Source organism: Neovison vison, chromosome 12 (genome assembly GCF_020171115.1).
Source record: "Neovison vison isolate M4711 chromosome 12, ASM_NN_V1, whole genome shotgun sequence".
In the NCBI taxonomy this organism is placed as follows: domain Eukaryota; kingdom Metazoa; phylum Chordata; class Mammalia; order Carnivora; family Mustelidae; genus Neogale; species Neogale vison.
Genome location: NC_058102.1, coordinates 58,874,533 through 59,148,849, shown reverse-complemented (window position 1 = coordinate 59,148,849; position 274,317 = coordinate 58,874,533). Strand labels below are relative to the sequence as shown.

General features: G+C 37.7%; 1 protein-coding gene and 1 non-coding gene across 5 annotated transcripts; both read left to right on the top strand.

The window, feature by feature from the left end:
• Nucleotides 1–23,137: 23,137 nt before the first annotated feature.
• On the top strand, nucleotides 23,138–23,244 carry LOC122892771. The gene has a single exon (XR_006381460.1). It is a non-coding gene; the product is annotated as a U6 spliceosomal RNA (small nuclear RNA).
• Nucleotides 23,245–78,225: 54,981 nt separating this feature from the next.
• EPS8 (epidermal growth factor receptor pathway substrate 8) lies at nucleotides 78,226–261,425 on the top strand. 4 transcript variants are annotated; one of them, XM_044228689.1, is made up of 22 exons: nucleotides 159,945–160,065; nucleotides 169,444–169,574; nucleotides 194,780–194,859; nucleotides 197,088–197,164; nucleotides 206,996–207,063; nucleotides 208,044–208,205; nucleotides 210,417–210,566; nucleotides 213,318–213,400; nucleotides 213,969–214,105; nucleotides 217,270–217,343; nucleotides 219,662–219,788; nucleotides 221,733–221,821; nucleotides 222,410–222,484; nucleotides 227,572–227,720; nucleotides 230,153–230,336; nucleotides 235,358–235,485; nucleotides 239,110–239,218; nucleotides 240,048–240,191; nucleotides 249,536–249,758; nucleotides 256,586–256,766; nucleotides 258,263–258,392; nucleotides 260,152–261,425. In XM_044228689.1, exons 3-22 carry the CDS (start codon nucleotides 194,801–194,803, stop codon nucleotides 260,263–260,265), a joined length of 2,463 nt encoding a protein of 820 aa, XP_044084624.1. In that variant the 5' UTR covers nucleotides 159,945–160,065; nucleotides 169,444–169,574; nucleotides 194,780–194,800; the 3' UTR covers nucleotides 260,266–261,425. The 4 variants fall into 4 exon arrangements, with proteins under 4 accessions (XP_044084625.1, XP_044084624.1, XP_044084622.1 ...); XM_044228687.1 differs by having other exon boundaries at nucleotides 235,355–235,485; XM_044228690.1 differs by lacking the exons at nucleotides 159,945–160,065; nucleotides 169,444–169,574 and adding an exon at nucleotides 78,226–78,416 and having other exon boundaries at nucleotides 235,355–235,485.
• Nucleotides 261,426–274,317: the final 12,892 nt, after the last annotated feature.

The window sequence follows — 274,317 nt, the reverse complement described above, 5'->3', positions numbered from 1 at the left end:
GACAAGTTAAAACAGCTAATCAGTAAAATACTCATATATATCCATTTGCTGTTCATTGTGTGTAGGTAAGCATTTAACTGATAAACTACCTTATCTCTAAAGAATGTATACGACTTTATATAGTGACAGATGGTAACTATCCTTATGGTGGTGAGCATTGCATAATTTACAGAATTGTCATATCACTATGTTGTACACCTGAAGCTAATATAACATCGTATGTCAATGATACTTCAATTTAAAAAAAAAAAGAAAATAGAGGGAAAAACTGGTTTTGAAAAAGTGTACCTCCTCGTTTGGATTCTGATTTTTGAGAGTATTATGTATCCTGATCAATGGTGTGGACTTCAAGAGGAGTTTAATATTAGAAGACAGATTAATGCAATTAGTGTAATATCATTCCAACACAGTATTCTTTTTATTAGATGTTTAGAAAACCCAAGAAGGCATAAGTGTTACAAAGGAAGTTATGAAACTATAATGATTTAAAGATTATTTATAGAAATTATATATAAAGAAAAATGTTTTAAAGACCTAACATATTATTGGAAGTAATGAAAATTTAGCAAGGTTGCTGGATTTTAAAAAAAAGTATTGCAAAACTGATTGCATTTCTATAACTAGCAACAAACACAATGTAATTTTAAAATGTGCCATATAAAATAGCATCAGGACATAAAAAGTACTTGAAATTAAATCTGACCAAGTATGTTTCCCAGCAAAAAAAAAAATTCTGGCACACTGAAATGTAGAAATTGAGAGGTTAATGAATGGATCAGTTTACTAAGATATAGTCAGGATCAAAAGTAACCAATAAGGAAACACCTAGTGGCTGAGTCACTTAAGCCTCTGACTCTTGATTTCGGCTCATGTCATGACTTCAGTGTCTTGAGAACAAGCCCAGTGTGGAGCTCCACACTGATTTTGGAGCTTACTTAGGTTCCCTCTCTCCCTCCCCTACTTTATCCCTTATGTGTTCATTCTCTCTCACTCTCAAAAAAAGAAGGGAAAAAAAGTTACCAACAAGGAATGGTGAAACCCAGGGAGAAGATGGGGTTCTAACCATAAATTTGAGTGGGCAATTAATTGATAGGGAGCTGTTATCTGAACCTGAATTCCCAGAGCTATGGCTGCAAGAGAAGGCTAGACCTGCAAGACTCAGGAGAGGAACACAGGTGCTTCCAACCATGGTGAGTTCAGTAGTAGACAAGCAGTAAGGGCATAAATACTCAGATCTCCTGTCCATGCTTCTCACTAGCTAAACCTATTCAGAAGTCAGGAGACAAGGAAACCTTTTGATGGAGTCAATAAATGTCAACACTCTAAGGCACGAAACATAGTGCAAAATGAAGGAGTGAGGATCTGTTGAAGTAAATTGAGAATATTCAACAAAATTTTTAAGACCTCTATGGGGAAAGATAAATTTTACTGAAAAGCATTAAAGAATATAAAAATAAATAGATGGATACATTGTGTTTATGAATTGGAAGATTCAATATTGGGAAAGTGTCAGTGCTCCCCTATTACAAGCTAAATTATGCCTCTCTCTCAAATCCATACCTTCAAGTCTTAACAACAGAACGTGACTATATTTGGAGATTTGGAGGTAGGGCCTTGAAAGGGGTAATGAAGATAAAATGAGATATGAGTGAGCTCTATTCCAATGTAACAGGTGACTTTATTAGATGAGTACACAGACAACACAGACCAATGGATGACCACATAGGAGCAGGCAGTCATCTGCAAGCCAAGGAGAGAGGCCCAGAAGAAACCAAACCTGTAACACCTTGATCTTGGACTTCTATCCTCCAGAACAATGAAAAAGATAAATTTCTGTTGTTTTAGCCACCCAGTCTGTGGTATTTTGTTATGGCAACCCTTGAAAACTAATACATTTCCAAACTGATAGATTCAATAGAATCCCAAATAATAGTCCCAATTGTTTAAAATGAACCTCTACATACTAATGCTAATAGAATAGCAAAAGACCAAAGCTAGCTGACACACTCTAAAAGAAGAAAAACTGGCACCTGGGTGGCTTAGTCCGTTAATCATCCAACCCTTGGTTTCAGCTCAGGTCATGATCTCAGGGTCATGAGATCAAGCCCTGGGACATGCTTTGTCCTCAGCATGGCAGAGTCGGCTTGAGATTCTCTCCTCCTTCCTCTGCCCCTCCCTCCTCCCTTGCACACTTTCTTTCTCTCTCTCTCTCTAAAAATAAATACAATCTTTTTTTTTTGAAGATGTTTATCAAAGGTTGATTTTTCCTTTTTTATTAAAGTATAGCTGTTATACATTGTTACAGTAGTTTAGGTGAACACCATAGTGATTGTAAAACTCTATATTTTATGCTATGCTCACCACAGACCATACAATGCTATTATAATACTATTGACTATATACTTTTTTTTTAATTTTTTATTTTTTATAAACATATATTTTTATCCCCAGGGGTACAGGTCTGTGAATCCAGGTTTACACACTTCACAGCACTCACCATAGCACATACCCTCCCCAACGTCCATAACCCCACCCCCCTTCTCCCAACCCCCCTCCCCCCAGCAACCCTCAGTTTGTTTTGTGAGATTAAGAGTCTCTAATGGTTTGTCTCCCTCCCAATCCCATCTTGTTTCATTTATTCTTCTCCTACCCCTTTAACCCCCCCATGTTGCATCTCCACTTCCTCATATCAGGGAGATCATATGATAGTTGTCTTTCTCTGCTTGACTTATTTCGCTAAGCATGATACTCTCTAGTTCCATCCACGTCGTCGCAAATGGCAAGATTTCATTTCTTTTGATGGCTGCATAGTATTCCATTATGTATATATACCACATCTTCTTTATCCATTCATCTGTTGATGGAATAAATACAGTCTTTTAAAAAATGAAGAAAAACAAGGGAGAAGACTTCTCTAGATATCATGAATTTTTTTTTTCAATTTGAAGTGTAGTAAACATTGTGGCAGGACACCTGGTGGTTAAGTGTCTGCCTTCAGCTCAGGTCAAGATCCCAGGGTCCTGGGATCGAGTACTGCACTGGGCTCCTTGCTCAGTGAAGAGCCTGCTTCTCCCTCTGCCTGCTGCTCTCCCTGCATGTGCTCTCTCTCTCTCTCTCTCTGACAAAGAAATAAATAAAATCTTAAAAAAAAAAAAAAACAACCCACAATGGCACCGGATAAAAATAGAAAAAAAGGAACAAAATAATAGTCCATATATAGAAAAATCTAATTAATGACAGAGTGACACTGTGGATCGGGGGAAAAAATAATAAAGTTCTTGAGGGAGACTTAATGCAGTCTCTAGTTCAGCTTCCAGATGAGTAAACAGTGGGCCCACAACCTGATTTCAGCCTTTAAAATAGTGACCAGAAGTTCCAGTTAAAACATGCTGGACTCCTAACACATAGAAACTGTGGGATAACAAATTTGTGATATTTCAAGCTGGTAATTTTTAAAAAGATTTTATTTATTTGATACAAAGAGTGAGAGTGAGAGCCAGAACACTAGCAGACAGAGGAAGAGGAAGAAGCAGACTCCTTGCTGAGCAGGGAGCCCCATGTGGGGCTCGATCCCAGCACCCCAGGATCATGACCTGAGCCAAAGGCAGATGCTTAATAACTAAGCCACCCAGGCACCCCTCAAGCTATTAATTTTTAAAAATTGAGGTATAACTGACATATAATAGTTTCAGATATACAACGTAATGCTTCGATACTTGTGTGTATTGCAAAATGATCACTTTTGAATATGTAGTACAGTAGTACAGTATTATTAACTATAGTTGCCATACTGTACATCACATCCCCATGCCTTATTTATTTTAGAAGTGGAATTTTGTACCTTTTGACCCCATTTTGCTCTCTCCCCCTTTTCTCACTCTCCCCCCTCACCATCTTTGGATACCACCAATCTGTTCTCAGTATCTATCAGCTTGTTTTGCTTTGTTAAATTTAGATTCCACATATAAGTGAAATCATGGAGTATCTTTCTCTGCCTGACTTCGTTAGCATAATGCCCTCAAATTCCATCCATGTTGTTACAAAATGCAAGATTTCATTTTTTATGGCTGAGTAATATTCCATTATAAATATCTACCGCATTACATATATATCACATTTTGTTTATCCATTGATCCATGGATGGACACTTTGGTTGGTTCCATATCTTGGCCATTGAAATGATGCTACAATGAATATGGGAGTACAGATATCTCTTCAAAATACTTATTTCATTTTCCTTGAATATATACTCACACATGGGCTTACTGGATCATAGACAAGCTCAATTTTTTTTTTCTTTTGGAAAATTCCATACTGTTTTCCATAGTGGCTATACCAATTTACATTTCCATCAACAAGGCGCAAATGTTCCATTTCTTCCACATCAACACAAACACTTTTTTTTTCTCTTTTTGATGATAGCCATTCTAACATCTTTTTTTTTTCAAGATTTTATTTATTTGACAGAGAGAGAGAGCAAGTGTATGCACAAGCAGGGAGAGTAGCAGAAGGAAAGGGAGAAGCAGGATTTCTACTGAGCAGGGAGCCCATTGTGGGGCTTAACCCCAGGACCCTTGGATCATGACCTGACCTGAAAGCAGGCACTTAACAGACTGAGCCACTCAGACATCCCAAATTCTAACAGACTTGGGAAATAATATCTTATGGTCTTGATTTGCATTTTCTTGCTGATTAGTGATGTCGAGTACCTCTTCATGTACCTGTTGGCCATTGTATTCCTTCTTTGAAAAAATGTTTGTTCAGTTCCTCTGCTGATTTTTATTTTTATTTTTTTTCCAATTTATTTATTTTCAGAAAAACAGTATTCATTTTTTTTTCACCACACCCAGTGCTCCATGCAAGCCGTGCCCTCCATAATACCCACCACCTGGTACCCCCAACCTCCCACCCCCCCGACACTTCAAACCCCTCAGATTGTTTTTCAGAGTCCATAGTCTCTCATGGTTCATCTCCCCTTCCAATTTACCCAAAAGCACATATCCTCCCCAATGTCCATAACCCTACCCCCCTTCTCCCAACCCCCCTCCCCCCAGCAACCCACAGTTTGTTTCGTGAGATTAAGAGTCACTTATGGTTTGTCTCCCTCCCTATCCCATCTTGTTTCATGGATTCTTCTCCTACCCACTTAAGCCCCCATGTTGCATCACCACTGCTGATTTTTAAATTGGGTTGATTTTTTGCTACTGAATTTATGAGTTCTTTATATATTTGGTGTATTAACTCCTTATCTGATATATGGTTTGCAAATATGTCTCCCATTCCATAGCTTGCTTTTTCTTTTTGTTATTTCTTTTGCTATGCTGATGTGTTTTAGTTTGATGTAGTCTCACATATTGATTTTTGCTTTTGTTGCTTGTGCCCTTGGTGTCATATCCCAAAAATCATTGCCAAGACTAAAGTCCAGGAGCTTTGTCCTTCTTTTTTCTGGTATTATTTTTTCAAGATTGTATTTATTTATTTGAGAGAGAGAAAGTGAGTGGAGGGGGAGTGAAAGGGAGAAGCAGACTCCCCACTGAGCAGGAACTGAGCGTGGGGCTATATCCCAGGACTTTGGGATCATGGCCTAAGCCGAAGGCAGATGCTTAACTGAATGAGCCACCCAGGCACCCCTGTTTGTTTGTTTGTTTGTTTAAGTTTTATCACTTTAGTTCTTATGTTTAAGTCTTTAAACCATCTCAAATTAATTTCATTATTCTGCATATGATTACTCAGTTTTCCCAACATCATTTATTGAATTATCTGTCTTTCCCCCATTGTCTATCCTCAGCTCCCTCATCAAGTATTAGTTGACACTATATACAAAGGTTTATTTCTGGGCTTTTGATTTTGTTCCATTGATTTATATGCCTGTTTTCATGCTAGTACCATACTGTTTTGATTACCATAGCTTTGTAGTATAGTTTGAAATCAGGAAGTTCAATGCCTCCAGCTTTGTTCTTATTTCTCAAGACAGTTACCTGTATTGGGGGTCTTTTGTGATTACATACAAATTTTGGATTTTTTTTTCTATTTCTTTAAAAAATGCCATTGGAAATTTGATAGCAATTACATTGAATCTATAGATGGTTTTGGGTAGTATGGACATTTTAACCATATTAATTTTTCCAATCTGTGATTATGAAATATATTTTCATATTTTTTGCACCACCCCCAGTGCTCCATGCAATCCGTGCCCTCTATAATACCCGCCACCTGGTACCCCGACCTCCCACCCTCCCGCCCCTTCAAAACCCTCAGATTGTTTTTCAGAGTCCATAGTCTCTCATGGCTCACCTCCCCTTCCAACTCCCTTCTCCTCTCTATCTCCCCATGTCCTCCATGCTATTTGTTATGCTCCACAAATGAGTGAAACCAAATGATAATTGACTCTCTCTGCTTGACTTATTTCACTCAGCATAATCTCTTTCAGTCCCGTCCATGTTGCTATAAAAGTTGGGTATTTGTCCTTTCTGATGGAGACATAATACTCCATAGTGTATATGGACCACATCTTCCTTATCCATTCGTCCGTTGAAGAGCATCTTGGTTCTTTCCACAGTTTGACCGTGGCCATTGCTGCTATAAACATTGAGGTACAGATGGCCCTTCTTTTCACTAAATCTGTATCTTTGGGGTAAATACCCAGTAGTGCAATTGCAGGGTCATAGGGAAGTTCTATTTTTAATTTCTTGAGGAATCTCCACACTGTTCTCCAAAGAGGCTACACCAACTTGCATTCCCACCAACAGTGGAGGAGGGTTCCCCTTTCTCCACATGCCCTCCAACACATGTTGTTTCCTGTCTTGCTAATTTTGGCCATTTTAACTGGTGTAAGGTGATATCTCAATGTGGTTTTAATTTGAATCTCCCTGATGGCTAGTGATGATGAACATGTTTTCATGTGTCTGATAGCCATTTGTATGTCTTCATTGGAGAAGTGTCTGTTCATATCTTCTGCCTATTTTTTTTATATGATTGTCTGTTTTGTGTGTGTTGAGTTTGAGGAGTTCTTTATAGATCCTGGATATCAACAGTACAGACAAAAGATTATATTTCTTTATTTGAGTGAGACACAGTGAGAGAGAGCATGAGAGAGGAGAAGGTCAAAAGGAGAAGCAGACTCCCCATGGAGCTGGGATCCCGATGTGGGACTTGATCCTGGTACTCCCGGATTATGATCTGAGCTCGAGGCAATTGCTTGACCAACTGAGCCACCCAGGCACCCAATGTATGATCCTTTTAATGTGCTATTGAATTTTATTGCTAATATTTTGTTAAGAATTTTGTATATATATTTATCAGGGATATTTATCTATAGTTTTCTTGTAGTGTCCTTATTTGACTTTCATATCAGAGTAATGCTGGCCTCAAAAAATGGCTTTATGAGTGTCTCATCCTCTCAAATTTTTGAATGATTTTTTAAAAAAGAGTTTATTTATTTATTTGACAAACAGAGATCACAAGTAGGCAGAGAGGCAGGCAGAGAGAGAAGGGGGGAAGCAAGCTCCCCGATGAGCAGAGAGCCTGATTCGGGGCTCAATCCCAGAACCCTGGGATCATGACATGAGCTGAAGACAGAGGCTTTAATCCACTGAGCCACCCAAGCACCCCTTGAATGATTTTGAAAGGAATTCATGTTAATTCTTACTTAAATATTTGGGAGGTGACTGGGTGGTTCAGTGGGTTAAGCCTCTGCCTTCAGCTCAGGTCATGATCTCAGGGTCCTGGGATCGAGCCCCACATCAGGCTCTCTGCTCAGTGGGAGGCCTGTTCCCCCCTCTCTGTCTGCCAGTCTGCCTGCTTATGATCTCTCTCTCTCTCTCTCTGTCAAATAAATAAAATCTTTTAAAAAAAAGTATTCATTCAAAAAACAATATTTGGTATAACTCACAAGTGAAGCCATCTGGCAGTAGGCATTTTGTTGGGAGGTTTTTGAATACTGATTCAATCTTCTTGCTCCTAATGTGTCTATTGCAATTTTATTATTTCTTCATGATTCAGTCTTGGTAGGTATGTTTTAGGAATTTATCTGTTTCTTCTGGGTCATCCAGTTTGTTGACATATAAATGGATAAATGTTCAAAATCTCTTATGATCTTTTTTATTTCTGTACTATATTTCAATGTCTCCTCTTTTATTTCTGGATTTTATTTATTTGAGTCTTCTCTCATTTTTCTTAGTCTACTTAAGATTTGTCAGTTTTGTGTATCTTTCAAAAAAACCAGTTCTTTGCTTGGTCTTTCAGCTTGCTTGCTTGCTTGCTTGCTTTTTTCCTTTCTTTCTTTCTTTCCTTCTTTTCCCCACTGGGATCTTTGTTATTTCCTTTCTTCTGCTAACTTTGGACTTACTTTGTCTTTTTCTTTTATTTCCTTGATGTACAAAGTTAGAGGTTTGTTGTTGTTGTTGTTGTTGTTGTTACTTGATGTCTTTCTTTTTCCTTTTTCTTTCAAAGGCTTTGTTTAGTTATTTATTTAGAGAGAGCATGCAAGCAGGGGGAGGCACAGAGGAGAGAGAGGGAGAGAATCTCATGCAGACCCTGTACAAAGTATGGAGCCCAATGAGGGGCTTGATCTGACAACCCTGAGATCATGACCTGAGCTGAAATCAAGAGTCAGAAGCCTAATCAACTGAGCCACCCAGGTGTCCCAAGATTTTTTTTAAGTAATCTCTATACACATTGTGGGGCTCGAACTCACAATCCAGAGATCAGGAGTCATGCTCTACTGACTTTGCCAGCCAGGTGCCCTTTTATCTTTCTTTTGTTTTCATGTTTTTATAAACTTCCCTCTTAGAACTGCTTTTGCTGCGTCTCATAAAATTTGTTCCAGCTTTTCTCCTATTATTTATTTCCAGTTTCATACAATTGTGGTTAGAAAGACACTTGGCACAATTTTAATCTTCTTTAATTCACTCTGATTTGTTTTGTGACTTATGTGCTCTCTCCTGGAGAACGTTTCATGTGCTCTCTGAGAAGACTGTTTATTTTGTTGCTCTTGGATAAAATGTTCTATATATGTCTGTTAGGTCCATTTGGTTTAAAATATGGGTAAAGTCCAATGATTCTTTGTTGATTTTCTGTCTAGATGATCTATCATTTGTTGAAAGTAGGGCACTGAAGTCCTCTACTAGTTCTGCATTGTTTCCCATTTCTATCCACAGATTGGTTGGTATTTGCTTAATGTATTTAAGTGCTCTGAGTTGAGTGTATATATATTTATAACTTTATTTCCCCTTGATGAATTTACCCCTTTATCATTATATAATGACCTCCTTTGTCTCTCATTATTATTTTTGGCTTAAAGTCTGTTTTGTCTGATGTAAGTTTAGCTACCCGGGCCTCTTCTGGTTTATCCTTGCATGGGACATATTTTTTATATTCACTTTGAGCCTATATGTATGTAAGGACTTACTGATGCCATCTTATTGTTTTGGAACTGTTCTGTAAGTCTGTGTTCTTTTCTTCCTCTCTTGCTGCTTTCTTTTGAAATTGATGATTTTCCATGTGATATTCTTTGGTTTCCTAGTTTTTTCCTTTGCCATTACCATAAGGCTTACAGAAAACATAAATATAACAGTCTATTTTAAGCTGATAACAATTTAAATTCGATTGCGTACAAAACTCTCCCATTTTATGTTTTTTTTAAAAGATTTTATTTATTTATTCGACAGACAGAGATCACAAGTAGGCAGAGAGAGAGGAGGAAGCAGACTCCCCACCGAGCAGAGAGCCCGATGTGGGGCTGGATCCCAGGACCCTGAGATCATGACCTGAGCTGAAGGCAGAGGCTTCAACCCAGCGAGCCACCCAGGCGCCCCTCCCATTTTATGTTTTTAATGTCAGAATTTATCTCACCTTTGTGATATGTATCCATTAACAAATTATTGTAGCTGTACTTATTTTTTTAATGCCCTGATACGTTAACCTTTATCCTAGGGTTAAGTGGTAAACAGTCCCCCATATTCCTGACTGAGGCACTAACACACCTCTACCAGGGTTGTATGTTTTTATGTCTGTTGACTAATTAGCATCTTTTTGTTTCACCTTGAATAACTCTTTTAAGCATCTTTTGTAAGCATCTTACATCTTTTGTAAACATCTCTTACACCTAGTGGAAGCAGGTGTAGGCCTAAAGGAAAAAGAGAAAAACTTAGAGAAGGAGCCCTGGGGGTTGAAACCTAGACTTCTGGGGAGCAGACACCAGCCAGTTAGTGCTGTGTCTGTGGAGGCTGGTGATGAGGCTCGTTCTGTGAGTGTAAAAATCGCGAACTGGATTCGGTGGCGGCTACAGAATAGCATGACTGCTACAGGGGTGAACAAGTACAGCCAGAGAGATTTTTAGTAGAACCCTTAGCAGACAGGAAGCCCCCCAAGAATCAAACAGGAAAGAGAAATCCTTTCTTCCTCTTGTAGATTTCCTTTCTTGCCCCTGCTGGAAGAGCCTAACATGCGATTTGTGGAGTCCAGGTCTCCCCCACTGCATAGGAGTGAATTAAAGGGTGGGCGGACTTAAGAGAAATAAGCCGGCCCAAGGATTTATACTAGGGAAAACAGGAAATATATCCAAGTGTGTTTGTGTCACGGGTGATGAATCTAAAGGAAGATGCTAGCCTCTTAATATGCTCCCCACTTCCCACATATGTGCCCAGTTGGCTGTATTTCCTGCTGACACCATCATTTACCAAGGCAGCATCAGAGAATGATCTTTGATTCCTCGTGTGCAGTTATCAATTTATGCCAATTAAATAACTGCCGTGTATGCTGTCACTCACCCCATTTAGGAACACACCATTTTTCACATGATCTTATGTGACACCCTTCTAAATGGTACTTCTATATCTAGTTTCATCTCTCTTTAGTCTAGAGAGTCGCACCCCATGCTATATAATAATACCATCTGGGAAAATTTATAAAAAAATCTCATTCCCAAGGATCCTGATTTAACTGGTTTGGATTGGAGTCTGAGGATCAGCATTTTTAAAGCTTCCTAGGTTCCTAGATTCTCAAAGCTTCCTAGCCAGCTTTGAGAACCATTGTTTCAGTCTGCCCTCCGTATTTAGTATCAAATTATTTTATTATTATCGTGTGACAGGCAAATCCAATAATGTCGGTCCATGACCCAAATTTCCTCAGCAGTTATCCTTATCAACCATGTATCCAACTGGCATGCTCCTGGTGCTTGGTCCATACCTCTCCAACTCCTGTTAATTCTTCCTAACATTCTCACTGAACTGTAAACTTCTCACTTTATTTTCCAACAGCATTGAGCCAATTGCAATTTCTAACGAGATATTCTTTCACTTATCCATGCATGTGCATAATTTATTCCCTACAGGAAAGGAACCTCATTCAAACCACAGCAAGTTTTGATCACTTGGTTAAAAACACATAATGTAACTTTAATATTTTAAAGTATCCCTCAAAATAGATTACTTTCTGTGATGTCAATTATATGAAAAATTGTGAATGCATAGAAAAGAACTTGAACAAAAGTAATTAAAATGTTGACTATAATTGTCTCTAGATGGTGGGGTTATAGACTTTTCTTTCTTCTCTATAATTTTCCGTAGTTCAGAAATTTTCTTTATTGGCACATATTACACTGTTAAACAGAAAAAAATTATCAGCAAAATCATTTATATATTTTAAAATACAAGATATATGTATTTATCTGAACATCTTTAACTCCTAAAGATGAAAGTGTTTGATTAATAAAATGTGATAATGGGGAAATACTAATGTTTGCCTTAACAAGTTTTTACCCCCATCCCACACAAAAATAAAATTTTTTTTTAGCCACCAGATGGCAGTCCCTTCACATGTGTTGGCCCATTTATAACCTTGACGCACCTCTGCAGGGATTGTGCAGGGTTTACACAAAGATTTTTATTTTTCAACTAACAAATTATAATATATTAATATTTAGAAGATATTGCAATACATGCTAAGAAAATTGTGGGTTTTATCATCTAAAATTTAAGTCTATTTCTTTTTAAACACGCATTTATTGGTATCCTCACAATCAATTGTAGTCTAATAGCCCCATCTCACTACTTAAAAGAAGGCAGAAATTCCTTTCATGCTTGAATTTCCTTTTGCTTTTACTCTTGACTTAGACCTTTGGACTTAAGGATGATACCCACAGGAATTATTTAGTCTGGCTAATGCTATTCAGGGCTAGGAGACTATCAACTCCATGTGCGCAGAGACCTAAGAATCCAGTCAAGCTTCCCAAAGTCAGAGAGCTGTAGGAGAAGGGAAATTTGGTGAAGAATGTCCTAATGACACATAACTATGGCAGAATGATTTAAAATCTCTCCTGAGATAATATAATCAGGGGTATTGATAATGTTTATTTCTAAGATGTTAGAGGATACCAGAACTTTAGGCATGATTTTTAAAATTAATTATTGCCCATTTCTCACTGCTGTTTGCATATAGGAGACTGCAGCCATCAAAGAAGTCCCAAGTCCTCTCCAGCTGTTTTCTCTTACTCTATCCCTTTCCTTCCATGTCCAGTTGCTTGTTAAAAATGATTCCTGTCTATGCTTCACTTTAGTTAGATGATGACTTATCTGCCTGGCATTCTATTTTCAATTTACAATAAACAGTACTCAGGGAATAAGTCAAATTTGGAAGACTTGGAACTGTTTTTCAGATCGACTGGGCCTTTTGCTTTCCAACACATGAGGTAAATGTTTAATGTCTAAATTTAAGGCCTGAACATTATGTTCAAGGGGAATTACTATATATTAGAGAAGAATATATAAGCACTTTATAACTTTCATATTTTTTCTGATACAAAAATATATGTTCTTTATAAAATTTTTGACTACAAAAGCTCAAAGAAGAAAAATTAAAATCACTCTTAATTTCCCCATCCAGGGAAAGTATCCCAAAATATATACCCAATTATAAGGGTTTGTATTTTGAGAAGTAAATCTGTATCTCTGCATTCTCATCATTTTGCCCAGTGACATTTTCTTACTTGGAGTTTCATTGCTGTTGTGAATGATTTTAAAGATGGTAGCAAAAAATGCAGTGCCTTTTGGTCTCAAAGTAGAGGTCAACCTATATTCAAGAACAAACCAGTTTTGTAAATTATTAACAGCTTATTTTCTTTGCATTATGTGTGAGGTTCAATTTTTTCCTCAGTTTATATTAACACTTGAGGCTACAAAGGAACTCTGTGACATGAACCGGAGCTATTGGACAGAATCTTTCCTAGGCTAACAGGAACTCTGAATGCTGTTCTTGCTATTCCATGATTTTCTGTGGGGCCTCAGCAAGTTAATTATCTTCTTTGTGTGTTTAATCCTCTTAGAGAGCAGCCCTCATCTCTTTTGCTTGCTGTAATACTCGATGAGGATGAATGTTTTTCTTTATCCTCTGCATATAGCAATGGGAAAAAGGAGAATTAAAATAAGAGAAACGGGGAGCCCAAGTTTTGCATCAGCCTAAGAAATACGGCTTCAGTATCTAGAGAATTAAAAATGTCTGCTTCAGTCCTTCTGTGTGTGGCGGAGCATACTTTGAATTTTAAAATAAGAAGATGAGAAGTCAATATTCAAAATGAATATGCGTTGCTCTTCAGTTATTTTTCTCATCTTTTCAAACAAACAAACTTAAAAATAACACCATCTGTGCCTATTAATTGTGATTTGGTGTGAATGTAGAGAGATTTTTCTAAATCAGTGCAGTTCTTTTAAAAACCTTTCATATTAATTCATCCAAAGAACAGGGATAGATGAATAAGACATAGCTTTACATAGAATCTAGTGAAGGAGTCAAGAAAAATGTAGAATTATAGTGTATGAAAAATACTGATTTACAGTGCTGCTGTGTTCCAGGCAGTGTCTTTAAGACCAGGCTAGAGCAGTGAACAAAACACACAAATATTTCTGGGTTGTTTTGTTTGTTTGTTTGTTTGTTTAAGTCATCTCTGTGCCCAACGTGGGACTTGAGCTTATGACCCTGAGATCAAGAGTTGCATGCTATACTGACCAATATATATGGGCATCCCCATTCTGCTTTCACAGCACTTACATTTTAGTGGGGACAGAGAGAGTAGATACATAATCATGTAACATACACAGTGTGGCCCATGGTGATGAGAGCTGAGGTAAAAAATAATGGGCTACAGGGAGTATCATTGATAAAGTCACATTTTATCAAAGTCATTTCAAATCAAAGTCACATTTTATCAAAGGAAATAAAGGAGTAAGCCATATGGATACCTGAGTGAGAAAATTTCAGGGAAGAGAGGAGCAAGGAGGCCGCCAAGGTTTGAGTGTAGTCGTCGAGTTGGAGGTTGGTAGGAGATGAAGTGAGAGAGATGGAGGCGGCCAAAGGGAAGGTCATGCAGGTCTCTCAGAATGTTGCAAAGACTTTGGCTATTATTTAGAGTGAGGTAGGAAGCCAACTAGAAACTTTTGAACAGAAGAGTGAGATGTGGGGCGCCTGGGTGGCTCAGTGGGTTAAAGCCTCTGCTTTCGGCTCAGGTCATGATCCCAGGGTCCTGGGATCGAGCCCCGCATCGGGCTCTCTGCTCCGCAGGGAGCCTGCCTGCTTCCTCCCCTCTCTTCTGCCTGCCTCTCTGCCTACTTGTGACTTCTCTCTCTCTGTCAAATAAATAAAATCTAAAAAAAAAAAAAGAAGAGTGAGATGATCTGAGGTTAACAAAGGTACACTAATTAGGAGCATATTGCAATAATCCCCTGAAGAGATGATGGAGACTTGTATCACTGTGGTACAGTGGAGGTGGTAATAGAGTGGTCAGGTTCTAGGGTGTTTTGAAGGAAAAGCAGACAAAATATGTTGATGGATTGGATGAAGGCTATGAGAGAAAGAGTCAAGGTTTGTTTTAGTGAAAACATTTACATTTATTAAATGCCTATATTATGCTTTATAAAATACAGCTTCTCTTCTGCTTTGACTACTGTTTATTCCAGAAACTTCCTGAGATTGGTTTTTATCTTTATTTTATTTTTATTTTATGGCTTTAAGTAGGTATTTTTTTGTCATCTATTTTATCACTTATTTGTCTAGCTAAGTCCTTATCCTACATGAAAATTTGCAATTCCAATAGAATGCAATTGAGAATACGGAGATGTAGCTTTTGTCAGAAAAGGCAATATACTTTAAAATCCTGACTTGCTAGATTATCTCTGGAAAGCAATTAAACCAATTATATTCTCATCTTACATCGGGTATTACATAAGAAACTTTGAAGGGCCTTCTTTTCATGTTTCTCTCTCTCTTTTTGACTGAACAAAGTTAAAGCAGTTTTATTACGCGTTATAACAAAGCCTGTGATATTCTGATTCACACATAACAAAAGACCAGTACAATGTGTGCATTTTCCACCACATACGTTCGCTTGTGGACTTCCCTTTTTTCCCCACAACCTTCCTGTAGAACTAATGTTTGCAAAACATACTTAGAAAAATTTTAATTTCTAGGAAGCCACCTTGGTTCCCCAATTTCTGGTGTCCGTTTCAAAGTACTAATTCTGAAATTGTAGTTTACATCGTAGCTACAGTGTTGGTTAAAAGCACAAATGAAAGCTGAGACAAAATTGCAGTAAAGATATTTTTTCTTTTGTTATTAAAAATTCGAAGTAAAGTATAGTTAAATAGCACACTTTTTAAAAAGTTTTTCTTTAAATTCGAGTTAGTTAACATATAGTGTAATATTGATTTTGGGAGTAGAATTTAGTGATCCGTTATTTACATATAACCGCCAGCACTCATCATAACAAGTGCCTTCCTTAATGCCTGTCACCCATCTAGCCCATCCCCCACCTACCTCCCTCTATCGACCTCAGTTTGTTCTCTGTAGTTAAGAGTCTCATACGGTTGACCTCCCTCTCTTTCTTTTTTTCCCTTTTCGCTATATTCAACTGTTTTGTTTCTTAAATTCCACATATGAGTGAAATCATATGGTATTCGTCTTTCCCTGACTTATTTCACTTAGCATAATACACTCTAGCTCCATCCACATCATTGCAAATGGCAAGATTCCATGGTTATTTCTATAATGTTCACAGAAAAGAACATGCCCCAGTGCGTCTTTCTTTAATCTTATCTCAGTAACCCATCACACCTGCAAATGCACTGAATCCTTCAATAAGGGATAATCCAGCCGCTACAATAAATTCTCCAAGAGCCAAACCATCTTTGTGCCTCTTTTACCATGAAGTGAATGCTGTGCTCAGAGGAAAATTTTATGATGTGTTTGATTTATACGTGGGGGTGGCAGCACGTAAAGGAACCAGTGTTTGTTTCTTTGGGCCGCCATAGCGAAGTACCATACACTAAGTGGATGAAAGCAACAGAAATCTATTCCCACATAGTTCTGGATGCTAGAAATACAAAGATCATGGTGTTGGCAGGGCTGTGCTCTCTCTGAAGTTTCTAGAGAAGAATCTGTTTCATGCCTTTGTCTTCAGTTCTGGTGTTGCCAGCAATCCTTGGCATTCCTTGGCTGCAAATGCATCACTTCAGTCTGCCTCTGTCTTTGTGTGGTGTCCTCTCTGTGTTTAAAATCACTGGTTTATTAAAAAGCAGGAACAGCCAGATAGAAGAGATGCTTAGGGCAAGGTATGTGAGAAAGGATGGTGGAGTTTCCACACCCTCTCTGGGGGTCCTACTCGCCCAGCACCTCTACATCTTCACCACCCTGGGAACTCCAGAGTCAAGATTTGTGGTCCAAGTGATAACATTCTTAGTTGATGAGACTCAGCATTGATAATTTTATACTATGACATAGTCCGTGTAATTTTTTTAACACTACGGTCATAGATTTCTGCCAAAAAGATTTATTTCTTTTCCATGGCCTAATAGACACCATGCTCCATATAATTGGTTAGGCGTCCTGTAATCTGCAGTCAGAAAAAGAGTAAGAAAAGCCTTGTTCTGTAATGACTCTCAGGCTTCAACCCTATTTCTACCAAAGATCCTGCCAGATCTTTTGGATCAGTTTTTACCAGCATATTGACCAGACCCCGGGAATGAGCCAAGTGGAAGACCCATCTCCATTCACTGTCTTTAATAATAGTGACTCAAAACTTTGTTTGCATGATTCAAATGCTGTCATGTTCTTGCTCTTTTCTGGTGAACCAGGCTCTTTCATTATCTATGGTAAGAGGCAGTACTTGCCTGGGGAGTTATCTGGCTAATCCTTCCATGTTAAGTTTGTGTAACCCATTCAGGTATAACCAAGGCCTTAGGAACTCTGTTCCAGTCATGGCTGCAACAGCTGCTTACAGCTCTCCTTCTTCATGCTAAGATTGGTTTGAGAATTCATTTGAGTTTAAACTTGCAGGGGGGCTCTCTGTGAGCAGAAGCAGCTGGCAATGACAAAGGCAAAGGAGGTCAGACAGGGACTGACACCTCATTCACAGTTGTTCCTGAGTATCACTTTTTTCATATTCAAAAGTCATCACCAACTTTACTAGGTATTTAAATAAGGGTCCCTGGGACTCATCACTTCTGCCATTGTCATTGTCATACCTGGCCCTTTGGAGGTGTAGAGATTTTTTTTTTTTTTAAGATTTTAGTTATCAATTTGATAGAGAGTGAGAAAGAGCACGAGATGGGAGAAGGTCAGAGGGAGAAGCAGACTCCCCGTGGAGCTGGGAGCCCCATACAGGACTCAGATCCTGGGACTCCGGGATCATGACCTGAGCTGAAAGCAGTCACTTAACCAACGGAGCCACCCAGCCGCCCTGTAACGATTCATTTAAGAAATGCTTCCTGAATACTTAAATTGACACTTAAGTCCTGGTGCTAAGAATTCAGTGGTGAGTAAGGGTTCTGCTGTCATAGTGCTTGCATTTTATCAGGACAGGTAAGTAAGTACATACGTCAATTAAATAATTTCCCAAAATGATAAAAAACAACAACAACAAGGTAATATAATAGAGTTACTTTGGTAGGGGGTGAGTGGGATCGTGGAGGCTTCTTTAGAATGAGTTAACAGAAAGTTGACATTTGACACAAAACTGAAGGATGAAAAGGAACCTATCATCTTAACTTAATAATCATTCACTTAAAGTCTAAGATATAGGGGCTCCTCGATGGCTCAGTCGGTTAAGCCTCCAAGTCTTGATGATTTTGGTTCAGGCGAGCTCTGCATCAGGCTCTGTACTCAGCAGGGAGTCTGATTGAGATTCCCACTCCCTCCCTCCCTCTGCACTACCCCCCCTCCATGCATTCTCACCGCATTCTTCTCTCAAATAAATAAATATATTTTTTAAAAGTCTAATATATATGCCTGGTATCAGGTATTGGAAAAGGTGTACTGAGAGAAAAATGTAAAGGTGAAAACAACATAGCCCTTGCCCTTTGGAACCTGATATCTAATGAGGAAGACAAACATCTATGTTAATATATGCAATAAAGAGGAGTATAAGAGAGATGTAAGCAAAATGCCAAAGGACTACAGAAGGAGAGGGATAGTTCTCATTAAAGTATTTGGGAAGGTTCGAGAGATGAGCTTCACAGATGAGGTGACAGCTGAGCTTGGCAATGATCACAATGGCTTCAGAGTCATCAAGTCCCATCTCTGTGTCAGCCACTATGCTAATGAGATTTACAGGGACTTTCTCATTTAATCCTGCTAATCCTAAAAGGCAGAGACTATTAATCATTCTCATTTCACAATAAATATATGAACCTGGCCTTGAACCCAGTTAATCTAAATATAAACTCATTCTGGTACAGATACTACACGACTAAATAAGAATCAGTTGGTTCACCATGTTTTTCTCTTTTTAGCTTATTCTTTTGGTGTTGTGTATCCTCTAAACAACTCTTACCACATAATTCTGATTCAGAGTATCATTCTCAAAATCTGTGTACATAAAAAAACATTTAAGACTATGAGGAAAATGTTATAGCTCCCATACTTAAAAACACGTAAGTTATTAAGGTAAAGTGCATCCCATGTATCTTGGTTTGTTGTTTCTTTTTTTTTAATATTTTTTATTTATTTGTTTGACAGAGGTCACAAGTAGGCAGAGAGGAAGGCAGAGAGGGGGATGCAGGCTCCCTGCTGAGCAGAAAGCCCAATGTGGAGCTTGATCCCAGGACCCTGAGTTCATGACCTGAGCCAAAGGCAAGGCTTAACCTACTGAGCCACCCAGGCACCCCTGTGTTTGCTGTTTCTAAACAGAATTTTATTCATTTCACATGAAACCGGTAAAGTGATTTTTCCCCAGACCATCAAGCTAAGAACAGCAAGTCTGTAAACCCATAAAACCAATAAAAGATCCAACTCTGCATAGGGTTAATGAACAGAATCAAGACTTTTACTGAAAACCTAATAATATATGAGCTTTAGATTCAAGCAAGTGTTTTCTTTGGAAAACAAGATGTTAGCTTGCATAATCTGTATTTGGAAAGAAATAACAAAATAAAACATTATCTCTTCCTCGCTGTCTTTTGTCTTTTATGAAAGAGTAATATTTTGGTGACCCTGGAGATGTAGGAATGTCGCATGTTGGTTTATTTGTTATTTTCTGCCTGTGATAGATGATAGATGATCCTAAAAGTTACATTCTGCTATGTGTTAGGTAGTGAAGCTGAGTTAAATATAAGACTACCTCAAATTTTTTAAATGAGACATTAAGTATTAATTTTGAAGTTCTCTAGTGTATGTTTACAAAGGTGCCGACTACAATTTTTTCAGTCTTTTAAAAATTATGTTCCAGGAGAAATAAAAAGACAGTTCATATTCTAGGAAATTAATGCTTCTTCTAAAAACTGGCCATCTGGCAGAAAGGACATAAATTGAATTTGATTGTCTATTTGACTATCTCACTTTCGTAGGACTTACTCTTTGATGACATGTTCAAAGGGCTGTTTTTATTTGCTTGTTTTACTTTCTAACCTCCAAAAGCTGAGAAAAAGAAAGATGACACATGACGAGTATAGACTTATCAATCAGCATTTAACTTAGATGCTACTGTGGGATCTAATTTGATATTGTAATGCATGAAATTATTTACATGATATGCATTACTACATTATGCAATCATTATATAATGCATATGTATTATATATAATACATATATGTAATACATATATAGTGTATGCTATATATTATATACGTAGAATAGGTTAATAGATGATACTATAATGTGTAACAATTTGGCAACATAATGTATGAATGCAATTTCCTACTATCTTTAAACACTTGGGGAGAGCTAAACAAAAAGTTGTACTGGTTAGAATTAGAGAGGCATTTGGGTTAGCATTTGAATTATGTTTATAATCCAGAAGTAACCTAAAGAGACTGACTTGGCACTTTAGTCACTGTAGCAGACTGTAATTTTATTTTATCTTTTATTTATTTCTAATTTTTTAAAAGGATTTTATTTATCTATTTGACAGACAGATCACAACTAGGCAGAGAGGCAGGCAGAGAGTGGGGGAAGCAGGGTCCCCGCTGAGCAGAGAGCCCAATGCGGGGTTTGATCCCAGGACCCTGAGATCACAACCCATGCTGAAGGCAGAGCCTTAAACCACTGAGCCACCTAGGCACCTTTATTTTATTTTTAAAATTTTTTAAATGTATTTACTTTTAAATTTTATTTTATTAAACTCAATTAATTAAAATATAGTGCATTTTGGTTTCAGAGGTAGCGTTCAGTGATTCATCAGTTGCATATAACACCCAGTGCTCATGTTAACACATATATCATGTGCCCTTCTTAATGCCCATTGCCCCAGACTGTGATTTAAAAAAAAAAAAAAACAAAACAGTTGCAGTGGTGTCTCCTACCCATGTGCTCTTCAAGACCCATGCCCCCACCCAAAAACTGGAGTCTAGGTCCTTCACTTTGAGTTTGGGAAGGCCATTGTGACTGCTTCAAATAAAGCAAAGTCATGAAAATGTCACCCACATCCCCTTGTTTTCTTGGGATACTCACTATCAGAACAACAACCATGCTGTAAAGAAACACAAGAAATCCAGGGAAGGACCCACCTAAAGGGAAACTGAGGCCCCTGGCGACAGCCACAGCTGACTCCCAGCTGACAGCTTTCTCCAACTTGCAAAGCATATAACTGAGCCATATTGAAACTGGATCCTCCAGATCCCTGGTCAAGCCATTCCAACTGACTGGCACTACAGAGAGCAGAAATGAGCAGCCCAGCTGAGCCCCGTGAATTTGTAAGCCAAATAATTACCTTGTTTTAAGCCACCATGCTTTGGTGTGGTTTGCCATGAGGCAATAAACAACTGATACAGTAACCTGAAAGTCGCATGAGAAGATGAATCTGGAAAGGAGCTCTCTTTTTAGTCCCTGAAAATGGTAGCCAGTGAATAGCAAGGAATTAACTGTCTCCCATGTAGATAATATTGTTTGGATCTTAATATTTTGGAAATGATAAATTGTTCAAGAATTTGCAGCCATATTTTAAAATCTTCACATCCATGGAGAAGACAATGGAAGCTACTGAAGAAGAGAAATCACCTGAAGTGACAGGAATTTGTAAGAAAGGAAGACCTAGAAAAAGTTACAAGCAGCTTGGGTTTTTGAGGGCTAGGTAGAGGAAAAGGAATCAGCAAAGTTGGCCGAAAAGAAACTGCCTGGGGAGTAGCAGGATGAGCAGACTCTGGGGTAATGAAGAAGCCAATGGGAGAGTGTTTTACAGTGAAACATCTGTCCATGTTGATCATGTTTTATTTTTGTTAGAAGTGAAAATTAAAAATAAAGAGGTTGTGAAGATGTTATATGTTACCAGGATCGAGGTAAAGTCAATGTTACCTATGAGAGATATTAAAAAAAGGTAGCGTATAAGCATACGTAACTTTTGAAAGTTTGCAAACATAGTTGAGAGATGAAATATACAGATAATGGCAAACAAGTAAGAGGAAAATATAATTAGATTTGGGGATATATGATAGTTCAAAGACAATTAAAAATTATCTTAGTAAGTTTGGTTAGAGGTGGGGCTTGAGATGGAGTAGTTAGAATGGCAGAGAGCAAGATAGGGATAGGAGGGTGGATGTGGGTAGGAAATGCATGTAGACAAATAGCAACTGGGGGCACGGGAGTTAATATTATCACCAAGGACGAGTACAAGGAATAAAGATTTGCAGGGAATTGAAGAGTCTGTAGGATAACACCTAAGGGAAGACTTGAAGACAAGGTAGTCTACTGCATGGTAGTCTATTGAGTAATTAGAGAATGTAAAAAAAAAAAAAACAAACCCTAAAAAGAGTTGAAACCTGAAATTTTACAGAGAGGTCATCCACAATATCCAAAGGTAGTGTACACTAGTGAGAGATGCCTTATTTCCAGAAACAATTATTTTAAGCATTTCAGTATCAAATACAATAATTCTATTGTTAATGAACCATCAAGTTTGAGCAGTACAAGACCAAATATTTGGGTTTTTTCATGGCAGTTTTATAGGATCCAAATTTTCCATGCAATCATTCAACCCTTTAATTGTGCATATATAAAATTTTACAGCCTTTAGCCTAGCAGGCGCTAATCTTAACTTTCCATTCATTTTAACTGTGAAAAAAATCAAAGGATATTAAATTTTCTAAGTGTAGCCTTTTCCCATGTGTTCTATTCCTTTTCGAGATGTCAGAACTAATCTTATTGTCCTTAAGTTTAGTTCAGGACTGGGCTGTGATCCCACGATTTGTCTGGCCCAGGAAACTCGAAATTCATTGGCTACTTTTCAAAAGATCAACAGATGTTCCTGCTAAGATTGTTTGTTAGTCTCCTGAGTCAAAAGGCATCCAATAGAGACAGAATTAAGAACATGATAGATTTCTAAACCACAATCTAATGCAAAAGAGAAAGTAAGCAGTTCCTAAGAAAGTAAAGAAACTCAAGTCCTTTGAGTAAAGGCTTACCCATACACTGTTTTCCTTAAAGTTAAATTCTAACATCTGAAGAGATACACTACCCATATCTGTAGCAACCAAAGCAACAATTTTCAGTTTACATTGGCCTTTGGAATTTTCCCATAAATAATTCTAAAAATTATAATAGCTTAAATGATTCAGATGCCAGCCATTTGATTTTGACTGATTCTAAATCATATCTTTTTAGAGAACATGGATTTTGTTTTGAAACATTGGTATAAGAGAACCCTTAAAATTATTTGCTGCCGTGCTCGCTTCGGCAGCACATATACTAAAATTGGAACGATACAGAGAAGATTAGCATGGCCCCTGCGCAAGGATGACATGCAAATTTGTGAAGAAAAAAAAATTATTTGCTGCCTTCAGTCAAAAAGACCTTCAGTGTCTGCTAAATTTACTGCTATATGCTATAGTGGTGATCAGTTAGATAATTTTTTAATGTATTTATTCATCTCATCTATCAAATACATATATTATCAGAATGTATTTTTTAGTATGAGAAGCAGTAATGTTGCTCAAAAGCTTTAAAAAGTAGCAGTAGATTACTGAAGAACAACATAAATGGAGGTACATCTTTCTGAATACCGGGAAAACAATAAATATTAATTGTCTAAAGTTTTGCTTGCTGAAAGGTCACTCTTGGGGTGCCTGGGTGGCTCAGTGGGTTAAGCCTCTGCCTTCGGCTCAGGTCATGATCTCAGGGTCCTGGGATCCAGCCCCGCATCAGGCTCTCTGCTCAGCAGGGAGCCTGCTTCCCCCTCTGGCTCTGCCTGCCTTCCTGCCTATTTGCGGTCTCTCTCTCTGTCAAATAAATAAATAAGTCTTTTACATAAATAAATAAATAAATAAATAGTCACTCTTATTTATGATTCCAATTCAATGATTCATAACTTAGGGATATTTGTTGAAGGTTAATACATCCAACAACTAGAATTTTTTTTTTAAAGATTTTATTTATTTATTTGACAGAGAGAGATCACAAGTAGACAGAGAGGCAGGCAGAGAGAGAGAGAAGCAGGCTCCCTGCTGAGCAGAGCCCGACGCGGGACTCGATCCCACGACCCTGAGATCATGACCTGAGCCGAAGGCAGCGGCTTAACCCACTGAGCCACCCAGGCGCCCTAGAATTTTTTATAATGATTCCACCTTTCCATTTAAAGTAACCTCTTAAAATATAAAGAACATCCTCACCTAAAGCTATAACCTACTAAAGATAATTTTATGGCTTATGAGTTAAATTTAATAATTTAATATTGCTTTAATGATTCAAGAGTTTAAAAAAATTTTAGCATCGGTATTTTGAACATTAATTCTAATTATGCAAAGTAACATATGGAATATTTATCATTTCTTCTCAAATAACTGTTGTGTTAATCTAGGTGCTTTAGGAAGCAGATGCCGAGACAGCATTAAATGGGGAAAGAGTTTATGTGGGTGTGAAACGGAAGAGTCCATAGAGGTTGAGAGACAGGTCTGATCCCAAGTGAAGGAGAGAGAAAGAAGATTGGGAAGAGGGAAGTTTGGGTAGGAGCCCTGTAGAGCGGAAAGAAGGCTCAGCAAAGCCCTTGATGAGTCCTTGAGCTCAAGTTGGTCAACAAAGAAATCCTTTGTCTTTTTTTTTTTAAGATTTTATTTATTCATTTATTTGAGAGAGAGAGAGCACAAGCAAGCAGAGAGAGAAAGGAGGAAGCAGGCTCCCTGCTGAGCAGAGAGCCCAATGCGGGGCTCGATCCCAGGACCCTGAGATCATGACCGAAGGCAGAGGCTTTAACACACTGAGCCACCCAGGCGCCCCAGTCCTTTGTCTTCTTAGGCTGATCTGTCTTGGTATTCTGCCGCACCTGCTCCTTGGCTGGAACCGCCAGTGACATGCATGTCCTCAGCTCAAACCGTGAGGGGAGTTTAAAGTCTAATAGCTGGAGCCTTCAGTTAACTACTTTCCCTGTCGTGGGAAGTTTGTCAGATATATTCACACGGCTGGTTGCCACAACCATGAAAGCAGCATCTCCAGACCTGGAGATTTTTGCTTCTAAATTGTGAACTGCCTACTGGAAAGCTTCTTGGAAATGATCTGGTGACATGTCGGATTCAGTGATTCAGTGCTTTCTAAAATGAGTGCATTCGTTCTGTCCTAACCCATACCACCATTCCCTCAAGTACCAAAGGCAAACTTTGTCTCTTCTCTCCTTTGCCTTCCAGATCCAAATAACGAATGAAATTTGTTGACTCACTCTATACCCCATTTTTTCTTTCTGCTCCTTCTATGGGCTCCCTGTGTTACTGCTTTAGTTTAGATTCTCATTACTTTTATGCATTGTGATCCCCTCTGCAGGAGTCCCCCATCTCCCCGCTCTCCTTTCTAATACTCTTAAAGTGCTGCTCCAGGTTAATTCGGAAGGGCACCCTTCACTGTATTATCAACGTACATAAAATACAAGCAAACAGGACAGCTGGGTGGCACAGTTTAGTGTCTGCCTTCAGCTCAGGTCATGATCTCAGGGTCCTGGGATCAAGTCTGACATCAGACTCCTTGCTCAGCAGGGAGCCTGCTTCTCCCTCTGCCCGCCATTCCCCCTGCTTGTGCTCTCTCTCTTTCTGACAAATAAATAAAATAAAATCTTTGAACAAACAGACACCTCCAATGGCTCCCAGTTTCTCACAACATGAACATCTATATCTGTAACCTTTCTTTCAGGGGCTTCTATGATCTGGCTCCAATCAGGCTTTTCAGTTTTACCTCCTAAAATTCCTTTTACACACACTGATTTAGTCCTCTTGAGTTACAGCAATACCACAATTATGCTCTCAACTTTCCTACCTTCATGAAATTTCCTCACAGAGTGGTTTCATTTTCTGTCAGTCTTGCGTATCACAACGAACCATCTATCACAACCCTGTTTAAATGTTATTTCATCTATAGATCTTTCCCCAAATCCCTTGACTGGAAGTACTCCATTTGCTGACATTTATTGGTAGGTAAAATATATTACCAGTTTATAATAAAATTTGCGTTATGGCAATGAGTGGATATTAGCAAACATATATTGAAATTCGTTTTGTAAGGAAACATGTATTATTTGTTTTATGTAAATACTGAATACTATAATCCAATAGGAAGTCATAAATTCTGGGTAGGCAGAACTATTAACCTTTAACCCTGAAAAACGGAAATCTCTCATTTCAAAAGAAATGTTTTGATGTCATGGAATACTGGCATGTGTCAGGCAGGTACACAGTAAATTTCCTGACAGTTGGAAATCATGCAATACAGGAAAGCAATGCTACTACAGTATTTTAGTGAGTGTTTTAACTAAGTATGAAGCCACAATGAACATAAACTGTGGCCGAATTACTGTATAGATAGCTTAAGTATATGTAGAAAAAGATATTTCATTAAGAACCAGAACAAGATATAAAGCACAATAGCAAACTTGAACAAATTTCAGTACCATGTTTATTTTTTAACATCTTAATTTCATTTTTTTCAGTGTTCCAAGATTCATTGTTTATGCATCACACCCAGTGCTCCATGCAATACATGCCCTCCTCAATACCCACCACCAGGCTCACCCATTCCCCCAATCCCCCCCTTCAAAAACCCTCAGTTTGTTTCTCAGAGTCTACAGTCTCTCATGGTTCATCTCCTCCTCCAATTTCCTCCAGTTCACTTTTCCTTTCCTTCTCCTAATGTCCTCCGTGTTTTTCCTTATGCTCCACAAATAAGCGAAACCATACAATAATTGACTCTCTCTGCTTGACTTATTTCACTCAGCATAATCTGCTCCAGTCCCTTCCATGTTGATACAAAAGTTGGGTATTCATCCTTTCTGATGGAGGCATAATGTTCCATTTTATGTATTGACCATATCTTCCTTATCCATTTGTCAGTTGAAGAGCATCTTGGCTCTTTCACAGTCTGGTGATTTTGGCCATTGCTGCTATGAACACTGGGGTACAGGTGGCCCTTCTTTTCACTGCATCTGTATCTTTGGGGTAAATACCCAGTAGTGCAATGCAGGGTCATAGGGAAGCTCTATTTTCAATTTTTTAAGAAATCTCCATACTGTTTTCCAAAGTGGCTGCACCAACTTGCATTCCCACCCACAGTGTAAGAGGGTTCCCCTTTCTCCACATTCTCTCCAACACTTGTTGTTTACTGTCTTGTTAATTTCGTTCATTCTAACTGGTGTAAGGTGATATCTCAGTGTGGTTTTGATTTGAATCTCCCTGATGGCTAGTGATGATGAACATTTTTTTATGTGTCTGTTAATCATTTGTATGTCTTATTTGGAGAAGTGCCTGTTTATAATGAAGCTAGTATCTGTTGGGGCACCTGGATGGTTCAGTCAGTTGAGCATCAGGCTCCTGATTCTGGCTCAGGTCACGATCTCAGGGGTTGTGAGATTCCCTGGAACCAGGCTCTGAGCTCAGTGGGGAGTCTGCTTGTCCCTCTCCCTCTGCCCCTCCCCTGGCTTATGCTCTCTATCTCCCTCACTCAAATAAATAAATAAATAAAATCTTTAAAAAAACAAATAAGTAAATGAAGCAAGTATTTGTTGAATATTAGCACCTAGCAAAAAGCAGTAAAGAGAATTAAGTAAATACATTAGCTTATGTATGATGTTATAGTAATGCCTTTGCTGCATTTAGTAATGGTTTTTGTTGGCAATAAATTTAAATATGAAATGTTTAGGGAATAAATGAAACTCTACATTGTATCAGTCTATGGTCTGTGGTTTTTATATTTGCTAAGGAAGATGTCAAAAGGTTGCAAAAGCAAAAACTGCCATTTTATTTACTTTTTTTAAAAAGATTTTATTTATTTATTTGATAGAGAGAGAGCACAAGTAGGCAGAGAGGCAGGCAGAGAGAGAGGGGGAAGAGAACAGACACTTCTCCAAATAAGACATACAAATAAGACAAATAAGACAGCTCTCCCCGCTGAGCAGAGAGCCCGATGCAGCCCTCCATCCCAGGACCCTGAGATCATGACCTGAGCTGAAGGCAGAGGCTTAACCCACTGAGCCATCCAGGTGCCCCAAAACTGCCATTTTATTTCCTTTTCTGAACACTCACTGTCCCAAACATCTTGTTACTTGTACCCACCTCACCCTATTATAGTTCTACTGAACTCCACTAGACTACAAGATTCTTTTTTTTTTTTTTTAGATTTTAAAAAATTTATTTGTTTGACAGAGAGACACACAGCAAGAGAGGGAACAGAAGCAGGGGAGTGGGAGAGGGAGAAGAAGGCTTCCTGCTGAGCAGGGAGCCCTATGTGGGGCTCGATCCCAGAACCCTGGAAGGATGACCTGAGCTGAAGGCAAACACTTAACAACTGAGCCACCCAGGTCCCCCTAGACTATAGGATTCTTGAGAGGCTATATGTTGATTCAGCTTTACATCTTCATAATTACTTGCACATGGACAAATAAAGGAGACGAGATCCACTGAAAAGACGATCAGGACAAATAGAAGGAAACGTCAAGGCTGATCATATGGACCAGGGGAAAAAGGGAACTGAGGGTAGGCTGAGACAAGAGCGTGTGAGAAAGGCATCAAGTGTAAGAAGCACATTCTGTCTATGGAGAAACTGTGAGGGAAAAAAAGCTGAACCATTCAAAGCCCAATCATGAAAAACCCACATATCATGCTGAAGAGTTTGGGCTTTATTCTTTAGTTAATGGGAAATCATTCAAGGAAGGGAAAAGACATTGTAGTTTAGGAAGATCATTCTGGCGCTGTAGAAATTGGCTTCGGGTGTGAAGGGGGGTAGCCATGTGATAGTGGGGACAGGGAAACCAATTAGAAGGAGGCTGTTACAGTGTTTCAGACAAGACGTGACTGGGGTTGGTCTTAAAGCCAAAGTGATGGGAATGAAGCAAAGGGGAGGGATCTGAAAAATATCTGAAAATTTTAAGCCATAGGAGCTGGTGATCGTACACAGGCTGTGAAAGAGAGAGTCTAGGACAACTCTTAGATAGATACTTGACCGCTGGTGCCATCCATGACGGCAGTGCTGTAGGAAAGATACTGAATTCTGTTTGGGGATGCAAGAGGTGGGAAAATAATGGGGCTTGTAAAGCAAATAGAAGAAATTCGATTCAAGAGATAGCTGGAGAACCGAGAGAGTTATTTATAATACTGCACTTTCACTGGGCTTTATCTTTTCATAGCTAGGGCCATGATTCTTCCTTCTCATCATTTGTCAGGCTTTCAGAACCTCTCAATATACTGTGTGTGGAACACCCCTAACAGAATCCTCTCTTTTCCCTTATATATAAGGACCCCTTGATCTAGTGTATATTCCCTGTGTTTTACTGATCCTACAGTACTACTCCAAGAGTAAAATTTAGGAAGAGAGCTACTAAGCCCCTAGGTCATTCTTACAGGAAATTACTTTTCAACATATAATAAGAACATCTTAGACATTCCAGAACCCTCAAAGAATGACACTTCCCTTATATTTTTTTGTATCAGATTGCGAGTGAGACTTTTTGGTGAGCAGCAGTATTAAATTTATAAAATTGAAGCAATAAATTCTTAAATACTAGTAGACTCCCTGAAGATAATATTTTCATAGGCAAAGACGTCATGCTCCTTTGAAAAAAAAAATGAATCTACTTTTCTACAGCAGTACATTGTCTTTCAAAACAAGCAGAGTGGGGGGCACCTGGGTGGCTCAGTGGGTTAAGTGTCTGTCTTAGGTCATGATCTTGGGGTCCTGGGATGGAGCCCAAATCAGGCTCCCTTCTTAGTGGGGACTTTGCTTTTCCCTCTTCCTTTACCCTTCCCTCCCTCACTTCCCTCTCCACTGGTGCTCTCTCTCTCTCTTTCTCTCTCTCAAATAAATAAATAAAATCTTAAAAAAAAAAAACAGTTATTCCTAAGGGCAGGACTACAAAGGTAGCAAAGTTAGTTGATCTTTAAAAATTTAAAAAGGAGGGGCGCCTAGGTGGCTCAGTGGGTTGCGCCTCTGCCTTCAGCTCAGGTCATGATCTCAGAGTCCTGGGATCGAGCCCCACATCGGGCTTCTCCTTCTTCCTCCCTCCCTCCCTGCTTCTCCCTCTCCCTCTGCCTGCCTCTCTGCCTACTTGTGATCTCTCTCTCTCTATGTGCCAAATAAATAAATAAATCTTTTTTAAAAAATTTAAAAAGGAGAGAGGAAAAAACACTCTTTTTTAACTGAGTATCGAACTATTTCTCCATTCAAAAGCAAAAGGGTCTGCTTTAAAAAATGAAATAAATATGATAAACTCACAACCAACATAGAACAGCTTACTGTCTCAAATGCTTTACTTTTTCTTATTAAGAATACATTTATATCCAAGTGGACCATAAGTAAATTTTTTTACATAAGTAAACATTTGGGGACATCTCACCCCATACTTCCCTTTATCAGCACAACCTTGAAAAGTAACTTTGTTTATTGTTCAAATGTGTTTCTAACAAAAAAGAACTCTTTTCTTTATAAGGTACCTTCTTGTAGTGCTAAGATGTGGATTGTAACCTTGCTGAAATCAGCATGTTAGATGCTGACTCTCTCTACACTGTCAAAGAGTGATTTTTAAATGCACTCATTTCAATCATCATTCTTGGAATCTTGAAACGGTCAGGATCACTTACAAATTTCAAAACCCAAGGGGCTAAAATGGCTAACAGACATATGCATGAGAATCATTTATTTTTAACAGTGATATAAAACCACCCCTGGGGCCATACAAGTCATCTCAAATTGTACCAACTTGATGCATAACATCTCTTAAAGCAGAAAGTGAAAAGCTTTAAACTATAGGAGAACTGCTCAATTTCAGACAACACATATTTACCCTGGAATTGATCCCCGAACCCTGGAACTGATATTCAAATTATCTATGACACATGGGCCAGAATTTAAGCATCTGAATTCTCAGCACAGAGATCTTCTTACATAGACAACAAACAAATTCACAGCTGCCAAGTTTTATGATTCAGTCAGAACATGATTTGTTGGAATTTTTTTCCATGATCTCAACATCTTCAGACTTTAGAGAGTGAATGGCTGGAAGTTGGAGAAATAATAAGTATAATAACTAAAATATGAATAACTAAAATAACTTCAAAGTCCACTTTCCAGAACCAGCACAGTAACTTGGATTTTCTGTACCTGAGTTCTGAGATGTGCAGGTACAGTTTACGGATTTTTATTTTCTTTGTTTTGGTTCCTGAGAAATTGTAGGTGTCCACAGGATAGTTTGGCTGTGCTGTGTTTCCGTAGACAGTTGTATAATATTTTTCACTTGTTCTTCATGGTGAATCTTTTTTCTTGCAAATGTTACTGGGGATGTCTGACAATGAAGGAAGAAATTCTGTATTTCAGAGGCTCACTAGGGAAAAACATCCCACAAATATTTACTATCTTCTGTATTTCAGGCACTGTACTGGGTGTTTTCACTTTTATTTACTCAAAATGCTTCAATTCATGTCAGTTTCAAACATGCACAGTGTATTAGTTTTCTACTCGTATGTAACAAAATGAAGGTGTTGGTCAGGCTGCATTCTTGTCTGGACCTCAGGGTCCTCTTCCAAGCAGAATTCAGTTCCTGTGACTATAGGAATGAGGCATGCATTGCCTTGCTGGCTTTCGGCAAGGAGCTACTCTCAGTTCATGGAGACCGCCTGCATTCTTGGCCATATGACCCCCTCTATCTTCAGAGCCAGGGGTGGAGAATCTACTTCGGGCTGAGCACTCTCTACACTTCAGATCTCTCAAGGAAGGTCCTAGTCCCTTTTATAGACTCACCTGATTAGGTTAGGATGCCTGATTATCTAGGATAATCTCCCTTTTTAAAGTTAACTGATTAGAGATCTTAGTCACATCTGCAACAACCCTTCACAGCAGCACTTAGGTTAATTTTTGAATAAACTGGGAAAAAAGATGTGTACACCAGTGGGGAGGGGGAGTCTTGGGGACAATCTTAAAATCCTGTTTATCACTCTTATAAGAATGTAATCAGGGGTGGGACACCTGGGTGGCTCAGTTGGTTAAGCAGCTGCCTTCGGCTCAGGTCATGATCCCAGCATCCTGGGATCAAGTCCCACATCGGGCTCCTTGCTCAGCAGGGAGCCTGCTTCTCCCTCTGCCTCTGTTGCCACTTGGCCTGCCTGTGCTCACTTGCGCTCTCTCTCTCTCTGTCAAATAAATAGATAAAATCTTTAAAAAAAAAAAAAAAGAATGTAATCAGGGGTGCCTGGGTGGCTCAGTGGGTTAAAGCCTCTGCCTTCTGCTCAGGTCATGATCCCAGGGTCCTGGGCTTGAGCCCCACATTGGGCTGTCTGCTCAGCAGGGAGCCTACTTCCCTTCCTCTCTCTCTGCTTGCCTTTCTGTCTATTTGTGGTCTCTGTCAAATTAAAAAAAAAATAAAAATAAAGAATATAATCAAAACATCCATTGGCTGTATTCTCATCTGGAAGTTTGACTGGGGAGGAATGCACTTCCAAACTGCTTCAGGTTGTTAGGACTCATTTCCTTGTAGCTGGCTGTATGATTGAGAACCTTGGATTTTTGTTGGCTGTTGGCTAGGTGACACTCACCAGTGTTAGAGGGTACCCATTGCTCCCTGCCATGTAACCTCCACAGGCAGTTCACAACATAGATGTTTGCTTCTTGAACACCAGTAGAATACCTTTCTCAAGTCTGCTAAAATAGTCTTCTATGATGTAATCTAATCATGGGAGTGACATTACCTTTCCCATATGCTTAGCTTTTATCCAACACTCAAGGAAATTATGCAAAGGTGTGACTCATGAAAGTCACCTTATGGTGAGTCTGCCGAAAAAATACACTCAGAGTGACTGTGGAAGAAGTTCAAATCAAAGTAGATTTTAGTTTTTTTGAGTTCAGTGAACAGGGCCTGGGTGGGGAGGAGGAGCAACTTTAGGTATGTTGAGTATGCAGTAGTTTCCACTAGAATGTCAATCAAATGGATAAAAGCATGTCCTATCTTCAGACCCCAGATCTTATATCAAACAGTGTGGGTTTGAATCCCAGCTCTGTCATGGGTTAACTGTGCAATGTTCCCTCTGTGCCTGTTTTCTCCTCTGAAAAATGAAGATGATAGTATCCCCACTCAAGAATCATTATGAGGATTAAGAAAACACCTTTTAAATGGAGACTGACACAATGTAAGTGCTTAGTAAATACTGGACATTATCTTATATTCTATATTCCCCTCTTGGTGATCTGTAGTACATCTGTCATTCATGAATTTATCTAAATCTAAATTCTTAATCCCATGTATTTTTGTGGAGATTTTGGTATACCCTGTCCAGTCTCCTCAACTTTAAGAGCTCCTCCTTACTCCTTTTCATGGAGTTGATGAGGTCATCCACATTGATTCACATATTATGGTGCTGATTATACTTTAACAAATATGTTTCATTTCCAAACTATCAGTAAGTCTCTGGAGAGAAGGAAATCTTAATGCAAAATTCATTTAACATAATTGGATTATATGTGTTGTGTTCTTCAGTTGAGGTTGAATGGTAGACTACAGGTAAGAGCTGATAAAATCTCGTTGAGTGTTGGTAGTTAAAAAAAGAAAAAAATATATACAGTTTGTTGTGGTGGGTAAAGAGCTGTGTGTGGAGATGCTCACACACATAGCCAAACATCCTGGGAATTTACACAGTCTGTATTTTGGGGGGAAGCTGACTCGAATTTACTGAATTAAATTGAGTAGCATCAATTCTGTGCTCAGCTCTATACCAAACTCTCTACAGGAAAAAAATGGGATAAGCCTCATATCCTATTCTGGGGCTTATAGTGTTGCTAAGGAAACAAAGCTCGTGCATATTAGACAGACATACTACAAGATTGCATGGGGTTGCATTAAAATGAGATAAATGAATATATGGGTATGAGTGATAGAGGATCTCAAAGGAGAGGAGATGGATCGAGGAGGGTTTCCTACAGAGGCTTGAGATTGGTTTGGATTACAGGTAGAATTTGGATTACTGAAATGAGAAGTTATCATTGTTCCCATTTTGTCACAGCAGACCTTAAGGTAACAGGGATTAAAATACCCATTTGAAACATGGAAAATAAAATGCCAAAATATGAAGTGACATGATCCATGTCATCCTGCAAAGTGTTAACATAGGATCCTTTTGTCCAGTTTTTTTGTTTGTTTTAAACAGAAAATTCTATTAGTTTTTTCACTATCTCACAACTTGAAAAAATGTGAGTAGCCTTACATGTAATTGCATATTCATATCAGAGACAACAAAACAGGATATTAATTCCTCATCTAACTAAAAGATGTCATAAAGTATAAAATGCTCCATCTTGTCTTATAGTTATGTAAGTTGAAAAAGTACTTCTGGGTCTGCACTTTCTTTGGATTCCCACAAATCTTTGACTAGAAAGCATGGTTTATAGCTGTGTACATTCTATGCAATAACCTATCTACAGAGTTATATTTCACTTATGTAATGGGAGAATGTATTTTAAATGGATATTTATAAATTGCATTAAATCATACCAGCAACATTATTACTTGAGAAAGCTAGTAATTGAATGTTATTATCCAATTGTTTATGACCTTATCATTTTTCAGAGTCTCTCAGAAACCAATTTTCTACAGTGAGCACTATTGGAGTAAGGAGAAAGGTAGTTAGAGATTCTTATAAGCTGAAGTCTATTTCTCCCAGCCATAAATTCTTTGTCTAGTAAATACAAGTTCATCTTGTGCTCGTAAAGCAGGGCACTACACTTCTTTTCAGCTATTTTAGTACATCTTGAATGTGTTTCCTTTTTAACTGAACAAAGAATTGTGCTCGTAAATTCTCCCTGAACTCCTGAAAGTCACAGTGAGCACTGCCTACAGAGAATCCATTCAAGTAGGTAGCCCTGGGATCAATATTGATAGTGACATTGAATAAATGGATTGGATCTTCCCTTTTAAACACTCAAGGCTACAAGTAATGCAATCTCAAGGAAACAGATGAAGGAAAAATAGGCATAGGGGTGGGAAATCCAGGCTTATGTCTTACTGCACCAGAAAGTAAATTGTCATTTGAAACCTCTATCTATTTTCAAGTCAAACAGGAGAGAGGCATAGGGCCTCCCACACTCACTTTAAAATAGCTAGAGCCTGAGGATTTCCTATTTTGTTTGTTTGTTTTACTGTAGTGCTACCCAAGGGCAAGTGGCTGAGGGGGCAAGTGGGTTAAATTCAGTTCTCACTTAGCTTGCCAATCTATGTGCCTACATGGGAATATATATGCTTTGATGACATTGGCATTTTTATAGTAAATGGCCCTACTGAAGTTCACCCTATTGGTACCCAAGCAAATGTATCAATTGTACCTGGAGAACTTGACTCTTCCTATTCAAGTTTAAAGTGTGTGCCTTCCTTTCTCTGTGTGAAGACCATGTGAAAAAGAAGAAAATTTTCAACTCATAAAGACAACTTTCAACTCTCTTCATTAGAGAAAGAGAGAAAAATATTCCAGCTTCAAAAAGGGTTATTGTTCGTTAGTTCTACTTTTCTGTCATGACAGCGCAAAGAAAATATTTAGCTCTGAGATAAAATATAATGTCACCAGTCCCTTATGTGAATTCTTATCACCTGCTAAACAGTTCTACGGTGTGACTCACAAACATACGTAATTCTGCAGGTGATATTTTACCTCAATCTCAGAAAGCTCTCTTTATCTTCTCTGCCCTTCAAAATTCCCCTTCCTCCATGTTTCATAGCTCAGGACAAGGTCTACCTTTTCCAAGAACCATTTTACTTTTCTCTTTCTATGCTAGAATATTCCTCTATTCTACCTGTTCATCTCCATAACGAACAGTTGTGTTGACACAGCCCAAACTCCAGGCTGTAGCAAAAGACCTCCTAACTCCTAAGCAGAATGGTTTGAGTTTACTGGGGGTGGGGTGGGGGAGCAGCAGCCACAATGGGAAGACAGATTTGCAGGAAAGGCAAAGTTGGTGGCCGTAAGGGTACTGGGCAATGCCATAGAATCGATGAGAAGAGGCATTCATCAGAAAGAACAGCACCACTTCCATCTGTAGACTCCCAGCAGAGACTACTGTCATTAGCATACTCATGAGCCAACATGGAGAGCTCTTAATCCCTCTGATACTGCCTGGGAAAAGAAAGGAAATCTGGGTAGCTAGGATAGATTTCACCTAGTGAGTACTCATCCAGAGACTCTGTGGAGTATCTTCTATTTTATAATTCTGATACTCAAAATTCCTTGACTATCTTCCCTTAGGCCAATGAATGGGGAATTGCCTTTGGGCAACTCTGCTACCTCCTTGAGCTATTTTCTGCTTTATTTTCCTATGTATTCTCTTCCTTTCCCATCACCATATTGCCTTTTCTAGCATATTAGTTTTTTCCCTAATATAAGGATTAGTCTTTGAGTGTGAGGATAATGAGGTCAAATAGTTCTTGTGAGCAGAGGAGTAAGTAAGTAGCTGGGAACCTAATAGATAGAAGCACACCAAATTAACCTGTCCACACTTTCTGAAATGTACCCTTACATTTCTTCTGATGTCTTAGCTCATACCAGTCTCTCAACCTTAATTAATTTTCTCACTTTCTCGATCTATTAAAAATCAAACCTATCCTTTAATATTTAAGTCAACTAGCACTTCTTTTTTTTTTTTTTAAAGATTTTATTTATTTATTTGACAGAGAGAGATCACAAGCAGGCAGAGAGGCAGGCAGAGAGAGAGGAGGAAGCAGGCTCCCTGCTGAGCAGAGAGCCCGATGTGGGACTCGATCCCAGGACCCTGAGATCATGACCTGAGCCGAAGGCAGCGGCTTAACCCACTGAGCCACCCAGGCGCCCTCAACTAGCACTTCTTAAAGTATTTCCTGAAATACAATGGATGTTACTTTCTCCTAGTATATACCTTACAGATTTAGAAACAACCTGAGGCAGGATGAGAGTCAAGATGTCAATGGTCCTGGACATCAAGTAGGGATTTAGAGTTGGAGAAGTAACATAAACCACCTCTAGCATGTTAATGATAAAAATGTGGAGCAAGGGGGAAAGCCAATCAGGATCCAAATATTGCAGCCAAAATTTTGGATGTAATTAGAGCATTGATACCAATGTGAAGAATCAGTGGATGATCCGGGGGTCAACATGGAAAAAGCATGTTGGAAAATATTTTGAAGTTCACATCAAGCTCTAGATGAATCTTCTTTTTCTTAAAGATTTTATTTATTTAATTATTATTATTATTTTTTAATGCAAGCAGGGGAGAGGCAAAGGGAGAGGGAGAGAATCTCAAGTAGACTCCGTGTTGAGTGCAGAGCCTGTCCCAGGGCTCGATCTCACAACCATGATATCATGGCCTGATCCGAGACCTGAACCAAAATAAAGAGTGGGCCACTTAAACAACTGAGCCACCCAGGCACCACTCTAGATGAATCTTTCTTCCTTCCCAAAGGTTAGTGCTTGTGAGGTAGTTTCAAAATTTTCAGTCCTTAGTTTTTACTTCTCTTATGCTATACTATGAAATGCTCACCCCCTTACTGTCTTATAAGCTTCTTGAAGGCAGACACTGTGGCTTACTATTAAGCATCTCATCTGCAATGTCTAGTGCAATGCCCTTTACACAGGCTGACAACAAATAACTTTTGAATTGTATTTTTGAAGATGAGCTGAATTAGTGGAAACTATTAAGAATTCAATACATGTTGGGGCGCCTGGGTGGCTCAGTGGTTTAAAGCCTCTGCTTTCAGCTCAGGTCATGATCTCAGGGTCCTGGGATTGAGTCCCGCATCGGGTTCTCTGCTCAGCAGGGAACCTGCTTCCTCCTCTCTCTGCCTTCCTCTCTGCCTACCTCTGATCTGTCTCTGTCAAAGAAATAAATAAAAATCTAAAAAACAAACAAAAAATAATTTAATACATGTTGAGATTACAGACTTCCAGGGCATCCAATGGGAAATATCCTGCCATGATTTGGAGTTGAAAAACTCAAAGCTCAGAGGGAATGGATGGAGGAACAGATATATTTATATGATTTCCATATAAAGGTGAAAGCCAAAGAAGTATGTATAGAGATAAAAAAAAAAAAAAAACCTCTAAGTTGAGGACTAATTAGAAGGGATACAAATTCACTTATTCAGTCAATATTTATTAATTATTTAAAATGTTACAAACACTTAGCTATGTTTAATAAAGGAATAAGAAGTAGTCTCTCCAATCAAAGATCTTCAGTCCTCCAGTAGGGGTGACAGCCTGTTAAGGAGATGGTTGTGATATACATTAAGCAGAGAAAGAGTATTTTAAAAGGTAGGTATGACTAGCAATGCCTTCAAAGAAATGAAGACTAAAAGATATGCGTGGGTGGCTCAGTCAGTTAAGCATCTCCCTTAGACTCAGGTCATGATCGCAGAGCCTGGGATCAAGCCCCACATCAGGTTCCCTGATCAGTGGGGAGCCTGCTTCTTCCTCTGCCCCTCTACCCACTCACGTGTGCACACTCACACACTCTTTCTCTCTCTCAAATAAATAAAATCTTTTAAAAAAGTGAAAACAAAAGGAAAACAATTTTATTTGCCCATAACGAGATCACTGATCATTGCAAATTCTGTTTCTAGGCAGATGTGAGGCAAATCTACTTCATGTTTGTCATACTGGTTATGTGATGACATAGAAAATACATATACATTTTATAAAATCTTGCATTATTATTTGGTACAACACCTGGTAGAAAATTTACCTATCTCCATGTTTCTTTCTCTTCCAGCAAGATGTGATGCTCTGAATAATCTAAATGTTTTCTTTGACATTCATTCATAAAGATGGGATTTTAATAGTCATGTTAGTCTAAATCTTATGGCTGCCGAATCCTATATAAGTGAATTGCTTAGAGAAAGAGTGGTGGCGAGAAAGTATAATGAGGTTATCTTCAAAGTCCGATTTTATTCTCTCTACATAATAAAGTACTTTGCATCTTCAACATAATCTTAGTCATCTAGAGAAGATTATGCAGGAAGATCATTTCAAGGCAATCACCATATTTAAAGATTTGGATTAAATATTGATGATCCATTTTGTTCACTGAAGTTTTGTTTCAGTATTATTTATGCCTCTGTTGGTGGCTTACAGTTTCACATTATTTGAAATGAAAAAGAAGTTCTTTTCAGCTAAAACAAATTCTACAACATCTCACCAGGAAAAAAAAAAAAGTTGCCTTTCCCCATAAATTACCAAGTACTTAGAGAGGTGTGGAGCCCACATGCAAAAAGGATTGCGACATATTGAGGAAAATACAATGAACCTGTTATGGAGACTTAACACTGGCCGTGTGTTGCAGAGAGATTATGCATCACTGTGGATATGAAAGTACATAATACAGAGACCAGTACACAACACATGCGCCACAAATGTTAGTTCAAGTGTAAACTGCTTTATTTTCTGGTATATCAGGGAATAAAGACTCAGTTGAAAGGTATCATTAATCAATGGTTATTCATTTTATTGACAAGTCAATTAAAGACACAAGTGAGAGGACCCCTGAGGTCTTTTTTTTTTTTTTAAAGATTTTATTTATTTATTTGACAGACAGAGATCACAAGTAGACAGAGAGAGGGTAACAGGCTCCCCGCTGAGCGGAGAGCTCAATGCGGGGCTCGATCCCAGAACCCCGGGATCATGACCCGAGCCGAAGGCAGAGACTTTAACCCACTGAGCCACCCAGGCACCCCATACCCCTGACGTCTTAATAGAAAATAGCCTCAGAGAATCTGAGAATCTGAGAACAAAGCTTTCCTTGGGAGGGGAAAATGAAGTTGTTTATTTATCTAAAGCATCCTATTCTGGATTCTGGTCTGGATACAATGAAAAATTAATGGTGAGAGGTCTTTTTTCATTCCTTTATTAATCATTACTCATGGTCTTCATAAAATGCATTTTTATATTAAACACATGAATTTAAAATATGATACATAATTAAGATTTTGATACTTTTTCTCAAATATCTACATTAACTAATTAGCACATGATTTGACAAATATTCAGAAATTATTGGCAGCATTTCTTCTCTTTCTTCCGTTCTTTTGCTCTTTTGTTCTTTCTTTCTAATTCCAGTGTAGTTAACATACAAGGTTATATTAGTTTCAAGTGTATAATACAGTGATTCAACAATTCCATACATTACTCGGTGCTTATTAAGATAAGTATATTCTTAATTCCCACCACCTTATTTTACCCATCGCCCTCACTCCTTCTGGTAACCATGTTTGTTCTCTATAGTGAAGCATCTGTTTTTTGGTTTGTTTCCCACACCCCGCCCCTTTACTCACTGTTTTGTTTCTCAAATTCCAATATGAGTGAAAACGTATGGTATTTGTCTTTCTGTGAATAGCTTATTTACTTAACATTATACTCCATAGATCCATCTATATTGTTGTAATATTCTTTTTTATGGCCGAACAGTATTCTGTTGCATATATATCCCACCTCTTCTTTACCCGTTCATCTATCAGCACTCGGTCAACTTCCAAAGTGTGGCTTTTGCAAATAGTGCTGCTTTAAACATAGGGGTGCATTTATCTCTTCAAATTAGTGTTTTTGTATTCTTTGGGGAAACACCCAGTAGTGCATTAACTGGATCTTAGGGTAGTTCTATTTTTAAATTTTTGAAGAAACCTCCATACTGCCTTCTACAGGGGCTGCACCAGTTTGCATTCCCATCAACAGTGCACGAGGCTTCCTCTTTCTCCACTTCCTTGCCAGCACTTGTTTCTTGTGTTATTGATTTTAGCCGTTCTGACAGGTGTGAGGTGATAGTTCATTGTGGGTTTGATTTGTATTTTCTTTTTTAAAGATTTTATTTATTTATTTGAGAAAAAGCTAGAGAGCACAAGCAGAGGGGAGGGGCAGAGGGAGAGGAAGAAGCAGACTTCCTACTGAAGGGAGCCCGACATGGGGCTCCATCCCAAGACCCTAAGATCAGGACCTGAGTTGAAGGCAGATGCTTAACCAACTGAGCCATACAGGTACTCCTGATTTGTATTTTCTTGATGATGAGTGATGTTGAGCATCTTTTCACATGTCTGGTGGCCATCTGAATGTCTTCCTTGGAAAAATGTCTGTTCACGTCTTCTGCCCATTTTTTAAATTGGGGTTTTTTTTTTCAGGTATTGAGTTTTATAATTTCTTAATATATTTTGAGTACTAAGTGTTCATGAGATCTGTCATTTGAAAAATGCCTTCTCTCTTTTGGTAGGTTGTCTTTTAGTTTTGTTGGTTGTTTCCTTTGCGTTTGATATAGTCCCAATAATTTATTTTTGCTTTTATTTATCTTGCCTCAGGAGATATATCTAGAAAGATGTTGCAATGACTAATGTCAGAGAAATTACTGCCTGTCCTCTCTTCTAGGATTTTTATGATTTCAGGTCTCACATTTAGATCCTTAATCCATTTTGAGTTTTTTTGTGTGTGTTTGGAATAAGAAAGTGAACCAGTTTCATTCTTTTGCATGTAGCTGTCCAGTGTTCCCAGCACCATTTGTCGAAGACATAGTGCCTATTCTTGACTCCTTTATTGAAGATTAACTGACTGTGTAATTGTGGGTTTATTTCTGGGCTCTCTCTTCTCTTCCATTGATCTATATCTTGTGTGTGTGTGTGTGTGTGTGTCTATGTGTGCCAGTACCATGCTGTTTTGATTACTACAGCTTTGTAGTATAACTTGAAGTCTAGAATTGTGATGCCTCATTTTCTTTTTCATTTATTTTCTTTTTAAAATATCTATTTATTTATTTGACACAGAAAGAGAGAGAGATCACAAGTAGGCAGAGAGGCAGGCAGAGAGAGGGGGAGAAGCAGGCTCCCTGCTTAGCAGAGAGCCCGATGCGGGGCTTGATCCCAGGACACTGAGATCATGATCTGAGCTGAAGGCAGAGGCTTTCCCCACTGAGCAACCCTGGCGCCCCTCATTTTGTTTTTCTTTTTCAAGATTGTTTTGGCTGTTTGGGGTCTTCTGTAGTTCCATTCAAATTTTAGTATTGTTTGTTCTAGTTCTGTGAAAAATGCTGCTGGTATTTTATAGGGATTGCATTAAATCTGTAGATTATCTTATGTAGTATAGACATTTTGACAATATTTGTTCTTCCAGTCCATGAGCATGGAATGTCTTTCCATTTCTTTGTGTCATCTTCAATTTTTTTTTTAATCAAAGTTTTGTAGCTTTCGGGGTACAGGTCTTCCACCTTCTTGGTTATGTTTATTTCTAGGTATTTTTTATTTTTGGTGCAGTTGTAAATGAATTGTTTTCTTAATATCTTTTTTTACTGCTTCATTATTTTTTTAAATTTTTTATTTTTTATAAACATATAATATATTTTTATCCCCAGGGGTACAGGTCTGTGAATCGCCAGGTTTACACACTTCACAGCACTCACCATAGCACATACCCTCCCCAATGTCCATAACTCCACCTCCCTTCTCCCAACCCCCCTCCCCCCAGCAACCCTCAGTTTGTTTTGTGAGATTAAGAGTCTCTAATGGCTTGTCTCCCTTCCAATCCCATCTTGTTTCATTTATTCTTCTCCTACCCCCTAAACCCCCCCACGTTGTATCTCCACTTCCTCATATCAGGGAGATCATATGATAATTGTCTTTCTCTGCTTGACTTATTTCGCTAAGCATGATACCCTCTAGTTCCATTCACGTTGTCGCAAATGGCAAGATTTCATTTCTTTTGATGGCTGCATAGTATTCCATTGTGTATATATACCACATCTTCTTTACCCATTCATCTGTTGATGGACATCTAGGTTCTTTCCATAGTTTGGCTATTGTAGACATTGCTGCTATAAACATTCGGGTGCACGTGCCCCTTCGGATCACTATGTTTGTATCTTTAGGGTAAATACCCAGTAGTGCAATCGCTGGGCCATAGGGTAGTTCTATTTTCAACATTTTGAGGAACCTCCATGTTGTTTTCCAGAGTGGTTGCACTAGCTTGCATTCCCACCAACAGTGTAGGAGGGTTCCCCTTTCTCCACATCCTCGCCATCTGCTGCTTCATTATTAATATATAGAAATTATCAGCAGCATTTCTTAATAGAAGTTCCACTAACTCCATTTGATTTGAATTTGAGCAGCAAACACCTAGCATGATCTTTTAACCAGGAATAAATTATACACCATAAGATTTCACAAGAATTTATTGACTAACTTAGTGCTCATAAATGAGGTTAACAGTGATATAAACCAAATTTAATCTTCATTAAGTAAAGGACTCATTTAACAAATAGAATGACCCCTCTTTGCTGGGTATTATTCTGGGTTCTGGGACTAGAGCTATGAGGAACTGTGTGTGAAGGGTCTAGCATTTTACTCTACTGTCAAGCTAGTAAGCTAGCCTGTCACAGTGCTCCGTCATGATGCTGGCAAAAGAGAGGAGACTCTTGAGTCAGAGAAACAGGACTTTATTGCTCATGGCACAGCAGGCAGAATAAGCTTCATGTTTTCTTGTATCTATTTCTCACTCCCCCCAAACGCTACTGAGTGACATGGGGGAAATATGTAGGTGCCCACACACCCATTGGATTACATGACATGTGAAGAAAATTGCCCTTGGAGAATCTATCAATTTCAGAGTAAATGGTAGCAAGCCTGTCCTTTGTCTGGGAGATGTTGCTTCTTCCCTTCAGATTAAGTTGCCTGATACTAATGTAATCCTGAAAAATGGCCCAGGTAAAGACCACTGAGGGTCTTTTATTCTTGTCATATATAGCCAGGCTGTGCAGGGATTCTTAGGGCCCACAAACAGATTGTTCCTGCCCACAAAAGCCCTAGATTCTTGTCCTTATAGAGCTTACATTCTGAGGTTAGGATTCTTACTGGTTTAAGGGATTTCATCCTATGCCATTTCACTCAAGAACTACTATCAACATTACCTTAAGCTTGCACTGGTCTCTTCCTCATTTTCAGTTTTCACACTCCCTGCTGCTCCACTGTCTGTGGTTATTTACGTCTTAAGTCTCACGTATTTGTCAGATTTTGCATGTGCCTATACCCCAGAAGCCACACTGCTGTCATCAAGACTGAATTCCAGGTATAATCCCAGGCGATCTCCTCAAAGCCTCACTACCCATTCAAAGTAACTTTTTGTGTAAAGCAATTGTTCCTTTTAGGCCTGAAGGCCAGATCAGTCAGAGTTTTGCCTAGGCCATTGCTTAATAGACCTGAGATGGGCCTCATGACTATGGGTCTGTGTATCAGGTATGCCCAGCTAGCTGTTACACATTTGTGGTAGGAGAGGGCTCCCTGTTCTTGGCCCCTTCTTCCTAGCCTCAGCTCTTGTTCTTCATAGCATGATTGTGCACTGAAATTTTGTTTTGAAGAAAGACCAGTATTAGAAAGAGAAGGATTTATTTATGTTATAGTTGTTGGCTCTGGAGAATCTAGAAAATCTGAAATACCTAAGTCTACTTTCTTTTTTTTTTTAATTTAAGATTTTATTTATTTATTTATTTATTTATTTAAAATATTTTATTTATTTACTTGACAGGCAGAGATCACAAGTAGGCAGAGAGGCAGGCAGAGAGAGGAGGAAGCAGGCTCCCCACTGAGCAGAGAACCCGATGCGGGGCTCGATCCCAGGACAGTGGGATCATGACCTGAGCTGAAGGCAGAGGCTTTAACCCACTGAGCCACCCAGGCGCCCCTAAGATTTTATTTAATTATTTATTTAGTGAGGGGAGGGGCAGAGGGCAAGGGAGAGAGAGAGAGAATCTCAAGCAGACTCTGTGCTGAGCGCAGAGCCTGACACAAGTCTTAGTCTCCTAACTGAAATCCCAAATGATCATGGCCTGAGCTGAAATCAAGAGTTGGGCATTTAACCTACAGAGCCATCCAGGCATCCCCTAAGTCTACTTTCATAAGTTCTTCATAAAGGACTATACAGAACCATAAATGCATAAATTTTTAGTCTCCCAAGATAGAACCAGAGTTATGGGGTGACAATAACAATGCTGAGAAATAGAAAAGAAATGTGATTTCTTAGAAGAAAGGGTAACTTGACAATGCCCACAGAAGGTTTATTGTGTATTCTCAAATGAGATGATGTGATATAAAAGTAAAGAAATATTTTGCATTACCCTGTAAAATCTAATTGTGTTTATTCCATTAAAGCACTTCATCTGAATGCTCTTCCAAATAGTTTTGGGCACAGTAATCAGGTTACCCCTCAGTACACCATGGTCCTGGTGGTGACAAATAAGGTTAAGGAGAAAATGGAAGTGTTAGAGATTATGGCTGTATGGGTAGGCCCGTGTTGTATGTCTAGATCAGCAACAGTTAATGTAGATGTATGACTATGTATGTGAATGAGTCTGTATATAATACATCGTTTAAAGGTAGCTGTGTATTGTAAGTGTATCTATATACACACACACTTATGTATGACTGAACTGACCAGCGCATAGCATGTTAGGTCCAAAATATTATCATGGTTTTAAAAGACCGAAGTACTCATCTCCTTATGAGTTTCATTATGTCTTATAGAAATACATGTTCTGGGGCGCCTGGGTGGCTCAGTGGGTTAAAGCCTCTGCCTTCAGCTCAGGTCATGATCCCAGGGTCCTGGGATGGAGCCCCGCATCGGGCTCTCTGCTTGGCAGGGAGCCTGCTTCCCCCTCTCTCTCTGCCTGCCTCTCTGCCTACTTGTGATCTCTATCAAATAAATAAATAAAATCTATAAAAAAAAAAAAGAAATACGTGTTCTGCATAAGAAAGAAATGTTGTATAGGTGAGGGAATTTGTATGAAAAAGATACAAAATGTTTGAAAAAGACTCAAAATCTGTGACTAAATGAGAGAAGGAAATGATATTTCAAATACACTGCCCTTGCCAGGATATATTAGAGAAAATTTATGTCATTGACTAGCCAAAGAAGGCATTTGGATTCTACCGACAGTTGATAAAATACGTATGCAGAAATGAATTTAAGTGTGGGGAAAAAAAGAAAGAGAAAACTGAAAGAGAACAGACTAAAGAGAGAGAACACCAATACAAAAAATAAAATGCTTAGCCATATGTAATGATTTAAAATATCATCACATCAGATACGCAGTGATGGATCTGTGCTGACATGGTGTCTAAGATTTTCAACCAAGTACTCTGTTCTCTTTGGATTAAAATCATTACCCCAGACTTGAGCCAAGAGCTTCCTCTGTCATGAAGGCTCAGCTGTTAGGCCAGTGGAGTATAGGAGTGTAAGTTGATCAGACAGAAGTCCTTCTGGTTTCAGAATAAAATCAGAAAGTCATGGCACCCCCGTGAAGATGATGCTGTGTTCGGAATTGCAAATATGGGCTTAGGATGGTTTTGACACAGAGTTTTAAGCAAAGAACCTAAGTGCTATTATGAGTTAAATAAATTAAGGAAATCTAAAAATGTTTCACAAAGTTGCAGGATGGGAATATATTTTTTTATATGACCCTCCATAAATGCCTTGTTTCTTAAGAAATTGCCCTCTTTTTGGAAACTGAGACACCTTTTGGATTCATTCAAGCCATTGCCTTGCCTGCTGGCTGCCTCTGAGTGCTCCAGGATATGGTTGTGACTATATCTTGCCATGAAGTAGGCTTTGGACCATTGGTAGGAAGAACTGCCTCCCAGAAACCAGAGAAATTCCAGAGGGATCTAAGAACTATGAGTCATGTTTGGACACACCAAAAAGTGCTGCTAAAAAGGTGGACTCTGGAAGCCAAGAAATGAAGGAGATTAAGTAAGAGTCTGTATCGTCCAACATTGGGGATTATTTGAATAAAATACACAGAGCTCAAGTGAGCTTTTGATATATACTTGATTGATGAACTCATTGATTAAATCTTCTCTAAGTATTTCCTATCCCTCATGAATTGTGGAGGCTAAAACTAGATTTGGTGTGTTGATGTCATTATCATAAATGTATTCCAACACTGAGCAAACAATTAAGTAACTTTTGTTGGTAAAACATAAAACTTTTTCTAGGTGGTGGGAATAAAAAAGAAATATCAGAAATGACCCTGTTATTAAGGGCTTATACCTTGGGAAACAAGACAGATCCATAAAAAGAGAAATAATAGTGCAAGATTGCACCACATTAGTTCTGAACTTATTTGTTTCCTCTTTCTCCAGAAACTTGAGAGGCACAGATTTACTCCTTTGAACTAGTTTCTCTTTTCCTTTATTCCTCTCCAATCATCCTTTGACCATCATCGTCAGTCCTGAGAAGCAGGAAAATTTAGATCATTTATAAGTTCTCATCATAGCTTAATTTGAGAAACCGTGTAGGCAGCAATTGAGGAAGAGGAGTAAACGTGGCAATAAGTGTGGGGCATGGTGGTTGCTGGGCCTCTTACAGAAGGAGCTTAATAACTGGAGATGTGGACTGGATATCTCGGGAGGGAGAAAGCTCAAGCAGCCCATGTTTGAGGAATAAGTGAGTAGATATGTTTTGCTGAAATAGGTGGGATAAGTACTCTGGGAAAGAAAAAGACCTTTGAGAGATATGGGACATTAGGCAAATTGTGGCAGATCCTTTAAAAAAATTAAAGATTTTATTTGCTTAAGAGAAAAAGCATGAGCAAGGGGAGAGAGCAAATGGAGAGGAGAAGCAGACTTCTCACTGAGCGGGGACCCTGACGGGAGACTTGACCCCCGTAACCTGAGATCATGACCTGAGCCAAAAGCAGACACTTAACCAACTGAGCCACCCCCGTGAAAAATCTTTAATAGGGACTTGTTTAACTTATAAGCAATGAAAAGTCAACATGAACTGGCATTAGTGTGTAATATATTCAAAGCAGATTTTAAGAATTCTGAATTGACATATAAGATAGATTAAAGACGTCAGGAGCTAAGATTTAGACAGACTACCCTAACAAGAGCTAGAAATGAATTAAATAATCATCTTATTCAACTCCCTCCTTTTCTGATAAGGTGAGTGTGTGTGGGGTGTGTGTGTGTGTGTGTGTGTGTGTGTGTGTTAGCGTGGAGGATAAGAATGTTTGGAACAAAGGTTTCCTCAGGTCACAAGCTATGGTGAGAGTCTGTCAAGAGACAGACTGGGTGTCTTCACTTAGGTGTCTTCACTCACAACTTAGGACTATTTCCCCTATATCATGGTTAGAAATCTACTGCAACATCTGACGCTCACAGATGAAGGCCTGAACTAGATACTGCCGTTTGAAATTGAGATGAAAAAGACATTTGAGAGGAAGTGTAAAGTAAGAACTAATGAAGGCGTGAGTGGTGATTGGATAGCATATTCTTTTCTTATTCTGCTCTAACAAATTATCACAAACTTGATGGTTGGCCTAGACCAACAAAAATTTATCATTTTACCATTCTGAAAGGTCAGAGGTCCAAACTGGGATCCACCAGGCTAAAATCAAGGTGTTGGCAGGGCTGCATTCCTCTCAGAGGCTCTGGGGGAAGGTCTGTTTCCTTGTCTTCTCCAGCTTCTCGATGCTGCCAGCCTCTCTTGACTTGTGGCTCAGCTTCTGTCTTCAAAGCCAGAACTGGCCTGTTGAGTGTTTCTGAAGCCAAGTCACACTAACACAGACTCCTCCATCTCCCTCATCGCCACTTCAAGGATCCTTGTGATTACATTGTGGCTCACCCGTACAAACAGGATGATTTCCTTATTTTAATGTCATATTAAAAACTTTAATTCCATTTCAACCTTAATTTCCCCTTGCAATGTAACATAACATATTCACAAGTTCCAGGGATTCAGACACGGACATTTTTTTGGAGGGTCTTTTCTGCCTACTGAGTGTAGATTATATGGAGGTAAAATAAATCAAGGGTAGCTCCAAGATTTTGAATCTGGAAAAATGTAAAGAAAATGTTACCAGTGTCAGAAATAAGGAAGCTGAGAGTGATGACTGGCTTATGGGCAAATCATCTTGAGAAATGTTGAGTTTTCGGGGCTCCTCGGTGGCTCAATGGGTTGGGCCGCTGCCTTCGGCTCAGGTCATGATCTCAGGGTCCTGGGATCGAGTCCCACATCGGGCTCTCTGCTCAGCAGGGAGCCTGCTTCCTCCTCTCTCTCTGCCTGCCTCTCTGCCTGCTTGTGATCTCTCTCTGTCAAATAAATAAATAAAATCTTTAAAAAAAAAAAAAAGAAAGAAATGTTGAGTTTTCAATAATGCTATTATTCAGATGAAATTTCCTAGCAGGCTTTATTGAGGATTTTTTTAATCAGTATTAGAAAATTTCCTGTTTGACACTGCTAATTACTACTATGGTAAGACTTTTTCCATGTTCTTAATTTTTCTACCTGTATGTTTAAGTATACTCAATAACTTTGCTGTAATACTTCAATATAAAGTATATATGGATATTTGTTATGCACCATAAAACTCATAATGATTACTATGTCTTACTATTCCAGAATTTGGTTCTTTTGCTTTTAAAATAATTTTCCCATTCACAGTTTTATATTATATATGAAAACTCGATGGGGCGCCTGGGTGGCTCAGTGGGTTAAGCCTCTGCTTTCGGCTCAGGTCATGATCCCAGAGTCCTGGGATTGAGCCCCACATCGGGCTCTCTGCTCAACAGGGAGCCTGCTTCCCCCCCCCCACCTCTCTGCCTGCCTCTCTGCCTACTTGTGATCTCTCTCTGTCAAATAAATAAATAAAATCTTAAAAAAAAAAAAAGAAAAATCGAAAACAAGGCTCTAATGTATTTCTCATAGATCCAGTGGTTTAATAGAGTTCTGTGCACCTTTAGATGAAAATCCTTTGCCACAGTAGATACAATATTCAAAGTCCAGAGGCAGATGGCCATGATTCAAAACATGTTCCGATAGTTGCACATATCACTAACAGGTACCGCCGTGAATTATTCCAAACAACATTCCAGAATCAATGCCAACATCTTATCATTTTGAGAAATTTATTTCCTCAAATATTTTGTTTTACAAGTTTATAAGTGTATTACGTAATTGGTCAAAGCAATGCTGATAGGGTACAAGAAAAAATAACAAGGGGCGCCTGGGTGGCTCAGTGGGTTAAGCCGCTGCCTTCTGCTCGGGTCATGATCTCAGGGTCCTGGGATCGAGTCCCGCGTCGGGCTCTCTGCTCGGCAGGGAGCCTGCTTCCTCCTCTCTCTCTGCCTGCTTCTCTGCCTACTTGTGATCTCTCTCTGTCAAATAAATAAATAAAATCTTTAAAAAAAGAAAAAGAAAAAGAAAAAATAATAAGACAGCAAGACTTAGGGGGTAGAATAATTAAAACGGCATTGTATTAACACAAGAAAAGACAAAAAGACCAAAGGGAAAGAATCAATAATCCAGAAATAGACAAAAATCTATACAGGGAACTTCGTGTATAACAGTTATTAATCAGAAAGTAAAGGGTTCTAGCATAAGTGGCCTTTAAAGAAAAAAGAAAGAGTATCTTTCTACTTCACACAATACAAAAAATAAATCTCAGAGGTATTAAGATTCATATATGAAAAGTGAAACCTTAAAACATTTAGAAGAACATATAGCACAGCACATTCATGTCACTAAAAGCACCTGCCATAAGGAAATGGATTGTTAAATTTAATGACATAAAAATTTAAAAATTGCATTTGACAAAGACGTTATTTAAAAACTTAAAATGCAAGCCAACATTGAGAAAAATGTTTAAACTAGATCTAATGTACGAAGAATTACAGGCCAGAATACATGAAGAGTCCCTGCGAGTCAGTAAGACTAAGACAAATAACCCAAGAAGAAAATAAGCAACGGATAGAGAAAAAATATAGAAACAACATCCAAAAAATAACAAAGACAGAGATGTTCAGTCACACTGAAATTCAAGAAGAAAATTAAAATGCAGGATGCCTGGTTGGCTCAGTCATTAAGCATCTGCCTTTGGCTCAGGTTCATGATCCCAGGGTCCTGGGATCAAGCCCTGTATTGGGCTCCCTGCTTAGTGGGAAGCCTGCTTCTCCCTCTCCCACCCCCCATGCTTGTGTTCCCTCTCTCACTGTCTCTCTCTGTCAAATAAATAAAATCTTTAAAAAAATTAAAATACAATGATACATATTTTTTTAAAGACGTATTTATTTGAGAGAGGGAGCGAGTACATGCAAATATGAGCCAGCAGTGGAGTGGGGGAAGGGCAGTAGGAGAGAAGCTCCAGCAGACTCTCCACTGAACTAGGTGCCTGGTGCAGATCTCAGTCTCACAACCCCATGATCATGACCCAAGCTGAAACCAAGAGTAGGATGCTCAACCAACTGAGCCACCCAGGCGCCCCAAAATATAATGGTATATTATTTTACCACGATCACGCTGGCAATCATTTGAAATGATGATAATACCAAGTAATGGCCAGGGTGGGAGGAATTCATATTCTCAAATTCTGTCAGTAAGGATGAAAATTGATACAGATGTTTTGGAAATTAGCCTAGACATTGTTTAAAGTGATCATAAACTTTAACCCAGAGACTTGTGACATTAAATATATACTTCTTTTTTTTTTAAGATTTTATTTATTTATTTGACAGAGATGACAAGTAGGCAGAGAGGCAGGCGGAGAGATCAAGGAGGAAGCAGGCTCCCTGCTGAGCAGAGAGCTCGATCCCAGGACTCTGGGATCAAGACCTGAGCTAAAGGCAGAGGCTTTAACTCACTGAGCCACCCAGGCACTCCTAAATATATTCTTCTTGATAAACATTTGTAAACATGTCCATTAGAATGATGTTCAAAGAATGTTTGTTCCAGTATTTTATTCAGTAGCAAAAGTTTGGAAACAGCTTAAATTTTTATCGCTGAAACAATGGATAAATTAATTGTGCTATTTTAGCACAGCGAAAGACTATCTAGAATTTAAATGGATGAACTGTTTACATATATATACATTGATACAGTTTTACATTTCAAACACCATGCTAAGTGTAAAAATGCAGGCTTTGAAAGCTATTTTTATTATACCATGCATGTAAAATGTCCCAGCATTCAAAACAGATACATATGTAATTTATGGATATACACATAAGTAGAAAAGGATCAAATATGCATGGGAATAATACATACCAACTTTATGAAACTGATTATTTTTCAGGTGACAAATGTGAATTCCAGGGATTTCAACTTCTTTTGTAGCCTTCTGTTTCTTAAAAAAAATTTGGTACAGGGGTGCCTGGGTGGCTCAGTTGGTTGTGTCTGCCTTCGGCTCAGGTCATAATCTCAAGGTCCCGGAATCGAGTCCTGCATCAGGCTCCCTACTCTGCAGGCAGCCTGCTTCTCCCTCTCCCTCTGCCTGCTGCTCCCCCTGCTTGTGTGTTCTCTCTCTCTGACAAACAAATAAATAAAATCTTTTAAGAAAATTGGTGCAAAAATGGCCAAACAACATATTTTGAAATCTTGAACACATATTTATGGGTCTACTACGTTTTATGTGTGTAATATGCAGGGGTATTTTTTCATTCTATGTATTTTCTATCAGTTTTACTAAAATGTAATTTGCATACCATATACCCATTGAAATTATACAATTCAATGATTTTTTAGTATAGTCACAGACTTGTGCAACTATCACTATAATCAAATTCTAGAATATTTTCATCACTCCAGAATGAAACTGTGTACCCATTAGCAGTCATTCTTCACTTCCTCCAAACACCCCATTGCAAGCACTAATTTCCATCCTGTCTCTGTAGATAAGTTGCCTATGCTGTATATTTCACATAAGTGGGATTATACAATATGGATCTTTTGTGGTTAATTTCTCTCACTTAGCGTCGTGTTTTCAAGGTTCACCTGTGTTGTAGCATGTATCAGTACTGCATTTCTTTTTAGGGCCAAATACTATTCTACTATTTGGGGATATCATATTTGTTTATTCATTCATCAGCGGTGGACATTTGTAATGTTTCCACTTTTTGACCAATGTGAGTAATGCTGCCATGAACGTTTGTGTACAAGTTCTTCTGTGGACATGTGTTCACATTATCTAGGAATGGAATGGCTGGGTCATCTGTTAATTCTGTGTGCCACATTTTGAGGACCTGCTAAACTGTTTCCAGAGCATCTGCACCATCATATAGTCTCACGAGTAATGTGTGAGGATTCTGATTTCTCCACAGCCTCACCAACATTTGCTATCATCTTTAGTTTTGCATATAGCCATTCTACGGAGTGTGGAGTGGAACATCGCTATGGTTCCAATTTGTGTTTCTCTAATGGCTAATGATATTGAGCATCTTTTCATGTGTTTATCATTTCTACTCCTTTTTGAATGTATGAAATATCTTGTAACTAAAAAAAATTGACAGTAATCCTTGCAAATTAAATCTTGATAGGGAGGCTGATGGCCTATGAAGCCTATTAACACTGATTTGGGTATGTGTTGAAAAAGAATAATGCTTTGAGTATTTTTTCAGATACATATTTGGGACAAAGCTGTACAGAACATAAAGCAAGAACAATATTCAACCAATGGTGGAGAGAAAAGCTATTAGTTGAGTATTAATGTAATTATATTAAAAATATAAAACCTCCATTTCACAACTAGAAGAAAAGGGTGTAAAAGGGTGTCAACATGATTGATGAGTCATTATCTGTATCCATTTTTATGCAATAAAATACTAACAAAATAATTTGGAACTCAGTAACAAAATAATTTGGAACTACTGGGTGCTCTTCCTTGATAATTTAAGTTAGAGAGATTGTAAAATCTGGGACAGAAACTTTTAGTGAAAATAGTCTGTTCCATAAAAATATATTAAGTTAAAAAGCAAATGTTGCTGTCTGTTACAGACTGTTGAAATTCAGATTCATTTAAAATTTGATGAAATTAAAAAAAATTTGATGAAATTTATTATTAGGTCAAGGATCAGAGCAATAGATTCTTCTATTCCATGCATGGATAACAGTGCCAGAAAAATGACAGGATGGTGAAAAACTTCTTTACAAAGACCTGTGAAATCATAGTTGGTATGGATTGGGAGAATTAATTGAATCTTTGTTTCCTGAAGTACTCTCATTCATTTCAAACACTGTGCCTTGTTAAGGGAAAAGTATATCTTTCTTCTTCCCCTCCTCCTCCTTCTCCTTCTTCTTCTTCATAGTGAGAAAGGAGCATTAAAAGTGTTCACTGTGAGAAACTCTACTTTGTGAGCACATAAAAAGAAACATAGACCTCTTTTAGCAGTCCTTTTGGAAGCAATAAATAATACACCCTTATTTTAAACATTTGGGAACATTCTAAGTATCATCAATGTAATTCATATAATACATGAAAAAAATCAGTAATAACCTTCAGTGAATATAAGTAAGAAAGGAAAAGAAAATATTGTCAATGTTTTCTTCTTAAGTTCTTTTCTGCTCTCCTCACTAATTTCAATCTTGGTCAAACTTATTTGCACATTAAATGAAGAACTAGCCTCCAGCTCACATGACTTTCAAAGAAGTAATGGTACATGCAAATTTCCTAGGACTAGAGCAGGGACTACATCATACCAAGAGGATTACTGACCGTTCATTCACTCAACAAATATGACTGCATCCTACCTATATTGGCCAGGCACTCCAGGAGCACCTGGTGTAAAAAGGAAGCAGATAAGTAAACATCCTAACAATGCAGGGTGATGATATATAAGTCTTTGTAGGGTTCTGAGAAGGAATAGAGGAAGCTAGGTACCTAAGCTGAATTCTAGTCAGGAAAGCCTCCTTAGAAAAGATAACTCTTGAACTGTGTCCCAAAGATTGAGTTTCAGAGACACAACCAGGTGAAGGGTTTAGGAAAGCAAATTACACACAGAGACAGTATCATGGGTCCTGAGGTAAAAGAAAAAAGAGCATATTTGGAGAAATGCTCATAATTCAATATATTTGAGTTTGAGGGCCTGTTGTGTGGAGGCAGAAGGCTGATAGGATAGGACATTAGCAGTAGGGCTGTTCATGATTTGCCTGGTTTCTGCCATGCTAAGGAACTTGAGCTTCCTTTTGAAGAGAGCAGGGAGGTACTAAAGGTCTTAAAGCAGAGCATTAATATGATTAATGTGATTTTAGAGGTCTCAGCCTTAACAGCTTATGGCTAAAAATAAGATCATACTTACTTTCAGTGATCAAATTATGTTGATCGTAATGACAAATATTTATATAATGTTGTCCATGTGGCAGCTGCTTTTCGTGGAACACATTGCTGTTTATTTATTTGTTAAACCCAGCTTTCTCTGTTTTATATCCGTAGGACGGCTTCTGCTGCCTCTGACCGTCATGAAGTATCCACCTTCCCGGGCACAGCTGCCTTCTGTCCACTGCTTCTGCAACTCTTGGGAATTAAAATACAACTTCTGTACAAATCCCTCTTCTTGGCCCCCTCTTCTGATCAGGCAGGCCCCCGGATTAAATCTATGTGTGGGGACCAGCCCATCAATGTCCACCAAAGCCATTCATATATTTCCATGATTGGGAGACAAACATTATCTGCTTTCTAGTTTAAGAAATAGGAAACTTCTCTCCCCTCTCAAGCCATCCCCTGCTGTCTGATTCTCAGATATGCACAATGGATTTATGTAATGGGCAGAAGATATGGTAAACATATATCCCCTTTAGAGAAAACACCATTCTCAACTGTTGCTCTCACAATCCCAAGACCTTGATCACAAGATGTCATCTAATACAACTACTACAATTAAAAGGAAGTTTGGTTCTGATGTGATTCTTTTTTTTTTTTTTTTTTTCATACTTATTCTTTTTTTTTTTCCCAATTTATTTATTTTCAGAAAAACAGTATTCATTATTTTTTCACCACACCCAGTGCTCCATGCAAGCTGTGCCCTCTATAATACCCACCACCTGGTACCCCAACCTCCCACCCCCCCGCCACTTCAAACCCCTCAGACTGTTTTTCAGAGTCCATAGTCTCTCATGGTTCACCTCCCCTTCCAATTTACCCAAATTCCCTACTACTCTCTAACGCCCCTTGTCCTCCATGCTATTGGTTATGCTCCACAAATGAGTGAAACCATATGATAATTGACTCTCTCTGCTTGACTGATTTCACTCAGCATAATCTCTTCCAGTCCCGTCCATGTTGCTACAAAAGTTGGATATTCGTCCTTTCTGATGGAGGCATAATACTCCATAGTGTATATGGACCACATCTTCCTTATCCATTCATCCGTTGAAGGGCATCTTGGTTCTTTCCATAGTTTGGCGACTGTGGCCATTGCTGCTATAAACATTGGGGTACAGATGGCCCTTCTTTTCACGACATCTGTATCTTTGGGGTAAATACCCAGGAGTGCAATTGCAGGGTCGTAGGGAAGCTCTATTTTTAATTTCTTGAGGAATCTCCACTCTGATGTGATTCTTAATTTATCCCCACTATGGGACTAGAGAAACATGTGCAAACATGGGAAAGGAATTCTATTTTAGTGCACTAAATAAGATCTTGGCTTTCGAGTCAGATTTTAAGGCCTGACTGTATCTCTGCACTAGGTGACTTTGCTAATTTAAGTCTCATAACCCCTGTAAGATAGCGGTTTTTCATCTGTAAAGTGGCTTAACTAGTAATATCTATATCAAAGATGGTTGTGAGGGTGCAATGAGGTAAGATACACAAAGTTCTAGAATAGTGTCTGACATGTAATAAGCAATAAATAGTAGAGATTATTATTTTGATTATAATTCTTCTTTAATTCTTCCTTTCCTACTGATTATGTTTCACATTGTTCTTCTTCTTATTTTCCTAATATCAATGTGTTCATTCTATAGTAAACAATTTTTTGTGTTTCTGCCTATACAATTGTTTGGAATGTCAATTATTTTCATTTTTTTTTTCCTAATCATGTTTTCTTCTAAATTCTGACTTTGTTATATAGGAAAGCATTGGATACTACTTATTAAAAACATGACAGACTGAATTTTTTTTGTTGTTGTGACTGGATTTCAAAGTGTTATTCTTCTGGATATTTGATTTTTATTCCTTTTCTCTCCTACAGTAGAATGTGGTTCTTACTCTCTCAACATAATTTCAGAAATTAGTAAGCATTCCACATTTAGTGCAGTTTATCTTTACATTTTTCCTTCATTCCTACTACCTAGTTTACTGAATGGATTTTGTGGAGGGTCCTGCAACGAGATGCTGCTGGTAAAAAGCCATGGTTCCTACTCTTAAAGAACTCGGGCTTTTCTACAGAAGATGGAGATGCAAAAGTTAGTGGAAATACAATATCATAACTGTAATAATAAGAGTTATGTGTGGTTTAGGCAAAATTGGTGACATAATGCATTTAATAATAAACCACCTGCAGCAGAGAAGGAGGGGTGAGGGAAAGCTTCAAAGAGAAGGCTGTGTTTACACAAGATCTTGGCAAACAGAGACCCTCTCTATGCCCATGAAGAGAGGAAAGGCATTCTCCTTAGGAGGTGTGTGTGTGTGTGTGCGTGTGTGTTTGCACCCATGTGTGCACACAAAGGCATGGGGGCATGAAACAACATGATGGCTTTTTCAGGAAACTGAATAGTTTGGAGAATCAGTGCAGGAAGAAGTTAATAAAAAAAAAGAGACAAGGGCCATATAGTGTATTTGATGACAGAGACTGACTGGACTGTGGAAGCAGTGAAAGCAGATATTTTACATCACATGTTCTTATTTGTATTTTGGGGACAGTCAGTCTGGCAGCAGTTTGTAGGATGGCTTAGAGTGAAGCTGGGGCTACTTTGACCTAGAAGGAGAACTTTGTAATGACCTAGGAAAGAAATGAGGGCCTGAAATATGTTAGTAGTCATGATAACGAAAAGGACCTGGTGAAGGAGAGTGAGTGAGTGAGTGTGTTTGTATGTGTGTGTGTGTGTGTGTGTGTGTGTGTTTAGAGATCTATTTATTTATTTGACAGAGAGAGAGAGAGACAGCAAGAGAGGGAACACAAGCTGGGGGAGTGGGAGAGGGAGAAGCAGGCTTCTCTCTGAACAGGGAGCCCAATGTGGGCTCGATCCCAGGACCCTGGGATCATGACCCGAGACGAAGGCAGACGCTTAAGGACTGAGCCACCCAGGTGCCCCAAGGTGAGTGTGTTTTTAAGAAGAAATTGACCCAAGTACCTATTGAGCTAATGGATATGGGTGAAGGGGAGAAACTCAACTATTTAGGGAGATGGATGATTCTAATTTGGGACTGATGAGTTGAGAGTCCTCTAAAATGTACAGATAGAAATGTTGGCTTATAGGTGTGGAATTCAGTAGAGAAGTTTGGGCTAGAGATATAAATATTGGGAACTGTGGTCAGGAAATACAAAATTATAATAGAAGAGGACCAGGAGCAACACTGCAGATAACAAAACTCTTCAGGTAGGAAGAGAGACTATCAGAGACTGAGAAGAAGCAATAGAGCTGGGGCGGGGGGGTGAGGTGGGAGCAACTATCGTCAAAATGTTCAAGAAGGAAGTGGTCTTCTGACAGTACTAGAAACTCTGAATAGTTTATCTGAAGAAGGAAAGACATTACCAGTTCAAATACACACTCTTTTTTTGTTTGTTTGTTTCTCATTTTATTGCTTTGACTGCTCATGCCTAACCTGGCATATTTTGTTGAGGAATAACTGATAAGCAATATTAATGATGCCTGTAAAACTATGGAACAGAGTTTTTTCCCACAAATCAAAAAAAAAAAAAGAAAAGAAAAGAAAAGCCATTCTCTTCAGCAGCAAAATAATAAATAGAAGAAAAACCTGTAAGATTTGTCATTTACTGTATCATGAAATCTTTCAATTTCTATAAATTCCAACTCCATCATCCTCATAAAAATAAAAAGTTAATTGAAAACTACCCAAGTATGCTTCTATTGAGTTAATACTATTCTCTCACTATAAAATAATAATTTTCATTTATTTATCATCAGAAGTTATCTGCTATGTTCTACATAATTCCATATAGATAAACTTCCCATTCTAGTTCTCATTCTTATAATTACATATCAAAATACAGTTTTAGAATATTTAACAGATTCCATAATTATAATGTTTCGTTTTAAAAGGAAAAAATATCCAATTAAGAATTATTTAATTAAAACAAAGACATATAAGCAAGGAATATGCTTTTAATCATGAGCACCATATTAAATATTGCTTCATGGTGAAAATTTGGCCAATTTTTTTGAGTGGAGTAGAAAAGCATTGGTTGGGTACTAAAGCTGAGTCCTGATTCTGTTGGTAATATTTTTAATAATCTTGAAAAAATTAATTCACATAAATAGGATTTTTTTGTCTAAAAAAATATGATATGCTTATGTGATAAGCAAAATTTCCCAGCATATAAGGGTAAAGGTGACATCACCAAAAAAGACTTAGAAAAAAATTGGAGTTCTATAATTAGAAATTTTTCTTAATCTCAGTTCTGAATGAGAAAATATTTCCAAACACCTAAAAAAAAAATGAAGCTATGACTCTGTAATACTCAAAACCCAAAGTAATGATCTAAAATAGTACCTATCATTAGCATAATTTATAAAATATAAAGTATACAATTTAATTTATCAGAAAATATTGCTTTTCCAGTTAAAACTTTAATAGAGAATATTTTTAATGCCCCAAATTATGGTAGTTTCTATCCTTAAACTCTGCTCTATTTTCATTGTGTTTTTTATTTACAACTCTGAGAATCTTTAAGGTTTGTTCTTACTATATTATGAAGAATAGAGAATTTCCATAGGAATGAACCTTGAAAAGAGAACTAGATTCTCCTTCTAGTCTATGGCAATTAAAAATGGCCACTTTTGGGGCGCCTGGGTGGCTCAGTGGGTTAAGCCGCTGCCTTCGGCTCAGGTCATGATCTCAGGGTCCTGGGATTGAGTCCCGCATCGGGCTCTCTGCTCAGCAGGGAGCCTGCTTCCTCCTCTCTCTCTCTGCCTGCCTCTCTGCCTACTTGTGATCTCTCTCTGTCAAATAAATAAATAAATAAAAATCTTTAAAAAATGGCCACTTTTTTCTTCTCTTTCTTTCTTTTTCTTATTTTGGGGGGGGGTGTGTGTGGAAGGGCATTCCTCTCATTAGAAGGAGAAATTCATGTTTGCTGGTTTTAAATCTGGGTTGGGTTTGTGTGACTAATAGAATACAGCAGAAGTAAAAATGTGACAGTTTCTAAACCTAAGCCATAAGATACCAACAGTTCAATTTCCTTTTGAAATATTAGCTTCTGGAAATATTACTTTCTGGAATCTGTTTGCCATGCCACGAAGAAGCACAAGCAGTCTTGTGGAGAGGCTCACACAGAGAAGCTCATCTTTAGAGGACCTACTGCACCCACCCAAAAGCCCCAGATGAGTCTGTGCTAAGCAAGAGCAACTAGCTAGCTGTGTAAGTGAACCATCACAGAAGTACATTCTACCCCAGGAAGCAACCTCAGAGGATGCTAGCGTGAACAAAACATGCTATTCTGACTAAGACCTGTCCAAATTGCAGACTCATGAGCAAAATGAATGATTATTTTGTTTTAAGTTACTAAGTTTTGGGTAGCTTGTTATGCAGTAATAGATTACTGGAATATAGTCTTGAAAATATCACAGCATAAGTGAAAAAGAATCCTTAAATAAAATTATTATATTGAAGCTTTAAAATTACATGATGTTTAAAAAAGATTTTATATATTTTTAAAGATTATTTATTTATTTGACAGAGAAAGTGAGAGCGGGAACACAAGCAGTGGGAGAGGGAGAAGGAGAGGGAGAAGCAGGCTTCGCACCAAGCAGGGACAATCCAAGGACCCTGAGCAGAAGGCAGATGTTTAACAACTGAGCCACCCAGGCGCCCCTGTATTTTTTTTTTTTTTTTAATGGCTGAAATATTCTGTCATTCTACACATAGATGACAGCAGAGTTACCACCTTCCCTGTTTGGACTGAGTGAAGTGAAAAGTTGGAACTCTGGGTAAATATAAGAAGTATAAGAAACTAGCACAATAAATTCAAACCGAGTACTATACTGACAGATACAATATTTTCACATATGTTAGCAATGCACTTTCCTCTGACATTCCTGTAATAGCTACACACGGACCAGTTTTTATTATCTAGTTGCTAGTAGGAACACCCTCAGTGAAATTTTCAGGTCCCAGTTTGGACCAAATGACAGAAGAATTAATTAAAACTTTACCTAAATCACTATTCCCATCTATACAATACTTATTGTTTCTTGCTACTAAAATAAAACTGATATACATTTGTGGGACTAGACTGTGGCCGTGAATGACAAATAGCAAACTAGTGTAATTATTCTATTAAGAGCAGTCATTATAAATTCTATTAACAATGGAAGCATACTGCTTATTTCCACTGCGGTCTTGGGAGATAATGAGGGGGAAGTTCAAGGGCGGGGGGGAGGATCGGTTTACTGCGTCATAGCAATCCTGTTGTCCTTCACCATTGATTGCTGGGGAGAGCATGTGAACCAAGTCAGGCCAAAGTGAAATGGGGGATGTTATCCGGGGCCTCTTGGAAAAGATTTCCTCCTCTGTAACAGAAAGTCCCTCAAGGATAATAACTCCTTTCTTACTGCTTTTGCAGCTTTTGGGGGACTGCACAATACTGAAGAAGATCCTCCAATCATTGTGCAATCACATAATTGGCAGAGGGGAAAGATGGCAAGAACCTGTGTCTTTTGTCCTACTGAGACTCTTGTCCTATTTTCAAATAGCCTACATCCAGACTTTGTTTTTGAGTGAAATAATGAAATGCCTTACTATTGTTTTGTCAGATTGTAATAGGATATTTTACTCCATAGAGCCAAAAGCAATCCTAATTCAATAAGGCTATAAACTGTCTACAAAATAGCATGTGTTTAAAAATTTTGGTTATTACTCCTGTAAGTAAAGCTATTTGTGTTGAATGAATTAATAATTAAGTCAATGTATTTAAATTATATAAGTATGAAGAAAAGCAGGCATCTTAATTTTCAGGGAGAACTGTACCTTTGAGGTGTGTGTATATGTAATTCAACAAAATAACACAATAATGACTAAACTTTCTGGTGGTTTATTTCTGTTTTTACTTTTAGACCTTATCATTGAATATAATTTTAATCCTGACTTCAAGATGGAAGTTATATAAGGAAATTTAAAGCCATTTGTGTGTCTCAAGTAGGATTCCTCTCAGGAAGTAAAGGATAGGTCAGTCTAGTTTCCCAAAGTTTCACAGGAGGTAGAAACCAGGTTCCTGCCAAGGTGTTGCCCTAAACGTTTATTCAGCTCAATTTAAGCTCATTTCTTTTTTCTTTAAAAATTTTTTTTTTATTTACATGAGAGAGAGAGCGCGCACATGCACTCCTGAGTACAAGCAAGGGGAGGGGCAGAGGGAGAGGGAGAAGCGGAGTCCCTGTGGGGCAGGGAGCTTTATGCAATGCTAGCTCAGTTCCAAGACCCTGAGACCAGGACCGGAGCTGAAGTCAGATATTTAACTGACTGAGCCACCCAGGTGCCCCAAGTTCATTTATTTTCCTTCTTTCTTCCTTCCTTCCTTTCTTCCTTCCTTCCTTTCTTCCTTCCTTTCTTTCTTTTTCTTTCTTTCTTTCTTTCTTTCTTTCTCTCTCTCTCTTTCTCTCTTTCTTTCTCTTTCTTTCTTTCTCTCTCTCTCTCTCCCTCCCTCTCTCTCTTTCTTTCTTTCTTTCTTTTTCTTTTTAAAAAATTTTATTTGTCTAAGAATGAGAGAGAGAGAGAGAGAGAGATCAGGAAAAGAGGGAGTGGAAGGGGCAGGCTCCCCACTGAACAGGGAGCCCAACTAGGGACTTGATCCCAGGACTCTGGAATCATGACCTGAGCCAAAGGCAGATGCCTAACCCATTGAGCCACATAGGTTTCCCATCCCACACCCACCACTACCACCACCAAGTTCACTTCTTTTGATTACAATAACTGCAGTGATGTTTTGGCCATAAAAATTATGATGAGGTAATTTTAGACACTTCTAGCTTTCAATGTTAGGGAGGAATAGTTACCTACTAGGAATAACTAGGAATAGTTACCTATTAGGCAAGAAGCAGTGAGATACCAGATTTGATGCAGGGTAATTGGACATTAGCATGAGGATAGCTGAGGAAACAGATCAAGGCACATAGGTTCACAGTGAGGGAGGGAGTGTCCACAGCAGAAGCTTTTTGAAGTTGGTTGGGATGGATAAATCAAAAAAATTGAGCACCAAATCCTAGGTCTTAAGGGGAAAGAAAAATTGAAGATTGATTTTATTTTTAAAGTTTTCCTTAGGATCAGCCACAATAGAGAGAAATGGGAAAGAAAGGAGTTTGTCTGGGTCATGTTTATTTTTTATGTTATACGAAGAGAAAGAGACTACCTTTGGACTTTAGTAATTGGCAACCTTCTACCTGTGCGAATTTGGATACAGTATTTCCTTCCCTTCCTGAGTTTCTGTTTCCTTGATTATAAAATGGGGGTAATAATACCTCCTCCACAGAGTTTTGAGAATATTACATGAGATACATATGGTGTGTGTGTGTATTTTATATATACACATATATACATATATATACACATATATACATATATATATATGTAAAATTACTAAACATAGTGCGCTGGACATAATACCACCCCATCTCCCCTCCAGAAATGTCAGATTTATTTAACCAATGGTAATTTCATGCCTATCAGCTGTTCTTCTCTAGGCACTGGTCATACAAAGGTGAACAAGATGAAGTCTACATCTAGGGGATAAATTTAAAAAGTGTTCATTAGAAATGACTGGCTAACTTTAGTGTTTAAAAGATACTGAGCCTGGGTGTCTCAGTGGGTTAAGTGTCTGCTTTGGCTCAGGTCATGATCCCAGGGTCCTTATTCAGTAGGGAGCCTGCTTCTCCCTCTGCCCCTCTCCCCAACTCGGTCTCGCTCGCTCTCTCTCCCCCTCCCCAAAAATAAATAAATAAAATATTTTAAAAAATAAAATAAAAGATACCCAAAACAGATCCTTGATTTTTGGAAACTAACGTATAACATGAAATAAAGAGACATATAAAAGGTTAGCAAATCTTCAGAAAGGGAAATACATATTGAATTTTAATACACAATAGATTTGTTCTGTTTTATTTAGAATTTCCTTTTTAAACATTTGCATTTCTGGATTATAGTGGACATGAGAGTATCATCTCCTGGAGGATTTTGTAAAGAAGGAAGGAGAAAAGTTGAGTAGAACTCATAAATGAAACTAAAACATAGAGGATTTAGATTCAAAAGGGTTAGGAAAAATAGCCCAGAGTGAAGTCAGTTAAGTAATAATGAGGTAGAAAAAAGGAGTATTGTTTGACAGTCTGGATCATAGAAGAATAGGATAAAAATAGTCTACTTAAATTATGCAAATATTAAACAAACAAATCACACTAACAAAACATAGCTGGAAGCTAACTACAAAGAATGGCCAGGGTAGAAGCTTCCTAGTGCATAAAATAGTTTTCATGCATTAGAAGCCCTTAAAGAAACGCACATCAAATATGTGCTGGACATACTCATATGTTACCAGGATATCATTTACACAAAGTCAACAAAAAAGCTGGGGAAATGACAATGGCGCATAGTCTAGCAGTAACAATTCCTTGCATTGAGAAAAATAGGAATGATTTTCTATTCACACTATAATCCTTTCAAAGAGATTACATGGATAAATGCCTGTGTATATGTCTTGGGGAAAAAAAAAATCTATTGATGCCATTGATCTGAGGCCACATCTAAAATATCTGGGTTTTATGAAGTAGTTAAGAGAAATATTTTTGTTTTCATTTATGTCACAGACCCACACGTTTTCTTAGTAAACCAATTTTTGGACCAAAGAAGATCAGAAAGTCTGCAGATGTTTCAAGCTTTTAAAACATCTGGAAAGTTATTCTGGCAACTAGAGCCAAATCCATGAGCAAAACAGATGTTTTCCACTGCGGCGGGAAAACACAACTTTGTTGTATGTACTGCATATGGTCCAAATCCACTTCAGAAATAAGATTCTGTCTCTCAAAGGGTCTTAGAACCACAGTACTCTCCTAGACTCTGATGCTAAAAGCATGGCCGAGGCCATTTAGGTGTTCAAAAGTCAGTATCTTATGATAATCTTTTAATCTCATATTTTATAAAACAAGAGGAGCAAGTTATAAATATGTAGGTTCCTTTTCCAAGACTGCAGTTAAAAAGTTGGAATTGGATTAAAACCAATTGGCAGGACCCCTGGGAGCTAAGAGTGGGGAAGAACAGTAGGTCACTAGAAAAGAACAGAGGGGAGCTGCGCTGGCCTTTTCCCCCAGAGAAAGCAAAGAGAAGCTTCTTCCCACTGACCACTAGGACAGAGTATCAGAAGCTCCAGGAGCTTGGTCTTGTCAAAAAGTCAGAAACTATTTTGTCCCAGGAATACAGGAAATGGATCCATGCAGAAACGCACTTAGGGGAAATTGTTCTTTTCACAGGTGAATCTCACGTACGGATGAATCCTCATTATTGAAAGGCATAAAACACATATTCTAGGGTTTTTTTTTTTTTTTTTTTAGCCTTTTAAAAATAGACATAACATTTTAATAGACAGAAAACATCTTCCCTGGTTATTTGCCGTTTAATTGTTTTAACATAAGTAGTTCCATATTCCTAGCTGACGTAACATTTTCCTGGTTTAACACTTGGTTTCTGTTTTTTTTGCCCCCCATCAAGAAAAATCAGAAATGAGGAAAAATAGAATGAAGGAATTATTTTTTATTGTATCAGATAATATAAAAGAACATTTTTTACCAAGAGTAAAATGAAGGCTCTTATAAGATCTTTGTAAGATCTTGTAAGAAGGAAAACTTGCCCAATCAAACTGATTAAATTGGTTTAGAATCATCAGAGTTGTCAATATTCAAAAATGTTGCTTACTGTATAAAAAAGTACTTAGGTTACCCCAGGTTATTGCTGACTATTCTAAAATTTTTATAGTTGCAAAACATGGCCTATGAAGAGTGTAAATCATTATTTGGATTCAGAGCTACGAAGATTTTTGCTATATCTAAAGTATTGCCTGCTATCACACCATGTTGTAGGTCTTTTTATAATGAGGTGCTATCATGGGACAGGCTATAGTACTGACAGAGATTCTTTTTCTGTGTTCCATTCATCTTTGCCAGGTGCAGAAGCCTGCCAAAATAACTACTATTGCGAATGATGGGATTTGGATTCACATGTGTCAAGGAAGATGTGAATAGTCAATCACTGATACTAGACAGACACTTCTTATTTCCAATTTCTTATAACATTATAACCTGATTCACTTATGATATCATTGCCATTTCTGTTTACCCCCAGTCCTGTCTGAAGCTAGCTCATCAGGAATTTTTGAGAGAATGCCTTTGAACCTGAAACACTTGAATTATCACCTTGCTCTAGGGAATTGCGAGCTAGAAAGATGCCATGTTTTAGAGAGGAAAATGAAGATCTCTCTAGGAAGATTATTTGTATTGGTCTAGGAGATAACCTTATTCACCCATTGTATGGAGGGGTGCCCAGAATAGAAATGAGGAAGGAGCAAAGATTTGCTAAGTGGACAGCTTCCTAATTCCTTTTGAGACATGCCTTCCAAGGATAGCTTTACTTTGTTTGAAGTGTTGTGATTTTTCCAAAAGTGGCTATATACCAATTTTGGTAAGTGTGAAAACACATCAGAAAGCCAGAAAAGAAATGAGTTCTATATATTTTTTTATAACCAATCTCTCCCCCATCTTACAGCCTTTCTGGTGGATAATGGAAAACTGACATTGTGTGGCTAGGACAGGGAGGAACTGGAGATAGAAAGGTTGTACAGAGATATGAAAAAAATTAAGAATATGTATAAACTGGAGGGTGTGTGCTGAGAAAGGGCTTTGTGCAAATGAGGGTAGAGAAAAGGAAGTGCCAGTATAATTTCCAGAATGAGCATATGTCTGCTGCAGTCAGGTACAGCAGGAGAAGGAAAAGAGAAGTTTAGCATAAGAGCTGGAAGAAGAGCTGAGGTGTTTCAAGGGATACCGTAGAGAGGGAATGGCAGGAAACCACACTCATGATGACATTAGGACAAATTGTGAAAGAAACAATATGGTTTTTCTATAACTTCTTGCACTTCTTTTTTTTTTTTTTTTCCCTGTAGAAGGAAGTATACATCACAACAGTGAAAAGCAATGGAGGAAAAGAATATGAGCCCAGATGACCTTGACTCCTTATTTCCTGAGCTTCTAAAAGAAAGCAAAAAAAATATGTCATCAGGCCAAATCCAAGGACAGAAAAAACTTCAAGTCTCTCTCATCAGGATAAGAAGTGTCATAGACCAGGATGGTAAAAAACGAAGGAAATTCAAATAAAGAGGCTGTTAGGTTTCTATTTCAATCTGTCTTTCGAAGTGTATGAGATTATTTTTCCAACTAATTTTATTGAGTGAAATCTTCCATCTGGCTGCACTGAGAGAGAATTTCAGAGTTGTGGAATCGTAGAATCAGAGCGGGAAGTAATCTGCCTGTCTTTTCCTCCAACCCCCTCATTTTTCTTCTAGCAGTTCTGGAGTGTGATGTAAACAGAATTGATCATGTCCACGTGATCCAGACTTGCTCATTAAGCACAAAACAGCTTCTGCCACTCCTGTGTTCCCTTCCAGCTCTTACTCCATCCCTCTTCTGAGCTAAGCCTCTTGCAAACAGCAGTCTGCCTACATCTGCTCCCCGCCCTCCCTCACCTTCCTTTCACCTCCCCAGGCCACAGAGCTGCCACTGTCTGGAAACTGGCCTCACAAAGTGTGTTCATAAAGCCCCCTCCTCCATCTGTGCAAACGTGGGCTCTGGAGCAGGAGGGCTGAACTTTAAATCTTGCCTTTGTCACTTGCTTCCCGTGTCAGCCTGGGCAGCTTCATTTTCATTTTTTTCTTTCAGCTTCATTTTCTCATCCAGAAATCAGAAATGATCATTGTAATCTCTACTGCACAAGGGTGTTGTGAGAGTAGAAGGTATCAAACCATGCAAATTGCCAAAAATGGTCCCTAGCATGTTACAGTTCCTTAAGAAAATAAATCGGAATTCTTAGCTATCGTTATCTTTCTCGATATTTTGGAGTATTATTGTTAACCAAGTCTCTCCTTCTAAGCTTCCTTCCATCCCTCCCTCTTTGCTTACTTCCCATAGGCTCATCTCCTAATCGTCCCCTTTCACTCTGTTACTTGCTTCTCTGTTTTCACTGGAGTCTCCTTTGCCTCTCTCTGCCTCTTGACCTCCTAAGTTATCCTTAAAATTTGTCTTCTTACCCTAATACATTTTCCTAAAGAGAAAGGCATCCATGTTATTCTAAACATGTCTCTGCCTTGACTTCCCTCATAGTTTTACACTTGAAAGTACTTATTAGTTGTTGCCACCTGTTACAGAGATACTTCAATCCCAAGATGTACATCCCAGAATGGATTATCTCCCTTTTCACCAGACCTGGCTTTACCTTATAGTCAATGGCACCCACCCCTCCCAATATGGTTACCCACATCAGAATCCTTTTCCTTCCTTGGCTTCTTCTACATTCAATCATATGATGATTCTACTCGCGTCCCAAGTGTGGTCTCTCTTCTCTATTCTCCTTTCTTAGTTCAGGCCTTCATTATTTTTTTCTCTATAGAGGACCAGCCTTCTAACTTGTCTCAACTTCCTGCCTTCTATTCCACCAACCCCTGCTCACATATTTCCTCAGATAAAAACCAGATCATTAAGTCAATCACGTATTTGCTCACTCATTCACTACTCACTTACGTATTTACTTAATAATAACATTTAATGAAAACTGCCTTTGCTGAGTACAGATCATTGCACCTCATAACACATGCATGGTCGTGCATGAGCCTGAACACACACACACACACACACACGCACACGCACATTGTTTCTCTCTTAACCCCCTCCACAGTTGCCTTGCATGGCTTTTTTTTCATAGCACTTAACACAATCTGAAATCATCTTGTCCAATTCTTTATTGTCTGTTTACCTTATGTAAATTCTTTGAGAGCAGGGATTTGTAAGTTGTATTTATTACTGCCTCCCCAGTGCCTGAGCAGAACTGAATGAATTAATGAGGAAAATCTGAGCTGAGTTATGAAAAACATGCAGCCGTTTGTCAAGGGAACTTGGAGTGGGAGGCTGGGAGAGTGGACACAGAACATACACAGGCACAAGGATAATAGAAAGGAGTCAAGGCACTTTGAGGAATTTAGAGGAAAATAAAATGATCTATACTTGGCACACAGTGGGTTTTCATTATGTGTTATTTAGCAAAAATAAGTGAGGGAGCCCATAAATGAGTGAGTGAATGCATGACTGAATTAATGATAAGTTTTCATCTTAGAGAATATGTGAGCATTGATTGGTGGAATAGAAGACAGGGAGTGGAGAGAAGTTAGGATTTAAATAGGGTAGCTGGTCAGAGAGATCTTTTCTGATGAGGTAACATTTGAGCTGAGCCCCGAATGAGGTGAAAGAGTGAACCATGTAGATATATGGAAGGAGAGCTTTACAGGGGATGGGAACAGCAGGTGCAAAGGCACTGTGGTGGAAGTGTGTCAGAGTGCTCAAGCAAGGAAGATGGAAGGGGGTCAGTGAAAGGCCATAGAGCAAGTCTCTATGATGCCAGCCTGATTTTCCTGTTTTTGTTGGGCATCCATTTCTTTGTGCTCAGACAGTACTTGGTATTACATTGTGCTGTTATGACAAGGCATATGGTGGTTACATTATGACTATTTAATTGCCAAAACTCCAAGCCCTCAAGGGTGGGGACCATTTTGTACTCCTTGTTGTATCCCCAGGGCCTACCCCTGTGCTTGGTAGGTGTTGGAACCTTTGCTGAAAAGATGAATCAGAGGCCTTAAGATGCTTTCTCATGTCTGAGTCACATGACTGAGTTTCTGGGTTCCTTTGTTTTCAACACTCTTCTTTTCATCACCTCGTTCTCTGAGCATCTGGTAGTAAACTACCAGCTTTGACTACTTCCTTCCTGGCACCTTGCATCATGGACATTCCTCTATTGATTTCTAGTCATGACCTTCTACTCCTCCCCAGGTTTCTGACATATTGCAGTTGTAAATGTGGCACGTGTGGCCAAAGAGCACTGATTATTGGAGCTGTGGGAAGGCTCACCAGGGCACTGATAAATGAATAGAATAACATGATAACTGAAAAGAATAACATGGTTTCATAAGATATCAGTCCCTGTAAACGGTGACATCTATAAAATGAAACTTCTTTTTTTTTAGAGCAAGAAGTTTGAGCTAATTTGTAAAGGATAAGAATTTCGATGATTGTGAATATAAGTAATAATCATCAGCAAACAAAACAGCCTCCAAATTGTCAAAATACGTGTCATCAAGAACATGAGCAAAATGTATACATCTTATCATAAAGTAACTTTTGATTTCCCTATGTAAAACCTACTTAGTCTAATTTCATACACAATTATAATAATTTGGTTGCCCATTGTTTTGAGTAACAGCGGACTAAACATAGTAAGTCACCACAGCAGAAGATGGTAGAGGAAGTCACAGCCACAAAGTGGTTGTAGGGATGTCCAACTGCCCAGAAAAGACAGAAAGATTTAAAGAGGTCGACATCAAGGACTCAAAGTTATAGCTATTGAGGACAACAATGCAGTTACCCTTTGCGGCACCCACATACAGATGCATAAGACTTAATCTGCAATGTTGAGTTAAAAGATTCCAATTTTTTAAAAAAGATATTTATTTATTTGACAGAGAGAGACACAGAGAGAGAGGGAACACAAGGAGAGGGAATGGGAGAGGGAGAAGGAGAGGCAGGCTCCCTGCTGAGCAGGCAGCCAGATGTGGGACTCAATCCCAGGACCTTGGGATCATGACCTGAGCCAAAGGCAGACACTTAATGACTGAGGCACCCAGGTGCCTCGAAAGATTCCAATTTTTTAAAATAATTACTTTTTTATTTGCTTTTAAAATCTCATCTGCTGACAGAGCCTTCCTTGACTTGTACCTGTTTGCCCCCAAATCTGATATGAACTGATAGGCGATTACTTACAAACTTTAATTCCTATGAATATGTTTTCTGCAGAAATAATGTGTTAATTACAGACCCTGCTGGGGTTGTTAAGCGTATAAGAAATAAGCCCACGCAAGATCCTATAAAGGTTACCTATATCTTCAGAGTGCCTTCCTACGATTTAAACATCTTAGTTGCAAGAGCTTTGCATAAGGAGGGGTTGTGCACCTGTGTAGTAAATTCATGAATGCAGGCAATGATACCTATGGTTAATAAGATCAGAAATGCTGTGCTTAGTGTGGTAAGAGAGTGTGGGAAATGCTTTGAAAGCTTTGTATTTGCAAGTGTTCATTAGAGGAAAGGAAAGTTGCAAGTGTATTTGGAAAGTCAACAAGTCTTAATAGTACGTTTTAGAGATTTTCCTTTGTGTGTGTGTGTGTGTGTGTGTGTGTGTGTGTGTTTGTATTTCCAAGTCTTTTAAGAAGAAATTAGACATGGAATCTAGGGGATATACTTGCACTGATGAAACATGGACTTATACACTTATCAGAGAAATTATCCTTAAGGTTGTTGGAGTTTTCTTGAGCATCAGGGATATCTGAGTGAGAAAGTTATTCAGAGATGTGAATTTGCTTCTTAAAAACTTCCAAATTTGTAATAGGAGTTTTTATTTGTTGTGTTTTATTCCCTCCACTCCCAGATTCTACTGCTAATGAAGAACAAATTTTGGGTGCCAACTTAAGGAAACAGAGTCTGTGTTTGCAATGTCAATGAGCATACCCAAAGGGAATTGTTAAATAGATTGAGGGTTATTATAGCTCAGTAACCTAAAGACATGAAAACACAATTTTGGACATTAGGGCTGAAAATTGGAAAAATCTAGCTGAGTTATAGAAGGAGTAAAGAATTCAGAAATCCCCAACGTTCACAATAGATAATAAAGTATTATTATGCTATTTTCTCTGCTCCCAAATAATATAGGTCTGTAGTTAGAAATTCAAATATTATAGAACTATGGTAGCTGAAAGAGTGGAATTAACTCCTAGCTACAGTGTCACCTGTCTCCCCATAAAAATGTTGTTAAAATGTTGACTTGTATTTCTCTTACATTTTTTAATATGAATTAATTCATACTGTATAGGGCATTGCAACTTGCCCCCACCCCCCACTAAACAACTATATATCTTTTTTTTTTAATTTTTTATTTGAGAGAGAATGAGCTAGCACACAAGCAGGGGGAAGGGAAGAAGGAGAGGGAGAGAGAATCTCAAGCAGACTATGCTGAGCACAGAGCCTAACTCAGGGCTTGACCCCTCAGATCCTGAGATCATGACCCCAGTGGAAACCAAGACTCAAATGCTCAATGCACTGAGCCACCCAGGTGCCCCAACAACTATATATCTTGATATCCACCCAAATAAGTAGTTAATTACCACCTCACTCTTTTCAATCATAAGATAGAATTCCATTTAAAGGCTATACTGTAATTTAAAATTGATGATTGGGGCAGCTGGGTGGCTCATTCGTTAAACGTCTGCCTTCGCCTCAGGTCATGAGCCTAGGATCCTGGGATCCAGCCTTGCATGGGTTTCTCCCTCTGATGCTCCCCCCCAACTTATGTTCCCTCTCTCTCGCTGTCTATCAGATAAATAAATAAAATCTTTAAAAAAAATAAAATCAATAATTATTTACTTTTCCCCCTGGTTATTTTACTTTCCCTTTGGAATCTCTTCTGTTTAGACACACATAGGAAAATAAAAAGCCTAATTTGGCTAGAAAAAGTGGCAAATAGTGAAACAAGTGCTATTTTTGAATGGCAAATTTCCAGTTCTGTGAAATAAGCATACAATAATCTCAAAAAGATAAAACAAACGATGTCTGCTTTGCATTTTAAGGAAGATTCAGAAATAAATAATAAAAATAAGAAATACTCAGGTGTTACTAGTAAATGGATCAATCTCTCTCAGATTCAAAAATTAAATTTCCCTCAATTGTAGAAGCAGAATTTCTGGGCAAAATCAATTGTACTGTAAAAATCAACTTTCACATTTAAAATTAGGAACAGAGTATCTGTGATCCTGCTCAGAAGGAGAGCTCTATCTGTAGAGCTCATCATTGAATGAGTCATTGAAAGGTCGGGGGTAATAAGGAATGAGGGATTCTGACGACCTGTGTCCAGGTAAATAAAAGAACAGTAACCGGATCACTTGCGTCGCAGATCAGAAAATTGTCTTATCCTTCTGTTGTTCTGCCTCATCTCTCTCAGACCTTCCCGAGCTATAGCTGTCTTCGTGCATTAATGTCCTCCCTGCTGTATGCAATTCAACAATCTTTTCCTCTTGCAGGAGCAAGGACAGTAAGTAAGGTGAACACCGATGACTCACTGTTGCAATTTATCTCTGTTAGCTTTGCTGTTCTATCTCCCTTCTTGTCCCTCAGAGGTAACCACTGTCTTGAATGTTACGATTAACATTTCTTTGTTTACACACTAGTTTTAAACAAATGCATATGTGTTCCTAGATAACATATCATTTAGTTTTGCTTGTTTGTAAGCTTTGTCAAAGGGCAACTTGAACAAAATCTGTGAACTCCAGTCAGTGTTATGCCACCAAGAGTTATCTAGGCTGTTGAACATACCTGCTGTTTCCTCATGTTCCCCATTATAGAGTATTTCATGATCTGGATATTTCAAAATTTATTTCTCTTTCATTCACTTAAATTTTCATTCTTGATTTCTTCTTCTTTTTTTTTTTTTAAGATTTTATTTACTTGAGAGAGAGAGTGAGAAAGAACATGAGAGGGGAGAAGGTCAAAGGGAGAAGCAGACTCCCCATGGAGCTGGGAACCCAATGTGGGACAATCCTTGGACTCGGGGGTCATGACCTGAGCTGGGCTGTCACTTAACCAAATGAGCCACCCAGGTGCCCCTTGATTTCTTCTTTGATCCATGAGTTATGTAGAAATCTATTTTAAAATCCCCTTTATTTAAGTTACTCTTTAGAAATTAAAATGTACTGTTACTTGAATTTTAAGTTAAACTTAAATCTTTAAAAAAATTAGCCTATTTCTAAATCTATTGGAAGATTTTAGTAGAGATTACAGGATCTAAATCAGTGATCAACAAACCCAGTTTCCAACCTGTTTTTCTACACCACTGAACTAAGAATGGCTGGCATATTTTAAGAGGTTGAAAAACACAGAAGAAGGATAATAGTTTGAGGCAGGTGAAAATTACATAAAATTCAAACTCAGGGAGCACCTGGATGGCTCAGTTGGTTAAGCTATTGATTTGATTTTGGCTCAGGTCATTATCTTGGGGTGGTAAGACTGAGCACCAAGTCTGGCTCTGCGCTCAGCACAGTCTATTTGTCCCTCTCCCTCTGCTCCTGTTCCCCCACCCGCTCTTCTACATGCTTTATCTCAAATAAATAAATAAATAAATAAATATTATTTAAAAAATTCAGATTTAGTGCACCTAAATGAAGTTTTATTGGAAAACTCAGTCATGGTCATTCACTTAATTAATGACTATCTTTGTTCCTGAAGGAATATAGGGGAATTGCATAAGCATATTTTCTATGGCAGCTTTCATGCTACAGTAGCAGAGTTGAATAGTTGCAACAGAGATCTGCAAAGTCAATGTACTTACTGTCTAGCCCTTTACAGGAAAAGTTTTTCAACCCCTGGTCTAGATAACACAAATTCTTTGAAATGTATTAAGTATGATGGTTAATTTATGTAAATATTTCTTTTCTTTTCTTTTCTTTTTTTCCCAAGATTTATTTATTTGAGAGTGTGTGTCTGTATGTGGGGGGAGTGGGGAAGGGACAGAGGGAGAAGAAGAAAATCCCAAGTGGACTCCCTGTGGAGCACAGAGCCCAACAAGGGGCTGGATATCATGACCCTGAGACCACCCCAGCAGAAGCCAAGATTTGGAAACTTGACTGACTGAGCCACCCAGGTGCCCCAATTTTTTGGAAATATTTCTAATGGATTTGATGAGAATGTCCATTCTTTAAATGTTATATATCTATATATCTATAACTATCTATATACATGGAATTATGAATAATCTATCAATAAGTGAGAGGCTGTTGAAATAACCCCCCATAATGATGGATTCATCAATTTCTCCTTATAGATTTATCATTCAGTGGAAACCCTGTCCGTCTCCAATAATATTTTTTTTATCTGAAGTCCACTGTGTGTGATATCAATATAGCTACACCAATCTTCTTTTCAATGTCTTATACCTGATATAGTGTATGTTTTTAGTTCCTAGAGCATCAAAACAATAACAATAGGAACATTAAAGATCACTGGTTACAGATCAGCATGCCAAATATAATAACAACAAGGAAAAAGTTGTAAGTATTGCAAGGATTACCAAAATGACACACAGAGATATGAAATGAGCAAATGCTGTTGGAAAAATGTACTGACAGACTTGCTGGATGCAAGATTGCCACAGACCTTTAATTTGTAAAAAAACAAAATAAAACAAAAAAAGCAAACACCCACCCAGTATCTTTGAAGTGTAATAAAGTGAAATGCAGTAAAGCAGGTGATGCCTGTATACCTTTTTTCATTTACCCACAGATATATTTTGCATTATTTGCTTTTAAGACTGCCCATAAAGCTGCACACAGCAGTCCCTAAATGATATTCAGGGGTTAGATTGGGGGACTGGAATGGGGAGGGTATTTGAAGGATATATTTGACTTTTCAGTACTTTAGATATAGCACCTAGTGTTCAGATTACATACATTCAGCTGCTATAATTTCTTCACATTTTCTGTGTCTAGCTTTTATACCCAGCTGTAGACTTAATCTGTTCCCCAAGTTTTGTAACTTCACTCCACATCTGAAAGACCTTATTAATTCCATACTTCTTCATTCTGTCCTGCATTATTTTCAACGCCTATTCCAACATTATCACATGAGAGTTTTAGAAAGGGGAAACTTGTATATGGTGGCACTATAAGCAGGCAAATTTGCCCATTTCTCAGCAAAAGTATAAAAGAGATTATTAACACTGGTTCTAAACCCTTAGAAAAAGTAATAGGGATCATTGATGCCAGAATGAGTTATTTTGAAAATGGATCCTGTTTAACTAGCTTTGGATTTTTTTTCTTCCTTTCTTTAATAGATACTTGACTGGTATATTTAGGGATGCTAGAGGCAGCGAATTTTCAGTTCAGTAAAGTATTTAGGAAACCATTCATGAAATTCATGCTGGTTATAGTATGATTGTATGAACTAAAGTGCTTGATCTCGAAAGGTGTTCATAAATTATTATTAACTTGGCAATTATTTTTGGTGGTGGGCTACAAGACTCTTTTCTAAGCCTGTTTTATATGACTTTATTAGACTTCAGTGGAAACAAAGAAGCCACGTTCATTAACTTTACAGATACCATAAGTTAAAAGTGATCACTAATAAGATTTTAAAATCGGAAATTCTGTCTTAAAACAAACAAGATGAAATTTAATATGTATTAAAGGCAAAAATTGGGTTTAAACGTGTAGAATTATAGAAACATAGACTATGTAAGGTGGAAGCTATGGTTTAATTATAGTCCATGTAAAATAGACTTGGATATTTTATTCAACTCTAAGTAATATGTTTGCTAAAAGAAAAACCCAACACAAATTTGGGATGCCTTATTGACAGGGTATGCTTGGATCAAGGGGCTACTGATCACTTTGTAACAAAGTTCTTGGCCCACTATATTTGCATGTTGTGTTCTCCTTGAGTGCATGATTTAAGAAGGAAAAGGAAAAGCTGAAGGAAATGCAAAGCAGGGTAAAAATTGTGGTTATGAGGGCTCACCATTCCACTTGACAAGTAAAAGGATCTAAAAATTTTGAAAAATATTACCAATTCTGATAGGTACTTAAGTAGTTCGTTTCAAATATTTCAAGGCTTGCAATGGCTATAAAGAGTGAGATTAATTAATTCCTAGGGGTCAGAATCAGCAGAGAGGTGCTAAGGGAAATTGAATTGATGTTTACAAAGCAAATGATTATGGATCTTCTAAGCAGAGCTGGGTTTTAATTCTGGCATCAGTATTGGTTGTGGCAAAAGAGATGCTACGTCTGAGAAATACCCTGTTGACTATAAATAATAAGGCCTATCTCATTTTAAGGATTAGAAATAATATATAAAAATCGCATAGGTAAAAATTGAATAATCATGATTATACATAAGAATAAATATAAAGATTTCCAACATAATAAAAGTTTAAGTGGATGATGGTATAATGGAAATACTGCAGAGATGATTTCTACTTAAGATAGGGGACTGGACCTAAGTTCTATTTGAACGTTTAGCATAATGGTTTTAATTTCCACCTTGGTGTGAAACCTTGCTTTCCCCTGACTGCGTGTCTTTTTCCTTATCTCACAAAGCAAGCATGTCCACTGTTTTAACCAAGTTTATCTTTGTTGATTTCTGAGAGTCACTTGCCTTTAAAGAAGTTGGAACAGGAAGGGGGCGTAGCTATGACAAATGAGTGTTTTAAGACTAAGACTACTACAGGGCTTCTCATTTAGTGGCTCAGTGAGCTACTCAAGGAGGAGGCAACGATTAGGAGGTTTAAGTTGGGAGAGGAATTAAGTGAAAAAAGTCTCCACTACAAACCACATCAGGCTCTCGGCAAGAACTACGTGAAGAAAGGGATCTAAGGCAGGCTTGCGAAGCGGGTCTGGGCTTGCTGGCTGGAGCTAAGGACCGCATGGAGGCCCTTAGGTGCCACCAGTTGATGGCATGGATTGAAACAAAAAAGCGCAGAGCGACAAAAGGGGGGAAATAGGCGGCAGGACCGAGAGAAGGAAGACGAAGACTAGCGGGTCGTTGGGCGCGGCGAGCTTTGTGCCCAGGAGTTGTGCTCCAGGACCCGGGGCGCTGTAACTGGGCGCTCCCATGGCCAGGGGCATCAACCTTGCCCGGGGGTGAACCTTTCCACATGCTCTGCTCCCCTTCCCGCGTCTCCCAGCTGCTAGTCGGTCCTGCTAGGGCACTTCTCGAAACCTGTCCGTAACTAGGAACCCTGGCCCGACTTTGATGGCCTTGATAACTTAGCCCGGCGACCTGACCTCTTTTCTCCCGCTCCACTCCCACCCACTCGGCCCCACCGCCGGGTTCGCCTGCAGCGCTGGGGTCGACCAGATACTCTGCGGCTCGGTTGCCGCCAAGACCCGGAGAGTGGAGCCAGCTCCGGCCGCGCCGGGGGCGCGCGCGCGCGTTCTCGCTCGTTGCTAGCAGGGGTAGTGGGCATGCGCGGCGCGCGGCTGGCTTTGGCGGCGAGCGGGTGAGCGGGCGGGGAGCTCCAGACTTCACAGGCGGCGGCGGGCGCGGCGGTCTTGCCCAGCGCGAGACCGGCGCTGTGCTCGCCCGGGAGATCGCTGCTCTCCAGCCCGGCGCCGACCGCCGCTTTGAGGCTCGCGGGGGATTGGAAGGGCGTGGTCCCGGTCGGGGGCTTTCTCCCGGCCGCCGCCTGCCTCGTCCCGCCTCGAGGCGCCTCCGGGGAAAGCCACGGCCCCGAGGGCGGATCCGAGGTAAGAGCCCCTCGGGCGAAAGGCGCCGGCCGGGGGTCCAGCTGTTGGAACTCCGACTGGATTTTAAAAATCCGCCTTTGTGTGCTCGGGTGGAGCGGTGCCAGGCGCCGCGTCCGCTTCCATTCACTTTGACTGCTTTCAACTGGTGTCGGGAGCCAGGTGTGCCGGGGCGCCGCTGCCGGAGCGCGCCGGTGCGCCCGGCAGTGGAGCGCCGCCGAGCGGGTGCCGACCTTCGGCCGCCCGCCGCCCCGCGCCGCCCGCGGAGCCCGAGGCTCGGGGAGGGGTGGGCAGAGAAGATCCTCAGTGTCCTTGTAATATTTCCTGGTAACCTGAGCTTCCGCACCTCTACACCTGCGCCTGTCTGGCCCGTGGGGCGACTACGAAAGCGGTGTTCTCACGGCGTCTTTGAGGCTCGGGGTTTCGAGAGCTACCCTCCCCACGCTCAGATGGAGGGGGTCTTTGCAGATGGAGAGTTTGGGGGCAAGGTCCCACCGTCGCATACCCTCTCACATTAAGATAGCTCGTTGTTTTTGAACAGTTGTCACTCCTGATTCCTGTTGAGTTTCCGATCTTAGTTTGTTCCACTTTAATCCCCATTTTACTTTTGGAAGATGGCCTTTCTGGTGTCTTTGTCAACTAACGCCTTTGGAGTTGACTTCTCCGCGTATGAAGAGCCGGTTCGCTTCTCCTGTGGTCACTCTTCTTTCTTTTCAAGGATTATCTATGTGCAGAAATCTTTGCGCGGATCGTTTCTTCCTTTGCATTGTTTCTCAAATCCTTCTTTTCCCGTAGACCCATAGTACTGCTGGAATCTTTTTGGGGGTAGGACGCCTGTGGTATTAGGATTTGAAAACCATAGACGTCTAGAGCCGTAGAGCATTAAGATTTGGAATTCTCCTTTACAAAACGTATTTTAACGAAATGCATTACTGCATTTCTTTTGAAGATTTCATTTGTCTCATAAGAGGAATAGTAATATTTTAAGAGTTCAGATAACACTTGGTTTCAGATGCATAGGAACAACTTGATTTTGGCTTTGTTATTCTTTTGCGAGATAGGATAATTAGGATTCCCAGAAGACTTTACACACACATGCATATGGAAATACACAGGAATAGCAAAGTAGTTGTGTTGTGTGTTGCTTCTAATTTATTTGTACCGAGAGGTTACTATTCTGAAGGGACTTGGGTTTTGCAAAGGGTGCACTTCATGTAGATCGTGTGGACATTGAAATTAAAGTCAGTGTCATCCTGTCTCATAGATTTCCAGTTTGGAATCGGAGTTCTTCAGATAGATTGTTACAGTTCTTAAGTTGCTAGTGTCAAAAAACTTTGGTCATGGGTTCACACTTTGACTTATAATTAGAAAAATAATGCGCTTTATACAATTGCCACTAAAGGGTATCACAAATGTAATAACATTTTATAGAAAGCCTTTAGTGCAGAATTCATAGATTAAAGCTTTTTAAAATTCCACAAGTCGTTCAATCCACAGCAGAAAAAAGAAAAAAAAAAAAAAGAAAACTTTTAATTCCACCATTCTGAAATAACCACTGTTCACAATATTTGGTACCTTCTTTTTGAAATCTTTTTTCTTCCCACTTTCCAATGCCATTGAATATCAGTAAGTAGTGGTTTTCAGCCTTTTATTAATGATGGGACCATACTTGAAGTTGAATTTGGGGTGATTTTTCAGCGTGGTTTATTCTGGATTGTCTTCTATCAGGAGTCTAATGTCTAATTTTGAACTCTTTGCTTGTTTCAGGTCAAATGAAAATATTGCCTTTTGTTTTCATTTCTGATTTTTTCCTCTTTTCAATTTTTTACCTACGCTGATACTTTTCAGTTATTAATCCTTTTCCATGCTATAACATAGACTTTGTATTTTTGCTTTCAGTTTTTATTTGATAGACCCCAAATCCTAGACCCTTCCTTTTCTTGAGCTATACTGCATACATGTACACTCACTGCTTTTTATTTTTCTGCTGACTCTTCTGTTTTCTTCATTTACCCATTTTAATTCTGCAGGAGCTCACTTAAACCATGGTTTGTATAGGAGAATATGGTATCCACAATAAAAGATGATAGTTTTTCTCAAGGTCACTCGTTAAATGCTTAAAGTTTTGCTGGGTGAGTATTTTAGCACTGATTTCATTTATGTAAAATTTAAGTTAGCTTTGGTGAGTTGTATTAAACAGATTTGGATCATCACAAAAACAACCTAAGTTAATGATAGGTTATAAACTTTCAGACATCTGCAATGGTATGTAAGGGGAAAAGTGGAATTTTAGTTAAAGTGCTTTAGCTATAGTACATCCCTGCTGGGAATTACTGCATGAAATTGTTTGCAGCTGTTAGTGATTGAAAATATTTTCTTAAGGAAAATTCTGTAACAACATAGTTGTCAACATTTTAACTTTAATGTATGCAGGAAAGGTGCTCGGTGTTTCAGTACAGCTTCTGCAGTGTTTTCTAAAGATTTTATTTTTATTTATTTATTGGACAGAGAGAGTGATCACAAGTAGGCAGAGAGGCCTGGACGGAGGGAGGGTGTGTGGAGCAGGCTCCCTGCTGAGCTGAGAGCTGGATGGGATGCCATGTGGGGCTTGATCCTCAGGACCCTGAGATCATGACCTGAGCCAAAAGCAGAGGCTTAACCCACTGAGCCACCCAGGCACCCCTCTGCAGTGTTTTCTAGATATATTCTTAGAAATATTTAAAAATCTATATTTTCCTTTTAGACTAGTTTTAGATTTACAGAAAAATTATAAAGATAGGACAGTGACTTCTTATATACTATGTTACCCAATTTCCTCTCTTATTACATCTTACATTAGTATTTGTGATAATTAATGAAGCAGTATTGGAAAAAAAATGAAGCAGTATTGATATGTCATTACTAACTGAGATTCACACTTTATTTAGCTTTCCTCAATGTTTATCGGATGTCCTTTTTCTGTTTCAGGACTCTACCATCTTAGATACCATATTACACTTTAGTTGTCATGCCTCCTTATGGTCCTTTTGGCTGTGACAGCTTGATAGACCTTGTTTTTGATGACCTTCACGGTTGTGAGGAGTATTGATGAGATATTGGGTAGAATGACCTTCTACTGAAATTAGTGTGACTTTGTTGCCGCGATCAGACTGGGCTTTTAGTTTTTTGAAAGGAAGATCACAGAAGTAAAATGCTGTTTTTATTACATCATATAAAAGGTACGAGCTATCAACATGACTTATCACTGTTGATAATGATCTTGATCGCCTGCCTGAGTTAGTGTTTGGTAGGTTTCTACCCTGAAAAGTTACTCTTCTTTTTATGCTGTACTTTTAGAAGAAAGTCATCTTGCACAGCACACATTTAAGGAGTGGATAGTTACTTTTCCTCCCTGAGGGTGGAGTATCTATATAAATTATTTAGAATTCTTCTGCATGGAAGATTTTTCTTTTCTCCCCATTTGTGTATTTACTCAGTCATTTACTTATATTGGTCTGTAGTCATGGATGTACATTATATACTTTTGGTTATAATCCAGTACTACTTTATTTTGTTGCTCAAGTTGTTTCAGCTTTGGCCGTTGGGAGCTCCTTCAGTTGGTTCTTGTGTCCCCTTGACATGTCTCCATCCATGTGAGGTATTTTTTTGTTGTTGTTGTTAATAATTTCCTTACTTTCTGACATTAAAAGATGTTCCAGGCTCATTTTTTATATTTCCACTACCTGTCCCAGTCCCAGAATCAACCAGAAAGAATCTGTTTCATCTTCTTGGGAAATAGTATTAGAAGCCAAGATTTGGGTGCTGAGTTCTTGTTGCTACTGGGATGTCATTGCCTCAGATCCTCTTATCTACAGAGCAGGAAACATATGTATATATGCAAAGCCTATATATACCCCTATCTATACATATTTCTCTACATAATCATATGTATCCATGTTAAGCGAAATATGAGTTCATATGGATATCTACAACCTTACCTACTCTATTACCACGTGTGTCATTCTGGCCTTCTCTTGTTTATCTGTAAACTCATCCCAACCATGAAAAGAAACCTGGCTCCCACCACCTGTCATCCATTTACTTAATTGTCATTCCTTTTATATACTTATACCAGTATTGAAATTACTAACTTGTGCTCTCTTTACAGAGTGGGAAACAACTTTATCAACTAGAGTACAGTTCTTATGTACAGTTCCTTTTGCTTTTAGTTTAGATTCCATTCCTTTTTCCCCATCCCACTTAGTGAGATAGTTGCACACCTTAATAATAGTGTCAGATCCTTTTGTCACAATTTTTGTTCCATCCTGGGATCCTTCTGACCTTCTAAATGATTTTTTAAAAGTTTGCATACACTGAAGTTCTCTCTTTGTCCTATAAAGTTCTCTGGGTTTTGAAAAATGTATCATTTCATGTATCCTTTATTATAGTATCAAAGTATCATACATTAAAAAAAAAACAACCTGTGCTTCATTTATCACTCCCTTAATCCCCCCTCTCCTCTTTCCCCCTCCCCCACAACCACTGATTATTATTTTTTTAAATGGTCCCTATAGTTTTGCCTTTTCCAGACATCATATAATGGGAATCATGCAGCCTTGTCAGACTGGCTTCTTTCACTTATGGATATGCATTTAAGGTTTGTTATGTCTTCTTGTGATTTGATAGCTCATTTCTTTTTATTACTTGGTAATTTTCCAATTTATGGGTGTTATCACAGTTTGTGTATCTATTCATTTATTGATGGACATCTTTGTTACTTCCAGTTTCGTGCAACTATAAACAAAGCTGCTACAAATATTCATGGGCAAGTTTTTGTGTAGACACAAGATTTTACATTATTTGGGTAAATACCTAGGAACATGATCACTGGATCATATGATAAGATTATTGTTAGCTTTATATGATTTTGCCAAACTGTTTTCCAGAGTGCCTGTGCCATTTTCATTCCCATCAACAATTAACGCAAGCTCCTGTTTCTTCTCCTTGTCAATTTTGGATATTGTCAGTTTTATGGATTTTATGTATTCTAGTAGGTATAATAATATCTCATTGTTGCTTTAATTTGCCGTTCCTTAATGACATTTAGTGTTAAACATCTTTTCATATGCTGTTGTATTCTGTATATTTTCCTTGGGGAGTTATCTGTTCTGAACTTTTGCCCATTTGTTAATAGGGTTGTCAGTTTTCTTATTGTTTTAAGAATTCTTTGTATCTTTTTCATATCATCATTTTATCAGATATGTATTTTGCTGATATCTTCTTCTATTCTGGCTTTTCTTTTTATTCTCTTAACAGTGTCTTTTCAGGGCAAATGTTTTTAATTTTAATGAAATCCAACTTGTCAATTTCATGGATAAATTTTTGGTGTTACATTTTAAAAAACTCATTGCCAAATTCAAGGCCATCTAGATTTTATCATTTTTTTTAGGAGTTTTATAATTTTACTTTTAGGTCTTTGACCCATTTTTGGTTAATTTTTATGAAAAGTGTAAAGTCTGTGTCTAGATTCTCTTTTTTCAGTTGTACCAGTACCAAGTAAATGAGATTTTTTTTTTAATTTTTTAAATTTATTTGACAGAGAGAAATCACAAGTAGGAAGAGAGGCAGGCAGAGAGAGAGGGGAGAAAGCAGGTTCCCTGCGGAGCAGAGAGCCCGACGTGGGGCTCGATCCCAGAACCCTGGGATCATGACCCGAGCCGAAGGCAGAGGCTTTAACCCACTGAGCCACCCAAGCGCCCCCAAGTAAATGAGATTTTTAAGTCAACTAGATTATAAATTGGGATTAGGATTGAAAAGAAAGTGTTTTTATTTGATTTTTAAAAGCCTTCTGCAAAATTGCTTAAAGAAAACAGTTGAGAAATGACTCGGAACCTAAAATGTAGTAATACGTATAGACTGTGTGTTGAGATTAGTTCCTGGCATTTGTGGAAGATGGAATTTTTTTTTTAAATAAAAGATTTTATTTGTTTTTAATTTAAAAATATTGTATTTATTTATTTGATAGCACAAGGAGGAGGGAGAGGGAGAAGCAGGCTCCCCACTAAGCAGGGAGCCTGATGCTGGGCTCTATCCCAGGACCCTGGGATCATGACGTGAGCCAAAGGCAAATAGACAGTTAACCGATGATCCACCAGGTGCCCAGAAGATGGAATTGTTAGAGTGATATCTATCAATTCTTTCAGATCTAGACATAAGAAATAATTATTAAGGTTTTCTATTTCACAAAAAGTATCCGAAATAAGGGTATTGCAAGGTGTATGCTGAGAAGAGGCAGATGATGTATTTACCATCTAGAAACTTGATATATAACTCTATGGTCTTGACTCTTATCCCATGCCACTCTTCTTGCCAGAAAGAAGTAACTTTTTCAAAAAGTACCTTTCTTTTGATATGTCAGTAACACAGTTAATGACATTGGGACCATAATTTTTAATATTGTTATGCTACAGATAGAACCATTAGCTTCCAAAAAGAATCTAGTGAGATTTGACATAGTGGAAGTAGCAGCTTTGGTGTGGCAGGTGTTACATACGTTATCTTTTTAAACTCTTACAAAAGCTCTTTAAGGCAGTTCTCCTTTTTGCATATTACAGGTAAGAAATGTGTTCAGAAAGATAAAGTGACTTGTCGGTGATCCATATGGGGAGAAAGGGATAGAGATTGGATGGGAACTTTGATCTTTTTGATTCCAAAGCTTTCCAGTTGGTTGTGTGATCTCTCATAAAAGAAAAAGGCAAGGATAGTTAGTATCATATGTCCTTGATTTTATTCCTTTCTTTAAAATTTGTATATGTCTTAAATGACTACTGGGTGAAATGAGAATGGCTCAAAAATTTTGTTTTTGAGATACATGGAGGTTCTTTTAACCTTTTTCTTTTTTTCTTGTTGTCTGATCTACATCTTAGTGGCTCAGAGGTGTGAATTATTGGGAAATGGTTATAAAGAATGAAGTTCCTTTAACGAGAGGAACTTGGGCACCTGGGTGGCTCACTTGGTTGAGCAACTGCTTTTGGCTCAGGTCATGATCCTGGAGTGCTGGAATGGAATCCTGCTTCAGGTTTCCAGCTCCACGGGGAGTCTGCTTCTCTCTCTGACTTTGTCCCTCTCATGCTCTCTCTCTCTCAAATAAATAAATAAAATCTTAAAAAAAAATAAAAAAGAGAGGAACTTGTGGGGCTTAGGAAAAATAAAACACATAATAGTAAAAGTAGCTAATTGTTTATACCTTTCCCCCACTAAATTGTAAGTTTCTTGAGGGCAGGGAACTAAACTCAGTTATCTTTAAGCACAGCTTAAATGTGTCGTATATGTTGTATATGATACACACAAAATGTTTTCTGAAAGAAATAAGCACTTACTAGCATACTCTTTATGGAAGAACATTTAAATTTTTTTTTAAAGATTTTATTTATTTATTTGACAGAGATCACAAGTAGGCAGAGAGGCAGGCAGAGAGAGAGAGAGAGAGGAGGAAGCAGGCTCCCTGCTGAGCAGAGAGCCGATGTGGGACTCGATCCCAGGACCCTGAGATCATGACCTGAGCTGAAGGCAGCGGCTTAACCCACTGAGCCACCCAGGCGCCCTGGAAGAACATTTAGAAGGGGAGGGATTTTCCTCCCAGAGTAAGTTGAACATTGTTACCTTTCATGTATTCATTCATTCATCATTTATGGAGCATTTCTGGAGTATCTGTTCTGTGCCAGACCCTGGGAATACAAAGATGGATGAGACAGGATCTCTGCTTTCTGTCTTCAGGGAACCCAGAGAATGGGACAATCATTTTAATAGAGTATAGAACTCATGAATGTATGCGTTAAATGAACAAGCAAGCAAGCAATGGACTTTGAAATCAGAAAGACTTTATCTGCCTTAGTTTTCTTATCTAGGAAGTGGAAATGATAATAGTACCTATTTGACACAGTTGTTGCGGGTAGGTTAAATGAACAAAAATTATATTTATATCTCATCACATAGACAAAAGGAGAGGCCCACTGTGGCTGAGGAATCAGAAAAATCTTTACTGAAGAATGTGACATTTGGGTTTTATAGAATGAATTTTTGAGGCCAAGAATAAGAGTATGAGGAGGGACTCTGGGGCATTCCAGGCAGAAAGATGAATATGTTTGATGTGAAGAATGGTAGACATGACAGGAGTAATGGGAAATTCTGCACATTCTCACAGAGTCTATAGGGATATTAGAAAGAACTGAATAATCAGTTATTTTTCATTTTTGTAGTAACAATGCAATACAGTATTCATTGCATCATAGTAGGAGAGGATAAAGATCCCAAACCTGGTTGTTGTTGTTTTTTTTTTTAAAGATTTTATTTATTTATTTGACAGACGGAGATCACAAGTAGGTAGAGAAGCAGGCAGAGAGAGAGGAGGAAGCAGGCTCCCAGCTGAGCAGAGAGCCCGATGTGGGCCTCGATCCCAGGACACTGGGATCATGACCTGAGCCGAAGGCGGAGACTTTAACCCACTGAGCCACCCAGGCACCCGCCAAACCTGTTTTAATTGCATGAATCTCCTCTTCTAATCCTATGACTTTCTAAATATAGTCCTTTATATAGTAGATAAATTCTTGTTTTTTGTTTTTTGTTTTCCCCAGTCCTGTGATACTCAAGTGATTTTTATTAAGAAAGAGGACTTGTGTGTTTTGGGGTAAAATCAGAGGTTCTGTCTCAAGCCATGCTTATATTTAGTAGCATAGCAATATTAGAAATGTAACATCCTATAAAGGCACCATCTAGTCCTGTTTGAGCCAATCCAGAATTCTAAGAGCCATGAATGGTTTCTGAATAGAACCTGAACATAATACTTAGCAATATACTAAAATAATTTGTTAATTGTATGAATTATGTGCTTGTTGGGGGTTAGAGTTCTACAGCTGAAAAATCATGTTTTTAATATAAGGGGAGAAGAGAAAAAGGAAAGACAAAATAGAAAATAAATGAACATTAATAGAGGGAAGAGAAATTTATATTTAAAGAGAGTGGTGAAAGTCCAGAACCAGACTATTTCACAGTTACATTTTACCAAACATTTAAAGAGGAGTTAATACCTATCCTTCTCAAACTGTTCCAAAAAGTTTTAAGAGGAAGAAGTGTTTCCAAATACGTTATCTAAGTTCAGCATTAGTCTGATATGAAAACCTGATAAAGACACTACAAAAAAAGAAAATTACAGACCAGTATCCCTGATGAACATAAATGCAGAAATCCTCAACAAAATATTAGCAATCCGAATTTGATAATACATTGAAAGGATCCTATACCAGGATAAGGTGGGATTTATTCTGGGGATTCAAAGATATTTCAATATCTGCAAATTAGTCAGTGTGACAAACCACATTAACAAAGTGAAGAGTAAGAATTAATGTGATCAACTCATTAGAAGCAGTAAAAGCATTTGACAAAATTCAATGTACATTTATGATAAACACTTTATTAGGAGGGAACATACCTCAACCTTATAAAGACCCTATATGACAAACCCATAGCTAACATGATACCAAACTGTGAAAAACTGAAACCATTTCTTTTAAGATCAGGAATAAGACAAGATTGCCTATTTTCACCACTTTTATTCAACATAGTACTGGAAGTCTGGCCACAATGTTCAGACAAGAAAATTGGAAAAGAAGAAGTAAAATTCACTATTTGTAGATAGCATGCTACTATACTATATATGGAAAAACCCAAAGACTCCATAAAAACACTTAGAACTAATAAACAAGTTCAGTAAGATTGCAGGATACAAAATCAATAGCAAAAATTAGTTCCATTTCCATATACTAACATCAAGCTGTCTGAAAAGGAAATGAGAAGAGCAATTCCATTTACAATAGCAACAAAAAGAACAAAGTACTTAGTAATGAACTAAGGAGGTGAAAGACTTGTATAATAGAAAACTACAAAGCACTGATAAAAGAAGTTAAACAAACAAATGGAAAGACATCCCATATTCATGGATTAGAAGATTAATGCCCATTAAATGTCCATACCACTCAAAGCAATTTTAAGATTCAATGCAGTTCTCATAACACCAATAGCATTTTCCACAGAACTAGAAGAAATAAATCTTAAAATGTGTATGGATCTGCAATAGATCCTTAATGACCAAAGCAACTTTGAGAAAGAACAGAGCTGAAGGTATCACATTCCCTGATTTCAAACTGTACTGCAAAGTTGTCATACTCAAGTAGTGTGGTATTAGCACAAAAAGAGACCAGTGGAACAGAAAAGACAGCCCAGAAATCAACCCACACTCATATTGTCAATCTGTAACAAGGGAAGCAAGGATATATAGTTGGGAAAAGACAGTCTCTTCAGTAAGTGGTGTTGGAAAAATTGGACAGCTACCTGCAAAAGAATGGAACTGGACTATCTTTTTATACCATATGCAAAAATAAACTCAAAATGGACTAAAGAGCTAAATGTAAGACCTGAAACTATAAAACTCTTAAAAGAGAACCTAGGCGGTAAGCTCTCGGACCTCAGTCGTAGCAACATTTTTTTTTTTTGGATTTGTCTCTTCTCAAGGAAGGGCAACAAAAGCAAAAATAAACAGGTGGTACCACATCAAACTACAAAGCTTTTGCATAGTAAAGGAAACCAATAAAATGGAAAGGCAACCTACTGAATGGGAAGGGATATTTGCAAATGCTATGTTCAATAAAGGCTTAATATCCGAAAATATAAAGAACTTAGTACAATTCAACCCTGGGTGCCTGGGTGAGTCAGTCTGTTAAAAACCTGCCTTCAGCTCAGGTCATGATCCCGGGGTCCTGGGATTGAGCTCTGAATCAGGCTCCTTGCTCAGTGGGAAGTCTCCTTCTCCCTCTGCCCTCCTCCCCCCGCCCCGACACCTGGCCCCTGGCTCATGCATGCTATCTCTCTCTGTCTCTCAAGTAAATAAAGTATTTAAAAAAAAAAATACAACTCAACAGCAGAAACCTCCCCAAAATCCAAATAAATAAAGGGCAGAGGACCTGTATAGACATTTTTCCAAAGTAGACAAGACATGTGTCCAACAGACACATGAAACAATGCTCTATATCATCACTCATACTCTCATCATCAGAGAAATGCAAATTAAAACCACAGTAAGGTATCACCTCACACCTGTCAGATGGCTGTTATCAAAAAGATAAGAAGTAATAAATGTTGGCAGGGGGGGCTCCTGAGTGGCTCAGTGGTTTAAGCCTCTGCCTTCAGCTCGGGTCATGATCTCAGGGTCCTGGGATTGAGCCCCACATCGGGCTCTCTGCTCAGCGGGGAGCCTGCTCCCCCCCCCCCCCCGCCTGCCTTCCTGCCTACTTGTGATCTCTCTCTATCCAATAAATAAATAAAAAAAAAATCTTAATAAATGTTGGCAAGGATGTGGAGAAAAGGGAATCAATCCTCAAACACTGTGGAAGGAATTTAAATTAGTTCAGCAACTATGGAAAAACAGTATGGAGCTTCCTAAAATAATTAAAAATAGAAATACATTATGATCAAGGAATTCTATTTTATTTGAAGAAAATGAAAACATGAGTATGTACTCATATGTTCTTTGCAGCTTTGCTTACAGTAGCCAAGATATGGAAGCAACCTAAGTGGCTGTCAATAGATGAATGATGAATGAATAAAGATGATATAGTGTGCGCGCACACACACACACACAGGAATATTAATCAGCCATAAAAAAGAATGAAATCTTGACACTTGTGTCATTGTGGATAGACATAAAGGGTATTCTATAAGTGATATAAAGCAGAGAAAGACAAATACTGTGTGATTTCCCTTAAATGTGGAATCTAGAGAACAAAGGAACAAACAAAACAGAAATAGTCTCAAGTATAGAAAACAAACTGGTGGTTGCCAGAGGGGCGTATGGAATGGGAGTATGGGCAAAAAGATGAAGGGGATTAAGAGGTATAAATTTTTAGTTATAAAAGAAGTAAGTCATGAGGATAAAAGGTACAGCATAGGAAATAGTCAGTAGTATTGTAATAACTAGATATGGTAATGAATGGTAACTAGGCTTACTGTGGTGATTATTTCATAATGTATGTAAATATTGATTCATTATGTTATATACCTGAAACTAATAAAATACTGTATATCAACTATTCTTGGACAATAACCAAAAAAGTTAAAAAAAAAGGGAAAACACATCTTTTAAATCCCTTTTAAAGTCTATTGATATGAATTTCATTTTATTTAGAAAGTCTTTGATTAGCACCACTAAAATGTTATATTTCTTTTAGAATATTACTATGAGCATATTACTCCTTATTCTAGAAATATACATGTATTATTGGTATATTATTTATTTAGAAATACGTATATTATTGGTATATTATTTATTTGCTTAGTGCAGCAATAGAATGTTTCCAGTGTCTGAAATATAAAGTTTGTGATCATTAAACACTGTAAATTTTTTTGCTGATTATAGTTTTTGTAATATTTTGTAATATTGTAATTGTTTCTATTTTTCACTAGAAAATAAAATATTTTAAAAGTGCAAGTAGTGAAACAAATCTGTAAAGAAAAGTATATGTGAAATTTGTCATTGAAGTCCTTGAATACAATGTTTAGTCTTCTATAATAATTTTAACATTTGAAGTTAATGCTATCTTTAGACATGAACATACAGTAAGGTGATTTTGAATATATTGACTTTTAAATTTGAAGAAAGATATACTTGTGATGTTAGAGAATATACATTTAGCTTTGATAAACGGAGGAAAATAGAACATTACTATATCTCTGTATAGTTGCCCCCCCTTCCTCCAACAGCATGCTCAGCGTGTGTTTGTACGTATGTGTGTAGGTAATTTCCAATTTCCTTTCCAGCGTATTTTCAAAACTTTAACTGTTTTATGACCAACCATATATTGGGATTTTAAAATATTACTTTTTAATATAGAAAAAATATTGATTAGAAACCCTATCTTTAGGTTCAGTTGTTTATTTTAGCATGTTTATCTTCACTGTTAAAACTTGTGATGTATAATCTTATTTTTCAGGACTGTATACCACAACTCGTGTTATTTATTTATTTATTTTTACATCTCAAGATCATTTTAGTCAAGAGAAGACATTAATTTTATTGGTAGTAATTTTATTTCATTCTTTTTTGGGGCCTTGTTAGTTCTGAATAGTTTTAAAGCAACAGAACTCTTTCTGTGATAAAAATCTAGTCATTGGGACAAGTCTTGTAGTGTTTTTCACATGATGCTCATGCATGTAAAGGTGGGGAATCAATATGTATGTCTAAAGAATTTATATGAAAGAGGTATGGTTAATTATTGAGGAAAGGAGCCCTCTAAAGATTTTAAATAGATTTACATTAATTCACAGATTTGTTTAATGTTTCATCTCTTCTTTTAGTTTTAAAGACTTTATTTATTTTGTATGAGAGAGCACAGGCAGGGGGTGGGGCAGGGAGGGCGGGGTCAGAGAGGGACAAGCAGACTCTGTGCTGAGTGAGGAGCCCTGTGTAGGGCTTGATCTAATGACCCTGAGATCCTGACCTGAATGGAAGTCAGGAGTTGGGTGCTTAACTGCTGAGCCACTCAGGCACCCCTCATCTCTTTGATTTTTAAATGACTGATCCATGATAGCCAAGCTTAAATAATAATGTGTAAAGAATAATAAAACAAAATTTTGTAAAAAATTAAAACCTCATTTAAATTTAGGGATGATCAGTTCTGTATTGTTTGTATATTGGTATATTTGCTATCTTTGTAGAATTACAGAATAAAATGTTTAAAGCTTCAACTTTTCTTTTCATATTATTTAATTTTTTTTAATGTTTCTTATCCATATAATTGAAACAAAAAGTTTTAGCACCATTTACTATAAGATCTATGCTCTTGGCCATGTTTCACATATTTCAAAGCTATCTTAAGACTCATTACCTTCTTAAAAAAAAAAAAAAAAGACTCATTACCTTCTATGGTCTCATGAAGAAAATAGTCATAAAAATTCTGAAGCAGATAAATGACCATGTGGGTTTTTCCCTTGATAGGCCTTCTCCATCTTGCTTCTCTCATCCTTGTTTTACCCCATCCTCTAGCCCCAGTGTCTGACAGCTTTTTTTTTCAATCCTCAGATGACTTAGTTGAAACATGTATCTTTCATTACTTTGCTATCTTTCCAGTTACTGTTGTAACTTTTTCTCACTGCCTGGTGAGATCTCAGTCATGGAGACTGAAGTCTGAATAAAAGGGGGCATTCATGGCGGTTATGACAGTGAAGGTTAAGTTGAGGCTGCTAGAGAGTTTGAAACAAAGGAGTGATTGAATGCCTCATCACCTTCTTCTTATTTGGGTAGTAAATAGATTATTTTGGAAGTAGTAAGTCTCATTATAAAGATAATGAAATCCTGTCCAGACTGAATACATTAACAGTGATTAACTTCAGCTGCAATACATTTTAACACCAGTTTTTATAGTAATTAGGAAAGACCCACTATGGTTTTGTTTGTATATTAGAATATATGCTACTGGCTTTCCCCTCCTTCCCTCTCTCTCTCTCTTTCTTTCTTTTTCTTTTTTTCTTCCTTTTTTACATTTTGTTTTGTAGGAGCTCCTTAACACTGTAGGGAATTTTAGAATTTGAGTTCAAATATATCTCAAGTAAAGTCATATAATATAAAAAATAATTTTACAATGGAATACTCCATGGCTTTCTAAAGAGTCTTAGAACTGGAATAAAAGTCTCTATCTTACCTCCAAGACTTCCTGCCCTTCACCTACATCTGTTACTAGTAGTTATTTCTGTTTTCTCACTCTGCCATGTAGTTAATGGAAATAATTGAAGTATGAATTTGGGAGATATTTATTATAGAATAGAAGACCTGACGATAGGGGATAACTTAACCTAATGGTTACCAGTTATATTTTGTTTTGTATTTGTGGTTTTTAAAAGTACTTATATGATCAAACTGAAAGAAAGATTCCGTACTAATGGATAAAGTAGTAAAATGATTGGGAAAACTAGTGATGGTACTATCTGATTGTAGGGAAGTTTGGTGTGACAAAAGTAGAAACACTAAAATGTCACAGGAACATATAAACCATTTTTTTTTTTAAAGATTTTATTTATTTATTTCACAGACACATCACAAGTAGGCAGAGAGGCAGGCAGAGAGAGGAGGAAGCAGGCTCCCCGCTGAGCAGAGAGCCCGATGCAGGACTCGATCCCGGGACCCCGAGATCATGACCTGAGCCGAAGGCAGCGGCTTAACCCACTGAGCCACCCAGGCGCCCCATATAAACCATTTTAACCATCACTGTGCTGTTGATCAGCTACATCTGGGGAACTCTGTTTATATATATTGTAACAATGTATTACATAATAGAAATATATATTAAATATTTACTCAAACACAAAATAAAAGACAGGCATTCTTAATATTGCAAGATTTGACAGCTAGAGCTTTCTAGCTAGCATTGATTCTGTTAGACTAATGTGGACATTAATTGGATCTTAGACATTAGGTGTAACAAATGCTTACTATGTGTGGAGGCTGATGTAGTTACATATTCTTGAGAGAACGGACATGAATGTGAGGGAAAGCTTTTTAGATTAGGTAGCTGATTCAAGCCTGCTGAATTTTTCTTTTTTTCCAATGGAGGACAAGAGCCTGTAGATTTTTGCAAGGGATTGATTTGAGAACATAGCTTAATTTTTAAGGTCAAAGAAACTAATTCAGCTCAGAGTGTTTTTGGTTTTGTTTCTGAAAGAACTTCTAAAAACTTCTAGCTGTGATCTTTCAGCTTCCTATTCCTCCCTCTCTAATTACTCTTAGCAAGGTTTTGCTGTCAACCCTGGCAATCATTGGGAAGGATAATACTGGGGTGAAATTTCTTTTTCTTTTTTTTTTTTTTTTTTTTTTTTTTACAATTTCTTTTAAAAAAATTGTGCAAGTGGAACGTGTACACAAATGAATACTTAATACAACAAAATGCATATGGAACTGTCCTTTGTATGTGATGGTGAGTTTTGTTTGTTGTACTGGTGATAGAGCTTGTTTGATCCATTTCTACTTTCTCTGGTAATTCTTCTTGTGATATGTATATATGAGTTAGTTATATGAGATTAGGGATTTGGCTAAACTGTTAGCAGAGTCATTGGTTTAATTCAACTCACTTTAATTTCTTCATCTAATAGTCTTGGACATATACAGCTTTATTTAATAGAAACTAGCTTGTTTCAGTTAGTGGAATTTATATGTCAATAAAGAAGTAAAAAAAAAAAGAAATACTAAGTAAGTGCCTATTAAGTGTTAGATGTATTACTAAATAATAAAGATGCTGCAATTGAGACAGCAGATAAGATTTATATCCTTACTGAATTTACAGATGTCAGAAGCCTAAATTAAAAGAACCATAAAAACTTAAGCAATCAGATTCTAGGTAAATGGTAAAAATATGGAAAATAATAACTTTTCTCAACTTCTCTCCCTCCTTCTTTCTAACTTCTAAGAGAGTGAAGATAGTCATATTTTGTATTATAATTTTTACATGTAATGATATTGTAGATTTATAAGTACTTTGAAATTATGAGTCATTTTACAATAATTCCACTACAGGAAGTTTTATTTATGAAGAGCTTTGGTAAAAACTATAATACAACAGTACTCCCTTTGAAAGATACTCAGCAGTTAAGGTTAATTTAAGATCAGATCAGACAAGCATGGTTTGTGTTATTTTATAGACACTATTCAATATTTTGTTCTTGGAAATTTTTAGGAATGAAGAAATTGTTATTCGTAAAATGAAGTCATGCTGAAGACTTAAGGCTGGTTGTAAAGTGTTAATCTTTGGAGAAGGGGAAAGATTTCTTATCTTGAATTTGGAATGTGGGTAACTTTAAGGCTGCTGTATGAAGCAACATCGCCTTTGTATTTTACTTACAAGAGAAAAATGTGTACTCCTTTAGTGGAGCAAAGCACTTTCTGACACACCTCTCAAATTACACACCATTGAAATGATCCCCACAATGTGTTTGGCTCATGTGGTTCTAGTTAGCTACTAAGAATGAAAGATTCATAACGATCTATTTCAAAAAACATCTTTATTTGCGTTGCAAAGAGCTTAATTGTTTGGAAACAGGATCAAGAATTGCTTTCAAGTTATAAGTTGGCATGTATAGGTTGGGCCATGATTGGCATTGAACTTTAAAAGAGAGAATTTCTGTGCAAAGAAGGTTCTCAATAAATATTTATCGAAGCACTGATTGCTATGTTGACTGTAGAAGGATAAAAGTGCCTGAGTTTTCCCACATTGTTAGTGACGTGGACCAAATCTTTTTGTAGCTATTATAGAAAGTCCTGATAACCTTTCCCTTATCTTGCCTTTTGGGCAGTGTATAAGAGAATCCCAGGGAGGAGGAAGTCATACAAACTTGCCAGACAGATGATTGGAGTCCTGGTGGCAAGCTTGTGACCTAATTGTCCAAGCTCTGTCCATGCAACTGTAGAGTTATGGCTATATGCTGTTATCTTGAATAACACTAGGCTTGTATACAAGTTTGGGGGTTGGGAAGAGAAGGAAGTAGGAATAGATACATAAATCTCTCTCTCTAGTTTTGCCAGATCCCATAACATAGAAGCCCTTTTGTTAAAAAAGAAAACTTAATTCATTATTTCCTCATTTTGGTTATTCCTTCTTCTATGGGTCTCAAACAAATAATTAATAGAGGATCTTGTTTGTTTTTTAAAGATTGATGGCATACTCAGTTATTTTTGAAGTTTATTTTGAACACTTTTTTTTTTTTAAGAAAAATGTAGTATGAGAGTGTGTTGGTTAAAGATGGAATTGTTTCTATGTTTTTCTTGTGCAGTAGATTAGGAGGTGCATTTCTGGTAGCAGTTCCCTGATGGTCCCAAGATGGTAAGACTGTTTTCCTCTCATTAAGCAAATATTTATGAGTACATGTAGTTATTATGTTTAGTAAAATTACATAAGATTTCCAACCTTTGTTATAAGTTTTACAAATTGCTACTACAAAAATGAGAATTTTAGACACCAGTATGAGGTAGTTTTATTAGGTCATACACTGCTTTCTGCTTGTCATCTTGCCTCTATAATATTAGCTAGACATGGATGAGATCTTTCTTTTTCTCCTGGTATGGATATAGTTCATGTCATATGCTATTTTGAAATACGTTGAACCAGCTGGGATGATGAAACTGACACAGACTTATGTCAACTGGACCTACATAAATCACACTATTTTTTTCTAGTAAGTACTTAGAATACTTACTTGCTTCTTTGACATCTCTCCCCACCCCCAACACTTTCTGACTTCTCTCTAACATCTCTTGAAGGGGCCAGTAAACCCAGTACTAAAATAGTCTATGCATCTCCCTTTACCAGGTAACTGGTCCCATACATATCTTTAATACCCAATTGCATCAAAATATCTCCTTCATTTTCCTTCTTTCTTTGATGGGGGGAGGTGATTGAATTTCTTTGATCTCAGGATTTTCTTCTGATTTCAATTTGACTTAAATCAAATTGTGATAAGAGAATCATTATTAATCAAAATTAATAACATTGGAATGTAATTTTAATAATTTAGACCTCTGTCTCTTGTAGAAAATATTATGGAATCAATTTAAAATGTTATTCTTCTCCATCTTACGTGTATTTGTCTATGTCAGACTCTTTATATTGTAAGCTCCTAGAGTCCATGTGTCTCTTAATTCTCTTGATGTGATGTTATGCATGTTTGAAAGTTATTTTCTTAATGCCCTCTTTCTGCTGTCTTATTTCTGTCTTATTCCCAGGTGAGATTCCTGAAGAGAACATTATTACCTGTTGTTTCCTCTTCCTCACTCTTCCTGCAGTTGTCTACCCACTGTAATCTAGTGCCTGAGCTCATCATACCTGTAGGTCATTTGTAGTCTTGTAAAAATCCATGCCAAAAGGCAAATGTTTAGTTTTTATCTTGATTTTGCTGTAGCATTTGCTGCAAGCTCTTAGAGGACATGGGCTGTGTTTTGTTCAGTATTGAATTTTTTATTGCTTAGAATTTGTACTGCTTTGTAGATTGTCCATTTACTGAATGAATGTATGCTCGTAATGATCACTTTTTTTTTTTAAAGAATGTTGTCTTCTTTTGGCTCTCCTGGTGCTTTGCAGTTCTTTGCTGCTTTACATCCTACCTCTCTTTTGTTACTTATTTGCACTTAGATGTTTCTTCAGAATATCTACTTCTAGGAGTTTAATATGTAACTAAAAGTTACTGGGAGAGTTGCAAAGTGGTAATCTCAAGAAAATTGTAACTCCATCTGTTGGTAGCAGAGAAAGCCAGTGTTTGTTTGTTTTTTTTTGTTTGTTTGTTTGTTTTTGTTTTTGGCTCTGTTTATTGTTCTGTTCATAATCTGAACACTTACAAATTGAGAAGTTTCATAGTTTTCCAGAATTCTTTTCTCAGCTCTCATCTCATTTCATGTTTCATTGTTTTCCAAGATGACTTCAGCACTTCACATTGTTTTCATTAGAACAATGACTTTCAATTTTTTTTTTTTTAAGATTTTATTTTTTATTTATTTGAGAGAGAGAGACAGTGAGAGAGAGCATGAGCGAGGAGAAGGTCAGAGGGAGAAGCAGACTCCCCATGGAGCTGGGAGCCTGATGTGGGATCCGATCCCGGGACTCCAGGATCACGCCCTGAGCCGGAGGCAGTCGTTTAACCAACTGCGCCACCCAGGCGTCCCAATGACTTTCAATTTTTTATCTCTTGCTGGTAACATTCCCTTAAACTCTAATTCTTTGTTTCTGACTATACCTGAAGCTTGCACAGGTGTCCAAGTCTTCACATTTACCAAAATATATTTGTTGCATTTTTCCCTAAACCTGCTCCCCTCTCTTTTCCCGTTCCTCTAAATGGAGCCACTATTACTGAAATGGTAACATTAATGGTATATGCATCTTTCTGGACTCTTTTTTTGCCTTATGCACCACTTTGTCCCACCTTTAAGTGATCAGTCATCAAATCCTGTTGATTCCTATTACAGAATGGCTGACAGAGCATTCTCTTCTTCTCTTGATCATATATATATATATTTTTAAAGATTTTATTTATTTATTTGACAGACAGAGACCCCAAGTAGGCAGAGAGGCAGACAGAGAGAGAGAGAGAGAGGAGGAAGCAAGGCTTCCCTGCAGCGCAGAGAGCCCGATGCGGGGCTCGATCCCAGGACTCTGGGATCATGACCTGAGCCGAAGTCAGAGGCTTTAACCCACTGAGCCACCCAGGCGCCCCTTCTCTTGATCATATTAATACCTTGCTTAAAATTCTTAAAATTCAGTGTTCCCCATATGCTCGTTAGGAAGTCCAGTTCCTCCTTATAGTGGCACAAAATGAAAGCCCTCTATGACACAGTCTCCCTAGTTTACTTTCAGGTCTCATTCTTTGACTCTTTTACTCCACAAATGCTTTAATAATTGAAGTAATTGAATACACTTAGCTTCATGCTTCCATGACTTCACACAAGCTGTTCCCTTGGCCTGGAGTTTGCTCTCTGTCAACCTCATCATTTTGTCTATATTATTTTCCACTTGGCTTAAAGGTTACTTTCCTGGAAAAAATTAGTCAGTTTCTTCTTTGTGCCCAAGTGGTATCTTATACTCACTGTAAAGTAGTAATTAAGTTGCATTTTATGGTTTATTTACTTGTTTTTCCATTTAACTAGTCTCAACACTTGGAGGTAGAAAATGTGTCTGAGTAATCTTGGTCTGTCATGTGCCATAGCACAATGCTAAGTGTACAGTGTGTACTCAGTTTTTGTTTTAATACATATTCAAGGAATAAATGTTTAAAATGCTTTTTGATCTTAGTGAGATTTCAGTATCTGTTCTACATGTAAACAAAGTATGATAGAAAAACTGAGCAGGGTTCATTTGTTCACTGACTGTTTCATGTTTTCTCTCTATCAGAGTGTTCTAGAGGTGAAGTTGAAAGGTAGATAGAGTTTATCAGCAGTATCATCCCATTTCTTTATCTCTTGTCATTCTTCCATATTTTTACCATAGATGTCACAAGGTTGTCCTCCAGCTGCCCGAGACACATCACTGTTCCCACCTCTCTACCTTTATGAAATTTAACATTCAGTTTATATCCAGCTGGAGCCTGTGATTTATGGGCAAAACGAGGGGATTGGTCCAGTATGGGAAACTTTAAAATTGAACCTTTGCTTCTTGCCACCACCTTTATAACCCTCCTTTTCAGTAAAAGTGGACCTACAGTATTTGCCACTGGATCAGGATTTAATCAAAATGCCTCTCTGGAGGTGACTTATTTTATAATCTTACTTATTTAAGGGAAAAGATTATTAGTAATCAGAATAGATGATAAGGAATCTTTAAATGTATGATACATGAGATAGGTAAAGACTGTGTCGTGTAGCTATCTTATGTTGCTAATGAAAAAAGTAAAACCAAGGCAGGCCAAATGATTTGCCCAATGTCATACAACTAATTCATTGCAGAATTAGTCTTAAAAATCTAAGTATTCTAAGCCTTTGTGTAACTGTACTGATGCTCTCTTTAATTTGGTCAGGAATTTGAAAATTCCTTTACTCAAAATGTTTATCAGCTCTATTTTTCCATTTCTCTGTATTAGGTGTAGTGCTAGGCACTAAGGATGGTAAGGTATAAGGTAGCCTATGTAGTTGGGACTAAATCATGGAGAGAGGCATAAATAATTACAGTAATATAAATGATAGTTCATCTTCTCCACAGGTACAGTTCTTAGGCTTTTATTTAAAATTTATTTATTGAAATTTTAGAACTAATTTGCTCAGCTTATTTCCAGCTCCCAGAGCAATAAAGTAATAGAAGGTTATGAAGAGGTTCTCGAGTAGTATATAAATAGCAAGGGAAGAGACAGCTGAGAGGCTGGTAAGAGAGAGAGGAAAAAATTCTGGCTCATATTATATACTATATACTTTATATAATATATATGTGTGCATATATATATATATAAAGTAAAAGAACCCAAATCATTATAGACTAAGTACATTTTAATTAAGGGGAAAAACTGTGTTTTACACCTCAGTACACTGTAAGAATGTTGTAACACATTATGGTACTTGATACTAAAAATGTCAACCATAAAGTGACCACTAAGAAATGATTCTAGGCCGCAACCATGGCAGAATGCTGGTGGGTGAACTCCCCTTGTGCTACTGAAGAATGATGTTATCATTATGGTGGAATAAGAGGTTTTTTGTTTTTTGTTTTAGTTTTTTCCATTCTTCTCTCTCCCTCCTGCAAAGAACACCAGTTTTGACACTGACAATCACTCATGGACAGTAGTACCCTTGTGAAAGCCTGGGAATCTAGCAGAGATGCCAACAAACATACCATTGGAGGAAAAAAAATTCGAGATTGAACACAGTGGAGAGGGTAACAGGGGCGATTTAATTTTACCTGTGTTGCCCCTCCCCCAAGGCATAGCTCTTGGCCTGGGATTTTTCCTGTGGGGGAAAGTGGAGAGTATGTGAATGAGTGTCCAGCTTCCCCAGTATGTGGAATGCCACCAAAGAGACCTACTTCTTTTCTGCCCCATCAATACCAAGTAGTGACTTGCTGGGAAAACAGCAAGTAGTGATGACTGGGAATACAGCAGTTAGGGCTCAGGATAGTGTGGTGAAAAAATAATGAATACTGTTTTTCTGAAAATAAATAAATTGAAAAAATTAAAAAAAAATGTATCAAAGGGCTGCAGATCCTACTGACAGCTTTGTAGACTGTATTAGGAAGCCCATCCATGAACTGTGGGGGATGCTTCCCCTGTAGATCTCTACAACTGGCCCCAGCTCCCCTCCCCCCCAACACTCCATGTACCTTACCCCTGCTCTTCCCCACAGGGACCCCATAGCGGGCCAGCTTCCGTGTATGCTCTTGAAGCCGTGAGAATGAACTTTTGCAGACAGTGAGCACTTGCTGAAAGCCAGCCTGACTCTAGAGAACTGGGAGAAACTACACAAGCTTGAACATTCAGTACTGCCCTAGGGAAAGCAAAGGAAGGTTATCAGCATTTGACCTGACTTGCTGGATCCACAGAAGGTGTACAATCTTATGAATTCCCCTAGAGAAGGGAATAAGAAGTATGCAGTAGGGATATCCATAGAAAAGATCTGGGAAAGCCTCAGAATCTTTAACAGGGCTGAAGGGAGGTTTTCTCTCCTGAAACCAGTCAGTATAGACTACAGAAGATGACTCTTTATTCAAATGCAAAGACAGCAACACAGAACTTAGAGGAACCTAATAAAAAATAAAAAACCTAATAAAAATAAAAGAAAAATGATACCTCCGAAGGAAGACAGTTTTTTTTTTTTTAAAAGATTATTTATTTATTTATTTGTCAGAGAGAGAGGGAGAGCGAGCGAGCACAGGCAGACAGAGAGGCAGGCAGAGGCAGAGGGAGAAGCAGGCTCCCTGCCGAGCAAGGAGCCCGATGTGGGACTCGATCCCAGGACGCTGGGATCATGACCTGAGCCGAAGGCAGCTGCATAACCAACTGAGCCACCCAGGCGTCCCAGTTTTCAAGTAACTGATACCCTTTCCCCTCCGGAGAGTGTTTTCAATTTTCCTGATAAGAGAATTCAAAATAGTTACTCTAAGGAAGCTCAGGGAATTACAAATAAGCAACAAAACACTGAAAGGACAATTCAGTGAAATCAGGAAAGCAATATGCAAACAAAATGAGAAGTTTAACAGAGATAGTAATTATAAAAAAAGAACTGAAAGAATTTTGAAGATGGGGGATATAATGAAGGAGACATTATGCACAATAGGAAAGACTTGGAAACCACCTTAAGGGTCCCTCCATAAATGAGTTGATAAAGAAAACGTGTTGTGTGTATGTGTGTTTGTGTATATGCACACACATATATGAATAAATATATATATTAATATAATTCTTATATATTATCAGCTAGTGGAAAGAAGAAAATCCTGCCACTTGTGACAATGTGTATAGACTGAAGGCATTATGCTAAGTAAGTCAGAGAGAGACTTATATATATTATATATGGAATCTGAAAAAGCTGAACTTATAGAAACAAGAGTGGAATAGTGGTTGCCTTGGCTGGTTGGTAGCAAATGGAGAGATAGATGTTAGTCAAGGAGTACAAACTTCCAGCTATAAGGTGAATAAGTATCTTATGTAAACACCACTTTGTGACTTTAGTCAATAGTATAGAGTTATATCCCTGAATGTTGCTAAGAGAATAGATCTTAAATGTTCTCATGACACAGACGAAAATGGAATTACTTGAGGTTTTAGAGGTATTAACTAAGGTTAATGTGGTAATCATTTTGCAGTATACAATGTATGTATCAAATTATCACATTGCACACCTTAAACTTACATAATGTTATATATTAATTATATCTCTGTAAAGCTGAAAAAAAGAAATGGTTGTAATATTCAAAATTCTCTGTGGAAAGATTGACAAGTGGAAGCATGAAGAAGATTTTTTAAATGATTAAGTAAGAAAAAAATGCTGTAAAATATATAAATTGTTATAATAAAATATATTTTAAACTTTTATACAAATAGAAATAAAAGTAAAATAATTTAAAAATTATTTTAAGAGGTACTGTATTATCTAGAAAAGTCATGTATATGGAAAAGCTGTATGTTATAATTGAAATGAATTGAGAAGTGGTCTGTTTTATCATTCGTGTTATTGAGAGGCTATATTTGTTGACTTATATTTATACCCCGTTAGAAGTGTACATATAACCTTTTGAAGAGTAGGAACTTTAAAAAGAACTTTCTTGTCCAGTGCCAGAGTTAGAGTTGGGTTTCTTGCAGAGATTATAAATGTGTTGACTGAGTACTGAAATAAAGTCTCCAGCTTGAAATTATTTTCCCAAAACATTCTGAAAAATGTTATATTCTCAGGTGAGATTGCAGAAGTTTATTTAATCCCCAGTAGAGATGATTTATAGGGACTACATTTTCTGTTTTCCTAATAGGAAGAAGAATCATAAAATCCATCTGGGAAACTGAGAAACATATTCTATCTTTATTGTTGCCAAAACCTCTTGAATAATATTCTTTCCAGTCTTTCTCATATGTGGGTTTTTTTTTTTTAAAGATTTTATTTATTTATTTGACACAGAGAGATATAGTTAGAGAGGGAACAGAAGCAGGGCAATGGGAGAGGGAGGAGCAGACTTCCTGCCTGCTATCAGGAAGCCGGATGTGGGGCTCTATCCCAGGACCGTGGAATCATGACCTGAGCCAAAGGCAGACGCTTAACATCTGAGCCATCCAGGTGCCCCTTTCTCATGTGTTTAACCAGTCTGTTTCACCTTGCACCCCCTGACCCACTGTCCTCATGAGAGAGGTTTTCATCTCTTCTTTCCCTTTGCTAAGCCAGGTAGAAGAACTTCTTTTGCCAAAAGAAGAAACTATTTTCTGAATGATAAAATGATTAAGTTGGTTTATCTCATTTCAGCTGTTTTGCTCTTAATTTATGTTTATGCTATTTAAATCCCCATTTTGTGGATACAGTTGGCTCCTGAACAGTATGAATTTGAACTGTACCCCATTTATATGTGGACTTATTTCTATAAATACAGTATAGTACCGTAAATGTATTTTCACTTCCTTGTGGTTTTCTTAATATTTTCTATAGCACTGTTTATTGTAAGAAAACTGTATGTTTTATATATATATATATATATATATATATAGCATGCAAAATATGTATTGATCAACTTTTTATTGTTATTGATAAAGCTTTGGGCCAACAGTAGGCTATTAGTAGTTAACTTTTTGGAGAGTCAGAAGTTATTTGTGGATTTTTGACTCTGTAGGGGTTGGTGCTTCTAACCTGCACATTGTTCAAGGGTCAACTGTCTTTTGTTTAGCATCCAGACACTCCCCAAAGTCTCTAACATCCTGATAAATTGATCCCCCCCCCCAGATCATCTACTAGACTGATACAGCTGAAATTAAACTTTGTTGGAGACTGGTGGTAAAATATTCAAAATTAAAGCATTGAAGGTAAAAGGCTTGAGGGACAAAAATTTATTCAGCCATATTTTATGGGTAATTTTATTCCTTCTTGTGACAGTGTGTTATTTTGGGTTGCTTGGGCTAGGACTTGTCTTTGGTTGATGTCCAAAAGTTAAGCTCCCTTGTTTTGGTAGGGAGTGGATCCGACTCCATGACTTTCTAGAAAACAAAGCTTTTCACTCTGAAGTGCTAACCCTATGCTTGTTCTAATGCTCACTTGGTATTTGGGCAAAGCTTACTCTTCCATTCAGTGGCTGATTGCCTACAGCTTGAAAAGAATGTTACGATTGGATAATACTTGTGTTTTGTGTTTCCTTGTCACTTGAATGACTTGTATATGATGGGTATGTTTTCTCTAACTCATTTCCAAAGGTATAAAAATATAAGGCAGAATGAAGCAAATGTGGACAGTGTATTTATGATATCTCATTTGAGTTCATGATGAAATTGTACAAAATAAATCCCCTCCCTTTCTTTGTATTTTGAAATTCACTCTCAATACTGGCACAAATAATCCTTACAGTGAGTTAGCTCCAGGAATAGTTCAATTTTAGGGAGAATTTCTAGCCCATTAGAAGAACATATCTTTGACCACTTCTTTCTTTGCCATATCCAGTTGGTTGCCAAGTACTGCTATTTTCACTTGAAGTTTATCCTTGTTTTTGTCTTATTTGCCCTACTTTCACTATTTTAGGGCCACATAACTATTTTCTTAAACTGTTACCTTCTAAGTGGTCTCTACATCTGCCGCCATCCTACTTCAATTTATTCTTAAGTACTACTTCTAAATCAGCTTTGCTAAAGCTGAGTTTAGGTCATGTCGGTCCATTACTTCAAATACTGCCAACAGAAGCAGGTTCAATTTCGGCCCTCCATGACCTGGTGACTTCCCTTCATTTTAAGTTTAGCCCTGCTACTCTCTTTCCTATGAATTGCTGATTAGCTAACGTGAAGAACTGAGCGCTTCTCCCCGTCCACTTCAGGCTTTCCGGTTTCTCTGTGTTTAGTATCTTTCCTCCCTCTTTTAACTGGAATATGTTTGACTTTATCTTCATATGCAAATCGAATCTGTCAGTAGGCAAATTTATTCTGAGCCATGATGGGGTAATCTTTATGTTCTCTGATTGTTTTCCTCATATGTTTTCTCAGGATCCTTTGTCATTTCTTTTTAACATGCACTGTATACATATATGTCTTACCTTCTAGCAGATACTAAGCTTCTCCAAGAGAGGTTCTATATCTAATTTCTACTTTGAGACAACCAAGGCCTAGAGTGGGGATTTCGTATGTGATAGTAACTCAATATACATGTGTTAAATGATGAAATAAATGATTTCCTGTCTTGTATATTCCATTGTGAATTTTGTATATTCCATTGTGAGTTTTATACCAGTAGCACATCAACTCTCATTCTGAAAAGGAAAAATGTAATAGTGGCCATAATTTTTAGTGAGTCTAAATTGAAATATTCTGAAAAAGTTTAATCATGGAGACAATCAGAATGTACTCTGTTATTTAGAATAAAACCTCTGGCAAACATGCCTGTTTTTCAAGTTCTTATAAGGTCTTTTAAATGTAGGCTATGATTATTCCCTTTAAACATCTTACAGATTTAATAAGTTAAACCATTTGTTGTCTTAAGGTAGTTTATAACTTACTCCCCGGGGAAACGGAACTGAAATAAAAGGCCAGCAAAGGTGAGAGTGTTTCAGTTTTACACCTTCCCTTCCTATCCATTCCTGTCATTAGAGTAGTTTTCAAGGTTTGTGTAAAGTAACAACCTATGAGCAAGACAATGAGATCTTTCTGAGTATTTTCATTTAAAAAAAAAAAAAAAAAACACTCATGAAAAAGTCCTCAAAAGCCATGCTTTAGCACATTGTTTTTATCAGCTCACGTAATTATGAATTTTTTAATAGTATGAATAATGCTATCCATTTTTTTCCTGCTCTTTTTTAATTCCTTTTGTACATTTTCTGTGGTAAAGTGAATTAGATTCACTGTTGTCTATTAGGGTATTATTAAGTGATTCTTAATCCAGGATTTCATAATGAATCAAATCCAATTAAAAATATGAAAATTTCAAATAATTATGGCAGTGGAACTATTTTGGGTATTATTCAGCTGCTCGGAGTAAAACAAATAAAACTGAAAAACCTTTGAAAAATAATGAAATATGGCTTTGGTCAGCATGCTCAGGAAATTTTTTTGTACTGTGTTCAGTTCATTTTGCTGTGTTCTCAGATTCTGGAGAATGCTAGCATTAGACAAAGGACAGAAAATATGGTTACTATTTAGAGATGTTCATTGTTTAAGGAGAAATGCAACAGAATCTTGAATATTCTCATGACATGTATGGAATAATTTTATAGAGACTATTTAAAATCCTAAATGCCTTTTATATATTAATGTCTTAAAATGTATCTTTCTTTCAAGATATGATACTTAAGATATTTCTGTGGGAATGTTTTGTTTTAATTTTTGCCAACAATATTGTCTTACACCATATTTGTTTGAACTTTTGAAAGTTGATTGATAACCATAAAGTTAATTTGCTTATTTCACCTGATTTTTTTTTTTTAAGAGAGAGAGCATGAGCCAGGTGGGTAGGGGGCAGAGAGAGAGAGAAAAAATCTTAAGCAGGCTCCACACCTAGCATGGAACTGGATGCAGGGCTCAGTCTCACAACCCTGAGATCATGACTTGAGCTGAAATCAATAGTTGGGTGCTTAACCAACTGAACCTCCCCCACTGACCCTTTTAGCTGAAATTTTGAATGAGTCCCTTAAATAGTGCCACAAAAATACATTTTTCATTTATCTCTTCCTTGTTGTATGTATTTTAATGAGAGTCTCTGGATAAAATTTACAGAAGTAGAATTGCGTTTTTATCTTAATGATGGAGGAATGACTTTTAACACGTACCTGATTATATCTCTTATTTTTTGATAAGTACACACCAATTTATTTTACCAACATTATTCTATAGAAAGATCACTCCTGTCCTTCTCTTTTTGGTTCTTGGAACATAAAGTAAATGTTTGGTTTAACTTGAGGGCATATGGTAAAGGAAATGGGCTATTTCTTCACAAAGAATTTAAGAATCTTCCAGAGAACTATTTGCTGCTGCAATTATGATCAGTTGTAGCTGTGTCTAATTTTTATTTTCTACTTTAAATGCTCAGATGATTTTAATTTCATCTAAAATGTTTGAAGTATACTCTGATTAAAATAGTATGTGTCTAAGAAATGGTTTTGGTCCATTTAGTTTCTTTTTCCTTTTTTCTTTTTTGACCTAATCAAGAGGGTCTGTGAACCTAGAAAACCTAGAGTGCCAGGCCTTCTCTCTTGTCTTTTATCATTATTGTATCACATTTCCCTGGGTATCATTGTTAAGATGACTTCATGAGACAACTGTCAATATTGTTTAATGTTAGCTATCCACCTATACAGATAGGAAAAAAGTTTTTTCCTATATAGGTGTGTGTGGATAGACAAACCACTACTATGATAGAAAGAGATTATATTTGATTGATATTAACATTAAATTTTTTTCTCCCCTTTTATAGAAAATTGGTTTCTGTTAATTTTGTGACTTAAAGTATCAAGAATCCAACTTTTAAAGTGGTATTTTTTAATTACTATTTGGTAACTACTATATACCTGACTTGGTATATTTTGCAGGGAAACTGCTGTAATCTCTTTTAAAACTCACAGATCCCAATCTTTCCCCATTCTCCCAGGATTTTATTCAGTAATTAATTGTATAACCCAGAACAGTCTTTAAAAATTTGGGTATCTCCAAGATTCCTTCCCAGCCCTAATATTCTACAAGTCCTTCATTTTAATCTATGTCACTTCTCAAATACAGTGGAAGGGTTAGCACCATTCTGATTTTTTGGATAATGTTTATCATTTCTTAACATTATTCTAAATCTAATGGAAAACTTTGTTTGTAAAATAACAACCCCAAAATATCTAGCTTTTATTCTCTAGGGAAAGGTAATTCTGTCATATATTTTTCTACTTGATATGTTTTTACTTTGGGAGATCCTATGGGGAAAATACATTTCCAAACAGCTTGAAACTGACAAATGGACATTTTCCAGCATTCCTGCAGGGAGAGCTATAGCCACCAATCTTTTCAATTTCCTTATTCCAACAACTGTGTTTAGTAGAAACTAAGACATACCACAGTTTGAAACAAGTATTTGGTGTTGGGGGGTGGGTGAATATAAAACTTTCATAATGTATTAGAAAAATAGAACATTTAGTGTACTCTTATGAAGACTAGCGAAACTCACAATGTTGGTACAAAGTACTTTTTTATGGATCGAGCCCAACTGTTACTGTGAACGTTTGTGTTTTCCATTCACTAAGATGTTCCTCGAGAAGGGTTTTGTTTGTACCACTCTTCTCTGTCATTTGATGACCTTGTCCTGTGTACAACATGTGCCTTTAGAACAGAAATCTTCAAAAGTAAATTTTATAGCAGAAACAAATTTTTTTTTCATAAAATACAACTGGTAAGCAGTATTCTCCAGATCTCAGTGAACTAGAAATAGAACTAGTCTATTTCTACAAAATTAATTTGTGACAAAAGTGGCATGAACTCCCTTGGTTCTATTTATATCTCATTCTCTTTCCATTTTGTAAGCTCATTAGTATGGATATATATTTTAAATAACAGTCTTTAAGTGCTCCTTAACTGTATAAATGCACTGTTATTTTTTGAGTGGCATACAATAAGCAATCATGTAGTCTCTTGTTCTTCACTGAACACCAGACCTTAGCTTCTGCCATTATATTTCTCCACCATCATCACCACCACTGGAATAGTCCCCTTCATCAAAAACCAGGGATTGGTGTTTGGCCTGTAGGATTTGAAAAGTATACATCTGGGAATCTTAAAATGTGACCTGGTCTTTTAAAGTTAGAGGAAATTTTATGAACAGCTACAACTTAAGACAGATTCCTTTTGGTAATAATAATTGAATGATTTTCCCTATTTCAGAGAATCAAGTCAGATGTATATATGAATGACCTTATGGAGTCTTATTTTGCATGTTTGAGCCTACATGAAAATCAATTTCACTTAGCTTTTCTTTTTTTTTTAAGATTTTATTTATTTATTTGACAGACAAAGATCACAAGCAGACAGAGAGGCAGGCAGAGAGAGAGGAAGAAGCAGGCTCCCCGCTGAGCAGAGAGCCTGCCATGGGGCTTAATCCCAGGACCCTGGGATCGTGACCCAAGCAGCTGAAGGCAGAGGCTCTAACCTACTGAGCCACCTAGGCGCCCCTCACTTAGCTTTTAACTTTGACAAGGGTCTCATGGTCAGTATCACATTCTTTTTTTCTTAAACTTCTTTTTTTTTTTTTTTTTTAAAGATTTTATTTATTTATTTGACAGACAGAGATCACAAGTAGGCAGAGAGGTAGGCAGAGACAGAGAGAGAGGAGGAGGAAGCAGGCTCCCCACAGAGCAGAGAGCCCGATGTGGGGCTCGATCCCAGGACCCTGGGATCATGACCTGAGCCGAAGGCAGAGGCTTTAACCCACTGAGCCACTCAGGCGCCCCTTAAACTTCTTTTTTAAATACCAGAACAAATCACTATAGAGTATTCATTCCTCTGTTAACCAAACTTTTCTCCAAGTGTAGGCATTCATTTAAAACAAAAATACTTTATGAGATTTATCGTATTTAAATGAGATATTTGTAATTTCTCTCACTCCCTGTAGACAGTTTGAAAAGCACTTCTTTGTAATGCTAATGATTACACTTCTTTTTTTTTTTTAAATATTTATTTTTAGAGAGAGAGCATGCATGTGAGAGAGAGAGAAAGAGAGAGAGAGAGAGGAACAGAGGGGCAGTTGGAGAGGGAGAGAGAGATTCCCAAGCAGATTCTATGCTGAGCTCGGAGCCTGATGCGGGGCTTGGTCTCGTGGTCCTGAGATCATGACCTGAGCCAAAATCAAGAGTCAGTGCTTAACCACTCAGGCGCCCAGATCATACTTCTTTTCTGAAGAAATTTGTTTCTTCAGTTTTTATATTTGTTGGCCTCCTGCTTATTTCACCCTTTCCCCTCCCCAATAATTTCAGCATCTACTTTTTCCTGCTTTGTCACATTGAAGCTTTACTAAATCCACAAAATACAACTTTTATGACTTACAGTGAGTCATAGACTTAAGAGAGAATAGGTCTTCAAAGGCCTTCATAAAGTTTTCATACAATCAGTCAGTCCTTGGTCCTGATAGCTTTTATATGATATTCATCCTCTTTCCTACTGATTTCTTAATTTGCTTTTGCCTAGAATCATGTTGATTTGAATAGATTGTCTCTTGACCTCTTGTCTAGCTACAGCTAACTTTTCTGACAAAATATCTTTTATACTTTGGCATTGTACAAATACTGTGCTGAGTATTGTTCTGCATAAAAAACCAAATAAGTCATTGTTTCACAGTAACAGGGAAGCTACTTGGAAAAGAAATAATTTTGTATACTTCAACAAAAAACTGTAGAGACATAAATAAGTAGAGGGGCCATGGGATAGGTATGTCCTGAGTGTGAAATGTGTTTGGAATTTGTGACTCTGAAGTCTAAACTAGATCAGTGGCTTTATTGGTAGAGCCGCTTGGATGTATTGGAAGGGCCTCACTAAAATCTAATGCCAGGCTAAAATGGGATAGAGGAAGGAGGGTGCCGTGTAACATGTGCCTGTGTAGCCTTGTGAATTTATCTTTTTTGTTTGTTTGTTTTAGTATCTAGTTGAGAGAAGCATCATTACCTTTACAAAGTCACTTAAGAGTTTAGAATCTTTGAGTGTTTTCCATTAAGGAACAGAGGCCCCTTGTTGTAAATCCAGCACAGTCACTGGAGTGCAAGGTGGTAGGTGGCCTTGCATGTCAAGTCTGTTCCTGCCTCTCATTCTCATGCCCTAAGGATCCATTGTTGGAAGACTAAGGCGACCGTCGGGCTATTTCTGTATTCTCTATTGGCTCAGTCTCTCATTTAGTTTGAAACTGATCCAGATGGGCCATCCTTCCGGGTTGTTAAATATTAAATTCTGCATTTCATTGCCTTCCTCGTTTTTATAACCAACTTGGAAAGTCGGGTGTTTGAACTTGGCCAGATGTCATTGTCTGATGTCATTAGCATACGTAACTCTTCTTCTTATTATCCAGCTATGATTATGACTTCTTCCTCAAAAAAAAAAAAGAAATAAAAACTATTTTAAAATATAAGTCTATATCAGAAACATCTAATTATAATTTTATAGTGAAAACATAATCCGAGATTTAAAAGAGCTTGAGAGCTTTTTTAGTATATGGAGATTTAATTTGCTGATGCTCATATCTTTTTTTAATTTATATATTTTTCATTTCAATATAATTTTTTATATTATCTTAATTGACTTGTATTAAATACTTTGGGTCTTTAGTATTTTATTTATTGTGTAAAATCATTTATGTGTTGAATCAGATCAACATTCTGAAAATATACTAATTGTGACATTAAAAACATGACATAACTAGGATGTTAACTAGACTTAGCGTGGTGATCATTTTGCAACACATAAAATATTGAATCATAATGTTGTATACCTGAGACCAATATAATGTTATATGTCAGTGATACCCCAGTAAAAAAATATCTGGAAATAGTAGAAAAAAAATTTTTAGAAAGCATGATGTATCTTTATTTGGCAGGGAGTAATTCTGCTTTTCAATTGAATTCACAAATGTTCCTTTTTCATTTTTTTTTTTTAAAGTGATCTTTACACCCAATATGGGGCTTGAATTTACAACTCTGAGATCAAGAGTTGCATACTCTACCTACTGAGCCAGCGAAGGGCCCCCCTACAAATGTTCTTTTTTAAACTTAGTCAATCAAAGTACATATATATTTTTAAAGAAAATGTACTTATTTATTTAAGAGAGAGAGAGAAAAAGAGTGTGCATGTGTGTACGAGCTGGGGAGGGGCAGAGGGAAAGGCAGAGAGAAAAATCTCAAGCGGACTCCCTGCTCAGCACAGAGCCTGACATGGGGCTCGATCCCAGGACCCTGAGACCATGGCCTGAGTAAAAACCAAGACTTGGATGCTTAACCAACTGAGCCATCCAGACACCCCTCAAAACATATTTACTAGGACATTTTTGGTGTATCATAGCACTCTGTTGGTTACTATTGAAATCCGTTGAAAATGTAGGAGTTATACAGTACCAAGTCATAAAACATGAAACCATAGCTAATTTTGATAATACAATTTATATAAGAAGTATAATAGGTATTAGAGAAGAAAGAAAACTTAATTCCCCTACGTCTTTCTGTTAAAAACTTTTTACACCATTGGAAAAGTTGAATGAATAGTACAGTAAGCACCTGCCCATATGCTTCATTTAAATTCCCCCAATTGTCAGCATTTTACCAACATTTGAATTCATTCTTTCCTTTCTCCCCCCCATGTATGATATATGTGTCTTTCTGTGTATAGATACATACACATGTATGCTCCCCCCCAGTCATTTCATTGTAAGCTGTAGATATCAAGGTGCTTGATCACTGACTACATTATATTATCTTTGAAGAACAAGGATATTCTCCTACATACCTATTATACCACTGTTATTATAAAAATTTTAACAGTGATTGGGGACTATCATCAATTGTATAGTCCATTTTCTGATTTCTTTAGTTGTACTAAAATTGCCTTTCTTGATTTTCCTTATTTGTTTGAGCTAGGATCTATCAAGGCAAATGCATTTTAGTTGGTTATCCTGTCTCTTCAGGGCCGGCCTCCTCTGATCTATACATGTGCTGTCCAGTATGGTAGCCACTAGCTGTATGTGACTAAATAGATTACAATTTAATAAAATAAAAAATTTAGTTCCTTAGTCACACTCTGCTGATTTCAGGTGCTGAGTAGCCATATGTGGCCAGTGGCCACTCCCTTGGACAGCACAAATAAAGAATTTTTCCATCATCACAGAAAGTTGTATTGGACATATCAAGGACAAGCCCACCTCATTTATCTTTCATGAAATTTATTTTTTGAAGCATTCAGGCTGGTTGTCTTGTTGAATATTCCACACTATGAATTTGCCTTATTTGCTTCTTAGTGATTACATTTGGTTGTAGCAGATTATTTCTTTTCGCATTGTTTTATTCCTTCCTTCCTTCCTTCCTTCCTTCTCCTTCTTCTTCTTCTTCTAGAGAGAGTGAGACTGTGTGTGTCCCCACAAGGTGGAATGGATGGGCAGAGGGAGAGGGAGAGAGGGAATCTTAAGCAAACTCCACGCCCAGTGTGGTGCCTAATAGGGGGCTCAGTCTCACAACCCTTAGATCATGACCTGAGCTGAAATCAAGATTCAGATGCTTAACCCGCTGAGCCACCCAGGTGTCCCCTCACATCCTTTTCTTAAAATCGTGACTGACATTCTTCACCTGAGAGGTGGAGCCTTTGTTCCTTCCCTTTGGGTGTGGGCAAGGATTTGTGACAGCTAACCACTGAAGTGAGGTGGAAGTCATGCTCTGTCCCTTAAGTCTCACTCACTCAACCTTGGGATGCTTACCCTTGGAACCCAGCCAGCTCATTGTGAGGAAGCCTAGGTCATCTGACAGTTACAGTTAAGGTCTCAGCTGACAGCCTGATGTGTGAGTGAATAGGCCTTCCGATGATTTAATTCTGCTAGCTGAGGTCCTACGTGTAGTAAAGGTACAGTCCCAGTGGGGTCTGTCTGAATAACTGGTGCATAGAAACAGAGAGCGCTCATAAATTACTATTTTTTTTTAAGTGTTGGAGAATTTTCACACAACAGTAGATAACTTCACAGGTTAGATGATTTCGTAAGATACTCCATGAGTGACGGTATGAATTTCCTATTGCTTCACATCAGGACGTATGTCGGTGTGACTAACTGGTGGTATTTCATCACTTGGTTAAGATGGTGGTCCTGTCTCTCCATCATAAATAACTTTTTTCCTCTTGTAAGTAGTAAGTAGCCTTAAAGAAGGTTTAACTTTGCAAATAATACAAGCTTCCACCAAGTTCCTTGTCAACATGTCATGCTACGCTACTGTTTGGAGTGGATCTAAAAATGGAAATGAGGGACGCCTGGGTGGCTCAGTTGGTTAAGCAGCTGCCTTCGGCTCAGGTCATGATCCCAGCGTCCTGGGATCGAGTCCCACATCGGGCTCCTTGCTCGGCAGGGAGCCTGCTTCTCCCTCTGCCTCTGCCTGCCTCTCTGCCTGCCTCTCTGTCTGCCTGTGCTCGTTCTCTCTCCCTCTCTCTCTGACAAATAAATAAATAAAATCTTAAAAAAAAATGGAAATGATCCTAGAAATCATTTTACTTTTGTCATTTTGCATCTGACGTAGTAAACATAATTAAGTTTCCATAGGAGATACTGCCTTATAACGAGGGACATAGAAATATAGGAAATTTGATTTTACTGCCTTGAAACGTGGAGGAAAGCTAACATGACTGGAAATTCAAAACGGTCTGGGTGATACTACATTTGTGTTCCAAGACGATTCAATGAAGACATTTTCTTTTCTAAAAGAGTAAAATGATGTCATTATCGTAACTGTATATTGTAGTTTAAGACTAGGGGCACCTGGGTGGTGCAGTCTGTTAAGCTTCTGATTCTTGATTTTGACTTAGGTCGTGATCCCTGGGTTGTGAGATTCAGCACGGATTCTGCTTGGGATTCACTCTCCCTCTCCCGCTGTCCCTCCCGCTCATGCTCTCTCTTTCTCTCTCTCTCTCAAATAAATAAATCTTAAAAAAGAAAAGAAAAGACTGGTTAGTGGTGCTGTCTGAATTATACTTTTATCAGACAATTGAAATTACAAACAGGCTCTTTTTTTTTGCCTTCTGTTATGATTTTTTGAGAGAGCATGTGGGGGGAGGGGCAGCAGGAGAGGGAGAGAGAATTACTTTTCTTCTAAGATATAATTTATTTGAGAGAGAGAAAAAGCATAAGTAGGGGGAGCAGCAGAGGGAGAGAGAGAAGCAGACCCTGGCTGAGCAGGGAGCCTTGTGTAGGGCTCCGTCCCAGGACCCTGGGGTCATGATCTGAGCCAAAGGCAGAGCTTAACCAACTGAGCCACCCAGGCGCCCAGAGAGAGAATCAAGCAGGCTGCATGCCAGCATGGAGACCAATAGGGGGCTCCCTCTCATGACTCTGGGATCATGACCTGAGCCAAAATCAGGAGTTGGTTGCTCAGCTGACTGAGCCACCCAAGTGCCCCACAGACTTTTTAAGTGCACTTTTTTATTAGAATATCTGAGTCCTGTATTTTGGGGATTTGAATGTGTTTTTTTCTAAATATAGAAATGTATGTGTTTTAGAACATCCATCATAGCTAAAATTTATTATTAAATACTTAGTAAATAATAATTATTAATTCAAGACTGTAAGGGTAGTGTTGTATGATATTTAAAAAAATATGGGGAACAGTGGATTAAGGAACCATGGTAGTATCTAATATAGTGCCTCAAATAGTTGTTGAGTGAATTCTATACAGAGGAACCATACTTTATAATCCCTGTTACTTGATTTTGACTAGAATACATATAAATTAGCTCTATGGGGATTTAAAAGTTTGTTCTGCCCATAAGAACTCATAATTTTCTTATAGTTGTTTGTTTATTTTGTTCTGGGACATAAGAATAACAGAAGCACTTTTTGTTTTGGTTTGATAATAGTAAATTTACAGATCTATGTGTTTTGAGTTCTATTTAAAGTTCTTGGTAGGATATATAATTTGATACAAATGAAAAGGAATAAATCCCACACTTTAGAATCCTGGGATCTTAACTGGGTTTTTGATAGGTAAGTAATATTAAAAAAGTACGAAATGTGCCACATAATGTCTTGTGTAATCAAACAGTTTTACATGTGTTTATTGAAATTGTTTTAAACTTTCCCCAAAGGATGACTTCATCCCTGTATATACTGTGAACACTAAATATATATCCTTCTGTTGTGTATAGATTGTGAAAGCTCATGGATTTGAGATGCTGGGATTTTCTGAGTCTAAAAACACTTCTTGAAGTCCTGCAATAAGTTTTTATTTCAGCTACTTATTGTTTTCATCATTTTAATGTATCATTATAGGTTTACTTAGAGCATTTCATTGTTGTCTTTTTCTGGTGAAACTCTGTTGGTTAGACTATGTTGCTAATGTTATGAGGTTCACAAAATTTAATTCCTCTGTGAACTCTACAGTTTCACTTGTTACTTACTCTAGGACTGAATATTTAGCAACATTTTCTTCCTTGTAACTTTGGTTACAGGAAAAATTCCATGAGAGAGTGAACTGATCAATCAACAATTTAGAGAAGGATATGAGAGTACAGCTCTTGCTAAGTAAAAATGGTATATCTTTAATAGAGGGGAAATGTGATTGGAGCTAGTTCAGAATCATCTAAAATATATGAGTAATGGTATTTAGCTGGGGAAAGAGCAATCAAATAGAATATTGCCTGGAAGTATAAAATTCTGAGGCATGTGGTGATAGGAAGTCCTCACTCTTGGAGAGTGAGATAAATGTGCAAGAACATGGGATTTTTTGAGAAATCTGCAGGAACACTGCAACGTAAAGAGTCAGCGGAGGGACAGGGAGAGATCATTAGGTTAAGTGTGGATGTTGGCAGACAGGAGGGGAGGAGAGGGGAGAGTAAGCCTGTTAAATTTTGAAGTAGTAGAGGTGTGGGTTTGGGTGCTTAGGAAACAGACAGTAGCCTTAGGATTTGCTGAGCAGGAAAACCATAGAACAAGACACTTCAGGTGGTGGCAAGGTGAATCCTTTAAAGTGTCTGGGTGGAAGAGCTGGTTTTCCCAAATCTCGAGACAGAAAGCATTGGTTGACAGACTTAAAAGACTCTGAAAGTGTGCCTACATGTGAGTGATGGCCTCTCCTTGAGTCTTTGGTAGATGTCATCCATAAACAGTTACTCTCCTGACAGCTTTAACCAGTAGGAACAAGCAGACCTGATCTAGGACACACCCTTTGTGGGTAGGTGCACACAGGGCCAGTGAGGTACTGTGGTGGAGAGGGTACCGAAGTGAGGAACTTCGACCTCACAGGCTTAGGCTTTAGGCAGGAAGCACTCTTTCCCTTCAGGCGGAGAGGTGGAGAGGAGAGTGGGTGGCAGGGAACACCCAGGGAGCCTCGTGATCGTCCTGGCCTCTTCACGTCGCAGGATCCCATTACACATTGCTGAGCCAGCCTGCATCCCTGTCTTCAACACACGGGGAGAAATTAAAGCTAGTTTTGTGGCTCATTGAGATTTTTTTGGCAGGGTGTGTGTGTGTGTGTGTGTGTGGTTCTTTCACATGTTTCATACACATTTTTAGCTAAATCTTGTTGACAGTTTGCTTGGAATGTAGGGAGTTGGGTGTTCAGGGACAGGAGTCATCATTTCCAGTTGTGGAAAAAAGTTTGAGAGTTATTCGGGGATGTCTCTGTCTCTGTTAGCACACATGACTGGTACTCTGCTCACCCGGAACCTACACCTGAACACCTGTTCACTCATTTCCTACCAAGCCATACCAACCACTAGATCCTCAGATGAGCTGCTAAATAAAACAGGAATCTGTTATTATGTGACTCATCCTTCTCTTTCTCCCCTGTCTTCCAGATTTACAATGATATGGTGGGGAGAGATTCAGGATTTCCATTTCTGTTTTCCCTTTCTTGCCAAGCTCATGACCCTTGCTAACTCCATCCTTTCCCTCATTTGCCTGCAATTTTGTTTCGGATTCTGGACTCTTTGGGATAGAACAGGAGCCATTTAAACGCCTTTTTTCCAAATGGGACAAGTATCTTAATTGATACTTGATAATTGATACAGGCCAGCACTGACTGTGACAGAATCTTCTCCTCATCCGCCTGGCACAGGGGAAGAATTCACAGTAGAAGAATGGCATGAAGCTGTGCCTCCTAACAGTGTCCATTGGGATAAAGCTAATGCCCGGTTGGGAGAACAACACAGTGACCTCTTTTGCCAGGCTTGATTGTTCTGCTTGGTCCCAAGCCAGATGGCAACCTGGTGGGGGAACCATGGGCTCTGGCCTTTCCCCAACCCCCTCATGTCTAAGATAAAATGCCCAGCTGTCCCTTTGCAGCCCTTACCCTGTATTTACATAATTTTGTTTAAATTTGTAACTATAGTACTACCAGTATGACTTTATTAGTAACATGAAAGCTTCAGATTGCTTGCCAGAATTCAAGAATGGAATCCATTTAACACCAGGCTGTTTAAGTATTGAAAGAGCTTCTGGAGTAAGCGTGGGAGAGGAAGTGTGAAGACTAGAATTATGGAACTAGTGTAGTTCATGAGCTATATATAGTTATTTTGATCACTAGAAATACTTGTAGCCAGGTTTGGATTAGTTTTAGTACCTTTTCTCTTTTTGTCACTCTCTGACATATGTAAGACAGAAATGAGCATCCAAGGTCCCCCTCAAGTGGATGTGTATCTGCTGAATCAGATGATACTTACGCTTTTGTGCCTGAGTTGCAGTATAATATGAAGTATGCCTCATTTGAGTAGTGGTAATAGAATGCATACCTGTTACTATTTGTTTTAAAGTTTCAAATGGAGTTGGAGGTATATGAAGAAATCAAGAGAGAGTTCTGAAGAAGGACCAAAGACCTGGTCATTTCATAGAGATTCATCTGCATGGCTCTTCCATTTTAACTCTAGCTTTGCTTCCTGAAATTACGATGCATTTCTAATAGCATTCTTAAATTACATTTTATTGAATTAAAAAAAGATCTTTTTGACAGTAACAGAGAAAACCAAGGAATTTTATTGATGTTTCTGAGACATGTAAATGTTTCTAAACAAACCTAAGTAATTTGGTAGGTTTAGGGGAAAAACACTTTTCCTTTTGGCCTACACTTGGGTCTCTTGTTCACCACTGGATTTGTAGCTCTAGGAAATGTCCTGATTTCATAAGGATCCAATTACAGCCTGAAGCACGTTTCTGTTAGACATGTTAAAAATGAATGATGCTTATCCTACAAGTGCTTTTTCTAACATAACATCACTGAAATGATGTAGCTAATATTGTTGATGTCATTAGAAAAATAATCATTGCCTTGCCTTCCTCATAGGATTTGATGAAATGAAATACAGTAGTGGATTCAAAAGTTTTAAGATTTTAGGTGATCAATAACTATAAAGAGACATTATTATTATTATTATTAATTACAATTTAACTTTTCTACTATTACTTTTATCACAACCAACATCACTGTTAGCATCTTCACCTTTGGAGTATAATTTCTCTGACCCATCTTCTCTATTTACCTACTACATTTACCAGAAAAGAGAAGGCACATCATGCCAATTGGTAATCTGGAGTTTCTAATTGGAGACTTTTTAATTGTTTTTCTTGGAGAATCTGACGCCTCACTGTGATAGTAATCTTGATTCTGGACCCCTAAATTTCTTTCCCCCCTCTGCTGAATTTAACTGAGGTATAATTGATAAATAAAAATTGTATATATTTAAAATATACAATGTGATGGTTTGATTACATTGTGAAATTATTACCATAATTGATTACATTGTGAAATTATTACCATAATCATTAACATACCCTTCACCTCACGTAGTTAACTTTTTTTTTTGTTTTTTGTTTTTGTTTTGATATGGCAAGAACAATTAAAATCTCTACTCTCTTAGCAAATTTCAAGTATAGAAAACAGTGAAATCAGAGGGGAAGATGTACCACGAGAGATTATGGACTGTTGGAAAGAAACTGAGGATTTCAGAGGGGAGGGGGTCGGGGGAAGGGTTAATCTGGTGACAGGTATTAAGGAGGACATGTATTGGCTGGAGCACTGGGTGTTATACGCAAACAATGAATCATGGAACATTACATCAAAAACTAATGATGTACTGTATGGTGACTAACATAACATAATACAAAAAAAAAAAGAAAACACTATTACTGAGTCTAGTCTCCATGCTATACATTAGATTCCCAGAACTTATTTGTCTTTCAACTGGAAGTTTTTTCTCCCCTTTCCCCCCTCAGTTCCCAAGCCCCTGGCAAACACCATTCTATTTGCTGGTTCTATGAGTTTATCTTTTTTTAGGTTTCACATATAAGTGAGATCATACAATATTTGTCTTGTTTTGCCTGGCTTATTTCACTTAGCATAATGTCCTCCAAGTTTATTTATGTTGTCATAAATGGCAAGATTTCCTTCTTTCCATTGGCTGAATAATACTCGAGTGTGTATATATGTAGCACATTTTCTTTATCCATTCATCCCTTGACTGACACTTAGGTTGTTTCCATATGTCGACTATTGGAAATAATGATACAATGAAATCTCTTTGAGATACTGTTTTTATTTCCTTTGTATATATGTCCAGAAGAGATTGCTTCTGGGAATGAGATTGTTAGATCACATGGTAGTTCCATTTTTAATTTTTTGAGGAGCCTCCGTCCTGTTTTCCATAATGGCTGTACCAATTTACATTCCCACCAACAGTGAATAAGGGCTCTCTTTTCTCTATCCACTTGCCAACACTTGTTATCTCTTGTTGATGATAGCTATCCTAACAGGTGTGAGGTGATATCACACTGTGGTTTTGATTTACATTTCCCTGATGATTAGTGATGTTAAGCATCTTTTATGTATTTGTTTGCCATTTGTGTGTCTTATTGGGCAAAATGTTTATTCAGGTCCCTTGCTCATTTAAAAACCATTATTTTTTTGCTATTAAATTGTGTTTCTTATATATTTTGGACACTGACCTCTTACCAGATATATGGTTTGCAAAGACACATAACATTTAATTTCATTCCCGAGAGTATTTGGTTTCTGTTTTAAGGCTTTGTCTAGTCATGAAGGGCCAGTTCTGTCCTTCGGAGACTTTTAAGAAGCCTGACTCATTAGCTTCTGACTTGATAGCAAATATTGTTGCTGTTGATTCTGTGTTAACTTTGTGCTACAGTTGGTAATTGGATTTCTGTCTTGCTGGCACGGTAATTACCCCATACCTAGTCACAGTTTTCCTATATTGACTCTTTGTCTCAGCCTTAAGAACCTGCCCAGAATCCCTTAATTCTCTTTAATCTCCTAAATTTAGCTGACCACTCTTCCCAACCTTCCCATACCCACACAGATTTAAGTCCTGTTTGAGTCTCCCGTTTCTTCACCAGCAGTCCAGTTCACATGTTATCTGAACTATGGTATACATGGGATTTGGTAGGACTGGTGCTAAGTAGAAGGGAAGGTGTCTACAGGTGCAAAGAAGGGGAAAGTGACATGAACATAGCAGAAAAGTACGAAAAGACAGATACATTTCTTCATTCACAAGGTTGTGAACTTTGCAGAAGGAGGAAATCTTGTCTCATTGTTTACTGCTCTATCTCTATAGAACTGTCTAAAACTGCCCAGCATTTAACCTGTGCAGTAAATACTTGCTGAGTGACTGGGAGATACACTGAATTGACTGGTTTGCCCGGAGGACACTTTAATGTGAACTTTTAGGGACTGGGATCATTTTCACCTTGTTTATCACTAGAACTCCAGCTATTTTTGTTGAATGAATAAGTAATAGGATTACTGGAGTAGAGGCTAGAATGCTGAAGTTGATAATGCAAAATCTTGAATGTCATGCCAAGGATCTGGTGGGTCTCATGACAAGAAAAAGGTCAGAATTCAGGATCTTACTGTCCACATCTACTGCCTAATGTAGTCAGAGTTTTACTCTCTAAGTATACTCTTGAGCAAAAGGGTTCAGAAAGCAAATCCTTTTGATGCTGAGGAAAGAAGGGTTATTTTTATGTAGGATATTCCTTTTTGACTTAAGTCTGGTATCTAAATAGGTAGATATGTTTCCAAAACATGCTTTTAAAAATTGCTTGTATGAATAGTTAACACTTTTATATACATCAGTTCCAGAAATAGTTTCTTTTTAATGTCATGTGAATAAAGCTGTGCTTTCAGGGACTCAACAAGGTGATGAAAGGCATCCACTGTTTTCATTCTTTCTGGTCTCCTTTGGCATTCTGTGGTGTTAAGCAAGTATTCACTGCTTCAGGTTCCTTGAATCCAGGTGCTCGAGTGAGTCTGGTGTCAAAATACACCTCTTCATCTGCCTTTATCTCTGGACACTCACATGAGCCATTTTAGGCCATAAGGATGTATACTTTCCCAATACTATTACTCTGGAAAAGTGAAACCTATTCAGCATACAAACTAAAGGCTTTTGTTGAGGAGGAGGGCTTATCTTGATGGATGCACTTAAAGCAATTTCTTCTCAATTGTCTTATCTTCATTGAATGCTTGTACTACTTAGGGGATGATAAATATTAGTCTATATATAAATAGGAGTATTTTTTCCCCTCTTTTTTTTTCTTTTTGTGCATGTGTGTCTGCCATAGGATAGTGTGTAAAGCTAGTCTTGCTAAATGAAGAGTAATTGTTTCTGCCAGGTAAACCTAAAACCGGAGTTGGAATTAGGGCAGGGCCATGGCAAACTCACACTGAGCACCAGAATGGCAGGTGTGTCCTCTACAGGGTAGGAGATCACTGTCACTCTTGGCTCCCTGCTTTTTCCTTATCATCATCCAAGCACCCGGCAGGTTCAGAAAGATAGAGTCCAACTCTCCAGGCAGTTGTCCTCAGCAGGAGGGAACCAGGGAAAGTTATCATCTGAAATCATGGCCTTAGGGGGCAAAAGGCAAGAAGCTTGAGGTTTCTGAAATGTAAATATTCTATGGCAGGTGATCAATTTTTCTTTGATGAATTATTCTAGCCCGTCTAGATTCTTGAGTACGGATTCTTTTTAGGCTTATTGTTGTAGGATATCACAAGTAAAATCTCCTAACCAGTGCTGGAAAACCTAGAAAATAGGAAAATAATGATCTATAATTTTAATATACCAGGACAATTGCTTATATTTCTGTATTTGATTTTAATGATGAACAAAATGCTTGCTCCGTGTTATTTTGATGAGGATGATTTGTTTTTCCACCACTACTATTGGCATAATTGTTCTTGTCTTTGTCCTCTCCTCATCAGATATTTATTAAGTAAGGAAAGTTCTAAGAAGAGGTGGAGAGAATAAATAAGTGGAAGATGTGACTTCTTTTTTTAAAGGAGATGATTATTTTCTATTTTGGACTGAACATATGACCTAAGGAAGTAAAATTCAGATATATGATTTACTCATTACGTAAATGATCATTAAGCTCCCTTATATGCTAGGCACTGCCCTGAGTATTTGCGAAATAATGTTGAATAAAATAGAGTTTCTGTCCTTAAATTTAATGTCCAGGGGAGGTGATGGACAAGCAAGTAAGAATTTCAATAAATTGTAACATGTGAATTGTCAGTGAAATGTCACAGAGAGTGCTTGCTATAGGAAGATATTATATTAAAAGTTGTATGAAATAGCATATTGGACAGTTTGGAAGCCAGAATAAAAACATTTTTTGGCCTGGGTGGCTCAGTTAGTTAAGCATGGGCCTCCAGCTCCCATCATGATCCCGGGATCCGGGGCTCAAGCCCCAGGGTGGGGCACTCTGCTAGGTAGGGAGTCTCCTTCTCCCTGTGCCTCTCCTCCCACTTGTTCTCTCAATCTCTCTCTCTCAATAAATAAAATCTTAAAAAAAAAAAAAAAACCCTCTTTTTTTTTTTTTTTTAAAGATTTTATTTATTTATTTGACAGACAGAAATCACAAGTAGATGGAGAGGCAGGCAGAGAGAGAGGGAAGCAGGCTCCCTGCTGAGCAGAGAGCCCGATGCGGGACTCGATCCCAGGACCCTGAGATCATGACCTGAGCCAAAGGCAGTGGCTTAACCAACTGAGCCACCCAGGCGCCCAAAAAAACCCTCTTTTAAGTCTTTGTTTCTTACATTGCCCCTTAGTAAGAGCCAAGGCATAACCTTAAATAGTCCGGTAATAAAACATTCTGCTAACAATGAAAGTACTGTAGTTACGGTACATTACATTCAGCTCTTCCAAAGGAACATGGATCTTGTTCCAGGCATGGATCTTGTGAAATTTGGTTAAATGGGCCTTAAATTCTTTCTAGCATCAATTGTCTTAGTATTTGCTTTTGTCAGGAGTTTAATGATAACATCTGAGAAAGTGTGTGAAGCACTGATGTTCTGTGGTATGGATTAAAAAGAAGACCTTGTTTTATATGCTACGTTGGCAAGTGTCAAGGTTAGTATTCCATTATGAAATTTAAGAAACCTGATCTGCATTTTTTTCCTTTTGTTTAGGCAATGTATGTTTTCACCTCTGCAAGGAGGGATTTGTTGAAAGAGAGAAAGCTTAGGCCCATCATACCTTGGATATTTTGTCTCTATCTGCCATAAAACGTATTGTAGAATAGAATTTTTCTTAGCCAATTATTGTTTTACACCACCTTGGTGTGTTTTATTTTCTTTATGTCAGATAAAAGAAATCAGAACTTTTTTATACATTGAGTTGTTCAGTTCCAGAGGGAAAAACACCAAGAGAGCTATGGAATTTCTCTCCCTAGAGATCTTTAAGAAAAGGTGCTCAGACACTTAACTGTCTGAAATTGTTTATGTGGAGTTATGTGTGTCCTACTTTAAAAAGCAAGACATATAAAAACCCAGACTTAGAAAATTGGTATCATTAAGGATGATTCTTCTCTTATCATTTTAGTTTTCCTGTTAGGTAAATTTATTTGATAATAAATACTTACAATTGGTGAATATTTGATTTATGAATATTACTTACATAATATCTTAATTTGCATTGTGAAGCCTTTTTGTTATGGGAACACTTTTATATAATTGTGTTATTTGAGTCTCAAAGGTCTTTTTTTTTTTTTTTTAAGATTTTATTTTATTTATTTATTTGACAGAGAGAGAGAGAGATCACAAGTAGGCAGAGAGGCAGGCAGAGAGAGGTGGGAAGCAAGCTCCCTGTTGAGCAGAGAGCCCGATGTGGGACTCGATCCTGGGACCCTGAGACCATGACCTGAGCTGAAGACGGAGGCTTAACCCGCTGAGTCACCCAGGCGCCCCTGAGTCTCAAAGGTCTTATGTAGTAGACAAGGCTGGTATTATGATGATCCGCATTTTGCTGCTGAGATACCTGAGGACACGAGTTTGTGAGACTTTTCCTGTGGTGATATGTTAGTAAATGGTGGGCTTGGCACAGGCCTTCTGAGAGCACATTCTTTGCTCTTTTTAGTATGTTAAGGGGCACTGATTTTTTTTTTTTTTTGTAAATGAGTATTGGTTATGTTGTATGTCAAAAATCAGGTCTGTGTGGTATCTCTGGGTCCTTGTTTTCTCCTTTCGGTAAGCTGAATGATCCCCAGGGGGAACTGAGTGCATGTTTGGCCTTCCTTCCCGGTTATTATTTCATCAACTGGCATTTTCTTATCAGTGCGGTTTTGGAGAGGGTAATTGGGGGTTCTCAGATCAGCTCATAAAAAATAACTTACAAAATTACTGAATTGATATGATTGGAACTAACTTGCTGCTCATAAAATAGTATGGTTTGGTGTTTAAAAATTGGTTGTTCCTTGGAAATGGAGTGAATTTGTTGATGCTAAAATTAAGTACTTTCACTAACTACATTGATATCCACTTCATCTGAGCATTGATAAATTAGACTGTGTACTTCAAAGAACCAAAATAAAATCAGTTCATTAACTGAGTCCTTTATGGGGGCCACAGCTTAAAAGTTAAATTTTAGAGTTAATGGGGCCAGATGTGTACAAGGAATAAAATCTCTAGGAAGAAAAAGGACATATTATTGATAATTACTAGGTAATTATCACTAGGCTTTGTGTGTTGAGATATTTTTTCCTTATAGCTCTGGTTTGGGAACGCCCCCCCCAAACATTTAGTGCATACATAATACAGAGTGTAAAAAATTTGCAAATGTCAGAAAAGGACAAAGAAGAACATAATTCCTTATAACCCTTCTGTTTGAGAATGTTTTTGATAAGAGAAGGGTGAGGTCATTTTAGAAGAAGGAATAAGTATGGCACAAGCATGACTGACATATTTAGGAGCATATAGACAGTAGCTAAGGGTAGGAGAATACTTGCTGGGGGATAGTTGTAGATGAGTTCAATTAGCTCCATTACGTTGGACCATGAATTCCAGGACGAGAGTTGTTACTCTCAAAGTAAGTGATCACAGAGTTCTTATAGCCTAGGACTCATGTTTTCCAGGTAAGGAAACCAAAATGAATCATTCAAATAAGTGAGTGGAGAAATTGGAGCTAGAACCCAGGCTTCTTGATTACCAAAGTGAATATTGCTTCTAGGTGATCTTATATGTTGCCATCTTTGGTTCTGGGATAGAAGAAAGCAAAGTAAAAGCATTGCTTTCTAAGAGTGAATTTTCAGTCTTAGAAAAAGGATTAGAAGGAGAAGTTAGTTGAAATAGGAAGACCAGTTAAGTATATTTTAATAATCCTGGCACGAGGAGATCCAGAGTGGAAAAGATGGAGAAGTCAGTAACAATGAGAGTTTCAAGCTGAGTATCAGAAAGTTGCATTAAAATAAATGAGTAAATTTGGAGAGTAAACTTGTTTTGTGGGGGAAGATCAAGTTCTATGTTGAATAAATTAGGAAATCAGGGAGAAATGTTTTATTGGACAAAAGTATGGGGCTAATATTATACATGTTAAATTACACTTTGCAGATAATGAGGATTGACTAGTAGGATAGCATGTATTATAGAACTAATCTCTTCACACGGTAAAACCGAGGGCAGTTTAATTCCAGAAAATCTCCCTAAGACTGTTGCTTCAAGAAACAATAACTTATCTGTTAGATGTGTCACTGAATGAAACATCTGGTTAATTAACTGGTGTGGGCAGGCTCACCTCAAAAAGACCTTTACTGGCTTGATTGTGTGATGCTTCTTCTCTAATAAAGGTATCAGGTGGATGTGCAACTCCATGTAAAACCTATGTATTACAGAAAATGGCCTAACCTTTTAGCCATTCATTGCCAGAGTGGTTCGCCAACTGGTTTCATTTGGGCAATGCATTGCCCTAATCACTCACCATTTACTGTTTTTAAACTTCTTTGTATGAGCAAAACCAAATGTAACAACTGTTGATGTCTCTGCTAAGAGGTAGTGAACCTGAGCTGTTTCTATATGGCCCATGATGGTTTTAAAGATGCGGCCCATGTCTTTGTTTACCTTGTCTTTGTGTATTTCTAAGGATTTCTAAGACTTTAAACCATATTTATTTATTTGTTTATTTTAAAGATTTTTAAAAAATTATTTTAGAGCATGAGCGTGTTGGGGAGGAACAGAGAGAGAGGGCAGAGTCTGCTGTAGGTCTCGATCTCCCAACCCTGAGATGAAGACTTGAGCCAAAAATCACGAGATAGACGCTTAACCGACTGAGCTACCAGGTGCCCCTAAAATATATGTATTAACTGGATCTATACCTAACTGATTTACTTAAATTTTGGGGCCTTGATGTTCTCATAACTGGCGTTCCAGCATTTATCACATTATGTTATCTATCTGGGTTTGAGTCCAACTTCACTGCTTAGTGGCTGAAGGATTTGCAAGTTATTACAGTTCTCCATGCCTTTTTTTTTTTTTTTAGATCTAACAGTATTACTGCCTACCTTTTGTGGCCTTGCTGTGAGAATTAAATTATTAAACATGTCAAGCACTTGAAGAGCCTGACACACAGCGAACTCTCAGATCCTGGCTATTGTTACTGGTACTGATCTGTTGCCCTTAACTCTCCTGTGAACCTTGAAAGGTTCTTCATCCTTTTGTGCCTTGGACCTAGAGCCGTGTAATTGACTAAGGAGGGAGGCAGAGGGAGGTGTCACAGGGTTTCTCATAGGATGAAACAGGAAGAGGCCAGCCTTTTTGTTACAAGAGCTATTTCCATTCTTGCTCACCTCCACTCTAGGTGAAACTGTTTCCTTACTTGTTAACAATGACTGTACTGATCCCAACTTGGTGTTATCAGGAAAGCAGTTTGGTTAATCTAAGTTGGGAGTGGTTAATAGTTTCCCAGTGGCTTTTACCCTTTAGAAGGTATGTGCTAACCAGGATGCCTGGCTGGCTCAGTGGGTATAGCATGAGACTCTTGATCTTGGGGTCATGAGTTCAGACCCCATGTTAGGCATAGAGCTCAGTTTAAATAATTTAAAAAAAAATTTGTTTTATTTTTTTAGATTTTTTTAAACCACTTTTTAAAAAAGATTTTATTCATTTATTTGACACTTTTTTAAAAAAAAGATTTTATTTATTTATTTGACAGAGATCACAAGCAGGCAGAGAGGCAGGCAGAGAGAGGGGGAAGCAGGTTCCTTGCTGAGCAGAGAGCCCTATGTAGGGCTTGGGGCTCAATCCTAGGACCCTGAGCTGAAGGCAGAGGCTTAACCACCGAGCCACCCAGGTGTCCCTGTGCTAATTATTCTTATTGCTTGTCCTTGAAGCCTGCTCTGGTGAAGAACAGTGTTTTTAGATATACCTATATGGGTGGGCAGCCCCATGTAGGCAGTCTGGGTTCTACCTGGGAATCTAAGCCTGAGGATAGTTCAGTAATAGTTTCTTTGCTGCTGCTGCTTTTGAACAAATGTACTTAGGTTAAGTACATCTGGCTTTGGAGAACATGATGTATTAATGGTTTTTCTCATGATTTTGCTGTACAGGAGGTATTATTTCTATTTTACATACCTGGAAACTGAGGCTCAGTGTGGTTGATAAGTACCTTTCTTAAAGCCATGCAGTGATTCTCAAAGCTGAGACGTAAACTTGGGAAGAGCTGTCTTACTCATTAGCCTTTACTATTTTACTCTAATGAAAGTTTCAGTGTCAAATCTACATTACACAGTGTACCTTAGGAAATCCCTGTTTAGTGGATTAGCATGTGTATTTTTATGGGCTTTGTAGCTTTTAAGTTCTATATAGATGTTAGTCATTAATAGCGATCTAGTCTTTTATACAATTAGATTCTGCATCTCTCCTTTTCATTATTTTTCTAGTCTTGTTCACAGGATTTCTAGACTGCTCAGATTTTTTTCTTTAAGCATGATTTCTATCCTAAACTCTGTCTGCTGCTGTCTTAGAGTAGCTTCGGTTGATTAGGGTCCCTGTGTGTCAGAAAATGTAAGAGGAAAAAATGAAGGACTCCCCAAAGGAAACTAATGTTGCTTTCTAAAGCTTATTTAAATCTCAAGGGACTGTCAGAGTCTTTTTTGAAAAGTTTTGTTTAATAGTAGTCTTCTGTTCAGGGGAGTCAGTGATTGAGAGTGTGGACCACATTCAGACAGCCCTGGCTCAAATCCTTCCTCTGCTCTATGACCTTGGGACTTTGGATGTATTTCATAGCCTCTTTAAGCCTTAGCCTTCACCTGTAAGATAGGAATAATACTAATACTTACTCCTAGGATATCATCAAGATCATGTAAACTTTTGGTAGAGTACTTTTCGCAGAGAGTGTTGTCAGTGAATGTTAGCTGGTATGGCAGATTGGAGGTTAGGCTTGGAAGAGGAACCCAGGGATATGGTCTGTGCTGAATTTGAATGATCTGAAGTAGATGTGTGCTCTGCAGAATAAGGGTAGGATAAGACCACAATGGAAGTCTCTCTAGGTTCTGGTCCCAGGATTGATAGGCTCAGTCCCATCATGGAGTGTTTAACAGGGGGTACTTAATGATTTGATCCAGAAGTCCTTAGGGAAGCAAGTGTATATACTCATATGTGAATTCAGCAAACACATATTAAGCAGTTGCTGTTGCCGGGCACTCTATGCTGATGATACCCCTCCCCCCCAAAAAAAAAGTTTTCCTCTGTCTTTTTGGAGCTTATATTCCAATTATGGGACTAGTATGTAAAGTAGTGAGTGACAAAAGAAAGCTTTAAGGTACATGGGACATATGCCCTAGGGCCTCAGTTGAGTTGGAAGGAAGGTCATTCTTATTGCTACTTTATCTTCAAGGGTAAGAATTTTCTTACAGAACCATTAGTCCAATGAATTACTTTGGTATTTTTAGGGTAGACTTATCCATCAAACACTAAAGATAAATTCCAGATATAACTTACATTTGGCTATGTGACTGAAAGCAGCTTATCTTGAAACATTTGTAACAACATTATTTATCCCAAATCTTTACAACTTAGGTAAATAAAAGTTATAGGCAAATTCTTGTCCTGCTGATTACATAAAGGACACTCATAGCTTCAGTGTATAAAGGGGTTTCTTAGTTCATCAGAGTGGATATGTTTTCCAAATTATTATTTATACCAGTGGAGAATATTGTTGGCATTTGGAGAGAAATAAGTTTATTTTATTTTATTTTTAAGATTTTATTTATTTATTAGAGAGAGATCACAAGTAGGCAGAGAGGCAGGCGGGGGGGTGGGGAAACAGGCTCCCTGCTGAGCAGAGAGCCGGATGTGGGGCTCCATCCCAGGACCCTGAGATCACAACCTGAGCTGAAGGCAGAGGCTTTACCCACTAAGCCGCCCAGGAACCCCTGGATATGACACAGTTTTAAAGAGACAGCAGAAACCCTGGCTAGGTCATTGACAATGCAATGTTGCAGCTCTGTCTATTGTACACCAACAAATTTTACAGAAAAAGATCACTTTACAAAACTGCAATTTTTCTGAAAATGGAAAAGTAGTGATTTTAAAAATATAAGCAAATTGTCAGACTTTAAATGTTTTACTTACAAATGTTTTTGCTCATGTCAGCTGGCACTAGGAAGACACATGATGAACTACTGGGGTGCACAGTATGGCTTAAATTCTTCATATATGGATAATACATATGTAATTTTTATTGTATGATGAATCCTGTTAAGTGAGAAACAGTTGTATTCATCACAAAAAGGTGAAAAGAACAAAGGCTTTGAAATACAAATTTTGGGGGCACCTGGGTGGCTCAGTGGATTAAAGCCTCTGCCTTTGGCTCAGGTCATGATCTCAGGGTCCTGGGATCGAGCCCTGCATTGGGCTCTCTGCCAACAGGGAGCCTGCTTCCTCTTCTCTCTCTCTCTGCCTGCTTGTGTTCTCTGTCAAATAAATAAATAAAAATCTTAAAAAAAAAAAAAAAAGGAAATACAAATTTTGATCCCTCCTTACGTTTTACATCATCTCAAGCAAGTTCCAGCTCCTTTATCTGTAAAATGAAAAAAATAATTTCTTCCATGTAATGTTGTGATATGTGGATTTGATATATTATAAAAGATGCAATATATTTTAATCTTTCATACAAGCTACAAAAGTGCCAGTATAGACACACACACACACATTTCCTAGCACTGTTCTGTTAGTGTTTCACAGTAGCTAATATTCTAATTGTCAATATCCAATCATTATTCTGATAGCTAATAGTACTGTTATGTCACCTGATATTAAACTCACTTCTCGGGGTGCCTGGGTAGCTCGGTGGGTTAAGCCTCTGCCTTCGGCTTGGGTCACGGTCTCAGATCCTGGGATCAAGCTCCGCATCAGGCTCTCTGCTTGGTGGGGAGCCTGCTTACCCCCTCTCTCTGTTTGCCTCTCTGCCTGCTTGTGATTTCTGCCTGTCAAATAAATGAATAAAATCTTTAAAAAAAAATCAAACATCATATTGGTTGTGATACATAATAAATGAATTTCAGAGAAATTGCTGTTTTCAGTGTACTAGCTATACTTAATAATGAGTTCGACCGTTACTTATATACAGAATATAACATTTAAAATAAATTTTTTAATTTTTTTATTAACATATAATGTATTATTAGCCCCGGGAGTACATGTCTGTGAATCGCCAGGTTTACACTTCACAGCACTCACCATAGCACATACCTTCCCCAGTGTCCATAACCCCACCACCCTCTCCCTACCCCCCACCCCAGCAACCCTCAGTTTGTTTTGTGAAGATTAAGAGTCTCTTGTGGTTTGTCTCCCTCCTGATCCCATCTTGTTTCATTTATTCCTTTCCTATCCCCCAAACCCCACATGTTGCCTCTCAACTTCCTCATATGAGGGAGATCATATGATAATTGTCTCAGAACATTACATTTTAGCAATTAAGACACATATCTACTAGTTCAGACATTAGTTAGAATTCTTATTTTGTTATAACATAGGAACATGTAGTTAAGTTTTAAATTCTTAAGAGTACTTCTGTTACAATATGTAAGTACCATTTATTTTGATTTATTTTATACTTTGTATTTTTTTAAATTGTATTTTGGAAACCTTCAAATATACAAGGTAGACAGAATAGCAGAATGAACCCCTATGTAGCCACCATCAAGCTTTAGCAGTTATTAACTCTGGGCTAATCTTGGTTCATCCATCTGCCCACTTCTTCCCTCCCTTGTGAAACAAAGCAGATCTCAGATACTACCATTGTGTATGTAATAATTTCAGTATGCTATTTATTTTTTTAAAAGATTTTATTTATTCATTTGAGAGAGAGTGAAGGAGAGAGATTGAGAGCATGATCCCAGGAAGGAGGGGCAGGGGGGAGGGAGAAGCAGACTCCCTGAGCAAGGAGCCTGATGCGGGGGTCGATCTCAGGACCCTGGGGTTGTGACCTGATCCAAAGGCAGATGTTTAACTGACTGAGCCACACAGGAGCCCCTCAGCCCCTTTTAAAATGTTGTAACCATAATTTAATTATCATACCTGAAAATAAAAGTTATTTTTGAGTATTATTAAATATTTAGTTAATAGTTGATTTGCCAGTGGTTTCATAAGTCTTCTTTTTATATTTTGATTCAAGGTCCAAATAATGTTCTTTATGGTTATTAATATGTATTTTGCTAGATATTGCTGATGATGTCTCTGTGGTATAGTTTAACATGTACTTCTGTCCTGTGTATTTTTTATAAAATGATAGAAGGATCTAGAGGTTTAATCAAATGCATATTCCCTTTCTTCCTCCCTCTATCACTCCCTCCCTCCCTCCCTCTCTTTGTTTCTTCCTTCCTTCTTCCCTCTCTCCCACCTCCTGCTCTCTCTTCCCTTCTTTCTTTTCCTCCCTTTGTTCCCATGTTTTGTACATAAATGGTATTTCTTCTTCCCTCTGGAGATATAAAAAATATGTGGTGGTTTTTCTTTTTTTCATACTATTAGCTATTTTGCCTAGATACTTTAATTCATTAGGAGTTGCAGAATATGGTATTTTACTTTCTACTTTATATTGATTTATTATCTGGAATTATCTATAAAGAAAAACTCTCCCTCATCTACTACATCTCCTATTTGTTTAGCTAATTGTACAGTTTATATTAAGAAGTTTGAGTTGGGACACCTGGGTGGCTCAGTCCTTAAGTGTCTGCCTTTGGCTTAGATCATGATCCCAGGGTCCTGGGATTGAGTGCCACATTTGGCTCCTTTCTCAGCGGGGAGCCTGCTCCATCTGCTTTCTCTGCCTGGTGCTTCCCCTGCTTGTGCTCTCTTTGGCAAATAAATAAAATATTAAAAAAAAGTTTGAGTAAATGCTTGATTCTATATCAGTTTCTTGAGGTTTTATAATAAGTAGGAGTCATTGGGGGAAATTTTGACATTTTTATGAAAAGCATCTGGAGACATGAGCTGAGATCAAGAGTCAGATGCTTACCCAACTGAGCTGCCCAGGCACCCCTGATAGTAGATATTTTTAAAACAAACAATGTGTGATGCTTTGAGAGGTATACCTTCTTTTCTTTTTTTTAATTTTTATTTATTTTTTAAATTTCTTTTCAGTGTTCCAGAATTCAGCGTTTATGCACCACACCCAGTGCTCCAAGCAATATGTGCCCTCCATAATACCCACCACCAGGCTCACCCAACCTCCTACCCCTCGACCCTCCAAAATCCTCAGACTGTTTTTCAGAGTCCACAGTCTCTCATGGTTTGTCTCCCCCTCCAACTTCCCCCAACTCCCTTCTCCTCTTCATCTCCCCATGCCCTCTGTGTTATTCCTTATGCTCCACAAATAAGTGAAATCATCCGATAATTGACTCTCTCTGCTTGACTTATTTCACTCAGCATAATGTCTTCCAGTCCCATCCAAAAGTTGGGTCTTCATCCTTTCTGATGGAGGCATAATATTCCATTGTATATATGGACCACATCTTCCTTATCCATTTGTCCGTTGAAGGGCATCTTGGTTCTTTCCACAGTTTGGCAACTTTGTCCATTGCCGCTATGAACACTGGGGTACAGATGGTCCTTCTTTTCTCTGCATCTGTATCTTTGGGGTAAATACCCAAACACCTCTACACCTAGCTGTCCAATTTTCCCAGCACCATTTATTGAAGAGACTGTCTTTTTTCCACTGTGTATTTTTTTCCTGCTTTGTCGAAGATTATTTGATGATAGAGTTGAGGGACCATATCTGGGCTCTCTACTCTGTTCCACTGGTCTATGTGTCAGTTTTTATGCCAGTACCATGCTGTCTTGGTGATCACAGCTTTGTAGTAAAGCTTGAAATCAGGCAGTGTGATGCCCCCAGTTTTGTTTTTCTTTTTCAACATTTCCTTAGCAATTCGGGATCTCTTCTGATTCCATCCAAATTTTAGGCTTGTTTGCTCCAGTTCTTTGAAAAATGCCAGTGGAATTTTGATCGAAATGGCATTGAAAGAATAGATTGTTCTAGGCAGTATAGACATTTTAACAATGTTTATTCTTCCGATCCATGAGCATGGAATGGTCTTCCATTTTTTGATGTCTTCTTCAATTTCTTTTATGAGTGTTCTATAGTTCCTTGAGTACAAATCCTTTACCTCTTTGGTTAGGTTTATTCCCAGGTACCTTATCATTCTTGGTGCTATAGTAAATGGAATCGATTCTCTAATTTCCATTTTGGTATTTTCATGGTTAGTGTATAAGAAAGCAACTGATTTCTGTGCACTGATTTTGTATCCTGCCACATTACTGAATTGCTGAATGAGTTTTAGTAGTTTGGAGTTGGAGTCTTTTGGGTTTTCCGTATAAAGTATCCTGTCATCTGCAAAGAGAGATAGTTTGACTTCTTCATTGCCAATTTGAATACATTTTATTTCTCTTTGTTGTCTGATTTCTGTTTCTAGGACTTCTAATACTATGTTGAACAACAGTGGTGAGAGTGGGCATCCTTGTTGTGTTCCTGATCTCAGAGGGAAGGCTGTCAGCCTTTTCCCATTGAGGATGATATTTGCTGTGGGTTCTTCACAGGAAGATTTTATGAAGTTGATGAATGTTCCCTCTATCCCTATACTTTGAAGCATTTTAATCAGGAACGGATGCTGTATCTTGTCAAATGCATTTTCTGCATCAGTTGAGAGGACCATGTGGTTCTTCTCTCTTCTCTTATTGATTTGTTCTATCACATTGATTGATTTGTGAATGTTGAACTACTCTTGTAACCCAGCGATAAATTCCACCTGATCATGGTGGATAATCTTTTTAATGTACTGTTGGATCCTATTAGCTAGACTCTTGTTGAGAATCTTAGCAAAACTGAATCAGGAAGAAACTGACAACCTCAATAGACCGATAGCTAGTAATGAGATTGAAGCAGTGATCAAAAACCTCCCAGGGGCGCCTGGGTGGCTCAGTGGGTTAAAGCCTCTGCTTTTGGCTCAGGTCATGATCCCAGGGTCCTGGGATCAAGCCCCGTACCGGGCTCTCTGCTCGGCAGGGAGCCTGCTTTCTCCTCTCTCTAACTGCCACTGCCTACTTGTGATCTCTGTCAAATAAATAAATAAAAAATCTTAAAAAACAAACAAACAAAAACCTCCCCAAAACATGAGCCCAGGACCTGATGGGTTCCCTGGGGAATTCTACCAAACTTTCAAAGAAGAAATAATACCTATTCTCCTGAAGCTGTTTCTAAGAATTGAAGCAGAAAGAAAACTTCCAGACTCTTTATGAAGATGGCATTACCCTGATCCCCAAACCAGGCAAAGACCCCACCAAAAAGGAGAATTTCAGATCAATATCCCTGATGAATATGGATGCTAAGAGTCTCGAGAAGTATACATTCTATAAGACATCGTTAGGCTTTATTTCCCTCTTAGGTATTTAGTGGTGAAAAGCATGGATTTGAAAGCCAGACTTCCTGTATTTAAATTTTGTTTCTTAGCTATTATTACTTTGGGCAAATTACTGTCTGTGTGCCTCCATTTTCTTATTTTTAAACCAGGAAAATAATAGAACCTTCATCATATGGTTGTTGCTGAGGGTTGAATGTGTTCAAACATGTTAGGCTCTGAGAGCAGAGCTTAGAACATAATGAATTATCAATAAATGTTAGCTGTTGTCAGTAGGATTCTTTGCTATGACAGTAAAAAAGGAGGGAGGGAATTTTTTTTTTGAAAAATTTTATTAATTAATTAATTTATTTATTTGACAGAAAGAGAGAGAGAGAGAGAGAGATCACAAGTAGGCAGAGAGGCAGACAGAGAGAGAGGGGGAAGCAGGCTCCCCGCTGAGCAGAGAGGCCAATGGGGGGCTTGATCCCAGGACCCCGAGATCATGATGAGCCTAAAGCAGAGGCTTAACCCACTGAGCCACCCAGGTGCCCCGGAGGGAGGGAATTTTTGATGGCTCATTTTTAATACGTGTCACAGAGTTTTACTTTTGATATATCTTTTCTTGTGTACTTTATATGTTCCAGCCTTTTTAAAGTCACACTTACAGTCACACTTACACTTTCCTCTTTCTAAATTAAAGTGTCTAAGCATTGCACATCAACATTTGAGAGACAACCAAATACTATGTCTCTTACTTATACCTCTACTGTACTACTAAATAGTGTTAAAATTTATTCATATATATGGTGGCATTTTCTGTTGAACTGTGAACTTTATGAGGGGAGAGACTTCACACTATTGTATCTAATATAGTGCTTGGTTTTAATTATGTGGCATAAGTCCTCTGGATTTGCTCATTTAACTACATTAGCATTTCATTTATTAGGTTTTACTAGTAATATCCTTTTCAGATTCACAAACAAGTGCATTTCCTAGCTATCTACTTCTTGAGTTAAAGTATAATTCTTTATTTTTAATTTATTTTATTTTATTTTTTATTAACATATAATGTATTATTTGTTTCACGGGTACAGGTCTGTGATTCATTAGTCTTACACAATTCACAGCGCTCACCATTGCACGTACCGTTCCCAGTGTCTATCACCCAGCCACCCCATCCCTCCCACCCCTCAAGTATAATTCTTTACATATTAGAATTTTTTAAATTTATTTTTAAATTATTAATATGATAATTTTTCTTTCCAGTATCAAGTACTTTCTTGTCTTCTTAAATAGAATATAAATTATCACTGTGCATGCTCTTTATTTGGATTATAATATGGGTGCAATATAGTCATGGTCCTGTGGTTCTATATCAAATATTTTCAGGATGCCTTATGAATTTTTTCTTTTCATTGTATGTCATATTTCTCTTATTATTATAATCTATCAGTTTCTCTCTGCTCTTTTCTTTATGTACCTCCAGCAACCCTAGCTCCACAAATTCAGATTTAATGAATCTGACCAATACTTCTAAACTGCTATGGATTGATTTGATTTGATTGCCAACTTCATTTGAACTTTTTCTAAAATGAGATTTTAAATGATCTAAAGTGAGCTTGAGGGCATTTTCTGAGTAAAATGGAGAAGTTTAACACATAGACTTTGTGGCATCTATTTAACTAGCCGTGTAACTTTTTAATTTACTCTGTGACATTGCTGAGGTTGTCACTGGTATGTGGCCTCTAGGCAAGTGAGATTAGATTATATGAGGATCTGAACAGAAGAATGAATTGCCGATCTTCAGTATTTCTGTGCTGTTATAGAGTTGGGATTCAAATTTGAACTCCTGTACTACAGAGTCCCTTTTCATTGCTCTTAGAATCATGTGACAAATTCTAAGTTCTGCAATTATTAGCTCTTAAGCATTATATGGTATTAGTGATTATTTTGATTTTTTTCATTTAATTAATCTTTTTAGTGATCTTTTTTTATTTAAAGCACAAACTCTTTGTCTTGTTTAACTTTAAAAACATTTTCACACGTATGGATTCTTTATCTAATGGATAGGTGCCTACTTACAATATATTACAATATTGTAAGTTACACAGATATGTCATTTAAAAACAGGCACTCATAGTGTGGGTCTTCATCGTAAATACCTAGGTTACTATGTGTGTTTGTACACCTTGAGCTGAATATACAAGTCTAATTATATATAGGAAAAAATTGAATATTCCTATTCTATAAATATAGTTTGTGAAATGCTAGGTAAATATAAAACTATGCAAAATAAAGTAACTCTGAGGCATGGGTATGTTCAGATCCTAGTATAAGTCTTAGAAGTTTAGTTTGTTTAGAAGTTAAGTACTTCTCAGAGTACTGCAAGGATTCATCAGATGGCATGTTAGTGTGCCCATTGCAATATTTGATCCTTTATGACTTCCTTCCTCTTTATCTTTTCCATCCATTAAATTTTTAATCTACATAAAAAGAGAACAAAAAATTTAAGTGAAAGAGAACAAATATACATATTAAACAAGAGCAGGTACTGCTGTCATACCTCAAAAATAAGATTTTATTTTTATTCAGTTATTTTTATCCACAGGTTATTTTTAACACAGCTCTCATTGGACTGAAGTAGAAGCATAAGAATTGGAGCGTATTTTCATTTTTAAGGTGGGTCCCTTTGTAGAAAAATTTAGCTATTTAAAGCCATCTGCTGTTTCTTAGGAAATTTTGACATTCGCATGTATTCTGGTTATCTGTGACATGCCATTAGTGTGAAGTTTTGGGAGAGCTCCAGGCTGAATCTGGAGCTCTCCCCACCTTCATGCCCAGTCCTGGTTACCTGACTTCTCTGTGTCAGTTTGCCCATTTTTTTTTTTTTTAAGATTTTATTTATTTATTTGACAGAGAGAGAGAGATCACAAGTAGGCAGAGAGGCAGGCAGAGAGAGAGAGGGAAGCAGGCTCCCCACTGAGCAGAGAGCCCGATGCGGGACTTGATCCCAGGACCCCCAGATCGTGACCCGAGCTGAAGGCAGAGGCTTTAACCCACGGAGCCACCCAGGCTCCCTGTTTTGCCTATTTTTAAAATGGGAATGATGGGCCTATGGACTCTGCTTACCTTCCAGATTACACGTTGTGAGAATAAATTGAGAGCATGGATATGTAAGTGTCTTATTAAGAAAAATGTAAGGTGGAGATATTAGTACTGTAAACTGTCAGTGAGTTAAATGGGAATTAACAGTTACGTGCAGAGAATCTGGGTAAGTATGAAATTTTTGGATGTAACTGTCGCTCAGCCACTGGAACGGTGGGCAGACTATGCCATCTTATATATTGTTTCTGAGAGAACTGGCGAGCACAAAAGAAGAGGGGAAGTAAGAGGAGGAAGAAGTGGCAGAGGAAAGAAAGCCAAACCAATTAGAGGGCTCTGAAAGTATTGGCATTTTTAGAACTAAAAATTTCTTTACTTATGAGGATGTATTTGAAAAAATTATTAATCTATGGATTACAAAAATGCATTTTCTATTGAAAACCTGTTACATTGGGGTACCTTAGTGGCTCAGTTAAGTGTCTGTCTTTGGCTCTGGTCATGATCCCAGGGTCCTGGGACAGATTCCCAGATGGGCTCCTTGCTCAGCCGGGAGCCTGCTTCTCCCTCTGCCTGCCGCTCCCCCCTACTTGTGCCCTTTTTCTCTCTTTCTGACAAACAAATAAAATCTTAAAAAAAAAAAAAAAGACAACCTCTTACATGTTTTTAGTACTTTTATATTCAATATTTTACTTTCTTGCTGTGGGAAAAACATCTAATTCTGATTTTTCTCTTCCTTGGAGTTTCAACCATTCATCCGGATGCCTTAGCATCTGAGGCCTAAATAAAACGGACTAGGTATTTGTTCTCACTCCATCGGTTTTTGTTCGTTTGTTTTGTTTGTCTTCTTAATGTCCTCTATTTGTCTTGTTTTTCTGCAGCTCACCCGGCCCATGTCACGTCTTACCTCTTTCTGGGCTTCAGTGTTGGCACATAACCTGGTATTCTGGGTCTCCCATATTGTTCCCCAAGGCTTTTCAAAGGTGCCAGGATACTTAGCAAATGTGATTACTGTATTTCTTTCTAGTAACTATGTTTTGAGAGTAATTTACTTATGTCTTGGGAGAGAAAGATAGTAGTAAATTGGGAAAATGGTAATAAGTTTCTTGCCTTCTGCACTCTTGTGAACACTGGGGTGAACATGGATTCTGGTGTGATGGTCATGACTGTAGCTAGATCATTTGGTCGAACGTTGCCACTGCTATCTCTGGGTCTTAGTCCAGAAGAAAATATGATGTTTTTCTCACACAATGGACTTATTCTTTCTTTGTGGAGTGACTGAGGAGGTGGTGTTCAAGGTCCTTCCCAGCGATCAGGGACTGTCTCTTAATCTCCAGTGCCAGCTCAACAGTTTTAATTCTCCTGCTGCTACTTTCTCCTCTAATTTATTGTTTGGCTGAGTCCTCTGGCAACTACTTCTGTGTTCTCTTAATACAGTTGCAAGGCATATTCTTTTGTATTTTGTTTCTTACTTAGTAAATAAGTGGCTTATTTAGTTCCACTTATAAGTTATTTCTTTGATTTCCCAGAAGAAGTAATTGACCAGTCTAAAGAAGCATAATTGTAGGGGGATTTTACCAATTGCTTTTCTTTTTAGATGGTTGGTGTAGCCTGTAGGAGAAAGCCTGTTCACAGTTGTCACCATCTGACATTAATAAAATTTTGTGAAGTGTCCTCTTGAGCCTCGGACTTCATGGTTGTAAAATGGGTATCGTGTTACTGACATTATAGGATGGTTAGTTTTAAAAGAGATAGCATGCAGAGTGCAGCCAGGACAGCCGCGCCTGGCGCCTCAGTCGGGGAAGCCTCTGACTCTTAATTTTGGCGCAGGTCATGATCTCAGGGTTGTGAGATTGAGCCCTGCATCTGGTTTTGTGCTCAGTGGGGAGTCTGATTGAAATTCTCTCTCTCCCTCTCCATCTACTCCCCACCCCTGCTCTGTGATCTCTCTCTGCCTTTCTTTCTAAAATAAATAAGTTAATAAATCTTAAAAGGGATTAAAAAAAAAGTGTCCAGTGTGGTATAGACACAAATATGTGCGTGGGTAATTATTGTCATTGGTGATTTATCCTCTTCCCTCAATTTTTTTTTTAATCATTGTCATGGTTGTGAGATAAAGCCGGAAGGGACTTATGGATAGGTTAGCTTGTAATGGTATGCAGTGTTGACAGATCAGGTCTCTTGTTGAAGTTGTGTGGAGTTGTGGATTCTTTGAATCATTACAAGTCCAAGCTTAGAGATAGGTCAGCATGGGTCAGCATGTCTGACTCAAGTTACTGAGATGGTTAATTGGTCATTATTGAGCTGTTTTGGAGAATAGTGTTAGAGTTTTTTGAAATGCACAGTTTAGCTTCGGATTTAATTGCTCTCAGAATTAGGCAGTCATTTGAACTATCTTTGCAGAAACAACATACAAAAAAGTATTAAGCACTTAAAACATTTACCTTTTCAGTGTGTATTTCTGTTTTATGGATATGATGAAAAAATTATACAAAATAAGATTTTATTTTATATTTTTAAAGATTTTATTTATTTGAGAGAGAGAAAACTAGAGAGCACAGAGGAAGAGGGAGAAGCAGACTCCCCACTGAGCAGGGAGCCTGATGTGGGATTTGATCCCAGGACTCTGGGATCACAAACTGAGCTGAAGGCAGACACAACCTACTGAGCCACCCAGTGCCCTCAAAATCACATTTTAAAGAACAGAGATATATAGTGATTAATCATTCATTTTCTTTTTGCCTACACAGTGGCACACTTTACTTTCTGTCTTTCATCTTAGAGTGTGAGCATACAGGCCGTAGGCAGCACACCCAGTGACTTCTTGCTGTCCATTTGGGGATGATTGAAGACAGTGATGCTTACATAGAATGCAATGAAATCTTTTTATGCAAGAAAAAAGATGTTTCTATTTGGAAAATACCCTAGCTCTTTGGCTATTCAGTGTAAAGTTTGCATGAGGTGAAAAAGACCTGAGTGAGTAAAATATTTAAAATGGTGAAAAGTGGGGCACCTGGGTGGCTCAGTGGGTTAAGCCTCTGCCTTTGGCTCAGGTCATGATCTCAGGTCCTGGGATCAAGCCCTGCATTGGGCTCTTGGTGCAGCAGGGTGCCTGTTTCCCCCTCGCTTTCTGCCTGCCTCTCTGCTTACTTGTGATCTCTGCGAATAAATAAAGAAAAATCTTTAATTAAAAAGAAAAAATATAAAATGGTGAAAAGCTTATCTTAAAAGTTTTATATTCTAAATTTAACCCTTAAAATATTTTGAAAAGAGAATAAATATTTCCGAGAGGACAAAGATTCTGTTTAGGGGATTTGATTAAATCAGTGAAAAACTTGGGTAACAAACATTTTGATTCTTCTATCCAAAGAGGATTGATTAACAGATGGTGTAAAGATGTGCCTTTAAGGTCCTATAAGGCATATTGTTGACTGAACTTTCTGCTTCAGATGCATTTCTGAAATGAGTAACTGGAATATTAAGACGTCATATGGAAGCTTGTCGTTTGTCAATCTATTTTTTTAAAAAAATACTTAACATCTAATAGGTCTTCTGTACTATTAAACGTTTTCTTTAAAAAAAGATTTTCTTATTTACATGTAGATAAGGAGCTCATGTGGTTTCTAATTTTTTAGTTACGTGGGAAATGTAATTATTTTCTGAGGACAGGTGACAGACAAGTAGAGCCGTGCCGTATTATGACTTGAGGGTATGGTTACTATGGGGAATTTATTGTGGAATCAACAAGATGATAAAGTGTTGATAGCCAACTGTTGGAGACCAAATAAGACTGATAGAGATTTATACAATGTCTGATTGTCAAGTTTATAATTCTCCTTAGTAACCCAGGAAGCATATGTAAAGAAAGTTGAGTAATGATAGACCACAGTAAAGCCTCTGCCCTCAAAAACTTCATAGTTTCATTGACCAATGTTCTGTTTTTTTTTCCATTTTTTTTTCAATTTATTTATTTTCAGAAAAAAATTATCCATTATTTTTTCACCACACCCAGTGCTCCATGCAAGCCGTGCCCTCCATAATACCCACCACCTGGTACCCCAACCTCCCACCACCCCCCCCCCCGTTCTGTTTTAAAACCTCTGAGTTTCTAAGCTCCCTGTAGATACAAGCAGCTGAGTTCTAATTTATCTTATCGAATCTGTGTTTTTCAGATCATTTCCAAGTACCGAGCCCAGTGTTTGGAATATATATTGGTTAAGTGAAACTGTCAATATGGAATCAAATGCTAGAGAGAAATGCTGTGCTTTTATTCTTAAGAGTGGCTAACAGCACATGAAGTAACTTACCTATAGAGGAATTACACTGGTTTTCTCTTCAAAAACCATGTAGGCATGAGGGGAATAGAAAGTGAAATACTTAAAGTTATGGGAAAACAACACCTCCAACCACCAACTAGAATTCTATATCCCCAAATTATCTTTCAAAACTGAAGGAGACATAAAGACTTTCTGAGATAAAACAATGACAATACCAAAAAAATCTTTAAAAAAAAAAAACACAAAAAAACAAGGACGGCACCTCACTGGGAATTTGTCACCCGTACACGTGCCTTGAAAGAAATGTTAAAAGAAAGATGATTTGTAAATATTCCAGTCCATGGCTTGTATCTTTATTTTTTTTAAATTGTGTTTTTTAGCATATTTTTATTGGCTTAACTATTTTGCTCCCAAAACTTGATGCCAAAATATATTGTGCTTTGACTATTTCTGGAAATCTTATCTTTGAAATGACTATTTTCAGTAAAGCTTATTTAAAATCTTAGATATGCCATGAATAGGCAGGGGGAGAAATCAGGTTACATTGTAAATCAGTGACACAGACTGCAGGCAACCACCTTGAGTTTTGGAGGAAAAATGGCCTGGAAAAGTTGTCCTGCACTGGACTGAAATGGCCAAGTATCTATACCCCACCTTGATCACTCCTTGGTTGTGGGGCTCCCTTGGAAGGGTGTGACCTTCAGCATGGTGGCTTGCTGCCGCTGAGGCAGCCCCTCAAAAGACTGATTGCTCAAGGCTGTTGTTGACTGTGCTGCCAGACTCTCAGCAACAAATCATTCCTTTCTTTCTTTCTTTTTTTTTTTTTAAAGGTTTTATTTATTTGAGGGAGAGAGAGAGAGGGAGCAGAAGTGAGAGAGGAGAGAGAGCATTAGTGGAGGGAGGGGCAGAGTGAGAAGGAAACTTCCCGCCAAGCCTAACAGACTGAGCCACCGAGGTACCCCAACAAACCACTCCTTGAAAGGGGTATCTCTTCAGATTCACCTCAAATCTATAAGCCTGGGATCCATTTTGTGGTAAGAGACTCTATAAATAGGGGGGCAGAGGGCTGTAATGAATCTGTGTATGTGGACAAACCCGATTTCCCTTACAAGAGCCACCTGCAAAGCAAAGGGCTTGAAAGCAGAGCTCAGGGGAACAGGTTAAATAATAATAATAATAATAACAAATATATAAAGTCTTAGATTTTAAGGTTCTTTTGTATTCAAGTCACAAAGTGTAAATATCAGACTTGTATTTTCATGCAGAAGGTATATGCTGTCCTCAAATAGGTATGGTACTGTTAGGAGAAATGCTTGACCTATTGAATTCAGTTAATGACTCCACACCCTGGAGAATGCCCCTGATTATTATTGTGTTTTTGTAACATCCATTATGGTTCTTTGCCTGAGAACAGATTACCTTTCTATGTATTAGCAGTCAATATTATTAAAAGGGCCACTGCTGTCATTTCTTTAAGCTTCATCTCTTGGACTGTTATGAGTTTGGCACAGGGTACTGTATAAATTATATATGTATGTTCACCCCCAAATAGCTCTCTGGTTTGAAAATGGAATCTATGAATTGGCTTCTGTGTCTTTTTTAAGAGTTATTACCATGGGGATGAATAGTCTGCTTATTAGCTCTGTGGTTGGCGTAATTCTTCCAGGTTGGGTCACCTGAGTTTTCCTACTACCCGTTGACCACACTTTCGGCAACAGTAAAATTTTCACCACTAAAAAGCAAGTAGTTAGAATGCAAAACTAGTTGTTTAGTAGAATTAGTTACATCAGTGTTTTTAATCTGTTGATTATTTCCTTTTATGCTAACTAGCAGGAGTTTATTCATTTCACAGTTTTAAACTTTTCCATTGCAGTCAGAACTGTGGGGGGTTATTATTCTGTACTGCAGTTGTTAACTTTTCATCATTTGTTGAAGCATTGTGGGGGAGAGAGAAGAAAACCAACAGAAACACCATGATGAAGGAAACTAGGCTTATCCATTCTTAATTATTTTTTTAAGATTTTATTTATTTATTTGACAGACAGAGATCACAAGTAGGCAGAGAGGCAGGCAGAGAGAGAGAGGGAAGCAGGCTCCCTGCTGAGCAGAGAACCCAATGTGGGCCTCGATCCCAGGACTCTGGGATCATGACCTGAGCCAAAGGCAGAGGCTTTACCCCACTGAGCCACCCAGGTGCCCCTCCATTCTTAATTTTACTGAGGCAACATTGCATGTGTTGCATATAGTTTTCTTTACTCTATTTGCATAAGCAAGGAATCAGTTGTCAGAAACCTGTAGGTTTCTACAGACATTAAAAGAAACGTTAAGTTGTTTCAGGTAGGTTTACAATACAAAACAAGAATGAGAAGGGGTGAGTACACAGCAGAACAGTGAATTGGGGATGGTGATTTCTTGATTGGAGGTGGATACATGTACACACACACACACTCTCACCATGTTTTTTGTTTTTTGTTTTTTAAGATTTTATTTATTTATTTGAGAGAAGACAGTGAGAGAGAGCATGAGAGGTGAGAAGGTCAGAGGGAGAAGCAGGCTCCCCGTGGAGCTGGGAGCCCGATGCGGGACTCGATTCCCGGACTCTGGGACTCCGGGACTCCGGGACTGTGACCTGAGCCGAAGGCAGTTGCTTAGCCAACTGAGCCACCCAGGCGCCTACACCATGTTTTGCCAAATGTCCAAACTGGATATAATGAGGATTTCCTACTTGGGGTCAGTGCTCCAACAGCAAACCCAGCTTTAGGTGTTTAGAAGTTAAATCAGCCCAGAAAATAGAACACAGGTGCCACAGGCTTTGTGAGATTTAAACAGTAAAACTACTTTCTTGTGTGTAATTCAGATTTAACTATATAAATTATAAGATTTCCTGAATGGAATGATGATTTAAGAGAGCTTAGTAAATTTCAAACCCTTAGGAAAATATCACTTACTGAATTACAGTCTTTCTTATCGATTTAATAATTTAAATTTAAGAAGTCATAGATGCAACAAAGTTTAAGTTAGTTCTGGTTATGATATGTCCATATGTCCTCTCTAACCCATGACTCTCAGTAATCGAAAAGATTTTCCATTTAGTTAGTTTGAATTGAAGAGCTTTTCTCTCTTGCTTTTACTTCTACATTATTGATCTAATTATAATAATTTCTGCTCCTAGGAGGACTGTGTGATTTCATTTATACCTAATGTAGTACACATTATGTAATAGGCACTCAGTAAATATTTATTTGTTCTTTTAGGAGACAAGGAGTGGCAGGATGGTTAATCACCAACTTATATTAAATAAATTGAAAGATAAAGCTTTACATTGTTACTTCAAAACCTGCCTCTTACTACCATTTCACCGTTGGGAGGAATGCCTACTGTATCACTAATGTGTGTCCAGCAAGAAAGCATCCTGTGTGTGTGTGTGTGTGTGTGTGTACTGACGTACATACATATGCATTTCTCTTCACTCATTGCTGTCACTCCATAGACAAACAGGCTTTTGACAAAACCTGGCACTTCCCTCTTGACTGTTTTTCATAAATCCACCTGGCACGTATCACTGTAGAACTTTTGTTCAAGTTCTTTTCCTGGACTTTGGCACATATTTGAATTCTACTGAGCCAGTGCTGCCTTCTCCAGGTGATTTGTTTTTAAGATGTTTTTTTCCTGCCAACCACAGGGACTGAAGTTTATATCCCATAGGTGAATATGAAATTCTCACTTCCCTCCTGAAACGCATGATTCTGTCATCCCCAGCAGTAAGGATCCCTCTTGTTTCTTGCTGTTTTCTGTTTGTATTCCTTTCAACTTGTCTTTCTTGTGACAGAAACAATCCTTCTAGGTTTATCAGGCTCTTTAATTTTTATTGTGGTGTTATCTTCAGATAATCAACTCCCCACAAAGCCTTTCTATCCTTACTGGAAAAGAAGTGGCAATTCGCTTCCTGAAACCTTTCTTTTTATTCAGTTTTTATGACTGACTGACTTCTCACTGGCTATCATATTAAAGGCTTCTGATCTTTTATTTATATGTAAGTATGATTTTATTAGATTTATGCGGTGTTCAATGTCTATACATATACCTGTGTTACTTGTATGCTTTTAGTATATGTATGTAGATCTGTAATACAGATTAACTTCAAGGGCAAACTCTATTTAGTATGTGTATCTATATCTCTAATACAAACTAAAGGGTAAGTTCCCTATTTTTTTTTAAATTTTTATTTATTTGTTTGACAGAGATCACAAGTAGGCAGAGAGGTAAGCAGAGAGAGAGAGGAGGAAACAGGTTCCCTGGCAAACAGAGAGCACAATGTGGGGCTCCATCCCAGGATCCTGGGATCATGACCTGAGCCAAAGGCAGAGGCTTTAACCCACTGAGCCACCCAGGCACCCCCCAATTCCCTATTTTTTATGAACCAGTCAGCCTATTGAAGGGTTCGGGGCAGGCTGCCCCAAAATATGCTGCTTTGGCACATTGATTATTGTGAATTAAAGTCACTTAAGAAATAGCCTTATGGACAATGACTCTCTTCTCTTGCTCTGAAAGCAGGAAATAAATTCCCCGTGTGAAGAAGGGTTACCCTCCTTGCACCTGGTGGGTAAAAAGCATCCTTATTGCCAAAGAGAGGGAATTCAAGTCTGAGAAGGCTGCATAAACAAACCTTGTTACTACTTCTTTACTAATTTCCTATCCTAAGCCTAAACCCCCTTGTCTTATCACTTCCTCACAAATACATTCTTTCTTTGTCTAAAAGATATAAAAGCTTGCCTGTTTCTGGTTACTTCTTTGAAACTCTTATTTCTGTGAGCTTCCTTACGTAAGAATTAATTTTGTTATTCTCCTGTTCATCTGTTTTATGTCAGTTTAATCATTAGACCAACCAAAGAACCTGGATGGGGACAAAGCAAAAGTTTTCCTTTCCCCTTCACTACTACGTGCGACGAACTTCCAACAAAAGTTTAAGACATTGTTGACAGAGCTTATGAATTTTTAAAATTCATATTTTCCCCCTCATTTGTATTTTTTTCCCCTCATCCATCTCTCTGTTCTTTGGTGGTGAGTCAGTGAGCTGTTGCAGTGAGATTTCTACAAATCTGATGTCCAAGGTCAGTACCGATTAGCGGTTGAGGCACCGTATGACTAAGAGTCACTAGTGTAACCCCATTGAATAATTTTTGATAAGGTAACAAAAGTACAAGAATTAGAAAGAGTAATGCAAGTGAAAGTGCCATGTAAACTATAGCATGTGTGCGTACACACACTCTCTGGGAATGATTTCAGTCCTTGCAAAGCTAGTGGTAGAGATGAAACATGTTGCTGCTGTAATTACTGACAGTTCCCATAAATGAATACAAATTGGTCTAGAGATCTAACATGCAAGTAGAAGATCTGCTGGCTTATCATAATTTATTGGCATGGATCGTTGGGCTAGTGTTATTCTAACTGAATGCAGAATACTGTTTGTTCTTGAACAAAGTATTTTTCATGTTCTCTAACAGGATACCTAAGTGATCTTTTGTTTCAATATTGAATTTTATTTCATTGTTAAATGAATCAAAATGATACAAATGGAGCTAAAGACTCATTATTTTAATGCATCTTATGCTATTTTAATTTTTGGGGGGGACCTTGAGGATTAGATTAATAGGTTTTAACAAGAAAGCAATATCTATTACTTGCAGATCCTGAGTTGTCTGTAAACAAGCCCTTTTACAAAATGGAGCAATGCCAGCAGAATCTGTGTGGGAGTTATGTGTATGTATGTGTCTTTCTAAAAGAACTATAAAAATCTGAAAATCCATGTAAGTGACTTTTTAATATGTACTTACTATAGCACAGCAGCCAAATTTTAAAATAGAATTATAGTTGACTTGAATTAATTTTTGTATTTAAAGATGTAGAAAACTTCTGACAAAATTTATTAACAAAAGAAGCTGTCTTGTTCTTTCTGCATCTAGTCTTCCCTACTGTTGAAGTCCATCAATGGAGACTTTTTGGTGGGATTTAAAATATATCTTGTACGTCAAGTGCACAGTTGATCCTGGGGGTCTGAGATGTGGATTAGATGTTGACATCAAGTTCTGAAAGTTTATAAACCTTAGGGACTGACTCATGGGTTATATTTTGATTTCTTATTAAGAAGCCGTAGAACTTTTCTGTTGTGTGAATGAATACTGTAATACTCAAAGTCAATAGGAAATAAAGAAAGAATGACAATAGGAATCCTTATATAAATGAAGTGATGCTTTAATACTAGTATAGTCAACATATTGATTGTCTTAAAAATTGAATTCTGGGGCGCCTGGGTGGCTCAGTGGGTTAAGCCGCTGCCTTCGGCTCAGGTCATGATCTCAGGGTTCTGGGATCGAGGCCCGCATTGGGCTCTCTGCTCAGCAGGGAGCCTGCTTCCTCCTCTCTGCCTGCCTCTCTGCCTGCTTGTGATCTCTCTCTGTCAAATAAATAAATAAAATCTTAAAAAAAAAGTTGAATTCTGTGTTTGCAGTAGAAATTAAGGTGTGCCCTCTTTAAGATGGAAAAGGTGGCATTAGGTTAATATGTAAAATGATCTTAACTTGGGAGTTACCCAACAGGCACTTTTGGTTTTGGATTAAATGTAACTAGAATAGGGGTGCTTGGGTGGTACAGTTGCTTAAGTGTTTGACTCTTGATTTTGACCCAGGTCTTGATCTTAGGGTCCTATTCACTTGTCCTGGAGGCTGCTTGAGATTCTCTCTCTCCCTCTGTCCTGCCCTCTCCCCCAACCCATGCATTCTCTCTCTCTCAAATAAATAAAGCTTAAGGAAATAAGTATAATTAGAATAATCTAGGTAGGTATATAGAAAGTATTGACATATGTATCAGATTTAAAAAAGAAACACAAATGTGGTTGTTGTTAATTTAGGGAATAATGTCTGACATTATTGAGAGTACTGACAGACCTAACCTGCTACTTTTTTTTCTTTTAAGATATAGCTTTAGAATAGGTCTATGTTATGTTTTCTAAGTTAGAACTTGACACACTGACAACATAAATGCAAGGTGTATGTTTATTTTGGTCTAGAAGAAAAATGTATGTTTGTGCCTTATACAAACAATAAAAAAATCTATTCTGACAACTAACAGAATGAATCCTGTTGATCTAGAAGAAAAGAAAAAGGTGAAAAATCAGCAAGAAAAATTCGAAGTTATGGGCAAAGGGTTTTAATGAGGGATCCCTGCTAAACTAAGAATTGTATACAAAAATTTCTCTGTTAAATTCAGATAGATTTTTACAAGTGATATACATGCAGCTTTGGTGAGAGTGAAGTGTAGCATCTGTGGAGTGTAGGAGTGTAGGGGTGGAAAAAGTTTACCTGAACCAAGTTAGGTCTCTGGCTGGATCTGCAAATTAAACTGACAGAGATTAATAAGAGAAAAGAACATAGATTTATGTAAAAAGTTTTATGTAAAAAGTTTCTTCTTACAGAAGAAACAAAGGAGTCCTGAGTATTTTTATCTATGTTTGATGAAGAGTGACAAATCATGGAGGAATATGCTAGAATAAAGCGTAGAGGGGAAGTATAGTAAACTGGGGGAAACTTAGCAAGACCTGTTTGTTCTGGTTCTTCTCAGTGTCCCTTGGTTTTCAGAGATAAGGATACTCCTGTTTTTCTGGTGAATGGAGGGTATCTTTGACATAAGGATTTTGTGACTTGTTTCAGGAGAGAAGCACCAGGGAAGGTCAGAATGACTATCCTGTCTCAAACCCCTTTACCTTAAAATACTCAGTTTGCCAAGGTGCCATATTTTGGGGGTGGTATGTCCTGAACCATGTCATTTGTTCCCATCTGAAACTTTGCCAACTTCAATCTAGAAAATGATATAGTGGATTATCCTGTTGCCCATTGAACCAGTTTCTCCATCCTAGCCCTTTCTATGGAGACAAAAAAAAAAAAAAAAGGTTAATGGTTAATGGTTAGAACAAACTATAAACATGGTTGAGTCCAGAGGGCAGTTAGTCATGAAGACTATTTATAGATATTTGACTCAAAGCATCTATAGATAGCATGAGGGCAGATGGTAGTAATCTGGCAGGTTTTCCTGGTTTGTAGTGTGAATGTCTCTGTGATGTTATCAAGTGCTCTGGTGAACTTTCTGAGTGGCCCATAGAGCAACAGGCAGGAAGGCTGTGATTTCTTTGAGTACGATATCAGCTTGTCCAGTTTCAACTTGCAGGGCTTTGGGAAAGAGGCAGTTTTAATTTTTAGTGATTCTAAGTCAGAAGGATGGGAGAAAAATTGGAAGCATTAGTTTGGAGAATTGTGGCTAGGAAACTGGAGGAAATTAGGGTCTGACACCTTTTAGATAGATAACAAAACCTTAAGGATAGTGAAGAGAACTAGAATTTAATACCCATGGGGATATACCCTAGTTTTCCACTGAAACTTAATTTTCATGTCTGCAGTCACCCCCATTTCAATCAAAGATAATTTAAGTAAGACCAATTTGCAAAATAAGTCTCATTTCATTAACTTGACCTGGTTATTTATGTCAGTGCTCAAGAAAAATGATTCACCATATATGCTTTTTAAAAGTCATATTTGCTGGAACTTCTAATGAGGAACCCAAGATGATACTTTTAAGGCATGTATTTTAAGGCATGGAACACTGGGTATGGTGCATAAACAATGACTTTTGGAACACTAAAAAAAAAAAAAAAAGTAAAAAAAAAAATAAAAGTTTCTTGAGGCTAGGACACTAAGTCAGTGAGCCCTCATCAGATTTTGCCTGCAACACTTACAGATGTGGGTGAATTCCTCTCTTCTTGAGGTCCCCCAAATATCCTGAGGTTCCTAGATTCTGCTAGGAAGTGACCTTCCTTACTTTCCTATTAGGTAGAAATCCTATAAGTAAGCCACTGGGCAGTTTTTAGAAGGGACGCTTTATAAGCTTTGGTTCTTTAATGCCAAACTTACTTCCTTAAAGCTGTCCAGTCGAATCAGATTCTGCGCATGTCATTCTCAAATATGGCATTCCAGTCAAAGTCTTTCTAATATAGCCAATGTTTACAATGGTTTCCTGTTACAAGGAGGAAAGACGCTTATTGAACTTATGCAAATAACTATATTGCCATGAAAATAAGAATAAGATGTATCTATATACATATAACTGGTGAGTGTTTATCACATTTCTTTTTTGACAGTCTTTCCCATGTAATTTACCGTACCAAATAAACCTAATTATATTAACATCGCTCTTTTAAAAGAGGAGACACAAATCCTTTGAGATTTTCTGAGGGCCCCCTGGGAAACTTTACCATCAATTCCCAAAGTCCTCAAAGACTTTGGGAATTTTGTCAAAAATACCGACAGGTTTGACCAAATGGGATCACAGATGACTGTACAATAATACTCAGTTATCTATTTAATGAAAGTGAAAAAAGATTTTAAAAACAAATACAGAAATTTTCTCCATTTTAAAATGGAGAAAACTCAGTTTTCTTAAGTAATCAAAGACCCAGTAAAGACAGCATGAAGCAGAGGGAATTATTCTAAGACAACATACAAGATAGATTACTTAAAAGGTAAAGAAAACTCAAGAAATATTGGTTTTTTTTTAAGCTGTTTATTACTTAACTGCTTTTTTATACTATGCTGTGTCCTGTACATGCATTATTTCATTCAATGTCTCTGAAGAAGAAACTATTATTTTCATCTCGTAGAAAAGTGAACAGACTTCGTAGAGTCACTTGGCCGAAGTCATTTGGGCTGTCAATAACAGCACTGGTATTTGTACCAGTTTTACATATGAATCTGGGTTGTTTACAATTATATTCCGTCAACTGCATTAATGATTTGCTTCAGGTCATGTGACTAATCTATAGAGGGGGAGAGAAGTTAAGCTTTTAGGTTTCCAATCTGTGGCTCTTTTGACCATCACATTTAACCAACCTCTTGACCTAAGTTTATTGGATCTGTTTTCCATGGCTCCATTTCCTGAATACAAACGAATTAGATACTAATGTTAGAGTTGTCACTGCAAGGTCTTGAAACTCTACACTAAACAAAGACTGAGAACAAGTTTGGAGGATCAATATTTCATTCACTGAAAATAAACTTGAAAGTAATTCTTACTATTTTGCCCAACCAGGGTAAACTTTCATTGTATTAACTCTTCAGCCAAAGGTGCCATATTGTTATATATTCTTTTGCCTGTGCAAACTCTAGTCCAGTGGTATTTATCAAGTTAAATCACTTTTTAAAATGGATATAACCTCTGGCACTTTCCTGTCAGTGTATCACTGTGACATTCAGCTTCGGATCCTGTTGTAGGTTTGCTGCAGTGTCTTGTCGTTCTGTGACTGCAGTTCTATGTGCAGCCTGTCTAATGGGAGTGTCCTCTCCCACCCCCACACACTGACAACATGTGAGCTTCAAGGATCACTGGATGTGCAAATTTAATTGCAGGTTTTATTTTTGAAGGATGACATAAGCTATGTCATTCTAACAGCGATTTATACAGCTTTTTCTAAACTGCTGCTCTGAAAACATGTATTTCATTCTGTCTATTGTCATGATTCCCAATTTAATTTTTCAAGGCGGCTTGCTCACTTAGCTTGCTCAAGTGTATATAGGATGATTCTTTGCAGTATTTCAGTAGGTAGATGCTTTGAAATTAAACTTGGGCATTTCTCCTGATTTTTGGATATGATAGTACCTTATGAGTGTTTGGAGTTCATGTTCTGTATTTGCTGATTTGCCCCCTGCCTTCCTCCGTGACTTTCTTCCCAGTGCTCTAGCACATGATTGTACTTTTTAGGAGAGGGTAAGTCTCATTACCTAGCTGATGTGATAATTTCTTGACTGTATTACAGAGTTATGATTTAAAAAAATACTCTGGAAAGGATTAGTAGTCTTAAATGAAATGCCTTTTTCTTTCCAAATGGCACTTAAGAATCCAGAAGCAGCCCATGATTTTAATAAAACTAAGTAGTCCTTTCATTTTTTTTTTTTCTCTTTTTGTAGAGTTTGACGTTTTGTGGACAGCACAGGTTTGGGAGATGATATTTTTAAAAATGGTGTTTTACAGGGAACACCCTGTACGTTCTTTTGATGTGTATTCACTGAGCCAGTTGGAATGCTGGCACCTTCCGAGTCAGGTGAAATGAGGAAGTTCTGAGTGAAATCTTAATAATGATAGGAAATACTGGTACAATATGGTGAAAGTTTCTATTTTTCCTGCCTCCCAGAAATTCTTTTTACTTACTGTGCTTTGGCAGAGTTCATTTAAATCAGAATTTTTCAGCATAAATTGAAGTTTTTATGAAAAGTGTTGTTTCATAATTTGTGATGTGAATTGACAATGTCCTCATCAGCAACTACTACTTTTTCCTTAGTTATCATAGATTTCCTGACTATTCGGTGATTTTGTTTTTCTGAAAATTTACCATTTTATGTTGAAAAGTGTAAAACTGCCATTTATTATGTTTTAGCCAAAATCTAATTAAGTAGATTTTCTGTTTTTAACTTCGAACTATGTAAACGTTCTAGAATAGACCTGAATGAGACCTTACAAATTTGTCTCATTGATCTCACATTTTTACAGGTAAGGAAATGGAGGCCAAGAGAGGTTAAATTACTTGCCCAAGGTTACAGAGCTATTAAGTGGCAGACTTGGTGCATAAACACCAGCCTTCAGTTCTTAGTATTGAGGTCTTTAACTTTTCTACTTGTCTTTGGTTATAGGAAATGAACAGAAATGAGAAATCGCTTTTTTTTCCACCATTACATTTTTTTTTTTCTTTTTGAATGTGATTGCCAAATAAGAGTGTGACTTACTGGAACTGTGTGGTAAATAGTGGGTTGAAAATGACATTTAAAATCCATAAACAAATGAATTTCTGTGGTGTTTCCCAGAGTGTAGACCTAAATTTTGCCAGTTTAATGGTGAAACTACCATTTACCCTTATTATACCTAATTTTGCAGTTCATTTTTCTCAGAATTAGTATTTCCCTAACTAAAGAGACTCAAGCCATCTGTAGGCTTGAAAATTTAATTATGCTACCACTCTTCTAAATAACTTACGTTAAGAATGAATATTGTTGGTCCTACTGTGTATATTTATTCATTCCAAGAAGTGTCTATTATATTTTTTTTGTTTTTTTTTCCACCTTTAATCCAGATTCTGTGTCCAAACAGTAGCTCCAAAATGATAATGACTCATTCAGTCTTTTTTCATAAAAAACAGTTGGTTCTTCATCTCATTCACATGTCATGCATATTTGTTCTATTGCCTATAATGTATTAATAGTTTTATATTATTCTCACCAAATATGAATTATATTGCACTGCTACTTCATCTCTAGGTAATTTGTTAAAGCATTTGGTTGATTGTTCTACCCATATGAATTTAGCCTATCTTAACTTGTATGTAATCGATATTTGGCAATATGCAGTTTAGAATTTAGAAACTTCTTTTGGATTTTCATATTAGTAACTTATTAGTTTCTTTTTTCCATTAAAAGAGTTATAAAATCAGAAAGAGTAGAAGGAGTGATTTACAGAAGACGAAGCAGATGGTGGTTCTTAGGAGAGGAAGTAATGAGGGATAGGCGAGGAACTGTGATTGAACTGAAGATGTACAGAAACTGAGAATGAAGGAACCGAGAGTGAAGTTCTGTCATATTTCCAAGGTGACTGTATTGTGACACTGTTGATCCATTCTGCTTGCCTGCCCTAATAACACATGTTAATGACTTCCTGTCCTTTCGGATCCAGTGGTCTTACTTGACACGTTTTGCTACAGCTTATCTTGTCTGCCTCTGTATTTGTGGTTACAAAGTGTGGAATGTAGGACAAGGTTACCAGTAGAGAGGTGTGGGTGTCCAATTTCCAGCTTCCTTCAGTAGTTACAGGGAGACCTGCAGCAACCAAATCTACTGTGTTCCAAATATATTTCTCATAGCTACGTCTGGCAAACTGCCCTATTGTAGAAGGGTGAGACTATCAACAAATACTCGTGAGCCTTGCTTAGATTGGTCCCATGTCTTTGGCATCCTCCGTGTGCCTGTGAGTTAATGTAGTTTTAGTCCATTCAGTTTTTTATTAGTATTCTTTATAATGATTAGTTATATACCAACCTGAACCAGATTGATCTTTTATAAAGCTGTCCTTAACATCTTTACTGATGGTTTAGAACCAAAAGGTATATCAAAATTCTGTTACTTGGACAAATACAAACAAGGCTTTTGGATATTTGTTGATTCCCTCACTGTTCTGAGAGAGAGAATTTACCAGAAGTAGCCATAAGAAATATTATATATTTCTTATAAATAGATTTGGTTGCTGCACATTTTTCTAGGACTATTGAAGGAACCTGGAAATTGCATACATACATCTCTATTGGTAACCTTGCTCTCCAGCTGGGAATTAAATGTACCACTGAACTTATTATTAGGAAAATGATTGTCTTAGAAGTATCAATGGCCTGTGTATAAGCCACAACATATTTGGCATTTAGCAAACCCATTGACCTAAGAAATGATATCTTTAAGAAGATGGGTCAGAATCGGGATACCCGGTAGGATCCCTGTTGGCTTTCAAGTTCAGCAAGACAACTGAAATGTGTTGGAATTTTGTGATTATACTGTTTATTTTGAAAAAGACTTTCCCTTGTGCTGCTGATCTCACCAAACGAATATTAGCACTTTCCAGTGTTCTCCTCATTGGTTTCAAAGCTTTATTATTTTTCTCTTCTCACTCCTTTAATAGTGCTGCCCCATATCCTGTCCTTTTTGTTTATAATGCTCTTCTGTTGCAGTCTGGGGTCCTCAGGATACAAACTCTGAGATGGAAACTAGTGTGCTAGAAGTTTCTTAGAAAGTGCTCTTTGGATCAACCCCTGTGGAGGGGAAGGGAGAAACCAGTATTGGGCAGAAGGAAAGTTAGGCTATTGTGCAGTGGTTTTTTTTTTTTTTTTTTTTTTTGTTTGTTTGTTTGTTTTTGTTTTTTAGGTTTTTAAAATTTATTTGTCAGGGGGGAAGAGAGAGAGAGAGAGAGAGAGCGCACAAGCATGGGGAGCAGCAGGCAGAGGGAGAAGCAGGCTCCGCATTGAGCTTGATGGGGAGCTTGATGGGGAGCTTGATGGGGGCTCAATTCGAGGACTCCAGGATCATGACTTGAACCAAAGGCAGATGCTTAATGGACTGAGCCACCCAGGCGTCCCTTTTGTGTTGGTCTTCATGGAGATCTGACCCAACGGAGAGTTCTGAAGCCCAGTGGCTGTTCACCACTGTCTCCAGTTGGGGAGACAGGGCCAAGTCTTTATAGTCCCCATGTCAACCAGTCTTTGGATGTGGACTCCATGGGAAGGGAGCAAGAGTTTCTGTGAGGAGAATCTTTAGCCAAGACTGTTCTCAAGAGAGCTGATCGCGGAGGGCTGTCTGCTGGAGGCTGTACAGCAGGGGAATAAATCATTCAGTCCTGAAAGGGGATCTGGGTGGCACATCACAGTTTCCACTCCATCTTTTTTGCAAGGGTGCGGGAGATGGATCACAGTGGCCTGGGGATGGGTCAGAATTTCCAGCAATAAGGAGTTGCAAGGGCAAAGTGGTCAGAAATAGCAGACAGGGAAAGTTGGTATGGAATCGATGCTACCATATAATTGAATTCCTGCATTGATTATTGCTTTTCTAAGTAAGTCTAAAATTCCATGTATCTAGACCAACACTATTCTCTTTTTAAGTTATAAAACTTAATGAGAACTCTGGGTGCTCCATGCAGAGAATGTATATATCTTTACACATAAATTCTGCATGGTTTTTTTAAAACCTACTTTGTTTTTCAGTTACCTATTCTTATAGGCTTTTTTTTCCTTCCTCCATGTCTTACTTAATAATGCTTTGTTTTTTTGTCTTCACATTATAAAATTAGTTGAGTACTAAATTTTCTGTTTGGTATACTTGTCAATGCCCAGTCACAGGAAATTCTTTTCTTACATATTTTGTAATTTCTAAATTATAGGCTCATCTTCAGTGGGGATTGTTTTTCGGTTTTGGTTTGGTTTGGTTTTTCTAGCTTGTAGAGATCCCATGTGGCCTTGTTTATGGAGTGTTACTGTAAAGTGGTTTCATGTTTGTTTCTTCCAGATACTCCAGGGATATCATAAGCACAGAACCCAGTTTTATCTTAATTTCTTAGCTTGAAGATTCTCATATGAATTCAGACTTCAAAACTGTTGTGACACAGGCATAGGGATTTTAATTTCTGGTTGTAGCGTTTCCTCGGCACTTCTATCCAGATTGTCAGAGACAAGTTCCCTTGAAGTCTTATTAAGACAGTGGGTGGATTTGTTCTGTTCTCCTCATCATTTTTTAGTGTGATTTCAGCCTTTAGAAAATAGCGCTGGTTTTATGAGAGGGACCTCACCATTGACTTGATGCCTTGTGTGCCTGAGATCTCTTCTTCTGTTTGTACATGGCCACCGAAGTACAGATGGGTAGGTTGTATCCCATGTTGAGAAAAAGTAGGGCCAGAAATCTAGCCCAACTCTTCTCCTGAGAGAGTACTTTCTTCTGAGCTCCTTACTGGAGGGGACATCTTCTTACCAATCTTTGTTAGACTTGCATACTAAAGAAATAGCCATGATCCTTCCTGGAGGCCATAACTGGTGATATTTGCTTTTGTGTATACCACTTTGGCCATTGGTTCTAGATTTGGTTTAGTACCAGCAGATTTTCTTTATTGTAAGTAAAGCTGTGTATTCATTTTAAAATTTTGTTATACTCATTTTTGTCTTTTTATTTGTCTCTCATGGGAGGTCTTCTTCATTAGCTCATTTAACCATATTGCTGTATCTGAGATTCCTACAAGTTACTTATTAACCACTATTCCTGAGATTCCTCCTCTTTACAGTGGGCATAATAATAGTATCTGTGTGTGTAGTATTAGTTTGGAGCACATAATAATTTCTCAGTTAGTGTTAGCTATATTATTTGCACCATTTAAAGCTTTATTTTATTACTTTAGGGAAGAGTTGGACATGCAGTAGTGGTTGTGTTTACTTAGTTAACAAGAAGAGGAAGTCTTAGTTAACGCCCTAGAGAAACCAAAGGAGAAACTTTGTTCGCTACAGTACAATGCTGAAACTGAAGCTTAGAGTCCCACCCTTTCTGTTGATATGCCGAAGGTCACTTGGCACCAAGAGGGAACTGAGAGGAATGTCCTCTCAGTATTGCCTGGAAGATCGCTTAGAGGAGTCTTGCCTGGATTGTGTGAGTAGGTAAGTTGAGTTTGTGAATATTTACTTTGCTAAGGAGGGCTCTCAAAGGCATAATTATTACAGAGGATATTTGTAGACCTTGAAACATGCAGTAATACTTTTAGTACCAGTTAGCCTTCTGACAATATTTTAAATTCCCTTTTGGTATTCCAAGTGGATTCTGAACTTGTTGGAATTGGTACCTCAGCTTCCTCAGAGTCCTGCCTCCTGCCTTCTGCCTCTTGGGGATTTAAAGGATTTCCTTCTCTTAGGTCATGTGTTTAAGAGAAAAACTCCCCTTCCCCCCTAGATTATAGGTATGAAGAAATCTGTTGACAAATAATAGTTGGGGAAGCACAGACAGAACATATCAAGTTTTCTTAAAATTACTTTTAAATTACTCTGATATGCAAAATACTGTGATTATACTATAAATCTTAACTGCTTTGGATTATTTATACAATGTTAGTTGTACTATGAGAATTTGCTTATTAAGTTTAGTTTTCTTAGGTTATTATTGGCTTTGAGTCCACAGACTTAACACTGCCAAATTTCTGTGTAAACATTTTGCTTGGGACCTAAAATGTGGTGAATTTGTATATTTAAATGTTTTTTTTCTTCCCCTAAACCCACGTATATTAATGGAACTTGTAAACATTTAAATAGTCAATTAATGGAAATTTTTAAGGAACAACTCTTTAAAAAAATCAATTATATAATTATGTTGTTTTAAATATAAAATTTGAGCTTAGCGAGAAATTTACATAATTCTTACATAGAGATCTATTTTTTGTAGCTCTTATAGATTTGTTACATTTAATTTTACTCAGGAGGAGTCTTTTCCTTGTTCTGTTACTGGTGATTAAATGAGAGGTTAAGATTTATACTATTTAAAAATGAGAATTAATATTGTATCATAATAAACTAGGTAGAGAACAAAAGTAAATAACTGGTTACATTCTGATTTGGTGCTGGGGAATGTAATGCATTCTTGAGTTTACATGCCATGGTTATGCCTGCATTGATCCTTTTTGAAGTACATTCTTGGATATGTTGGTTTTCCTCTAATGTGTCTGCTATTGTATTAGGACTACACCATAAGGAACATTATTAATTTATACCAGAAACTACCCATGTAAGCATCATGTACGTAGCTGCTTGGTAGCATACATAGGTGAGGTTCCTTGGAATGTTTATGGCTTGAGTTATTCTTAACCTTGTTGCAAAGTCTTGGTCAGCTTTATGGGCCAAATTCTAAATCAAGTGTCAGTGTCATGTTGAGTGTAAATTTCATATGTGCTCTGGGAATGATATGTATTTTGTTCTTTGACCTGTTCTCACCTTAAGGAGGATATCCCTGCATCTCTTGTACCTGGGGTGTTTTAAAAGTGGTTTCTGTTTTTCTACAGATAGGCTTAGAAACACTTTCTTCTGTTTTAGTAAATTATACATATGAGAAAATGACTTTGGAGAGGATAAGATGTTTATACTCATTTTCTATATAATTCTGAAATAAATTGTGTAGAGAAGTTTCCTTTTCAGTTTCTTTTTGTTGTTGTTGTTGTTTTTTTCAGTGAAATCATCTTTCTTTAATTTATCAAGCTACTGCCTTGGAATTTTAAGTGGACAAAAGTTAGCTTATTATATTTTAGATTTTAAATAATAGTTTACTTGAATTGTGTAAAATTTTTGTGCAGATGATAAAACAAAGTAGATTTTTTTCTTTTTCTTTTCTTTCTTTTTTTTTTTTTTAACAAAATAGATTTTCATATAGTCTTTTGATCATTTTCCCTGCAGGATAATTCTAATTTAATTAAACAATTATTCTTTAAAAATTCTTAACTATTTTAAGCATGCCTGGGTGGCTCAGTCATTTAAGCGTTCAACTCCTGATTTTGGCTCAGGTTCTGCCTGATCTCAGGGCCCTGAGATTGAGCCCCACTTTGGACTTTGTGGTGGGTTTAGAGCCTCCTTAAGATTTTCTCTCTCCCTCTCCTCTCTCCCTCCCCATTTCCCTGCCTTGAATCTTAATCTCTCCTTCTCTTAAAAAAATTTTTTTTTCTTAAATTTTAGAGTCTAGGTTTGTGTATGTATTTTTAAATTTTTCATGAAACATTTTTTTGATTTTCCGCTATATGAAAATATATATTTTTTAGTTTTTTTAAATTTAATTTTGTGTGTCTGTGTGTATGTTCCAAAATTCATTGTTTATGTACCACACCCAGTGCTCTATGCAATACATGCCCTCCTTAATATCCACCACTAGCCTCATCCAACCCCCATCCCCCCTTCCCTCCAAACCCCTCAGTATATTTCTTATTTTAGTTAAAATTTGTGATATTTCTGTCTTATGTATAGACTTTATTAACTAGATTTAGAAAAAAAAGAAAAAACAAAAAAAGTAGATTCAGGACTATGATTAGAAGAAACTTGTGGTAGTTTTAATTCTTAACATAGTTTCTAAAATTTTAAAGCAATATGTGATACACTATCTCTTTGTATTTAGCAAGGTAAAATCTGATCTGCAATGGAATGTATATTTCTTAAGCTTTCCTTAGCCCTTATATGAAGTTTTATCCAAGAAGGCTTTGCTTTGGGGAGCGTTGGTGAACGGTTTCTTTAGGGTTAAAAATATGTTGTGTCAGCTATGTAGATGTAATTCATAACCAAATTATTTAACTTTCCTAATTACATGACCCTAATGATCAGATTTAAATATCTGATAATATTATTATTACTATTAGATTGCCTTCTATTCTTTTATTCCTTCATTGTTTCTAAAAATATACTTCCCTCTGATTTTGCAGGTAATTTCTTTTTATTCCACTATTTTATATAATTTGCCAGACCAAATGACACAGTTAGGATCCATTAAGTAGAGCTGTGAATATCAATCTTGGACACAAAGCTGGGGATTGTTGTTAGGGAAAGCCCTCCTGCTGCTCTTGCTTGGCATTCCAAAGACTCTGAATGAAGTCTCTTAACTTATTCAAAGCCTGGATTTGTGAAAGCCAGTTGGGCTCCCTTTTGCCCATTCATAACTGATGCTGTACTCTTCTGGTTAAAAATTGTCAGTGGCTTTCCCATTTCCCATCAGATAAAATTCAAAGGATGTTATGTAACATTTTTTTAATATTTATTTTTATTTTTTTAAAGATTTTATTTATTTGACAGAGAGAGAGAGAGAGAGATCACAAGTAGGCAGAGAGGCAGGCAGAAGGAGGGGGATCCCCGCTGAGCAGAGCCCAATGCAGGGCTCTATCCCAGGACCCTGAGATCATAACCCAAGCTGAAGGCAGAGTCTTAACCCGCTGAGCCACCCAGGTGCCCCCAAAGTGTGTTATATAACTTATTATTTGTAGTTTGTATCGTGTATCTTTTTTTTTTTTTTTAAAGATTTTATTTATTTATTTGACAGGCATAGATCACAAGCAGGTAGAGAGGCAGGGAGAGAGAGAGGAGGAAGCAGGCTCCCTGCTGAGCAGAGAGCCCGATGTGGGACTCGATCCCATGACCCTGAGATCATGACCTGAGCCGAAGGCAGAGGTTCAACCCTCTGAGCCACCCAGACGCCCTGTAGTCGTGTATCTTAATCCCTGAGCTGCTTGATCTTCATGCTTTTATATATCTCATATTTTCTGCCTTTTTCTTTACTCATGCAGCAATTAGAAAGTCTTTCCTTCATAATCAAAATTCACATCATCCTTTAGGTCTGCTAATCACCCCCATTAAATTTCTCCTAGTTCCTTCTAACAACATTGAAAGTAATCTGTTTTTTTTTTCTTTTCTACATTTTCTTAAGGTGCTTCATATTATATCTTTTGTTAGTTATTTTTACATATGTTGTGTTTTATATATATATATATATATATATATATATATATATATTTAAAGATTTTTATTTATTTATTTGTCAGAGAGAGAGAGACAGAGAGCACAATTAGGCAGGGCAGAGAGAGAAGCTGGCTCCCCACCGAGCAAAGAGCCCAATGCGGGACTCAATCCCAGGACCCTGGGATCATGACCTGAGCCGAAGGCAGCGGCTTAACCGACTGAGCCACCCAGGCGTCCCTGTTATAATATATTTTTTAAAGATTTTATTTATTTGAGAAAGAATGAGAGATAGAGAGCATGAGGGGGAGGGAGAGAGAATCTCAAGCAGACTCTCCGCTGAGCTCAGAGCCTGATGTGGGGCTTGCTCTCCCAATAGTGAGATCATGACCTGAGCTGAAACCAAGTGTTGGACATTTAACCTGCTGCGTCACCCAGGTGCCCCAACACATGTTATAATATTTTATAACTCCTGTATAACACTGCCTGATTTTAAATGTTCCACTGAGTTAAGGCTCTTACTCTGTTACTAAGATGGGAGTAGCTGGTTTTGTCATATTTCTCCTGTTTTTCCTTGTATCCAGTAATGCTCATAAATATTTGGTGACTGAATAAATGGAATGACATGACAGTGAGTTATTGACCACCAGACATTTTATTGCTCTGTTGGTATGGACATGTGGGGAACAGGGAGAGCAGTTAGGGAACTAAACAATTATGGCATGGCTGTCTGAGTCTGAGCTGTTCCCAAGAGCGAAAGCTGATAAACGTCAAAGATGCAGTTAAGAAAAAATTTAGATCATGTTTAATGGCTCACTACTGATAAAGAAAAAACAATCTTTTGTAGTTAAAGACTTTGGGTTGATAGGAAACTGAAGAGTAACACAGGTCTTATAGATCATGACTACAGTTCTGAGTCAGAGATCTGTCACGAGTTCATAGTTTGGGAATGCATACAGTCAGTTCAGCTCTAATGCTTGTTTTGAAAATGGGAGTTTCTATCTACTTTATGGGTACTGGAGAGCAATTTGAGGATAATGTAAATTTCACGTTTGTTTTATGTGATTTTATTTGAGAAACAGGAGGTGACAGAGAGTGCCCCCTGGTTGGACTTAACCTCATAGGAATACATAAAATGTGTGTGCACAGACCTCAGACATCCTCCGGCCACCTAACTTTATTTCACATTGTGAGCCACAAAGACCTCTATCTTGTTTTATAATTTTCCCTCCACGTTCAGATAACCCTTTATCCACCCTTTCACAATAACTCACAAGCTTTAACCCTTTGGACAGCCAATTCCACAGGCAAACTTCAGATCTTTCTCAAGGTCAGATGCCATGTTTATTGTAGTTTTTATTGATTTTCTAACTACTTGACACATGTAAAACTGTGTTGTGATATTTATTAGGTTCTTTTCTTTTTTATGAAGTGTCACTGACCAGAGTTTTTGAGTGTTGTGCTTATAACCCCATTTTGTCCATAGCCCTGTGATTTTTAATGATGTGATTTTTGTATAGCATCATAATATTTAGGAATATGTATGTTCATTAAAAGAGAACTGGCTTTACTAATTGCTAACATACAGAGTGTGAACTGATGGCACTCTCTCTCTCTCTCTTTCCTTCATTTCCAATCTTCGTCTTCCCTCTTTTTTGATTGTGGAAGACACTAAACTATAAGGAGAAACACAGCACAACAGAGCAAAATGCCAAAGGACTTTAAAAAAAAAAAAAGGACATAAATTTACTGGTGGAAATAAATGGATAGCTTCAAAAGCATGTAGAGACTAAGATACAAATATAAAAAGCCTGTGGGCTCTGGAGTGAAAATATATCTTTACTTTAAATAATAATAATAATTATGTTTAACATTTTTTGAGCCTTTACTATGTACTGGGCACTAAGATAAGTGCTTGACATGAATTATGCCATGTAATCCTCATAAAACCCTATAAAGTATGTGATTACTGTATTTTACAGATGAGGAAAATGAAACTTAGAAGGGTTAATTATCTTGCCCAAGGTAGATAACTCATAAATATAAATGACAGAGCCAGTTCTACAAGCAAGCCTGACTTCTGAGACTTACCTTTTAGTGGTCTTTCAGAGTGCTTTATAGATGATAAATTAATAACTTCTACAAGTGTTATTTCCACAACACTTAACTGTGTCTGATTGGCATCCCATGCTATTTCAAGCCCTGTAATAAATGAAGAAACAAATGTGCTCAGGCTAAAAAATGCACAGATTGTCAGAGGAAGAATAATAACAGAAATTAATTCTAATACCTAATTCAGGTTTTTTTTTTTTTTTCTGGAGTTTAAACATAAAAAGGAGAAAATTTTGATAATTAACAGTAAGGTGAACTGAGCTGAGTAGGAGAAATGATTGTGTTGGAAACTGGAATAAAACGGGATGAATTTATAACATTATGTCAGAATTGAAAGGAGGGAGCCTCTAACTGTGGTACAGAGACCTCTAATTCTGTGGTACAGAGACCTCTAACTGCGGTACAGAGATCTCTAACTGTGGTACAGAGATCTCTAGCTCTGTGGCACAGAGACCTCTAGCTCTGTGGTACAGAGACCTCTAACTGTGGTACAGAGATCTCTAACTCTGTGGTACAGAGATCTCTAGCTCTGTGGAGCAGAGACCTCTAGCTCTGTGGTACAAAGACCTCTAGCTCTATGGTACACAGACCTCTAACTCTGGTACAGAAAGCCCAACCAGATTCTCATAAAGGAGCTAAAACTAGCACCAGTTTCAGTACAGGGTTATAGTATGAGAAACCTGGAGTCTTGAGCATAAACTGGTTATACTGTAAATCCTGATTAGTAGTATGCTCAGAAAACAAAACAAAACAAAACAAAAAACAAACAGAGGGAAGAGAGAAGTGACACTAGATGAAGAATTCCAAAGGCTTTATTCTGGAGGGGTTGGGAGGAGAGAGGCTTTATTTGTACTTCTTTTATTGCATGTCCTGAATCACTTTTTGTTTAGGTGGCCAGTCACCTCATAGAGCTTTACATAAAAACAACTAAACAAGTGTTTAATTGATATTAGTTAAACAGAAATGTTGATAAATAGTAGAGAGAGTAGTTCTTCAGTTGAGTGTTGATTAAAAGCAAAATATTTTACAGGTAATAGGATAAATAAGGGTGGAACCAATGAGTATTTATGTATTTAGAGCAGGGGATTAACAAATTCTGGCCATTGGGCTGTTTTCTTTCTACAAGCCAAGAATGATTTTTACATTTTTAGTAGGTTATTAAAAACAAAAACAAAAATGAAGAATATCAGCAGAGACCATAGGGGACCCACAAACCTCAAATATTTACCACTTGACCCTTTACAGAAATTTTGTCAACACCTGACCTGAAATACTGTCCAAAAAAAAGTTAGACTTGTTCTCTGAGGAAATCAGATTTGGTCATGAAACTGTTATTATATTTCATAGAGGGCTACATTTTTGAACTTGTGCCTTTCTTTTCTTCCACATGTGGGAAGGAATTGATACTTACTTATATATTTTGCTAGGGGATTTGTATACTTTATATTTATTTCTTGTACCCTTGAAAGTTATTACAACTACTTTAAAATGAAGAAATGAGGCTCATAGAGGCTTAAGTAATCAAAAGTTTCACACTTAAGAAATAGTGGGATTCATATATATTTCTCTGGGTCTCCCAGATAAGAGAATGGTAAAAGTTGGGTATCATTCAGAATTCTGACTTGAAAATATCTAAACAGGTATCATATGTAGACATTTGTAGTAACTTAAGTTAGTATCTAAAAATATAAGCAAAACATTTAAATTTTACATACAAAATTAGAATTGGTTGGAGAATTGTAATTATAAAATTTTCTTTTTTTTTAAGATTTAAAAAAAAATTATTTATTTGACAGACAGAGGTGACAAGTAGGCAGAGAGGCAGGCAGAGAGAGGAGGAAGCAGAGTCCCTACTGAGCAGAGAGCCCAAAGCAGGGCTCCATCCCATGAGCTGGGGTCATGACCTGAGCTGATCCCTGAGCTGAAGGCAGAGGCTTTAACCCACTGAGCCACGCAGGCACCCCTAATTATAAAATTTTCATATGAAGGAAGATCTTTGGTTAAACTGTGGAGTTACAAAGATAAAGAAAAAATTCAGGACTCTTGTTAAAAACTAAAAATAATATTCACCTAAAAGAAAGAGGAGACTTAGAATGTTTTGAATAGAAAGTAAAAAATAGGAAAGTTTATTCTGCTTCAGTAGAAAGTGCACCAGGCAACAATTTATTTTTGAAAAGCCCATGTTAGACAAATATTAGCCCATATGTTAATTATAAAGCCTTAAGAAGAAGAAGATTTCAAGGTCCTGTGAAATCATATAATGAGGGATCTAATAGTATAGATTGGAAGGTCAGGACAAGACTTCCCAAGAGGGGTCATTTAAGCTGAAATATAGGAGTTAGGCAAAGACAAAGAGGATAATTATTCCAGACAGATAATGATAGGCCTTGAGGATGGTAAGAGCTTGGAATATTCAAAGGAATATCAAAGAAGGTCATTGTATCCCCTGAGAATTCTGAGGACGAGAATTATATCTGCTTTGTTTATCCTTGTATATCCAGCTTCATGCATATAGCATCTGCTGGCACATAGAAAGCCCTTGGCAAGATTTATTGAATGGACAAAGAATGAATGGACACTTCACTAGGAAATTCATGGTATAATTGTGAGAACAGGGATTGCCCAGATGAAGACTACTGCCCTCTCTCTGAAGTCTACCTAATTACATTAAACTACTCAGGTTGTTGGTAATCCAGATTACCCTGGGTCACTTGCAGCTGAGGTGTCCCAAACCTTGGTAACCTCTGTCAAAGTATCTGAATGGAGCTTTGACCTAGAGATCGACTGAACAGAAAAAGCAGGAAAAAAGAACGTGAACTGTTCAAGCTGGATGTGATCCTGAGAAGGAAAGTGAATTGCGTTATTACAATGTCAGGCATTGTAATGTATGTAGCCACTTTTCTAAAATACAGGATAGTACAGGAAGGGTGTCCTGTACTAGAGCATACAATCCCTGGTTCATGAGTGATCACTGGTGCCCAAATAGCACATGAGCATCAGGCTTTGAGGTTTAAATTAAGAAGTTAAGTACTCAAATACTTATTATTTGTGGAGAATATTTTTTCGAACTCATATTTGGACTTTTAGATAATTTCACTTACCGGTTTGAGTACAATGAGGAATTTATAAAGTAGAAAGATCGAGGAGAGGATTGCATATTTGCCAAGTCTGTGAAATAAAGTTATAGCAGCCATGGAAGGACTATTTTTCCAAAGTATTGACTATACAATGGAAGTGAAGTAGAGGCTTGCAACAGTCAAGGAAAGAGAGAGGATAACTTTAGGTGGGAAGGTAAATGAGAAATGGACAACAAAGAAAGAAAACATTTTAGGGTTATTCATGAATGATGGTCTTTGAGTTAAAAAAAAAAAAGTAGCCTCTAAGTGGTAAAAACAACATACTTAGAATTGATTATACAAGAATTTAATGATGACACTTATATATGCTTTACTTAAGCTTACACTTCAGAGGACTTCCATCTGATGGTATCACATTGTTGGAGGTTTCCTGTGAAGTTTGAGGGATTCCTTACTGGATGTCATAAATCTGTTCCCTTACAAAAAGAGTAATACTGGCCAGCAGATGAAGTAAGTATTTACCAAAAGCTCTAAGTTTTGTTTCTGTCATTGAGAAAAAAATGAGAAAACAATTACTGCCCCCCTGCAGTAATATATGGTTTTCAAAGGGTGTGTTTGGGGGGGGGGGGGTTGGTGGTACTGGCATGTGAAAAACTCTTAGGTGTTTATTTTATTTATGTATTTTTTTATTTTAAGATTTTATTTATTTGAGAGAGAGAGAGAGAGAGTGTGTGTGTGTGTGTGTGCGCGCATGCAATCAAGGGTAGGGGCAGAGGGAGCAGCAGATTCCCAACTGAGCAGGGAGCCTGATGCAGGGTTCAGTCCTAGGACCCTGAGATCATGACCTGAACTGAAAGCAGACACTTAACTGACTGAGCCAGCCAGGTGCCCACTCTTAGGTGTTTATTTTAAACAGATTCTTTCTTAGTATTGAAATTAGTGAGTTAGATATTTGTATGTACTTATACCCTTAGTAATACTGATGTGTTTTATTTTGTTCAATGCATGTTTTCCTTAAAGTTTCTATGTCCTTCATATTGTTTAAAAGCTCAATAAAAAAGTGAAAAATGCAGAGAAATTTTAAAGATTCCTTTAACCTGTTTAATAAGTCAAATGATCCTTTTGTAAGAAACATGTCTATTCCAACTTATTTTAAATTTTGTAAGTAATTGTATGTATACATTGTCTTATTTTATCCACTCTGTATACTGTAAGACTGTGTGTAGGATAAAACATAGATACTCCATTTGACTGGTGAGAAAATGAAGGATCAGTGAGAAATGGCATTTGCAAGAGAGACTGCTAAATAATGTGAGAGATGAACCTAAAATCGAGAATTGGTAAAATCTTGATCAGGGCTCTTGGTTTCCCCCCCATAGTTTAATTCACTGTTTTTATAGATAACGGATTTTGTGTCTTGATCTTTACTGAAGTGGAGTATATGATCTAGTTTATTTCAAATTAAAAAATATATACACACACATTTGTACATATGGATAGGTACATAGACACAAACATAAAACCGTAGGGATGGTTTTAATTTTAATTTTTTAATGTGTGTATTTGCCACAGAAATTCTTTACGCATCCAATACTCATCGTTGACAGCCTTCACCTTGGACCAGGTGGTCATACTTGATGGGCTTTCAGACATTCAGTTGTCCATTCATTCCTCAGTTATTTTTTTTTATTATCATGGTAAAATATACATGATATAAAATTTACCATTTTCATTGTCTTTAAGTGTACATCTTCATGAGCTGAAACTGAAGCCACTCAGTAGAAACTACCCATTCTTCCGTCCCCATCAGCTTCTGGCAACCACCGTTCTACTTTCTATTCTTAGGAGTTAGACTACTCTAGGTCTTCATATAAGTGGAATCATACAGTATTTGTCATTCTGTGATTGGCCTGTTTGACTTAGCATAATGGCTTTAAGCTCCTTCCATGTTGTTGCACGCATCTGAATTTCCTTCCTTTTGAAGGCCGAGTAATATTCCATTGCATTTTGCTTATCTATTGCATTTTGCTTATCTATTTACCTGTCAGTGGACACTTGGATTGCTTCCAGCTTTTTCTGTTGTGAATAATGCTGCTGTGAACATGGAGTCTAAGTATCTGTTTAGGTCCCTGCTTTCAGTTCTTTTGTGTATATACCCAGGAGTGGAACTATGGGAATATATATGGTAATTCTGTGTTTAAGTTTTTGAGGAACACTGCCATAGTTCTCCACAGCAAATGCATCATTAAAAGAATGTTTTTCACTGACAAACAAAAAACTACCTTGAATTCTCTTACTTTCTGGATTTTTAAAATGAACTTTTCTAAAATAGGATGAATATCGCTTCAACGGATGCCTTATGTAACCTGTAACTCTAGAAAATGTGGGCTGTGTCCTTGTAAATTATTGGTAAGACACATTTTAGTTAAACTATCCTCCTCTTTCTCTTTGGAGAACTCAGAAATTATGACATAGGTGAGTCTTAGTTTTTCCAAAAAATATGTAGAGCAAAATACAATTGGGATACTTCACGTAAGAATGAAAGAAACCAATACAATTTTCTTAAAATTAATTAACTTTGATTCCTTATTCAGTCTGCCTCCAGCATGCCCCCATAATTATTTTATTAAAAATTGGCAATATGACTTAATCCCACGGTTGATTTACTGGTGGCATAAAAATTAAACCCAAATTTCTATACATGTTCTATAAGACCACTCATATTCTGGCATCAAGTTTTTCTCAACCACATTATCTTTTTATATACGCTGGGTTGCGGCCACACTGATTATGTGACTGTGCCCTGAAACTCATGTCCTTCCATGTACTACTCTTTGCATATGCCTAGAATGTTCTCTCACTGCCCCCTTACACCTACTGATTGACACACTGTGTCTTTCACCTGGTTCTACTGTTACCTCTTGTATGAAACCTACCAACAATCTACCCTAGGTGGATGCTTCCATAGCACATTGTTCATACCCTGACCATAGCGTTTACTAAGTTGCATTGTAATTACATCTTTGCTAAACTGAATGCTCCTAGGACAGAGCAGCCGTGTTGTTTATATGTCCTTGCTAGGAAGCCCACCACCTGGTAAGTTTAGGCAAAAAAAAAAAACAAAAACTAGATGACTTTCTTAGTCATCCTTTCTTAGTCATGTTCTCTCGGTAACTTACTACTGCTCTATTTCTGTACAGATTTCTTACATTAATGGGCACACTGACTTCATAGCTATTCTCACATTACTTTAAATTCCTCCTATCCTAGTAGAAAGTATCTGGTAATTCATACTTATGTCTCAATAATACAATATGTTTTTACTTCTAGAAGTGCTTGAAGTTTAAAAGTGGTTCTTAGGGGTGAAAACAATTCAAACTAATAAATTAATTTTCAGTGGTAGAATTTCAATTACTATGTCACTTGGGTAAATGATACACTTTAATAAAGCAGGATGACTCTATCTTGGCCCTAAAATCACCCTGGGCAGGCCAGCTTCCAACAGCACCTGTCCATCTTCAGCACCTCCAGAGTGGTGTTGACCCTGGGGTATTGTATTTCCATAGGCTGCTGCTGTAAGAACTTCACACTCTGGGATAAATTGGCTCTTCTTATACTGCTTCTTAATTGTCTGAAGGGCAGAGTGGAGGGGCTTTTTTCAAAGTGCTTATTCTGCCTCATTAACTATATAGGAACTTTTTTTTCAAATGTTTAGAACTAGAAATATGCAGCCATTTGGTATTTAAGCTATGTTTTGTGAACCAGGTATAGATATGAGTGAATACTTACTAGCTGAATTGGCATCTTAAAAGATGGTCTTTCTACTGAAAGCAAAATACTGCAAGAATCAGATATTTGAACTCTTTCCAGTCTAGATTACTCAAGAGGAAACAAACAGCAAGATTCAGTTTAATTGCTTGTTATTTTGAAATAGGAAATGTTATGTGTATTTTTCTTCCCCAAGGGCTGTGTCCAGGATAGTATCATTTTGGTGTTTTTGTAGTTCTGTGAGATATTTCCAGTGTTTTAGAAATAAAAAACAAATGAGAAGAACATAAATGTATCTGGAAAGTACAGTGTTTCAAAGCTTATCTAGGTAATTATTCTTCTAGGTAAAAGACTATATCATCGATGTAATAGTTACATTAGGAGTTAAAAACCAATGTGAGAGGACATAGGAAATTTTGGCACAAATTACGTAAATGAGCTGTTTATACAGATATGTATATGTTTGCTTATATGTGTGGGTTGTGTGTGTGTACTAGAATGCTTACTAGGCATTCTAATGGAAGGCATGTGGTCACACAGCAGAGAAAAAATATGGGCTCTTGAGTTGGTCTAAAGCCTATTTGAGGCTTTCCTGTGTACTAGGTGTCATGGGGCAAAGTACTTCATTGTTCTGTGTCTCAGTTTCCTCATCTGTAAAATTGAGATAATCATTGTACCTACCTCTTAGAGGGGTTGTGATGATCAGTTGAATTAATGTATGCTAAGAACCTATAACAGCGGGGCGCCTGGGTGGCTCAGTGGGTTAAGCCACTGCCTTCAGCTCAGGTCATGATCTCAGGGTCCTGGGATCGAGTCCCGCATCGGGCTCTCTGCTCAGCAGGGAGCCTGCTTCCCTCTCTCTCTCTCTGCCTGCCTCTCCATCTACTTGTGATTTCTCTCTGTCAAATAAATAAATAAAATCTTAAAAAAAAAAAAAGAACCTATAACAGTGTTTGGCACATATTTAGTGTGCATATTTGGTAAGCCTTTAATAAGTATCATTTATTCTTTTTGTAAATTATTATTAAATATTGGCTACAGAGTTGATTCAGAGAGGGAAAAGAATTACTTTGAAAAAAAAATGATTGTTTTGAAGCCAAAGACATTAGTTAATTTTGTGGATTAAAATCATAAGGTTGTTTCTTTATCATTAAGAGATTATGGTATAAAGAGGGATATGTGTACGTAGTCAGTGATTTAGTCATTGTAATATACCTGGGATTATTTCTTTTTCTCTGTTTAAAAGCTTCCCTTTTATGACCAGATAATATATGTTTATGGAATGGTCTACTTTGAAACTTGGTTGGCTTTGGAAAATACATGTCTTTTTGTCCATTTTGTGTTAGACTTCAATTTTGTCTAATCAGTGTTTGAATGAAATGGCACTTGTATAGACTTCCTTCCAAGAAAAACATTGGGTGTTTCAGGAAGTGGTCTTGATGAGTCAGAGGATAATACTTTTTCCTCTGAGTCAGTTCTGAGCCTCCTTGGTATAAATAGGCTTACTTTTATCCAAAGTTCTCCTTTTTAGATCATGTGTTAAAATCATTGATACATGACCACACCAACAATAGTACTTTTATTGGTATTTCCACTCTTACCTAATTGTGATTGTTGAAATTCTGTTAAATAATGTTTTTAAAAAGCAGTTCAGTTGTTTCTGTACTTCTAAACTAGTTTTTATTTTGCATTAGTTTTACCTCAAGACTCATTTGTATCAGGTAGTCATGTGTAAATGTCTTTGATCACTACAATTCCAGGTCTCTTCTTTTAGCACACGTTTGACTTTAGTACAGCATTTACTTTGCAGAAAATTGTACTAATTTGCCACACCCCAGAACTGTGTCAGAGATACAAAGGAACAAATAGAGTTCTTCTTTGTAACTACATTAAAAAATACTAAACATGATAAATCGTTGTCAAAGGACTAGATACTGTTAATGTCTGGTCTGGGAAGGCTAAAATGTAGGTACTAAGAGTGGAATTGAGCAGTTGCTAGAAGGGAGGTATGAAGTGGCAGGAAGAGCATTTAAGATAAGAGCAGAAGCTTGAAGGTAAATCAGTGCAAGATATGCTCAGAAGAGAGTGAGATGAAGTGAAGGTTTATACGTGAGAGTGCTAGAGAGAATGTGGAGGACTGGAGAAATTACTGAGGACAGAATGTGTTAGGCCTGGAATGGTAAGCAAAGGAAATTTCTGCGTGTGTGTGTGTGTGAGAGAGAGAGAGAGAGAGAAAGGGAGAGAGAGAGAGAGAGAATGTATTTGGTAACATGTTTTTGCTCTGAGTATCTTGTATTTCTCTTGAGTTGTATTTGATTGATTGGAATTGGTTTTTACTTCAGTGAATCTCATTTTTAAAAATCCGTATTTAAAGAAAACCTCTCCATTTCTATTTCCCTCCCAATATACATTTCTTCAGGAAAATAAAGAACTAAGAGATGTAGCTGTAGGTAATAAATCTTAAGTGAGCCACGTGTGCTTTTTCGTCTCTTCTGTCTTCATGGTATGCTCTTTTCACTGTCCCAAGGTACCACAGCACAAACATTGGAGTAAGTTTTGATTGTTTCCAGTAGCTCTGAAATAACGCCCCAAAACCATTTTATTTTCTTGGCAGAAATACTATTATTATTTTTTAGGAATTGGAAAGTGGTCTTTGGATGCTGGGGAATTACCTTATGTGCAAGCTTGTTCATGCCCTCCGGGGGGTGCAGGGGAGCAGAAGGGCTTTGTTTTCTGAGTCAAGCATTGCCATTTGAGGCTTTGTAAGCTTGGCAAGGGCAGCCAAATCCATGCTGTGGATCACCTGTCCTTTGCCCACTTACATCAGTAGATTATTAGTCGGTCATTTTTCACTTCTTCTTTCTTAAGCGTTTGGGCCTAGATCAGGTGGATTCTTTGATTTTCTGTCTTGGCACCTACCGCTGCTTCTGGAGTAGGGCCACTTTGCTTCATCCTACTTCTTTCATGGCAGGGAAGCAGCCACATGGCTCTTGGCAAAACTAGCCTTCCCCGAGGTGACAACAGTGGCAGTTAAGATTAAGTACCACTCTTGTAAACATATCATATCTCATACAATTCAAACACTAGAGACATTTCCTTTTTAGCATCCCAGAATAGAGCAGCTTCGTTTCTTGGGAGAATAGGGACATTCATCTTAAATCTTATTCTTCCTAGCTAACTGAAGTTGGAGGAGTGTGCTACTCTGTGCTGCTATGTGCTGTTCCCAGGGTTTCTTGCCAGGTAAACTGTAAAAAAATGGATCCATTTATCTATAGGTATATAGATATATCTATATCTATGTATATCACATGCTTTCTTTATAGGCAGTGTAGGCAGGCTTTAGAGGTTTTGAGGGTAACATATATCAAGTCCTCAAAGTTACCTATGTTAACTCCCCCTGACTTCTCCCCAACACCATGAGAAGATACGAAACTTTCTTCCATTTCTGTTTTGTCAGGTGATCCTTAGAGTGAATTTAGTTGACAAGAAGTACACTGAGCCAGTGTGCTAGCCTCTGAGACTGATGTCACAGAACTAATGCACTAGACTTAAGAGCTGCAGAGAACTCCTGGAAACACCCTAATTTCCAGCTTAATCAGTACAAATGAACATCCCATGAGTTTAACATGTCCAAGGGCCCAGAGTTAAGAATAGTATTGACAAAGCAAGGAATAATATTAACTTTGGTGTTCAGTGTTTTCTAATCTCACAACAAACCTAAATCAAGTTGGCATCCGGGATGTCCCAATGGCAAGTCTAGGAACAGAATTTCCTCACACTCGCAGAAAGTGGTTAGATTCCGGTAGGACTGATAGTATCAGACAAGGGGCAGAATTGCAAAGGTGAGAGGATATGGTTAGATGAGGATTTTTTTTTTCCTTTCCATTTGGGAAAAATAAGGAAGGTGGCTGGTGGTAAGTGAAGTCAAGATGGAAAGACAAGAGGAGGGAGATGTGTATTTTACAGTGTGAACAGGGTAACTTAGAGGGATTTGGGCATAGTAGTGGACGGTGCTTGCTGTTTTCCTTGAGTGGCTTCTGTTAGAAGCTGTTGGTGCTAAATATTGTCTGCTTATAACTCTGACTAACTAAAATAGTTCCTGTTAGTTTTTCTTGATTTTAGAACATAGTTTCATTCTGTTTTTTCTTAATAAGATTTGAGATCAACATCTTAATTTGGCCAAGTAAAAAAGTAATTGTTGGCATAATGTTTTTCATTCATTGAATACATTTTTACCGAGAACTTACTATGTATTAGGAACTCTGCTTCACACTTTGTGTTCAATAAAATTATTTAGCCCCTGCCCTCAAGAAACTTACAGTCCTGTATACAAACAACAAAAATAGGAAGTTACTGTAGTATGCTAAATGCATCTTCATGTTAGTCTCAAATATAATGGGAACACATGAAAGAGGCATCTCTCCATCCTACTTACAGAAATTAGGGAGGACCTCTCTAGATCTGAAGTTTGACTAGGAGCTGTCCAGATGAAGGTGGCAGGGAGATTTTTGGGTGAGAGAATATTCCAGATAGAAGATGTTACTTGATGGCAAGAATCTTCAAAATGATGTATAGTCTGCCTTTGCAAGTATAGGGAGGGTTCAGGGTGGAGGAGTGGTCTGGGATGAAACAGGGGAGGTGGCAGGAAGGCAGAAATGGTGGAAAGGAAGCTTTATTTATTTATTTATTTTTAAAGACTTTATTTATTTATTTGACAGAGATCACAAGTAGGCAGAGAGGCAGGCACAGAGAGAGAGAGAGAGGAGGAAACAGTCTCCCTGCTGAGCAGAGAGCCTGATGTGGGGCTCGATTCCAGGACCCTGGGATCATGACCTGAGCCGAAGGCAGAGGCTTAACCCACTGAGCCACCCAGGTGTCCCTAAAGGAAGCTTTAAACATATAAAAATCCAGATCAGAAAAGAGTACTATGCTAGCTAATTGAATTGGATGCTTTCTGGAGAGTGGTGGGGAATCATTGATTGGATTTAAGTATAAGAATAATAAATTTAAGGGGCTCCTGGGTGGCTCAGTGGGTTAAGCTGCTGCCTTCGACTCAGGTCATGATCTCAGGGTCCTGGGATCGAGTCCTGCATCAGGCTCTCTGCTCAGCAGGGAGCCTGCTTCCCTCTCTCTCTCTCTGCCTGCCTCTCTGTCTACTTGTGATCTCTCTCTGTCAAATAAATAAATAAAATCTTAAAAAAATAATAAATTTAAGTTTTAGGAGGCAATAATATTAGATTGATTCAAATTTTATCACAAGAAGCTTCTGAAATGATTCCAGTTTAGCTCATCAAATGATCAATTAAGGGGCACCTGGGTGGCTTTCAGTTACGCATCCAGCTCTTGATTTTGGCTCAGGGTTGTGAGGTTGTGAAATCAGGCTGAGCCCAGCATTGGGCTCTGTGCTAGATGTGGAACCTGCTTAAGATTCTCTACCTCCCTCTGACCCTCCACCCCCTACCCCAATTTAAAAAAAAAAAACCATCACTTAATATCCTGGCAGTCCTCTTATTAATAGATTTTTACTGCTTACATGATACAAATATATGGAGTTTGAAAACTACTTTAAGAAATAGTACCAAATATTAAAAAAAATGTTTTATCAGAAATAATCATGTATTATCTTATAGTGTAATATATTGAAATGAGTTTGCTGAGTTTAAGCTATGCTGACACTTAGTTTAGTAGCTTAAGGAAAACTTAACTCCTTTCCTCATCAAATTCAGTAAAAATAGGTAAAATTATGTTAGGAAAATCAGCAAAGGTTTTTTTAAGTTGATTTGTTGAAGTTTCTGAGAAAATATATTTTCCAAAGAAGTTGGAGGAAAATCACCCACTGTGTATACTTCTGCTTAATAGAGATAAAATGGATTATTTCTACATTTTCATAGAGCCTTTTTTATTACCTTATTGCTGAACCCTGAAACAGTTCATATGTTACCATGTTTGTAAAAACATATGCTATCCTAAAGTTGAATATAAAAGTCAATTCTAGTTTTATTGATTGCTATTATACAATTGGAAATGTGTTCCCATAGAGAAATACTCTGTTATAGGCAGGGATTTTGCTGATCAAAAGTCAAGGTGATACCATGACCTTTTGGAATTTTGTAATCATTTGAAACTCTAGGTTGCATTCCTGATTTTGTCTTGCCTTTACTTCATAAGCATTCAAAGTCATTCCTTTTCTTTCTTCTTTGTAAATAAAGTTACACTGTTAGTTCTTTTCTGTACAAATGCGTGTACTCTTATTATAATAAATTTATAGCAACACAAAAAATTCTTTTAGTTCTGTTTAGATGCTATGTGATCATGTGATTTGGGGCAAAAACCAACTCTCTGAACATTGTTTTCTTCTGTATAGCAAAGTGGTTAGATTTTATTCCATATTTACTCCCTATTAGCTCTTTGACATTGGGAATTTGATTAAAGTCAGTCCCTAACTTAGTTCATCTGTAAAGTGAGGCTAGTAATGGTCTTTACCTCATGAGGTGGTTGTGACAAATATATATAAAGCACTTAGAATTGTGCCTGGCATATAGTGCTATCTAAATGGCAGCTCCTGCTCCTCCTCCTCCATTGCTGTTAGCACTTATAGTGGTAGTTCAGTTCTCTTAGTGCATTGATTTTATAAAACAGTTGGTTTAAAATGGTAGACAGCAATTATGCCAGCTAATTTCCACCTAGTTGATTTAATACAGAGCTGGAATTAATTGGGGAACTATTTAGAATTGCTTAATTTGTTCTTCTTATGAACAACACATTTCAACTAAATCAGGTCCTGCTTCTCCCCCAGTTTTACTTATCTCAGTCTATGGACTATTCTAGTAGCTTAGAGATGGGAAAGATGGGAAAGGAAGAAAATGCAAATGTGGCATTACTAGTGCTTGTGCTAATTCCCTCTTTAAATTTCCTCTTCCCTTTGACTTGAAATAGCCTACTTACCCAAACAAATCTGTCTTAACTTCCCAAACAAAAATCCATACAATATGATCCATGAGCATGAAGGTATTTGGTGATTCTCCCTTCCTCTGCTGATCCAAGCACCTCTTTTTATCTTATTAATTTAATATATAGAGTTCTGTTTGCTCTATTACATTTCCAGGTGCTCAAATCTAGGAATGTAATTTCCGGAAAAACTTTTCTTCCTTCCTTCCTTCCTTCCTTTCTTTCATTCATTCATTCATTCATTCTTTCTTTCTTTCTCTCTCTCTCTTTCTTTCTCTCTCTCTCTCTCTTTCTCTCACTCTCTTTCTTTCTAATTGACACTAGCCCAAAAAAGGACTTGTTGCTGTAAAAAAGTTCCATTTCTTTCCAAGTGGATAGTACGTCACTTGTTTTTCTCTCACTTCCTGATTCCTCAAATTCAGATTCTTAAACTTCTTAAAATTCTAAAGTTAACATTTTATAGGTTTTACTGTCTTATTTTTTGATTTCTCTTTCCTACTTTCTTTCAGTTTATTTTCTTTGAATTCAGGTTGTTAATAGGATAAAAAGAAATTATCCTTATTCAGAATTATTTGTACATAGATTTCTTTGCTCACAGAACACTGTTTCTGTGCATCAGTCTTAAAACATTGAAGGCACTTTTAAAAAATGCATCAGCTCTTTGTTTCAGTGGTTCACTAATTATCCTGGATTTTATTATTATTTTTTAAAGGTTTTATTTATTTATTATCAGACAGAGATCACAAGTAGGCAGAGAGGCAGTCAGAGAGAGAGGAAGGGAAGCAGGCTCACCGCTAAGCAGAGAGCCCGATGCGGGGCTCAGTCCCAGGACCCTGGGATCATGACCTGAACCGAAGCAGAGGCCTTAACCCACTGAGCCACCCAGGTGCCCCTATCCTGGATTTTAAATGAGGAAACCCTGAAATAACATTTTCAGCATGAATCTCTTAATCCTATAGTTTTTAGATGTTCATTGCTAGATGTGACTGAGTCTGACTTTATATCCTTATAAATAGCACCTTTTCTATTCTTTTCCTTCTAAGCCATTAACAGAAACTGTAATATTTATTATCACTCATGTTGGCTTTCTTACTAGACTGTGAGCTCCATGAAAGTGGGAACCATGTCTGCCAACTGGGCCCTCAGTATCTAGAGCTTTCCTGTCTAATATGATAGCCATTGGCCAAATGTGGCTATTTATATTTAAATATAAACTAATTTAAATTTAATTAAAACAACAACAACAACAACGAAAACAACTCCATGCCCAGTGTGGAGCCCAACATGGGGTGAGAACTCATGACCCTGAAATCAAGACCTGAGCTGAGATCGAGTTGGGTGCTTAACCAACTGAGCCATCCGGGTACCTCTAAGCTAATTTAAACTTAATAAATTAAAATTACAGTTTTTCAATGGTACTAGCCACACTTCAAGTGTTCAGCACTTGTGCTCAGCTACTGTATTGGATATTGATGATATCACACATGTTCAGCATCACAGGAAGTTTTATTTAACAGTGCTCATCTAGTGGTTACATAGTAAATGTTTGTTGAATGAGTGAATGATTGAATAAATTAGTATCGGTATTGGCTGATGACGATTACTATTGAATGGATCTTATTTGAATTTATGAAGGTCATTTTGGCTTTTAATTTATCAGTGTTGACATATCCCTGACCAATTTAAAAATACTGGATTTATCAATAGTTAAAGGGAAGTATGCGATAGTTAAAAACATGACTTGGTATACCTTAGCCATGGTACGTAGATGTCATGGCCAAGTCATCTTTACTTATAGCTTTTGTAAGTCCCAGATTCCTCATTAACACAGGATAATGATGAGGCAGGAGGGAAGGGAGACTAAAGACACAAGCTGACCAAAGTAAAGCCATTTTGGTTTTAGGCTGACCCTTAACCTAAAAATGAGTATCATAAACAGAATCACAAGATTCAACTCATGGAAAATTATGAGACCCCTTCCCTCCAGGAATAAAAGCTACAAAAGGTGGAAATTCTTAAAAATGCTTACTGTGGGTAATTCCCTAGCCCTAAGACAGTGGAATAACTAACCACCTAATGTAAGTGATAAATCCAAAGTTAGAGTAAGCCCCTCCCTATAGGTTAGCTAATTAAAAAAAAATAATAACCAAAAACCCCCAAACCTAATAAAATCCTTCATTAGAAGTGAAGTGGGGGTCCTCTTTCTTATGTGGGAGGAGAGACCGCTTCTTTGTCAGGTAGCTCCATTCTTCTGTACTTAATAAATCTTTGTCCTTTTTCTCTAAGATACTTCCTCTTGAATTCTTCCTCCCACAAAGTCAGGAACCCTCTTGGTGAGGGGTCTTGGCCTGTCTGGTATAAGTAAGCTCTTACAACCTCGTAAGCTGGGTAAGAATTAAGTAAGATAATGTATATAAAGTGCTTGTACAGTAACTCACACACTAAAATGCTTAATAAATTATCTTTTTTTTTTTTACAGTAGCAAACAGAAATATGTCTAGATTTATCCCAGTTCATGGGTAATTTGAGGCTTATGAAGAACTGTGCTCCTATTTTTGAGTGCTTCTGTTGTTAGAATATAGTAGACATTTTTCAAGGTTAGTATTATACATAGCCAAAGCTTATATTTACTGCCTTTAAGTATGAAATTTAGTAGTGTCAATTATAAATTTTTTCCCATTGGACTTAAAGTTTTATCTTTTTAAATTTTTATTTATTATTATTTTTATTTAAAGATTTTATTTATCTATTTGACAGAGAGAGATCACAAGTAGGCAGAGAGGCAGGCAGAGAGAGAGGGGGAAGCAGGCTCCCTACTGAGCAGAGAGCCTGACATGGGGCTCAATCCCATGACCCTGAGATCATGACCTGAACTGAAGGCAAAGGCTTAACCCACCGAGCCACCCAGGGGCCCCACTTCTTTAATTTTTATGACTATGTAAATATCTAACCTCCTAATAAAAGAGTTCACACTACATTTATGGGCAACTTGTTTTTAAAACTAATGCAGATATCTCTGATTTCTCTTTTGGGGAGCTGAGAAAGAATTCATTCCCACCTGTATTCACTAAATAAGGCTTCTTGGGGTGCCTGGGTGGCTCAGTTTGTTGGGCATCTGGCTCTTGCTCTTGATTTTTTCTCAGGTCATAAACTCAGGGTCATGGGCTTGAGCCCCAGTCTGGCTTTGTGGTCAGCAAGGAGTCTTCTTGAGATTCTCTTCCTCTGCTCCTTCTCCCTCACACCTTCTCTTTTTCTCATAGATAAGCAAATCTTTAAAAAAAAATAAGTAAATAGGACTTCTCTTCGGAAAAAAAATCTGAATAATTTAAGTCACTGATTATTTATGTAAGTTTCACTTAGTCATCTAACTCTATTGGGCATTTAAAGGTATGACTTAATTTCTAGAAAAACAGTTAAGGCATTTTTAAAATGAACAATAATCCCTGATTTAGTTGGGGATATTGCCTCACTTTTAAACACTATAATTGTTGTTTCTTTCCTGGGATTTGAAAATAGCATTTGTTGTTATATATAACAACAGGTAGTTAAACACACACTACCAAAATATCAGCTGACTTTATGTTAGGTAAATTTTCTTCATTTTTGTGTTGCTTTCCCTCTGGCTATCCTAGTCTTTTTGTTTTTAGTATAAACTTGTGCTCATATTTCATAGTCCGTCTTAACCTCTCAAGTTCATAGTGGAGGTGACTTGAATTTTTCTCCTAAGGTTTTCATTAATAAATATTTACCAGTGTTTGACAATGAAAATATGTCACAGGAAAAGGCAGATCAAACACAGATATATTCCACTCCTTCCAAATCAGTGACAATAAGGGGATTCATAACCTGTAGAAACCCAGTGAGATAAAGTGACTCTGGAAAGCCCATGGGTGATGGTAACTGACCTACAAGTATTAAGAAGCTGGAACCTGAGCTGCTAGGGAGAGACACTTCAGAATCTTAGAAAGACTTGACAACGAGAGTGACATGAAAGCAGTGGTAAGTGTGTTTAAAGTGAACTTAGACCTCAGATGCCTCCCCACACTCGAGCAACAGTGGAAGTCAATTCTCTGGAGAATGTGAGCTAGAGAACTCTTGAGTGGGGGATACCAAGGTACAGAAGGAAGGTAGGAAATTAAATGAAACACTAAGTAGTGCGATGCCCCCAGTGCACATTCTCCTATTTATCTCCAAAAATTTGGCAGTCAGTTTTATATTCTCCAGATACTCAGTTGGAAGATGCTTCTTTGAAGAATCTGATGCTTCTGTGCAAAAGACCTGTGGATACCAATGGTTGGTGGTCTCCCAGTGGAATAGCCCAAGGAGACCATTCCACAGTGAAGCATGCCTTTAGGCAAGCCCCATTCACCTACACAGACTTTCTAATTGGTCTTTTAGTGTTTTGTTTTCAGTGTGAATGGTAACCAATGATTGCTAGACATTTAAAAAAATTTGGAGACCAAAACAAGCCTGGAGAAAACAAAGAAATTGACAGCAGTAGACACAAAGGAAGAAGGAGAATATTATCTTCAATATTTTCAGGAAGATCAAAGAATATACTGCAATCTGGAATTAAAAACAAGTATTATTTTTTAAGAAAGGCATAAACATGTGCTCCAGGAAATTGAAAATTGATAGAAGATTTGAAAAATTTAAAATGATTTTTTTGGAGATGAAGTTAAGGAAGCCACTCAAAAAATAGAACAGACACACCAGGAAATGACAAACAAATGATAAAAGGCAGTAACATTAGAGACTCAGTCCTCAGAATAGAACAGTGGAATTCTTTAGAAAGGCAGAGTTTTAGAAAAGTGTCGTGAAGAAATGCTCAAAGAAAGAACTCAAGAAAATTTCTTAGAATTTAAGGACAGTGATTTTCAAATTTGAAAAGACTTCTTGAGTTTTAATATATTGAATTTTTAAAAAACAGCTATAGCAGTATATTCATGAGATTTCAGAAAAATCAGGGGGAGAAAAGTGAAGGTTCCCAAACTCCAGAACTGCAGAAAGAAAAAAAGAAAAAAAGGTCACTGAGAAACAGAATGGCACCTAACATCTCAGCAGCGACACTGAAAACAGATCAATGGCTTCAAAATTCTGGGGCGAAAATAATTTGCAGTATAGACCTGGAAATCAAGACAAACTACTGGTCCTCTGTGAAGGTTGAATTAAACATGTTTCAGTCATGTAAAGCTTTAGAAATTAGCTTTCTTACACTCTGAAGTATGTGCCCTCCCAAAAGAAAAAAGTAAAAGTAAAGAAGAGGGAGTTATGGGATCCAGGAAACAAGGATCTGAGACGGGAGGAAATGAAAGTAATGGATAGGATAGTGTTGATTTGGATACCACGGTGAACACTGTGCACGAGGCAATGCACAGAGATCAGGGAGAGTTGCCTGCAGAAAGACAGAAATGAAAGTGGAACAGATTATGTTTAAATGCATTGAAAGGAAACTTCACTCCTGGTGCAGAGGGAAGGGATGACATTAATGGAAAGGAAGGAAAACTAAGGTTTGAAGGTAAAATGATTATTCTAAAGATAAGAGATTATACAAAGAAAGATTGTGAATAGCAATTACACAGACAGTGGTTAGTAAACATGGATTTTTGGTCTAACAAAATTTGATGTAAATTAAGTTTGCCCCCTGTGAAAGGCAGTGCTGTTTTAGCTCTCTCATTACTTTCTACCTCTTCAATTATTCTTCAGTAACTCTGAACTGCTGGTGGTTTCCTAAATGTACCATGCCGACTCTTGTCATTGCTCTTCTCAGCTTACTCAGCCCATGCATCACAGCCTGAAGGAAGGCTTTTATTAACTGAATGCCCTCCCATGCCCCCCCCCCAAGCATAAGGTGCCCACTTTGCATTTCGCTCTTTCTCCTTGCCACATAGAACTAAATGATCCTGATGATGGCTGCCTCCCCTCCTCTTCTATACAGTTCTAAAGATCTTTATGTAGCCTTCTTTGATTCAACCCTTCTTTGGGGGAGATTTTCTTTTCTAGACCCACTCCTAATCTAACTTTCCTTAAACTTGATACTATACTGTCCTAACACTGCTTGTAATGTGCTTTTTTCCTAAATATAGCTTTTCTTTCTTTCTTTCTTTTTTAACCTAAAATTTCCAAATAAGATGGGAAAGTTTAGAAGGAAGATTTTGTTAGGATTTGTTTTCTTAGGAGCAGTACTGACTGATGATCAGTTATTTTTATATTCAGCCAAATGTAGATAATTACTGGAATTGATCTTTGTTTTGTTTTGACTGTTCTTTGTCAAATCACTTTCTCACAGCATATTGGGACTGCCTCTGTTTTTGAAGATAAGTGAAGAGTAGTATTTTGAAAGGAGTCCATTTTTATCTTTGTCAACAAAATGTTAAGCAGTGTGGAATAATAGGAAAAAGGGTTAGTTAATGATTGAAGAATTTTACCTTATTAAACCAAGTCATCAACTTTCTGTTGACTTATAAAGTTATGGGTGTTAAACCTGATACATCTGCCCCCATATAACCATTATGCTCACATTTGTATCTCTAAAACCATATCTTGAGAAAAATAGAACAAATTGAAATAATGAGTAATTATTGATATGATACCTCTGTGTCCTCTTATCAGAATAACCAATGTTTGAGTAGTATGTCAGACAAATAGAAATGAGCTTGAGATGAAAAGTAGCATCTTTTAATAAAAATATCTGGGAAACAATTTCGGGGTGATATATATTATAATACAGTAGAAAGCTCTATTTAACCTTCCTTTAAGCAGAATTGCAGGGGCGCCTGGGTGGCTCAGTGGGTTAAAGCCTCTGCCTTCGGCTCAGGTCATGATCCCAGGACCCCGGATCCAGCCCCGCATCGGGCTCTCTGCTTGGCAGGGAGCCTGCTTCCTCCTGTCTCTCTGCCTGCTTCTCTGCCTACTTGTGATCTCTGTCTGTCAAATAAATAAATAAAATCTTTAAAAAGAAAATAAACAGAATTGCATTGCTTAATGTCCTATATAGTTTAGAAATTAAACATTTCTTACTTATAACCATGAAGGGATGTATTTATGATTCAGAAACGCAGGATGACTTGAGTATAATCATTTCTTTAAGGTGACATTCGCCACTCTGTAGGTTGTAACCATTTACTGTAACAGTATGTTGTACAGTTTGTAAAACCGTAGATCGACTTGAGGAGCTGTACTAAAAATGCAGAGTAAAGCACCAGCAGTGTTTTGTTTACCTCTTCATGTCCTTTGCTCGAGGTAAGACAGAGAAAGGTAATCATGTGGCAACAGGGTAGTTAAATATTAAAATGTTATATCTCATCTGTGGGTTAAAACTCTTCTCACTGTACCTGTAAGGTTTTATGATTTACTATTTTTAGAGGCCATTTAATACGTCATAATAAAATTTGAATTCAAGAGTTTCCATTTCATTAAAGATGATTTCAGAACATAGTTTTCCTTCTACCAGATTGGGTCATGTCTGGCCCACATACTCTATCTGTTTGCCTTTGTAAAATATGTTGAAATGTAAAAATTTAGCTTGTGGCACTACTATGGAAAAACAATGTCTCATAATAAAAATACTCCTATGAGTATTTCCTCAGTAGCTTTTGTTTTGCACTAGTCAGTGACACAAACTTCCATTTTGGAACCTTTCCAAAAAGTTCATAGAATGTCAATAAATAATAACCTTTAAGGCTAATTTTTAAAAAACAGAGATTTGAAAAAAAAATTACTGGGGGGGAGGGAAGAGGTGAGTTAGGTGAGATGGTTTTCTTTACTTCTTATTCCCAAATGTTGTTCCCTGATACGTGTTTGGTTGAGAAGTGATCTGGCAGGAAAAGCTGTACTTTTATTCTTATTTTGGAAGAAAATGCCCACAGGGAATATTCTTCTACCTCTTCTGAGAATCTGCACTCAACAGCTTTTTGCTTCTGGGAAGATCTGAACTTCTTAGATAATGTTTACTTTTTAAAATTCCCTTTGTCTTTTGGTGGTGTTAGCCAAGGTTTTGTGTTAAAGGCTATGATCTCTCTCATGCCTCAATTTCTCTCTTTCTCTCTCTCACTCAACACTGGGCTGTACCCAGTGCAGAATGGAAGCCTAATTCAGATCTCATCTGAATCACCTGAAATAGGAGTTTAGCAGGGGATGAACAATCAAGAGTTTCTATTTGATGAATCAGATCCTCTCTTGTACAGTTTTCTATCATTTCTGTTAACTAAAAAATAGAATAAATAGGCAGATAGTGGAAAAATACACAAATCTCCCGTACAGAAGAATTCTAAATAATTCATGAAGACATTCCCTCTCTAAGAGGTGGAGCTTAACTCTCCACCATGTAAGAGTGGACTACATTTAGTGACTTCTTCCAAACAGGTCTGTAGAGTGGTGGGGAGGGAGGTCGCTTAATAATGGGGAGACATGACACATGCTGCTTTAGTCAGCGAGCAAGGTTAGCATAAGCAGTGTTGTCATAGCTAACAACATGGACTTTGGATATGATGTGGTTAGAGTGGCACATATCTTTTTGGTCTTCCTCCTCTAAACCTTTTAACTCCATCTTAATCATGAGAAAAACTTCAAACAAATCCCAGTTGTGAGATATCCTATAGAATATCAAAATTCAGTACTCCTCAAAAGGCAGTCAGGGTCATTACTGCAGGTTGAATTGTGTCCCCCAAAAAGATATGCTCAAGTCCTCCCACTCTGTACTTAAGAATGTGACCGCATTTGGACAGGGTCTTTGCCAGTGAATCCTCATGTGGTGTCCTTACGAGAAGAAGGAAATTTGGAGATAGATAGACTCCCAAGGGAGGCCATATGAAGACAGAGCAGAGATTTGAGTGATGCATCTACAAGCCAAGGAAAGCCAGAGATTACCAGCTACCATCAGAAGTTAGAAGAGACAAAGGAAGATTCCTTCCCTACAGCCTTCAGAGAGAGCTTAGCTTCATTTAGGACTTCTAGCCTCTGCAACTATGAGAGAATAAGTTTCTGTTGTTCAAAGCCACCCAGTTTGTGATACTTTGTTATGGAAGCCCTAGAAAGCTAATATAGTCTTCAAAAACAAGGGGCGTATGAGAAATGGTCATAGTGGAGAGGAGCCTAATGAAACATGAGGACTAAATGCAATGTGGTATTATGGACAGGATCCTGGACCAGAAAAAAGCATTACATAAAAAAGTGAAGGAAGTCTGAATAAAGTATTGGTTTTAATTAATAATAAATTATTGATATTCTTCATTAATTGTCACAAATACATCATGCTAATGCGAAATGTTAACAATAAGGAGATAGGGTGCAGATTATGCAAGAACTTTGTGTTCTATTTTCACAACTTTTCTGTAAATATGAAGTGCCTCAAAAATAGAAAAGTCGATTACAAGGAAATGTAAAAACCCCAAATTTAGTTGTAATTTTAATGAGCCCTCTATGATATGTGATGGAGTAGATGACAGTCTGTTTGGGGGTGTGGCCATGGTGACCAGGCACTGAGGGCTGTGTTTCCTGATTAATTATGTCACAGAGTGATTAAATCAGGAACTTCCACTGATAAAGTATATACTCCTTTAAATGTCAGTTTATTGCAGCAGTCATTATATAAAGATAAGTATAAGTCCATTATGAATTGTGGAAATAATACAATCAGGGAGATAAACATTTTGATAAAAGATTTTTTTCAAGCCTATGTAGACAAGGTATATATAAAAAAGGAAAACTCATACCTAAATAAGTATGTGGAGATTTCGGTTAAAATTCCTCATGTCATTTATGAAATTTAATGGACACTTTGCTGAAAAACAGTTCAACAGCCAATCCTACCACCATTTCTCCCAGAACTCAACCCCAAGGTATGCTTCAGTGGGATAGGGGATAGGGAGCCTGGTAATGAAGAAGGGTTAAGACAGTTTCTTCTCTCTCTGAATTTTGTTCCCTGTCCTACCATATTTTTATTTTTGTTGGAGGATTCCAGCTAAATTGGAGACTTATTTCTCCCTTCCCTTAATATGTATTTAATTATAATGGACGAAATGCAAATGATCCAGGTAAATATATGAGTATCACGTGCTATTTACATGTGAATAAAGCACTCGGAAGACCTACTTTTATACACTTGACCCATGAACAACATGAGGTAGTTAGGGGCACGGGACCCCTCACAGTCAAAAACTATCACATAGCACTTTTGATTTCCTATTATTAGCTGATTGTAGTTTTGACTTACCTATTAATAATGATCGTTGACCGGAAGTGTCAGCGATAACATAAACAGTTGATAAATACGTATTTTATATATGTATTATGTACTCTACGCAGTACAATAGGGTAAGCTAGAAAAAAATGTTATTAAGAACATCATAAGGAGAGAAAATCCACTTACAGTACTGTACTGGAGTTACCGAGATAAATCTGCATCTAAGTGAACCCATGTGTTTCCGGTTCTAGCTTCTTGTGTTACCACCTGGGCAGGTGTCTTAACTTATTTGAGACTGACATCTCACCTACAAAATGGAGCTAAGGCTGTTCTAAGGATGCAGTGAGATGAGGTTTCTAAAATGTCCTATGAAGTGGGGCTCATCAAATGTCATTTTCTTTCCCCCTTTTTGTTCTCTGCTTATGATTATATCTGATAAAGAAACAGAACGTTACTCTTTTTTTAATGATTTTATTTATTTGAGAGAGAAGAGTGAGTGAGTGAGCAAGAGTGTGAGCATTGTGGGGGGCAGCTGGCGCTATGAGGCAGAGGGAGAAGCAGAAACCCCCACCCACCGGAAGCCCAGCGGGGGGCCCCATTCTAGGTGATCCCAGGACCCTGGGATGATGGCCTGAGCGAAAAACAGATGCTTAACTGACTGAGCCACCCAGGCACCCAGATAGCATGTTCCTCTCCAGTCATTCATGGATCTAGATGATTTTTAAAATTTCAAAGGCACATGCAAATGGCATGTACTCTCTTGAGCTCAATGTCATCATCTATAAAATGAGAATGGAAAATAGTACTTCATCAAAAATTAATGTGACTATTAAACAGGATAAGGGCTAGAAAACATTTAGCACAATACTTGGTACAGGTTAAAGTGTCAATAAATAACAGTAGTTGTTTTTAAAATCAGCATATTTTCCCAGATCAATAAAGTATTGACCGTGTTCTTGAACTGAGATATTAGTCATTTCCCGTGTATAAAATCAAGCAGTAAATGTGCTCTAACGATGCTGTCACAGCAACTAGAGTTGGAGGGAAATACTCAGAAAGCAGTAATAAGGTATATATATATATATATATATGGCTTGTCTCTGTATTAGGCCTTCTTATGAAATCTATCACAATAGCGAACATACAGTTGGTACTAATGTGCTTTTTAGTTGCTTATTAAATTTCTGCAACAGGTATTGTTCTTCAGCTAGTTGTTAAGCCAACAACATTCTGGATTGAATATAGACTGGCTGCCAAATCGTCCTAATTTGTAAACAGCCTCAGAATGTTCTCTGCACTATTAAAGAAAAAGAAAAAGAGAGAAATCAAAATAATTATTTTAAGTGATTACAATGTATTGGTTTAAAGGTACAGAATTACTCTTGATTGATATTGAGAAAATACTGTACTTCTATTTTAGTAAGACTTGAAGGTTCCTCTATACTATATATATGGTCTACATAGCTATAATTTGGATACGTCTTTTAAAAGCCTGAGGAAAAACCAGGCATTTGTAATTGTTTTCTTTGCAAGGTGTGCACTCTAATTTCTATATTTGAATATTTGAAAACTCCATATTGCTACATGAGCATCTGTGACAAGTGACACTATGATTGCCAAATAGGAAAAGTTTCCGTATTTAAAATTCAATTTAGCAAATTGACATTTTCTATTCCCTTTTCTAATATTCTCTTATTCTGACAGATCACTGTTTTAAAACAAAACACAAACCATGCATTTATTTGACCGTCATGAAGAATTAAACATGAAAAGGATGAGATGCTGTGGCTATCACTTTTCATTAAAACCAGCTGCTGTGGTCACATATACTAAAATGCAAACCAGATCAAAACCAGTACAAACCCTGGGGGGTTAATTTGTATACTGAATGAACCAGCTTGTTTTGAAAGAGTGCTTTAAAAAAAAAAACTTGAGAAGAAACTTACACATCCCTCATTTAATTTTTCACTAGCTCTGTGAGTTAGAAAGACCCAAGAATTATCTCTGTTTTACTGTGAGAAAACTGAGACAGAGGCTTATTTGACTTGTGTAGCTAAGTTAGTGCCAGAAGCAGAGTTCCAGGCTTCTCTGAATGACTGTGTCTAGCCATGGGCTCTAGACCCAGAAGGTGATTCCAGGCCTCTGTCCTGGCCCAGATTCTAGAATAGAACAATGATGTGTTCTGTTTGGATCTTAACAGGCGAATGAGAACCAATTGTGAGATATTTAGGAAATTTGTAAGCCTCTGTAGAAGTATTGCTAGCTTGAGATGAGCTATAGTGGAAATATTTATACTATGGAAATCAGTAAGCACTACAAATCAGGATTTAATTTTTCCCCAGAGAACTGGTTTACCTGCCTATGACTGATCATATCGAAGTATAAACTGAAGAAGAACAAAACAACAATAAAAACAATATAACAATGTAATATAAGTGTAATGTAATTTTGTAAATGTAGTAATTTGTGAATTAATGTAATATTTGTAATTTCGTAAATCAAGGGGAGAGGTATTTCTTTGTTCCTTAATTTAGAAATTTGCTTCTAAGCTGTGAATAAATATGGGCAGGACTATTGGGAAATCTTGAATTAAACTTGAGTGTTTTGAGGACCTTTATAAATCCCTAACTATTCTTTAAGAACTAGGTCAGGTCTCACCCCTTCCAAAAATTATGGCAGTCAGCTTGGCTTTTCCCTTTGAATTTCTAGTTGATTTAAAATCGAGCTACACACACTGGGACTTATCTACTATGTGTTCCATTTGAATTAATTTTGTATTGTTAAGAATGCAGTAAAGTTTTTCAAAGGTGGGACCTGGACTTCCTTCTTCTTTTTTTTTTTTTCTTTTTTCTTTCTTTGAATAAATATTTAATTAATACCTATTCTATGTTCTTACTGCTTGAGAAACAGCATTAAACAAAAGTCTCTGCCCTTCTAGAAATTCTAGTCCAGTGAAGAGTCAGGAATTAAACAAATGAAAAATTAGAACTCTGATAAGTACTTTGAAAAATTGTTTGTAGTTGGGGAAAGTACTTCGACAAAACTAAAAAAGTGTATAGTCTGAGAATGTCTGATAGTGGGCTTTTCCCTATTCAGGGAGGTCAGTTAAAGCTTCCCAGAGGACATTGTGATTGAATTGAAAGCTGACAAATGAGAGAGAATTAACTTGAAGTTACTGGTTTTGAATATAATTTCTTTGTGTAGGCTTTCTATGGCCTTCTAATCTGAATGAAGTTCCCTTTCAAAATGGACCCCCATATCACCCTTTGTAACAGAAACAACAATTTTTAATTTCATATTTATTCACTGAGTGTTTTTCCCAGTAGATTATTGGCCCAAAGCTGGGACTGTGTTCTGGTCACCTTGGAAGTATCCGTCGTATTACTGACCTATAATAGTCACTCAGTTGTTAAATCTCCTGCTCCCTCTGCCTTTGTTTTCTAATAGTGCTGGCATGTAGCCTACCAACCTCTTCATTACTGAAAAGACATAGTAATGTAATGTGTACAAAGAGAAGTAAGATAAGATCCAGAATTGTGTCACAGAACACAAGAAGGAGGAAGTGTCCAGGAGTAAATAGAAATAAATCAGGTGTGGGGCTCCTGGGTGGTTCAGTCAGTTAAGGGTCTGCCTTCCGCTCAGGTCATGATCTCAGGATCCTGGGATCAAGTCCTGTCTGACTCCATGCTCAGTGGGGAGCCTGCTTCTCCCTCTCCCTCTGCCTGCCACTCCCCCTGCTTGTGCTAGCTCATGACCCTGATGATTCTCTTTGTTAAATAAATAAATAAAATCTTAAAAAAAAAAAGAGAAAGAAATCAGGTGTAAGCAGTATTGTCTCGGAGAACAAGGAAAGAAAAGGCCATTGGATTTAACAAGAAGGAAGTTTTGTTTATTCATCTTGTTTGAAAGAATTTGTTAAGTTTGTCAAACATATTAAAAATGTTTTCTGAAGTGAAATGTCAGGTGATAACTTTTGAAATTGCTTTCTCACAAAAGGTGAAAAGAATGTGTAAATGGATACCTTCTTGGAAAAAAGGTGTATCCAACCAAGTGTGTGTATGCACAATATTGTCAAATGTGCTTTGAAGGAGGGAGAAAGAAGAAAAGTAGATGCAAGAAAAAGACTGGAGGGGGCGCCTGGGTGGCTCAGTGGGTTAAGCCGCTGCCTTCAGCTCAGGTCATGATCTCAGAGTCCTGGGATCGAGCCCCCACATCGGGCTCTCTGCTCAGCGGGGAGCCTGCTTCCTCCCCTCTCTCTGCCTGTTTCTGTGCCTGCTTGTAATCTCTGTCTGTCACATAAATAAATAAAATCTTTAAAAAAAAAAAAAAGAAAGAAAAAGACTGGAGGGAACTAGCAGGATTGTTAAATGAGAGTGCTCTGGGTACTGCTTTTCCCCTTTTTTTCTTTTCTGTATTTTGCACTTTTCTCAAGTTTTTAAAGTTAATAAACCTATAGTACTTTCATAATGAAACAGTAAACAAAGTAACATTTCATAAAACCAAGAATTGCTTAAGGGTTTGAGCAGAATATACAGTTATGCCTTCTATATGTAGAGGACTCAGAACTATATTTTAGATTTCTCTTTAACTTGCCTCAATTTGCTTACTGCTCTAATACATTAATGTTAAAGGCCAGTTGAATCTTTGTTTATATGTCCATCTGCACTTCTGGTGCCAGAGCTCTTTAAGGATGGAGATCTTTATCTTTGTATTTCTGTCATCCCGGCAGTGACATGTGTATGTTGAATGCATAACTTGAAACTGAAATGTCTTGACCTTTTTATTACCTTTAATCTATGTGCCTTTCTTTTTTCAGAACCCAGGACTGAAAACCACAATGAATGGTCATATTTCTAATCATCCCAGTGGTTTTGGAATGTATCCAGCTCAAATGAAGTAAGTTGGAAGGTTTATATTTAAGTTGTTGGGGTTCTTTTTTTATGATTTATATATATATTTTTAGAGAGAGAAGGAGAGACAGGGAATGCATGAGCCGGGACTCTTGGCCAGGGGTGGGGGTGGTAGAGGGCGAGGGAGAGAACCTTAAGCAGACTCTGCTCTGAGTACAGAGCTCAGCGTGGGGTTCCATTCCACAACCCCGAGATCATGACCTAAGCCCAAATCAAGAGTTGGAAGCCTAACTGACTGAGCCACCCAGGCGCCCCTGTAGTGGTTCTTTTTGGATTTGATTTGGTTGTTTTGTTTTATATTTAACTGAAAAGATTAACTGCCAGTTCTTTATGTAGTTTATTCTTCATTAATATAAAATTTCTTTCTAATTCTAAGCTATGATTGTATTTAAAAGTTTACTGTGTCTGGAAAGAAAGAGATGGTTAAGTAATACCTGCCTCAAGGACAACGACCTACTAGAAGGCAGTTTCTTCTGTTATTTTATGTATTACTACTTTCCGTGGTGGAATGTATACTTCCGAGATTTCCATTTCTCTGGAGTATGCTATTACTTTTATTTATAAAACACTGGCATTTGAGGAGAGTTAAATGTCTTCCAGTCCAATCTGTCAAGATACTTTTCACTGTGTAAATCAAATAAAAAGTCAGACGAGCAAACAAAGCAATCCCTATAGCTCCAGGTTGAAATCAGGTCCCTGACATAAGTGGCTGTCCCTTTATTTATTGTAGATAACATTGTAGTTACTTTATGTTGGCCATTGTGGTCTGGAGTTCGCTCATTATTTTTCAGAATTCATAGGTTATTCATGATGTAAATTGTATCATGTCCACCCGTTATTCAAGCCAGAAAGTTTGGCCACACCCTAAGTCTTCCTCCCTTTTCTTACAATAAATATCCTTTTAGTTATGAATGTGTAACATTTTCTTCTATAAAGGAACTCTTGATTCTGTCTCTTCCTTCTTTCTTTTTTTTTTTAATTTTATTTATTTGACAGAGGGGGATCACAAGTAGAGAGTCAGGCAGAGAGAGAGGGGGAAGCAGGCTCCAGGCTGAGCAGAGAGCCCGATGCGGGGCTCGAACCCAGGACCCTGAGATCATGACCCGAGCCGAAGGCAGCGGCTTAACCCACTGAGCCACCCAGGCGCCCTCTCTCTTCCTTCTTTCTGTTCTAGTTCTACGTAGGGCCTTTTTCTTACCATAATTTTTGCAGTACCCTCTACCTGGCTACCTTGCCATTTGGATTATTTTCTTTAAAAATGTTTTTGATCATGGCATGTCTTTGCATAAAATATTTGCTGCATCTAAAGAATAAAAATTCAAAATTCTTATGCCCTCTATTTGCCTTCCATATGTCTGAAGCCATTCCTCTCTTCTAGGCATGCCCCATTAGATGCAACATTCCTTTGGACACCATGCTAGTCACTGAGCCAATTCCTCCTGCCTTTTCCTCACTTAATTCTCCACCTGTCTGTAGAACTTCTTCCCAGTCTTTTCTATTCTGCGGAAATGCCAACTTGGCAGTGAAGATTTTCTGCACATCCTGATAAAAATTGAATCCTTCTTTGATCTCACCTGTTATATCTGTTAGTTTTATCCAGATGTCACATTCTATTGTAACCATTTTACTTGTTATATTAAAAGGATCATGTCCCCTGCCATATTCCTTATTCTAATAGGTTTTTGGGTTTATAAATGTTTACTGAATAATTTTTTAAAAAAATTCAAGTGATATGTTTACTCCACCTCCCATTATTAGTAGCAGGAGGCTAGAAATAGGGCAAAGTGGGTCCAATTAATGATAAAGTGTTATTTTACCTTTTAAGTTTTTGTCAAAATAATGTCTATTCCATGATAGGTTCAGTCATTGAGTACTTTTTATGACTGGATCACTTCTCTCAACTCAATTTAGTATGGCACACTTAAGTTCTTCTGAGATAGTTTGAGCCTTATCGACTTCCTTCTTATGAAGGTTCTGAATTGGAGTTTGAGAGAAGGCTGTGACTTGTACCTACCTCAGTCTACACTGGGGTAGTGTGGTTTATATTCTTGACCAGAGCAGGATCTGTCTCATTTTGACAAACCTAAGTTGTGTTTTTTAAAACTCATGGTGATTGTGGTACATTGGAATTTTTATTTGTAGTTTTGAATTTTTATTGCTTACTTTGGACTTTAACCAAGAACAATGACCTTTATTTATTTATTTAAATTACAGTGGCTATGGAACATCACCCACCTTTTCCCAAATGGACAGAGAACACAGTTCAAAAACAAGTGCAAAGGCCCTTTATGGTATGTGTGTTTATTTGACAAGCTGTAATTCTGTTTCTAACCACATTTTACAAATTTGTATTTTTGTATTCAGATTCATCATTTGAACCCATGCCTTGTTTATATTATTTGGAGTGACATAGTGAGAGATAAGGACTGTTTAAAAAAGTTTTTATAAAAATCTACTAAGATATGACTTCTGCTTACTGTCATGTGATTTGGAACCACGGATGTATTGCAATGTTTTCTAAGGAGTCTTTTAAATGGAGTCAGTCCCTTAGGTGGATTTTCGCAGCTAATCATTTGTGTTATAATTGTTGATCTTCATGAATGATCCGTTTCATTGTGGCTGACAGTTCACAGGACTTCTTCCTTATAGCTCTTGAACTTTAGTAGTGTAATAGTATCATTTCTTTCTGTACTGCGAAAGTAGCAGGATTTCTCCTTGATTCTGCCTTAATTTCCCTTGTTCTCTCTAGATTGTCTCATGTGTAAATAATGTATTTTTAAACTTTAGTATAAAATAGAAGTCATTACTAAAAAGAAGTGAAGGACTCCTGAAATATACCCCATAAGTCTGGAAATGCATTTTTTTCACGGGGTCTGCATGGGCTTTGATTATTGTACAATAATAAAGAATAAGAATAGTATTATGGTTAAAGACTCAGAACAGTATTGTGGTTAAGAACAAAGACTCTGGACCCAGAGTCCTGGGTTCAAATTCAGTTCTATCATTTACTGGCTGAATGATCTTGGAGAAGATTCTTGTACCTAATTTTGCTTATCTCTATAATGTGGGATATCTCACAGAGTTGATGTGACAATTAAATGAGTTAGTACATGTAAAATGCTTCATGTGGTGCCTAGTAGTGCCTGATAATCAGGAAGTAGTGTATACATTTGTTGTTATTGTTGGGAGTATCCTTATTATTATCCATCATAGGAACTAACACCCTTTTATAAATGTGGAATTCCCCCGCCCCCCCCTTTATTTTCATTATCTGAATCCACAGTGTCTTGGCTGTGGTAAGATGGAACAGTTTTAGGGTTTTGTGACTCTTTCTGCCTGTGTAGTGAGTGACAAGGCCTTAGGACTCAAATCATACATTTATAAAATGGATTTTATACCATAACGGATAGATTTTCATATGGCTTTGTCCATCTGATTAGTGTTAGTTTCACTTTTCTCCAGTACTATATTAAGACATCCTTACCGTGTCCTAGTAGTTGTGAGTTTTAGATCCAGAGAATATATCCAACAGATATATTAGATTGTAGATTAATATGTGCACAGAATAGAGCTAGTAATACGTGGTTCTTGACTGTAACAAACTTGCAGTCTAGAGAATGACTTGAAGAAACTGAAAAATAAGAAAGTAAGTCGTTTGGTTTGGTTTGGTTTTGAAAAAAAAAAATGATTAATTCCTTCGGTCTTTCATTTCTAGGCAGATAGTTATTAAGGACTTCTGTGTGCCAGGCCAAAGTCTTCATAGCCTCTATTTCCATGACGATCTAGTCATTCCAAAGGTGAACAAGACATGGTCCTTGCTTATGCACTGGTTTGGTGAGGTAGACTTGTAAATGCGTTTTTATAATAAAGAGCTACGTAAACTTGGATGGCAGTGTCTGACGTGCAGTGGGGACCTTCAGTTCTGTGTGGTGGGGCTGGGAGTCAGAAGGGATTTCATAGAGGAGCTGAGCGTTGAGCTGAACTCTGCGGCAGGCATTTGGGAGATTGGTGGGTGCTGTAAAGAGCAGTACGAACCCTTTATAAACAAGACTGTGAGCTCTTTGAAGTTGGGCCATGTCTGCCTTGATTACTTCAGGATCCCCCAAGCGTAGCACCGCACAGTGGTTAACGTATAATATACACTCAGTCAATACTTGCAGAATGAATATATAATGAATGAATGAACCGCACACAGTTTGGTCTTAACTCGAGGGTGCAAGGTGGTGCGTTGGGAAGTAAGCTTAGAAATCTAAACATGGACCACAGTGGGAAGAATCATACTAGGGAGTCTGGACGTTGTTTGCAGGAAATGCCTAGCCATTGTGGTTTTTTAGTCAGGGGTATAAAAGGTCTGTTGTCTTGGGTCACTCATAGCAGTATTGAGGATGGTTATGATGAGTATGAATAGAAATAAGTCAGTCAGACATCTAAGTAATAGCCCTAAGACTTCTGTTCAGATGAAAGAGTGTCGATCATCTCGCAAATACCGTAGATCCAAAAATCTGTTTTCAGAGAGTTAAGAAAAGGGGTAAGGGATAAAATGTAGACGTCATTTGCAAATTTTAATGTTTACTTTGTGTTAAGAGCGTCTTCAAAAAATCATAGATCTGAGGATTGAAAATCAGTAGCCTATAAGCAGGAAATTTCTGTTTTCCCCTTTTTACATATAGAACAAGCTGAGGTTCCTTTCTAAGGTGAGATGATTTGTCCAAGTCACATAACTTTACAAATCTTGATTATAAGAAAATGTGACAATTTTGTATAGTCACAAAAATGAATGGTGTATTGGTAAAACAGAGGATACAAAGAGAGGGAAAGAAAGGGGCAAATCCAAGAGACATTTATTAAGAAGAAAGAAGACTTAGCAAATGTATTTGGCTGAGAAACAAGCAGGTTTTAAGTTCCTTGAAGTTGCAGATAATGTTTCATTCCTCTTTGTATCTAATCCTCCCCCTTCCCTCCCAAAAGAAACTCTCAGTCAGTGCCCGTGGATGAATGGTGTGAAAGATAGGGAAGAAATATATTCAGATTTTGAATGAACCTTTGCAGTAAGCAAGTTGTAGTTGAAGTTCCAACTGTAGTTAGTTAGCATTGAGTGTTTAGCCTCCCGAGTTTTCTTTTTTTGCTCAGGAATTGGTAAAGATTTTTAGTGTAGTTTATCACAGTGTATCCATTTTCTTTAAAATTTTTCCTTTCACAATGATTAAACCAGTTGAATAAATCTTTCAAGAATTAGTTTCTTTCCTGGATGGTACATGAACTTCTTTGGTATGTGAAGATACTATTTAGTGCACTGGAACATGAGTTTTATGTTAATGACCATTTATGGTAATGACCATTGTTTTTTATACACTGGCCACAGGTTCGATACTGACTGCCTCTAGAGTTTCATGCAGCTTGTCTTTTTCATGAGAATGCTTTTCAGGTCTGACACCATCATGTCCCCCCCACATTGCTTCAGGAACTCAGTAACTTCAGTCTCGGAGAGGCAAGTTCTGGGGGCCAAGCAATTGTGGGTTGAATTATGGGCCTTCTACCCGAGGACTGCCATTTTGGGCAAATGATTTTACCTTTTGGCCCCAGTTTCCTCATCTACAAAATAGGAGTGATAATAATATTGTGGTAAGTTTATATGAGAAAATAGAAGAAATGAGTCTGTCATGGCATTGAGGAAGAACATAGGAGAGTCACTTTTTGTCCTTGGTCCTCAGATTAATCAAGCCCCTCCAATTTAATATTTTGATGTTACCTCCAAATGATGTTATATGTGTAGTCTCAGTGATGCTTGGACAGGATCAAGGGTAATCTTCATCATATTTTTAAGCTTATATTCCAGATATGACCAGAAATATTTTTTTGTACTGTGAACTATACGATTATGATGATATATTTGCTTCTTTTGGATACGTGCTCATTTATTCAAGGAAAGGAGTTAAAATATACTACAGTTTAATAACCCTGTTTTGTCATTTCTTCATTATGATACAAGAAATTTCAAAGCCAGGATGTGAGAGGCTCTACATCACCAAAGTCCCTAACAACATAAATAAATAGAGAATAAATATTAATTTCAGTTTCCTCCACATACCTCATGACAGTAACATTTCATTTGGCTACTGTTATTGAGGAGTTGAAAATTTTGTATTTTTCTCCAACGAGCCTGCTTGTCAGAGTCTTTAAGCACTAAAATTTAATATCATTTTTAAGGAAGTACTTGTAAAATATATTAAAACTTCCCTTCCCCCAGGGCGTGGTACCTGCAGTCTCCCGTCGATGACTCAGTCGGTCATCAGTGCACATGAGCTCGTGTGCCGTGGTGTGCTCAGAGGCTGTATTCTCTACCTTTATACCAAATTATTCAAAATCTTTTTCCTTTTGAACATTTGTGGCTACTTTTTCCATGCGGCTATGTCCCAAGCCTGTTACTTTTGCCTGTTGTCAATGTGCCTCCTTCTAGCATTGCTTCTGATACGTACAGGCTGAAAAACTAGAAGGAAAAGCTTTAGTAGAGTAAGCTATAAGTGGGGAATCAAGAGTCCCAGTAAAGTCTGCATATTAAAATGTGCAAGTTTCAATGTACAGACTTGTGACATCGCTCTGCCATTCAGAGGACTTATTTAAGTGTGGGCTCTGCTATGTTCTGAATAGCTTAATTTCCTAGAAGAGTAACTTCTCTGTAAATTCAATATTGCTGAGTTTGTAATACAGCCATTTATACTAATCAGCTGTTTAAAGTCATCCTCTGTCCAGAAAAACTCGGGTTTCACAGACTTACCAGTTAGCTGTATATATATATTTTTTATCATTACTGACATTTATAGTAACTATGAGATTTGTTTTGTTGTATTGGTTAAATGTGATAGACAAGTTCTCTCTTCATTCAGCCTTAAAATTGAACTTTTTAAAAAGATTTTATTTATTTATTTGACAGAGATCACAAGTAGGCAAAGAGGCAGGCAGAGAGAAAGGAAGGGAAGCAGGCTCCCTGGATCATAACCTGAGCCGAAGGCAGAGGCTTTAACCCACAGAACCACCCAGGCGCCTCAAGTTTGAAGTTTTTTGTGAAGCCAGGAAGGAGGAAAATATATTTGTGTTTTTCCTGTTTTTCTTTTTTCTTCTCAAGGAGGGACTAGTAAGAATTGAGTATAACTAATCTGTAAACCATACAATTCATTTCTATATAATTGACTTTACAATAAACTTTTCTTTATTTTTATACAGTGCTTGACTTATCTCATAGGAATATTCCTGAATATAGCACTTTTATTAATAGATATATAACCCACATTTTATTTATTTATTTATTTATTTATTTATACCTATCTTCTCTTCCTGTCCCTTTCTATCTTCTGAACTTGGATGGGAATTAATCTCTTTGTGTATTGTCAGATTTGGAGCCCAAGCAATCTCTTACACATTCAGGTGGCATTCAGGAATTAAAATCCATTTCTCTTTTCTCTATCTTCATTTACAGTGAGTATTTAACTGGAGAAAATATGTAAATCTTTTATTTATTTATTTAAAATTTTTTTTTAATTACTTTATTTTTATTTATTTATTTTTTAATTTATTTGAGAGAGAGAGGGACACAGAGAGAGACCATGAGAGGAAAGAGGTCAGCGGGAGAAGCAGACTCCTTGCCAAGCAGGGGTCCTAATGTGGGACTCAGTCCCAGGACTCCAGGATCATGACCTGAGCTGAAGGCAGTTGCTGAACCAACTGAGCCATCCAGGCAACCCAAATCTTCTTTTTTAAGAACAATTTTTTTTAATTCTTAAGAAATAAACGGCCCATGATTATATATTATCAGGCAGTTAGACCATGTTTGAGTCACAGTTCAGCTTCATAGAATGTGCTGGTGTTTTATGACTCAAGGACTGGCAGTGTTCACCTTACCTGAAAATGTTAAAGCTTCTTTTCTCCTTAGGGGATAAGCTGTCTTAACAATTTGTTGAATAGGCAAGTAAAATTAACTCTTAAATAATTTAGTTTTGTTAAAATGGCCTTGTTTGTTATTAAAAACAGTATCTTAGTTTTGATACTGATTTGTCAAACTGTGATTGTGGCGGCCTAGATAATGAGAGGCTGTTCTTACCCCGCAGTGCTCCCCTGATTCCCATTAAGCAAGCACCTCACCTCTGTGGAAATTATACACTAAAATAGTGGGAAAGGAATTCTTTTTTACTGTGCTTGAAAGTCTAAAGTAATTGGAGCAGTAGCCCATTGATTTATTTAGAGAGAGAAATAAATACTCAGCAGCTACTTTTATGTTACCTTTTTTTTCTTTTTAATTGCCAATCCTCACTTTGAAGCTATGCTTTATTTTCAGAGAAAGAGAAAATAAAATTATCTGAATATTAGCTCTTTTTTTTTTTTAAATGTTCCGTTCATTTATTTGAGAGAGAGACAGAGTGTGGGGGAGAGGGAGAGGGCGAATCTTTAAGCAGACTCCCCACTGAGCACGGAGCCCAATATGGGGCTCTGTCTCAGGACCCTGAGGTCATGACCTGAGCTGAGCTGAAATCAAGAGTCACACACTTACCCAACTGAGCCACCCAGGCACCCCAAAACATACATTAAAAAAAAATAAGACTTACAGTTTTAGGTTCATAACAAAATTGAGAGGAAGCTACAGGGATTTCCCATGTACCACCTTGCACATATAACCTTCACTATCAACAGCCTGCACCAAGAGTGGTATGTTTGCTATTACAGTCGATGAACCTACATTGATATATCACAGTCACCGAAGTCTTCTGAAACCTGAATTTAATGCTCCCAGTCTGGAAGTGAATTATCAAATTCTGCAGCATCAAACCGATAATGCGAAAATATCTGTAAAGGATTTTCATCGTTGGTTACCAAATTCACCTTATTCCATTTCTTTGGGTTTGTATATTCTAGTCTATGGTATAGAAGTGAGTAGGAAAAATCAATTCAGATTGAGAGAGAAAAGGAGATAGAAATTGAGGCTTTTGTCTGAGCAGTTGAGCCACCTATAACATGAGAAACCCAGAAATCTGCTGATTTCTTCAGTGATGATTTAATATACTATTTGACGATGATTTACGCTCTTAATTTGGAAAGAAAGATTTTCGACTTCAGGGAGTAACATGTAGTAGATGAGTTGGTGTTTGTACAAATTTTGAACCAGTGGTTTTCAGTCCTGACTGCACAATAGAATTGGCGTTTATAAATTCCAGTGCCCAGACCTCATCCTGAACCAGTTACAGTAGAGTCCCTAGCAGGGGGGGGAGCCAGGCACTGTTTTTTCAAGTTCACTCTAGTGTGTGGCCCAGGCTGACGACCATTGTGAAAGTAGGGAACGTCATTAGAGGCTTTATCTTGAGTATCATTGAGACTTCATTTAGATTTCTCATGCTTTTTTAAGGCTTTTGGTGAGATTTTCAGCTTAAGAGCATAATTACTATTTACAACTGTGCTTGAGAGTACATACGATGCTCATAAAAAAGAAATGTACCATAATTGCCTCTTAGGAACTTTCTTTCAAAATTTTTGTATTAAAATGTTAATATTAACCTTTATTTATTCATTGGCTTAAATCACTAGGACTACTAGCTTATTTATAAATCCATTTTATGGCATTTATATACTGCTAGGATCTTTAAAAGGTAATTTCTTGTAACACATGCCTCTTATTTATTGGGCAACATTGCAGAGAAAGCAGGCTAACAATTTCTAAAATGGATTCTGCATTTGGAGTATTAGAAATAACATGTATCTTCTAGGCATTCAGTGATCAGTGAATGTCATGTTCTTTACAAAGACTATCAAATAGGCAGTATTTTTCTCTTGTACTTGTAATATACATTTCTATGATATTAAGAAACTATATTAAAAAATGGGGGAAAACACGTTCTTACTACTTCATAATGAGAATCTTTAATTACAAAACATACAGTTGAGCTTCAGTTGTGTTTACCGGTCACTTATTTGAAAGACTCGGTGAAGCATTTGAGTGTCCTGGGGTTCTCATATCACAACTGGCTACCATGGCAACCACAGCCATTTCTCTTGCTGTGCCGGTCAGACCACAGGGAACAGAACCACCTCCATGTCCTGCGTCTGCCATAGAGAGTCGCGCTGAAAAGCGATAGACCCGTGATCCTGAAATGGTGATTATTTCTCAAAGTGCTTTTGTCAGATATGTTCCTCAGTTTTATATTGTGTGTCACCAGTTCTCCTGAGAACAGTTTTCCATTTGTTACTATTTCACATTGATTAATGCTCAGCTAATCATCAGAAAAAGTCATGGTTGTTTATGGTCTTTTTTTTTTTAAGTATGTAGAATATAGTCATGTAAGTGAAGCTTATGTACATTTTGTTATATTGAAATAGAAAAATTTAAGGTGAAACCAAATCTTTCTTTTTGATCACATTATTTTGGTAGGAACAGATGGATCATACTTCTTCAGGTCATCATCCAAACAAAAGAAGAAAGGTAGAAGATACCGAATTTTGTAGTGTGTCTGTTTCAGTTACATAACTTAATGCTGCAAAAGCAAAATAGAATATATAGGAATAATATCAGACTGATATAATATGAGGAATATGGATATTTTTCATCTAGGTTTTAAGGTAACTATAGAAGATGATTACTACTGTATACATTGTGAAACAATACTATATTGGAGTTTTCAAAAATTCTGTTAACATTCCGAATCTGTATATGTACTTTATATACATATATGTATATATATATATATATATATATTTTTTTTTTTAAGATTTTAAAGATAGATTTATTTATTTATTTGACAGACAGAGATCACAAGTAGGCAGAGAGGCAGGCAGAGGAGGAAGCAGACTCCCTGCTGAGCAGAGAGCCGGATGTGGGGCTCCATCCCAGGACCCTGAGACCATGACCTGAGCTGAAGGCAGAGGCTTTAACCCACTGAGCCACCAAGGCACCCCATACTTTATATTTTTATACTTGCTTTGCTTTCATGCTCCGGAGAACTTTTCAACTTCTGAAGTTGTAAGAAGATCTAAAAGTTTCTATATTAACTGAAAGAAACATGTTTATATTTGAAAGCAGTTAGATATTAGGAAAGCTGAGGAGCATGTGTGTGTGCCTGTGTGTGCACACGTGTGCATGTGTGTTTGTGTCTGTGTGGGTCTGAATCTTAGTGCTGTGGGAGTCTTGAGGTCTGATCTTATTTCACTCTTTCATTTTACAAGAAGAGTGCTGAAGTCCAGAGCTAAACGTCTTGCCTTAATTGAGCATCCTACTTAGTGAGAGAGCCAAAGCTAGAGTCAGTAATCTTCTGGTTCTTACTCAGGTTTCTTTTTCATCATACCATTCTGTTTTAGAAAGAATAGGCAGCTCTGAATCGACAAATAAGCAAGTTACCTGACTAGAGAACAACAAATACAAAATATTGCCTCCACATATCTTATATTTTGGTTTTGCAGCATTTTATGAAAGAAAATAAAGGTTTATTTTTGCTTTTTCCAAAGTGTGGTGCAGTAACTTTCTACCTGACTCTCATATTTTCTAAAAGCCAGTATCTACAATTCTGAGTATCACATTTGTTTATTCTGTAGCTGTGTGGAAACTGTTAAAATTTAATGGCAATCGGTATGGTTAAATCATGTTTTGAATCTCCTCTGACACTCTCTATAGTTTGGATGTTGTGAAAGGAGATGTTCCTTGTAGTGGCCATTATCTTGATAACGTAGTCTAACTCCTAGAATACAGTATCTGTGACAGTATTGGGCAATTCTGTTTTGTTCTCTGTACACTAAGAGAAAAGAATTATAAGCCAGTTTTTATCTTTTTACCAAAGAGTAGGTATCTGATGAATAAAACCCATACACTAAATAACTCTTTTTCTGACAACATTGATACTCTAGATTTACTTTTGGGATTCTGAAAATTTGTATTGGGTCAAATTGTTCTTGCATATCATTTAAGCTTTCTGTAGCTTTTTCATTTAATGTGAATAATGAGTGTTTTCAGATACGCCACACAATGGTGACTTGTCAGCTACTGTATTTATATGTGAGATAGACTCGTTTTAGAGATGGCCACAAGACACTGATACATGAACTTCAGCCTGTTAGTGGCTAAATAATGACTTCTTCAACCTCTCTTTCAGAACAAAGGAAGAATTATGCTCGGGACAGTGTCAGCAGTGTGTCCGATATATCCCAATATCGTGTCGAAGTAAGATGTTTTGATATTTGCTAAAATTTAGAATGAACCCTGAGGGACCTAAAAATTGGGTAGTAAAATCAGAATTATGTTTTGTTTTATTCCTGTGGTGTCCTGTGAGTTGTGTTGATCTTTTTCTTTGCTTTTTATAAAACTGAGGTGTAAAATAACGAAGTATCTTGTTCGTCTGGGGTCCGTTTTCATAGAGAATAAATTAGCCACTTATTTATCATTGGCAGCCTTATTTTGGTTAAAAACAGGACAGGTGCTTCTGTTTTATATTTTAGAATCTTTTTTTGAAATTACACCTTTGATTTCACTGAATGGTTTCGTTTTAGTTTTAGTTTTATCTAAAGTCATGATTTAGACCTATTTAAACAACGGTTTTCTTGTTTGATTTTTCCTGTGTAGTTCTCTTTTAAGATATATTTGCTCTTGATTGGAATCTACATAGGTGACTTTTGCTTCCTATAGAACATATTTAAGTAGGAAGTAATTTTTAAATTGCTCTTACTTTCTGTTTTCTACCCATAGCAAACATGCTTCATGAGATGTGAGGTTTCGTTTCAGTACCGTGGCGAGTTTGACAGTTACTACCGTGGTAGCTGACTCCCCACTCATGTCTGCCTGTGTCTGTTTCTAGCCGCAGTGCAAAGGGTCTGTTGTGGCTCAGCACCTAAGTAACCAGTCTGGAATGATGTGGGAGGGATCAGTCTTAAGAGAATGCTTTTAAGCTGTTCAGAATTTATGTTCTAGTTATGTAGCTCAGTATGGCTCAGTATTATACAGATTTAGCTATTTTATGACTCAATTCAACAAAAACCTGCTTGACTTTCTTATCTTAATAAGAGAGCCACGACGTTGGAGGAGACCTTGTGTTGGCCCCTCCCTGCTTCACTCGCTGACTTTGGTTGGGTCACTGTGGCTTTCTTTCGGAAAACTAAGAGAATGTGTGTGTTATAAATGCTTTTTTCCTTCCTGTCAATCGTAAGCACTTGACTACCTTTGTTCTGGATCGGAAAGATGCTATGATAACTGTTGATGATGGAATAAGGAAGCTGAAATTGCTCGATGCCAAGGGCAAAGTATGGACCCAGGATATGATTCTTCAAGTGGACGACAGAGCTGTGAGCCTGATTGATCTGGAATCAAAGGTAAGTCTGTAAAATTTAGATGATTTCACTTCCAGGAAAGTTCCACAGGTATTTATGTTGGCATGCAGGTCATATTGTTTAAAAGTGGATGAAAGTTTGACAAAATAAAATATTTGTCAGTGAATTTAAAGAAGAAATATACTACTGCATAGACATTATGCCCACAAAAATCAGTTCCTGAAACTAGAGATAGAGGGATACCACAAAGGATGAGATGGAGGAAGTGAGAAAAAAAAAATCCACAAAGGATAAGATGGAGGAAGTGAGAAAAAAAAAATCATAACACTGAAATAAGGCCCCAGTGGAGCCTTATTCATTATGACATATATTAATTATATACTAGGCAAACCGTCACTGAGTAACCTGGGATGAAGGGATTGTGTGTGTGTGTGTGTGTGTGTGTGTGTATTAACTTTTCACCAGCCCTGTAGCAGGCACCTTTATTTTGCACAACCACTGGTAGGTATGATGCTGGAGCTCTCAATACAGGACTTTTCTGAGCCCCATCATCTGATAAGCATTTGAGTTGCTAAGATAAAGAAAACAATGGTCCTTATCATCTTAGACTCTTCTGATAGGACTCAGAGTAAGATCCGCCCTTTGTTTTCTCAACTACATCTTACACAGTGAGAGAACAGCAACTGAGTGCTTCTCTCATCCTCATTGTTTTAAGTTATTATATATAAAGGAAGGATAGTACTTAATTTACTTTTTCAGAGAAAGAAAATTTGTTATTTCTTGTCCTCTGATAAATTGCATTTTATTTTGATGGAACCCAAATTTGCCTTTGCTGGACCTCAGGGAATCAAAAGTTAGAATAAATTCATGGTATGCTGTATGTGTGTATATGCTGTCCGTAATCAAAGTTGCTGCTTTTTTTTCCTTTTATTTGTTCTTTAATAATTTTCATTATTAAATTTTCATTATTGGAGATACTGTATTTTCTTTTTTTAAAGATTTTATTTATTTATTTGACAGACAGATCACAAGTAGGCAGAGAGGCAGGCAGAGAGAGAGAGAGGGGGAAGCAGGCTCCCTGTTGAGCAGAGAGCCCGATGCGGGGCTCGATCCCAGAACCCCGGGATCCTGACCCGAGTCAAAGGCAGAGGCTTTAACTCACTGAGCCACCCAGATGCCCTGCAGATATTGTATTTTCTTTACTTAAAAAAATCAGTTTCTCTCATTAATTCATTATGATCCACTTACTATTTGTATAAAGGCATTAGTATCACAATAAGCATTTTAAATATATCTCATTAAGTATAGAATTCAGAGAGCTCCTTAAGTATCTGTCAGTATTTTATTTAGGTAGCTGTTTATAGGTTAGAGAGTATTCACTTTTATACTAACATGTTAATTACTTTGAAGAATGTATTTTTTAGTGAGATCCTTCTGTCCCAGCTATTTAACATTTTTGGCTAGAATGAATGAATATATATATATATATGTATATATATATATATATAATGAATTTTTTCATTTGAGAGAGTCATTGAAATAAAAAAAAAAAAGTGTGGGGCGCCTGGGTGGCTCAGTCCTTAAGCGTCTGCCTTCAGCTTAGGTCATGATCCTGGGGTCCTGGGATCATGCCCCACATGAGGCTCCCTGCTCAGTGGGGAGCCTGCTTCTCCCTCTCCTTCTGCCTGCCACTCTGCCTACTTGCGCTCGTACTCTCTGTCAAATAAATAAATAAAATCTTTTTAAAAAGTATAAATGATGTATTATTTTTAGCCTAACATTTGGAATTACTGAAGGTAGAAATTAAAAGAGTATGACTGTTCAATGTTCAAGTAAAAGGAAATTCTGACACAATATAGGCAGAGAGGAAAAAATGCCATTTAAAATGGTGAATCATTTTGGAAAGAGGCCCCACTTTACTTTTCTCTTAAAAATATCATCTCTACTTCACAACCTGAGGAAGTCAGTAGTGCTAAATTCAGTATTTCTTCTGTTTATTAAGAACATAACTTCATTCCTCTGCTAAATATTTCCTTTTTGTTGCTCTTTCTCCCACTCACCTTCTAGCTCCACCTTGTTTCTCTGTTGCCACCTTGTATCTATTCCTTCTCTATGTCTGCAGGGTTTACTGGTATTCACAGTCAGTGTGGACTTCAGACTTCAAAAATTATTTGTACAGTGTCTACAGCTCTTTGTTCAGTAGATTTTAGATACTCAATAAAAATTACAAGTTATTTTTTTCCTTGTTTACAGAATGAACTAGAGAATTTTCCTTTAAGCACAATCCAGCACTGCCAAGCTGTGATGCATTCCTGTAACTATGATTCAATTCTTGCCCTGGTGTGCAAAGAGCCAACTCAGAACAAGCCAGATCTTCATCTTTTCCAGTGTGATGAGATTAAGGTAAAAGAATAGCAAATTTTTTTCCCCTTTCAGTTAGATGTTCTGACAGCTATTAGATTAGCCACTTCAGTCACATGACCAGTGGATTTCTAGATTCTTAGGATTTTGTAAGGAAAACAAATACCTTAATATCTTTCTGGGAGTTCCAGTAAATAAAGAGGAAATAGAGTAGTATTTAAAAAAAGAAAGATGCATTCTATTAATTAAAAAAAAAACAGGCATAGGTAATATATTGAATTCTTCATTGAGTTACTTGGACTTATATAATTAAAAATTGATTCTTCTAAAATTGTGCTTTATGAACAATAAGTAATCATGCCATCCTATTTTATTCTGCACTAATCACATAACATGGATTATTGCAATGAAACCCTTAGACATTTTCCATGATACAGATTTAAAGCTCACCATTTAATTACGTGACTTGAATAATTGCTCAGGATGGGTAATCCCTAAGTAATAATGTGAAAGTAGTTAAGCACAGTTACCAGTAAAAACATGCTGTATTCTAAAGATTGGTATTCAGAGTACACCGTAATTTGCAAATACATATCACTTGTGGTGCTTTGTTGGACGTTAGAAATTATCACCAACCTTGAATATTTTTAGGTGATGAGTTGATTTCTCCAAAAGGGGAATCATTTTGGGTTGAGTTGATTGGTGCTTTGCCAAAGCGGTGACTTATCCCTGTGACTATATTATAAAACATACAGGTAATTTTTATTTTATAAAGAAATGCTGGGAGAAATATGATAGATGGAGAAATATGATAGATGAATTAAGATTGACTGTCAACAGTCTATTTCATAATTTTCTTTTTCTTGCTTTATATATAGATGACTTTCTAAAAATTTTACTTGAAAATAACTGTGGTATTTATATAGTTTACATAGTGATGTTCATCAGAATTTTATGTAGTACATTTTGAAAGTCATGAAAGGTATTAAGAATTTTGTAAGGTTAGATTTGTTAAGTATTAAGTAAGTATTAATGTGAATTTTTTTTCTGAAAATATATTGAAGTTTAATTAAATTTTTTTAAAACAGAGGACTAAACTAAAAGACATTTTAAATCTGGTGTTTGCTTCAGTGCTCTAAAATTTACTGTGAAACTAAGAGTTACTGTGCTGAGTAAAGTTTCTGGATTTCAATGTTGAGAATAAAGGGCTTGCTTTATCTGATCGGGGATGGTGGTATTGATGGGTCTGAAACAGATTTACTGAATTACTGTTTTGTCTAAAAACTCAAATAACACTATGCAGCTCTGTGTTTTTGCTCATGAGTGCTATGTTCCACATGAGACCATTTTTTTTTTTACCCTTGACACATTGAAAATACAAACACAATGAAATATAATGTAGTTTCTTTTATATGGGTCATGTTACAACATCACTTTTGAGTTTTGAAGTTTCTTTATTACGGGGTTTTATACAATGCTCCTGCCCACCTCTGTAATAAAATTTTCCTTAGAAAGATAAGCCCAGGAAGTTCAGGGTTCCTAAGCATCTTCAATTTTATTTAATATCACACATAACAGAGTCTTTGACATGATGTTTATGATGTCTTCCTGAAACTAAGATAGTTTTATAGAAGTAACTCTGAACTAGGGTGCATTAGCCCTCACATTTAATAGGGAATGTGACCTTGGCCAAGCCATTATATGAGTATTTTTTAGTTTCATTAATTTATAAAGCAAAGAGGACAGATTAGATAATCTTGACATTTCCTTTCAGCTCTAAAATGTTATGGTTATCTGTGCTTATGGTAAAAGAATATACAGTGTACATATTTGAGAAAAACATACATAATGACAGAGAACAGGCAGGAACAAAAATAGAAGGTAAGTACATCCCAGCAGGAATTTAATATGCAGTAATAATCACTGGTCATAAATAAACTTCATACCAAACAAAATAAACTTAAGAAGCTGCTAACTTTGCATTGTTTCTCAAGAAGACCAAATCAAATATTCTTGTTGGAAAAGTATTAGAGAAGTTAATTGTTTGGAGAACGTTAGCTTTTACCTGAAATGACAAAATAAAGTAGATATCAAAGAGGGTACAACTGGGACGCCTGGGTAGCTCATTTGGTTGGACGACAGCCTTCGGCTCAGGTCATGATACCAGAGTCCCGGGATCGAGGCCCACACCGCGCTCCCAGCTCCATGGGAATTCTGCTTCTCCCTCTGACCTTCTCCTCGCTCATGCTCTCTCTATCTTAGGGTTGGGGTTCATCCCATGATTATATTGTATTTGTCCTGAACTGGAAGTGTCTGCTGGGACTGAGTGATTTGTTCCAGTAGGTTAATGGGTGCCCCTCCTGGAGCCTGAGGATGAGAAAGGGGAAGGAGCTCTGCTCTACAGGCATGCACTTCTAACCCCTTCATTTCTTTTTAGGCAGACATTTTCTCACAGTTACATTTTCCATCTATACTTACATTTCCAGCATATGCAAATCCTTTTCTCTTTGGCTGTATGCAGAGATAGCTTTTGTCTAAACTAATGGGATCTGGATTAAATAATCTTTGAGAATTTCTTCAGTTTTTGAAATTTGTCATTATAAAAGTCACACTAAAAAACTGCCAAGAGTCATGTTTTGAAAGCACATTTTCAAAAAAGAACACTTTTCTTTTGCATCAAGACGCTTACTGATTCAGACAGGGAACATAATCCCTTTTGTTGTTGCTGTTTGAACCTATACATCAAGACAAGAAAAATCTATGACCTCCCAGGTAACTTGTCTTCCATTGCAGGCAAACCTCATTAGTGAAGACATTGAGAGTGCAATCAGCGACAGTAAAGGAGGGAAACAGAAGAGGCGGCCAGAAGCCCTGAGGTAAAAACATTAAAAGAAATTAAGGGGTAGAATTATTTTAAGGTTTTTTTATTTGTGTTTTTCTTTTTGTTTTTTTGGGTTTGTTTTTCTTGTTGCTCTAAGGACTTAGAAAAATTATCTTCAATGAAGGTCTGTTTTACAGAATACAGCCTGTGATTTCAGCTCATTCGCTCTTCCGAGTTTGTCCAGTACACGTGTGCACCTTTCTCTGTGTGTTTTCTGCTCTTTCTCTGAGAAGCCTTCTCTCATATGTGTAGTCAGAGTCAGGACAGATGAGTGGCAGTTTAAGGGAAGGTAGCCTGGGGGAGTACAAATAGGTATGTGGAGACCTCTCCCAGTCACGGGAGACCCAGAAAAAAATTAAACCTAATGTTCAGATGAATTAAAAATTTTCTGTGTTTTTGTATTTCATATATACTTGTAAATATACATAATATGAAATGGTTAGGAAATCCTTTTTGTCCTCCCCCTGACATTGTTCTTAAGGTTGAAGAACTAATACCATAAACTGAGAATTGATAGACATGGAGATGGTAAAAATTCTATTTTTTTTTTTCATCTTTTTTAGGATGATTTCCAAAGCAGACCCTGGTATACCGCCTCCACCAAGAGCTCCTGCCCCGGTGCCCCCTGGGACCGTTACCCAGGTGGATGTTCGAAGTCGGGTGGCAGCCTGGTCTGCATGGGCCGCTGACCAAGGGGACTGTGAGTATCTCTAGGGACTGTTGCTTATTTAACATTGACTTTGGGTTGTGACATAATTCATGCTCAAATTCAGATACTGATTTCTGAGCTGAAGCTTGAGGTTCGCTTTTTTTTTAATAAAAAAATACCACACTTAGATGAAGGAAATTTAAGTGTTGGACACTATAAGACTATTGTAGGGGCGCCTGGGTGGCTCAGTGGGTTAAGCCGCTGCCTTCAGCTCAGGTCGTGATCTCAGGGTCCTGGGATCTAGTCCCGCATCGGGCTCTCTGCTCAGTGGGGAGCCTGCTTCCTCCTCTCTCTCTCTGCCTGCTTCTCTGCCTACTTGTGATCTCTCTCTGTCAAATAAATAAATAAAATCTTTAAAAAAAAAAAAAAAGACTATTGTATATGAGGGTTCAGATCAGTCTTTTAAATAAATATGGCATTAGGATTACAGTCTTTTTTAAAAAATATGATCAAAAATAAGAAGTTTGACTCAACTAACAAAAAATGGTAATACATTTTATACATTTTTTATATACAAAAAAAATTTTTTTTTGCAAAGACTGTCCTTCAAAATTCTTTCCATTATTATTATGTTACCACTCTCCTGTTTGGAAAATTGTTGTGCTTACATTATAAAGGCTATCAGGGCAGTATTAGGACAAGAGTAAAAGCATCTCCTTCTTGCTAAACTTGTCAAAGGGGCCCTCTCTGTGCATCATCATTTTACCTTGACATTTTTTTTCAAAGACAAATAATCCTAGCATAGAACTTAGCATAACTTTTTATATGTAAGAATGTTGATTTTATTAATTTTTTTTATCAAATCTGAAATTTTTATGACTGAAAATGCCTTCAAATATGTTTGGTCCAGTCTTTTCATTATGAGTAAATAAACTGTGATCCATGAGTTTGAGTTTGATGAAGACTAGAGCATCACTCTTTTGCCCTATTGTTCAATGGACTTAAGTCACTTATCCTTTATCTAATAAGGCATTATTCATGCAGATAACTAACAATGTAGTTAAAAAATAGAACTTGGTGGCCATCAGTGAGTGACTCTGGACATTAAGTCTGCTGAGTCAAAGGCTGGACCCTGGAGTAAGACCAGGATCTGCTGTGTAATAACCTTGGACAGTATTTCTGTGTGTTTCAACCTCACTTGTGAAGTAGGGATAATAATTCATAGGTTGTTGTGAATCTGAAAGCAAATAATGTCTACAACAGTCTCTACTGCAGTATAATACATACAACATGTGGTTCGTCTCATTTTTGCCAAATCGAGTTTTTTATTTCTGAATTGCTTTCCATTTTACTTATATTTTTTGTATCCTTGAAGTTATTTTTAGAGATTTACACTTAAATCCAGCTACCAATCAGATGAAAGAAAGAAATCTCTGAAACACCCATTTATCAAAAATGAAGTAGCAGAATACTTAACTTCATAACAATTTATTTTTAGAAATCATACAAATTTCTGTTGATCCATTTTTTTTTTTTCTGTGAAATTTTGTGTTTAAGAAAACTGGAGTTTAGAGTGTTTCCTACTTTTTGTGTTCATATGATACTTTTGTTTCTACTGTTTTGGTAGAAGAGATGTGGGTTTTGAGAGGGAACAAAATAGTCTTCCTTGAAGCTGAGGAAATATTTTAAGAGGAGTTTATAAATATTCTGAGTAAATTTGTGAAAACATCTGTAAAACCTAATATAATTTACAAGAAAGAGAAAATTTTGTTTCTGGGCTCTAATTAGATTTTGTCTAAAAAATACTGTGCAAGCTTACCTACTTAAATGAGAGTAAGAATTTTCAGAAATTCTTATTTTCTACTAGGCTAAATAGAACGTTAACACTTACCATGTGAGGCTCTGTCTGGATCCAAGCCAGTTTTTGGTTGGAAATCCCCCCAAAGGAGTATCTTTTTGGTCCCTCTGAAGGCTCTGGCTAACTCAGACTAAACTTTTCCTTTGAATCCTTGACATGCACTTACCCTGACTTCCAACAGTAAACTCTGTAGAGTAGTGGCAGTGGGTTCCAAGTGTTGCCACAGACTGTGAGAAAGCCTTCGAGATACTGCATCTCTGCTTACCTCACCCTCTAAATGATATTTCGGGGCTAATCTGGAATTCTTACTAGCTATATTTCAAGTTCAACATGTTGCTTTCTATAGTATACTATACCCAAGGAAGCCACTAACTCCATGTAAAACAGCATTTAACTGGCAAGATTTCATAAATATAAATTCTAATTATCTTAAAGTACTTAAGAACCACTAATTAACTTTCATAAGACTCCATAATTTCTTCTTTTGGGGGCCAGTATTCCATTTGTAGGGAAAGGCATAGAAGAGGTATAGCAATACAGAAGTCCCAGTATTTTTTGTAGTTTTCTATATTGAACATCATGAGTCATGATGATGTAGTATGAGTTTTTTCCATTATTGATCTTACATTTTTCCTGTTTCATCTGTACAATTTTTCTTTTATTTAATCTATTGTGAAATATTTGTAGAAGTATCTGTTTAATGGTAGTATTAACCAGAAGGGAGTTCATTATAAGAACCTTATGATTAACATCATGCTTTAGCTAACTGAGCCAACTTAACATCTTGAATGCTCTTAAGATATGTATTACTTAATTTGTAAATCCTGTAGGTATTTATACTTAGAAAGTGTAAATCAGGGAGCCCAACACTGTGGGTCTTAAGCTTAATGACAACTAGAATTTTTAAAAAGTACTTTAATGTCAGAACCCCCAGAGCTTTGTTGTAATCACAGTGGTGGAATGAACGGGAGGTTGCATTAGAATTTAGTTGACCCCTTTTCGAGGAGCAGGTGCTTAAATGTGAGTTTATATTTCTTTCTTGTGTAGGAGTTATAGGGTGAGAAATTAGGGTTGGTTCAGGCAGCTATCATTGAGAAGAGGGAGAATAGGGAGGGAAGTTACAGGGTAAATAGACATCATAAAGGTTGAAGGCCAGCACATCAGCCTGGCCAAGTGCTTCGTTGTGAGGTCAAGAATGCATGTCATTCACAGATGATGAGCAGTTTTGATTTTGTGTCCAGCAAAAGTGTTCCCTTTTGCAATGGCACTCTTTGCCTAGCTGCTTTTCATGTTTCATTACCTAGATTGATCTTGCTTAGGTAACAGGTTGAAACACTTGTGATTCTTCTTTCTTCAGTTGAGAAACCAAGGCAGTACCACGAGCAGGAGGAACCACCGGAGATGATGGCGGCCCGAATTGACAGAGACGTGGTAGGTCCAACATTCCTCTTGAGGCCATTGCCTTTTTTTTTTTTTATTTTAAAATTTTTTAAAATCATTTTTTTGAAAGATTTTATTTATTTATTTGACAGAGAGAGAGATCACAAGTAGGCAGAGAGGCAGTCAGAGAGAGGAGGAAGCAGGCTCCCTGCTGAGCAGATAGCTGGATGTGGGGCTCGATCCCAGGACCCTGGGATCATGACCTGAGCTGAAGGCAGAGGCTTTAACCCACTGAGCCACACAGGAGCCCCCATTGCCTTTTTTTTTTTTTTTTTTTTGAAGAGGAAAAAAATAGCAGAGAAAACAAAGTTGATTTAAATAAAGATGTTTTGTGGATACTGTATTTTCTCTTTCCATTGGTGGTTATGCCCTTTGAACTGTTTTTTTCTTAACTATTTTTGCCTTTAGGCCAATATTTAGTAGCATAGAGCTCTAGTAGAAGAACTAGCATATTAACTAGTTTATAAAGGAATTTAAACTAAATTATCAGATTTGGGGAATTTTAACTTTTTTGGTAGTTGGTAATTCATAATTCAAATGTCTGCTAAATATCTCTTCATGACATTTATTTAAAAAATGTTTATAATGCCTGAAACATAAAAGTTAAGTGGAATTTTTAAAAAGTAGATATGTAGATTTTAACTCTTTATTCAAGATAAAGCTGTATTTATTTTTATTAGCAGTAAAATAGTAATTTACTTAACAGAATGACAGTGCCCTGTGATGTAATAATAAAATATGATCTCAATATAATTCCCATTTATGTTATACACATTCCTAGCTTGTTTGGAAACAAATACAGGAATTTGAAGATTGGAATTTAATTTTTATATTACACCATTATTTATTATACTTAAAAGTTTATTTAATCCCAGTTTCTAGTCTTTTAAATTAGAAGAATGTCAGGTTTCACACATACTTGAGAAAGTCACCTAAGACTATAGTATGTGAGATAATCAATACTGATCCAAGATTCAAATCAATACCACATTGAGATACCACCTTAAACCAGTCAGAATGAACGAAATTAACAATACAGTAGTAAACAACATGTGTTGGATAGGATGTGGAGAAAGGGGAATCCTCTTACACTGTTGGTGGGAATGCATGTTGGCGTAGCCACTTTGGAAAACAGTGTAGATTCATTAAGAAATTAAAAATAGAGCTTCCCTATGACCCTGCAATTGCAGTACTGAGTATTTATCCCAAAGATACAGATGTAGTGAAAAGAAGGACCATCTGTACCCCAATGTTCATAGCAGCAATGGCCAGAGTTGCCAAACTGTGGAAAGAACCAAGATGCCCTTCAACAGACGAATGGATAAAGAAGATGTGGTCCATATACACTATGGAGTATTATGCCTCCATCAGAAAGAATGAATACCCAACTTTTGTATCAACATGGACAGGACTGGAAGAGATTATGCTGAGTGAAATAAGTCAAGCAGAGAGTCAATTATCATATGGTTTCACTTATTTGTGGAACAGAAGGAATAATACAGAAGACTTGGGTAGATGGAGAGGAGAAGGGAGTTGGGGGAAATTGGAGGGGGAGACAAACCATGAGAGACTGTGGAATTTGAGGAACTAACTGAGAGTTTTAGAGGGGAGGGGAGTGGGAGGTTGGGTGAGCCTGGTGGTGGGTATTATGGAGGGCACGTAGTGCATGGAGCACTGGGTGTGGTGCATAAACACTGAATTCTGGAACACTGAAAAGAAATTTAAAAAATAAATAAAAATTAAAAATAAAACCATTTAAGGAAAAAAATAACTGATCCAATAATCCTTAAAAATAGTTCACCATGAATTCTATTTTACTACATGGAAACTCTTATTAATAATGATTCTAGATTATCTGTGTGTTTATTTGGTTATCACAACATTCTATAAACCTTTAATTCCATGAAATAATATTGTTGGCACATTTATTAGAAAAACAAAATTTCTCATTGCTCTTCTAACAAGGTGTTTCTTCAGATTTTTCCCCCTAACTTTATGTGGGAGAACACCATGAGAGAATTAAAGTAGTTGAAAATAATAATCTGAAGAGATATTGTGAATGCTTTCTTTATGGTATTGAAAATAGAACAAAATTAAGCTAAAGAAAAATGTCAGACTTTAGCTGCACATATAGGTATATTTAGTTCAATTCTTTTTCTTAGAATTAGTGATAAACTTGAAAGTTGCATGTGGGAGGTATTTTTTTTAAAAAAAGCTTTCTGATTTTCCTTTATTGACTAACAGTATACAGTCAAGGCAAAAATGGTTTTATTTTGGCTTATATTTTATTCTCTGATTTCTAATTCCAGCAAATATTAAACCATATTTTGGATGACATTGAATTTTTTATCACAAAACTCCAAAAAGCAGCTGAAGCATTTTCTGAGCTTTCTAAAAGGAAGAAAAGTAAGAAAGGTAAAAAGAAAGGACCAGGAGGTGAGTTGGATTTTCTTGATCTTCTAAAAACCATTCAGAATTCCAGTGGTAGGCAGAGTTTCTGCCCTTGGGAACTGCTTAGCAAAACTCCATTGACAGTGGGCCAAAAAGTCCCTTTTCTAGTGTTGGGATTGCACCTGGGATTTAGGCAGAGACTAAGCAGAGCCCAGGGAATGGTCAGTTTTGGTTCCAAGTTGGCTACGGTAAGAAAAGACTCTGGGATACTTAACCTAAATCACAGAGACTCTGAGATTCAGCCAGTGACCCTTTCGTTAATGTCTGTTAAAATCATAGCTCTGTTCCTACCATATTTTGATTTATTTTATTATAGAGAACTTCATTATTTTGTTAAAAGTATTTATTTTTCTCATTAAAATAGTTAACAAATATCAATAGATTTGAATTTTTTAATCCCATAACTCCCAAACAATATATCCAGCTCATGTGCAAGCAGTTTTGGGGTATGTTGTAGGTAGTTATTTAAAAGCCTCAAAATGTATAAACTTAGAATTGTGGAGGAAATGAAGTACATCAAAGAATAGTAAGTAGGTATCCCTTTCAAGACGCATGACCTCCCAGTCTTTCTCTAGCTCATGTCTACATCCTAAGCATGTGACGTGTAAACTTTTCTTCCAGATGTGTACATCTGGATATACCTCACCTCCCTATAGTCTGAAATTAAGTATTATTGCTTCCTTATGTCTCAAACACTTATTCCTGCTGTATTCTGTGTACTATCTGTGTACTTTATTCAGTGTACTATCCTCTTGGTCATCCAGATTTAAGAGCACAGATTCTTGCATGACTTCATTCTCTAGAGTGCAGCCAAAATCAATTTTAGTTTTTCAGTGTGTGTTTTTTAAGATTTTTTTTTCTTTTATTTGACAGACAGAAATCACAAGTAGGCAGAGAGGCAGGCAGAGAGAGAGGGGGAAGCAGGATCCCCGCAAAGCAGAGAGCCCGATGTGGGGCTCGATCCCAGGACCCTGGGATCATGCTCTGAGCCGAAGGCAGAGGCTTTAACCCACTGAGCCACCCAGGCGCCCCTTTAGTGTGTTTTTTATCCAGTTGTTTCCCTTTTCATTTTCATAGCTAATGTCTGCTTCAAGCTGTCATCATTTTTTACCCAGATCTCTAAGAGTCTTCAAGTCTTCAGTCTTTTATTCTGGGAGGACAGTTGTCTTCGGGCTCTAACGTAGTCACTTCATTCTTCTGAACAGCATGTTAATTCCATGTTCTATTTAAGTCCATGTTCTATTTACGATTTAAGTCTACTCCAACCCCCTGATTGTCATGGTCACCCCACAATCCAGCCTTGGTCTACTTTCCCATTCAGGTTTCTGTGCTTTGGTTTTTCGTCTCACATACATGCAGTTTCCTTTCCCCATGTTTTTTGTTGTTGTTTTTTTTTACTGATACTGTTATATCCAACTATGACATTTTCTTACCAAACTGCCATGTAACAGACCTTTCAGATCCCGTTTTAAAAGCTACTTTCCCCTTGAAACATCTTTTAGGTATCCATTTTCCCATCTCCCAACCCAGTGCAGTCTCTTTCTATAGCACTTCCTTGGTGTAGCTTTTTATGTACCGATTTGTGTCTTCTAAAGTTTTAAAGGCCCTTCAGAGCAGGGTTTATAACTCACACATTTTTATAGTCTTTGTGATGATAAGCATAGTCATTGGGACATAAAAAGGATACAGCATACATCTATGGAATTGATGAGGAATTAGTAGTGCCTAAGCAGAGAAGGGTCCTTTTGAAATGTTGGATTGTCTTAGTTTGTTACAGTAAGTCTATGAGACGCAGTAGAGTAGCTAAGAAGTGCGGTATCTGGAATGATCAAATTTTACAGACACAAATGTGGCTTTTTACTTTTTCATTTAATAGCTTCTCTGACAACTTTGCTTTCATCTGTCCCGCTTCCCGTTTATTTCTTTTAGAGGGTGTTTTAACTCTGCGAGCAAAACCTCCCCCTCCTGATGAGTTCATTGACTGTTTACAAAAGTTTAAACATGGATTTAACCTTCTGGTAAGTGAAATTTGTTTGTATATAGTTAAAAGAAACAAATGAAAGAGATCAAATTCTAGCCAGGATATTCCTGATTAAATGAAGAGCTAAAGTTGTTGTGGATTTTTTCGGTATGTGTGTCTCGATTTGCTTTTAATTAGGACAACAGATAATAAAACCTGTATATCCAAGTGAATTATCAAAGAAGAACAACGCCTGCAGTCCCTGGGTGGCTCAGTGGGTTAAGCCTCTACCTTGAGCTCAGGTCATGATCTCAGGGTCCTGGGATTGAGCCCTGCATCGGGCTCCCTGCTCAGCGGGGAGCCTGCTTCTCCCTCTCTCTCTGCCTGCCTCTCTGCCTACTTGTGATCTCTGTCTGTCAAATAAATAAATACAATCTTTTAGAAAATTTTTTTAAAAAAGAGCAACTCCTAACTTTTTTTTAAACTAAATTCTTTTAATCTGATTTACCTAGGCTGATTCATATCTCACAAGTGAAACTAGTAGTAAAGAACTCTTGCTTTGAGTCTGTGTTGGACCTTTATGAGCATCTGTTTTTTGCTTGATGACATCATAGTAATCTGTTCATCTGTTTTCTTAATGCTACAGTCCAAACTGAAGTCTCACATCCAGAATCCGAGTGCTGCAGATTTGGTTCATTTTTTATTTACTCCATTAAATATGGTAAGACTGTTAATTTAAGAAAGTAATCACTCTTAGCATGATTTTCAACCCCAAGTTTCTGTGTGACGTATCTCGACAGTTTTCCTTCATTATCTTGCATAATTGTGATTTCCCTTGACATCTATGTAAGCATCGAGAATGTCCAGTTTGAGAGTTTGAAAGAACCTTAGAAATCATCCTGTTCAAGTGCCTTACTTTATAGCTGAGGAAACCGATAGCTGTGACAGAGCAAGGAAGATGAAAAGAAACATTTATCAGATGCTCGTGTTTCAAAATATACTAGGATATAATACAAATGGCTAAAATAATAAAGAAGTTTTTCTCTTTTTCCCAAAATAGGCTAGACATGAGGGGGTACTGGTACTGTTGGAGGGCTTTGATCATTTATTTATTCATTCAGAAATATTCATTTAAAGACTCTTATTATATGCTTAGCATTATTAGTAGCTTATCAGGAATAAAACAGACATAAGTTTTTACCCTCTTATAATCTCTTGTAGTATGGCGGGGCAATCAGTAACCTGAATATATGCATAAATAGTACCTTTTGCTAAAATGAAGTGTTATTTGACAAAATACAGCAGGGACACAGAATAGGGAAGGTTTCTGGTGTATGCTCATGCAAGCATACACACGTGTGTGAGATGGAGTATTAGCCTTTGTGAATAGGGATGGTTAAGGTGAGAAGGTGTCATTTCAGCAAATGAAGTGAGGAATGAAATTGTCTGAAATGAATTGTCTAAAAAAAGACAATTCCAGACAGAGAACAGCTATTGTGAGTGCTCTGGGATGGTAATTGCAAATTGTTTTCTTGGAATAAATAAGTATTGTGACTTGAACAGAATGAGGGAGATCTTAATTAGGAGATGAAGTCAGCAAAGCAACAGGAGGTCATATTTTGTTGGTCTTTATAAGTGATAATGAAATCTTTTAAACCTTTGGAATAGTTTCAGCAGGAAAGGTTTGCTCTGGCTAGAATACTTAGAAATCTGGGAGAAGAAGGGACTAGGGTGGTTATTAAAATAATCCAGATTGGAGATGATGGTGTTTGGACCTGGTGGCATTAAAAATTATACAAAGAAGTTGGATTTTTATTATAAAACATAGAGCAACATTTGCTGGTCGATTAGATGTGCTATGCATGAACCAAGGGTATCTCCAAAGGTTTTGGCCTAAGAGTGGAGGGACGGACTAATTACTAATTGAGATGGGGAAGACAATAGATAAAACAGTTTTTTTGGAGGAAGATAAGGAATTCAGTTTAAGACATGTCAAAATTTTGTTATATCTAGATGGAAAAATTTGATTTGGTAGTTGAATAGATTAATTTGGAGTTCAGTGGAGAAATCAAGGCTAGAGAGACATATTTGAGGATCATTTGTATATAGAAAGCATTTAAAGCCATGAAATTATCACCAAAGTAGTAATTATAATTAAGAAGAGGAACAAGGACTGGTGAGCTCTGGGCAATTTCAGTGTTAGGAGAACAGAAAGAACCAACAAAGAAAATTGAGAAGAAGCAGTTAAGTCAGGAGAGGAAACATAAGAATACTCTAGTATTCTGGAAACCAAGTGAAGAAAATGTGTCCAAGAGAAGAACTGAGCAACTGTGTCAGCTATCTCTATGGTGGAAGCTGCTTTACCTCTGTGCCCTTGTCATAGCTGTATAAGGGCAAAGAAAGATGATTTATCTTTCAGGAGGTGACTCTGAATTTAGATAATTTCTACCTTTGCCAATTTGGCCTGAATGTTCTCATGGGGCCATACTGAACACCAGAGGAATATAGTCTTCAACTGTTTGGCTGTAGGTTCATCTAAAATGTCGGGTCTTCTCTTTCTAGAAGGAAGACGAAGAGAGTGGACACTAGGGAACAATTCGTAGTCTTTACCTGCTCACTCTGTGCCAGGTCGAGTGATATAATAGAATACATTTTTTCCCCAGAAAACTCCCTTCTCATACATGTGTATTTTTACCTAAGGTCTAATTTTTGAAACTAAAAGGGTGTGTTGAGAACAATTCCCATTGTGAAGGAGTTGGAGATTCCTATGAGTTTATCCAGCCAAAGGTTATACCTCTTTGCCATAGGCCAGGATCTAAGATACACATCTAAATTTTCAATAGGCAGCTATGTTCTTTCCTTATATAGTATGGCAATATACTTCCCTTCCCATTATATATTTCTTATATCTGCAAATGGTGTAATAGCAACTTTTCTAGGCTGACATAATGAACAAACCGTCTTGTCCTACAGGGCAGTTAGGAGAATTTACTGGAATATTTAAGAGAACACAACAGAAGAGTGCAGGGGTTTGGGAAAAGTGTGTGGCAGAAGGTAGTTGGAACAGTTGTTGCCCTCACATACAGACAGATCTGTAAAGAGAGTAGGTGACAAATCACTCTTTTCTACAATTCTACCAGATAGGTCATTCCGGTTTTTGTGGGAGGATGAGTGAGTGAGGAGTGGAAAGAGAGTGGAATCTCTTTTAAAAACTTCGAGGAGGACAGAGTTTCCTACTTTCTGAGCTAAAGCAGGCATGAGTGGAATGGTTGTGAATGGCTCTCCCTGTCAGAAGAGCAAATGATTCCTTTGTAGGATGATACTAGCGGCAATGATAATTGTTAGTAATGTGTGATTATCCAGTGTATTATTTCTGTGTTTGTTTTTTTAAAGAGTAAGAACTGTATGAAATAGATAAATTTCATTAATTTTGGTTTAGGGCATAGAAACGCTATGGTTGAAGTACTCTAGTATTTACTGAAAATGGAGCAAATTCAAATGCATTTCCCATAGGTTTTACTTAATTATCAAAAAAAAAAAAAAAAAGAGAGAGAGAGAGAGAAAGAAAGTATCCAAGTAACGAAAGGGATAATAAATCTCTTTCTTTCCCCAAGGGCAACTAGACAAGACCTGAAGTAGAATGTAAAATGAATATTGCCTTACCAGCATAAGAAAGTAACATCAGCATAAATGTCAGAACTGGGCAATAAGAGATTAGAAGATGAAAGTCCAAGACTACATCAATAATTTATGATTGCTTCCATATGTTGTTGCTACGTATAGAACATCAGATTTCTACTTGTCTAGTTACTGTTGAATAATTCTTGCTTTATAAGCTCTTTTAAAAATTAGATCAAGGACATTCATATGCAAAGAAGCCCATAGTAACTAATTAACAAAATTTATATTCCTTATTTTTTAACACATTTGATACTGTCTTAGTTTGAATATTAGGAAGTTTTGACTCTAAAGCTGTTTTTGCCACCTCCTCATTCTTGGCACACTCCTTCACACATCATAAGTAGATATGTAGTCATTACATAAAGGGGAGCTATAAAATAATGGGACTGGTTTGGTTTCCTTAAAATGTAGAAATTTGCCTTAATGATCAAGCTGTGTATCTGAAAATAGGATCTTTTTTCATCAGAAATGACTCCTTATTCATGGTCTCTCCAATCAGAATATATCTGTTGCTCCTTTCAATGTTCTGCCTATAGAACCCCAGACATATTACTTGGACAAGAGACATGGGAAGGAACATTTATTTAGGGCCTATGACCAGCCACACCAAATCTGTGGTTTTAAACCTTGCAAGACCCGCCCTCTGCCCTCAGCATCTCCACACATAAACCCACCCACAGTGTCTATATATGCATATGGGCTTAGCATCCGTTCTCTAGGGGGAACAGCGTCTTAAAGCTTTTTTTCCTTTACATTTCTTCTATTTCGTTCCCTCTTCCCGCTGTGAAGCCACAGATTTTAAAGTTCCTCTACTCCTAGATTTTGCTCCTGTACTTTTCCCCTCTTAATCATCCCTGCATATTCACCAGAAGTGCTATATAGGACTTAGACGTAAGAAAATTACTGTACCAGGCTGTCAGGGTAAATTTTGTTCTCAAGTAAGACTCAGCCTCCCTCCTTATTTCTCATCTTTTCTTTCACTGATTCAGTTATCCCCCTAACACTTATGTCTTCTGCAATTGACTTGGCCCAAGTCCTCATTGGAGGGAAAAGTATGAAAAATAAGCCATAAGTTAAAATGTAACAACTTATATGCATAAATTGTTCCGAGGACACGGAGGTGCCTTAGAGCAAGGGTTTGGGATTAAGTAGGGCTTCTTGAAAGAGGTGGTACTGGAGTAGAGTTCTGAGTGATAAAGGAAGGGCCTTCTGGGGAACTGGGAAGCAGCACATGCAGATACACAGAGGCATACAACAGCACAGTGTGCTCAGAACACTTGGATGACCGGGGAGAAACTGAGAAACTGATTCTTGGTCTGGAGCCATTAAAAAAAAAAAAAAATCCCTTTTTTCTTGTGCCATATCTCTGGGAAGGTGAGATTTTTATAAAAGGGCTCTGGTTTCTGCTCTAGGAGATAACTACCATTCTTTAGCCAGGAAATAGCCTCTGAGAAGGCAATTTGGAGCAGTTTCCAGACATGCACTTATCATCATTTTGTTTATCAGAGAGTTGCACCTGCTTATTTGTTTCTGCTAATCATTAAATTACCCATTTTAAATTGGGACAATTTCCTAGAATTAAATTCTGGAGAAAAATATTATAGATTCAGAGTACCAGTTCTCATTCGTCGCTCACTTTTCTCTCTGGATCCTTTTATTTTTGTCTTTATTTTATGTCTTTATAGGCATAGCCATAGACCATTAAGTTGAGCCTTATTTCTCTCTGTAGTATTCATTTATAGAACCATATTTTTCAAGCTTGGGATAATAGATTTGCCAGGAAAAATACATGTAATTTTTTAAGCAAAAAGCAGAGATAGTTAAACCACCTGACTAAGAATTCTCTGGATAGCCATTAGTATTTTCCAGGGAAAATACAGTCCTGTGCAGCCAATAGACAGATCCTGTGAAAGTTGTTAAACTACTGACTTTTCATTCTAGATTTTTAGTCATGATTGGGCTGGGCAGGTTGACTTAATAAGCTGTTTTTCATTCAGGAGTACACCGCACCACATCAGAATTTGAGTCTATAAAAACAGTGCTTGCTTTTGGCATGGCTTTTACATATTTGGAAAATATACATTAATCATTATCTTCTTGCTAAAAAATGATTTATCGTCATTTTAGGTGGTGCAGGCAACAGGAGGTCCTGAACTAGCCAGTTCGGTACTCAGCCCCCTACTGACTAAGGACACAATTGATTTCTTAAATTATACTGTCAACAATGATGAAAGACAGCTGTGGATATCACTGGGAGAAACTTGGATGAAAGCCAGGTAAACGTGGAGGAGTTTAATACCTGTAATACTTCAAGTATTGTTCTTTGTTATTACTTGAATCTGATGAGATAGTTATTTAACCTTCTACTTATAAAAGACTAGGCATTACAGATGAAAAAGCCTAAACCCTTAAAAAGCTAGTCTAGTGGAGAAGATATAAAGTATAAGGGATATTAAGTAGCAGGAGTGACTCATAAACTGCTAATGTTTGGCAACAGGGAGCCATGAGGGAGAAGATTTGATGAGGGGGTTCGGGGGGTGGGTAGTTACCTTTCAAAGAAGAGCTGGCATTTAAAATCAATAGATAATAATATTAGTCTATTATGTAATATATATGTACAGACTATACAGATAGTGTTTGCCAGGCACTCTTCCATGCTTTACATAAGTACTATTGTTATCCCTATTTTACAGATAACAAAACTGAGGCCTAGAGTGGTTAAGTAATTTACTCAAAACCATGTAAGTCTTTAGTGGCAGATGTGCGATTTTTACCTGGCAGTCTGGCTCTGGAGTTGATGTTCTTAATTATTTCACTGTACTGCCTTTCAGCAGGATGAGTAGGATTTCCACAAATACATAGTTGGGAATGGGCCTTCCTAATAGAAAGAGAAGCATGAATGAGAGCATGAAGCAGGAATTCAAGAGAATGGAGAATGAAAAATGTGTTTGGCTGGTATATCGACTTTGGGTAGCAGGCGCTGGTGGGGAACGAGGCAAGGAGGGATGGTGTTAAATGAGGTACATGGAAAGAAGCAGGTGGGCTGTGGAGAACCAATAGCTTTGTGATGAGGGGATCGTTTTAAAAATCGTATTTTGTCAGTCAGGAGATTGTGGAAGACAAATCATTTACATTGATTGCCTCATTTAACATTGCAGTGTTAAAGTTTCCTGAGCAAGGCAAAAAAAAAAAAAATTCTCATTTTATGATATGCAAATAAATAATTTTGCCTTCCTAACTTACTCTGATCATTTTATTTCTCTCACTATTTAGAGTGGGTCATTCAGTGTGGTCACTTAGAAGCTTTTCTTCCTAATGCTTTTGAATGGGCTAGCCTGAAAGTAATGGATCAGTTCACAATTTTTTTTTCTCCTCCTTTTCTTCTGTTGAAACATATAAACTGTGTTTATATACAAAATATAAAACTTATTTTTTGGACTTAGGCAACAGCTTGTGTTGGAATATGATTTACATATTGAATGATTTACCAAGCAAAAAATTTAAAAGCATCATAGTTGCTTTTATATTGAAAACAAGATTTAAATTTATTTACATATTAATATAACCTACTATATCATGCTATTTGTATATTGTACTTGGCTAAATAGATTTCTTAAATCTATTGGACTTTCATAGTTTATAATCTAATGATAAGCCTAGGTAGGATCTTTTAGTGTTTTCCCATGAAACTTACTAAATTAATCAGATCTCCTAGTATAAAAATAGCTCAGACTTTCTAATTTCTTAATTTTGGGTCATACCTCAAAATGAGAAAATATTTGACTTTTGGAAAAACTACATCAAAAGGAAATATATTGTTAGCTCTTGACAAGAGAAAAAGTAATTTTAAAATCCTAATTGTTGAGAGTATTAGGAAATGGATGTACTGATTTAAAAATTCATAAAGATAAAAAGATCATGAAGGTACATAATAATCTGAATAAAATGGCTCATTTCATCATAGTAGAAATATAACCTGAAGAATTAATCTTTCACTTGTGAAAGATAAAACAACACAATATAGCAGAAATGAAGCTATAATTTCTGTCCCAGTTATTTTTGTGGTTCATGAGTGATTAGGAGCTTGTAGAAATAAGCCTCACTTAGAGTCATTAAATAATGAATGGGTAATGATTGCAATTTCAGATTAGTCCTAACTTGATTTTGCTGATTAATGGCTCGCTGATAAATTTAATTTATAAAATTGGTAATGTTTCATTTAGGGGACTTTATAACTTAAAAAATCATAAATGTTAAGAACATTCTCTGTTGTTTTCTCTTTTGAAAGATATATCTGATACCAGGAGCATTCATACCGTTGGGAGGGAGGGAAGAGAAGGATGAGAATCTGAAACTATTTTAGATACAAGAGAAGTTCATGTTCTAAATACTTTTAACACTTCTAGCCTCATGGTCCCTTTCCAAATTTTCAAAACCTGTATCCATGTTACAAAATTGAGTTAATGGAGAATTGAGGCAGTGTACTGAAAACAGATCATGAAGCAGAATTCAATCTCTCTTTCCTTTCATTGGCATTACAGACTATTATAAGCATGTCCATTTTCCCTTTTTGAGTGGAGAGAGGGCAGATTAGGTATGCTTTGTTTTTGTTTGTTGCCATGTTTTTGTTTTTTGTGGCTAACTTTGTTGAAAGTAATTTTGAACATAGATACATTTCTTAATTTTGTGCCTTAATGTTCCTCTACAGAGCAGAGTGGCCAAAAGAGCAGTTCATCCCACCATATGTCCCACGGTTCCGCAATGGTTGGGAGCCCCCCATGCTGAACTTCATGGGAGCCCCAATGGAACAAGATCTTTATCAGCTGGCCGAGTCTGTGGCAAATGTAGCAGAACATCAGCGCAAACAGGAGACAAAAAGATTATCCACAGAGGTAGTTTTTTAGCATCACTTTTTTTAGAGCGTGTAATAACGTGCATTCTCTTGTAATTCTGATTGTGAGTTCTCATTTTATTGATCTGAAGATTGTTCTAGAACTAATGAATAATCTGTCTTGCTGCCATTGGTTACCTCTCACTTCTCTGTCATTGCTGTGACAGTTGTTTTGTTTCCCTGTGAAGCCTAATGCCAGCCTTAGAATCCTGTTAGCTCTCACCCCTACCCACCTGCTGGTGTTTCCTGAGCCCAGTGATCCCATCTCAGTTTTTGAGTGCTTGCTTTCTCCCCTTGTAGAAAATTGCCCGACTGCTGCTCAGCTTGTTCTTTCTGTTTTTTCTCTCCATCGTCAGATGCTTAATACAGCTCCCTGAACCTAGGTCCCTGAAGCCTGTTCCAAGCAGCTCTTTCCCAAATGTCCCATTTCTTCCCTCCTTCCTGACTTCCCTCTTTCCCTCCTTCCTTCCCCCTAGTTCTAAATTCCGAAACCTCTGCCTGGCTCTAGGAGGCCAGAGTTTCTTCTGGATTCAGTCCTTAGGCTCAAATGATCATTTATAACACTAACACACCTTGAGGAGATCACAAAATTTATGGTGCCTTTTAAGTATTTTAGTAAACTTTAGAGTATAACCTACATGGGGAGCAAATTGAGGCATTGAAATTAGGTAAGTTTTCTCTGCACATTTCTTTTTTTTTTCCCAATTTATTTATTTTCAGAAAAACAGTATTCATTATTTTTTCACCACACCCAGTGCTCCATGCAAGCCGTGCCCTCTATAATACCCACCACCTGGTACCCCAACCTCCCACCCCCCCGCCACTTCAAACCCCTCAGACTGTTTTTCACTGCACATTTCTTAAAAATTATTTTCCTGTGACTCTTCCTGTCCTGTCAGAAAAGAAAATCAAACATTGCTTAAAGCCGAATGAAACCAAATAGAAGGATCAGAACCCAAGGAATTAGATGAATGAGGTCTAGTTTGGAGAAGAAATAGTAAATGATGACTAGATCCTCCTTGAAGTTCAGTTTATTTCCTTTATTTAATTCCATAGTTTAATTTTCTCAGCATGCTGTGGGTATTTGTAATAAGGCAAACATGATATGATGGAATTATTAACAAACCAGAGTAAATCTTCACTTTTAAGGAAAAGCACATAAGTTTAATTTTTAAAAATCAGTCCCTTGGACAGTAACCATAATATTATAGAAGATTGGTTAGATTTTGAAACTTTAGAAATAAAACAAATGTACTGCTTTGAAGGTATATATTTTTTCTAACATAATTGCTTTTTCCTCTGGCTCATCGAAGGATAGAGTCTCTAACTGCTGTTTCTTCCAAGTGATTAAGAAGATGACCTCACAGCCTTTGCACTGGTTGGCTGTCCCTCTCTGGACCTTAGCACTGTGGATTTTATAGTTCAGACCTCATCACTGTGGATTTCCTTTCCTCATAGAGGGCAGCTTTTCTAGAGGAAAAAAAAAAAAGGTGTAATTGAACATGAAATTATGACACACTTGTTGCTATAGTTACAGCCAACTATTTTGAAATCACAGAAATTTCTAGCTTACAATCCTATATCTTAAATGGGAAAATACATTCACTTAATAATGTATTGCCTCAGAAATTCACTTTCGTACATTCTTTTTCAAAAACTTATGTATTTAAAGAGTGAGTAACGTGTTCTGGGCTTCCAGTGTAGAAGTTGTCTACCCTCACCGAAGAAGTAATTTTAAAGGAAGAATTATTGAGAATCTTTCCTAGAAATGAGTTATCACTTTCCTGTTGTAAACTATTTTCCATTTTATGGCCTAAGTACTTATTCAGAGGTTTAAAAAAATGAAATGAAAAGCGCCTGCTAGCTGTTTTGGGGGATTTTTATGCCTTAAGAATTTGTTGGAAGAGAGACCAACTAATGGTGATTTAAAACGCATAAAAAAAATGCAATCATCCCCAGAAGAGGAGCTTTATTATACTTTATTGCTACTAAAATAAATACACTCAGGATAAGACCTGGATGATTCCGGATCTGGTGGTTTTGTGTAGAATCGAAAAACATAGGTGACATGGTGTGTCAAACATTAGTGGCAATACTCAACTTCTTTCCTTCCTCGGAAGGAGCAGCAGACCTAAACAAGCTCGTGTAGTCATCACAGTTAGTCACTCGGCATCATTCCTCTCCTCCCTTGCAATAATTCCCGTCACTCTCAGGACCTGGTGATCTCATGCTGACTGACCACATTCTCTTCTGTTCAGAGTTAGCCAAAGGTGAGGGTGATTCTGACAGGTTCTTGCACTCCCCCCGTCTATAAAACATTGCTAACCATCCAGGGCCTCTCCTCTCAACTAGGGAAGTGAGAAACTGAATTAATTAAGCTACTTATTTGTCATTTTTAATGTCAGCTTTATTGAGGTATAATTGACAAAATCATGAGATATTTAAGGTGTTCATCTGGTGATTTGTAAGGCATTGTGAAAGAATCCCCCCCCACCCATCTAGTTAGCGCACTGACACATCTGTCGCCTCACATATTTATCTGTTTTTCTTTTGGTGAGCACATTGAAGTTCTGCTAGCAAATTGTAATAGCACAATATAGTGTTATCAGCTATCTTCACCATTTCACATTAGATCCTCAGACCTTATTCATTTATAGCTGAAAGTTTGTACCTTTTTACCAACTGCTCCCAATTTCCCCCAGCCCTTGGCAACTGCTTTTCTACTCTGTTTCTATGAGTTCAGCTTTTTAACATTTTTTAAAGTTTCACATATAAGTGATACCATGCAGTATTTTTCTTTTCCTGATTGGCTTATTTCACCTAGCAGAATGCTTTCAAAGTTCATCTGTGTTGTTGCAAACAACATGATTTGGTTCTTTCTCATAGCTGAATAATATTCCATTATATATTAATACCGTATCTTTACCCATTCATCTGTTGATGGGCACTTAAGTTGTTTCCATATTGTGAACAAAGCCGCAGTGAACATGGAGATGAAGATATCTCCTCAAGATCCTAAATTCATTTCCTTTAGTATTACACCCACTAGCGAGTCTGTGGAATAGTATGGTAGTTCTAGTTCTGATTTTTTGAGGAACCTCCATATTGTTTTCTTTTCTTTTTTAAATTTATTATGTTTTTAATAACAGAGAATCCCAAGCAGACTCCCTGCTGAGCACAGAGTCAAACACGGGCTTGGTCTCACAACGAGGAGATCATGACCTGAGCTGAAATCAAGAGTTGATTGCTTTAACTGACTGAGTCCCCCAGGCACCCCCCTCCAGACTGATTTCCATAGCCCTACACCAGTTGACATTCCTACCGACAGTGTACATGCGTTTCCTTTTTCCCCCACATCCTCACCCACACTTGTTTTATCTTGTCTTTTAGATGATAGCCATCCCAACAGGTGTGAGGTGACATCTCATTGTGACTTTGATTTACAGTTCCTTGATGATTAGTGATGTTGAGCACCTTTTCATGAACCCATTGTCCATTTGTATGTTTTTTCTGGAAAGGTGGCTGTTCAGTTGCTCTGCCCATTTTTTGACTGGATTGGTTTTTTTGTTTATTTGTTTGTTTTCTCTTGAGCTATATGAGTTCTTTATATATTTTGGATTTTTAGTCCTTATCAGATACATGATTTGCAAATATTTTCTCCCATTCCGTAGTTGCTTTTTCATTTTGTTGATGGTTTAAACCAAGGTATTTAAATGGTGAAAATTATTTCTTTGTATTTATGTGTTAAGCCTGTTCTAAAGGAGTAATATAGTGTGGGTGTTTTGATATCCACACTAGCCCATTGGAGAAAACTTACCTACACATCTGTGTTTAAACACATCCATACCCCTGCCAACTCTGTCATTAGGATGAACTATGGTAAACATGTATCTAAGGCTTTTCTAAAACATTTCCAGTTTCAGATATTTTGCCCCAATGAGTTCATAAGCAATTTAAATAGCCAAGGACTTCCAGTACTTCATGGTCTGTTGTGCCTTCTCCATACTTCATTTCACATAAAGAAACGGCTACCGTCTTTACATGATTTTTTTTTAAAATCTTTGTTTCTTTGTTTTTTCCCCATAGCTTTGAAACCATGGTGCTCACTGAGGCCCATAGACCTCAGTTCCCCCTCCTGGTAGCTCCCAGTGGGCTCATGTTGAAATTAGGTTAACTACAAAAAGGAATTACTTCAGCATTGTCTGATCCTGTATTGAATGTTAAGATCAATGTGTTTCTGTCTTTCTGTATTTTCTTCTGTCTTTCTGTATTTCCCTTAGTAGTAAATCTGGTAATAGTGGCTGCCATTTTTTTAAATTTTTATTTTATTTTTTTTAAAGATTTTTATTTATTTATTTGACAGAGAGAGATCACAAGTAGGCAGAGAGGCAGGCAGAGAGAGAGAGAGGAGGAAGCAGGCTCCCTGCTGAGCAGAGAGCCCGACGCGGGACTCGATCCCAGGATCCCGAGATCATGACCTGAGCCGAAGCAGTGGCTTAACCCACTGAGCCACCCAGGCACCCCCATTTTTTTTTTTTAAGTAAAAAAAAAAAAGGATCGTGTACCTTTAAAAAATGAGATTGTAGTGTGATTTTAATACACAGAGTTTAAATGATTTTCATGTGATATTATTTACTTTGCTAGAGTGGTAAGGGTCTGTTTCTTAAACAGAGAGCGAGTGGGCAGAGTTTTATTGTTGTTTTAAAACCAGCTTTATTTTATGTAAACTGTTAAAGTCTACCTACTACCAAAACCATCTATTACTAAAGTTCCCGAGGAGAGAATTTATCGTTTGTATACCCACTTATTTTCAAAATTATAATTTAGCTTTTGTACTAATGACTTTTCCTATTATAAATAGGTCTTTGACAAAAGTATATCACCCCCATTTCATAACTTGTTAATAATGGTCAAATACTTGAAAATGAGAACAATGTAGTGGAGGATTTTGTTGACTAATATTAGTTGTCATTCCAATAGTCTTAGCGACTCTTTAATCTCTCTTCCTTCATCTTTCAGCAGTCCGGTGTGTCAGAGTATCCTCCAGCAGATGGGTATGCGTTCAATAACATGTACACAAGAGGGCCCCATCTGGACCAAGGGGAAGCAGCTGTGGCTTTTAAGCCAACTCCTAATCGCCACGTAGATAGGTAACATTTCATGGGCACCACTTGAAGAGCGGCCGATACCTGTCTCTCATTTAGTGCAAATAGAGGTCCCAGCGTCTGCATTGTTCACTACTTCTTTAAACTTTCTGTCTGTTAATTGTTTAATGAAGTTTCAGTTGTTCCTTTATAGAATCGGCTTTGATAAACACAGCCTCTAGTCTATAATTCTTACTGGAAAACCTCCAGCCTATAACTCTAATTTAGTGCAGTGCCTTTGGATGACTTCCCCTTTTTAAAAAGCTGCTCTGACAAAATCTGTGAATTAAGAAGAAAGAAGAATTGTTTTGAAACTCTCCATTAGTTTATACCAGATGGTCTCTAAGGATCCTTCTAGCTCTGTAACTTTTAAAGGAAATGATTTCCATCTTTCTCTTCCCCCAACAAAAACAAACCTTCCTGTAGATAGAGCTGTTTCTAAGTATAAACTAAATATTTAGAAGGACTCAGTGCCTTATTTGCCATTCTTGCTATTTCATCTTATTATATTGTATTTTCACTTCCCAGTTTTATATTTCATTTATTTTCCCATAGTTTCATTCTTGAAAAAAATTCAGTGTGGGCAGAGATGGAGATTGGAGATGGGGGAGAAATAAAGGCACTTTGGAGTAGGTTTACCTCTTCAGTCTTGTTTTCCAACCTGTGCAAATGAGGTTGACCAACCCCTCTACAAAAAGGAAAGAAAAGGTAGTGAAAAACATGCAGGAGAATGGTCATTCAGATGAAGTAGGATAGAGAACTTGCCCAGCTACCTTCCTACCTCAAATCCCCACTCACTATTAGTGTTGCAGTCCCTTTCCTTCTTCTCATTATACTTTTTTCTTAATAGAATCTAAAGAAGATGGGATCTAAAATGTGTGATTTTTGTTAGGAATGATAATAGGTAATATTAAGTAACTGGTGTGGAAATTTCACAGATACTACTCCAAGGACACCTGTAACATATTATATTGAGTATAAAGTCAGCAATGAGTATCAGCAATGAATAATACATTTTGAAAATGCCAACATATGAAATAAGTTTTAATTGTAGATTCAATTTTTAGTAAATAATACATGAACATTATTTTCAGAAGTTTGAAAATTATTTCATTGAAATTCTTTTTGACTAACCTACTACTCATCCTAATATTTTCTTTTTCCTTTTTTGAAATTTGCTTTTATAATTATTTTTATTACCCTAAATTCTGTTACATGCCTGGAATGCAGTAAATGCCCCGTGAAGTATAGTCACTCTTCTGTGAAACTTACCATGCCATTAGGTAAACTGCCTATTGAATATAGAGCCCTCACCACTGAGAGATTATAGTTTACTGCTATCCAAAAGCAGTTTCCATTTTAGAGATGTCTCTGATCACTGCCAACTCCACGTCTGCTCTCTACCAAGTGCATATTTAAAATATTTTATTTTTTCAGTGTTCCAAAATTCATTGTTTATGCACCACACCTGGTGCTTCATGCAATCTGTCCTCCTTAAGACCCACCACCAGGCTCAAGTGCATACTTATTACTTCAAAACCATACTTTTTTTTTTTTTTTTAAAGATTTTATTTATTTATTTGACAGACAGATCACATAGGCAGAGAGGCAGGCAGAGAGAGAGGAGGAAGCAGGCTCCCGGCTGAGCAGAGAGCCCGATGTGGGGCTCGATCCCAGGACCTGGGATCATGACCTGAGCCGAAGGCAGAGGCTTTAACCCACTGAGCCACTCAGGCGCCCCAAAACCATACATTTTGATACAGTATAGATCTCTCTTTTTTTTTTTAAAGATTTTATTTATTTATTTGACAGAGAGAGATCACAAGTAGGCAGAGAAGCAGGCAGAGAGAGAGGAGGAAGCAGGCTCCCTGCTGAGCAGAGAGCCTGATGTGGGACTCGATCCCAGGATCCTAAGATCATGACCTGAGCCGAAGGCAGCGGCTTAACCCACTGAGCCACCCAGGCGCCCCTATACAGTATAGATCTCTTAAGAAATTTCATATATCTGAAAAATTCCAAAATATGATTTTCAGATTGATTACTGTGGTCCATATCATAGCTACATTTAATCTGTAGAGGACGAGAAACTGAACCATGAAGATTTGTACATTCTAAAGCAATTTACAAAGTGCAGTCACCTCTGAGACACTCAGGATCACAAAGACTTCAAGAACTACAGCAAACTTTTCTTTTTAACTGGCTGGTTCAGTTACACAGTGTCAGCGAGTTACTCTACCCTTTGTTACAATGTATTCAACTCTATTATTAACAGTGATTGTTTTCTAGATTATTCAACTCTATTATTAGTAGTGATTGTTTTCTAGATCATGGAAGGGCAGAACTTGAGGGAAGAGAGATAGGAAACTGGAATTACTGCTTTTCTGACTTTTGAAGTAGTTGAATTTTTTTTTCCCCCAAATGAAATCTAAGTAGAATGTAAACATATAAACTAGGGAATAGGGGTAGAAAGCCCATGGAACTGTTTTTAAGTTATTATTATTATACAATAATTATTTGGCTATAATGTTACTTTTCTCCCTTTTTCCTATTTTTTTGATATATCAAAAATGGCCAATTGGTAGCATAGCGTAGGGACCATCTTTTTCATTGTCCCTTAACTCTTCTGGAGTTGCTAAGAGGTTGCAGATTACCTGTCAGCACAGGATACATTGTGTCCACAGTTGTAATGCTGACCATGCGGTGATTCCAGAGGACCACTTGACGAGATGATGATCAAACATCTTTAGTTCCTTTCTGCTTTTTCTCTTGTAGAAACGAGTAAGGAAATGTGGAAAGATAAGTGAAGGAGAAGAGGGAGTAAAATTAATTTAAAAAAAAACAGTTATTTGATTATTGAAATGAATAAACTATTATAATAGCCAAATTTTATTGTATTATGTATAGAAGTATTTTTTAAATTATGTTAAATTTATTTATGGTCATTTAATGATTGAAGGAACTATGTGATTCTTTAAGGAAGTTTTCTTTTTTAAAAAAATATATGACTCTTGGACCTGTTCTTACTATTAAAATAAGTTTATAAGGAATTAATTAACTAGGATGTGTTATTAGTCTTGTACTTAATCTATACCTTCCCTTGCAATTTAGGAACTAGACAAAGCTTTCCTAAAAATTGACACTTAGTCGTAATTTTTTAATATGAATTGAAGACATTGCTTGAATTAGTGAAATCAACGTATAATTTAAATTACTGCTATGGAAATTATGTTCCGTCTCCTTTAATTTTATAAAAAATGCTAACATTGATCTTTGTCCTAGTTCTTCCATGGTAGAGATGCTAATTAACAAAGCAATACCCCAGTATATTTAATGGACAAAGAATTCATAGATTTGCATTCTAGATTCGCCTTAGTACCCACTAACCTTGTGATTTTGCATTATTTATTTTTGCTCTAGGCATAGTTTGCTCATTTTAATAGAAGGACTCCAAAGTTTTGTTTTTTTTTTTTACTTAGTTCTCATATTCTATGTAATGTGATCAACTAAACTGCTATTGAAATAATTTGTCAGCATGTTTTCTGGTAGGAATTAGCTTTCCTTGATGTTTTACTTCTGTTTTCAGCCTATAGGAAGAGCTAGCTGAATGATACTTTCTCTTTCTTTTTATAGAAATTATGAACCAGTCAAAGCACAACCCAAGAAATATGCCAAATCCAAGTATGACTTTGTGGCAAGGAACAACAGTGAGCTCTCTGTTCTAAAGGATGATATTTTAGAGGTAATAGAATTTTACTTTTTTAATACTCTTAATAAAATGGATTTATTGGATGTGGTATATATCTAAACCTTCCTCAAAGAAATGAGGAGATCAAGAAACTGTTCTTAAAACAGTGTTATTTTATCAAGGATATAGGTATATTATAGATGCCTATATCTAACTAGGAGGGGGAGCTGCTTTTTCTTATTTTTCTGGTCATTGGGTTTTTCTGGGGGAGGGGGTGGAGGACAGAGATGGGGATGTGGAGGACAGAGGTTGGATTTCTTGGCTTACTTTGTCCTCTTTCTTCTGCATCATAATATTTTAGTAAGAACACATTTTTTTTCTTCCTGTCCTAGTACCCTTGCACAAATATACCCATCAGTGTGTAAGCTAATGATCCTGGGAGTAATTTACTATGACTTCCAAATCTTTCTTAGGTCATAATGGAGAGTTCCTCTTCTGTGATAAGTGATGTCAGATAGTCACATAGTTTTTGTGAAAAATGGTTTTCATCCTGTTCCTTCCTATTCAAAGGATATAGGCCTCTCCAAGCAAGTCATCTTCAGTCATCTATAAGTACTTCCAATAATGCCAGTAGTTAAAAATTCTTGGCAGGTAATGAGAACCTCAGGTATATTCATGATAGTGGTGGTTCCATGCCTGTCCTATACTAGTGATTATAATTATTAGTGTAACTCCTGTAACTCATTCAGCCCACAATATGTTGATAGTAAGCCAGTTTATTATAAGTGAAAAGAGCTTCTTGTTCTAAGGAATAAAAATTGAATTTCTTTCATAGATTGGTTTTGGTATGGAATGATGTCTCTATCTTTTTGCGTGATGACAGATCCTTGATGATAGAAAGCAGTGGTGGAAAGTTCGAAATGCAAGTGGAGACTCTGGATTTGTGCCAAATAACATTTTGGATATTGTGAGACCTCCAGAATCAGGATTAGGGCGTGCTGATCCACCTTACACACATACCATACAGGTATTTATGACATTTTGGCAAAATTTAATTTTTTTAAACTTTCAAATTCATCACTTTTCCATGGGGTTTAAATACCTTTTGTGTATTAATTATTTTGAGATTTAATTTGTTGTACAATTTGTATAGATTTTTTTTCCTAGGATAATTGAGGGGCAATGGTTATGGATATAGGGAAGAATTATATATATGTTTTTTCTGATGTATTTCTTCAGAAAGTTGCTCAAAATGTTTACCAGTAAATGTTGCTTCTCTGAATGCTATTTTTTCCTCCATCCTACAATGCTTCTGATATGTGGATAAGTTTCATTTCTGCCTCTTCACTCTTGCCCAGAGCCTTCCTATCCAGTGGCACCCTCTTCCACAGAGGGTGGCGCTGGGACAGTGGCTGGAGTGTCCAGCAACTCATTTTCACCATCCTTTGCCCTCATTCTCTTAAGTGTTCCATCCCTGACTAACCTTGAACTTGTACTCTTCTCACCTTACACTAGCACATGTGTATTCCTTTGAACTATAATATATTTCCTGTCTTGATTTTATGACTAAAATATACTTAAGATATAGGGTAGCAGGTTGTCTCTCCTTGATCATAAATAAGTTTTGAGTGATATGCCACAGTTTCAGGACTTTGGTGACCCTGGTTATCCCATTCACCCTGATATCTGAACTCACTCACTATTAAACCCGTGGGATTTTTGACCTATGACAGGATCTCTAGAGTCGGGTCTGCTAGCAGAGGCAGAATGGAGGGAACATCTCATGTTTAGCTTTGAACCTGTGGTAGCTTCTATACTGTGCCCCCAGGAAAATTTTAATTTTCAGAATCTTGAGCAAAAGACCACAAATGACCCCATAATAATGTCATAAGTATGAGTAGAAGCAACATAGAATAAATATGCAGTGAAATAGTTCATTTTCGTGCCAGGTCTAGGCTTAGTAAGATACAGATTGACCAGACCTAGAATTGTGATCATACTCCTACTGCCACGACCATTCATTAAGTTACTTTTAGCTTCTCATAGCATTCAAGTGGAGTACCAGTCCTCCACTTACCTGGAGTGACCCTCAGCCTTATTAGAATCCAAGAGTCAAGCAAATTTTAAAATAAAGAATTCCTGTACAATTTATGTATCTTGATACCTTACAGTGATGGCAGTGGGAATTCTGTTCGCTTGTTTTATCTGGTCTGATGTGCGGATGTATCATGTACTTAATTTATGTTCATCATTTGTCATTAGCTGTTGATGCCAAAGAAGGAGTTTGAGTTATTCAAGGTATGGTCTACTCCATTCCCTGTGGATTTTTGAAGTGAATTTTCTAACTCAGTCTGAATACCTTTTTGTTTCCTAACTTCTTTTCTGATTTTGAGATGTGGTTACCTGACATGACATAGGCTCCTGCCTGGTTTATAAATGATGTTGTTTACATTCTTTCCTGTAGAGATTTAGACCAAATGCCTTCAACAATATTAAAGAGTATATGCTTGAAATATATGCCTAAAATGGTATAGAGAATATATTCTTTGAACTTATGGAATATTTTTAGCAATTAACTTGTGAGAAGCAATAAGAAACACTGTTCAGAGAGGCTATCGCTAGATGCCTCTCTATGAGCAGGAGCCAAGATTTATATTTTAGAGTTAAAAACAGTTATTCAAGTTTGGTGTATGTGTGTGTGTGTGTGTGTGTGTACATAGTTGCTAAGAATAAGCAAATCCAATACAGACCTAAAACTTGCAAATAATATCAATTAGAAGTATTTTTTCCCATCTGAGATTTCCTAGTGAATTTAACCTCTTCTCCTTCCTCTATTTATGTACAGTCTTATCTTTATCTTCAATTCTGACCCTTGGCCTGAGCCATCAGTTGACATTTCTGTTTAATGATTGCTTCTGTTTAAAACTGAAGCAAAACTATTAATACACATCCAAGGTAAGGAGAGTACTTTCTGAGAACATGAACTCTATCCTTCTTTCCTTGAACAGAGCCTCATCTTATATTTTCATCAACCTTGGCACAACCAAGAAATTTTTTAAGTGCTCACAAGTTTCAGGAGTTTGTTTTGCTACTTTATGTAAATAGAAATGTGTGGATATTGCCTGTTTGGGCTGTTTCCTTTTAAACTTTTCAAAACTATTTGACTATCTTCTAAAAATTTCTGGATGCAACTCTGAATACAGTGAAATGCATGTGGAAACATTATAGAAGCTGTGTGTGTATGTGTGTGTTTAGGTTAAGAGCCCTATTTTGAAAGGTTTTATTAAAAACAGTTTATTTTTTAACAGCTCCTGAAAACTTTGGGCTGAGCCCAACAAAACCGCCAAAATCTTGTAAAATTTTAATAAGTAGGTTTGACAATCTGCTATCTGGCATAAATCCTACTCTAAAAGAATTCCTGTTTTTCAAAGCATTTGTAACAAGCACACAATGACTAAATAAAGTAAGCTGGAAAAGAAGGACATCCTTGGAAACATATGCCAATCTGTTGCCTTTATCTACAATATCTAAAGAAAAACTCCGTGGCTTATTTCGAAATGATAATAAAGGTCCCACATTATCTATGTTGATTCCAGTGATCTAACTCCCTAGCCCTTGAGAACTCCACTGGATTATAAACAAACCAAAAGCAATTCTGTGTCTTACTCATCTTTTTTGTTCATTCACCTCCCAAATATTTATTGAGCACCAGGATCTTGCATTTGATGAAAAGGAAGACAGAAAGCCTAGCACTGAGCAGATCTCCCATAAAAGCTCACTGTCTGGAACCAGAACCTCCAACCCGTCTGTCACAGCTTTGCTCCTTTGTGCTTGGAGTATGACGAGCAGTGACCCTCTCCTTAGAAATGGATGACATACTTTTGCCCTGGTATCTTCTATTCATTGAGATCAAATTTGGAAGGAATTTAAAGAAACTACTTCTTGCAAAAACATTTTAGATCCCTGGACTGGGCTGCAGAAAGATACGTAGTGGTTAATTGCTTCATTACTGGAGGTAATGGTATTACCTCCAAAGTAGAGCATGCCAGGGGCCAGTGTTCATGCTGTGGGCCAGGCATTGTTTAAGGACTTCACAAATACTCATTCATTGAATTCCCCCCACAAATCTAATGAAGTTAGGTACATTTTATGGATGAAGAAACCGAGGTATGGAGAAGTAAGTCACCCACAGTTACACAGCTGCGTGAAGCCAGGACTGGGACCTACAACTCTGGATTCAGAGCCCGTGGGGAATCAGGCTTAGAAAAGATTATTTTCTCATTTTGTATATACATATGGTTCTCACTACATGAATGCTTCAGGGACATTTTCTCCGAATAGTTTTACCATACATTGTACTGTTATAAAAGTTAATCTGATAGTTACCATCCTCAGAATGGGGTTTCTGCCTTACCCATCAATTGCTTGGATTTCATCAATTCTTCCTTTTTTTTTTTTTTTTTTCATCATTTAGGAAAATAATCCAAGTTACAGAGTTTACTTAGAAACTAGACATTTTGTGAGTGGTGGGAATAAGGGAATTACCTGTAAATTGTTCCATGTAGCATTGACAAGTCACCAACTTGGTGGAAATGCACAGTTGTGACTCTTCCTTTTTTATACCCCCGTGTGTCCTGTGAAGACTCATGGCTGTCCCCCGGGGTGGGGGTGGGGAGCCACAAGGGCAGCACTTGCCTTTGTTCACACACTTTGGGTTGGAGATTCTCTTCTGATAGCAGGGATGCTAGTACCTGGCAATAGAAGCCAGTAGGTGTTGAATTGCCACCTGAAGTCCCCGAGCGTCTAGGTTATTTAATATCCTCACATTTGGAGTGATTTTTAACAGCTCCGTAAAGACTGCCATTCCCACCACATGTGTTTCTCCCATGGGTTCCACAAAATTTTAAAAATGAAAAGGAGGGAGGTAATGAAGAATTTATGAAAGATATGGTACATTAAAAAGATTTAGTGAATCTTTAGTGAACAGGGAAAAGGAAGTAGGTGCTTATGAGAGATTATGGAGAAATGGAGATAAATGACATACCTGTTGGTAACATTTTCATTGTAGAGCATTCTAGGACTTGGTTGTATTTTAGCTGGGCAACAGATCGATATCCAGGGTGCTTTCTCCCCATGTGGAGTCTAGTTGCCACGTAAAGTTTCCTGATAATTCTTTTGACTTGATTCCCAGACCTCTGGCACTGTGACTGTTGAGCTGCTAGAGTTACCTTTTTGCCCATGTAGGTTCTCAGCTGTAGGGAAGCAGAAACTAATCCCTCCCTGCTATTATTGCTGGTGTACTCAACGCCTGGACTAAAGAAGTCTTTCATTTATTATTATTATTATTAAGTCTACATGCTTATTATTATTATAAATACTCTTACTCTACAAAGGGGCAAATAATTATGATTATCTGGTCATTATGGTCCTGTGTATTGAACAGAAAGCTTCTTGTCTTCTCTGTTTCCTAGCAAGAGATACTGTGATAATATGGAAAAAAGCCCCAATCTAGGTATTGATAGTCCAGGATTCTGGTCCTGGGTTCTGCCACTGGTGAGCTGTGTGGCCTTAAAGAAAACATGTTATTTTTCTGTGCTCCGGTTTGCTCAGCTGTGACGTGGAGGGGGTCGACAGCTTTCATGATCTCCACAATCCAGTCTAGATATAAACCTTTGGTATTTTTCTCTATCCATGTTTAAGTAGCCCTAAATTAGAAATGGAAATATTTTCTGTGGGTGACTTAAACCACTAGCGGCACTAACTTCACCCCATGTTATGATTGCTCTGTTTTTCAAGCTCAGTCCAGAAATTCAGATACAGCTGGACAGACAGGGACCATTTTACTAAAGATGTTTCCATGTTCATTCCAGCAGACCAATTTCCTGATAATATTCATTCAGTTCTTTAAAATGTATTTTTAAAAAATTAGGTCATGTAAAAAAAATTACCTTCTCAGTGATCCATACCAAAATACATAACAACTGAAATTAATTGATGTCAAAGATTCTGTTTTTAATTTGACAGAGAGAGACACAGTGAGAGAGGGAATATTAAGTGGAGGGAGTGGAAGAGGAGAAGCAGGCTTCCCGCCAAGCTGGGAGCCTGATGCGGGGCTCAGTCTCTGGACCCTGGGATCAGGACCTGAGCCGAAGGCAGACGCTTGGTGACTGAGCCACCCAGTTGCCCCTCAAAAGATTTTCTTTAAAATAGTCTAGCAGTAGGATGCCTGGGTGGCTCAGTGGGTTAGGCTGCTGCCTTCGGCTCGGGTCATGATCTCAGGGTCCTGGGATCGAGTCCCGCATCGGGCTCTCTGCTCAGCAGGGAGCCTGCTTCCTCCTCTCTCTCTCTGCTTGCCTCTCTGCCTACTTGTGATCTCTCTCTGTCAAATAAATTTAAAAAAAAAAAATAGTCTAGCAGTAAAAGAAAAGGATGGGAATAGATAAAAACAGATTGACAAAATGTTGGCAATGAGTATTCATCACAATATATGGTGTACTATACTATATGATGTACTATATATTTTATATTAGTATTATTTTTAAAATTTTTCATAGTAAAAGGGTTTTTTTTAACCCCCCAAAAATGTGTTTTTAAAAATTAATGTCAGAACATTCTATTCATCTATTAATTAGAGGCATGGTTTTTAGATAAGGATGCTTACTCTTCCTCTGCCTTACATGTTGACATTTTCCCAAGTATTTCTTGTAACAATTTGAATAGTCTTCTCCCTTTCTGTCTCTTGCGTCTGTCTCTCTATAGCTCTGTACATATTATGTAGGTACAGATGACCCTATATGGTTACTATTTGTATATAGTAATGCCTGACAAACATGCACATGTACAAAATTATAAAATTTTATTTATACCACTTACAAGCTTAAACCTAAAGCTCACTAAAACACACCTTGATGTATATTTCCTTTTGTAAAGTCAACTTTTAAAGAGGAATTAGCCTTATATTTAATCGGCTTTAATTGTATTCTTTATAAGTTGTAAGAGTAAGATGAACCCATCTTAATATTTTAAAAATACTCTAATATACAAATAGTTACTGAAATACTCTATAGTGTTTATACTGTAGCATGATTCTATGTAATTAGTTTCCACGGCTAGATAAGAATGATGGAAATTAATTATATATTTACAAGCATCTTCACTGGTTGATTTGCGGGCAGGTAATTTTACTGTCAAAAACTAATTGGCTCATATGTTCTGATATCTGATGTGAACTGTAATTGATATTATTTTAGTTCCATCTCCTGTGTTAATTTTCTCATTTGATGTGATTTGCTCCATTTTCCTAATAGCAATTACTTGGCGAGCTGTCAGAGGTAACCCACATTTGTTCCCTCATGGCACTTCTTTTTAATATCATATTTTGGATTCAATTTCTGGACTTAACACCCTCCAAATGTTCCAGCTGTGCCTTTTTTTTTTTTTTTCCCCACTGCAGAGTTCCAAAGAAACCAAATTTAAAGGAAAAATGTTAGGTTAAATTTTTAAGAACAGTTCCATTTCAATGGCTTTGTTGGGCTTGCTTGCATAACTTCCCCTCTGAAGCAGTATCTTGCATGAATCAAGAGCTTATCTCTGAATAACTTTCTTTAAGCCTAGAGAATTTCAGCGTTAGTGGCTAAAGAAAAGTGACTCATTCTACCTTAATTATCAGTAAGAAAGTACATTTGCCATGGGGTCTAGTAATTCTGACTCCTTTCAGAGAAACAGAAGACAAAGAGAAAGAGATTTTGTTTTAAACAGAACTTTAAATATATTTCTGGGAAATAAAAGGCAAGAGTTCAAAGGGTGACAGTCCCTGTACAGAAGTTGGTCCCCATCAAGGTGACCAGTCATGCCGGTGTGCTTACAGCTGAGGGCTTTGAAGGATGTGGGATTTTCACTGTAATACTTGGAAAGTCCTGGGCAAACCAGGAAGAGTTCAGTCAGGATTTTGGGGAGTCAGGCTGTAGAGCTTCAGCACTCGGTTCAGGAGAAGAAAGTTCAGGGTGTAGTTCTGCTCTCCAAGACTTCCCATATATTGAGGAACCATCGATTTAGATCTACCTCCAACCAAAAATAACCAAGAGACAAATAATGAAGGGGGGAGCAGTAACTGGGTGGTAGGCGAAGGGGAGTGAAGGATTGGGAGGGACACAGAAAAGTGATTTCAAGAGTCCACACTGACCTTCCACTTCCTCCGTGCCAAGAATGAGGAATCGGTTTCCACAGAAAAGCCTTGGTTGCTGTTTCAGGGCAGGTTCTAATGATTTGAGGAAACACTTGCCTCCCCCTTTCATTCCATGGGTTGGAAACATGAGGCAGGAAGAAAGGACCAAGAAAAGGGGAAAATATGCAAGTAAATTCATGACAAGTTTTCATATGGTTTCTCTTTAATCAAATATGTGTGTTTTAAGCCTCTTGTTCTCTTAGGTTACACAGCTAAAATTGCATGATACAGCAATGCCAGAGGAATGAGGCATAAGATTTGGTGAGCCTGTCTCAAGGCTCAGTGGTGACAGTCACACACAACATACCCCGTTTTTCACAGTTTTATTGATGGACGGCAGAACACTAGCAGCTCTTGTTTTTCCGAATGCAGGAAAATTGGAATCCTATCATGGAGTGTGGAGCTGCTGGCATTGTTTGTTTGTTTACGCTCTAAAAACAATAACTTAAATGGGCACTTTTGAGATCCTAATGTGAGAATTCACTAACCTTTTATGAAATTACATATGCAAAGGATATTCTTGTCAAGGGAACATTGCATATACATTAATCAGATGACTTTGGTGTGTGCTAAGTATGATATTTTGGTGATCTTTGCTGTACTTGGGTTGTTTTTAAATATCTTATTGGCCCAAATATAGGAAAGTTGTTTTATGGGAAGTAATAATAATAAAAGTCTATTATTGAATATATTAGGAGTGTTTGTAGGCCTCCAGTGCTGAGTGGGTCAGTAGTCTCTGTTTCTATCCCATCTAACTTCATGGAGAGCACTTAGGAATCTTACCCTCTATTACTTCCCTGCCTCTTCCCTTCCCCCTCCTGTCCTCTCTTCAATATCTAACATCATTAGAAACCCTTCTTTCACTTCTCCTCGGGCCTGCTTCATACCTTTCCGACTTTCTTCACCCACTGGCTGGCAAATGGTAGTTTTTAAAGAAACAGCAGAGAAGAACCAGGATTTCTTCCCATACCGGTTTCCACAGGTGTTACTCATTTGCTGTGAAGACAGCTACAGTGATGGTGTGATTTTTGGTTGTTTTTGTTTGTTTGTTCTGTTTTTGAGTAATGATTTGATATTAAAATGGTGTGTGTGTTGTGTATTTTTATATTTTTCATCTCTGTGGAAATTGGGGAGGCATCTTCTAAAATCAGTGTTACCTTATATTTGGGCCAATTTAGGAATTAGAAGTAAATACTGTTCTAACCAAAGGACCAGATTACCAAAAGGCCTGTTAATTTTGAATATTAGCGTAACTAAAATTGTGCTAGTGCTGTATTTAAATTTCACCTAAATTATAAGTCGTTGTTCTGTATATTTGATTCTACTAAAAAGCACCAAAACCAAAAAATAGCCAAAAGCTGCCTTTTGGGAACTTGGAACTTGTTACAATGCAATTATCTATCAGTTAAAATTATTTTGTTTAAAGTTTTAACTCTTCTGTGGAGTTTAATAGGGAATATACAAAGATACAGTTTTCTAATACCCTAACAATTGTGATTTAGAAATTACTGAAAGTTATTGTGTATTTTGACACATTCACCTTTCAGAAAGTGTTATGACTTGAAAAAATTAATAGCATTTAAAAATTACTTATTTATATTAAAACATAGTCCTTTTATCTGCTGAGATATTATCCTTTTTCTTAACAAACTACATGGAAGCAGCATAATTAAACATTACTTAATCTAACATACTTTAAAACTAAGGAGTAAGTAATGCTTTATGTTATTGACATTTAAACTTCCAGTGTAATTAGAGGTTAATATTGATGGAAATTATAAAATAATCATAATCTTTTGACCTACCCTGGTCTTATGTGATTCCAAGTTCAGATTTTATTTTATTTTTTTACATTTATTACTATTACTAATACTACTATTTGCTACTGATATATCTTTTGACTTCTTAATTTACATTTTTTTTCTTAATTTACATTTTGAATTTGAACAAATATGTAGAATATTTAAAAGATGACTTTTAATCATCATTGTATCATAAAAGATCAGAGAGTGTGCGCACACACAAATTATTATGAATTTGCAGGTGAGTTTACAAATAAATAGCCAGCAATGTCTGTCAAGTATATACTATTTCCTAGCCTAGGCTTTATAATTTTGCCATTTCAAATTAATGATTTGTCTTTATAGAAACAAAGGATGGAGTATGGTCCCCGACCAACTGACACTCCGTCTGCTCCGTCACCTCCTCCAACACCAGCTCCTGTTCCTGTCCCGCTTCCTCCTTCCACTCCAGCACCTGTTTCTGTGCCAAAGATCCCGGCAAATGTCACTCGTCAGAACAGCAGTTCCAGCGACAGCGGTGGCAGCATCGTGCGAGATAACCAGAGACACAAACAACTTCCCGTGGACCGTAAGTTTCCGAGGGAGGCAACAGTGTGCGTTTCTCCTGTGAACGAAAAGCACCACTAAGTAAAATATTGTTGGTTCTACGGGTACTAAACATTATTAAATATAAATACTGGCCTTTTATTCCTGCCCTCTACTTCATGGATTGCAAACACTTTCATCTAGTTTCTTGTCCTTCAGGTAATTCTAAGAAGCGGGAACTTCTCTCCACTGTTTCATTGTGTATATTCGTCCACATATTCCAATCTATCGTGGTGGTTGAATATGGATTCTGGAGCCGAACATACTTGAGTTGGTAGAGTGAAACACCACTTAGCACCACTGACCTTCAACAATTTAATAATCCTCTCTCCACTTCCATGTTCAAACAGTGAGGGCAAATGATGGCCTCTTCTTCATAGCATGATTGTGAGGATTTAGTGAGGTATAGTCCATATAAATCATTTAGATCAGTCGTTCTCACCCAGAGATGGTCATACCGCCTTCCCAGAGGGAACATCCAGCATTGTCTGGAGGAATGTTTTGTTCACAGCCAGGTGGATGCTGCTGGCATCTAACAGGTAGAAGCCAGGGCTGTTTAGCAACATCCTACAAAGAACAGATCGGCCCCCCACAACAGAATTATCTGCTCCAAAATGTCAGTGATGCTGAGGTTGAAAAACTTTGATTTTTGACCAATATGACCAATAATGAGCAGTTCAAATATTTGCTGCTATCATCATCAGAATCATCATCATGGTTTTCCTGCTCCTCTTCCTCATATTTGCGACACACACACACACACACACACACGCACACACACACTCACTTAACACAATCAGCCTGCCAATACCAGTTTCAAATTTTCCCTCCAAATTCAGGTTTTATTCTCTTTACATTTCAACTTCATATGTTCGTAACATTAAGTTTGATGTGTTACATAAATGATTTCTGTGAAAAACCAGATTTTAGAAAGCTGAAAGGACACTGTGGCAAATTTTGGATTACCCTTGTTTATACTGTTGAACAGCAGTGTAGGAAATTTGAAATTTGAAGGGAATTCTGAGACAATTTTTCTTATTTTATCTTCAAATTTTATTTGTATATATATTATAAAATTACCTTGCTTTATCTATCCTGGACATGTAAACATTCTTGGAAAATTAGAGCCAGGAAGATAACTTCTTCAATATGTATGTATGCACATGAACGTGCGGGTATGCTTATGTATAAAGCATGTCTTTTGGTCTTTCAATGTGGCGTCTCCTAGGGCTCAGTTCTGGGCTCTTCCCACCATATAAACTTACTTTTACTGTCAGTGATCAATCTATTTCCATTTCTTTTAATATTGTCCATATTGGTAGAGAAGGAATTTGTCTCCCAAATTTGTCTTCTTATCAAATCTCATCTCTGCCATTCAAATACAAGTGTTGAACTATTATTTTTTTAAAGTTTTATTTATTATTTTAGTGGGGGGAGGAGTAGAGGAAGAGGGAAAGAAAATCTCCAGCAGATTCCCCATGAGTGCAGAGCCTGAGGTGGGGGTTCATCTCCTGACCCAGAGGTCATGACCTGAGCTGAACATACTTGAGTTGGTAGAGTGAAACACCACTTAGCACCACTGACCTTCAACAATTTAATAATCCTCTCTCCACTTCCATGTTCGAACAGTGAGGGCAAATGATGGCCTCTTCTTCATAGCATGATTGTGAGGATTTAGTGAGGTATAGTCCATATAAATCATTTAGATCAGTCGTTTTCACCCAGAGATGGTCATACCACCTTCCCAGAGGGAACATCCGGCATTGTCTGGAGGAATGTTTTGTTTACAGCCAGGTGGATGCTGCTCAACCCACTTAGCTACCCAGGCACCCCTGAACTATTAACTTTAAAGCTGACCTTGGATGGTTAGATTCTAAAGTAAATACCGAATCTTTTACTTCCATTTTCAGCTGACATTTTTCTCATCTCAATAAGTCATAACTGCATCTATTCAGTTGTGGTCATTTTTTGATAAATTTTTAAATTTTAGAAGAAGATATATATATTTGTGTTTAGTTGTTCTAGAAATCCTGGCTAAATGCAATAAGCATTAGTCTACTTTTATACCTTATTTTCTTCTCCGAAATAGAGCTGATTTACCATCTTCTTATCCATATCCCAACGTTGCCAAAGAGTAATGGAAAAGTGAAGCTTTAGAGAAATGATTAATTGTGCAGCAAAAACAACTCTGTGTGTGAGAATGTGTAAGTGTGTAGAAGTATGCTGTGCTACTAAATTTTCTTAAATGTTTGTGTATTTTTTAAAAAAGATGTTTTTATTTTTTTCAGAGACATAGTTTTGAGATGAGAAAGTTCTGTAAATATTTTTATTGATTTCCCTAAGGAAAATTTCCCTCTCAGAAATGACTGTTCTTTTTTTCATTTTTACCACAAGTTTATAACATCTCCCTTCCTTGATACGTCAGCACAGTAATCTTTGACACTGCAGTACTCTTTCCAGGCCTAGATCAGAGTTCATAGGCATCTAGTCCCCGTTTGAAACAGTCTGTGGTTTGGGACAGTTTGTTCTTTGTCCTAGTCTGAGAAACTAAGAATAACCTAATGGGAAAGGGGCATAGTTTGAACACTTCAAAGATAGAGAACTCTCCTGATAATTGTGACTCATCATTTTTTAATCTGTTTTTCATAAGTAAAAGGTTAGCATTGGTATATAAAACATACATCTCTCCCTGAATTAAATCTGTACTTGTTTCTTTGTTAACAATAAAAGTTTACATTTCCCTACACAAAGTTCCCTTTTAAAGATAACTCAGGAGCATAGTTTCATATTAACTAAATGTATTTCTTTTTATAAAATGCTTATTTTCATGATAGCTTTTTCCTGAGCAAGCACGTTTTTGGAGAACGGTTTTTCTAAATGAACATAGGGGCTTCTCAACAGTCTTTTAGAACCAAACAGACATATTTAAATGTACATTTGTCAATGGCCAGATTTCTCTCAAAATAAGCCTTTTAGACTTCCTACATTCTCTGCTTACTACCTAGACTTCTGGTAAAAATAAAATGGAAGGAACTGGAAAGTGATACTTACTAAAAAAAAAAAAGTGATACTCCAAAGAAAAGAGTTACCAAATAGCCTTAAAAAGGGGAAAAAGGCAACATGCCTGTTTTTTAAAATGTAGCAGGTAGCGAGAGTGAGAGAGAGAGAGAGAGACAGGCCTATTTAAGCTGGCTGCTTGGAGCCATGAGTCATATAAGCTATTCAAATTGGTTTATCACAGGATTCAAAAAGGTTCTCTTATCACTTTAGAAGATACCAATGCTTCAGGTATTTTGCATTTCTTCCACTTCCTTTGAAGTGTTAGTCCTTTTATTTGGATTTAATCTTTTGTAATCAGAAGTGTTATTTCAGAAAGAGGTGTAAAGTCAGTTTGCTTTGTTATTGTGTGCTAGAACATTGGAAATGGAAACCAGAAGCCCAGAGCACAGCAGAGGAGGGTTTTTTACTCTTTGGAAAGTTATGCTGTGAACTGGGGGTGATCATGCAGTGTCTCCGTTAACAGATAAGAAAATAAATCTTTTAGTGTGGTGATACTCTGTCCATTTTACACCTTTGAGACATCCTCGTATTCTGTGTGGCAGTTTGAAGTGAATTAAAAAAGCGAACTAGTGGAATGCATGCTGTGTGTTACTTAAATGAACCAATCAGCAGCGTTCTCATGCTCTCTGGCCCCTTCGCTCGGCCTCCCTCTCGCCCTTCCTGTCTCCTCTTGCTGTCTTTTGACTTCTCCAGGTTTCCTGAGTATGTAAGGCTTTAAAAAATTAGACTGAAAGAACTATTTGGTTATTTCACATTTTTATTTATTTCTCAAGGACACCAAACACTCTGGAATGTTCTCCCTGAAAAAGAAAAGAAGGAAGGAATGAAAAGAAAAAAGACAAAAAAGATCATGGAAGAGTTGTCACAACAAAGCTCCCTGAGTGGCCTGGCCATTGCCACTTGCGAGTTAATCAGTTAACTGAATTACTGTATCAGTTCTCTACTTAACCCTTAAAGATTATTTACAAATAATGTGTGTGTGCATATATATAATAAGTGTATTATGTATGTAATTATATATCATGTGTATGTGTATATATGTGTTTTAATACACAAGTACATTATTCTCTTTCCCCTACATTAATTTCTTCCCCATTTTTCTCATAAAGATATGTGCATATACATCTTTCCCATAAGCATAAAATGGGTTGGGGAGAGCGATAATGTGTAAGTTGATCGAAGGTAGTTTCAGTGACTTTGATCGTAAAGCAGCCATGAACTGAAAGTCAGGAAATTGAGTTCTAACTAAATTCTGCTAATCCTGTGATTTCAACAGATCTCTTGTGGCCTCCATTTTCTTTGCTCTTTCTTTTAGGGGTTTGTATATGATGCTTTTCAAAGTCTCTCTCACTGAAAACCTCAGCAGAATGCCTTAGTCATTCATTTATTCAGCGAATATTTATTGAGTCCCTACCCTGTTCTAGGTATTTCGGGTAAAGCAAACAAAGCAACCACAAATCTGTTTTCAGGTATAGATTTTGATGAAAGGAGAGAGGTACATGATTGAGTTGATAGGGAATATGATAAGTGGTTTTGGAGAAAAATAAAGCCATGTGGATTGGAAGTGCTGTTGGGGAGGGAGTTGCAATTTTAAATGTGGAAATTCTAAAGGAGGGTAAGAGTGAGTCAAATGGATTCATAAGGGAAAAGCATTCTAGGTACAGGCCCTTAATTTTGAAGAGCACCAAGGAAGCCGTTAGCTAGAGCAGAGGTCTTCAAGAGCAGTAGAGTTACCTCAGAAAATGGTCATCTAAGGCCTTTTACTGGGAGTACTTTGTATTACTTGGAAAGGCTTAGAGCTGGAGAGTTGCATTATCTGACATACATTTTAAAAAGATCACGTTAGCTTTTCTATTGAAAACAGAAGAGCAAGGGGTGCTGTGGTCGAGAGTAGAAGGAAGGCCACCTGTGACTAGGTTGGTGGCTAAGACGGAGCTAGTCACAGAAAAAATGGAGTAAAGTGGCTAGGTTTTTGGTACGTTTTGATGATAGGCCTAATAGAGTTTGCTGATGATTGGGTGTAACAGAGGCCAAAGAGGAGTCTAGCAGAGCTCCGTGGCATTTTGCCAGAGGAACTGAAGAAATGGAATTACCATCAACTAAGTTGGGAAATACAGCATAAAAGCAAGCTTCAGGAAGTGGTTCAGATTTGGACACGTTCTGTTTGAGCTATCTAATAGACATCTGAATGAATATTATCAAGTAGACGGTTGGCATATATGGGTCTAGAGTCCTGAGGAATGGTCTGGACTGGAGAAATAATTTGGGGAGTCATCAGCTTTTAAACGGCAGAGCGATCATTAATGGAGTGAGTGCTGGCAGAGGAGAGGTTCCAGGATTGTGCCCTTACTGGGCAGAAGAGAAGAATCAGAGAAGGGTACTGAGAAGGAGAGGCCAGTGAGACAGGAAGAAAATCAGGTGAGTGTGATGTCCTAGAGGCCACAGGAAGAAGGGATTTTAAGGAACGATCACCTTCGTCATTTGTTGCCAGTAGGTTAAATGAGATGGTAACTAGGAACTGACCATAGGAATTTAGCAAAATGTGGTGAGGGATGGGGCCCAAGGCCCATTTTTTTAGCCATGAATTCAAGAGAAAATTGGAGAACAAGAATGGGAGTTAGTGAGTATAAACAACTTTTCATGGAGTTTAACAAGAAGGGGAGCAGAGAAATGGGTAGTAGCTGAGAGGGACATGGGGTCAAGAAAGGGCTTACAGGGAAGAGGAAAGGTATCAAAATAATACAAAATATGTTTGCATGCTGATGAAATGATTCAGTAAAAGAGGAAGATGGATAACCTAGATATGTAGAGAAATTACTGTTGAAATATTTAAATAGGCAGAGGAGATGGGAAATATGCACATGTAGAGGAGTAGGCTTTAGGAGTGGAAACAGTTGATCCATAATGTAGTAGGAAGGGAGGGAAGGAAGGAAGAGGAGGGAGGCAGAGTGGGTGGGGAAAGTACCAGTAGTCAAGGAGAACCACTAAGGGAACTTAATGGAGGTTCTCTTCTAACTTCTTTATTTTGTTTGACATTAGGAAAGTGAGATCATCAGTTCCAGGTGGGAATTGGGGAATGAGTGTTGGAGGTTTGCAGACAAAGAAGAGAGTACATGCACATCTAACAGTGGGAAGCAACGTGGTCTAGGGCTGATTCTCAACCTGAATCTTTTGGACACGGGGCGGTGTAATTCTCTGTGGTAGGAGACTGGTGTGTATCTCATAGAATGTTTTATGCAGCCCTGGCCTCTACCCACGACATGATAGTTGCGTCCTTTCTCCCCCTCCCCTCTACTTGTACCATCCAAAAGTGTGTCCAGCCATTGGCAGATGTCCCTCGGGTCAAAATTACCCCCACTTGTTACCATGGACCTAAGGAAATGCAGTCTGATTGTCAGGAAACAGCAGCCTGGTTGAGGTTCATATTCATGAATTTAACATGAGATCATTCAGCATTGTTGTGTTATACTCACTGTGCAGGTGCAGGCACAGAATAAGTAGAAAGTTCGATTTAACAAGGGTTGGCATTTTGCCAGGTGAGTACAATGAAGAGAGCAGAGAAGAGCCAAGGAGTGATTTTAATAATTGATCATGGAATTTGTTCTGGGTGAGGATGACAGTGAGGAAAGATGATAGGAACACTAGATTATAAGTTCTTTGGGGGTCAAAGGATTTGGGGCATTGGGGTTCTAGCAAGTGTGACACATGCTACGGGTTTTCGAAAATAACCTACCCCATGCTGATGTGCAGGAAGGAAATCTCAGATGGAGGAAGTGCAGGACGAGCTCATCCACAGACTGACCATCGGTCGGAGCGCTGCCCAGAAGAAGTTCCACGTGCCACGGCAGAATGTGCCAGTTGTCAATATCACGTATGACTCCACACCAGAAGATGTGAAGATGTGGTTACAGTCGAAGGGGTTCAGCCCTGTGTAAGTCTCTCTGGGAAGACTTTGCATTTCTGTATGTAACATATGCCTATGGTGGGATCATCAGCGTGGTGGCTAAGATGTCACACATGACTGTTTAAAAATTTGGGGAGCCCAGACTGCATTTGTTCCATGCTCAGGAAATAACTATACATATTTGTAGCTTAAAAAAAAAATGGAAGCAGTTGTAACTATAATTTGGTGTTACCCTGTTTTCTAGTTAATAATGACTACATACTGGTGGTTCCTGAAGCAAACCATCAGGAGCTTTGAAGCAGTAGCGTTCTTTCCCCCTCATCTTGTCACTCAGGGTAGAACTAAGGTGTTAGCTGGACTCCCTAGATATTAGAGGGCATAAAGCAGAATGTTCTGCTGCAGGATATAGATTCTCAACCAAATAAAAAACAGAAAATTACCTATTATATATTATAATGTAATAGAGCTTTTCCCTTGGTAAGCCCATGACAACAATTCAATTTATCTATAATTTAAAAATCTGAAAATACTTTACGTGTATTTGATACAAGGAACTATTTCAATCATACATATTTAAGAGAATTTTATAAACTTCATATACCCACATGACTGAAAAATGAGATATATCGATTAGTCAGTTGCCTGGTCACTAGAAAGTTATATGTTCCCCATATGAAACACCATATTTCAGGGAATTGGTACTCCACAATAATGATACTAAATACAATTGGCTCCTTTTTGATACTTCATAATCATCTTCTATAGCCTCAGGGTCCTCATCATGAAAGTCCTTTGTCACTGCTCTGAATAAGCACTGTAGTACCATTTTATAAGAGTTTTGTTATTTGGAACACTTAGAAAAGAGAGGTTATGGCAGGACCAGAAACTTTCTTCCTTTGTTTTATATATATAAATATAATTTTTTTAATTTTATATTTAAATATCTATTATTATTATTTTATAAATATAATTTTTTTATATTTAAATATCTATATTATTATTTTATATATAAATATATATAAAACAAAGGAAGAAAGTCATTTAATTAATTAATTTATTATTTATTTATTATTTAAGTTATTTATTTATTTAACTTTTATTTTGAGAGAAAGAGCATGAGCTGGGGGCGGGGAGGGGCAGAGGCAGGCTCAGTGCCCAGTGCAGAGCCCGATGCCGGACTCAGTCCCCTGACCCCGAGATATTGACCCGAGCCAAAATCAAGAGCAGGACACTTAACTGGCTGAGCCACCCAGGCACCCCTATCTAGATAATATTTTTTTTTTTTTAAAGATTTTATTTATTTATTTGACAGAGACAGATCACAAGTAGGCAGAGAGGCAGGCAGAGAGAGAGGAGGAAGCAGGCTCCCCGCCGAGCAAAGAGCCCGATGCGGGACTCGATCTCAGGACCCTGAGATCATGACCCGAGCCGAAGGCAGCGGCTTAACCCACTGAGCCACCCAGGCGCCCCCTAGATAATATTTTTAATGTTGTATTTCTCTTTCTTTCTCCTGTACTTTTCAGGACTGTCAATAGTCTTGGAGTATTAAACGGTGCACAACTTTTCTCTCTCAACAAAGAGGAATTGAGGACAGTCTGCCCTGAAGGGTCCAGAGTCTTTAGCCAAATCACTGTACAAAAAGCTGCATTAGAGGTATGACTTGTCAACCTAAGTTGGTGTTTTCATTAATCAAGAGTGTGGACTGCAAATTGAAAGCTCTGAAATCAGCTGTTTATGTCCATAGTTGTCAATTTCCCTTTCAAACAGAGCTGAATTAAATTTGACTCCACTTTTGTAATTGATCACTGGAGACCATCCATGACCATTTGCAGTAGATTAATTTATCATAAATGTTCCTGTAACATGAAGCTTGGAGCATATGCTTTTGGATATTTAATGAAAAGCCTAATGTTCTCATTTTATATGCATTAACTACTTCTGTAGAAATTTAAATTTTGACACAGTAATGGACATTCACTTCTGAATGAGTAAATGCCTTAAGAGGTCAGAATTTTTGCCTGTTCTTAATATTTAGTTTGGAGATTCTTGTAGGCCAGTGGCTACAAGGTCTTAAAACCCTGGCTGTGGGTCTTAGGTCTTGTTATATATCTAAATAATCAGAGAGAAAATATTAGGTAATATTCATTGAAAAGAGAGAGTGCTGAAGAATAAATATTTAGTCATAGTTGTCGGTGGGAGAGGAGGAGAGGAAATGTTTTCTAGACGGAATATCCTTAAGCTTCCTCCTCCTACTCTTCTTAAAATGGGCTCTGTAAGGGTAGTAGTTTCACTGTTACATCTCATAGCTCTTAATAGCTTTCATGATACTTCCACTCAACTGAAAGAATATTGGCTTTGGTGTAAAATTGATACATAATTTTCCCTAGCCAGTATATCCTCTAAATTCAACAGTGAAATAACTCACAGTGAAATAGCTTCATGCATGCAACCTTGTAACCACTGTCAGAAGAAAGTTTATTTCCTTGGAAATTTGTCCTATAACATTGATCTTGGGAGTTTTATATTAGGTGGATCTTGGGCGTGTCCTGGATCAGGCTTTCCATATATTGAATATGAGTAAGGATTGTATCTTTTCTAAGACAGTTTTTTTTTTTTTTTACCACTATACATTTTAACTTTATTGAGAGTATATAAATTTCCTTCTCAAGGGTATAAGAGAAAGTTCCAAAACTCTTGAATTCCTTTGTGTCAGATTGCATATAATTTGCCCTCACCTCCCACTTCCTCTTGGTCTCTTCCTTCAGTTCCTCTGGATATGAACCAGGGTTCTTTATCTTCCTCAACTGCCCTCCCACCATACCCTTCTCTTGCATCTAGTCCATCTTTTAGATGACTCACCTGGCTTGCCAGAAACTTCCACTGATGAGAGCAGAATAATCAGGGTGCACAGGCTTAGTAGGTAGAGTGTGGCAAGGAGAAAAGCTAACATGAGGTCAGAGGGTCAGAGCCTTCCTGTATTCTGGAGGGAGCTTGCTGTACCCTGAGCCCAGTGTTTGAGCTTAATTTAGAATCCCCTAAGGGTAGATGAGTATCTTGCTCAATTTCGGAAGGTTCTTTGATAATTTGCCATCATATTATGCTTATTGTACACATATCTTACTTCTCCCAGGGAATCTGGAGCATTCCATATACATTATTGATTTATTTTTATCATGGCCGAGTGAAAGGCATGGTGAATGAATTGCCTTAAGACACAATTCATAAATGAAAAACGATTACTGTGATGTATTAGTGAAGTCCAGAAGCATCACTTTATAGGAAGGGCAGCCTTCTTCTCTCCAAGAGATAGTTGGAGAAGAACAAAGGCCTCTTATCCTGACCCATTTCATCACATGACCCTCAGCCTGCACAATCCCATAACCGTCTTGTCTGAACCGTGTCTATTTTTCAGGATAATAGTGGCAGCTCCGAGTTGCAAGAGATCATGCGAAGACGGCAGGAGAAAATCAGTGCCGCGGCCAGTGATTCAGGAGTGGAGTCTTTTGATGAGGGAAGCAGTCACTAATTTGTCTTTAAACTCCATTTAAATCTGTGGCATTATTCCAATGTGCTTTGTTTTAAGAAGCCATGAAGGGAATGTCAGATTCTTACTTCTCGGAATCCCTAAGTTATGGCCATAAAGAAACAATGCAAACATAAGTAAGCAGAGGCCCATTATTTTTATTAAAACTGAATAATTTTAAATAGATGTTTTGCCCTCGGGAAATATTTTTGCCTGCTTTACCAAGGTGAGGGTTCTTTTATTGGATTAATTATTTCAACCCCTATCTCAGTGTGTAAGCAGGCACCTTCTGACAGTGGTGAATTTATTTACTGCAGCAAAACAAAGGTATTTCCCGTGATTTAAAATCTAAATAATTTAAGTTTTGCCCATGACCCTGGTGTCTGTCGTTCAGAGCATAGCTTACTTTAGAGTAGCCTCTGCTTACTGAGGTTTCTTCTTTGACATACTCAATGATAGAATATTTAGATTTATTTAAAGTTCTTCATGCCAACAGTTTTGGTTTTTTTTTTTTTTTTTTTTAAATCAAAACATTTAATGAACCGTAGAATACAACAAGGCCTTGGACATGCAAATACAGATTTATGGAGCATTTCCAAGACAAGTCACTTGTCATGGCTCTGTTGATCACAATTCCTTGTATGGCCTGTATTTTGATTTAGTTTATGTTCTGCTTATTATCTATACTGTGTTCTTATATATGAGAAAGCACAAGTGGAAGAGAGGTCAGATGCAGTCAAAATGTGTCCCAGAAGGTAGCCCGCATTGGTGTGCGTTACAGTGTTTTCCTTAATAAAGGCCTCAGTTCTGAATATTGATAAGAGTAGTTAAATGGATATTGGGGCCACTTCATGTGTTTATCTGTGTCAAGTTTTTCTGGTAATAAGAAACACTTAATTTACACATATTTTAATCCTGTGAAAGATTCTAGATAGAGAAAGGAAAGATACTTAACCTTCAACAAATGTTATTTTTGGAAACACAATTTTTGTCATTAAATGTTATATTATTTCACATATATAAAACAGATGTTATGTAAGAATGTTGTATATTTTAACATAAATCCATTTAGAGAGATTATCTAGATTCATTAATTTTCATAGTGCCTTTTTCACATGAGTCAGCTGGAAAGTCTGCAATAAACAGTATTTGCTGTATGGTAATAAATGGCTTCTGTCTTATTGGCAAAAGACATCTTTTGGTATGTAGACTATGGACCAGGGTTGTGCGGAATGGGGAAAAACAGAGGCCCACTCTTTATTTTTTTTTTTTTTTAACTGATTTCTAGTACTGTTCAGCATCTAGTAAGAGCTGGTCTCAGGGTAAAAACAAATGTATGACAGCACTTAGGATTAATAAATGCTTCCACAGAAATGCCTCCTTAGGTATCTATAGTAACTGTGTGAGCTATATTTTATAGACAAGGAAATGACTTCCTAGGTTCTCATTTCCCCCCAAATTATGAGAGATGCGGGAGTTGCTAATCTTCCCCAAAACGATGCCCCTCGGACAAAGTGAAACAAACACGAGAATGATGAAGGTCACTCTAGATCTTTTCCATGTCCTAAGCACTGACACGCATTTATAACTTAGCCCTTACTGAAAGTCTCTGAAAATGTAGGGATAAGACAAGAGAAAATAGAAGAGTTAAAATAGCCTGAATGAAATGTGACATATATGATATTAAAAGAATTGATGTAATTTATAAAGATGTCGTTATGCTATGAAATTCCAATGGAAAATAGCACAGTGGTGGCGATGACAGAAAGCAGTTGCTTCCTTCGGGACTGTGGGGACAAAGGGAAGAGATGGGATTCTCGGAATTTAGAATCTCGAGGGAGAGGTACTGCGGAGTTCGGATCCAGACATCTGGGGAGTTTGGTCCCTGGTACCTGAGAAGTTTAGAAGAAAGACCCCAGAGCTGGTAAAGAAACCTCTGAGGAGCAGGCATGGCCTTCCTAGTGCTGTGACCTCAGGAATTCAGAGAAGGATACAGACAGACCTCAGGAGACCATGCCAGCCAGCTGGTTTTCAGACTTCTGTGAGGGCGTGATGAGGCTGCTCTGGGGAGGGCCGGAAAACACAAACTGGTAACTGGAGCCTACTGGGGGTCAGCTGCTACTTACAGAGTGAAGAACTATTATTCGGGTGATGATAATACGAGCCAGAAGTAAGACCGAAGGGAGCAGGTGCCTTGTTCCCCTCTAGCTTCCCATCTCCCCACAGCATACCCTTTGGGCAAAATCTGTTGGGAACACACCTGACAAAGCTCCAGATCACAAAGCTGAGAATAGAAGGATGGATTTGAAAAAGCTCAGTAACCAACCCATTCTAATTCTGGCTAGTCTGTATACTTCAACTTTTCTATGCGTATTTGAGATTCCATACAGTCCTCTTTAAAACTTCATACTTTGGCCTAACAAGAGGTAATCATCCTTCTCTGTTATTTAAATGACATTTAATAGACTTGGTCAAAAAGGCAAAAAACAAAACAAAACAAAAAAGCTGAGATATCAGAGAGGTAGTCAGGATAGGAAGCAGCCTCCTTCTCTCAGGCTAGGGGAGCAAAGGGATGGTTTGGGTTTATCAGTGCGTTAGAAGCCTGGGGGAAGGGCCCTAGGAAGCTTGGATCCAGAACCCGGGGGAAGTGCTGGTGTTGGTGCTGGTGTCTCAGGAGCACAAAGGAGAGATGCCCTGAGGAACGGGGACAGAAAGCTTTGAGGAGAGGATTCTGGACCGTTGATGCTAGTTTCTCTGAGAGGGTGTCCTGTTGCTGGTTCTGAAAATGTAGCAGGGGTGGAAAAAGAAACTAGAAACTATCACTTGCTACTCAAATAATTGCTACTGCCAAAGTTGAGAGCTCTTCACTGGTGTAAGTGAAGCTTACTGGGGTAAGTGAAGTGTAAGTAAGCTCTTCCCTGATGATGGCATAACCTTTGTGTCATTTTCTTCTTGTTTCTTGGGATTATGGGATTACAGCTTTTATTAAACTAGGCAAAATGTTGAGCAATTATTACCTCTTTTGGTCCTTCCTGCCTTTCTACCATTGAAAGGGTCCAATTGCATGTGTATTAGGCCATCTAAATTTTCCCCAAGTTCATTAATGCTCTGTTAATTCTTCGCCCAGTCCTCTTTCTCTGTGTTTCATTCTGGGTGGTTTCTGTTGCTGTCTTCAGGTTCACTACTCTTGTCTTCTAGAATTTCTAGTCTGCTTTTAGTCTCTTTCATCTCAGACGTTAGAGTTTTCATCTCTAAAAGTTTGATTTGATACCTTAAAAACCTTCCATGTCTCAATTTGTTCAATAATTCTTTATCAATCAGAGAAAACAATTAAAATAATGTCTTAATATTCTTGTTTATGAATTTTATCATCTTGATAATGAGTAGGTTATTTTTTATTTTTATTTTTTCTGTATTATGGGTCTTGTTTTTTTGCTTCTTTGTATGCCTAGGAGTTTTTAATTGGATGAAAGACATTGTAAGTTTTACCTTGTTGAATACTTTTGCATTCTTATAAATATCCCGTGCTCTGTTTGGGGATGCTGTTAAGTTACTTGAGAGGAGTCTGGTTCTTTCTGACCTTGTCTCTATTAGTGGAACTTGAATAGCATTTGCATTAAACCTAATTTTATCTCACTATTGAGACACAACCGTTTTGAGTACCCAAGATACTGTTCCATGAATTAGGATGTTTTCTGCTCTAGCTGATGGTAATAAGAACTATTCCTGGTTCTGTGTGATCTCTGACGGTTGTTCCTCCAAGCCTTTCAGGGCTTTCTTTCTTTAGCCTTGGGCCATTTTCTCATACACTTGTACAGATACACACTCAACATAAGACTCAGGGGAGCCTACAAAGATCTCCAGAGCTCTCCCCGCAGATTTCTCCTGTCGTTCTCTGTGCTGTGAACTTTAGCCCCTTCGTCCTTGCTATACTGTAAGCTTTGTGTTTTCAACTCAGAGGGTCTGCTTAACTCCACGTGGGCTCTCCCTCCCTGCACTGCAAGTTGGATGCAATCTCTAGGCAGAAAGCTGAGCAATTAGAGGAGATTTTCATTTGATTTTCCTCTTTAAATGATCACGGTCATTCAGTGCCCAGTGTCTAATATTTTGAAACTGTTCTTTCATGAATTTCATACATTTGTTTTTTAATTGTCTCAGGTTTAAATCCAGGTTCTCTGAGTCCATCTGGGCCCAAACGTGGCATCACCTTGCTTTTTAAATTACACATTTCACGGAATACAGAAATCTAGGTTGCCAGTTTTTATTCTAGAACTTTAAAAGTGTTATTCCACTGACTTTTGGCTTCTGATCAGTCAGTCAGTCATCATTCTTGTTTTTCCTTCTGACTGTTTTCAAGAGTTTTTTTTCCAGTGTCTTTCATTTTCAGCAGCTTGATTATAAAGCTGATAGATGTAGTTTTCTTGGTATTTATCCTGTGTGGGATTTAATGATTGAGTCCTGGTTTCCCATTACTGAAGCCCATATTCCTTCTAATACCTTTTTCTCCTTTCTCTTCTTCTCCTTGGCCTCCTATTATATGTAGGGTAGACCACTTGATATCATCCCAAAGATCTCAGAATCTCTTAATTTTAAACAAAATTTTCCCATTCTTTAGATTGGGAAATGTGTTATTATATATTCAGGTCACTGACTCTCCTACCCCTACCCTTGTGATCTTTTTTGCAATATGCTGTTAATACAAAAAAAATTTTTTTTTCAGTTATTGTATTTTATTCTAGGATTTACATTTCATACTTTTATTTAGCTTTCATTTCTCTGCCAAGACTATTCACTCATTAAAATACTTGTTTTATTGCTATAACGCGTAAAACTTGCTTTATAATCCTTGTCTACTAAATCTAACATTGGGGCCATCTCAAGCTCAGTTTCTGTTGATTGCTTTTTTTCTCCCTCCTCACCCCGTGAGTTCTAGTTTGCTCTTTCTTTACACGTGTAGTAATTTTTTATTATATACTTGGCATTGTAGAGATGTCTCTGATACTCGAGAATGTGTTTTCTGTCTTTGAAGAATATTTATTCTTGTTCCTACCAAGCAGCTCTGCCCTGGCTGATGACTTTGACTTTGTCTGGCTTTGGTTTTATACTTTGCTAGAATGCTCATGATGGCTGGAGTTGCTTCACAAGGTCTTCTGACTTGATGGGACTTTGTCTACAAACTCTCTCTTCTGCATATCTGGCCAGGGCTTAATTTTCGGCTTTGTCTGCACCTGTCAAGAGTAGTTTTTAACTGTGGAGTCCTTACTTCTAAGGGATTTTCTTTGGGGGTTGCATGTCCAGGTTATTTTTTATCTCAGATGGATTCCCAAAGTATTAGAAGTTGTGAAACAGGTCTCTTCACTTTTGCTGGGCTGGACCTCTCATGTCCTCCAACATTGCTACTTCTGGTCGCTTTCCTGGACTCCCAACCTTGTAGCGGCCGCTCTCGGCTACACGCTGGGTGACGTTGCCCTGTGCAAACCGGTGCCTCCTCTCTGGTGCTCTTCTTTAGAAATTCTAGCCACTTCCAGTACCCTGACTCTGGTCTTTGCCTCCTCATTTTGGTAGGACTAACGAGCTCTGCTTGGAGCTACCTTGCTGTACTGCAGTTGGGGAATTATCCCTGAAGAGCCAGTGAGTTTCCTTATCCCAGTGATTGTACTTATACAATGATTGTACTTGTACTGCTTATAAAATGTGAGCCGTAAATTTTTTCTTTATCTCTCCTCTACTTAATAGGCACTGAGTCACAGGAAATAAATGAGAGAGATATCCTAGTTACTTAAAACTCTTTCTTTCGTATTTTTCTCTAAGAAAATATATAGGAAATTGAGATTCATTTGTTTTCTAAAAATAGATTTATGGAGGCTGCCCTAGGGGTTATGTAGAGATCTCTCTGGGGCTGGGTGTGCTCACTTTCAGCTCAATGCCTACACTAAAGACTGGAATAAGATTAGAAAGTCCAGACTCAACAAAGGTGTTTCTATAGAGACTGATTGTTTCTAAGCAGGAGAAGACACTGTTCATTCAATAAACATGTATTGTCTACTTAAAAAATTAGATATGGAGGAGAACCCTAGATGCAGACTCTGGCCTCAGGAAACATAAAATCAAAAGGACTGTGCAGCTTGCATTATTTATTCCAGGAGCTAGTCTTACTGATCTCCTGGGGGCTAATGTACACCCTAAAACCAGCAGTTGGGGGCGGTTCCTAGAGGCTGTGATTTTCTGCTGTGACATTAAGTTTTTCCCAAAGGACATGCTTCTGAGTTAGTCTAATCAGAGATCTTGGTAGAGTTATGTAAGGGGCCCCTAGGAATAATGTGGGAGGGGCAGGCAGATACCATTCTACCCTCCATCTCTGGGGACTTCTTTTCATTATTTAAAACAAAACAAAATTTAAAAAACAAAAAGCTGCAGTTGTTATAGGCAACACCCAGAGAAAGGTGGTATTTCCAGCAAGTCCTGGGTCCCAGACAGAAATGGCAGTCTAGGCTCATATTTTTCCCCTCTTCACCCATTCTCTCTCCACCGTCTTGTTTCCTCGGTGTCCTCTTGGCTACAGGCCTCTACAAGATCTACTCCCAAAATCTCCTTTCCTGGCCCCTTTGTTCCTTTCTGTCCTCAGAGTAGAGGACAGGAAAGAGGCTGAGGCAGCTGGTGTTTGGAACTCAGTGTTGTGGGAAGCTCTCAGGGTTTTGGTGGAGAAGGAGCATAGTTACCAGGCAAAGAGTATCTTCCAGTATCCAAATATTTGGGTTTACCTCATCAAATTTGTAAAAGAAAGGTGATAAAATAAGCCACTAGTAAAAATCTGATAAGCTAAAAGGAATTACTAAGAACTACATTGGGTAGTGTCTAATCTGAACTGGAGAAAGATATGGCCATCAATTGCTCTGAGAGGACTAAAGTCCTAAATCTGGATTTCTGTATCAAAGGGGATATTTTAATAGCTGAGGTGTTTCCTGAAGAGCCTTAGGCATACCGCCTTTGCTTTGGTGTGGGGACGGGGTGGGCAATGAGTCAGGGCTCCTGCCGGGCCCAGATGGTCCTGGTCCAGGCTGGTCTCACAGGCTCTTTCCTTCCTGAGTGTAGTCCCAGGCTCTTGGCCCAAATTCCTGCTTCTTTTCTTATCCCTGAAGCCTGGCTGTGGAGTAAAATGTAATTTGTCCTACTTTAGTTACTCCTATCATCCCCCCCAAATGAACACAGTCTCTTTCAGTTAATGGGAAAACAAGGAATAATATATTCATACGATGAGAAATTAATATCTGTACCTGGTCCTGCTTTAAAGTTTTTTACTTTAAGCTGATATCATATGCTAAGGCTTTCTTTTCTGCCTCCTATCTAGTCTAAAGGAAGGGGAAAAAGAATGGAAAGAACTGAACTCAGTATTCTAAGATCTTTCACATTTAACCCCACTTTACAGATGGGAAAATTGAGACTCATACATGAGTTAAGTAGCATGTACAAAGTCACACAATGTGTAGAAAAACTAAATTTGGATTCAACTCTCTTAGACTTCTGTAGAGCCTGCAAATCTTTACTCAGATACCATAGGTCAGTATACAAAAAAATTTAAGCTTATGAAGCATCTTTTCAAAACCTGAAATTTTATGTAGTATACCACTGTATCAAATAGGTAAAATCAGAGTTTCTCTCACCGAAGCAGCAGAGAGGAGATTTGCAGCCTCCTTTGGAAATCACTGGCCCAGATCCCATAGATTACCTCCCCGGCAAAGACCCTTGCAGGTGAACTTGAAGGGGGATTGGAAGCTGATCATCCCATGGCCACAACTAGACTTGGTCTCCGCAGTCATTTACATCTTTGGGGTATTTCAGGTGGCTGACTGGCCCTCCAAAACAGCACTTTATTTAGACAGGAAAATAGCCTTTGGACATCCTTTCTTAGTTTGTTTGTTTTTTTTAAGATTTTATTTGTTTATTTAAGAGAGAATGAGTGATGGAGAGGGGGAGAGAGAAACAGAGAGAGAGAGTGTGAGAAGCAGACATCCTGCTGGGCCGGGATCCCGATGTCCTGGGATTCTGACCTGAGCCGAAGGCCGCTGCTTAACCGACTGAACCACTCGCCCCCTCTTAGGTTCATACTTATGCTTTGAAGTAGAAATTATAAAAGATGCCAATATATTGACAAACATTAGTTGATTTTGGTCCCAGTTTTTCCCTGTGACAGCCTGAGCAGAGCCAGGAAGAGATACATACTTGCCGCAAGTTAATCTGTGGTGTGCTCTATGCAGTAAACAGAACAATGGCAGGGTCTTCTTCAGCTCCTGGGACTCATGTGGTAAAACAGTGTGATTTGCACCAGGGAAGAGAGGAAAGTGGCAGAGTCATTGTGCCACAGGCTAAGACGGCTGCCATGATCTGTTGCCTAGCTTACAAAATACAGCCCTTTGCAAGGCGAGGAGGTCTAGAGCATGAGTAGCTTGTAGCAACCCACGATCCTGCAGCTAGTGAGGCAAGACACATTTTACATTAGGAAAACAGCACAGGGAAGTTAGTTTATTACCTCCTTTGTACAACCAACCTAATCACAGGGCAGAATTTAGACATTTAGGTAATTCATTGTTTGTCTTGCAGCAATAGGAAAAAAAAAAAAAAGGAGGAAGGGACTATTGTTAGTCTATGCCCTGGGGACAGCACAATGGATTTACAAAATGCTAATTAAAACAGCTATCTGGAATGGCTTGGATGCTTCTCGCCTGCCTTTTGTAGCAATTGTCAAAGTGAGTCCCCCACAGCCCAGTCGCACGCAGAGGCGAGTGTGCAGATGGGGAAGAAGCCGGTCTTACAGACTTGCTGGCTCCAAGTTGAGCAACACTGAACCCAGAGGGTTGTTCCCGTGAGTCTAGGGAGCAGGCCTCAGGGAGGGCATCACGTGGGAAGTGTGCCCACAGGGCATCACGGAATCACCTACACATGTGCACTGGGGAGATGTCACGGTGCTGGAACTAGTGGCAGGTTTGGCCATCTGGACGTGCCGAGGGACTTGGGGAATTGGACAACCTTTATTCCGTGCCAGCTCTGTTAGGCCCCGGCTGGTCCTTTACGCAAACACAACTCCACATGGTTGGTATTACTTTGCTTTTGTGGGGACACTTCAGCTTAGAGATGGGCAGTCATATCTCCAGGGCTCCCTGCTACAGCATGTCCGAGGACAGGCTGCCCTAACTCCCAAGTCCCTCCTTGTTCAGCGATGTCCCTCTGCCTCCTAAAACTACCAGGCACCAAAGCAAAGGCTTTGCATTGAATCCTCAACACAACACTGTAGAGGGAGCTCTTCTTACTCCCACTTAGCACAAGCACTTGGCAATAGAGAATCAGAGCAGAAAGACAGGCATGGACAGTTCAGGACTCTGATCTGGAGGGTAGGCCCCTGCTTGGAGACCCCATCCCTGTGAAACAAGAGTCTGCACTGTGTCACAGGCTGCACCTCCTTTGTATGCTGAGCTGTGTGACTAGGTGTAGTGGGGGTGGGGGTTCACTTGTCACCCTGGGGAAACTGACCCAGCCCAATTTAGGGACCAACTTCTCTGATCAAATTTATTTAAGAATTCCCCTTGGGGGAATGGCCCTTGGGGACAGTGGGCTGTTGGCTTGTCTCAGGGAGCCAAGCAGTATGCCATGTTTTTCCAGGTATTGCTTTTGGTCCCACTACATGTTATTGTATCTTGAAGCCCTATGCCACCATAAAGCCACCATCACCATGCCCATTTCACAGATGAGACAACTGAGTTACAGACAGCCAGAGTCTCAGCTCAAGTCTCTCTCCATCCATTGTCTCTTGTTCTGAACAGCCCTGCTCTGCTATACTGCTGGCCCCTCGGCTGACCTGCTTCCCAAGCTCCCTCACGGGTGAAGGGAGGATGTGATCTGGTTCGGCTTTGGACATAAAGGAACCCTTCTAAGACCATTCTGTTTTGTAACTGTAAAAGCAGTAGTGTTTCCAGTGAACTTTTCCTAGTTTAAAGCCCTTGGACTTTTTGGTGTTCTTAGAAGTGAACACAAATATTTTGTGTCCGCTGGCTTTGAACTCCTAGCCACTGCTCTGAAACTTACTGTAACAGACACATAGCAAAGGATTACTGAATATCAACAGACTTGCCAAGCCTCACAGCCTCCTGTACGTTTGGGCTTTTATTGAGGTGAAACCACAGTGGACCCTATTGTTTGTAGGAATCCAGGACTTTGATTCAGAGCCAACAGCTCCACGTAGGGCTAAAGAATTCAAGTGGGTTTCCCAAGTAATGGTCTTCTTATGATAGGGTTTTTAAAGGGATAACAAAGAGAAGGAGAGCTCTAACGCAAGGGAAAACCACTTCTGGAGAAGAATGCATATATGTCCATAGAGAAGTTTAGGAAAAGAACCATCATTGCTCCTATGGTCTTTTCCTGAGCATTTGTTTGCATTGTGGGGTAACCTTGCTCTGTTCTGTTTCATTTCTCACCTGCCTTCTGGGAATTTTATTGGGAAGTACACAGCACTGCTCTGGAAATCTCCCATGGTAACAGAGGCCATACACGGTCATACAGTATATCCTCGTGCTGCCGTATCCGTGCAGAGCAGCTTGACTGCCCAGGCTGGCCCTACCAGCATCACTGTGAGTGCATAATGGAAATGTGTTCCTTGGTCCCATCATGGGCCTATAGGCAGGTACTCCTGGTCTGGGTAGTGATTCCGAGAGAGAGAGACAGACAGGCAGACAGAGAGGCAGAGATGAAAGGTTGCTCCTGGGTGATTTTCAGGGGCCGCAGGCCAGGGGGTAGAGCTGACCATTTTTGCCTATGTTCCCTTGGACAGCAGGAACTGTAAACAGCTGGAAAATGCAGGCCTGATGCACTCTGTTTCATCAGCCATAACAGTAAATCCACTGGATTCTGCTGATTAACACCTGAGCTAGAGGTGTCTGTGCAGGGTTGGAAAGAAATGGTCACTTTGGAGTCAGCTAGAAAGAAAAGTCAGTTAAGTGCTAACCTCCATCTAAGTTGGGGGTTAAGTTGCCCATATGGGCCCTGGTGACAGATACAGTGGGTCTTATGAACACTTGCTGAGTATAGGCATGAGTGTACATCATGAGTCTGTCTTAATGGGGGCTCTGCAGTCTTTAACCCTTTTATTTGGCAGAGTAGCTTTTTTTGACCCTTGTAGAAAAAAATCACCTGTCCCGCTCTTGGGCCCAGGTTGGGTGCTTTATGTTTTCCTATCACAGCGCCTGTAACACTTCGTTGCCTTTAGTTTCACTTCTAACTTCCTCTAATAGAACAGAAATTCCTCGAAGCAGGAACCTTGTCTCATCCATCTTCATAGCCCCAGTGTCTCATAGGGGATGTTGAGTAAATAAATGATTTTTTGAGAGGGTTAGAAGTTGACTGTTTCTCAAATTTGGCCTCTTTTGAAATTTTGAAATTAGGCCTCTGTTCAGAGCAGCTCTGAACGCAAACGTGCCTACTCAGCACCTGCCCCTTTACCAAAATGGGGACACAATTTGGGCTTCAAGCCTGTAACCATGAGAGGTATAGACTCAGACATTCTTAATGTTGGCAATAGGATGGTTAGATGTGTAAACAGAGAAGGAAATGCTTTCTGACCAACGAAGGGACAGACTGCCTGGTGAGGGGGCAATTCTGCATGCCAGAAGGATTCAGTACAAAAGAACTCGCCACCTACCAGGGCTATATATGGTTGAAGAGAATCCTGTTTTGAGGAGGAGAGGAGGCTAGTTTGGTGATTCTCCTCAAGGGACAGGGACCTCGTCAGCATCTGTGGTGACAGAGGAGCCACAAGAACAATGAGAAAGCTAATGTGGCTGTTCTACAAGCCACAGGGGAAAGGAAGCCCAACACCATTATCTTGACTGGTAGGCACTGCGGAAAATACTCCGACAACGTTTTGAGATTTGTAAGTGAAACACAGCGAAAAAGACTTGACTACTGTTTCTTGGTCCTTCCAACAACAACCAGACGAATTTCATGGCACATTTTTGAGAGTAACCATATGGCCCCACTTGTGTTTCTCATGGTGCCCAGTATATCCCAAGTCATCAAGAAATCTTTCACTGGTCAGTGGTTGATTTGTTCAACAGGATTCGATCAACAAACATTTGTTGAATTAATGTCTGAATAAACGAAGGATTCTTCCTTTACTCCGGGCTTCATGGCCCCCTTCTCTCGACTCTTGGAACTTTGACCTGCTGTTTTCCACATCACTAATGGTTCTGGACAGCCTTCAGTTTCTAAATGTCGTGTCATGATCTAGCTCCTAGAGCCACACATCACACTCCATCTTTCATCGAGTGACCCACCAGGATCAGGCCTGGCCATCAGCATTGGCTAAAACCAAAAACAAAACTTCAGTTTTCTGAAAGGCCAGGCATCAAGAGATGTCATAGCTCAAGTTTTGTTTTGTTTTTCCAAATGCATCCAAAATGGGGCTATGAAAAACGAGGGGTAGAAGTTTGCATGTGTTGTGTTTTTGTTGCTTTATAACCCCTTTGGCCAAAGGAGAAGTTATATTTAGTCCTAGGCATGGCCTCTGGACTCTGAGTCTGTGCCAAGCACCCGGCTAGAAAGCTGTGGGCCAGGAAGCGAGCCAGCTTATTTGAAGCACATTACATCAGACATTTCCTGAGGTGGAAAGGAAGGCCTCCTTGCTAGAAAGCAGGGAGGATTTTGGCTCTTACAGATTGGATTCAGTAACTTTAACTCCTTGGCTAAGGGCCAATCCTCTAGCAAGCAGCTAGCTATCATATGGTCTGCAAAAAATTCAGATCCAACGTCTCTAGACCCTGCCTTCTGTGTTGACACCACAGCCTTCTTTGAGAGATGTATCACCTTTTGGGGCGGTGAAGGGAGCAGGGGTGGGGGTAGGAGGGACAGCTTTTAGAAAAAGACTTTAGAAAATCTGATCAAGGATTTTATAAGAGATTAAAATAATCTTACTAACTTCTCTCAATTTGAGGGGTCATGTTGACTTTGCAGTGGAAAATGATAAGCCTTGAATTAAAATGCTGTCCAAAAAAATGTTTTCATCCATCACTTTTTTTCCCTTTTCAAGTTAAATAAAAGCATATAATAATGTGTAGTGAAGAGTAGATTGGTATTAAATATTAACCTTATAAATTAGGCCCTCGTGGTAGTTTCTCAATTAACTTTAGAAATTGACTTTCACAGTGAAGAAATTGAATCTCCACACTCTGAAAGTCAAATATTTTGTGATTCCAAAGTCTTCTCTCTTTCCACGCACCATGTAGGCTCTCATGACCTCTATGTGCTTACGCCCATGTTCAGAACTTTTGTAGCGCTCCTCAAATGATTACAACAACAGCAACAGCAGCAACAAAACCCTTATTAATAATACAGAGGCCCTGGGAGCCTCTACTCTGAATGCTCACATTGCATCCCGGAGGGGAAATGAAGCTAATTAAAGCGGTTTTAGGGTACGTGAGAGGACAAGCGACAAAGCACAGAGTATCCTACTGATGCTCTTACTCTTTATCTATGAAAAATCTGGAGCTATGGTAGGGCATTCTACAGTTTGTGAACGGAGACTCAGGAGGGAGAAGTCCCAAGGCATCTGTTGGGATGAAAATCCACGCCTTCTGACAGATGGATGCTTTCCTATAAATTCTGCTATAAATTCTGCAGCTGCAGGAGCAACCGTGTCCCTGTGAACAACGGGACGGCCGTGGAGAGCCCTGAAGGAAAGACTGGTAAAGTGCTTTTGTGGGAACTTTCTGTGCTCTCAGCTCTGAGTCTTCAGTCTACACCCTGGATACTTCATCATCTCTTTTGGGAAATTTGATCTGGTACTATTTGATCCCGACACGGAAGGGGTGCTCAAGAAAAACATGAAATATTCACGAAGTGCTTTAAGTTTCAGGGGGAGTAATATTCCGGTCTGCAAACCCGAAATGAATTCCAGCTTACCCACGCATCTTATCGGCTCCATCCGAGGTGGCCTACGTCGCTCTGGACCTGTCCTTGTGTGAAAATCTGAGAATTTCACACATCCATTTGCCACCTTTCTTTAGCCCCTGA

What these genes read in the sequence shown, in the direction of transcription:
- EPS8 (XM_044228690.1), top strand. Translation starts at nt 194,801, where the DNA reads ATGAATGGTCATATTTCTAATCATCCCAGTGGTTTTGGAATGTATCCA. An exon ending in GGCCGCTGACCAAGGGGACT is followed by an intron (nt 214,106 to 217,269) that starts GTGAGTATCTCT and finishes TTCTTTCTTCAG; the next exon opens with TTGAGAAACCAAGGCAGTAC. An exon ending in TACAAAAAGCTGCATTAGAG is followed by an intron (nt 258,393 to 260,151) that starts GTATGACTTGTC and finishes TCTATTTTTCAG; the next exon opens with GATAATAGTGGCAGCTCCGA.